General features: G+C 39.2%; 4 protein-coding genes and 5 pseudogenes across 15 annotated transcripts; 2 read left to right on the forward strand and 7 right to left on the reverse strand.

The window, feature by feature from the left end:
• The first annotated feature begins 13,939 nt into the window (after positions 1-13,939).
• Positions 13,940-35,637, forward strand: PNOC (prepronociceptin). 2 transcript variants are annotated; one of them, XM_016144657.2, is made up of 4 exons: positions 13,940-14,164; positions 22,931-23,080; positions 31,803-32,193; positions 35,295-35,637. In XM_016144657.2, exons 1-4 carry the CDS (start codon positions 14,093-14,095, stop codon positions 35,378-35,380), a joined length of 699 nt encoding a protein of 232 aa, XP_016000143.2. In that variant the 5' UTR covers positions 13,940-14,092; the 3' UTR covers positions 35,381-35,637. The 2 variants fall into 2 exon arrangements, with proteins under 2 accessions (XP_016000143.2, XP_016000145.2); XM_016144659.2 differs by having other exon boundaries at positions 13,943-14,164; positions 31,803-32,251.
• Positions 35,638-36,264: 627 nt separating this feature from the next.
• ZNF395 (zinc finger protein 395) lies at positions 36,265-95,268 on the reverse strand. Of its 4 annotated transcripts, XM_016144653.2 has the most exons (11): positions 95,018-95,268; positions 92,250-92,398; positions 50,935-51,181; positions 49,394-49,626; positions 47,423-47,532; positions 43,944-44,179; positions 43,350-43,450; positions 42,335-42,629; positions 40,982-41,074; positions 40,015-40,118; positions 39,673-39,784 (listed from the first exon to the last, which is right to left on the reverse strand). In XM_016144653.2, the coding sequence occupies exons 2-11, from the start codon at positions 92,282-92,284 to the stop codon at positions 39,673-39,675; spliced, it is 1,566 nt and encodes a 521-aa protein (XP_016000139.1). In that variant the 5' UTR covers positions 92,285-92,398; positions 95,018-95,268. The 4 variants fall into 4 exon arrangements, with proteins under 4 accessions (XP_016000138.2, XP_016000139.1, XP_016000141.1 ...); XM_016144652.2 differs by lacking the exons at positions 92,250-92,398; positions 95,018-95,268 and adding an exon at positions 53,133-53,331 and having other exon boundaries at positions 36,265-39,784; XM_016144655.2 differs by lacking the exon at positions 95,018-95,268 and having other exon boundaries at positions 92,250-92,651.
• LOC118612550 lies at positions 70,724-70,842 on the reverse strand (annotated as a pseudogene).
• On the reverse strand, positions 77,846-77,964 carry LOC118612548 (annotated as a pseudogene).
• An 8,885-nt stretch (positions 95,269-104,153) lies between the features above and the next one.
• On the reverse strand, positions 104,154-149,738 carry FBXO16 (F-box protein 16). Of its 5 annotated transcripts, none has more exons than XM_016144665.2 (9): positions 147,751-147,974; positions 145,743-145,934; positions 141,760-141,895; positions 134,743-134,778; positions 129,786-129,992; positions 125,695-125,859; positions 121,249-121,481; positions 115,405-115,507; positions 104,154-105,745 (listed from the first exon to the last, which is right to left on the reverse strand). In XM_016144665.2, the coding sequence occupies exons 3-9, from the start codon at positions 141,856-141,858 to the stop codon at positions 105,563-105,565; spliced, it is 1,026 nt and encodes a 341-aa protein (XP_016000151.2). In that variant the 5' UTR covers positions 141,859-141,895; positions 145,743-145,934; positions 147,751-147,974; the 3' UTR covers positions 104,154-105,562. The 5 variants fall into 5 exon arrangements, with proteins under 5 accessions (XP_016000151.2, XP_036089473.1, XP_036089474.1 ...); XM_016144666.2 differs by adding an exon at positions 106,243-106,265 and having other exon boundaries at positions 105,642-105,745; positions 145,743-147,975; XM_036233580.1 differs by lacking the exons at positions 145,743-145,934; positions 147,751-147,974 and adding an exon at positions 149,718-149,738.
• On the reverse strand, positions 118,790-118,908 carry LOC118612743 (annotated as a pseudogene).
• FZD3 (frizzled class receptor 3) lies at positions 149,173-218,649 on the forward strand. Of its 4 annotated transcripts, none has more exons than XM_016144660.2 (7): positions 149,173-149,299; positions 157,433-157,960; positions 170,470-170,666; positions 174,572-175,589; positions 207,541-207,689; positions 209,395-209,628; positions 215,456-218,649. In XM_016144660.2, the coding sequence occupies exons 2-7, from the start codon at positions 157,772-157,774 to the stop codon at positions 215,667-215,669; spliced, it is 2,001 nt and encodes a 666-aa protein (XP_016000146.1). In that variant the 5' UTR covers positions 149,173-149,299; positions 157,433-157,771; the 3' UTR covers positions 215,670-218,649. The 4 variants fall into 4 exon arrangements, with proteins under 4 accessions (XP_016000146.1, XP_016000148.1, XP_016000147.1 ...); XM_016144662.2 differs by lacking the exons at positions 149,173-149,299; positions 157,433-157,960 and adding exons at positions 166,270-167,504; positions 168,027-168,096; XM_016144661.2 differs by lacking the exons at positions 149,173-149,299; positions 157,433-157,960 and adding an exon at positions 167,895-168,096.
• On the reverse strand, positions 182,872-182,990 carry LOC118612711 (annotated as a pseudogene).
• On the reverse strand, positions 192,772-192,890 carry LOC118612712 (annotated as a pseudogene).
• Positions 218,650-229,692: the final 11,043 nt, after the last annotated feature.

Genomic DNA, 229,692 nt, shown 5'->3' on the forward strand with positions numbered 1-229,692 from the left:
CTTCAGTTGCAGCAGTGCCAGAACTTGATCGAAGGAGAGTGCAGTGAAAAAAGTCACAGCGTCAGCGTGCGACAGACCCGGATTTGAATTCTGGTGCCACCACTTTCTATCTGCAGGAATTTGGAAAACCGTTCTTTGCCTCTCTGAACTTTGTCCTCTTTATCTGAGCAGTGGAGTCTCTACTCCCTTCCTGAACAGCTGTGTATTATTGTGCTGGGGCTGCCATAAGGAAATACCACAGATTGGGTGGCCTAAAAAAAACCCAGAAATTCATTTTCTCACAGTTCTGGAGGCTGGAAGTCCATGATTAAGGTGGCAGCAGGGTAGATTCTTCCTGATGCCTCTCGCTTTGCCTTGCTGATGGCCAGCTTCTCACACAGCCTTTCCCTGGTGCCCGTCCCTGGTGCCTCTTCCTCCTTCCACAGGGACACCAGTCATATTGGATTAGGGCCTCACCCTCATGACCTCATTTAGTCTTAAGTACCTCTTGAAAGGCTCTGTCTCCAAATACAGTCATACTAAAGGTCAGGGCTTCAACATAAGGATTTTTAGGGAGCACAGCTGGGAGCACCTAACTGGGTGTTTTGAGGATTAGAGCACATACCATATATAACATGCCTGGTACACAGTAGGCAGTCAATTCAAAAGTATCTATTATCACTAAAGTCTTTTGACTCCTGGGTCATTTTTTTCACCCAATTCTTCAGACAGGTTGAAATAGCACAGTTGTTACATAATCTATTCATTAGACGTTTTTATAGCACTTTTTTTCACATTCTTCAGGCTAATCTGCAGCTATTTCTTTGTATGAGTCTTTCCATGCGTCTCCCCTCACTCCTGAGAGAGAATGAAGTCCTGAACAAGAGAATCATGTCTTCCATTCACTTGCTACATTAACGAATTTAACACGGCACACAGTCAGTGCTTAACAAATGATATCGCCTTGAACATGCCTGACCCAATGGTGAACACATGTTAGGTACTCAGGATATACTTAGTGATCAACTGTATCGGGGTATCAGGTTGTTTTCACATACAGGGTTATAAGGAACAGGAGAGAACGTGGCAAATTTGGGGTCTGAAGAACTGGCTCAAGTCTGGACTCTGTCACTTACTGGCGTGACTTGAACATGTTACTTAACCTAACACTCCTTGCCTCATTCGTAAAATGAGGATAATAGTATCCATCTTGCATGGTTGTTTTGAAGTCTAAATGAGATAATGTCTGAGAAATCAACCATCCTGGCACATAATAGAAAATCAGTAATTAATAGCTGAATTTATGAGAGTTTGTCTGAATATGGATCTCTGGGGAGGTGAAAGGCCCAAATAAAACCGTTGTGCCCCCACCAGCATTTTCATACAGGCAAAACTGGATTCAAATGGACATCAGAGGTAGATGTGAAGTGGAAAGACGGGATGGAGATGTCCCAAACAGGTAGCAGCAGCAAGGATTGGGGTAGGCACTTGGTGTCCTGGAATGCTAAACCTTCCAGATTTTTCCAGCGCTCAAGAGCATCCCCCTTCCCCGTTCACACATGCATAAACATAGGCAGGAAGGTTTGTTCTATGGGGCCCTTACCCCACGCCCAGTCCCTATCCCCATCCCCCACACCGTAGCCACCAGCATCAAGGGTGAGGAGTAACAAATTCACGTGAAGCCGTTCAGATTCTCTCTTTTGGTTGATTCCAGATCTGGGACAAGAGATATAAGATAATTCTGGAACATATTGTGCCAGAAAACATAAAGCATATGAAGACTAATGAGGCAGCCCAGAACACAGGAGCCAACTTAAAGGACTCCCACTGAGCAAATGGGGCAATTCGAGTATCAAAAAAAAAAAAAAAAATTAGTGTTTATAATACAGTAAGATTTTTTTAAAGAAATACATTCTATAGTGCTTCTAAAGAAAGGGAGTAAAAGAGGAGGAAAATGAGGAAAAGCTCTTATTTACAAGAATGTCACTTAAAAATAAGAAGGAAATGATAGAGAATTATCACTTTGCAACCTCCAACATAACAATTGATTCGCATAAAGATTATTTAAAAATATTGGATCATTTGAGACAACAGGGATGAAATCTGAAGGCATATGTTAAGTGAAATCAGTCATCCAGAGGAAAATAAATAATCTTAATTCTATGTAGGAAATACACACACACACACACACACACACACACACATTTTTTAAACCCAAACTCAAAGAAAAAAGAGATCGGAGTTGTGGTTACCAGAGATGGTGGGTTAGGGGAAGGGAAACTGAAAGAAAGTGGTAAAAAGGTACAAACTTCCAGTTATAAGATAAATAAGTACTAGGGATGTGATGTGTGACATGATGGCTATAACTTACACCCTTGTATGATACATAGAAAAGTTGTTAAGAGAGTAAATCTCATGAGTTCTCATCACGAGGAGAAATTTTTTTTCATTTTTTCCTTTCTTTTCTTTTTATTGTATCTATATGAGAAAATGGATGTTACCTGAACCTACTGACGTAATCGTATCACAATACATATAAACTGAATTATCACCCTGTATGTCTTAAATTTATATGTCAATTATTTCCCAATAAAACTGGAAAAAATACTGGGTAAAAGTTATAGGGACATAGACTACTCAGTCTCAAAATGATCACCCCATAAATTTCTTATCGATTAGAAAGGTAAAATGTATCATTACAATAACAAGACTTGATGGTTACTATATTAACTAATCAAACGTATTACCACCAGAAGTTTCATACTGATGTGATAAAATACATAACATCATCTAAGCAATTTTTTTACAAAAAAAAAAAATGTTTAATCTGATTCTAATCATGAAGAAACACCAGACAAATCCAGAATGAAGGACGTTCTATAAGAAATTGCCCAGAATGCTTCCTAACAGTCAATGTTAAGAAACACAAGAGAAGGCAAGGAAACTATTCTAGATTTTTAAATGACCAAAAATATGCAATATAAAAACCTTGATTAGATCCTTGATTTTTAAAAAATTATAAAGAAAAATCTGAGACATGGGAGATTTTGAATGCATACTGGACATTAGATGATGTTGTTGGATTGTGGTTAACATCCTTAGGTGTGATAAGGATATAGTGGTTCAGAAGAAGAAAGTCTTTACTTTAGGAGATCGTGGCTGAAACATCCAGAGAGAAGCATTATGATGTCTACAACTTATTTTCAAATGGCTCAGTCAAAAACACAGAATGTGTGTATAGAGAGAGAGAAAGCACAGAAACATAGCAAAATGTTAAAAACTGATGAATCTGATGGAAAGTTTATTGCTCTAGTCTTTCAATTTTCCTATGTACATGAAAAATTTTCAAGATTAACTTGGGAGCAATTCATCTCTTTCCTGGAAATTTGCAATTGGGATTTAGAAATGTTAAGCCATTCTAGGCTGGCCACCCAAACCTAAAAATCGAGTTACTGTTATCATTGTTTTTAAGAAAAACAAAGTTATAAAAGGACAAGTAAAACCAGAAGCTGAGAGCAGCCACCTTTTACCACGTGCTTGGAAAAGCAGAGACAACCAGCCCAGATTGAGAGATGGAAGAAACAGATGCCCAGAAGGATACAGAGAAGAGAGACCGTGAAACCCCAGAGACAGACAAGACAGAGAGACTGAGAGAGGGACTCCATGGTTCTGAAGCTTTGGTTCTTGGTCCCAGACCCCTAAAAAGCTAGCAGCGTGCCTGCCATTGGGTTCTACAAGATGGTCCTGAATCTAACGTCCTCCTTTTTTCTGCGGAACCAAATTTGAGTGAACTTTTCTCATACTTTTAACCAAAATAAAGGGTGTGAGTGTGTGTTGTAGAGGTGGAGGTAGAGTTTTATTTTAATTGAATCTTTTTTATTGTGGTAAAATATACACAACATAAATTGAACCATTTTAACCGTTTTTAAGTGCACAGTTCAGTGCCATTAAGTACATTCAACTTGTCGTGCAACCTTCGCCACCTTTCATCTCCTGAACTCTTTCGTCTTCCCCAACTGAGACTTTGTACGCATCACAGGACAACTCCATCTTCTCCCCTCCCTCCTGTCTCTGGCAACCAACATTCTACTTTCTGTTACTATGAATTTGAATCCTTGAATTATCTCATGGAAGTGGAACGCTACACTATTTGCCCCTTTGTGATTGACTTGTTTCACTTAGTATAATGTCAGTAAGATTCATGAATGTTGCAGATGTCAGAATTTCCTTCCTTTCCAAGGCCCGATAACATTCCATTGTATGTATAGACACATTTTGTTTCTCCATTCATTGCTGACAGATACTTAGGTTGTTTCTGCCTTCTGGCTGTCATGACTGATTCTATTATAAACATGGTGGTAGAGTTTTAAACATATGTCCATAAAAAAAGGTTGGTGGCCTATACAACCAAATACTAATAGGATTTATCTCTGAGAGACAGCATTAGAAATAAATTTTTGTAAAGATTGCATTTTTTACAGCAGTTTTATGTTCACAGCAAAATTGAGAGGAAGGTGCAGAGGCTTCCCATACACCCCCTGCCCTCACACATGCACAGCCACCCCCATCGGCAATATTCCCCGCCCACCGGAATGCTACGTTTGTTACAACTGACAAACCCACATTACCATATCACAGTTACCCAAAGTCCATAGTTTACATTAAGGTTCACTTTTAGTGTTGTGTTTTCTATGAGTTTGGACAAATGTATAATGACATGTATCCCTCACTACAGTATCATAGGAGTAGTTTCATTGTCCTAAAAATTCCCTGTGTTCTGCCCATTCATCCCTTCTCCTCCCCGACCCCTGGAAACCACTCATCTTTCTATTGTCTCCATAGTTTTGCCTTTTCCAGAATTACATAGAGTTGGACTCATACAGTAAGCAGCCTTTTCAGACTGGCTTCTTTCATTTAGTTAAATGCAGTCAAGCTGCCTGCATGCCTTTTTGTGGCTTGATAGTTCATTTCCTTTTAGTGCTGAATAATGTTCTATTGTCTGGATGCACCACCTTTTTATTTATCTATCCACCTCCTGAAGGACGTCGTGGTTACTTCAGATTTTGGCAATTATGAATACAGCTGCAGGTTTTTGTGCGGACATAAATTTTCAATGTGAGTAAAATACTAAGAAGCCTGACTGCTGGATCCTATGGTATGAGCATGTTTTGTTTTGTAAAGAACTGTTAAACTGCCTTCCAAAGTGTATCGTTTTGTGGTTCCATCAGCAATGAATGAGAATCCCTGCTACTCTACATGCTCACCAGCATTTGGTGTCAGTGTTCCAGACTTTGATCATTCTAATAGGTGTACAGGGGTCTCTCATTGTTTTAATTTGCTGTGGCTTCTCTTCTCATTCTTTTGACACTGTCTTTGGAAGAAAAAAAAAAAAGGTTTTTAATGTTAATGAAATCCGGCTTATCAATTTTTCTTTCATGGATCATTCCTTTGATGTTATATCTAAAATGTCATCTCTATACTCAAGGTCATCTAAGTTTTTTCCTATGTTATCTTCTTCTAGTTTTATGTTCTACATTTAGGTCTATAATGGATTTTGAGTTAATTTTTGTGAAAGGTGTAAGGTCTGTGTCTAGATTCACTTTTTTGCATGAGGACGTCCAGTTGTTTCAACACCATTTGTTGAAAAGACTATCTTTGCTCCTTTGTCAAAGATTAGTGACTATATGTGGGTCTCCAGATGAATTTTTGCTTTTTCTTTGTTATGCTCTTTTTGTATAGTCTAAATATTTTTTGTTACAATGAATATGCACTGCTTGTAGAGTCAGAAAAAAAAAACTATTTTCATCTTAGGAAAAATATAATTTTCTTTTCTATAAGTGGTTTTTCCAGCCCTAGAAATTATTGAGATAAATGTTTGTGTGATGAAACATTTATTCAATTCAGCAAATATTTTCATGAGAGAGAATATCATATTGTTTACAAAGACTCTGGATATATCTGGAAGATCTCATCTAACCTTAAGTTTTTTCTCCCTATTGTACTGCAGCAACATGAAATAAAATTTTGAAAAGGAAAAATCACCATGTCAATGATTTCTTGTTTCCCACCAATCTGTGCCATATCATTTTACCCAACTGTAATCATCTGGCCTTTTTAAATTTCTTTCTTCTATATCTATTGCTCATTAATTTAAAAACCTCTGCAATCTATTCATGTTGGGGACATTTACTGCTTTGTGTTAATCCCAAATGCATTTTTCAAGCTTCAAGGGCTACAGTGTGCTACAGACCAGATCCTGTCCCATTCTTGTCTGCGGACCCCGCCCCTACCACAGTGTGACACCCCGGGTGCCCTCCGTCCGTGTTTGATGAATGAATGAACAAGACTATGTACAGTTATGTTAGTGGAAAGGGGATGGTCTGTGTGTGTTCACACTACACACTCACAAGAAGCTATGAAATGCAAATAAGAATGTTTCCACCCCAACTCTGAGCCCTGACTCAGAGCCCTCTGGTGCCTTTTGTCTCTAAGCAGCAGGGAATCTAAGCAGAAAATTCACTATTAATGGTTCAATAAAACATTCAGGTCCTGGCTGCAGCCCCATGGAGGCTGGGTGGCAGCCTGGAATACAGATGTGCTGCCTCAGGAGGGAGTCCCATTCTCATTTAGTCTTATCTGTCATTAGGCTGCAAGCCTGAACTCCTGGGGCCAGGCCTGGGAAACTCTTCCACATGGTGGCAAAGCGACAGGAAAAGGCAGAGGCAAGTTTTGGCAACCACCTGTCTCTGAAAAAGTTCCTCTCTAGGAGGTCTGCACTCAGTTTTGTTATATATGACCCAAGAGGTTAATCACCCACCTTTCCCTCAGAGAAACAATTCCATTATTTTAATCAACCATGTGGCTTTGGATTTTTTTTTTTAGGGGCTGTGCTTTCATGATTCAAGACACATTTTGCAAGTAGTTCTAACAGTGCCAGCTCATGTGGGTACTTGGTAAAAGCTCTTAGATGGTAACGATGGTAGACAGAGCTGAAGTACCAGCTGTGTGTGTTGTGTGTGGCTGACAGAGGCCCAGGGTGGAGTAGGGCAAGGCGTGTGGGATGGGCAAGGTCATGACAAGGTCTTAGAAAATGTCTTTTAATTGATGCAGAAAAACTGGACTTAGAGGTCAATTATTTTATTTTGCAAAGAACTAAAACAATTTTCAATTTTCTTTCTCAAAAAAAAAACAAAAAAAAAACCTTTTTTGTGCTTTTCTCTTCCAGAACCACGAAATAGCTTTGGGAAGATAATCATGTCGCATGAACAATACAATTATGTGAAATGGCAATGCTATGAGCTTTAAGCCAGCAATTGTTTGGGGAGAGGGAGGAAAAAGGGTCGTTCTCCACGAAGCAGGTTCACCCTGTGTCTGGATGTCAGGCCTCTGATGGTGGCGGTGAAGGAAATATCCAAGTTGATGTAGAAACAGGAAATGTCAAAAGATTAGAAGATCTTCGTGTGACACTATTTGCTGAAAACCAGAAAGCTGTTACTTGGCTATTTGTATGCCTATTTCCGGCAGGATTTCGAAGGTGCAGTCATCTATTCAGAACTGACCACAGAGACAGATAAACACCTACACACTCTCCTGTTTTCTCCAATCAATAAGTATTTAGTGTCAGCCCTAGCTTAACACTCCCAAAAGATTGCCTTGAGCATATCACCCCTGTGCAAAAACTTTCAATGTCATCCAATTGCTAAAGTAGAACACAGGTAATTAAGGCCGCCATTCAAGGCCTTTTACTGTCTCATCCGGCCCGCATATCCAGCCCCTCCTTTTACTCCTCACTTCTGTAAAGCCTCCTCTGCCCCAGCCTACCTGGCCTGTTCCCTATCTCCTATGTGCCCCCAACTCTGTGTATCCAGACTACTCCCATCCTTCCACTCCCAGCTCAAATCTTCCCTGCTCATCAACCCTTCCCCACCATCCCAGCCCAGTGGGGACCCATCCCCTTTAAATGCCCATGTACCCTCTGCTAACATGGTAACCACCTTATACATCTTAGTTCTTGCAGGTCATCCTCAAGTTAGACTCTGAGCTCTTGAAGGGCAGGAATTATTCTTATATTTCACAGACTCTTGCCTATTACTCTGTGCCTTCTGCATGTCAACATCTATTTGGTGCTCAATCAATGCACACGGGATTGGCTAACCTTTGTGTGCTCGTCACTGCACTCGGAGGGGAATAAAAGAGGATAGAAGTTGCCTCCCTCAGGTGGTTCACCATCCTCCTGGACAGGCAAGATGTAAAAGTGCCCGAGAACAACAAGGGGCACACTATGCGATGCAAACTGCAGATCTGAATACAAGCAATTGTACAGAAAAGTACTGTGTGAGTTCACGAAAGAAAAAGGTCAATGTTTAATTTGTTATAAAAGGTGGTTGCACTTGAGGTGATCTTGAGGAATAATTATTATATTTTGTATCTGTGTGGTACCTTAGAGTTCTCAAAGCCCCTTCATTGACATTAACTGAATAAATTTTTATACCATTTGGTTGTTGGGTATTACTATACTTATTTTTAAAAAATAAGAATACAAGGTCCTAGAAGCAGGAGTTATTTGGACAAAGTCACATGGCAGGTAAGGGGCTGAGCTGGGACTCAAACCCAGGTCTTTAAAGTCCAATGGGTTATGTACTGCACCGCTAGAACTTTCCAACTCTATCATTCTCTGCCTTTAAATTAGAATTTTGGAGCAAAGTATCAAAGGAAAATGAAAATTCCATTAAAAAACATTAGGCAAGCTGCTGTGTATAGGATTGAAGAGTAAGAGAGGAGGGAGAGCTGGGAGCTCTGACAAATTATAATAAAGATGAAATGATTATACTTTGATAGCATCTTGGATACAACGGATAGGCAGAGGGTGAGAAGGAAGACTCAGATTATAAAAGTGAGTGGCCCTGAGAATGCTATTACTGACACTGGAAATTTGGACAGGAGTTAAAGGGGATATGACAACATCCTTAAGGGCATTGAGGTGACATCTGAGTGAGGACCTCCTGAAGGTACTAGAAAGTCCGAGGAGAGATTCGGGCTGGAGAGAGACCTCGGAGTGCCTCCAAGGGGTGGAGTTGTGAAAGGAAAGGAGCTTGCACATGAAACTTGTGCCTAATCTAACAGAGGGACAAGCTGAAGAGGAGTGTGCATCCGCAACGTGGAACATACATTTATTTATGGAAATGTAGGGAACGTAAGGATGCAGGCAACAGCCCCACCCCCACCCCACCACCCCACCCCCGCTAACCATTCGGATACTGACCCCACGGGGAAGCACTGCATCAGCCTACAGAACTTCTCAGGGTGCCATGATCTGAAGTGTGCGTAGCGGCTGGATGCCTTCTAATTCTGAGCATGGCATCTCTCAAGTTTCTCTGCTCTTCATGTTCCAAGTGTCGAGATACACCTCCCAGTGGTGATGGGATACAGCCATGAGACTGGCGTGGGTATTACAGGCACGCTGTGACGTGGCAAAGCAGGACAGACATTGTCAGCCTGGTGTCTGGGGAAACCAACACCTGGGTCTGGGACCCAGAGGGTGGAAGGAACCCACGAGCACGTTAGTGGCTCCACGTCCCATGGTGAACTTCAGCATTCTTTTGGGGGTTCTATTTCCATTATCTGACAGTCACAGTATCATTTTCCTCCCATTAGAGGCTAAATTATGCCTTCTCCCTCCAAAATAGTTTTGTATGTTGAAATCCTAACCCCCAGTACCTCAGAACGTGACTATATTTGGAGACAGGGTCTTTACAGAGGTGATTAAGGTTAAATAAGGTCTCGCGTGAGCCTTAATCCAATATGGTGTTCTTATAAGAAGAGAGGAGGACACAGACATGTACAGAGGGAGGATCGTGTGGAGACAGAGAGAAGATGGTCATCTGCAAGCCAAAGAGAGAGGCCTTAGGAGAACTCTGTCCTGCCGAGATCTCCATCTCAGACTTCCAGCCTCCAGAACTATGAGAAAATAAACATCCGTTGCCGAAGCCATGCAGTCTTGACCACAGCAGTCCCTAGCAGACCGGTATAGCTCCAAATCCTCATAATTGCCCACACTGAAGCCCAGCCGACACTTTTCTGCCCAGTCAGAACCTGCAATGGATCCTCAGTATCCTAACGCTTCGTTCGAAAAAATAAAAAAAAATACATGTCATCTCTTTCTCTCATTCAAATTTCTCTTTCACTTTCAGTCTGATCTTCAGTTAGCACATTATATGCCTTTTAATTCTCTCACGGTCTGAGCCATTATCATAAGTACTGTCCTGGCCACTGTTCAGTAGCATATGTCTGGTCCCCCAGGCTCCTTCTTGAGGACAAGGACACCTGAGTCCAGCTCCCTCTTGTTTTCACATCACCTGGTGAGGCAAGTGTAAAACCTACACCTGCGAGGCTGGGTAATCATTGGCTCGTTGCCTTGAAATTGTATTTGCCTAATTCTTCATTTGAAGCCTAGTTCTTACTGATTACTAAAATTTGGCTTTCCCTCAAAAACCCAAAACCACATCCATTTTAAGAAGCAAAGTTATGGAGAAACTTGGGTGTCTATTTTAAAAATCCACTTGAGTTTAAAATGTGAAGAGGGTTTGCTCTCTTTGAAAAGGAATAGCAGCTTTTCCAGCTGGGACCCTGCTAGTGTGGTTACTAAGGAGACCAATTGGCTGTAGGTGCCATAATTAATCAGTAAATTTTGAGCAGCCAAATACCTGGTGGAGAGAGGCTCTTCCACTTTGAGAAGGGTGGGTAGAGTTTCCAAGAGTCCAGTGTGGGAGCCCAGCTATGGCTGCCTTCTTCCCCTTGTACTCCCTCTACTGAAATTTCTGGTGGCTGTTTTAAGAGCTTCTAAATCTGCCTCAAATCTTACCTGTCAGAACTGAGTGGAGTCTAATTCTCGCAGCCACTCTGGCTTGGGCCTCTCTATTGCAAGAGAACAACGAGCTGGCATGGGCAGAAGTGAGCGTGCGCTGCCTCACAGCCACTAGAAATGAGGCTGTGTGACGTTTCCTCTCCAACGGTTTTAATAAACGCATACTGTCAGTGAGAAGAACGGGGCAGCTTGCTGCTCAGTGACCACTCGCCACGCCTGCGGGGGGGCCTGTGGATCCTAAGCACTGTGATTCAGCAGCAAAGCACCGAGGAAAAAACCTTTAAGTGACTGTGAGCACAGCACAATTTGCACCTTCTCTAGTCCTTTCTTGCTTTTCTGAGAGGCAAGGTTCTTATAACCCCACACAACAGTGGTTGTAAACTCCCTCCCTGGGTTCCTGCCTGTCCTTCCCCTCCACCCATTATAGGAGACAGCCAACCACAATAAGTAGCCTCATTCAACCCAAAGAGAACTTCCAAGTCATTGGGTCCAACTCTCTCATTGGGGAAATAAGAAAAGTTCAGAGAAATAAAGTGATTTTTCACTCTTGCTTTCTTTCCCTCAACTGAAAGGGAAGAAAAGTACTTGGGTATTGAATACCCTGGGATGCTCAAAAGAAGGTATATCATTCCAGAAGATTTTCTACTGCATATAAGAAAATCCAAATAAGTGTCTTAGACAAAACATTGATTAAAGTGAACAGCCTCTGTCTAGCCGCCCTCTCTGTCCTGTGACTCTGTGGTCTCCACCCGCCCTGACCCTGTGATTGTCTTTAGCCAGTAAATGCAGCAAAAGCAATGAGTGCCAGCTCTTAGATCAGGCTTCAGAGATTCTACATGCTGCTTCTTGTTCCCTTGCTTGATTGTACCTGTTTGTGCTTGCACTTCGGCCTTGCTATGAGACCACGCCAGACCAGCCTGCTGAAGAGATATTAGAGACACATGAAGGATAAGACACATGGAGAAGCAAGTGTCCCCAGGTGACAGCCAGCCAACCCCCTGAAGCCACTTCCAACTGACTGCTGATTCACAAGACAGCCAGACTGAGATCAGAAGAACTGCCCTGCTGACCCCAGCGGAAACTGCCAATTTGCAACATCGCAAGCCGCATAAATGGTTTGTTGTTTAAGCCTCTCACTCAGTGTGGCTTGTTATGCAGCAGCAGCTAACTGAATCCTGACTGATATTTGAAATAAATATGAGTTTTTTCTTTTAAAAAGAAGTTGAAGGTTAGAAATCCACAATTGGTATGGTAGCTTCATAGTCATTAAGGACCCAAAATCCTTCTATATTTATGCTCCAATACCTTTAGTCCATAGCTTTCTTCCTCAAAGTTGTCTCATAACCTAAAGCCACTGCTAGAGCTCCAGCCATCACATTTGTGTTCCAGACAGGAACACAAGGAGGGCAAAGAAGAAGCCTCTTTAAAGAGTTTTCCTGGATGCCTCACCCAATGACTAGCAGCTTGATTCTGATTGGCTACCCTTAGTTGCAAGGAAGGCTGGGCAATGTAGCCTTTTAGCAGAGCACACTGCCACCTAGAATAAAATCAAAGTTACCATTTAGTAAGGAAGAACAAAGGAATGGGTATTGGGTAGGCAACCAGCAGTATCTGCCACAGCATGTGTGAAATCAAATTCCAAGCCTGGAACCCCAACATACAGCAGGATGCAAAACTGACCACATGTCATGCTGATTTCTCAGAGTTCATAGTGGCGGCTTTGACCTACAGTAACAAAGTGTAAGTTTTGGGCAAAAGATCTGAGTGGAATATCATGAGTTTGCTGATCTCCTGGACCCTTCTGCGTATACAGATGGAGTGTAAGTTTTAGTCTGAGACGTTGCTGCTCTTAGTCTGGGGCAGGTGCTTGCTTTCTTGCTTGCTTGCTTCCTATATATTTTTTATTGAGATATAATTCACATAAAATTCTCCATTTTAAAGCATACATTCAGTGATTTTTCAGTGTATTCACTATGTTGTGCAACGATCAGCACTATCTAATTCCAGAACATTTCCGTCACCCCAAAAAGAAACCCCGTGCCCATTAGCAGGCGGAGCAGATGCTTCCTTTAATCCTCCTCTCCCCAGTCTGAGGTCGATTCCAGAGCCTGACTTGTCACAGGAGAGGGTGTTTGAGGTCCTTGGACAGCACAGGCTCAAATCCTGGCATGCTGGAATACTTTTTTGAATCTTCTTGGGAGAGCCAAGGAGAAGGTCATGGTGCGATTTGTGAGGGGCAAGGAAAAGAGGGCTCCACAAGGACACTTCAGAACCCAGCCGCTCCCTGCCTGGGCTGCCTGTGAGCCACCTTCCTGCGGGGAAGGAAGGAGGCTCCGCAACAGCTTCCAGTACTACGGGGCACTGGGCAGTGACACCCTGAAGTACGGCAGCAGTTTTAAACACTCTGTTGTGACAACAGATGTTGGCAGGGGCTTTTTAGATCTGCTTGGCATTATTCGATGTGAAAAGGATGGAGGGGATGCAGAACTCACATTTATTAAAGGTCTCATGTGTTCCGAATACAAACACAATCTCGTTTTTCTATTTGCAACTGTCCTGGGAGGTGCTAGACCCATTTTACAGAAGGAGGACCTGAGGTTCACAAAGAGAGGTAATTTGCCCTGAGAGTAAAGCCAGAATTTCAGAAACCAGTCTGAGTCTCAAGTCTCAGCGATTTACATTGTGCTATGCTACGGGCACCTGTGAAATTCCACCTGACCTTGCCCGTAGCAGGTAGAGCCACTCCCTAAGAGGCCTAGTTGTTGCTGCCTGTGGGACAGTGACAGAGTGACAGTAGGAGGGGGCTCAGCATGGCTCTGGGCTTCTCAGAGCTGGTGGGAGCTTGGGGTGAGCTTCCCCCCCTTCCTCCCACTTCCTTTTCTTTACTCAGGCAAAAAGGCTGTTCAAGAAGACTATAGGACCGGGGTCTGCTCCTCACTGTCACCAGGAGTGCTTTTTTCTGACTGACTGGCCAGGCTCCCCATCAGTCCTCACAGTGCCTCAGGAAGCAAGGGGAAGGCAGCTGTGGGATCCTGGCTGAACAGAGTTCAGGTAAAGCAGGCACGAGAATGAGTGGACTGATGGGGAGGCTGGGGTGTCACAGGTCTGAGCACAGAGCTAGAGGGGCAGGGAAGAGCCAGAAGAGGATTGTAGGTTCTGCCGTTCTCTTGCTTAAGGGGGTCAGCGTGTGTATGTGTCATCGAGGTGGGCAGGGAAGGGGAGGGCTGTGCGTGTGGGGAGAGGATATATATGCTGGTGTGGCTGAGATCTTGGATCCGAGGGAGCCTCACATCCGGGAGCCAGGCTACTGACAGCTCTCAGGTAGGCAATGCATGAGAACCCCGGCCCGAGACAAACTGCTGGGAACCTCGGGAAGGAGCAGGGCAGCGGGGTCTCCCTCCTCAGCCTCTCTCCTTTGTCCAGTGTGAATGCAGCTGGCCTCCTGTGAGATGATTTCTTCGTCTTATTTTCAATGCTCAGATGGAGGGAGGGAGGAGGCTTGAGGTTTTTATCCTGAAGATAGATGCAGAAGAAGAAAGAGCCGAACTTGGAGATGAGGAAAAGTTTTGCTTGCCTAGATGTGGCCCCTACTTTGTCATTGCTGTCTGTTAAAAAAAGGTAGCTACAGGAGTGAGTTCAGGGGAGAGACAGGCTTGGGGGTGGGGGCTGCTTTTCAGGGCGGCTCCGGGAAGCCCCCAGGCACCCTTGTGACTAATTTCTCTGTGAGGCTGACTTCCTTTCCTTCCCTCATATTGTGTTCAGGCTGGTTTTCAACGGGTCATTGAATTTGATTTGGATTGGGGTTTTTAATCCTGAGGGAACCCTTCTCCCATATGCACCAAATAGAAATTGCGGGAAAGTCGGACCCGGGGCATTGTGCTGAACCCGGAGTGCTGTGCACGGCTGATCGCGTATCGCATCGCTGTGTGTGAATTCCACAGAGATTTCTACAGGGATGACCTTGGTCTCCCGGAGCCTGAGTCATTCTGAGGGCTCTTCTCTTCCCTTGAGCCTTTCTCTTCCCCACTCATCTCTCCCACCTCAAGGTCCCTGCCGGGGTCCTGTGGAACACGACAGGCAGAAGTCACCCAAACTCTCGCTGGCTCTTTCTCAGCCTCCTTTTCTCCTTCTCCCTTTGTGTCCCTCTCCCTACGTGTCTCGCTCCCCTCCCTCCATCACCCATCCTCTCCTCCCCATCTCACTCTGAACATGGGCAAGTTCTGGGGGAATTTCAAGGAAGGCAGGATGATTTGGGGAATGGACTATTTAAAGCAAGCTGCTTTAGACTTAAATACCCTGATCCTGGGCTTAAACATCTGTGTTTCGCTTCCTCAAGCAGCCCATAATTGCCCCAATTATAACCAATAACATTGTTCACGAGACTAACAAAAGATGAGCTTTGCATGGCATTCGCCAGCAAGCCTAAACCAGAGTTTTCAACAGAGAGGGGAAAAGTAACTGCCTGGATTCTTATCAAAACCTCCCCAAAAATTGCTGCTCTTTTTCACTGCCTGTGGGTGGCTGCTTGCACGCACACTCCTTTCTCACATTTATGAAGTGTAGCAGGGAAATATTCTACGTTTCCACGGATGCGGTGATACCTTTAACAAAAAGGTTTCGTGTTCCCATGTGCTTCTGAGTCTTCCGCAGGGTCCCTGGCACACCTGTCCCCAAACACCACCTTATTAATAGGAGCGCCTTCCGCTGTTCGAGGTGCTGCCCATTGAGAGCACCGTGGTGTGGCCTGGGGTTATTCTGGGAGTGCAATTTTGTTCACGGGGTGGCGGCCCCTGCTTTATCAGCTGAAGGCTGAGGGTACTTGGATCTCCAGAGAATGCTAGAGATTTTGCATTGTCAATGAAGGGAGTAATTTCCAGATTAGGCTCAAACCCATGCTCTCTGGAGCCTGTAACAGGAGCTGTCACAAAGCCATTCCATATTCAATCAATCAAGTATTTATCTGTTCCACTCCACAGGGCAGGGGAGGCATGGGGGGGGATGGGGGGACTCTGGTGGATTCAGCAGAGGTGATAATAGCCCCTTAGTTCGTACGACCATTTCTATCTTAGAAAACGCTTTCACACCCATTATCTCCAGCAACAGCCCTGCGAGGTGGTGTCATTATCTCCACGTTGCAGTTGGAAACTGAAGCCGAAAGGTTAAGTCATTTGTTCAGGATGCGGCAGAGAGAGGACTGAGTCCAGCCGCCCCAGCTCCAGCACATCTTCGGCCTCAAACCACGGGCGCTGACGAACTAATGGGGTTTGGGGTGGAGCAACACAAACACACAGAAACAATCAGAGGACGATGCCAGGCCGGCTGTAATTAAGTCCTAAATTGCATGGTCCAGACAGCAAGTGCTGGAGGGATTCTGGGGAAGGAACACTCTCCCCAGGGATCACAAGATTGGAGCCAGGCGGGGAAAGAGGCAGAATGAAGATGGGTCAAGGGGTTTGGAGAGAAAGGTGGCCGCCAGGGCAAAGGCACAAAAGGAAGGTAAAGGAACTAACATTTAAAACCTACTATGCGGCATGCAGTGATCTACACCTGTCTACAGGCTCATTTCGTGCCGAGACACACATGCACGTACACTGTCGAGATGTGAGGTGTAGGGTGTTCTACACTGTTATCAACACGGCACAGGGAGCCTCACCCCAGCCACCCAGTTCCCAAAGCTGGCGGAGGGACCTTCGAAATCTACCTGCCCTGGGTCTGAGTTCAGCTACTCACCAGGTATCTTAGGCAGGGGTTGGGCCCTTCTCTAAAAACAGGAGTCCTCACGACAACAGTTGCAGTGGCTTGAAAGGCTGGGAACGGGATAGGCAAACCGGATTTTCTAAACACCTTTATTTGAATGCTTGCGGGTGCTCCCATGATCTAACATGAAGATTGCCTTCTAACCGCTAACCGGCTGTGAGGTTTGGGGCATGCTATTTTGGGGGCCAAGCCAATTTTCCAGGCATCTCCCTAGGTAGGCTACATCACACTCAGTCTTAACTTCCCGTGATCCTCTGGTTTTCCAGATACTGGCAGCTGCCTCAGTATCACCAGCTCTGAAGGGCCTGGCTTGGCAGATGAGGGGTAGAGCCTCCCTTCCAAGAGTCTGCGAAAATGTCAGTGAATCACCACACAGCCCTCCCACCAGGGCTCAGAGCCGAATCCCCTCTTTGCACACTCATCCTGTGCCCTTCCCCCACCCCCACTCCCCATTTATCCTCTCATTCATTCAGCCAAGAAACAGTCACGGCATTCCTCACAGCTGCCTCGCAGTGCCCAGTGCCTGGAGAGCAGACCAGCCACACTGCCCTCGGCCTCCTCAGAACTCACGACGTCACTACATGTTGTCCAGTGGTCTCCAAAGGGCTGTGCGTGCCCGAGAAACCACTGGGCTTCAGAACACTGAGGTGTTATTTTTTCTTATTGTTCTTAATTTTCACTTAGGTGGGTTTTATAACGTATACGACCTGTAAATAAATAAAGAACGGATGCTCTAAAATTAATTGCTAGTGGTACAAAGTTTAAAAAGTTTAAAGAGTATTGGTCTAGATCCACTGCTCTTTTGCTTATCCTTATTTTTAAATCTTGTTCAAAAAAAAAAAATGAACGATTTCATGATAAAAGTAGATAAGTGCTTTAAAATTTTAATTATTTTGACAGTATATGTGGAACCGTGAGCCAGAATCAGGGAGATCAAAGTTAAGGGGTATACCTTTCCAACTTGTGGCAGCCCTGGTAGAAAATGTGTCTGTTGACCCGTCCAGGCCCTCGCCCGAGGCCCCGGCTGGACTGCTGTGATGGCCTCGGTCCTGCACTGCCACGAAGCCGCTTCCTCACGAAGCCCTAATCTTCTCTCCCTCATCCCTCCTTCCTTCCTGCTTCCCCTCACTGGGAAAACCCAAATATCTGGCCACTTATAAAATCGAAATATTAACCACCTAATCCAACTGCCTCTTTTTTGGAGAAGGGGAAACTGAGGCCCAGAGAAAGAAAGGCCTTGCTCACGATCCCACAGGTGTCAACAAAGCCGAAGCTTGAACCCAAGACTCTGGTTTCCACGCACAGGGCTCCTGCCCATTCGCTGCTCGGGCACACTTGGTCCATGTAGGGTGAGGGATCTGCTTTGCCCTCCATCTCCTCTATGCCCATCCCTTCCTTCCAAGTGGAAATTTAGAGCAGAAAAGGGACCTTTTTGAATCTAAATGTATTAGAGGAAGAAAAGAAACTAACGACGTCTCCCACAGTAAAAGCTGGTGAACCAGGAGAGTGCAGGTGTCCTGTCTGCAGTGGGTCAGAGAAATGAGGTGCGTGGGAGACGAATCCCTGTGCTAGCGGGCAGTGAAATTTTCTTCTATGAACTGAGCAGAGGCGACAATAAAGGGGGGAGCCCAGAGTTCAGGACAAAAAGAAGTCCTCGGAATAAATGAGGGCCTTAGAACGAATTCACCTACACAAAGGCACACAGATAGCTACAGAGACCATTGAGCAGTCTAGTGAGAGCACGAGCCTGGAAATCAGATGGGTTTGAGTCTCAGCTCTGCCACCTCAAGTTACTTCTCCTCTTCAAGCCTCAGTCTTCTCAACTGTAAAATGCAGACAATAGCACTTACCCCATAGTAGGGATGCTTACAAAGCGAACAGCATAGTGCCTGGCACATAATGCTCCACACATAACAGTAAAATGATTGCTATCAAGTACAAACAGAGATCATCCCGATGAGATTCCACCCACATTTGCAAGCCTTCCCAAAGCAGAACCAGTGCACAGAGTCTGTGGTTCCCCAGAACACACGATTCAAAGTCAAAAGACCTGAGCAAGTCCTACTGGCTCTGTTTACAAGCTGGATGCTCTTAGACAAGTTGCTTCACCTCTATGAACTTATGTCCATCCCAAAAAGGGAGGGTAATATTAACCCGAGGTTATAGGGTTATATATGAAGATAAAAATCTTTTGTAACCTGTAGAAAACAGTATCTACACATCTGGTTGATGAAAAGGACGTACATGCCTCTAGCAGGAAGGCTGCCCTGTTTGCCATCTCCACGAAAAGCACCAAAATTATAGCCTCTCTCATAGGTCATAAGACAAAACTCAGTTAACTTTTAGCTCTCACTAAAGCATCATATGTAATCCTCCAAACAGATAAGCAGCTAGCTAATTACATTGTCCTTGGAAGCAAGATTACATGCAAATAGATTAAGGCTAAAACACAATGGTACTTTATCTTTATAAACAGTGAGGCACAATTAAATGTATGAGGTGTCATCACGGAACTTAAAGGTAATCAAACATTTCTTTATTCAATATGAGACGTCCAGATCTCTAAATATAATAGTATCACCACATCGAAGTGCTGGCTGAGCTTGGCTCACGAAGTGAAATACAAGTCATGGAAAATTCAAACATACTTAGGGAAGTTTTAGTTACTGATGGTCACTGTCATACAATAAAAACCAACCACCAACGCCACCACCACAACAAAAACTTCTTGTTACCCCACTTGAAAAGTGGGCAGTTGAGAAGATTGAAGCTTGCAGAGATGAGATAATTTGCCCAAAGTGGGCAAGTTATAAAGTGTAAAGATTAAACATAAACATAATTCGTGAATCAACTAATTACTTGCTTTCATTTTTAATTGCCATTAACTAATATACAGAACTAAAAAAAAAAAAAAACATAGCTGTTGTCAAGCCTTCTTAAAAATGAAAAACGTCTATCGTGTTTTCAGTGAAGTTTAAAATTTATCTTAACCTCGAACACACTTACGTGGGGTATTGTGAGGAGTACCAAAAAGCACAAAATGTTGCCTTTGACAGGATAATTACATATAGTTTGAGCTTTCACTTATATTAATCTCATTAAATGTCGCAAGCCACCTGTGAGAAAGAAAGACGGCGTGGTCATTTCAATTTTAAGGATTCTTTGAATTTTAGAGAAGAATGAATAGCTTTGAGAATGGGTGCTTTTTGAATAACAGGTGGAGTCACTTGTTAAAAATGAGGGTGCGATTTAGAGGGGAGGGTCGGAAGCCTGGAGACAGCACGGAGGTGCGCCATGGACCAGCGTGGAGGGCCGGGCCAACGCAGGTGTGTTTGATAGGTCACCCAGATACCAAGCCACGGAAGGCCCACATGTCACATGCAGGAAGGCTGCCAGATAGAACGCGCGCTGCATGTCCCAGGAGTTCCTCTTTTTTCGCTTCACCCTGAAAACCCATTTACACAGAATTTGAGAGAAGAGATACCAGTTAATCCACCAAGCATTTCCCAAACGTGCGAGTCGCTGCGGTGAAGGCAGCTCGTGAAAAATCTCAGCCGGAGAACATTTCATTAACGTCTGTCACAACTTATCAGCTCAGCCTATGCAGATATTATGTACTGCAGTTTTGTATTAGGAAGGCGAGAAACCAGTCCCTTTCTCCTTGGTTTCCCTTTCTTCTGCGACATACAGGGACTGCCATCATGTGGCCATAGAGAGCACAGCCATGCCATTCTGAATAAATTCTACAAAAACATCTCCGGACTAGAAAGACTGAAATTTAGTAGAATAAGAAATATAAAGGCAATTCCCAAATTAAACAAAGACATATCCAGGCATTCTTCAATTTAAGACATTTGCTGTTTAGAACTTAAGACGTATTTTCTCTTCAAAGGGCCCTGTAAGTGGTGATGGGCTTCCACAGCCCGTCTACCAACATCTATACGACCCACACAAACGCAGCACGGAAACACTACTTCAAACCACCCCTCACGGCCATTTGTAACCAGTCTTCTACAAGAACGGACATGGACTTCCAGATTAGGGTGGCATCGTGCCTTGCTTTGGAACAAAACTGATTCCCATCTCTCCTCACTCTAACTGAACAATGAGCTGATAGATACTTTGTCAGTGATACAGGTCCTGAAGTGGCTCCTGGGCCATGAGCACACCAGGCCCCCAATGAGACAGATACCCCTAGACATGCCTCAACTCTGCCTTTGCTAAGGTGAAGGAAGAGGGCTTTTGAGATAATCCACTGTCATTTACCAAACTTTATTGAGCACTTTCTAAGTGTCTGACCCTAGGCTGGGTGCTGGAAATACAGAGAACCATAGAATGCGACCTCTGCCTTCCAGGAAGTCACAGTAGGAGAAATACACACATAACGCTTAGCTCACAGTATAGTGTGATAAGTGCCCCGCGAAAGACAATGAGAGTATTAAGGAATGAAGGCGAAGCCCTGGGCTCTTTCTTTCATAAGCTTGTATAAGGTACTTGTTATGTACCAGATGCTATTTAAACTGCTTACAAACATCAACCTATTAATCACCATATGCTAGAGGTACTATTATTGCTCATTTTACAGATGAGAAACTAAGAGGTTGAGTTGCAGGTCTGATGGAAGAGTAATAAAGGCAACTAATTTTGTTTTTCTACATTGAACTCTTAGTACTAACGTGAAACTTACAGTGAAATGCACAGAATTAAATTTAAATTCAATTTGGTACACGTATACATCCCTGTGGCCTACACCTGAATCAAGAATATACACTATTTCCAGGAAGTTTCCTTGTTCCCCTTTCTATTTAATCCTCCAAGTAAATAGAAATGAATGGTTCTATAGGGGCCCAATATGATGTAATCCAAAGAAATAAATTTTTGATTCAGAAGGCTTGATCACAGGACAAATATAAAGAGGAACAGAGAAAATGTCACATCTTTCAGGCAATCCTCCACAGGGAATATAAACTACTGATCAAATAATCATTGGAGCTATTATCTTAGAATAGCTTCTTTGTTCATTTTTCAATACAAAACTCCATGTGCCTGGTCCTGTGCTTTTCATGGAACATGCCAGCCCTGTGCTCAGGAAGTTAGCAGGGGAAACAGATAAGGAACCTGGCCGATGATTCCTGGAAGGTGGCATTCCTGGCCAAGGCAGGGCAGGCTGGGGAAGATGAGATGAAGTACAGGAGTCATTCGGAAATCTCAGATTTTACACCTCTCACTCTCGCACGGCACTTTGCCAAACTTCCCTTACAGGTCTCATCTTCGCAACAGCCCTGTGACAAGACAGGTGCCACCACAGCCATGCGTTGCTTCATCCCAGCGATGTGTTCTGGGAAATGCATCGTTCAGTGATATCATGCTCGTGTGAACACCGCAGGGTGCACTTACACAAACCTAGAAGGTATAGCCTACGACACACCTGGGCTATGTGGTATAACCTATTGCTTCTAGGCTACAAACCTGTACAGCTTGTTACTGTGCAAAACAACGCGATTAAATCAAGCACAAGAGAAAATGATACCACCAAGAGACGAGGCAAATACGAGATGCATGAGGCTGCTGCCGGTGTAAAAGACATACTGTTTAGAAAGCGAACTTTTTAATAAGCAGAAAGAGTATACTCTAAAATAATGATAAAAAGTACAGTAAGTACATAAACCAAGAACATAGTTGTTCATTATCATTATCCAGTACTATGTACTGTACATAATTATATGTGTGATACTTTCATACAACTGGCAGCTCAATAGGTGTATTTACACTGGCATCACCACAAACACGTGAGTAATGCAGATCAAGAGATGTGCACTACCACATGATGATGGTTATGATGTAGTAGGTGATGGAAATTTTTCAGCTCCATTATAATCTTATGGGACTACTGTCCATGTATGCAGTCCGCTGCAGACCAAAATGTTGTTATGTGCCATATGACTATACTCCCCTTTCATAGTTATGAAAACAAGCTTGGAGAGGTTGTCTTAAGATCACACACTGGTAGGTTGCAAAGTGAGGACTTTGCTCCCTAAAAGTGTTCACGCATATCGAGGCCACCAGAGTGGCAGGAGTCACAGGGCTGCAGGGGTGCTTTTCCCAGTGGCCCAGACACTAGCCTCTGCACACACATCAGGCCTGGCTAACAGGAGCGGGCCACCTGTGCCCTTGAGAATCCACTCCCTCCTGAGAGCTGAACCTCAGGCCCAGGAACTGTCCCCTCCAAAGAATGTCTTTCCTGCATCCCTTGCGTGAGGGTCTCCAGACCCTATTGGCCCCCACGGAATAGCTGTTCTAATTGCTGCCCACCCTTCCCTTGTGTTTCAGCATCTTGCACCCCACTCCTGCACCATGAAAATCCTGCTTTCTGACCTCCTGCTGCTCAGCCTCTTCTCCAGTGTGTCCGGCAGCTGTCAGAAGGACTGTCTGACCTGCAGAGAGAAGCTCCGCCCAGCTCTTGACAGCTTCAACCTTGAGGTAGGTCCAGGAGCGACCCTCTCTTATCCTCCTTCTCTCCCTCCCTCCAGAGCAGACCCAGAATGAGAAACTAAGGCCTCATCCAGAGGTCATGTGACTCAGTGTCACATGGTGGGTAGGAAACAGATTCCTATTTGAGCATCTGCTGAATGCAAACCCTGTCATCTTTACACTTTAATGTGTTCAAATAAAGACCTGCCCATGCTGCCATTTTGTTCTCATTATTAAAATAGTGCGTACTAATTTTAGAGAATTTGCCAAATTAAAGAAGTTTTAAAAAAAAAAAGCAAATTAAAATCACATTTAATATCACTAGTCAGAGAAAGAATTCTAGTTTTTTCACTTGCTATATTTTACCAGGATAAATTTCCCATGTTATTAAGCTTTATTTTACTTCTATGAATACAGTATAATTTCTTTAACCATTCCTCCTCCTGTTGAACATGGATGTTGCCTTCTATTTTTAATATTACAGATAATTCTACAATCAATACCTAAATGCTTTTTTATCACTTTAAATTTTGATATTAAGGTGCAAATCTGACATTATATTTCTTTTCATTAAATAAGCTGCTTTCTCAACTACTTTTATTTCAGTTTAAATAGTTATCCCCTCCTATTAAATCCAATGTAACTCTGTTACTTTTTTTTCTTTGGTAGTCAAATCAACTTCTTTCAAAAGATGCTGTGTTTCAAACTCTTCAACCTTTAAAAACAACCAAAAATAACTACTATTACTTAAGGCAAGGGTACAAATATAGAAACCAAGAATTTGCGTTGGTCTAACACACTAATGATGAGCAGACACAGACCCCACAGACCCAAACAGCGAGCTCTTTCAGCCCGCGCCCAGTGGTTTTTAAAGCCCGTTTTCTGAACAGTAATAACTACCGCATCATGACAAGCATCCCGAGATAACCCATTCAAAGTTGATCCCTCCATCTCATTCATCCGTCGTGGTTTTCCTGAGCACCTTCCATGTGCTGAGCATGTGGCTAGGCCAAGGAATCCAAAGGTGAACAGATGGATGCATTTTGCAACTAGTGGAAGAGAAGAATCCATAATCCTTCCACGAGAGAGTAATTTCTGGGCACTGGGGAAGCACAGAGCCGCGGACCCAAACCTAGTCTCGAGGGGCAGAGAGGGCTTTTGGAGGAACTAAAGTCTCTAAGAAGATTTAAAGACAAGTAGGATTGAAGAGGCAGGGAGTGAGTCCGAGGTGCCACCGGTAGCGGAGGGAGGCGCGGGAGTGGAGATGGGGCGCATGTGCAAACGGCTATAGGCGGGAGCCGGGCGGCGCATAAGGAACTGAGAACAGCCGAGTTCGGCTAGAGCACAGAAGGCCCTCACATCCTTTCCGTGCAGCCCAGAGAGGTTTAAAATTCATCCCTGAAACAGGTTTTTCGGTCTTAGTAAAGAGAACAGAGAACATATAAACCAGTGAAGGAGCTGATTAAGCAATAATCTCATAATCGCCACGCTGTTGAGGTTCTTAGGTCGTAGCCTAGACCAGACTGAAGGCTACGCAAAATTCCTGAATCACTAGCTTTAACTGCAACCCTTTAATTCCCATTCAAAAAAGCATCAGGACTCGAAAAGATATTTGTACGCCCATGTCCACGGCAACATTATTCACAGCCCCCAAAAGGTGGAAACAACCCAGGGTCCATCAACAATGAATGCGCAGACAAAATATGATATACACACAATGGAATATTATTCAGCCTTAAAAAGGAAGGAAATTCTGACACATGTAACGAGATGGATGGACGAACCTTGAAGATATTATGCCAAGTGAAATAACTGAATAAAAAGGACAAATACTCTATTATTCTACTTACACAAGGTACCTAGAGTAATCAAATTCACAAAGACAGAAAGCAGAATAGTGGCTGCCAAGGGCTGCGGGTTGGGAAAAATGGGGAGCTAGGATTTGATAGGTATAAAGTTTCAGTTTGGGAAGATAGAGAAGTCCTTGAGATAGACGGTGGTGATGATTGTACAACAATGTGTATAGTCTTAATACCACTGAACTATATGCTTAAAATGGTTACAATGATAAGTTTGATGTAACGTGCATTTTACAATTTTAAAAAAGCATTAGAAACTTAACTGTGAGGATAATCCTGAGCCTCATGTATTTTTTACAAAGTCAATCATTCATGGATTTACTGATCTCTTTGTAACAAACGTCACACCTAATCGTGAAGCTCTAGTGTGCCTTCTTACCCCCTTGGACACAATGACCTTGGGTTGCCCTGTACTAGGAAGTCAGAGGCCAGCAAGTCCGAATTCTCTCCAGGCCCTTTGTTGCCATCTCAGGCTCCCTCTTCATTCTCCCCACCTGCCTCCCATCTGTAGTCCTGTCCCTTCTCTTCCTCCTTCCGTTGTAGCACTGATTTTCCTACTGGGCCTTGCCCTCTTCCCCCTCTCCTGCTTGCTCTTTCCTCCCCCTCACTTTCATGTTTCTAGAAAGATTTCAACTTTGACTCCCCCTTGCGGCTGCTTAGCTGCTCTCTCAGAGGTCACCAGCAGCGCCAGACTACCAAATCGCCAGACTTCGATCTGCAAGCTTTCGCCTCCTTGTCCTCTCTTGGTGAACTTGCCTGGCGTTCTTCCCTGCCCTGACTCTTGCTTTTCTGTCTCTGTCGGGCTCCTGTTCCCCTCCCCACGCCCTAAACAAAGTGACAGCCAAGATTCACTGTTTCTTACCTCCATCTACTCTCTCCAAGACGCCATTCCCACATCCAGGTCTTCATCTCTCCCCATGCTGCAGGTAAGTCCTAAAGATAACGCTCTGCACCTGCTCCTACTGGGCTCCAATCACTTTCTGCGGTTCCCGGAAACTCCGCCTTCCCGCCCCTCCGGAAACTTGCCTTACCATATTGCGCATGTCTCCCACCTTGCTGCTTGTTCTTCAAAACCCTGATTAAGTTTCACCTCTTATCAGAATGGCTGCTTCTCCACCTGCCCCCAGTAGAATGAGGCCCTCCCTCCTTTGTACTTAGGTTACTTGTATCTGCTAGTCTCTCACTATAAGGTATGAGCTTCCTTTGCTGATGGTTCTGGGGATCCCCCAATGTAGCCCCAGTGTGAGGGACCGCACAGTTCAGTACTCAATAAATATGTCCCATGGAAATTGTAAAATTGTGAGCCTTTTAGTCTCCTGACAGGTAGGTCCACTGCAGATAACTGCAGGATTTTTACACTGGTGTCTTTCAAAACTGGTAAAGAATTTGGACCATGTTTCCATGGCTTAATCTCTGAGATCCAGACAAGACTATTACTTCTTTGAAACAAGTTAGAAAATGGCCAATTATAGCCTCGCAATGAGGGATAAACCCTTGGCAGTGCCTGCTGACCCCTAGAGGACCTGGCTGCCTAGCCATTTCATTTCTAGTCTGTATTCACTTTTAACCTATTTTTTTAAAAGTTTTATGTAACACCTAGAATGTAGGCAACCACATCTCATTTCCTAATCTTGTAACTCTTGAGTGTGTCCACTCTCTAAATGATGAGGGGGGCTCAGATATTTTAGCAAGGGCCACCTTCCCAGTCTTCCACCAAATTGTGTAATCCTGAGCAAGTCCCAGGACTCTCTGGACCCCTGGCTCCGTCAAGAATTTCTTAATTTCTCACTCCACATCCAAGTATGGCTGGCTTTTTGTTAGGCTATAATTTTCGTTGGTGAATGACTCACACACCAAACCCATTGCAATGTCCTGGGCTTTCACTTAATTGTGAATGGTACTTACCCCATCAGCTCGAGCAGAAAAAAACTAGATTCACTGAGTTGTTTTAGAAATAAAGAAGGCAACCCCAAAAAAAAGATCTAGGGAATTTTATTTAAAACTTCCTTAAACTCTATGAATAGCAAAGACACTGTCTTTATTAAGGCTTTCTATCCTCATTACTTAAAACCCCTTAGTGGTTGATTTGTAATAGGAGTTTTTTTTATATGTTTTTCTTTTGTACTGTTCATCTGCCGGCCTACTAAAGTCAGTCCTCAGATATTCTACCAGATCCTCCTAAAGCAAATAGCTCCCAAATTTCTCTTAGAAGTGGTTTGATTCTTTAGCGGAAGAAACTTGACAACCTTCTTTTTCCTTCTAGTCGGCTCAAGTGCTTGTTTCCTAACCTTTGACCCCAGACATCCAAATGTCCCTGTGCTCAGTTTCCCCACAAGCCCAGCTTTACAGATCAATTTGGCATCAATCTGAGACTTTCCAGATGCTCATCCACACTCTGGCTTAATATAACCATGTCGTCAGTGTGGGCTGTGAAAGTGTATCCAGCTCACTTAATAGGCTATTAACCCGTCTCTGGAAAGAGGCTGGTGGGTCCCTCAGACTGGAGTGTTAGGCATTAAGCTTAGATGCCCATCTGGTGCGACAAATGCTACTGTGAATTTGGATTCCTCATATTTTCCCAAAACCTTCTCCTAAATCACAAATTGAGATGATTTTGTTAGTAACTAATTCATCTAACAGTATGTCAAGTCTTGGTACAGGCTATGCATCTGGTTGGATCATAAAATTTCATTTTCTCTGATTGACACTCAATCTAATTACCATCTGGGCTTAGAAACCCAGGAGCTCACAGACGATCTAATAGCCTTAGGTTTAACAACTTCCACCTGTTCCTGTAAACTGACGAGCAGAAACAATTCAACAAGCATTTTAAGGCTCCTATTATGTGAGGATTGGACCAGGTGTACTCAAAGGTCCATTTCACCTCTGAAATTCTACGCGCCTACTGTATTTCCCGGTGTTGTCCATGCTTGCCTGTTTTCCGCTTGACTCTGTAGGGTACTATTTTTCAGACTCACCGCTGTGGACATTTTAGGCTGAATCATTATTTGTTGTGGGGGCCATCCTGTGCCTTGTAGGCTGTTTGGCAGCATACCTGGCCTCTACTCACCAGAAAGCAGGGACATTCCCCTACCACTGTGCGAAAAACAAAAATGGCTACAGACATTGCCAAATGTCCCCTAGGGGCGGCGGGGGGGAGCAAAGTCACCCCCAGTTGAGACCCACTACTCTCGAGTAATAACCCAGGAGGATTATGATCTGAAAGAACGTGTTACAAATTGGTTCCACCTGGTTTTCTTCAAAGTGTTTCAGGAGCAGGTTAAGTGCAGACAATGTGACCTTTTCTCGGACAGAATCTCTGCCCACGGTGTGATGATTTCTTCCTCCTCAGAGCAAGCTCAAAAGCAGAATTTCTCATAGTCCAGCCTTTGAATCACCTGGGGTGCTTGCTAAAAATGCAAATTTCTGGGCCCCACCCTTGGCTTACTGAATCAGAATCTCCAGGGGCGAAGCCTAAGAATTTGCATCCTAATAAACTCCAGGATCCATTTTTAAAGAACACTCAAGTTTGCAGCTACCACTGTTCTAAAGTCTGCCCTCTCCCCATGTATGGAAGTTGTCTATTAGCCCTTCATACTCAGTGACACTGCAGATGTGAAAGAGTGGTTTCTCTCCGTATGCCTGCCGCGTTGGCGCTGACCACGGATTACTGCTGCCAGCTTCTCCGAGGAAAGTCTAAATGGAAAAGACATGCTCCGAAAAACCACAGCTTGACTCTCAGAGGTGCAACATCACCACCTCCGGCTAGCAGGTGGGCTTGGCAAAGGGTGCACCTTGCACACTTTACCAGCGAAGGAGAATGACTCTCCCAGTGGATTCTTTCTCTTCTCTCTGGCCCAACAATTTTGAAAATGAGCAACTTTCCTATCAGAACCTTTTGTTTTAGTCTCTTAGGATCCTATCCTCCCATTAAATTCCATTGATTCCTACTGCAAGCACGCAGTTCGTTGAGTAGATGTCCTGTGATGGAACTTGAGAGAGTTAAGTTCTTACTGAGCTTGTACTGTTATCTAACAGTGTCATTTTGGACACATGACCGAATCTCACTGTAACCCTTGAACATGGACAATATCAATGGTTTCCAAATCTGGGCAAATTTCAGAATTAACTGAGCTTTGTAAAAATAAGTTCTAAGCCTTGGCTGTATTCCTCAGAGATCTAATTGGGGTTTGAAATTCTGTTTTTGTTTTTTTTAAAGTGCTGCCGATGATTTGTATTCACACCCAGGCATGGGACCCATTGGACCAGGTGCTGCCTAAGGTCCCCCTGGCACTAGCATTCTATGCAGTGCTTTGCTAATGCACTAGAAGAGTTGGGGCCGCTTCCCTGTGTGGCCAATGAGTGACTTCAACAGCAGATCCTCTCCTCTCACCTGTTGATTCTCTTTATTTCTCATCCTTGCTTAGAGCCCCGTTTTTTTGTTTTTTTTTTTTTATCTCAGGTATTAGATACTTAGAATGCACATGGACTCTCCCTAAACCTGCATCACATGGGGAATAAGGTGCCATTCAGAGAGAATTCAGAGAGAGACAGAGAGACCAAGCAGAAGGACAGACTTGTAGTGGGGAAAATATATCAGATAAGATTAAATAATATTGTATGTCAACTTTAATTGAAAAAAATGTCTAATTAAATTTTTAAAAAAGAATTGAATTCTCCTGCTAGTAACAAAGACTTAATGGTGGCTTAGAAGAAAACAGAGATCTGATTCCCCATAAAGAAGTCAAGAGGTCGACAGTCCGGGGCTGGTATGGCAGCTCCGCCACATCACAAATGTCCCAGACTCTTCTCCGTTTCACCATCCTCATGTGGCTTCAATCATATGACTTCCATCCTCAGAGTCGCCTCATGGTTTCAAGATGGCACTAGCCAAAATGTCTACACACTGAGCAGGGAGCTGAAGGGAGGAGAAAAAGATGTTCCTCCCAGCTAAGTCAGCCCCCTACTTTCCCAGAAGCCCCACCTGGTCACTTCCATTTATACATCATCAGCCTCCTCTGGCTACAAAGGAGATTGGGAAACATGCATGTTCCCTTCGGGAAGAAAGCAAGTATTTGTTAGTAAGGAAGAGGGGAGATGGTACGGAATGGGCAATGGGCAGCCTCTGCCCAGCATGGAAGGCGGGCTTCATTCTTAACAAATTGCATTTAAAGTGCAGGTCAGATATTTTGATGGAGACACCAGACAGGGATCAGAGAATTGTCTGGAGTTCAGGAGTGAGTGATCAGGGGCTGAATATATAGACCCGGGATGCCCTGAAAGAAGTGACAGCCAAAATCACAGATATGAACAAAGTCGCCAAGGGGCAGAGTGATAAGAAAGGCAAAAAGAAGTTTAAAGACAGAATCTTGGGAACACCGTGGGCAAGGAGCACAGTCTGAGAGGGGAGCGTGATACCACCAAGAGTTTTCAGGAGGGTGTGGTCCACATTGCCAAAGGCTGCAAGGTCAAGAATGAGGGCTACGCAAGACCATCGGACCTGGTGATTGGGAAGTCACTCGTGGTCCTCAAGAAGACAAAGTTAATGGAGTGGACGGGATGAGGGGAGTTGAGTAAACGAAAGATGCTGAAGACATGAAGGAAGAAGTGTAGAAGTCCGGCAGTGACAAAAGAGGTGACGTGAGGGTCAGGACAGCAAGGCTTGGAGAAGTAGGATTAAAGGAGGGGTTTTGTGGAACAGCGTGTAAGGTGTATGATCTCAGCTATCTGCACATCTCATCCATGGTTAGGGATCAGGTTGGAAACCTTGCCCGAAGAGGCATCTGTGCCATTCTGAACACCTGGGTGAGCATTTTTGCACCCTAGATGGGGGCTACTGGGCACATAAACCAGTGTTCTGATGTCCCGGACCTCCCCAGACAGAACAGTGCCCTGCAAGCCAGGCAAAAACTTTGAGGTTTGATGAAAACCTCTGTAGCTTCCCACTGACTACGATGGCAAGGTCAGGCTGAAGTGGGGTTTTCAATTGGCTAAGGCAAAAAACTCAGGAGAATCTGGGGTAAAGTCAAGATAGCAAACAGGAAGAAAATTTGGAGTCAGAGACTTCCAAGAGACCCAATTAGAGATTCGAACAGGGGAAGTGGGGCAAAGGCAGGACCAGTCAAGAGGGACCGGGAAAACACTGCCCTTAGGCTCGTGGTCCAGATAAGAAGTGGGAGATGCCTGGAGAGACAGAGCAGTGATGGAAGTTCCCAGGGGCCGGGCAGGATTGTGTCTGATGGTCCCTCTTCCCCACCTGGAACCAGATTGCCCACCTTGCCCACATCCCAAAGGGCCTTATCTCCATTTTCTATAAACAATGCACAGATAGTCATGACTGGTGTGTGTGGGATGAAAATTAACGTGAAGATCAATTGATCTTTACCTAGTGATCTTAAAATAACCATGCAGATTTAACTACATGCTTCGACATCCCCAATTTCTTAAACCAATCTGACCTCCCCCAAGACTGATAACAAAATAAAATTCTTTTTTTTACGGGTGACCATCATGAGCTTTGTCTGGCTCCAAAAACCTAACTAAGGCTCTCACAGCATGCAGTTTTAGTGCACGCATCCTGTGTTAACTTCCTGTGTCACCTGAGGTAAGTTAACCTCACCTCTCTGAGCCCTGGATTCCTTCATTTGCGAAATGATAGAGCTGGGCCACATAGTTATCTGTTTCTTTCCAACTCTGAAATTCTATGAACTTAACTCCATGTTAAACTGCTGCACAGTATTGATAATGAGATGCTTCAGAATCACTGGCATTAATACAGATGTAGATGATAGAGGGATTTTATCTCTTCAGTGCCTTGGTCTAATAGACATCTCCCTGGTTCTTCTCCCTTCCTCCCACCTCTGTCTTTGCAGGTGTGCGTCCTCGAGTGTGAAGGGAAGGTGTCGACCAGCCCTCTCTGGACTCCATGCACCAAGGTCATGGCCAAGGGCTCCTGGCAGCTCAGCCCTGCTGACCCAGAGCACTTGGCAGCTGCTCTTTATCAGCCAACAGCCTCCGAGATGCATCTGAAGCGAATGCCCCGCATCAGGAGCCTATTCCAAGCACAGAAAGAGACAGAGCCTGGCATGGATGAGGCTGGAGAGATGGAGCAGAAGCAGCTGCAGAAGAGGTTTGGGGGCTTCACTGGGGCCCGGAAGTCAGCCCGCAAGTTGGCCAACCAGAAGCGGTTCAGTGAGTTTATGAGGCAGTACCTGGTCCTGAGCATGCAGTCCAGCCAGCGCCGGCGCACCCTGCACCAGAATGGTAATGTGTAGCTGGAAGGGGAGCCTCCCCCAGCTGCACCATCCACTTCAACCCATGAGTGAGTTGGGCAGGAATGAGCTGGGAGCGCAAAGAAAACTCATATACCTGACCGTCTCAGCACAAAAGGCCCGCTCACTTACCCCACTCCCCCCATCCACACAGTACCTTAAGGTGTTCAGCTCCTGGGAGGCCTGGGAGATAAATTCACCCCCCACCCTGCCTCCTGCCTACCCCTTTGTCTAGGGAGAAAAGATTTTTTAGGATTGCTCCTTAAGGCTGACTACTGCCATTTAGAGACTGGTTACTATGGGGATAATAGTAGTAGGTTAAGATAACTAATTCCTCTATAGCTCTCCAGGAGCTTAGTTACTATGGGGACAGTTAAGTGGACCAATCCTCCTATCCAGTTACCATGGCGACCATTCAGCTCACCTTTCCTTGGAGACTATCTCTAAGAATCGATAGCCGGACCTACCCTTAGCCATTTGCAAAGAGTCTGATTTCTGTAGTTTTAATATTACTATATCACTTTCAAAGACAACTTTGCTTACCAGAGGGGAGAGTGAAGGGGGGGAGGTAGGCGGGGTAAAGGGGGTCAAATATGTGGTGACAGAAAGAAATCTAACCATGGGAGGTGAACACACAGTGTAAACATATATACGCCTTACTGTTAAAGTGTATAGCTGAATTTCGTTAAACAATGTCACCATAAAATAGATAAATTAATTTTTACAAAAGACAGCTTTGCTGTCCCTCCCCCCCCCATATCTCAAAGTGACTGGGTTCCGTGGAAACCTTGAATCTCTCACGCTCTCTCCCAGTCAAGGAGTTCTCGTTAGGACCAGGAGCTACATTTCCTGCTTGTCTTTCTTCCACCTGTCATGTGTCCGTCCTATTACCTTGCCAGATGGACTGATTCTTTGCAGTCAATAACATCATCACAAAAATAAAATAGAAATAAATAAATAAATAAATAACATCATTGCTGAGCAAGGCTTTGAGAATTTGGCCCAACTGACCTAACAGCTTTCAGAATATGGACTAAGGGATCGTCACCGTCCCTCACTTTCCGCTTCTTTCCCAGGGCCATTTTTCTTTTCTTTTGTTTGCATACTTGCCTTTCTCTCTCTCTCCCCTCTGTTCCATTCTTACCCCAGGGCCATAGGTGTATGTACCTATAATACATATCAGATAATAAACATCAGGGACCCTAATTTACTGCCCAGTCATTACAAACTTAACTTTCCTCAGCCCATCAACATACTATACATAACCTTGAGTGGCACAGGAAACTAGCACAGTGGAATCTTCTGAAAATCTAAGAAAATCCATCAAGCGTTTGTGCCTTCATTCATGTATGGGAACATGATCCTCTCTCAGACCTCTTCTTAAACAGTCTAGAAACTTGCCCTAACAGAAAGAACGAATCGGTTGGTCAAAAACATTCCCAAAACCTTACCCAAGTGGGGTTTTCCCTGACTCAGAGGCATGAAAGAAAAAAGCCTGCATGTGCTGTTTTATTTTGCATCCAGTCCATCAAAAGTAGCCAGATAGTAAATAATCTCCTTTCGAAGTATATTCTTTGGCACTCACATGGCGGCATGAGGCCGCTCACACAGCTCTTTGCAGGTAGGCCAGTTTGTTTGCAAGAGGTCCATCACCAAACACGGACATATGTGTCAGGTTGTGAGAAGGATGTCGCGTTTATTTTAGCCTAACATCTAATCTCCGAAAGCCCTGAATTAACCTACACTGTTTTTTAAGTCATACTCCTGGGTCCTTAACAAGCATTCTGTTTCTTCCTAAGCCGTATCTGCACAGTACCTAACAATAAATCTTTCAGAAGTAGCACGTATTGAATTCTTTCAAATCTTAAAGACATTCTTCTTCAAAGTGGCTCTTAAGGGACACTGAAGCTCATGTCTAATTCTGAACTACAACCATTTTCTTTACCTAAAGACAGTTTAAATCAGCCACATTAGCAGGAATCGATTTATTTAAAAAAACAAAAACAAAAACAAAAACGATTTGAGCCCCTATTCAGGCAAATAGTTTTTCTCATTTTCTATTAAGCTTCCAGCTGAGAGGCACTGAAACAAAACTGGTAACTAGCTTCTGACTGCTGCTTTGTAAACTTCTTGATGGAAACGCTGAAAACATTAGTCGGCCCATTTGGATTTTATTGATTGCTTTCCTTTGTCCTTCTGTAACCACCTATTTCGTTTGTCACATATTATGGGTTGCTGAGTTCCAACATGAACGTGCATCTGAGTCCATGACAGGCGCCTTGAACCCTGTCTTTATTCACCTGCGCACACCCCAACCATCCCTATACATGCTTGAGAGTTCTCCGTCTCGGGGGACTCCAGTTGGCAGAGCTGATTTGGACTCTTGAGCTACCCAGTGCCAGTCTATACTGATAAGGCTGGAGAAAATGGGGCCACCTAACACTAGAATGGGCTAAAGAACCCTCTTCAGAAAGTGTGATGATGTGCCAGGAAGGAGGGACACTGGGTACAGGACCAGTCCTAGACGGGATGGTGAGAAGGGCACAAGCAGTCCGGGTATCGACCACCCCCTTCCCTGCCCCTACGCTGCCTCCGCTCCTCTGCTGCCCCAGCCCTTGACCCTTCTAGACAGCAGAAAACAAGCAGATTCGTTCAGGGTGAGGATGTAGTGAAATTAGGCTCAAAGAGCACTTGCAATATGAGAGCCATAAACGAGGGCATGATTTAGCCTCAAGAAATGAATTACTACACACGGATTCCAAACACCAGTGATAAGAGAACTGTTTCTGGTCAGGGGGCCTATCCTGTGCCTTTCTAGCCCCAGCCCACAGACCCCCTTCATCCTGTCATTTGTGCCAGCAGACTATATAATAGTCTACATATAATAGTGTACACACACACACGCACACGATCTCCAGGAAAAGCAGGTGTGTAGAGAGAGTTAGGGAAGCCTTCTGAATGCTTTAGGGGATGTTTATTCGATGGGTAGCTTTTCTTTGCCTCCTTCTCATTACTCAGTCACTAGGGCAAATAGAATTGAAGGGTCAAAAAGACTACTCGCTTTGCCATTTTAATCAACTTCTGTCTCCTCAGGTGTCCAGGTGACCCCCAAAACCGCATGTCTCCGGCCCCGGAACTGCCGACTGGGCATCAGGATCCCTTCCTCCCCAGGGCACTGAGGCAGGCTTTGCCTCCAGGTGCCCAGCCCAGGGCGCAGAACCTCTGTCTGGCTGTCTTTCCCTCCCCCTCCCCCCTCCATGGCATGTTTCGTGACAACCCTGTCGCTGCATCAGAGTGTATTTTTGTAATCCCTCCAGCTCCCCTTTAAACAGCCCCATCTTTCCTTCTCACCCGCCTCTTCCCTCTTCCAGGGGTGGGTTAAAGGAACAGGACATCAAGCCTGGGGTTTTGACTTGTCACTGCCAAAACTTGTTTGTAAAAGAGCTGTTCTTTTTGACTGTTTTAAACAGATATTTCTCCATTAAACTTCTACTGAGCAAACGGTTAATAAATTGGTCGGCGGTTTTTAAGTGGAGTCTGTGGAGCAGCACAGACTCCAAACATACCACCAGCACTGCCCCTCTTGGGAGACAGGCACAAAAAGTTCAGGGCTCTGCTTTATGTAAAGTATGACGGGCAAGATACGTGAGCATGAACACCCGACCGAGTTGTGTCCCCAGATGCAAATGGATGGACTCATGGGTGGGACAGAGGGGGTAGGGTTCTCAGCAACTCCTCACAGCACGGTCAACATCACCAGCAGGTCCCGCCCTGTTTCTGACTCAGTAGAAACCTGCAATTTCAACAAGTCCAGGTGGTTCGGGGCTTACTGGTTTGGGATCGCTGGATTGTGACGCGAGGTAAGGGGCAGGGCGCAGGCGGACCTGCTGCCGTCACTTTTATCTCTAATTTAACCTGGTCACGTTACCTACTGTTGTCATAAGCAAATGACTGTGTGCGCTCTGCCCACAGTGGGACGTGCTATCATTGGTTTAGCACCAAGGACAATGACAATCTTATCCTTCGTAGGGGGAAGGGGCAGAGGGACAGGCACACCATTAAATCAGACAATGTACCATTTTATTCCTTATAAAATATATTTCATATTGTTGCTGTAAAAACATTACATTTCACATTAAAAAAAAAAACTTTTTAACAGTAAAAATAATACTTGGAAGACAGCTGGGGGAAAAGGCGCCAATAAGACAAATTCACAGATGGGATTTATCTCCCTCTCTCTCTTTTTTTTTTTTTTTTTTTTTTGTCTTTTCTCTTTTTTTTCTTTTTTTTTTTTTTCTTTTTTCTGCCCCTGGTAAAGTCAGAACCTGGGAGGACCAGAAAGTAACAGGACAGATTTCTTCGAACAACTCAGTTTCCATATCCAAGTTAACAATGTCCTCCAAGGAGCCAAGCTGCAGTTTACTGTCACAATGTGGACATTGCTCCAAATGCTCTCTGAAATTACAAAACCGCTTTCACAGCCAGCTTAAACATCACGAAATTAAACCCAAGCTATCTTGCTCACTAGCCAGTCCTTGCGCTCTGCACCTGTGACCTCGCTTGACCAGACATTCACGGATTTTCTCTGCACCGAACGAGGGTAGATTTAGTATCGTTAAGGATGGTCAGAGCAGGCACCACAGACTCCCCAAGTAATTCTGAGTGAGGGTCATGTCACTGGAATAAAGCTCCCCAAGGTAACTGCTTCTGACAATCAGTCCTGTTAGCTTCAAAAGCGCACCTATGGCATCTCACCAGCCATCAGATTCTGCTGCCCAGGTGGGCTGGGAAGTAGGGAGAGATACAGAGATGAACGAACAGGCATGATCGCTGGACCAGTTCACAACCACCCCCACCTCTGAGAAGAAACAAATGGGGCAACCCCAAGGACAGACCACGTGTCAAGAACCAACACAACAGCCACGAGATGGAGGTGTAGGTGGGGGGGACGCGGGAGGGGGCAGCCACCGCCTGAAAGGAGGAGCGAATGCAGACGGGAAAAGCTGCGCCGAAACAAAACACAAAAAAATAAACGAAGAAATAAAACCACCTCGGTGTTTAAACGGTTTCGTCAATTTCTTCCTCCTCTCTTCCCTTCTAATGATATGAGAAGCCTACCCGCCTTAGACAAAATCTTTATATTCGGTTATAGCTACGTGATCCAAACTGAGGGGGAAAATGAACACAGCTTTTCTAAAGACCGAGACTCAGCGAAAACTCAGATTCAGAAGAAAAGGGAAGACGGGGCTGGGCAGAGTCCCCGCGTCTCAAACACTCCCTTCCCTCCCTGAGAAGACCTGAATATGGACAGTGTGCGCAGTGAGCGGAATCATGACATGCAACGTCCTGCTGTCGGCTTTAATTCTCAGGGAGGCTGAAGGGACAAGAACCCTGGGCCCTCTCTTGCTGGCCTGGTTTCGAGATTTACCAAGGGACAGATTCCACATCTATTTTTTTACTAAGTTATAAAAATATACCCCATCACCACCAAAGACACCTGTGCCTAACTGTCTTTCCCTTCTGTCACCAAACCCAGGTCACCATCACCCTTCGCAACATCAAGCCCCTATTCTTAGGTTGGCCAAGTTTTCTAAGACTCAACGTGTCTTGAGTTGAGAAGCATATGCACATATGCACATCTCCCATGAGGAGCGGCAAGAGGAGTTCCATAGCCAGGTATTTCCCCCTGGGACCAAGAGAGTGACCTCAATGAGAGCCAAGGGGTGGGGTTCCCTGAGACCCTGACATAGGTCCAAGGCAGCTAGCTAGGCACCAGTGGCCCCATTCAAGCAGGCCCTGAGGAATCCCCACTGTCACCCACCCGAAGAAAAGGGAGGCTCCAAACCAACACATGCCTGCCCTCAGGGCCCAGCTCACCGAACTGACCACTGGTCCGCAGGGCACTGAACTCCCCACACATCCCCCTCCTTCTTCATGAGAACAGCTTTGTCTATTTACCTCCCAAGCAATGCTGTCCATTCTACCCTCAAGTCTTGAGGCCTCTCGAAACACCAGGGGCTGAAGCACCAGGAACTGCGAATCCAGCCCCAGGGCCCCCTCCCCGGATGTCCTCAGGATTCTCTCAAACATTCTCCGTCCCACCTTTAGACAAGAAACGGTGCTCAGCAGGTACCTGGGCAGGTCACACTGCATCAAAGTGATCTTCTTCATCACCCAACACTGGTAAAAAAAAAAAAAAAAAAAAAAATCCAGAAGCCTCCTCCTTGCCTGGAGTCCTGTCCTACGTGTCACCTAAGGAAGAAGATCAGATTGCTCCCAAACAGGCAGGCAAGCCCACCGAATAATGGGGGACCTGTCAGCAACTCCACCATGGGGCAAGCTGCCCCTTAACCTTTCTATCTCTGCTCTTCTCTCTCCTTCCCCCACACCGGCCCGGCCAGGCCTGCAGCCTCAGAGGAAAATGGGGAAATCCCTGGTGAAACCAGAGACAAAAAGGAACCTACCGCCTCAATAAAGGGGAACTTTAATCAGATAAAGGCTTCTAAATACACCATAAGAGAAAACAAAGAGCCTTAGAGGTGTCGTTTCCATCAGAGGCCTCATTTCCATCACTGGAGGGAGGAAACTCAAGAGGGAGTTTATTGACTGGGATAACAACAGAGAGCTTGCGCAGATTCTCAAACCCTCTGGCTTGTCCTCAAGGAAAGAGGAAAGAATCTCAAGGTAGTGTTTAACTGCCACATTTCGGAAAGTGAATTCATATTAGCCTTTTGGCTCAGCTATTTGGGGACAGTCTTTAAAAAATCTATTAGTCTGGGCTTTGAGAAGAAGCCATACATTATTTGTTGGGATGCCACCCAACGTCTGAGGGGACCCAGATTCAAAGAGCTGTCACCAAGAAAGGGTTTTCCTTTTACTTTCCATGAAAGCTGCTTGGTGAGCACAGGTCCTCCCATCTCCACAATTCAGGTGGAGAGGGCTGGGCTGCACCTTAAAAATCGCCCAGACGCCCCAGCTCCTCCCACCCTGTCCAGGGTAAGTCCTGCTCTCTGAGTTATCAGCCAGAAACTTATTTTTTAAAGAAAAGTGAATTCATCTTGCTCATAGTCCCTTCTGGAAGAGTAGAGAAAGCAAAGAATTCACCAACTCAGCAGGAAACAGAATGAGCTGTTCCTTCTTTTGATGCGTACAAACTAATCCCCTAGAGAGAGGCAATGTGGGAAAGGGAGGGGAATTAATTCTTTGGTCTCTGGTTTGATGCAGAATACCCTTGGTCAGTTTTGGCTCTCTCCTATTTGAGGGGAAAAAATATGTTCATTTCTTTTTTTAAAAAATAAAATGTTCCCAGAAGGGAAGGGAAAAGGTTTTAAGTATTAAACCTTAGCCAATAGAGCCCAAACTCCCAGTGTCCACTCTATCTCTAGGTATCTGCCGAGGGCTCACACATCTGTCTTTTGTCATCTGGCTGCCATCAGGGCCAGGAGCAAAGAGGAGGAGCCGTTGGACGGGTTCAGTCCAGGAAGCGCTGGCAGGCCTTCTTCCAGCGGCAGGCCGTGCACCACTGGTCCCGGTGCTCAATGCCATACACTTTGCGGCACTTCTTAGCCTCCCCACGGGCCTTCCTGCCAAATGAGAGTAATGAGGGCACAGTCACGCGCTGGTGGCTAGACCTGGAGAGTGGCCAGGTGTAAGGCCGAATGAACCAGCAGAGGCTGGAAGGGGTGGGAGCCAGCAGGGGCAGAGGCGGAGAGTGCCCTCCAGCTGGGCTCCACACACCACCCCTGCCTGGAGACCAGGGTCAGGTGGAGATAATGGGGACAGAAGGGAGGCCACAGGAGCAGACGGCACTCACCTGGCACTACTCTGGGCCCGGGGTGGGGAAGTGACAATCAGGTGAGATTTCATTGCAGGTGGTGGCTGCTGGGGCTCGCTGAAGCTTAGCGACCGGCTCCGGACCTGGGCACAAGTGGAGGGGCCATAAGCACAAGTGAAAGGTGAGAGAACCATTCATTCTACAGGACAGGTGACCACACCTGCAGAGCCCCTCCTAGTGCCAGGCCAGGATGCCCTCTCTGGAAGGTTATTCCAGGCAGAGGTGAGCAGGGGCCCAGCAGGGAGGGGAGGCTGGAGAGAGAGGAGCAGGCTTTTAAGCCACACACATGCTATTGTAGGAACCACAAGCAGGGGAACCACCTGCCCTGGCCACCTCGGGGGCTTCTTCCTGCAGATTTAGATGAAGTCGCTATATGTGACTCAAAAGGAGAAACTGCACTGCCTCAATGGCACCTTAGGGCACTCAGGCTTTACACTGTGAGATCCTTCCTATAGGAGATATTTAAGACTAGAACCCACTATATGTGCTTCAAGTGACTTCCAATTTATTTTAGTTGAGAGGCAAGCAGTCTAAGGCACCGGTCCACAGTGGCCTTGAGACTTCCAATCCTCCCTGCCCACATTCTTCCTCTCCAGCTTTCCCACATTCTCTCCCTTCTTAACAAGCATCTGCAGACACTCAGGGCTAAACAGCGCACTGACCCTGACCTTGCCTCATGATTTTTCTTGGCAATGAACTTGACTGATCCGGGTACCCCTCTGTGGGTACCCTCCTCCTTCTATGTTCTAAAAGAACATATGTTCTATGTGACCAGCTGGCGGGTTTCAAGGGAAGGGGGGCGAATACATGGAAATCTTCAAGAAGTTTGGCTGCTAAAAGCAAGTGTGGGGAGATGGCCTCCAGCATGGGGTACATAGGGGAGAACCCGCAGCTTGTTTCAGGGCCCCGAGGTGCTAGCGGGCTCAGGGACAACGGGCACACTCACCGGAGAGAGGGAGGAGGCCGTGGAGGGGGCAGCCGCCCAGCTAATACTGGTGTAGATGTGTGGCGAGACGGGGATCTGGAAGGATGGCAGGGCCTGCCGGAGACAAGAGAGCATCAGCCTGGATCCCAGCGCAGGGAGCTTGCAGAGTCCTCCTATCTATCCCCCCTGTAACTTCATGGTCTGCAGCAGCAGGTGCACCTCTGACTGGAAAGTACTGGGAGACGCCAGAATGTTCTTCTTAAGAGAAACATATGAGCACCCAACTCTTCGACTCCTTAGTTCTAGGCTCCACTCTTTTTTGGGAACCCCTCACTCAGAGCTGGTGTACACGTTCGCCTCAAGGCTTAATCATCACAGTGGATTAACTTCTTGGCTGGATCACCTACCAGGAACATGCTGCGGGCAGTTCCCCAGAGATGTCCGAAAGCGTCCGTGCGCTGCTGCACAAAGTGCGCGGCATCCCCGGAAACACTCTCTGATGTCCGTGTTTAAGTCTATTAAGCCACACTCTCTGCGGCCCCTCTCACGGGGTAGCCAGCTGCCTGGAGGGCCATCTGAAGTTGGCCAAACATTTAAGAGCTAAGTGACCAGTCATTCTAATGAGGAGAGTTGGTCGGTTTTGTAAAGGCTTTCTAACTGAAAGCATTGCTTTTTAATTACTAACTTGCAAATCAGCCAAGAGTCTGATAAAACTAAGCTACAAGCATATAATAAGACTTTTAAGAAAAAGTGGCACACAGCCAGATGTGTGTTCACTAAGCACCTACTATGTGCAGTGAAGACCATCCTAAATGTCACCCCCTCCACACCAGGCATAGTACCCTGGTCCTTCCTGTACCCCCAATGCCTTGAGTTAGGTACATGGACTATTATAATTAATCACAGTTACATATTCATTTGTCTCTCCGGCTAACCCATGTACTTCACAAGGTGAGGAACTAAGTCTTACTCTTCTATCTGAAAAGCTTAGTATTCAAAAACTGGGTGCCAATTGTTTGTTAACATAGGAACTCAGGATCTACTCTGGGAAGCCCAACTGCGCTACTCCGCCCCCTGTTATAACCAGTGATGTATCAATGACCCAGTGCAATCCATTGACCTGGTTACTCAGAGCATTAGCCAGATTTCTAAAAATCACTCAAGGCAGCCACTGATGAAGGACTCGGGAATTCCCACATTGAGTGTGAAGTCATTTTCCTTTTCTTCGTAGTAGTAGAGACAAGCAATTTCGCTAAAAGCCTTCAATCACGGTGGTCAGTGGCCTGTGATCAGGCTAGCTGGAGAGACAGCTCAGACACTGAACGCGTCCTCACGGCCACAAGGCTGAGCTCCCACCACGTCCCAGCCCCATACCTGGTATGCATGGTCGGCCTGAATGTGCCAGAAGGAGCCAGGAGCTGACTTGCTGAGAGCACCAGAGGGCAAATAAGACTCCAGGCTAGGGTGTTCTGGGCCTGAGGTCTGGGCTTTGGGAGGAGGCGGTGGAAGAATGGCAAGGGGTGGGCTGGTCACACTGGGGATGGGGGCTAGGTCGGCTGTGGGGGTGCCAGCAGCGGCGGCAGCAGCAACAGCAGCTTCCTCCTTCATCTGCACTTCCGTGTAGTAGAAATCCTCCTCCCGCTTGAACTGGTCAGAGTCCACAGTGTCCCTGTGCGGGAGGGAGACACAGTGGTGATCAGGGACAAGCTGCCTCAGTTCGAACACAGGGGAAACTGAGGTGGAAGAGAGTGTGCTTCCTCAGGGCCACCAGGCAAGTCAGGGACGAAGCCCAAAAGAACCCCCAGGAGGCTGCGCCCAGGGCAGCGTCACTGGGGAGCACGTGCCTTCGCACCAATAGGAGCTGCTTCTTCCGGCACCAAAGGCTTGTCTCACGGAACGCGTGCGAACCTCTCCCCCTACAGGAGTCACCTTACTCAGAGCTCTGCCACGGGTCCTGTCTGGGCCCCACCTACCTGCGGTCACGTTCTCTCCTCGAGGGGAAAGGGCTGTCAGCCAGTGCCGCCACCGTGAGCAGCCCGGGCTCCAGTGCTAAGGGGACGCGGGCACAGGCCGCGTGAAGGGGTCTCCCCCAATTGCCCTATTTCTACTAAAACATCTTGCTTCCTACAGTGAGGCAAGAAGGTGCCTCCACAAGAAGGGTGGAGCCCCTTCCCATGGACTGCATCGATCTCTGCCGTAAGAGGGTCCTTCCTTCCTGGCAAAGATCTCTCCCCAGCTGGCTATTGTATTGGGCATGGGAGCCAGGGACAGGCACCAGGTGGCACTCTCAGCAAGTCACTTTCTTGGAAGCATTCTGGGTGTGCGTCATGGGGAATCAGCCCTGAGTGGTACCCCCGGCGAAGAGGCCCTGGGCTCCATCCATACCTACCCCAGGTGGAGGGCTTTCACGTGTCGCTTGATGCCCACGATGGAGCGTAGAACTTTGCCACAGTTTGGCCACAGGCACTTGTACATCACCTTCACAGAGTTCTAGGGAAAAGAAAGATGGGGTCACGGGGATATGCTCCTCTCCCCCAAACCCCTCTCATCCTCGGCCTGTGGAGACTCGGCTGCCTTCCAGCAGAACCCAACAAAATACTCTAGGGAACGGGCTGTCCTGGGCCAAAGACACTGACAAGCAGGGGCAATCGGCCTGGACCCAGGGAACGGCCCTGGTGGCCAGCAGCGCTGTCTGGTGCCGTGGGTCAAATCCACTGAAGGTTTTGCGTGCCCAGGCCTCCGAAGGAGTGTAGCAAAGAAGGCGGGAACTGGGGCCGAGGTGAGAAGGGGAAAGAACTGGCATCACTGAGTCCTCCTGGGAATATCATGAGGAAACAGAGGCAGCAAAGGAAAACTGAAATGGGATGAAGCCTGAGAACACCTAGGACCTAAGAGGCCACGCCGCCCCCCCCCCCCCGAGGGCTGGCCCCGTGTGGACGTTGGCCCCACCAGCCGGAGCTCATGCTCACACCACATCATGTACCTTTCTTTTACGTGGAGCTGGTTCATCCAAAAGGAAGGCGTCCGAATCGGTCTCAAATCCGTTATCAGTCTGGGGAGAACCAAAGGCGTCCCCCAGGTATTTGGGGCTGGCCTGGGGGTGCGGGGGCGAGGGGGTGGAAACGCCACTGCTCGCGCTCCAGTGCCCGCTGGTGGTGCTGCTGCCGCTGTCGGACACGTCCCCGCTCTCCTTCCACGGGTCACAGGCTTGGCGAGAAGCTGGCCAGAGAGAAGACAGAGGATGCTCACAGGCCTGTCCCCAGACATGGCTCCTGGCAAGGTTCTGTGCACACCGGATTCCGCATGGACAGCCCAGGTCAGACCACGGAATTCTACTCTGGAGTCTATGTTGCTGAATCTGATTCCTGGCTCTGCCTGGCTTTGCCACTCCAGGCGGACAAAAAAAAAACACAAACACCAAAACCTCACCTTTCTGAGCTTCAGTAAAAATGAGGAATAGGTCCATTCATCACAGAAATTTCTCTGGGTCGTCCTGTTCTGCTCCAGTGAACATCTCCTGTCACAGCTAAGGTGACAATCACTGACCAACCAATGTATATTACAACCTCGTTTTGCATATTATTAACAGAAAGATAGCCTAATTAGCGTGTGTTTCTCACTTTATGTGTTTAAATAAGAGCACTGGGAAAGAAGGGAGGGGGAGGGGCAAAGCCGCTCCTGCCTCTAGGCCTAAAAGGGTGGGTGGGAACGTGAGCAGATGCGCCTGCCAGGCACCGTGATGGAGGCCGTCCCTACAGCAGAGGATGAAAAGGCCAAGTTAAGAGCTTGCAGACTAGGCTTTCAAACATTTAAACCTGGGCAAGTCCATCAAAACCTGCATGTGAGAAGTAGCCATTCAGCCAGCTCTTATAGCCTCTGGGATGTGTAACTTTACCAGAGGTAGCTGCAGCCCAGGTGGTTCCGACTTTTAACCACAAGCAACAGGAAAGATGAGCTCTGAGAGCAATTCAGACCAGTAACAGATGACAGGAAGCCCTTACACCCGACATGGCCCTGAACCCGGGGCTCTGCTCCCGGCAAGATCACAGCGGGACATGTGAAATTTTCAGTTTTAAAATGCCTGTCTTCAGGCTGCTTTAGGCCCAACCCAGACTCTTCCATTATTAGGCCGTAAATCCAGATTCATCGACAGTATAGAAAAACCTGAAATTCTGATACAAACGGGGGAAAAAAACTGTGACACAGGTATGGTGGCCATGTCCCCAAATGCGCCAATTCCCACAGACGTCCCACAGAGCCTCCTGATGCTGGATTCTGAGATCAAGTACCATATTCCTCACGGCCAAGATAAAAATCCCGCTTTTTGTCTCACCCTGTTGCGTATCCCAAACTGCTTCTAGACTAGACACCTGGAATGCACGTCCAGCATTCCATGTTTCCAGTGCAGGCTCTCCTGAATTAAAGCTCACGCACCAGGAGAAGCACATCCAGACAGAATGCAATGGATGAACTCTTCCCTCCCGAAATATCATCCTCAAGTCCCAATTCTATGACTTCTTGGAAACCAAGAGTTTATGACATCTACACATGGGACTTAAAACAGGGTAGCTCTTCAGAGAAGAACTCAGGAGCCACCAACGGGCCAATGGGTCAGGAGCCACCACATACGTTCCCTCGGGGAGAGAAGGGCGAGGGAACAGAATGTTACATCTAGTGCGATCCAGACTCTGCGAAAAAAGGGCAGGTCAAAGGGCAGGGAAACCCCACAACACAGCAGCCATCCACAGAGAACCATTCAAAAGGTTCAAACGCCGAAAGTGGCAAGTTGGCATACGAAGGAAGAAAAACATGAAACAAAGCAAAAAGTTAATATCATAAATTAATCTATACATTATAAGGTGAACATGAATGAACCTTAGATCATAAGCTTTCCCAGGGCAGAGTAACAGATACATTATACCATGAGAAGAAAGTGCTCCCCTGCAAATACGAAGCAATGAGAGTTTACAGTGAACCTCTAAGAAATATTTGTAATCCCCTCTGCTCTACACACACACACACACACGCACACATACACACACACACACACACAGAGATGTTAAATACTTTGACATCATTAGCTGCCAAGAAAGCCTTTTTTTTCCACTGACTTCAACTATGTTATATTACATATTATCATGAAAAATGTATATTATAATGGAAATATATTATAATGGAAATAATATGTTATAATGGAAATATCTAATGGAAAAAATCTTTAACAAACAATTTAAATTTTTTGTCCAAAATGGACTTAAGATATCAGCATCATGGCATATTATCAGTTAGATGTGTCTAAGTTGCTGTTGGGGTGTGTGTGTATGTGTGAACATACATGTTGGTATTCTACACACACATATACACACACGACCTAATGGGAATTGTAGTCAATGATTTTCTTCCCCTTTATGAAACTTATCTGAATCTTCTTCCTGTTGACCAACGTCCTGGATCTCCTAAACTCACGGAATTTCTTCAGAAGTTAAAATTGACTCCTTTCCTCCCCATTTTGCTTGCGTATCTCCCCAAGTGTTAACAGAGCAGGTGCACAATGCTGTCCCTCACCCCTAGGCGCCATCAGACATAATGACTTCAGAAAGCTCATCACTGATGCCGGACTGAGGCTGAAATAAGCAAATTTGCTTTATCACTCCTTTAAATTTACTTTATATCTAGGAATATTACTCATGAGGGATTCCTGAAAAGGCTTCTTCCCTTATGGTACATGTTCAGAGCTAACTCTATATTTTCCTATAAGCTTTTAAGCAGCTTGCAATATGGTTAGATCTCACCAATGAAAAAGTTATTCCCTGGGAGTAAGTTAGGCCAGCCCTATAATGAATTTCAAAACAAAACCTTCAGGTTCACTACCAGTCTCATCAAATTACTAATATCTAGCAATCCTATTTCCTCCCATGTTACTGATAATGTATTTTGGGGAGGCACGCTAGTTTTTTTTTAATTAATAAATTGGCTGTAAAGTCATACTATTGCTTTGAACAAAGCAATTAGATTTATTTCAGACTTTAGCTCGTTTATTCCAGGTCTTGGGCCTGTAGGCCCACACCAATTTAAAAGGCTGAATTAGGCACTTGGAATGGGGGCATGAACCTCCTGAGGCCACTAGGGGATCATTTAGTAAGTGTCTACCTATGTGAACTAAATATTCCTCTACTGGCCTGTTCAGGCCCCCACCAAAGTGCCTCACTCACTTACTCCCATAGAAGAACTTACTCAAGTGGCCAGTGTGGCTCAGCCCCGTGCTCAATCATCTTCACAACACACCAGGAAACTCCTCCCCAGATGAGGAAACTGAGGAGACAGAACGGAAGCATCTAACTCAATGTCACTCAACCAGTCTGGGATGCAAGTGAGAAGAGACTCTGAAATCCTACTGCCAGGCCCGCTGCTCAAAGCAGAGGAAGTCAGTCACCCAGAACCCGCATGGACCCCCTTCCTCACCAGAGAAGTTGGCCTCGACCCCAGGAGGACTCTGCACAACTGGGCTGCAGGACAGGGACGTCAGCACCATTGCCGCCATCATTTCATCCATTTCCACTGCATCCGACTTCCTGGATTCAAGCAGGTGAGTGCCAAAGGTTAGTTTCTGAGCCTGCTGGTCACGTGGTTATCTCGTATTTCTGGACTGTGTCCCCCCGCCACAACCCCACTCCAATCAGCCAGTGTGTACGTTACATAAAGCATGAAGGTCTCTCCTCATTCTTCACGAAAAGTACTCATTCTGAATTACATTTACAGTATCAGTCAACCCCAGTAGGAGCAGGTCAGTGCCCATCCCACGAAAACCTAGGGGAAGTTCCATTCTCCCCTGAATTTACTTCCTCATTCTAACTCTGCAGCTCAAAATAGGGGATTTTACCTGGGGGGATAAGTAGAAGAGTCAAAGCAATGAAGTAAAACCCGGGCGTAAAAGATGCCCGCTAGAATTCAAAAGCGCACAAATTCCCTTTCTTTTTCAGTCTCATATTCAGATTTAAGAGGGAATGATTACACTAACCAATCCCTTTCCCATCCCTATGAGGAAAATGATGAGGTATTCTGCTGGCTTCTGAATGTCAACAAAACCTAGTACATAAAGCCAACGAGCAAGTAAACCAGAAACACTAAAATAAATCTCCTGATGCAAATCTCAATGCTTTACAAGGCAGAGGTCTATAAAATTTTATGTGTAATTCTTAAAAATCCATACAAAGTTACATTTGTAGAAGTAAATTTAGAGCTGTCTATAAGTCTAAAGTATGGAAAGTTAGCCTAAAATAAATTTCTAGGTGGCTCCTCTATTTCAAAGGATTCTATTAATCCATTCTTTACAATTCAGATCCACCAAAATATGTGACTGCGTTTAACACAGCCAAACCAAGACCAATAATATATTAATCATATTAGCATCTCCCCCTCCCCTCTTTTTTTTACATGATCTTTGTATTTTTGTTTCCACAGAATAGAAAAACAAGTTCTTTGCCAACATTCCACTGAATTCACAATCACAAATATTGTTGCTCTTGTCTAGTCTCAATATACCGGCTGCACTGTCAGTAACAGCAGTATCCACAGCCAAACACAGAAAGGTGGAATGGGATTTAACTACTGCACATCCTGAATGTAAGACAATCGTCATCGGCAGACTTTCTTTTCTAATCTTAAAAGATCAATGTACATAGAGTATATAACATAGAAATTAGGGTATATATATATATGTATATGTTCTCAGGGAAAAAATGATGTCATAAAATCCTAAAGCAAGATATACATTCTTCATTCAACATCAATGGCTTCGCGTATATAAGCCAGGGGTCCACAATCTACAGGCTGCGGGACAAACATGGCCTGCCACCTGTTTTTTCTATGGCTCATGAGCTACAAGCATGGTCTTATAATTTTAAGTGATTTTAAAAATCAAAAGAACAATATTATTTCTTGACATGTAACAAATGGAAACGTGTAAAATCCAAATCTGAGTGTCCATAAGTCAAGTCTTTTTGGAGTTCGACCATGTCCATTTGTTTCTGCACTGTCTCTGGCTGCTTTCACACCACCAGGCAGAGATGAGCGGCTGTGACAGAGACTGCTTGGCCCACAAAGCCTACATTATTGACTATCTGGCCCACACAGAACAAGTTTGCTGGCTCCTGATCTAAGCCACTTTCTCCCTGTCTCTCATCGAAAACGAAGAACTAATTTTAATTTAAGCACAAAGGGAGGAAAACACAGCCCTCAGCCAAACCAAAGATATGTGGGGAAGAAAAGATACCAGTTCTAAAAGGATGCCCTCTCTCTGTGTCTCATTTGTCCAATATCTTGACAACTAGACATGTAGGACTTCCACATTCCTTCCCCATCACAAAACGCCTCACACCACCCCATACCTCGCCACCCACATGACTTTCAGAGCCCAGGTTCTCCCACACAAACCTCTTTGGGACGTCAATATTCCTGGAGACAGGCCTGTAGGCTGGCGCCTGGCTTCCCTGCTCCGGAGGGGGCGCCTGGGGAAAGGCGCCCTGCAGCTCCGCCAGCCACACTTCCTCTGCTTTACAGCAGATTTGCAACTTCTGGTCCAACAGCCAGACAGTCACCTTGTCCTCTGCCCAACTATGCTGCTCCACCAGTCCTGTGCACTCTTGACCCCCATACCACACATAAACCTGGGCGGGGAGGAAAATGGCAACCAGTGGTCAGCACTCGGTGGTTCTCGCACAATATGCCCCAAGCTCTGCGAGCCAGGATCCATCTGTCACGCACTGCATTCTCTGACTCATCTTTAATTCAAGCAGAGGCTCCCAGGTACCTGCTTCCCACCTGAGCACCCACACAAGCCACAGTGGACTGGTTCTTTCGAAAACACATCCTTACAAACTCTCTACATGGCAAGAGTGAACATGTCAGTTTCAGGAATTTTTTTTCTGAACTTGGAATCTATATGGAGTTGAAGCTAAGTTGTTATCTTAAAATAAACTTTTAGAATTATAAGATGTTTTCTCTACATCTTGGGTATACAAAGAAAAGAGAAGGAACCAAAACACAGACTACAACAAAATCAACAAATCACAAAAGAATATAGAAAGAGGAAGAAACAAGGAACTAAAAAAGTCAGAAAACAATGAACAAAACAGCAATAGGAGGTCCTTACCTATTGATAATTACTTTAAATTCAAATGGATTAAATTCCCCAATCAAATGATTTTGGAATCTGTGTCCATCCTCCTGATTGTCTGCCCTGCCTTGCCTTAGAAGTCCTATATATCTGCTGGTTCCCAACTACTGCCTTGAATTGCTCAACCTGCATATTGCCCTTCAGAGACTTCTGAGTCTGAAGACCTGGAGACAAGATGGTAGAGGTGGAGAGGGAGGCTGACCTCTCTAGCAGTTGGTCGCTTCACCTCCTGGGAAGTGAGGCTTGGAAAAAACAGAAGCCTCAGGCAGGAGGCTATCTATTTATGGGCCCTTAAGAAGGCAATAAAATAGAGGCCCATGCACCTGGATCTAGTGATAACATCAGGTACAGGTGAGAGCTGAGCCCTGACACAAGGGGAGAAAACACTAGAAAAGAAAATCCAAATGTATCCTGACTAAACAAACACTCTCTTAAAAATGTCTAAAAGTAACTCAAAAGATATAATCTTATCTGTCTCTTAAAAAGCTGAGATTCTTTATTTTGTAAAATTGCAAATTGAGGCAGATTAAGAGAAACTGAGCTCTGGTCAAGCTTGGAACTGAGATTCTGAGTAGGCTTAAGAATGTCAGGTGTCCGGTCTTGCCAGCTTTTCCTCCAGACAGCCCTGCGTCTGCTGATGACGGTTCATTCTCTCGGAAGCGTGCCACCCAAGAGCCCACAGGGCTGCAAGGGACAGGTCTGTGCACAAACTGATGCCCAGCGTTTCCAGCCTGTTGCTTGGGGCACGACTGGCCTGCCGGCCCCAAGCCTGGGAAGGTGAGACACCTAATCAACCTACCTTCTGCCCGGGCTGAAAGGCCACCTGCTGGAGGCCTGAGGTGCTGGGAGCCTTAAGAACTTCCTTGAGCTGCTCCTGGCAGGAAGTATCCTTAGAGACTAGGAAGGGCTGGGGAGCCACCCCGTCCAGCAGCTCCGCCTGAGGCTCTGAAGGTGGGGCAGCCCCGGGTGGCCCCAGCACCCGGGCTCCCAGGAGGGACCGCTTACCAAGGCGCCGGGACAACACACTAGCCATGCTGCTGTGTTTCCTGGGGAGGCAAAAGGGACACAGAGTCTTTTATTCATTTTTCTGGAGGAATCAGGAAGCTTTCGGTACAGAACCCCTATACGTAGCAGGAGCCATAAGTATCCATTAAAATGATGAAACATTTTAAAGTAACTTTTACACATTTCTTTTTACAAAAGTAACATCCATTCTTCGTAGGACATTTAGAAAATAGTGATAAGCATAAAGAAAAACGGATCATGCAAGAAGCTGCCTCCCAGAGATACCCACTTTTCCTGGATAGCATTCCAAGCTTTCTCCTGTACATATATTTACATACTTTTATTTCTACAAAATAGCATCATGGTTTGGAAAACTGAATTTTCACTTAATATCTTGTATAGGTTTTACTGTATCACTAAATGTTATTCTATAAAATCACTTTTAGAAGTCACACAGTATTTTCTAAGGCAGATGCATCATTCCTCATTTAACAAGTCCTTTACCATCGTACTTGGGGGCTGTATCCGGTATTGTGCTGTTTGAACTGCTCTGCCTGCAGGGAGCATCCTCTGAACTCAGCCTCAGCACACACACTCGCACCACTTCCTTAGGTTGGGTCCTATATATAATAAGGTCAGGGATACCATACCTTCTGAGAAACAGCACTGTTAGGCGATTTCATTGTTATGTGAACATCATAGAGTCTAAATAGTATAGCCTACTACTCATCTACATTGGTATAACCTACTGCTCCTAGGCGACAAGACTGTACAGCATGGTACTATACAAAACAAGATGAGATTAAATCACGCACAAGAGAAAATGATGTGATCAAGAGATACGGTAAACGAGATGCATGAGGCTGCTGGCAGGCGTAACAGGCACACTGTCATACTGCAAACTTTCTCTATAAGTAGAAAGAATAGTCTAAAATAAGGATTAAAAAGCATGATATAGTAAATACACACACCAGTAACATATTTATTATCATCACCACGTATGATGTACTGCCAATAATTGTATGTGCTGTACTTGCATACGACTGGCAGCTCAGTGGGTCTGTTTACACCAGCATCACCACAACCACGGGAATAATGCGTTGTGCCACCACATTTCATTGGAATGGCTGCGACAGGAATTTTTCATCTCTATCATAATCTCACAGAACCACAATCGTATCTGTGGTCTATCGTTATGTGACACATGACTGCATTAATAAATCAAAACATGAGAACATTTATCAGATAGATTCTCAAGCTCAGTGAGCTTTAAAACTACAAAGCGCCACAGAAATGAGCCGCGCTAACTCTCGTCTCCTCGTTTCATGCTTGAGGACACTAATGCTGAGAGCTTAAGTGACTTGCTCACAAAGTTGGTGCCGGGGCCTGAAGGAGAGCTGGTCTCCTGGCTCCAGACCTGGGTGTCTTCGCTGCCTTGGAGCTGCCCGCACACCGCCTCCAAGGGCACATGGTGTCGGCTACTACCACAGCCCTGACGTGAACCCAGCGAGACCAGCCCGGGCCTCAGCGTGTTCATCCCGTGGTGGACGGGACCTGTTCTCAAAACGATACATGTCATTTCACATGCTCTGAGGCGCCACTGTACCCCCTGAGAGAGAAGGAAGTTGGGTACCACCACCCTCCACATTTTACAAAGGGGAAGAGCTAGGGAGGAGATACCTAAACCAGAAACCCTGGTCTGAGGCTTCGTTAGCCAAAGCCCTCTTGCCTGAGAGGAGGGGTTCCAAACCCCTGGCACCCAACGAGCACCAGGGCTGGGTGGGGCCACATCAGGGGTCTTTTGGGCCATTCCTTGACCTTCAGCACCTACATCACTCCAAAACAGAAAATGCTTATCTTCCAGACCCCTCAGTGATCCAAATCAGTCAACAAGCTCATTCTTGAGAAATACTTCCCCTGACCCACACTGCCAGCCTGGGACTGAGTGAAAACACAGACCTGCCCCGCGGCCACCTGGTCAGCCCCCCTCACAGCCTGCTTCCCCGTCGACAAGTCTCAGTGTCAGTACTTCCGTGGCCTGCACCTTGCGGGAGAAAATGAGACTGTTCCTGCAGAAGCTCTTTGCAACCTGTGCAGTGTGACAGAAAAAGGGCTTTTACACATCTTTGACTCAGAGCTTCAAGGGCTGGAATCAGACAGCGTGGTGTCTGCACCACGGACTCCCTAGAAAGCAAAAAAAAAAAAAAAAAAAAAAAAAGCTAAGAAAAAGGCTGGAGTCACAGCGTATCCCACAGAGCTCCTGCGTACGCGTCTCGTGACTCCACATTCCATAACACCCCTGAACTCCTTTCCTATAAAAAGGAAGAAAAACGTGAGGAGTAAATTCAAATTTCTGACCACTACAAAAAAAAAAAAAAAGTATATCCAAGCTGACTTGGTTTTAAAAATTCACTCACCTACCTTTACCCCTGAATCCTCAAGGCAAAAACAAGAACCTCTGACTCTTCAGTTTTAACTCCACTGAGCTATTCAGAGCCAGAGGTGAAGCCGCAGTGCCACTTAGAGACATCAGATGGCAGCATCCACCCAGAGAAAGAAACAACCCTTTCTTTGACCAAAAAAAAAAAAAAAAAAAAAAACCCAAACCCGGTGGCCACCCCCACTTTCCACAGCAGGAAGTTTGAGGTTTCTATCACTGAAAATGAAGAAAGAGTAGTATTTCCAAAATTCCTGAGCTTCCAGTCTCCAAATGGAGCCTGAAATATTCGGCTGACTCTGACAACGGTTTTGTAAGCCTTTTTTCTTTTTGTTACAATTTGAAAAATACTTTTTATTTGGTTTGTGACCCCACACCTTCCAAAGTCTGCTGGATGTGCATAAAGTTGGTGAACCTGCCCACTTCCCGTTTGTTCCCACGTGTGTTTGCTTTCCTTCTCTGGCCTTTCTCCTTTAACTGGCCCAAATTCCACACTGAAATACATTTTGTTCATTTATAGTATGCCCAAATCTTAATTTTTAAAAGCAGAAGAGAAAGGAGGAAGGGAAACTGCCTTTGTTAAGTGCCTAACAGGCACTAGCTTTCACAAATTGTATCTAATTTAATCCTCTGAACAACTTGAAATGAAAGACATGGTCTTTTGCTTCTGATGAGGAAACTGAGCTACAGACAGCTCAGGTTGCCGAGGCTACACAAGGAACCAGCAGCCCTGGAGGCTGAAGTCATGTCTACCTCATATGGAAAGTCACGATCCTGCCATGATTCCAGGAGGTGTGGGATCTCAAAATAAAACACTCAGTTAAGTTGCTTTTTATCTACGTGGTTTTTTTTTTTTCCCCTATGTCAGTGAAACTTGATAGAAAAAAACTCCGATCCAGCAAGTCTCTACTTTTGTTTCCTTGTGTACTTTCTTTCCCTGAAAATCTCTTCTCCACTGGCATGTTAGCCTATTACCTGCAAAACAGAGGTCAGTGCTTTAGTGTGACCTTGTTAAACAATCCTAGTCACAGTTAATCATTTAGTGGTTTGGGAAGACCTTTATACACACACTGCCCTCTGAGAGGGAGCAAAGAGATAATGCAATCAGTCTCAAAAGTTAAGGAAGATTTTAGCCAAGTTTATACTGGCAACTGATAACACAAAAGTGAAAAATACAAATCGAGACTACATGTAGGCCGGGCAGCATCACCAGGTGGGATTCCACGCCTCTCCTGTGTTCATCGGCACGCTCATAATATTATGGACATGGCGTGACAGATAACACAATCAGCAGTGTCCTTCAAGGGCTCAGAAGTAGATTAGAATACATAAAGAGGCCTGCCATGCGAGTGGCTGAAGAAGCCTGTTTAACGCTGGACCTTAGACTCACTTTCTAGGACCGCCTGTCACTTTATACTTCGGATCAAGGGTCTCACCCTTCCGTCTAGCACATTTCTATCCATCTAACTGGAGCCCCCTTCAAACCTCTTTCCTGATCTCTACTTCTATCCACTCCCCTACTGGTTTCTTTCTTGAGAGCTATCAAAGGTCCCTGTAAACTAGCCATCCCCTAATTTGCCATATGGTTCTGGTCAGCAAAGAGAAATCAAGAAACACCCTTTGGGAGGGGGTGGGGGGAGTAACGATAACAATGTTTCGACATATAGCTGAATCCCCCTTTATAGTGTTACATTCTTGACTGAAGGAATTCCTTGATTGGAACATAAACTCCTGCTAAAAAAAAAAAGACCTCCCGCTAAGGAATCCTGAGCCCTCTTGTGCTTCTAGCCCTTACCACTAATAGGAGGGACTGGCTACCCTAGAATATGTATTCTGGTCAATGTCCGAAAAGGGTTAGCCCCTTTCCAGGCTCAGCAAACATATCCTGATATGCTAATAGCCCTTAATGAGGACTTCTGCCATCAGTTAAAAAACTGGAACAGACAGAAGAGGAAAACAAACCCGCTCTGTGGTTCTGAGTTGCAAAGGGCTATTTGACATGTGACTGTTGCCAGACAACCACATGTCTCAGCACACGTACGTGTGTGTACGCACACACTCGGGCACCATGCTTGCTCTCTCCTACCACCCAGGGACACAGCAGCAAGCCACGACATCACCTAGGGGCACTTCTAAAAAAGTCAACATGATTCATTACACAACTAAATAGTTAAGGGGTTTTTATTTTTTAAGTTGAGGAGAGAGAAGTTTGGAGTAAGTTTCCCATTTGTTAAATCTTGGATGCCTGCTACCTCTCTAATAAACAATTTATAGATGGAGGTGAGGGGCCGCAGCCCTCTGCCAACGGTTTCAGGTTCTCTACTAAACCTCATCTGCTTTATTTTATGATCTCCACTGGGTAACCACTGTACAGAATGGCAGTTTGAGTTTTCAGTCCTTTGGCTAATAATTTGCATTCTTAATCTTTTATCAGAAAGTTGCTTGTTTTTTTCTTATAAATCTGTCAAGTTTTAACCTAATTTGTTTTCAATGTGCTAGTCCAAGCTCATCCAAAGGTCAAAATGTAACAAAGCACATCTCTTCTTTTACAACATAAATCAATGGAGAATAGGAGTCCCAATTATTTTGCAGCAATTCGTAGCCAGGAACGATTTCTGTTGAGAGATGCCAAGTGCATCTGCAGCATATTCACAGTCATACGTAGATATGTTTATGGTCCTCTTAGTGTACAGGTCACCACTTGAACTTGGCAAAAACAAGTGGGCATACCCCAGCCTCACCACCCAAATTCTGCCTGGCGGTTGGTTCTCAAGTCTTATTTTTTTTCTGAGGTGCCTTCTCCAGAGAAAGTAAAAAAATGACTCTTCATTGAGCATATATTAACCTTTTCTTCCCATTGGATTCTATCCAGCGTGGGTCTGGATAGAAACTCTTCTGAATGGAGCCAAGGGCCTGAGCTAAAACTTCTAGATGTCTCAAGTTATTTAACAGGCCTTGATATACCATTTCTAAAATGTATGATGTGCGTTTTAGATTTTAAAAACACAAGCTTAAGATACACCGCACTGAGCATATTAGTGATTGATGCAATACTAATATTTCTAAATCAGTTGTTCAGAGAATGACCACATGGATTTTCAGAGCATTCTAATCACTGCCTTTTTCTGAAGGTTTTTAAAAACTGAATTACACTGCGTCAATGTATAAAAGTTGAGAATACCCATGAAATTAAAATTATAGACTATCAGGGACCTTAAAGATTGCCCCTCCCCCTTTTGAGGCTGAAATCCGGGTCACAGCATCCCCTGTAAGTGAGTATCCAGCCTTCCATTACTGTGAGTAATAGATGTAATAGAATAATGGAAGGGGAAAATAAGAGTCCCAAATAGTAGTTTTTTTTTCATATTCCAGCAGATGGGCCATAGAAATAGGTCATCTGATCTGGTTACACTGAATTTTCTCCAGCAAATAATAAACGACCCTAACCATCAAATACTTCTGTTGGTCCGAATGCACAACGGTCATTCGATCAAGTGAAAGAGACCGTTCTGTTGGCACTGTGGGCCGGAGAGGAAACATTTTTACAGTTCCACCCAGGAAAAAGCACACTTCCCCTTCCTTCACACCTAGCTCCCCATTCGCTTTCAAAACCGCCACTGCCAGTGCCCTTTGTTCCTTGCTCTGTCATTTATACACTGCTCCGTATTACACAAGACAACTCTCAGCACAGTGCTTGGCACACAGGCCTCGGTACACTCCAGCTATTTCTACGAGAACCAAAAGGACAGCACATCTCTTAAGACGGCATGAGCCCTTCGAGGGCAGAGGCCGTATCTCGCTTAACCCATCAGATCTATGATGCTAGGCAGATGATATTCCCACGGGTGAGGAGAGCCCCTGATTGAAACATCATGTGCTCTGATGCTTGCCCTAAGATGAAGACAGGTATCGAAAGCAAGGGGAAAGTTTTAGTGTGCAAACTCTGTTCTCAGAGAGAAGTACTATCTTGAAAACAGGTAAAACCGCACTTACGAAGGTGCCACGGGAGGCAGAGAGCTTTTCCAGCACCGTGCTGTGTGTGCACGGGGGGGGGGGGGGGGGGGGGGGGGGGGCACATGTGTACGGGTGGTGCAGGCGCTGTGGTTAAACCTGATTTGCACTGTGCTAAAACTACGTGAGAGCTCCAGAAGGAGGCGGCCAGACGGAGGATTGCTGACTCGGCATTTTTCCCCAGAGCCCGCGGGAAGGAGGGAACCAGGAGCTGAGCACCTCCAGGAGAACAAGCCTCAAAGAATTAACACGTCTCTCAAGCAGTTTTCAGAGTGAGGGTGTAAGGAACCTGCACATTAACTCAAATCACCAATGAATGAATACTTGAATGGCACTTGGGTTTATGCCCACGTTAACGCACACCTTTGGGGGCTTCCTTTTTTCCCTGACCTCCCAGCAACTCAAGGAAATATGGAGACACAGTTTAATCCCCATTTACAACTCAGAAACCTGAAGTTTCTCAAGAGGGTCACTTATTTGCCCGAGCTAGCGGGCAGTGGCACTTGCAATTTTCCTGGCTGCTCCTGGTCTAGTTCTCTCTTTCCCCAGCCGCAGAACGGGGGCTCAGGACCAGGGTGCAGGACAGGGGGTGTGGATAGAGGCCTTTGGAGTTCACAGCGCTGATGCCTTTACTTTTGCCTTGTCTGAACCTCATAATGCTGTGAGCAAGAAAGTGTGAGTTTCACTGGGAAGAAGGATCTAGAGGCACTGATAGGAAAGAAAAGCAAAAGCTGGCAACAAAAAGAACCACCCCAAAAATAGAAAACACAGACCTGAGAATTTAAAAAGCCTAACAATCCAGGACCCATGAGCATAAGGCCCCGAGGGTGAACAGGTGAGAAAGGGGGGCCTTTGTGGCAATGATGCCCAACATGTCAATCCCGAGAGCAAGGAACAGGGTTCATTCATCATGTTTTCACTCCTTTAAGAAGGCAGAGAAACCCAGACTCGACTTCATATACTCTTTTCATTTAAATAGTTAAAACAGAAAAACTATGTGGAACTCAGGAGTCATTTGAATGAATGATGGCATTCCCTGATGGCACTAAACAAACAGGCAGCGGGCCTCGTGGGAAGGGTGAGAGCCACCTGGAGACTTGCCTGGCGGGAATCAATAGGTAATAAAAAGGCAGCAGCCCTCTCCTGTGGTGGATTATCAGAGTACACAGGGCCGTAAGAGCCCAAGACAGATGTGACCTGGTCTGAGAGCCAGGCTAGAAGAGTGAGATCCGAAATTAAAGAAACACCATGCCCATGTAGACAAGCTTGGTCAACTAGACAGCTAGCCAGAAAAGATAAACAGTTGAGGGAAGGGAATGAGGTGCTCAGATAACCCTCAGGAACCCAAGTCTCATCCGGGAGCCACTGTCTGAAATGTAAACTCAGGGGAAATAAGCTGTAATCTTGGAAATTATAAGGCCCGAGATAAGAAACATGTGCTGTTGGGATGGCAGAACATTCTAGTGGCTGATAGCATTTAAAAATCTGAAATAAGAGCTGGATACCAGAATTGTTCCAAGACCAGGATGGCTGACTGGCCAACGGGAACAGATCTGTATGGCCAGAGGGCAGGTAACCAGGCTTCTGCAGACCAACTTTTAACCCAGCTTTCCCCATTATTCTCACTCCCCAATTAGCCCCTCAGCTCTTTCGTGTCAGGATGGGGGGCAGCGAGCTCCTCACCCTGTCACTCTATCACCTTCTCCTGGGAGACTCTGCTCGCTCTCCTAAGAGGGGAGCATTCCCTCCAACATCAATGGGGATGCTTCCCATCTCCCAGGGGTGCTGTGGCTGAGGGGGAAGAAAGGCTCGTTGCCATGAAGTGCTAACACTGGCCCCTTCTAAATGGACACCCAGCCTGTTCAGGAGAAGCTAAGCCAAGGTCCACCGCGGAGGGTGCTTCTCCAGGGAAAGGGCAGGTAGGAGCCAGTTACCTCGACCCGTGTGACTTGTGACAGCCACCATCTCAGAGCCTCGATTTCCCACCTCACCGGTGAAAAATGAGAACAATGCCCAGCACCTGGAAGAAATTCAACAGATGTGTTTCCTTCCCCTGTTCCCCTATTTTAGAAGGGAGCTTGAGTGCTAAATAACACGACAGGTTACTCCGAATGTCCAGTATCCACTGTCGAGCTGCCATCTGGGAATTGAGGGGGTGAAAGGTCATTCGGCCAGAACTAGTAATACAACTACCGACTCTAAAGGAGAGCAAAGAGTTGACCACGAGTGAGCTACTAGGTAACTGAAATCACAAGAAAATTGATTGCAGCAGGATGGGGGAACCCAGAAATCCAACGCATTCCATTCAGAGGCCTGCCGGCCACAGAGAACCAACCCCAGGCTTGTTGCTGAGAGTTCAACACCAAGCCCAGGGCCAGGACCAGGACACTGCAGGCTCCCACGTGAGACGCGTCCCAGTCCTGCCCTCCTCCCCTGAGCCCAAATCGCAGTCTGGATGCCCTGCCCAGGGAGGTGCAAGGGCTGCAGTCAAACCTCCGTGAGGCAGAGCCGGCCAGCCCCTGCGACAGACCTCCAGCACTGCTGCACACGCTCCGGTCCCGGGTTCCAGCTGTCCTGGATCTGGATCCAGCCCGCGCTACTGCAGACCCACCCAGGAAACAGTTCCACACCAACTCACCAGAAACCCAGGGAAAGGGGCACCACAGAACACAAACAACATTTTTAAAGATCTGCTGACATGCAACACATGTGCCAGGCTCTTGCTGATCAACTAAACAGAAAGATTAAGAAGCCTGAGCTTCAGGCCCTGCCTTTAAGAAACTTCTGGCCTGACTGAGCTTCCGCCTGGACCACACATCTAGCACGTGTTAATGAAAGCACTTCATATGCTCCACAGCTACATTGATTTTTGTGCTAGATAATTAGACGACTGAATCAGAATTCGCTTCTTTCAGGAAAATGCAAAAAAACAGCCAGCGATCAAACACTGAAGCCTGGTAAAAAAGATGGCTTTCAGGATTAAGCTTATAAAGTTAGGTCAGTGTGCACGTTAAAATCTCAAGCATTTGACATGAGTTGAAACAAAACGTGTTACGAATCTAAAAAAAAAAATCTGCTGAGTGACTGGAGGGCGAGGGAGACACACATTTCCCCCAGAAAATACAAAGTCAGCCAAAGTAAAGAGACTATAGATACTGTAAAAGAAGATCTTTTAAATACACAGTGAAAAATGAGCCCAGTGGGGGAGGGGACTTGCCCAAGGCACGACCCACTAAGGAAGTACCTTTTTCTGGAGGAGGCCATTTAAGGAATCTTCATGCCCCAATAATCGTGGGACTGGGGATGAGTTCAAAGATGGAAAAGGGGTCGGGAAACAGGCTGAATGAGACGTCACCCCAGTCTGAGCTCAAATTATTGGGGTGTCTACTCTTGGATGTTTCTCTTCAAATGAACAGGGCGGCAACACTGATCGGAGTGCTCACTAGTGAGGATGTTCTAACCAAAGTGACAAAATAAGTGTGGATCAATCACAGAGACCAGATGGCCCACACTCCTGAGTTTTGAGAGCAGTGAAGGATGAAACGGGTGATTCGTTAGGCCGAAACACACGGGCCGTGGTCACACAGAGCTGGTGAGCCCCTGCCCACCATGAGGCTGGCCCCGCAGGGAACTTCACTCGTATTAGGCCGGCAGGTAGACTGAACCTAGTTCAGGGCCAGCAGAAGACAAGAGCCTTCCGAGGGAAAAGGCAGTGGGATGTTCACAAGCAACAAAATCGCATCGAGCGACTTCATTATAACTGTTACAGAATAAACAGGCAAGAGAAAAACAGGAAACCTATGCAATCTGCAGCCTTTCAAAGGCTGATGTTCCTTAGGAACGTTCTAACAACTATCATTTATCAAAGACCAATGCGTCAGTCACTTGTGAAGCATTTCATAGACTGTATCTCATTTCATCTGTCACAATATAATCATCACTTTCTTCTTCTCTATTTTACAGATGAGGAAACTGAGACTCAGGGAGATTAAATAATGTCACCAAGGCCACAGAGCTGGAAAGTGACATGACTAAGATGTGAGTTCAATTATGTCTGATTCCAAAAGATATGCTCTTTCTTCTCTATGATACAGGAAAATTATGCATCGGGTAAGAGAAGAGGCTAGACTGATGACCTTTTAAAGGCTCCTTGTCAGTAAAAACTCAAGTCACCAAGAGGTCGCTGCGGTGTTGGTGGTTTTGGCATGGAAGGGAAATGAAACGGGCATTACAACAGCAAAGCATCAAGCAGGGGGTCCCCCAGGATTTCGGCGACAATTATTCCTATTTAACACTTTTACAAATACCCCAAAGAGAATGCTCAGTAAAACAGTCAGGGCTGCACTTCCCAGTTATGTGACCTTGGGCAAATGACCGCACTTTCCTGTGCCTCAGTTTCCCCACCTCTAAAACGAGAAAACCACTGGCTCCTGCTCCAGGGGATAATTTGAGACTTGGATGGGGCGATGCAATTTTTTTAAACAGTGCCTTAGTTTTTAAGAGTCGCCAAGTGCTACTTCCTAGAGATTCTGACTCCTCTGAGAGTGTAGCCTAAAAAAGAACGAAAAAATGTACCTCAACTACTTAGCACTGTGAGTGGCACAGAGTGCTCAATAAATGTCAGCCTAAAACAAACAAACAAAAAAAGGCACCAAACTCTGGGTGATGCCAAGCCAAACTTATGAAACGATTACAGGGAAGACTTTGTGTAAGTAAAGGAAAAAGCGGCCAGTAAATTTTAACATTGACAAGGACAGGGCAATACATACAAGGGAAAAAAAAAATCAAAATCATGTTAAGAGCTCTGTAGCAACAGTCAGAACCCAGTAAAGGGGCCTCTATGTCACTGCAGATCAGACTGTCATCCTGCTGTGGTCACAAAGGCCAAAACAAACAAACAAAAAATCCTTTTGTCCAGCACCACTGCAAAAGTATTAAAAACAAAAAGAAACGCACTGCCTCCTACTCCCTATAAAATTAGAGAATCGTCCACACTGGGAACACTGGTTGCTGCCCAACAAAAAAAGATAACTTGTAAACAGAGAAGAGAGTCGGTCACCTGAATGCGCTGTGTGAGGGGAAGGGCACGCCAGAGTGCCCAGAAAGATCAAGGCCAGGAGGGCCCTGAGAGAATCGAGCAAATGGGAGCCATAAGGCAGTGGGCCAGCTCTGTCTCCAAATCCTGAAACAACAGATGAAGGAGCACCCGCTAACACTCACAGGAGACCAGAGGAGGAGACGCCTCAGTACCCCAAAAGAAGGCAATATAAATGCATTACCAGCTTTGGGCAATTGCTTGAATGCAACAGTGGGGTTCCCCCAGGGTCAGAAACACTAACATCTGCATAAGAGATATGCAGGCGAATGCATGTGAAATAATTAAGGGTGCAAAAGGGGTCTGTCTCTCACCAGCTAAGTGACCAGTGGCACCAATATTTGCCCTTCAAGAGGGACACGGCCAAGCCTTCCCTTGTCACACTGGCTACTAAAGGCATGAGTTTGGCCTGATATAACAAATCCTCATGTTTTCCAAGAGTTCTCAGAGATCTGGAGATGATGTCCAGAAGTGTAAGCACAGACACATACACTATCCTTCTCCACATAAAATGAAACCGTTAATAAAAGTACATGACAGTGTTCTAGATTCGTTTTCCCAGAACACTGAAATGCTTCCAAACACCTCAGCCTGGGCTTGAGCATTTAGGGGTGTAGCCCTCTGTTTTCTAAAGATGGCACGTAGAAGAATCACAGATGCATTGAAGGTCTCCCCTTAGGGAATGAACTAGGTTTAGAATTTATCACCTGGTCTACAATGTGCGGCTCATCCATCCTATAATTCTTCTCCACACAACCATGACCAACATCTAGGCCAAAGTCCTCACAGGAACCAGATATAAGTAATTATGGGGTTCAGAAGTATGTGCTGCCTTACATTGTCTAAGCTAGGAACTGACCTTGTCATGTGCCTTCATTAGGATTTTAAATGAAAGGACCCTATTACCTAGCAATTCTCCTTAGTATCTACCCTAGAGAAACACTCACCTGTGTTACAAAGAGGCAAATGCAGCCAAGTTTATTGGAATAACATTTGTAACAGTAGTGGATTTGGAAATAACTTAAAGGTCCAACAATTAGGGGAAGGCTAAAGTTTAGCCTTCTGATTCTAAGAAAGGCCATTCAAGAGTTAAACAAAAGCAAAAGACCTATACAGAAGGATTAGGCACAATCACCAAGGTGTGTACCCTTGCAAGCAGGGGGGCAAGGGAAAGACAATACTTGCAATGCAATGAGTGTCACTTTTTAAAGGTCCACGGCTATAAATGCAAATATCTAAAGCATTTGAAAAATACTAACAAACTTGTGACAGCGGGTGACCTCCAGGGAAGGACTGCATGAGAAGTGGTCATCAAGAAAGGTTTCGTTTGCTCTGAAAGGTTTCCATGTTTTTTCCCCCTATGGAGAATGTGTTCGTGTACTACTTGTATGATGAAAATTGCATTTAAACATTTAATTTTTTTTTAAAAAAGAAAGAAACTGACCCTGTTCAACACATTTCAATAATGTGTCTGGGGGAAATTTCTGCCCAAATCTGACACACACTTCCCAGGAGGCTGAGAGCTCAGCAGTGCAAAGCACTGGGCTTTGCAACAGGGATCTTGTTTCAAAAGTACAAGCCCAACTCTGTAACTCTGTGGATTGTTAAATTTATATGCTAGTTCAAGGGAGAGGCAGGAAAAAGGAGAAAGTATGTCAGGGGGCTTCTGGGTAATCCAAAGGGATGTCCTAAGAGCCATTCTAGTTCTTCTGGATAAGGATTCCAGCTCTCCAACACAACTCTCTCTCTCTCTCTCTCTCTCTCTCTCTCTCTCTCTCTCTCTCTCTCTCTCTCTCTCTCTCTCTCACACACACACACACACACACACACACACGCCACTAATGGCAGCCCTTGCCCAACCACACTTATTCCACACCAGGCCTAGCTGTCTGTGCCAGACTCTCCCATCTGGGTGGGATCGGGATCCCGAACATTAATCTGGCTCCCATAGATTACTGAGAAGGAAGAATATGAATGTCCTATCAGACAGGATCCAAATTATTATCGACTCACCAGGACCACATAACCTATAGGATACTGATTTTTAAACAGACATCCCTTCCTTCACCTCTGCAAAGTACTATGTATAAAGTCCTCAGACACACAAAACTCTAATGTTAACAACCTAGGAGGCAAAACTCTAACCTGGGGTGTTAGAAATCAGAGCAATGGTCATTCCCATTTGTGGGGAAGATAATCTGAAAATGGTCATGAGGAACATTTTTGAGATGACGGAAATGTTCTGTCTCAAAATGCATTTGTCAAAACTGATTAACCAGCACACTTAAGATCTGAGCATTCCACTGTATGCAAATTATACTCAATTTAAAAAAAAAAGGGGGGGACTACTCAAACACAGTTTCTCTGCCGGCTGCAGCAGAACTTTGAGCTGTCCTATCAGACATCTGAAATCTCTGTTGTGCTATGTAAAGAGCACAGAGTACCATGGTGACAGTCACCATAAAAATAGATAACAAGATTAAAATGGATAGAGGACACATGAATTTAAGAACGCCACACCAAGAGCAATTCGTTTTCAGCAGCAGAAGAAAAACAGAAAGAGAAGAGAGTTTTTCATTCTCCCTGCACTTTGAAAAACAGCCACCGAATGTGGTTGTTTTTACTAAAAGTGTTTTATGACGTCTCAGTACTCAAAGGACAAAAAAGGCTAAGAAGTGTTATTTCTTATTGTATTTTCCTTAAAAAAAAAAAAAAACGGCTCATGGTAGTCTAAGTTTTTCCCGTACACACTCTATGTGACCCAGTAAACTGATTTATAGCAATTCAACAAGCAGAGTTGATGTACCTACCACACACTGTGTGGGGCCCAAATTTATTGAGATAAAAGAGAACTGGCCCTTTATGATCAACGTACAAATATTGCCAACTTTAGTACTAAATAACCAACTTCTGCCTATATTTTTACATACTTCTAAAACTGTCATTCCCTAGGTCATATATCCCCAAAATGCTTTACTCCAGGTGAAGAGAGAGCACTTTCTTGCCAAATACTGATTTTTCAAATGTCAAAATGGAAGCCTGAATCACACGGAGACAGAAATCGTCTTGTGATATTCTCCAAAGATGAGATAAACCTCTATTCTTCTTACAGAGCTAAGAAACGTTTGCTTGTGATTTCACCCTAGCAGTGGCCCCAACAGCAAAAATAATTCGTCCAAAAATCCCATGAAGAAAATCTAAAATTTTTAAATAATCAGGGTAGATTCTAAATAAGCCATATATTTAACTAATCTCTAGGCAAAATTAAACTCAATCAAATTTTCTACACATAAGCTAAAAATAATAAAATGAAAAAAATTTTAACTCAAACCACAAACTTATTGTCTGGTAGAAACTAAATATATGTGCTCCTGGGAAATTCCACTCAAAAGTTTCTCTAAATTTATCCATCCCTTGCTCTCTTTGTTACTAAACCTACAGAGCAATGCAAGGCTCGGTCTCATCCCTGGTCTCATGGTGTTTACCCTGCTATAAGTGATGCTACATCGTCCTAGTCACCTTCCTGTGGGTTATCTTGCTTGCTCGTTTTCCTTTGGCCCCACAGTGGTCCAAATGTCACATGACCAGCAGAGGTCATTAAAACTAGATCCTGAATGGGTCAATGAATTTCGAATCCACTTTTGAACTGGATTCACTTTGTTAAAAGCCTCATCTTAATGGGGCTCACATTAAACTCACAAACAACAGCACAATCTCGAAACTTTTTTCCCACATGGTCTGCCCCACCTCAGCGTGCCTAGAATACCACCAGGGTACACTGTGCTTGTCTGTTCACCTGTCGGTCTGCCCCTTTCATCTGGTCATCATATTAAGGTCAGGGGCAGAGTCTTATTTTGTGCCTCCAGGGCCCAATCCAGTGCTTGACACCTACCTTTACCCCATCCTGTTTTTGAACAATAAAATGTTTTAAAATACCAGTGTTCAAGAGAATGAAAAGACAAACCACAGACTAGGAAAAAAAATACTTGTACATTTGACAAAGGACTACTATCCATAATATACAAAGAACTCTTTAAAACTCAACAATAAGAAAATAACCTGATTAAAAATGGGCCAAAGACATTAATAGACATCTCATCAAAAAAGACATACAGATGGCAAAAAAGCACATGAAAAGATGTCATCACATGTCGTTAGGGAAATGCAAATTAAAACAATGAGATACCACTACATGCCTATTAGAATGCCCCAGATCCAGAGCACTGACACCACCCAATGCTGGTGAATATGTGGAGCAACAGGAACTCTCGTTCATTGCTGGTGGGAAAGCAAACTGGTTCGGTCACTTTGGGAGACATTTTGGCCATTTCTTATAAAACTAAACATACTCTTACAATGTGATCTAGCAATCGCACTCTCTGGTATTTACCCAAAGGAGCTGAAAATTTACACCCAAAAACTTGCACACAGATGTTTACAGCACCTTTATTTATAATAATTGTCAAAACTTGGAAGTAACCGAGATGTCCTTCAGTAAGTAAACATATAAATTGTGACACATCCAGACAATAGAGTATTATTCAAGCCATGAAAAGCCATGACGGAACCTTAAATGCACATTACTAAGTGAAGGAGCCAATCGGAAAAGGCTGCATAGTGTATGGCTCCAGTTATACAACACTGTGGAAAAGGCGAAACTGCGGAGCCAGTGAAGAGGTCAGGGGTTGGGGGCAGGGAGGAATAAACAGGCAGAGCACAGACTATTTTTAAGGCAGTGAAAGTACTCTATATGATACTATAATGATGGATATACTTCGTTAGACATCTGTTAAACTCATAGAATGTACGATACTGAGAGTGAACCCTAATGCAAACTATGGACTTTGGGTGAAAATGTGTCAATCTTGGTTCATCGTTGTAACAAATGCAGCACTCTGGTGGGGAATACTGATGATGGGGAAGGCTGTGCATGCGTGCGGGCTGGGGGTATGTGGGAAATCTCTGCGCCTTCCTCTCCATTTTGCTGTGAACCTAAAACTGCTCCAAAAAATAAAGCCTATTTTTAAAATGTATAAGGAAGGGTTTTTCCCACTGTGATAAGCATACACATTATAAAACATACAAATAATATATTAAAATGTGAAAAAAAGAAAGTCACTCAATTCAACCCATCTGAAAGCAACCAGTATTTATATTGTGGTATTAGAATTATTAGTATATTTCCTTCTGGTCACTTTCTATGTACTTTTTTTAAAGATTTGAACTCATTTGTAGATGCACCTTAACTTTCAGAGGAAACATGTGCCCATGTTATTTTAAAACTATTTCTAAACATTATTTTTAATGACCATAATATTCCATCATAAAGACTTACCCATCAGAATCACCTACGAATTATTTCCAGCTCACTCACACCATTGGCTATTTAAGTGTTTCCAATTTTTTTGCTAGTTTTTTTTAAACTCTGAATAATTTTTGTGCATAAAACATCATCTATATCTTGGATATGGTCTCAGCTACATCTTTAGAAGAATTACCTGACCAGAATGTATGAATATCTTGATACATTTTGATACAAATTTTAAAAATCAAACTTTACATTTATCCCTTACTGAATTTCTTTTTTTTTAATTTGTCCCTTACGGAATTTCTTTTTTAAAAACGAAATCAAACTTTATGTTTATTCCTTACTGAATTTCTTTTTTTAATTTCTCTTTTTAATTTGGAACCTTGATTTATCTATTAAATAAGCAATCCCTCTCATCTTTGGACCGTCATCAAAGCTGACAAACATACCTTCTGTATCTTCATTCACAACACTGGAAAAAAAAAATGTTGAACAGCTCAAGGCCAAGAATAGAAGAACCCTATGGTGCTCATTTTCAGACTCCCTTCCAGACTGACTCAATGCCACTAATTAACAGTTTTTGCCAATTAATAACACCATGAAATTAAATTAATAGCACCATCTAGTCCACATTCTACCACTTGCTTAACATAGACCATCGTATCTTAAGAAACTGTGAAACACTCTCCCTAAAGCCAAAGTGTACTACAGCTGCTATATCAGTTCTCTGATCTAGTAACCAAATCATCATATAAAATAGAAAGCGAGTTTCATTTCGTCCAATGTGGCATACTTCTGGTTATCCTTGCATCCTCAGGCCACACACTTGTAAGCAAAAAAGCACTTGTTTCAACTGTTCTTAATGTTACTAAAGCAATAGTTTAAAATAATCAGATTGTGCACCTTGTCAAAAAGTGACTTTTGCTGAGTCCCTCTCACCCATAGCTCGCCTGGGGAAGCCTAACAGGTGGTTATGGGACTCCCAGGTAAACCAAACTGTCTCAGGATCATGGAGACTTGAACTTACATTCACTTCAGGAGATCCCCCAAAGGAGCCTAGTGTTCCAGGAGTCATTTGCATTAACATCTGGGCTTGAACCAGCTATTCTGTATTTATTATGAATTTCTGGATCCTGGAGGCCTACCCCCCTGGGGCCATCTCAGGAGTAAGGATATAAGAGAAGAAATGAAATAGCTCCTTTCCTTGCTATTTCTTTATTATTCACTCACAGAACCAAAGCTCCGGAGAATCTAATGTCATACGGCATTTAGCAGTCATGATTCACATCTCACCAAGTTATTACCCTGACATCGTTCTCAGAGGATATATGCCAGGAGCCACGATCTAACCATGGCAGCCAGAAATGGAAAATGGGAAGGCCTGAGAGATCTGGGAGTCACTAGGAATTTACCTCACTATATAGAATACAACTCAAAGCCCTCTATACTGAGTACCATTCCAATCATCAGAAATATGTTGCAAAGTCCCAGTCAGCAGCACCTCAGAAAGTGCTGTTGACTTGCCTAAAACAAGTCATTTGCACATAAATATCTCAGATTCCTTGTCAGAGTCCTACCTGAATCCTCCAGCAGCCACCCAGAGTCCGAGACAATGATCCAAAATTCCCTAGCTTGGCATTCAAGTCTCTTGAAAATTTAGGTCGCAAACCCAAAGACCTGCAGGACCAAGCAGGGAATGCAGAGATTGCGCTGAGCCAACAGGGGCCCGGGGACCACGACGGGGGACCACCAGGCCTGTTTCCCATCCTCGGTGGGCAGCCACTACTTAGCTCTAGAGGCCTCCTGTTCAGATTCTTTAAGAGAGTCCTAAATCCAAAGGTTTCCTGGATTGCTTCCAATTTTTTAAAACCTTTGGGCAGCCAAAATTATAACACATCTGAAGGCTGAATTCATCCTTTGGGCCACCCGTTTACAACCCCTATGCTACGTTTTGATCCTAACCTCCCTTGCCAACCTGATTTCCCCCTACTCTCTTACCAGAAACTTGTGTTCTTCACTCTTACACACACTATGTACTTTCCCAACTCCAAGCCTTTGCCCATGCTACACCTCCCACCTGTATGGCACTCTAAGGTGCCCCAACAGGTTGTCCTCCTTTATTCCAAACAGTTTTTCCAAGCCACTCCATCACAGGTTGCTCATCCCTTCTTCTAAACTCTACAGGCACTTATTTTTCATTTTGGCATTTATTCATCTTGCCTTGGTCCTTAATCATATGTATATCTTCACTTTCCTACTAGCCTGAAAACTCAGTCTCTTCTTTATGCTTCCTTCCACCTACAGCACTAATGAGGGGAGCAGCTTAATAAATACTAAACGTGAAAATTCTCTATAACTGTGTTTTTCAAACTCTGAGTTATGGTCCACTACAGAGTACTTAAATCAATTAAGTGGGCGACAATAAGCATTTCTAAATGAAAAATAATAGAAAATAAAAATATCAGAGGAGATTGCACCCAGCCAAAGGTAGTACTTCAAGAACCTGAAGTAGATTTATCTCTACATGATTGAGTGTACTAGGCTGTGACGTTTATGTAATGTAGATCATGGTTAAAATAGTACAGAAAACTAATTTACTCTATGAAGAGTAAATTAGCTTAACCATTGCTCCATGCAATATTATTTTTTAAATTTTTTTAGGCGAGGCAACCATTAGTTGACTTCATAGATTGCAAGGACCTTGTCAGCTTACAATCCCTCATATTTTTTTACGCCTACAGCACCTGATCTTCCTAGATGGTCTCCCATCCAAGTACTAACCAGACCCAACTCTGCTTAGCTTCCGAGATCAGACGGAACCGGGCTTATTCAGGGTAGCATGGCCGTAGACACATTATTTTTTTTGACCACCATATATTCCCTATAAAGAAAAAATATCTGATGGACACCTTTCCGCATGCAAGTCAGCTTACCCTGCTAGTTTGTGGATCCTGCATCAGAGAGAAATAGGAGGGGTGAAAGAACTGCAATTACATTCTCCACTCATTCTGCAACTTTTTGCAATCACCCTTCAAATTCACCAGTCCTCAGATGTTGTAAGCTGAAGCTTCAGGAATTTGTTCAGCAAATCACCCTAAGTCACCCTTGCAACAAAAAAGCAGAATTCAGAGCTCAGGAAAAACCTTTGCCAGCAGGTCGCTGGATTTCTGGGAACTGGCAATGGTGCAGGTTGGAAGGGCTCTGGCCCTGGGAAAGGCAGTATCCCTAGGCCCCAAATTTCCAACTTGGTCCTTGAGATCGTCTATCTGCTTCCCATCCCCACCCATGAATGGGACACCAGGACTAACCTGAAGGTCTCATAGAGAGCAAAATTCAGCGTGTTTCAAAATCCAACAATTTATGTCTTCAGCAAATTCCATTCTACTCTCCTCCAACCATGGTTGGAAGAATAAAGTGTTCCATTCTCCTTGGAGCCTCAAATCCCTAGAGTTGTTTTGCCAATTTCAGGTTCGGGTCTAGGCAATGTCATTTGAAAGGCAATACAGAACAGAGCTTTCTAACTTGACCTTCGGTCCTACTCACTAGCATCCTCTACTGCCTTTCTATGACCAAGAAGGTGCCCTATTTATCCCAGGAGTGCCTTCCTTCTCTCAGCTTTGGCCGCCTTTCCCACACCACACACCCTGGTTTCCCCGCAATCTCGGAGTCACAGTTCCTTGCAGGACACCTATGTTTGGATGTCTTGGCAAACACAAAACTTCTCTGCAGCCTGAGTGTCAATTACTTCTCTCCAAAACACACATTTCCGATTTCTCAAGTTACTAACTACAGCAGTTCCAAGGCCCTGGCGTGTAATCAATTTCCACAAGGAATTAATTTCCATTCATCGCTTTCCTTCACTCTGCCCCTGTCAACGGATTATTTCAACAGTAATGTTTCTAAAACTCACCCTCTTTTCCATTTCCAGTTATCCCAGTCCAAACCCTGGGCACTCCACAGCTGTAACAGCCTGATTTGTCTCCTAACATTACTTTTAAAAACCTTTCCACATACCCTTTCATTACATTACTCCCTAGCTCGAAAACCTTTAATGTCTCCCCAGTACACACAGGGTAAAGTGCAATTCCCCAGTTGGCTTTCTAGGACTTTCACAATCTCGACCATTGTTCCTCTCCATCTTTATCTCCTACTGTTCAGGAAATTGTCCTTGGTGTGGCCAAGGCCACCTCCTTGTCTCTCAGGAATGCCATGTTCATTGGCACCTCGTGGTCCATCTCAAGGATCTCATACTCCCGGAATATGGGTAGGTGATCCCTACCCATAGCTCCCTTCTTTGATCTCCAATAGCACCTATTCTACATCTTGCATTTTAACTGTGCCCTGTCTTGAGTTTTATTTCACATGTTTAAGTCTGTGTCCTCCATGAGATTATAAGCCCTAGAGGGCATCGTCTCCTGTATCTTTGGTATCTCCCCTTCCTGAGATCATTATTTGAACCCCTTCTCCTCTGGCAGTCCCTCGGGACCTCTCGCACCTGTTACTTCTTCTTCTCCTGCCTTTGGGGCTTCACGAGCGAGTTATTCTTCAATGCGCAACTTATTTCAGAATTTAGTACTCTAAGCCCATTCCCCAACTCTAACCTTTCCCCCTGCCCCTGCCCCCAGCATTTACAGTAATTTAGGCAGTCCTGGCACATTAATTTGAACTTGAGCTCTCAAATCACTTCCACCTGGTCAGTAGGCTTTCTAAGGCCTTAGGTTTCTTGTGAAGCCTCTTATCTCCCAGAGAGCCTGGCATGGTGCTGAGAACATAGCAGCCTCTCAAAAGTAACTGTGGAGTTAAACTTAATTACTATATTTCCTTGTGTTTCAAGTTTCTTGAGACCTGAACCTGTTTACACAACACCTTAGGAAGGTGTCAAAAAGGCCTTCAAATACCTGTTGATCACTTATTTTCAGGCAAACTACACCAGATACACTTTTTTTTGAAAGAGGGATGTAAAGAAGGTGGTGTCGGCCTTTAGGTAACCCCTGCGCCTGGCAGCCTGGTACCATGAACGCCCGCCTTGTGGACATGCTCCGAAGCCACCAGGATTGGCCACGGCTACCTGAAATCACGCAGCACCACCTCACTGCCTGACAGGTGGGCTTCTTTAGATTCCTGAGTTAATCTTAAACTGAAGGCGCTGCACCCTGAACTCCAAGACAGGAAGGGAAGAAAATGCTGCCTTTGAAATTGTTTGCACATGACAAACTCCCCGTCTAGCCCCCACCGGGCACCCCACATGCCCAAGGTGCCATCTCCAAGGAGGGCCAGGGGCCACCGGTGAGGCGAGGCAGGGTTAAACAGCGAGGAAGGAAGTGGGGGTGGACAGAAAAGGACAGAAAGGGTGGGGGCCAGCCCCCGAGTTGAAGGGTGTGTCGCGCTGCGCGTCCCGGAGTCCGACTCGCCCGCCCGCCCGCCCGCTCGCTCAGTGGAGTGGGCAGGAACGCACGGGGCGCCGGGAGGACTGAACTGGCTAACCAGCCGGAAAGGGTCAGGGAGGGGGCAGGTAAACCTCATCAGAGAGGCGACTCGGGACAATTGCTCAAAGTTGGGGAGGGGTGCCTTGGCGAGCGCCAGGGGCGAGCGAGATAAACAAGGCGACGCACGGGAGAGCGGGCGGCCACCCCCACCCACCCAGCGCGGGCACTGTCGCAGCGCCCCCGCGCCCCGACCCCCCGTTCCCCGGCCCGCTAGCCTCCCGGGCCTTCGGGCCGCCGGCCTGGCCCCCGCGGGCGTGCGGAGCGTGGGAAGTTCCTGGGCCGCCCCTGTCCCCCGGCTGCAGCGCAGCGAAATCCCCGCGCAGCTCACCTCGCCCCGCCAGCAGCAGCAGCGGCAGCGCGGGCCGGCAGCTCCCGCTCAGACAGCTCGGCTCGGCTCGGAGCTGGAGCTGCAGCTGCCGCAGCCCCTGCCCGCCCACCCGGCGCGGCCCACCGCCCGGCTCAGCTCCGGCCGCCCGCCCGCCGAGGATCGGTTCGCGCCCACCTGGCCGGCCTGCCCTCCCTCTCTGGGACACTGCGCTCACGTACGCGGCCGCGGCCACAACCCGGCCCGGATTCCCTCCCGGGAAGGGAGCGGAGGAGCACGGCAGCCAGCGAGTGAACGAGCGAGACTCAGGGACACACCCCCACGGCCCCCGCCTCCCACCCCCCTCTCCCCGCCCCCGGCCCCAGGCGCAGCGCGCGCGCGCGGCTTGCGCGCCTCTCAGCGGCGACGCGCGCCCGCGCCCGCCCCACACACCCACCGCGCGCCCGGATACACACCCCCGGCCGCTCGTAGACAGTGGGCGCTCAATAAGTGTCCGAGAGAGTCCTCGCGCACATGCGCACTTGAACCTGACCGAGTTATGACCCACCCCCCACCCCCACCCCAAAATCGGAACCGGCGGCTGCCAGCCCCGAACCAAACTTGAGTACTCGTTTGCCTTTTTTCACTGAAACGCCAACCGGGCCAAAGTTTCTTGCTGTTGTTTTCCCAGGCCTGGCTCTGGGACAGGCTTCTCCGAGAGAGGCCAAGCTCGCCACAGGGCGGGAAAGGAAACCAGAAAGCCTGGGCGCCACCGAGGAGAGCTTTGGCAGGAGCAATGGGGACCCAGGCCGCTCAGCCAGGACTCACCCGCAGCGCGAGCGAAAGCGGGAGAAAGAGGGAGCATTGGAACCGACTTTTCTATTTCCTTTTTGATTTAATGTTTTCTTCTCTATTTTATGACATTTTACTTGATTTTACAAGTTTGTAGTTGTAAAATGAGGCGTTATTTACTTTTTCTGGAATGGGAGAAAGTTAACTATTAGCTTTCAGCCTTTATGTAAACAATAGCAGTTGCTTTTGGCACCGTTAGGCTCTGGCTTTTGTATAATTTGTAACAAGGAGAATTGAAGCTGTTCCATTGTGTTGCTCTTATGTTTTTCATAGATAAGACTAGAGGCACGACGGTAATGAGGGCCCCCAGTGTCTGTATGTGCGGATGTATGTAATCATATTTAAATACATGTAAGAACTAGAAGAAGGATTCCCTTCCTCAAAACAGTTTTTAAATATTTGGGAGCATACTTGTTGAATTTGCAGTTCACCTTCAATGTAAGGTATGCTGCTTTTCTTGCAGAGAGCTCTGTAAAGGGCTAAAGGCTTTGTGGTCAGACAAGCCAAGCCTGGTGTGCAATCCTGATTTAACTACTGAACAAGCTTTATGATCTTCGGCAGGTTCTTTAATCTCTTTGAGCCTCAGCTTCTTTATCTGTAAAATAAAATTTAAAAATATATAGGTGTTGTCCCTAGCTCGGAACAAATAAGCAATAAATATTATTTCCCTTCCCCCATCTCTCACCATTTGTTAAAATAGAAAAATATCTAAATAGAACCAAAATTTCTATAGGACACTGGTTCTCAACTGAGAGCAATGTCTGGAGACATTTTTGATTATCACAACGGGGGAAGGGCATGTGCTACTAGCATCTAATAAATATAGGCTGACAATGCTGCTTAACATCCTGCCATGCACAGGACAGCCCCCCCCCCCCACCAGCAACAACAAAGAATTACCTTGGTCTAAAATGTCAATAGTGCCATTGTTGAGAAATCCAGCTATAGGCTAATTCTGCTGTCAAATAATTCATCAAAGACTGGTTCTGCCTTTTAACTCTCCTCCTCAAGGAAATATACGTTTTGCATTAAAGAGAACAACAGAATGAAGGCATTGTGAGGATTACAGCAATAATGTTCATACCCAAAGCCTTCCCTTAACTTGAAAATGCAGACTCGAATTTTATATTTTATCATTAAATATTTTAGTTAACAACAATATATGCTCCCTTTTTCTTAAGGTATCACATATGATGTATTACAGACAGTTCCTAAATAGCTTTATGTTCTTGTTTCCCTTTTATCCTCAAAAAGTGGGTGTTTACTTACTTCTGTATATTCTCTGCCAAGTTCACCACCCACCCTAAAGTTGATAATATAGGCTCTGCCCCCAAGGAACATACAGTGTGGATTAATAAACATGCAACAATTAAGAAACAATATAAGAGCATATAATTAAGCTTTAATTGCAGCACCTAGACTAGGGTGACTCAGAGGAGAGGTCAATGAGTTCTGCCAGCAACAGCCCATGCTGCCTATGCGGCCAAGGTATTCAGTAAATGTTTATTCAATAAAATGAAATAGTGAGCATTTTTTACATGAGCTAGGACTCGAGCTAGTCTATAAACTCCATTACAGTATTTAAGCTGCTAGATTTCATAAATGGATGTTGGTGCCTGGCTGTGAGTTTATTTTTCTTAAAATGTCTAGTTCAAATTTGTAACCAAAACTACATATTTTCAAAAACGTTTGAATTTTATAAAACTAAAATAATCATTCATTTGACAAATATGTTAGTTCCCACTATAGGCGGAGTGAATCAAAGTAGTCTCTAGATTTGAACGGAGCCCGTAGCTTGTTCGGTTTGAGACTGCATCTTGCGAACACAAGCCGTTAAACGGCACGTGCTCTCTCACAGCCTATGTTGCATGCATACCCCTCTTTACTGCAGGTATGTACTTGCACAGTATGCATTCCAGAGTTTTGCACATTAACACAGACTCAGAGAACTTCCCACCACAAACATCCATTCCCAAACACACGCCCAGCACACAGAATCCAAGCTCTGTCCTAAACACACACTGCACAGCACACATATTACACAAAGCAAAATGTACTTAGAAAGACTATAAATTGTAGGGTTCCGATCTTGGCTCTCCAACACCCCCCCCCCGCCCCCATGATTACAGCTTGCCCTCCTGGACGCTGTCCCATCCTAGAACTGCATTTCACCTTGCTTCCACCCACATACCAGCTCCCTATTAAAATGTAGGCACCGTGTACCTCTTTTGCATCCAATTAGCTTCTTGGAGAGCATTTCTGATTAGCTTGAGGTTAATCAAACAGACCTAGGCCCTATCTCATATTATATGGACATATTTACAGATATAGTATGAGTATGGGATTGCCACTATCTCCAATCCCCTGATATAACTGCTTCCAGCCTTGCCTCCCTCCAATCCACTCTTTACACTACCCCTTTTCCCCTATTACCTATTATAACTCCTCGAAGACTTCCTGTAGCTTTTATAACACAATCCCAGCATTGCTCATTAAGAACCTTTATGGTGCAGGTTCTAATTATCTCTCCATCCACTACTTACCCTTCCCTGTCTCTGCCCACTTCACTATACACTCTAGACATGCTAAACTGAATTTTTGTTCTTTGCCTGCACAGACTTTTTCTTTGCTTGACGCATGCTTTTTCCCTCTGCCTAGAACGCTCTTTATGCCAATCTCTTACTTCTTTACCTGGCCATCACTACTCATCCTTCAGCAGTCAGCTTAGTTGCTACTTTCTCTGACTTTCAGGACTGGATTAGGTGCCTCTTCTTTATGTTGAATATAGCACCCTACACTTATCCCCATCGCATTGTATTGAAATAGCCATTCTCTTATCCTACTCCCCTACAAGACTAAACGTTCTGTGAAGACAGGAGCATGTCTTGTTCTCCATTGAATACCCAGCATTTGGCACAATGCCTGACATGTAGTTGGCACTTGAATCCAATTGTGTCCCTACATTTACTATTAACATTGGTTAATAGTAAATTGTTAGTTGGACCCAGGGGACTGCCTAGAGCTATTCCACTGAGGTCTGGGCAATCTCTGGTTCATAGCATGTCTCAGATGCTCAGTGGATCCCAGGGCTCTTTCTTTTCTCCTGTCCTCTCCTCTCCTCTCCTGTCCTCTCCTCTCCTCTCCTGTCCTCTCCTCTCCTCTCCTCCCCTCCCCTCCCCTCTCCTCTCCTCTCCTCTCTTTCTTTCCTTTCACACCTACAGCACCTGGTCTTCCCAGGTGTTCTCCCATCCAAGTACTAACGAGGCCCAACCCTGCTTAGCTTATGAGATCAGATGAGATCAGGCTTATTCAGGGTGGCATGGCCGTAGACTGGTGAAGACTTTCTAACCATGCATTTAGAACAGGATGAGACCTAAGGAATGAACTGAGTCCTCAGGTTCCACCAGAGCCTAATTTTATACCTAACCTGGCTTCCTGGACTCCAGATTTTTGTCACCAATTTCCTCCTTGACATCTCTACTTGGATGTCTAATCAAATCTCAAATGTACCAGGTCCAAAATCATGTCCAAAATCAGATTTCAGATGTACATGTCCCAAACCAGACTTTTGATTTCCCTCCAATATATGCTTTTCCCCATCTCAATAAATTGCAATTTCATTTTTCTAGTTGCTCAAAAAACAAGCACACAGGAAAACAAAGCTCAGAGTCATCCTTAACTCTTTTTCTTTCATCTTACAGCCAATCTATGAGAAAATCCTGTTGGTTCTATCTATGAAATATACCCAGAATCCATTGTGTCCCTCCATTTCCAGCACTACTTCCCTCACCAGACCACCATGTCTCTGACCTGGACTTCCACAATAGGCTCCTAACTGTTCTCCCTGCTTTTTTATGGGGCTTCCCAATACCATGGCAGCCAGAGTGATCCTTTTAAAGTCTAAGTCATATCATATTACTATTCCGCTCAAAACTTTCTATCACTTCTCACCTCCCTCACTACAAGACCCTACATAGTCTTGCACCCAGTCACTCTCTGGCCTCACCACCCACCACTCTTTCCTGGCTCACCCAATAGCAGCCACAATGGCCCCTTTGCTATCCCTTAGGGTCTACTTCCAACTCAGTCTTTCCAAGGCTCTTCCTCCAGGCTGGAATGATCTTTCTCCATATAGCCCATGACTAGCTCCATTACTTGATTCAGGTCCCTGCTCAAATACATCCTATTAGAAAGACGCTCCCTTGCTAACCTTTCTAAAATAGCGCCACCCAGCCATCCTTGACCCTGCTTTATTTTACCTCTTAGCACTTAATCACCACCTGACAGGCTGTCTCCATCCACTCAACTATAAGTTCAAGGATAGTAGAGTCTATATTTTCATTTATTGCTATATCCACAGCTTCTAGAACTGTGTATAGCACATAGTAGGCATTCAAGAAATGATCATGAATCAAGGGTCTGGTTAGACTACCAAAAAGTTACCCCTGAAACAGGTGTCCATCTACTGCTTTAGCTGCAACTAGTCCCTCCAGAATTTAGCTCTCCTACAATAGGACATCCAGATACCAGCTTCTCATCCGCTTAACCTAGGGACTTGTGTAACCTCTGTGATACACAATTCTAAACACAGCTTCATACCACAACCTCAAAATGGGCTATGAGTTTCAAATGAAAAGGATAATACTGGTAATTTTGCATTTATTTTCTTTTTAATGAGAAAAATCACAAAGTATCCTAGTGGACAAAATCAGGCCCAGCACCAATTTTAAGCATTTTCACTCTAAAAGACATGAGATTCAGGAATTCTAAGAGAAAGTAGTTTGCAGACATGCCTGCGGCAAATGGCATCGGCTCTCTGATCTACTCAATCTGTAAGGCTTTTCTGAAGAAGGTAGGCTTTGCATTTCATAGATGAGAAAGGATGGAGGGTTGCAAGTACTTTGTTCAAAGCTTAAGGGTATCCCTGGAGTCGCTTGCTTAGATGTGCACAGCCACACTTTCAAGCAAACCAGCTCTCACACGTGTGAAGATATCCAGAGATACACCCCAGTGCATAAACACCCAGATCCGTGCCTACTTCCTCCTAGCTCTGGAACGCTGAATATGAGCAAAAGCACATATTCAAAAGAGGAAAAAATGAGCTGGCTTTGGAAACACGGACCATAAAACCCTATGACTCTGGGTATGAAAGAATGTTTAAGCCCAGGCAGGCTCTCTGTGCACATCTGGTTTTTCCTTTTATGCATCTGTGATTTCTATGACACAGGAAATCCACTCTGGAACAACCCTGTCTGCTTTCTAGTGAGCGCATTAAAAAACGGAGATTCAAAGTATGTTTATCTCACTGTTCGAGGTAGGAAGATAAAATCCAGAACAGTACCATTTTGACCAGGGACCAACTCCTGCTTCACCCTACATTGTGCCCCAGGGGAGGTGCCAGTAACTGAGACCAGAGGAGTGTGGAAGGCCAAGGAAAGTTTCTGCACAGGCTTAAGACTGTCTACATATGACTCTTACTCTGAAGCACATCAGGTACAAAAAATACCACGTGATGAAATACCAATTCAGCTCAACTCAACAAATATTATGGGAGCAGCTTCCAGTGTCTCTGGGAGCCCATGTCCATATTCTACCTTATAGCCTCTGTAAAAATATTCTTATAGAAAGTCCTCAAAATGAGTTGAAGCAGCAGCTTTTCCCACCCACAAGGGAGATAACACAGAGCTGTTTAAGAGATAAACAACATTAAATAAAGTGGAATAGGACAGGAAACCTTAGACTAAGAAAGTAGAGAGAGGACTGGGTTATACCCTCGGGGGTGGGGGAAGAGCCTCAAATCATGTCACTTCCTAGATAATGAATGTTACCAGAAAAACAGATGGGGGGAGGTGGAGGGAGAGAGAGAGAGAGAGAAAGAAACAAAGAGAGTGAGAGAAGGGATGAGCAAAGGCAAAATAACCAGTAAGAAGCATTGACAGAAAAGTGCTCACTCATGCCACCCCCTATTTTTAGTTTTTTGGGTTCCAACTAACACATAATTATTATTTTTCTGCCCTGTGTTTTACCATGTGACTTTGCTCCTCAGACCTCTATTCTTATGTTCCCTCCCACAGCAGTGGTATCCCCTAAGCCCCCAGAAAAGGGGCTGGTTGCCTTTTCTCTAGAGAACTTACCTGTGTTTCATTTGGGCCAGCCGTTAAACTTCATCCCCTCAAATATATATTCCACTTTGTTCACTAACCCCACATATGCATTCTGTCATACTTCCTTATTCTTCTGCAGGACCAAACTCCTGCCCCAGGCAGGTGTGCCTGCTACAATCTCGACCATCCAGATCATCAAGAACGGCCCAGACCCTGTTTAATTCCTGGCTGGGCACTCCCTAGCAGAGAGAACCATTATGTGGGAATACAGTAGTTCTTGACAAGTAAAACAAAGGGCACAGGGTGATCTGCTCCTACCATACACACGTGGAATGGCAGCACCATAAAGCCCTGGGAAATACTAACAACTTCCACAGGGCCACACCAGTGATGTGCTAACTAACCATTATCCAGGATTTGAGGTTGATCAACTAAATGACTTATTGACAAACAAAATGAAAAGATTCATAAACCAGTCAGATAAACTCTAAATATAAAAGCCTGTTTCTAAAGTATTTTAAATGCTGCCAATCATTTTATGACAACTTCTGGCTCTTCTGAATTGAATAGAAGGTACCGTTCCATATTTGTGCCAAACATCTTATTGTATATGCTGTCAGCACAGTTTCTCACATCCATTGTTGGTTGGCCTCCATCACTACCTAGTTGGTAATCAACTCCACAATACCAGCTTGTTAGACACTAGATGCAAAAGAGGATTTACATACACTCTTAAAGTCCTCTTGCATTTCAGTATAGATAGCAAGGTCTGAAACTTAGAGTTTCCTTCAACTCTAATTTTTCCAAGTTTAAATCGTTTACTTACAAAAAGTTTCTCCTCTTCATAGACCTGTCTAAATTAATTTAAATTAGAAGAATGGCCTTACTGATCTTTGGTTTTCTGGAGAGTCAAACACTTGCCCATGAAACACATAATCTTACCTTGATAATATATTGTTACTCCACTATTCTCATAACTTATAATTCATTCAGCTTTAATAATTCTTATAATACATTGGAGTAGAATGATAAATTGATTAAATCGTGTTCAATTTCCCTTTTGTATTACCCACCTGGGAGCACTCTGATTTTCCACTGTTTTAGCCATAGCCAATCTCACCATCTTCTCAATTATAAGCTGTTGAATCACCAAACCCAACTTTCTCCATCTGACAGATCACCCTGAGAAGCTTTTAATGATTCCTGAGGACAAGAGAAATAGCTATACATACAACTGAGTTTTCCATCAATTTAGCAATGAAACATGGGAGTGAGATCTGCCATATATAGGAATCAGATTTCTACACACTCCCAGATCATTCTAGGTTGCTATTCCTTTGATATTTCTCTTCATCCTTCATGGCTTACATCCTGATCCAAACTAATCACCCCAAAGAGAATCTTTGAAATTCACTAGCCAGTAACCTGCCAGGCTTCTTTGACATGAATACTAAGAGTCAACAATGGCTGGAAAATCATTACTATCATGTACTCTAGCATACACTTGCTCCACTGTCAACATGCTCACCCACCACTTGATAAATGGAAATTATTGTTGTCACTCTTATTTTTTTCTATGTTTTGGAAAAAGGTACAGAAAGTGAGATACTATAGCACTCAATTAGCTGGAGGGGTTACAAAATGCTAGCGGTAGACCTGTGAAATCCGGGTGACAGCCAGGAGAAGAGCAAATTCGATTCAAAAAAAGCCTTAAAAATAATGTTAAGTCTTCCTTGACATTTTCTTTAGGAAGAAGCCAAGGAGAAATTTCATCTGACCACACAAAATAAAGCTTCTAAAAATCCTCTTTTCAAATTTCTGTCTCCAAAATCCTAACCCTCACCAACAGCTGTTTCTCTCCCCTTTTTCTTCTCTCTTCTACAGTCCTTGACCTTGTTCTCCTTCCTTTCTCACTCTCCCTTCCCCGCTCTACTCCTCCATCAAGTGGAAAATTGTGGCCTGCCCCTGAAATCTGTCTCTTAACTTTGTCAAAGACCTAGCAGCTGACTGAGTCAGCCAAGAATCCTCCACCTGGAAGTCAGGGAGCAGCAAGGGATTGGTACTGTACACATTTGAATTTTATTTTATTTTTTCTTCTCATGACAATAGAATCAGACCAGTTCCAGTCTCTCTGGTGAGTTCCTAAGGAACACACACAGAACCTCCTCAATTTTATCTCTATACTCTTAAAGTAGCTGACAAAGTATGTGAAGGATGATCCCTCCTTACTCTCAGTGAACCACTGACCACCGTTTGCTTGGTGACCTAACTGCATCACCAGAATTGTTCAGAAGAAGAATTATCTGTCAGAGACTCCCTCTATCTATCTCTAAGATTCTGTGACTCCAAATGCTCCTGCTCCTTTTAATTGCTTCTGTAAAAGTAACTGCGTATCTTCCCATCCTTCAGCTTTAACCAAGTGATACAATAGTAACAACTATTGTTCCCTCTTTCTTTATAACTAAAAACCTTCAAATAATCTCATCTCGAAAACCTCCTATCTTCTTGACTGAGATTATCACAGTACCCCAATGTGAAATTTTATCTATCCAATGTCTAATTTGGATTTCTTGAATCATGTACTGTTTATCATATAATAATATTGAAGAATTATATTTTTCTTCTGTCTTCCTATACCCATAAGACTCATACTTGTTATGACCCATGGGAACTAGAACACTTAAGATGTGATAGATGTGGCCAGTGCCCAACTTCCATTATTTTCTGAGAGATAAATAAATAACACTGTGCCAAACTTATTAGTCAGGCCTCTCTTTGGAGACAAGTGACAGGAACTCAATTCACGCTAGCTTAAGCAAAAAAATGAATTTGTTGGCTTACTTAACTGGGAAATCCAGGAGTTTGTACTGGCCACTGACACAGCCAGACCCCAGGTGTAAACACAGTTGTCAGAGTTTATGCTCTAAAGCTCTCATTTCTGTCTGCCCTTTCTTATTAGTCTCATTCTTTCCTACTCCAAAAACAAGAATTTCCCTCATATACTTGGGAAGACTGTTGCTGGCAGGTATCAACTATGACATTCCAACTTAGCAACACCAGCAGAAGTCAAAATTTTCTCTCTCTTGTATTCAAACGTTAATTTTAGGGAAAACCTCTAATTGATTCTGCTTAATTAAAATTCCCACCCATTTGGACCACTGTTGCCAGGATGGGATTCTATGGTTTTGAGCTGAAATAAAACCAAACAGAATAGAGGATTGATATTGCAAAGGAATTAATGCTGGTCAGAGAAAATTACATATGTCACTCTACAGTGGGGTGTGTGGGGGAGAGACACCTTTTGGGAGTCAAAGGATTTGTGTTCCTGTGCTCTTGGATTAGCTGACTTCTTAACAAGCCACTGCGTTTTTTTGAGCCTCAATTCATCGTGTATAAAATGGTTACATGGTAGTTACTGGTACAATATTAAACCACATGTTACAGTATCTCTGTAAGGCACCAGGTGGTTTTTCAGATAATGAAAAACAATATTTGAGGAAGGCATTGCAACACTGCCAGCGGTCCTCTGTGTTTAAGTGAATATATTCACGGAACACTTTGCATTTTAGGAAAAGCTCTCTCATCTACAAGTTAGACAAGGACGCTCAAGAGGCTGGAATACCTAGAATACAGACAAAAATTAATTTATCTGTGTAACCGTAGCCACACGCAGGCACGCAAAATAAACGACGATACTGCAATTGAATCATGTCTTGGATTAAGAAAAGTGGCGGAGCCCTACTGAGGGACAACACGTACACAACAACCTCATGAGGCAAAGATTCCTGTGCGCACATAGGCACAGCCCTCTCCTCTGGGGAGACCACTCTAGGATTAAGGAATTTCAGGGCCGAATCAACGTGTGTGTGTGTGTGTGTGTGTGTGTGTGTGTGTGTGTGTGTGTGTGTGTGTGTGTGTGTAGGAGGAGAGGGAGCACTGAACGGACTAGGATTTTTCAAAAACACAATACCCACCAAAAAAAAAAAAAGAAGAAAGAAAAACTACACAAAACAAACACAAACACAGCTCTCCAGGGCGTCTTCAGCTGGATCCTTCCAGGAACGCGGCGGCCTTGGCACCCCGGCTACAGTCCCTTCCTCCGCTCCACTCCTGCTCCAGTGGCTCGGATATCCAGTCCGAGTTTTCCCTCTCTCCCTCCCGCCCTTCGGGTTAAAGCTCCCCCGCCAGGAGTAAACAAGCAGCCCAAACTGGCAGCCAGTAGGACGGGCCCCTTCTCCCCGTTTCCTGCGCCAGCCCCAGCAACAGGCCCCGCCCCTCACGACAGACCACGCCCAGCGCGGCTCGCTTCTCTTGCCCGCTAGCGGCCTCCGACTGCCCCAGCGGTGCCCGGGCCCGGTGCCCAGTCCCCAGCCCGTGCCCGGAGCCTTCTCCCTCGGGCCCCCGCTCCCGGTCCGCCCGCGTGCCCCCAGCTCGCGCCGAGGGCGGGTGCGTGGCGCCCACGTGACTCGTGTTGTGGGCGGAGCCTGCGCCGGCAGAGCCGGCGGCAGAGGCCGAGAAGGCGGGCCCGGCCGAGCCTCCCGCACTCCCCGGAGCCCGCCCCGCCCCTCCTCTGGCCCGGCTGGGGCCCCGCTCTGGCCCCTCGCCCGGCGAGCGCTGCGCTAGGCCTTCCGAGGACTTTGCCACTGTAGTTGCTGCTCCTCCTCCCGCAGCCCGGCCACGGACCTCACCCCCAGCTCTACCCCTAGTCCATACTCGGCAGAGCCTCGTTCCTAAGTTTCTTGCCCGGTTCCACAGGGCTCCCTACATATTCACAAGCCCCTGCTGCATAAACACACCCCTTCCTGCCTCCACCCACAGAGACGTCCTCCAGCACACACAGACCTATATTGTGCGGTCTTGCCACACCTCTCCATTACTTCTCCGTTACCGGAATGTTAGAGGGACCCCAGGAACTCACCGAGTCCAACTTCCTTAACCTTTCCCTTGCTTTAAAGGTGAAAAACTTGAAGTTCGGAAAGGTGAAATGATTTCCTAGATCAGAACCAAGAGCGGGACTCAGACCTCCTGTTGCCAGGGCCTTCTCTCTACCGACCCCTTCCTGCAATTCAGGGTCAGATTTGCAGTAGCTCCAGCCTTGGTTATCCAGCTAATACCTTCCAGATCTGTTCCCCAAGGGCAAATGTATCTGACCGTTGCCTTCCGTCTGTCTCAAGGTAGCTCCAGGAAATAGAACATAGCCGGCAGAAAACCTTTACAGAATACTGCAGAAAGAGGCAGTTTTATATAGAAGTTGGGAGAGTAGTCTGTGGAACCAGACTGTCTAAATTCCAGTCCTATCTCCTCCATCTACTAGCTATCTTGAGCCAGTCACTTGACTTCTCTCTGCCTGAGGTCCCTCATTTGTAAATTGAGGATACCAATAGTAACTATCTCAGAGATGTTGTGAGAATTAAATGAGTTAATATTGGTAGCTTTCAGGACAGCACTTGGCATATAATAAAGGCATCAAAGAAATCACACGGCTAATCACTATGCTGATTCCTTAATGCTCTATCCCTCTTCCCTGATGCTTCCCACTATATACTGCAGCCAAATTATCGGGCCAGGCTCATCTTTAGAGAACTGACTTCAAGTCCCAACAGACAGTAAATGGAAGGGCAGAGAGCAGGGTAGCCATGTTGACTGGGGCATCCCCAAGTTGAGAGCAGCACAGCTGACTTCTAAGCCAAGGGGAACAGGATGTGTGGCACAGTGAGGACAGAGGCAGGGAGCTTCTAGCTCTGCCTTCGTCAGGTACGTGTGGTGTGGTGTGGTGCTGGAAGAGGGGGGAAGATGGGATTCAGAGAATGAAGTCAGCCATGGGGCCAAACAGTAGAGTGGGGAGACAAAGACAGCTACCAGACAGAATGTCAGACAGATGCTCTGCCAATTCCTGACCTTTTAACACCTGCTCCATTCAATAAATCCCACAAATGATTATGTGCAGTTCGTCCTCCCTTATAAGTTCCTTGAGAGTAGGCCCTGTGTTTTGTTTACCTTTATTCAGTCTTTAGCATCTAGCTCAGGGGTTTGGGAATAAGTGATCGACAAATGTTTGAATGTTTTGTTTTTTAATGAAATTATATATGCATATCGCTGAGCCGAGCCTTGTGAAGAGGGTCCTAATTTTAAGAAAATGAATCTTAGAGTTTCCACATCCAACCCCCTCACTTCCGAGTTAAAAGAAACTATTTGCCGGGGGTTATATAGCAAGTTAGAAACAGAAGCCAAGTCTCTGCTTTCAGTCTGATGTTATTTCCATGACACCACACTGAACTTACAATGCAATTGGAAGGAAAAACAACCCCCCTAAAAGCAATAGAACAAAATAAAGCAGTGTGTGGTTATGCCTTGAATGCATGGTATAAATGGGACAAGTGGTAGGAGTTGAGAGGACCGGAATCCCCAGGGGCTGAGCTCACTCAGAAAATGCTCACTGCCAAGAGCAAGCTTAAACTGGTCCTGAAGGATGGGTAGGATTGTGGACTGTGGAAAGGAGAGAGAATTCCTGGCAAGGGAAGTGGCTTCCCGCTGAGGCTGTGGTGGATATTTAAGGGTCAGTGAGGAAACCAGTCAGGTTAGAAGAGAGATTTGGGTCAGATCATTGCAGGAAAAAATGTTAGAAAGCTAAGCTGAGGCAAAATTTGGGGAAATTTCAAATACCAGGATGAGGAGTTTCAACCTTAGTCTGTGGATAATGGGGAACGCCTGAAAATAGACGCTGAGCTAGGCACTGAACCAAAACAAAACACCAGGCAAATATCTGCCAACCTGATCTGATTTGCATCTTTTGTAGACAGTTGCTTGCCATATATGTACATTTACTTAACTTACCCACACATGAAGGAAACTCTACCAACCAGATTGTCTATATTTATTTCACCTCCAAATACCCATGGTATCTGTGTGGGAGCAGAGGAAGGAGAGGAAGATTACAGAGTCTGTGTGTCCGCTAAAGACTGGGCACTTTCATCTGTGATACCTCATTTAATCATCACTGTCTTGTGAGGAGTGGACATTACTGCTCCAGTAACACCCAGAGACAGTAAGTAACTTTCCCAGATCACAGAGCTAGGAAATGGTAGAACCAGATTTCAAACCCAGTTTTGCCACCAAAGCCATACTCTCCAGTCCCGTTACAACTCTCTAATGAGAAGATACAGGCATTGTGTTCTCACTCTAATTCCTTCTCAGGGAGGTTCAAGTGTGGAGATGACCCAGCTAGGCTCACGTTTCTTTCACATGCCTGGTTTTCTCTTCTTGTCTTTAGGAAAGGAAATTCCCATTTTGTAACATTAGAGGCAGACAAAGCTGGGTTTGAATTCCATTTTCACTACTTACTAGCTAGTGGACAGAGGTGGATTTGCCCTGAAGCTAATGAACCTTAAGCTTCAGGACCCTCCACTTCCGTGGGCCCCTGGCAAGCCCTCTTCCCAGTTTTGAATCCCTAATTGTGCATTACTGCCCTTAAAAAGGGATCTAACAATTGTATAAGCTTCAGGCCTCCCAAAAATCTGGATCTGCCCAGACTGGATAACCTCTATCAAATTGCTTTCTAAGACTTAGTTTCTTCATGTAAATAAAATCATCCTAGACTCTAGTCTACCAGCTGAACATCCAGTTGACACATAGTACTAGAGATGCCGATTTAACCTGATTGGTCTTATCTAGCCTTACACCTAAAACAAAGTTTCACAGAAACCCTAGGCCAAAAGAAATACCTAATGGGTTGGTCCATTTATCAAGTGGTTAGTTCTAAACAATTTAATTAGTGTTTATGTCCTAACAAATATGTTGTTGGCAAAACTAATACACATAAATTTTAAAAATATATTTTTGTTTTCTTTTTAATTACTTTCTAATGAATTTTTTTTCTAATGAAATTTACACACTTGTGGGGCACAGCACAACTTCTCAAACCTTTAAATCAGACTGCACACAACTACTCTCACATCTTTTTCCCCATCAATTTTCTTTTTCTTTTTTAAAAAAATTTTTTAATGTTTGTCCTTTTTAAATCACTTCACAAAAATTTTCTTATACTATTCCCATCAAGGGCTCTTTTGTAGATCTTATTCAGAAATAAGACTGTAAAGTATTCAGACAAATTTATTCTTAATGTCAAATTTGTGTTTATATGCCTGTGATATTTCAGCTTGGTATCATACTGTACCTTTTTAAAACATATGTAAATTTCTATAATCTTGACTTAACAGTAGGAAAAGCCTAAGGTTAGTTTTACGCTAGATAAAATTATTTTACTAGTACAGTAATAAGTGCCATTTATTTTCAGAATAAAGTGGTTGATTACAGATGTTTATAAAATAATGGTTCCTTGGGCTTCTTAGAGACTCGTTGAGTAAATAATCTTTTCTTTTTTATCTATTAAATAAAGCCATACTCTTATTTAAAATCACATAATTTAGAATTTTTTTTTTACTTTTCCCCCAACTTTAGTGAAGTATAATAGACAATTAGTTGCTCATATTTATATTGTACAATTCGATGAGCTTTTTTTTTCAATTATAGTTGGCATACAATAATAAATTAGTTTCCATTATATAGCATAGTGATTAGAGATCTATATAACTCACAAAATGGTCACCCCACTAAATCGATTATCCCTCGTCCCCCTTCCATGCTGTATTTTTTACAACATTGTTGACTGTTTTCCTTATGCTACACTTTATATTTCCCTGACTAATTTGGGGGACTCTCTGAGCTTTCTGGAGTTGTATGTCTAGTTCCTTCACCAGGTTAGGGAAGTTTTCCCTCATTATTTCTTCAAATATATATTCAGCTTCTTATTCTCATTCTTGAGGTACCCCTGTGACACAGAGGTTGTTACCCTTAATTTTGTCCCAAAAGCTCCTTAAATTATTATTATAGTCTTGATTACTTTTTTCTTGACATTCTGGTTAGGTGTCCTTGGCTTGCTCATCCTCTGTTTTGGTGTGTTGATCCTCTTCTTCCTCCACTCTCTTGATTCCCTCTAAAATAGTCTTCTTCTCAGATAATGTATTCTCCATTTCTGACTGGTTCCCTTTTATAATTTCCATTTTTATGATTTTTATCTCTTTGTTATTAAAGTTCTTACTGAGTTCATCTACACTCCCCTTAATTTCATTGAGCATCTTTATAACTAATGTTTTGAACTGCACCTGTGAGATTGTTTGACTTCATTTTTCCTTGATCTATGTTCTTTTCTTTCATATGGTTTCCGCTTCTTTGTTTCCCTGTTTTGGCTGCCTTTATGTATCTGTTTCTATGTACTAATCAAAGCGTCTAAGTCTCCTGGTCTTATTAGCGTGGCTTTGTGTAGTCGGTGTCCAGCAGCACAGTCCTGAGAGGGGTTCAGCTGCAGGCCAAGTTCAGCCCCCGACTGTGACCTTCTGGGGCCACCTGTTAAGATTTAGTAAGCAATCCACAGATGCTGTGCTTATAGTTGCCTCAAGAAGCCACACCAGAAACTGAGATCAGCTGCCACCACTGTGAATCTTGGCGCTGTTCAGCAAGTGGCACAGGACTCGCCGAGGACACAGGGCTTAGTTGTTGGGCTTCTGTTCATTAAGAACCCTAGGCAACTCTGCTTGTCGTTTGCTCCATGTTTACATCTCTCCATCAATTTTCTTTTTAACATAGCATCCACCAAAAGCCCAACTCCATAAGGACAGGATGGCATCAAAAAGAATGTAATGCAATCTAATGTTGAAACTGTGGGTTTCCTTTACCTAATACCTCATTCAGTGTGTGACAGATATCGTGTCACTGTGTTTCCTTCGAAAATTTAAAACATCCTGAAGTGACTCTGTGAATTTCTATAGCACCCTGACCTGCTTCGGCACACAATTTGGGAACGTGGGATTGAGGAACCTATTAGAACAGGGGTCCTTAGACCCTGGGCCACGGACCGGTACCAGTTCATGGCCTATTAGGAACCAGGCCACATAGCAGGAGGTGAGCAGCAGGCTCGCAAATGAAGCTTCGTCTGTATTTGCAGCCACTCCCCAGCGCTAGCATCACTGCCTCAGCTCCACCTTAAATCATCAGGCATTAGATTCTCATAGGAACACTGGTCCCTGGTGCCAAAAACGTTGGGACTGCTGTGTTAGAGACTATTTCAGGAAGCAAGCAGAGGGCAGAAGAGTAATCCCTAGTGGAATGCAAGATAGGGAGCCACTTGTACCCTCACTCGCAGTGTTATTACTTAGCTAGCCACAGGAAATCTTTCTGGTACTTCTCCTATCTCAGCTGTGGCTATTTACATTATATTTAACAAACAAGGAATAATGGTGGGTTATTTGGATGCCTGGGCTTCTGTTCCGGATTTGCCACAGGAGAGGTACAACACCTTTCCCATAACCTCCTCTTTCCAAAGTCTCTTCCAGCTTTAAAGATTTATAAAGACACCCTCAAGCTTTGTCCTAAGGAACAAAAGTTTTCAATGCACTTGATTTTAAGTTGGTTTCATAAGGCAATAAATATTTCTTCTATTATGGATATTCTACAAGCTGGAAAGCTGGGGAATGTGCCATCTTTAAATCAAATAAAAATACGTTTCACATTAGGCAAATTTCTGAAAAGAGGAAAGAAAGAATAACAACAAAAAGCTCTATATGAGGGACTTCTGGGGTGATGGAAATGTTTCTGGATCTGAATGCAAGTAATTGTGCGTGTTCAGTTTGGGAAAATTCAACAAGCTGTACACTTTTGATATCTGCATCTGTGTGTATGCATGTGTGTGTATGTATTATACTTTTTAAAATGGAGGAAACAAATTGCAGAATCTAAACAATATATAAATTACATAAAAATATAACAGACAATATCTTAAGGAAAAAAAACCCCGACAAATTGTAAAGGTACAAATATGCTACATGTTTGTGGTAATGTTTTAAAATAAATTTTAAATCATTTGAAAAACAAAATAAAAGAAAGTTCTTGCCATCTCTAAAGAAGCTTTAAGACTTGGGCCGGGAGGAGGGAGGCATGTTTCTTTTGCCTGATACAGTAAGATTTTTGAAAGGTCCTCCCTTGTACCTGTTCTTCTCCCTGTCACACTACCAAGAGTCAGATGTTTAGCCAATGAAGACCTCTAAAAAAAGACAGTTTATCAATATAGTTCATAGAGTTAATTCAGGCGAAATCCACATTGCTCAAGAATTCAGGATTGGCTACGCAACCATTCTGAGTACCCAAGAGACGGAGGCTGCTGCTCAATCTGAGGTAGATTACCTGCCCTTATCAGTGATGCTAGTTCAGGAGAGCCTGGAAGTCAGGAAACAGCTAGTGGCCAGAGGCTGCAGGGAAGAGCACTGGATGCCTGCCTGCCTCCCAGCCTTAGTGACTCAACTGGCAGAGTGACCAGAGCACCTCCTTGGCAAAATGATGACAAGACAATGGATAAGTTCCCTTTAACTTGAAAATTCAATCATTTTGTGACTTAGTGACACTAAGAGGATAGATAATAATCTTAAGGAAACCCAAAAGAAGAATTAAACACCAAGCTCACCTGGAAAGAAGAGTTAAAGTGGTCTTCAAAAACATCACAAGGCCAGTGGCCCCGATGGGAGACGCAAGGCAAATGCATGAATATACAGTAGTCCTTCTTATCCACGGTTTCCTCTTCTGTGGTTTCAGTTCCCCATGGTCAACCACGATCTGAAAATGTTAAATGAAAAATTCCAGAAATAAACGATTCATAAGTTTTACATAGACCACCATTCTGAGGAGTGTAACGAAATTTCACGCTGTCCTGCTCTATCCCATCCAGGACAATAATCATCCCTTTGTATTATTCACCCTGTATATGCTACCTGCCTGACAGTAACTTAGTAACCGTCCCAGTTATCAGACCCACAGTCCAGGTATTGCTGTGCTTGCATTCAAATAATCCTTATTTTACTTAATAATGGCCCCAAAGCCATTCACATAACTTTTATTACAATATGTTGTTATAATTGTTTTATTTTATTAGTTATTATTGTTACTCTCTTACCTCGTCTAATTTATAAATCCAACTTTATCGTAGATAGGTACGTATGTATAGGAAAAAAACATAGTATATATGATGGTTGGTGCCATCTGTGGCTTCAGGCATCCATTGAGGGTCTTGGAACGTATCCCCTGCAGATAAGGAGGGACTACTCTAACTGCATTCAAAGGTAGGGCAAAATAGGACACTCCAGGTGCAGCAGCAGGAGCAAGCTAAATTTGGGGGTCAACGGAAGCAGGCCAGCTTAGTGGATAGAATATGGTAAAACCACATAATAAAATTGTAGCTAAATAAAAGCAAACAAATGAAAAGCAGTTGCTGCTGCTGCATGTTTTGACCCCCTCAGTGCTGTGCTGTGATTAGACCGACACAGTACACAGGGTTTAAAATCTAAGAAAAAGTGCAGATCTTATTCAGATTCACATTCTCCATGGGTACAAAGGGGGAAAAGAGAAACAAAGCAACACATGCTACTTGTTACAGAGTATCAAGGAATCAGAACACTCTGAGCTTCAGTTTTCTCATCTGTAAAATGAGGGCCAAAATAGTACCTTCCTGGAAGGGTGGTTATGACCTGACACTCAGACCACGCAAGCTAGTGCTCAGTAGAGTGTCTGTTACTATTTATTCTTATAGCCTAGCGCCCAAGCTCCTAGAAAGTCACTGATTCCCTGCAGCGACTCAGATTTAGGGATTACAGATTTAGGGATTAAATTCTTCCAGGACTGTGACTTGCCAGAGTCCTGAGTGGAGAGGCATTCTGTTTTCCAAGTGAGGCTTTCCCCACTCCCTCTTGGCATTTTGCATTTACCTTTATTATAGCACTTGTCCACTTAAATTTAAATTTTTGTGGGATGAGGCTGAGAGTGAGGTAATTCGTATGCAGAATACTGCTGCTTTTCTAATTAATTTTATTCTCTAAGGTCCAGGCTATAAGGGACCATCAAGTGAAATACATTTGATGTACAGTTTATGCCAAATGTAAGTTTACAGTGTACAACATGTTGATTTGCTACATTTATAACATGATTGCCATTGTAACATTATCATGTCACAATACACTATTGTTGTCTATAACCACTATACTGAGTGTTAGATCTCCAGGACTTATTTATCTACTAGTTGCAAATTTGTACCCTTAAACAATATCTCTCCTATTCTCCATCACCACTGCCATTTTACTCATGGTTTTTACAAATTCAGCTTTTTAAAATTCCACATATATGTGATAGCACATAGTATATGTCTAAGTCTGACATCATAATGTCCTCAAGTTCTATCCACGCTGTCGCAAATGGCAGGGTTTCCTTCTTTCTCATGGTTGAATAATATTTTGTCATATATATATATATATACACACATACACATACATATACATATACATATACAAATTCACATCTTCTTTAGCCATTCATCTGTCGATGGGCACTTAGTTGTTTCTCTAAGGGATTATTAATAGAAGTAATTATTTAACACCTAAGCTTTGATGTCTTATGGGCCTGACCCCAAGGAGCCACTGCATCTATTGCAGACTAAGGCTCCTAAGAAAAGGGCACAGGGGAAGGGCAGGGTTCTAGAAGACAGACTTCTGGCTGACACCTCTTCCATCTTTAAAACACTAACTAGTGGTATTGTTAAAAAACTTTACGGGAATAGAAAATGATGGGGAATCTAGGGGGGGAGGGACTTACCAAAGTCCCCAGTAGTCTGAATGTCTGAGTCCAAAAGGCTCTGAATCTTTCTTTGTATTTGTAATGGAAAGACGAAGATAACGAGAGGTTTGGTGCCTAGAAGGAGAGGGGATCACCTATTCAAGGCTGGATCACAGGTATAGTTAGACTGGCCATTCATCCAGTGGGAGTAGAAATATAAATTAGTAAAGTCTTTCCAAAGAACAATTTAATATGAAGAATCAAGAACTTTAAAAATATTTGTATCCTTTAGACCTTTAAAAAATTTAAATGGTTACATTTTGGTCCAGCTACACAATGTTAGTATAGAACCATTAAAAGTATTTATAATGTGTATAAAGAAATGGGAGACGTTTAGACATTAAGTACAAAAAACAAGATACTAAATAATGTACACAGAACTATCACTTGTGTAAAGAAAAAACATACACAGCAACGGAAATAGTCCAGTACGTAAAAGGTTTGCTTGTGAGTAGTGGAATTGTGGGTGCTTTTTTTGTCGAATTATTTACACTTTTCTGTATCTGCCACAGTTTCTACAATAAGGACATGTTAACTTTGATTATATGGTGGCAGGCGGAGGTTGAAACCGACCTCTCATCTCTTCTGTTTCCTTCCCAAAGCTGTGAACCAGGTTAATTTCCTCCAGACCCCTCTTTAAAGTTTTGAAGGCGACGCTGGGCCTTGAGGCATGTAGCCGAGCTCTGAGCTGCTGGGAGGAGGATTCGAGAGGCCGCGGCGATCTGGGGAGGGCGGTGTCTGGCTCGGGCTGGTTTCTGCGCCTTCCTCCCCCCACCGCTAGTGCAGACGAGGCGGTTCCGACTCGCCCGTCCCCCGAGCAGCCGTGCCGGGACTCCCCCTTGCAGCGCAGCGGATTACTGGAAAGGCCGCGTTGGGGCTCGTCGGCCTCCTCCCTGCGCGCGCCCGCCCCGCCCGGCCCTGCCGCGCCCCGGAGCGGGAGGCCACGCGCCACCGCCGCCGGGCGTCCAGGGCCGCGTCCACTCCCCCGGCCCCGCGCCCGCGGCCAGGCTGCGGTGGGCGGGGGCGCCGCGCCCGAGAGGGCGAGCGAGGCCCCTCCCCGCCAGCTCGGCCCGCGGGCGCGGCGCGGACGTGCGCGGGCCCACGGAGGCCTCCCTGCGCCACTGCGGGCGCGGCCGGCGGGCGGGCAGCGCAGGGGGCCGTCTCCCCCGGCCCTGCGGGGGGATGCGGCGGAGGCGCGGCGGCCCGGATCCCGCCCCGCGGACGCGGCGCGCGGCCTTCCCCGCTGCGCCTTCGGCCCCTTTGTCCCAGAGTCGTGCTTGGCCAGCGGCTCGGAACCGCGTCGCCGAGCTGTGCGCGCGCCCTGGCGTCGGTGTAGACGGCGGGAAGCCTGGCCGGCCTCCCCGCGCGCGCCTTTGCGCCCGGTCCCGGGCGCTCTTCGCGAGATCTTTAAGGCTCCTCAGTACTGGGCACGAGACCAGGTTTCAGGTTGGCGCTTGGCTCGTCCTCAGCCTGTCCCCGCACCTTCTTTGCCTCTGCTGGCTTTCTTACTCTACTTTGTAACACTCTGGCTGCCTTTCCAAGGTTCAGTCTGACTCACCAGAGGCCTTGAACCCATCTTTCCCCTCTTCGGTAAATCTCCGCCAGTTCTGGTAATCTCCTCCCACCACCCTCTACCCTCTGCCAACACATATGCCCAAAGCTAAATTACGTTTTACCTCCCCCTTTCACTGGGATACATACCGCCACCTCTCACTGTCACCCATCCCCAAAGGAAAGAATAGTCCATCACCAGGACCAGCTACGTAATGTGCAGGATCCAGTACAAAGTGAAAATGCAGGATCTCCTGCTCAAATGTTAAGAATTTCAAGAGCATGAAAGCAAGTCTGAGACTCCTAAGCGCAGGACCCAGCTGCCTACGCCGGCGGTGCGCCCAGGAAGCCGGCCTTGTGAGCACCCTTTCTCCTCCTGCCTGTTATGCCCTAACCTCCACCCACCAGTGTTTGCCGAATGCATAAAAGAACAAACGAATGATCTCTTGTTAATAATCTTATCTTCATTGAATAATCTTAATCTTCATTGTGGTTAGTTTTTAGAACCGGGGATCTTTTCTTGGTCAGCCAGCTCCTTTAATTTCTTTGCAGCATTGACATGACTGGCGACTCTTTTCCTTATACAACCCGCTTCTCCTTCGGTTTCTGGAACATCACACCATTACATTTTCCTCACGCTCTCTGATGCATTCCTTTAAATCCTTTGGCTGCCCTTTCTACCACATCCGTGTGTGCTCCCAAAGGTTAGGTCCTCGTTTTCTTTTTAATTTCCTTGGAGAGATTGTCCTCCCCATTTCAGTCACCGCCTCTGTGCATGTTACGCCCAGACTTTATCTCCAGCCCAGATTCCCCTCCCAAGGCCTAGCCTTGCTTTTTTCTAACTCTTAGGTGTCCTGGCAACTCAAATGTAACAAGTTAAAAATTGAATGCCTGCCTGCCTTCCTTCCTTCCTTCCTTCTTTCCTTCCTTCCTTCCTTCCTTCCTTCCTTCCGTGATTGTGGGAGCTGAGCAAAAGGTAAACCAAACCTGGGACTCTTCTAAGTGCAGGACCCAGTACAGCTCCACAGGTGGTGCTGCCATGAAGCTAGCCTTGCTGGCACCCTTTCCATGTGTCTCCTTACACATCATCAGATAGGGAGGGGGGAGTAACTTTAATGTGGAGAAAACTGACAGATGCCATTTTTATCAAATTATGAAAATGAACACCAAAGTAATGAGATAAATGGATGTGTGCCATCTGATCGACACCCTGAGAACACAGTCGCTTCTGTGATATTCCAGTTAAAGGTGCATAACCTGCATCTAATCGTGAGGAAACACTGGTCATACCCTGAATGAGGAACAGCCTACGAAATGGCCTGATTGTTTAAAGAGAAGTCAAAGCCGTGAAGGTAAAGGAAATTGAGGAACTTCTCTGGAGTGAAGGAGATTTGAAAGCCATGATGATTGGGCGCAATCGTGTGATCTGTTGGATCCTTTTTCTATAAAGGATGTTATTGAGACAACAGGCCTAAGTCGAACAAGTCTCTAGGCAGAAAGAATACGATAGTTACTTTGTACTATTCTTTCAGTATAACTTTATTCTAAGTTTGAAATTATTTCAAAAGAAAAAAGAAAATTTACCATTACCAACCTCCACCAAATTTCTTTTCCTTTAGGCTCATGTTAAGAGCAGCAACATCCTCCCAATAACCCAAGTTCAAAAACTTTGGGACTATCTTTGATTCCTCTCTCTTCCCTCCCACCCCTTCCTACCACTCACTAAGTCCTGTCAATTATTTTTTTTAAATGTCTCTCAAATAGCAACTTTTAAATTAAACTTTTGCCTTTTTTTCTTTAATGACACTTCTTACTTCACGTAATCATTTTGAGGAGTGTGTATGAAAAGAATTTGTATAACATAAAGTACTGTGTAAACATAAGGTCCTATTACTGTATCTCAAGTCTGGATTACTGCTGTTTCCTAACTGGTCTTCCTGTCTTGGTCGCTCCCTTCAGCAACCCATCCTGTATACGGTTACCAGAGTAATCTGCCTAAAAGCACACATTTATCCTTTCAGGGCCTTCTTCCCACGGTCCACAGCGGGACTTACGCCATATCGCCCAGGAAGTCTGATGTTCAGTGAGCTGAACCAAGGTGGTCTGCCTCATATCAAATAACCAGGGCCTTTCCCCAACTCACAGAGAAAAGAACATCTCATGGATTGAATTTCCTCAGCTTGTGAGGTTTTTTTTCTCCAATGCTTGTTTTTCCATAATAGTAAGAATCCCAGCTTTTATCTGCTAGCATTAGCAGATGACAGACTGAATGAACAAGCAGCAAATAAATAACTAAGATTTGGCAACAGTAGTTCACATTTGCTTCAACAGCTTGATTCTCTCACAGGCACGTGTGCTAGTAGTTGTGATTTTTACAACACACGTTAATTGTATAGTCATAATCTTTCTTAAAAATTGTTTCTCTTTTTGGTGATAGAATGAAATATATCAAAATTTCATCGTGAACAAGTTAGAGAAAACACTGCACTCCTGAATAAATACTTTGGCCTTTTATTCAGGGTTTTTTCAAACCTTATCACTACTACTCCCCTTCATGAATCCTTGACTTCAAAGTTGTCTAATCTCTGTTCACTTTCACATTTTTTTTTTTTTTGCTTCGCATAAACCATTCTATCTCCCTGGAACTCTCTCCTGGCTCACGCCTGTACATACAAACCCCAACCACCCTTAAAAAAGCAATCGACTCTCTACTTGATAAAAACTTCTAAAATCATGACCTCTTCCTCCAATTCACTATGTTGACCATGGAAAGCACCTGGGAAAGAACAGAATGACATACATTAATGTTTGTCAAACATCAAAAGGCATAAGAAATACTTGGGAATCTTTTTTAAATAGAGTATTTTTGTTTGGTAAGAACATTTAAGTTCTACTCTCTTAGAGAATTTCAATTAAACAACACAGTATTATTAACTATAGTCACCATAATCATCTTCAGGTCTTATAGCTAAACGTTTGTACGCTTTTACCAACCTTTCTATTTCCCCCACCCCTCAGCGCCAGACAACTTTTCTACTCCGTTTCTATAAGTCTGACTTTTTTTTTAAGATTCTACGTATATAAATCCCATGCAGTACTTCTTTCTTTCTTTGCCTTATTTCACTTAGTAGAATGCCCTCGAGGTAGATCCATGTAGGCGCAAATGTGAAGATTTCCTTCTTTCTCATGGCTGAATAATATTCCATGTATACCTATAGCACATCTTCTTTATCCATTCATCTGGTGATGAAAACTTTATCTGTTTCTACATCTTGACTATTGTAAATAATACCACAGTTAACATGGGAGTGCAGGTATCTCTTTGAGATCCTGTTTCCATTTTCTTTAGATAAATACCTAGAAGTAAGATTGCTTGATCATGTGGTAGTTTTATTTTTAATTTTTTTTAATGGAACTCCATACTGTTTCTCTTAGTGGCTGCACCAATTTACATTCCTACCAACAGTGTACAAGGGTTCATTTTTCTCCATATTCTCACCAAAACTTGTCTTTTTGATGGTTGCCATTTTAACAGGTTTCAGGTAGTCTCATTGTGGTTTTTATTTGCATTTCCACTGTGTACCATGTATCAGAAATTCCTTCCTTTTTAAGGATTAATAATATTCTATTGTATGTATATACTACATGTTGTTTATCCATTCATCTGTCAATGGAAGCTTAGGTTGCATCTACATTTTGGCTACTGTGAATAATGCTGCTATGAACATAGGTGTACAAATAGCTCTTTGAGTCTCTGCTAGCAATTCTTTTTGGCATATACCCAGAAGTGGAATTGCTGGGTCACATGGTAATTCTATGTTTAATTTTTTGGGAAGCCATCATGTTTTCCATAACAGCTGTTTTTGTTGTTTTTTAACATTCCCGCCAACAATACACAAAGGTTACAATTCTCCACATCCTTGCCACTACTTTTTATTTCGTGTTTTCAATAATAGCCATCCTAATGAGTGTAAAGTGTTTGGTTACTTTTTAAAATATATGTTTCTTCCTTAGGCTGGGTTCTTCATAAACTGACTGGATGAATATTTGCTTTATTGATTTTAATGGAATCAAAGATCTGAGCGGAATAAATATTTCTCTAAAGGTGTCAGTATAAATATTCAAACCTCCCCAAAGCCTCTCTCCAATAGTAGTAAAAAGTACGTTTCATCAACATGGGTCTTGTCCGAGTTTTCAAGGCCTAAAATGGGCAGAAACGGTTCAGCACTCTGGATTCGCATAAGAAGGAAAGGAGCGCCCTCTTGTGTCCTTTCTTTGCCAGTGTTAGTGAATAAAGAAGCTGAGAAATGAACAGTTCAGATCGTCTTGTGATATTCCAATGACAACAGTCAAACTCCAGTCATGGGCCTCCTGCATAAAAGAAAATGTAGAAGTATAGACCTAGTGAAACTGAGATCCTTTGAAGAATTCCCAATTTAGAAGGGGTGGGAGAATTAAAAAATGCAGAAATGACAATAGTAAAAGATTATATGCAAAATGGATAGATTACTACGTGAATACAGAGGATTAAAATTTCAGGGGAGATAAGTCAAAATTCACACTAAAATGTAAACCTGGCTGGTTAAGAAAAAGCTTGAGCTGGCACTGGGCAGCCTCCATGTAGATGCGCTACACAGGTCTAGCTGTCAGGTTTCCAGAGCCCCTTCTAAGGTTTAGACAAGCTCACATGTGCACTCCCTCTCTGTTGGAGGGAGGCCCTGGGAACCCCTACTGTGTGCCTTTCTTCCCTGTAGTCCTTCTCACTGCTCCCTATCTCTTGAGTTTCAGCTCTCAATATTCCCTCCTTCCCGAAACTGGCTGTTGCCTGGACGTTGTCTATAGAGCTTCCCCTGGCCTGGATGCTCACAAAGCTAACTGTAGAGATCCTCTGGCTTTAGGGTTTTTGCGAGTCTAATGAGAGTGGGGACCAGTTACAAAAAGATTAAAAAGCTCTCTTGCGATCTCCGTTCCAGGAGCAGCCTTCAGCTGGCCTCTTAGAGCCCAGAGTAGGTAGAGTCCTGCTCTTGGTCTGCATCTTTCTCAAAGGCTGAATGAAGTTGGGATCAAGGCAGGGCAGTAGATGTGACAAACTTTCCAATCAGGTAGAAACTAGTTATTTTTTAAAATATATGTTTTAAGAAGAGTGTGGAAAGAGCAGTTCTTTAGAGTCAAACACACCCAGCTTGCTGCTGTGTAGTCGTGGCCACCTGTGGCACAAGGCTTTACCCTCCATTCTGCAGCTATGAATCGGGGATCACAATGCCCACCTGCCTACCTCGTAAGATTCTGTGAAGATTAAATAAGCTAGAGTACACAAATGGTTTAGGAAGTATCTAGGGTAATAAATGCCCACTTTCTTCTCCTTCTTGTCCCAAACCGTCTCCTTATCCTGAAGTTCCTGTAAGGCTCATGGCTATGCCTGAGGCTTCGGGGTCAGTTGCACAATAACTCAGATTTTTAGGTCAACAAGAGCTGTATGGGAGCAGAAGAATAACTGCTTTGTTTGAGTGCTCATGTTGGGTGTGGGGGGAGGGATTTCCAAACCACCCTAATTAGTTCCCAAGGCTTTTTCCATTTGTCCAAGCCAGAAACCTGGGAGTCATCCTTGGTTTCTGTTGCTCAAGCCCCACCTCCATGTTTCTGAGTTCTGTGACTTCTCCTTCAGATATTTTAAATCCTCTGGTTCTCTCCATCCCCCTCTATTATTTTACTTTAAGTCACCATCATCTCTTCCCTGGAAAACCACAATGGCTTCCTAACTGGCTTTTAATACTGTCCCTCTTCTTAATTATATGGCAGCTAGAGACCTTTCTAACCGCAAGGCTGAGCAAGTCACTGCCCTGTTTAAGTTCGCTTTTTGATTGCTTGACTGCCTTCAAGATAAAGTCTTGTCTCCCTAGTAGGCCTTAGTTTCTGTTGGGGCTTCTGCCCACTTTTCCAGCTTTCTCTCTCACCAATCCTGCCACGACCGCAACTCCTCTGTGTGCCAGCTATACTGGGCTATTTACAGTTCCACAGTGACTGAGGCCTTCCTTAGATGTAGGACTTATAGTGCTAAACTGGGCAACCCAGGATGGTTGTCGCCATAGTTCCTCCCTGGCTCTCTGCACATCTTATTCTTCTCTCCCTCCAGAATGCTTCCTCTTCTCTGTCCCATTTCCTATTTACCACTCGGTACTACCCGCCCTTGGTTTCTACTTGGACATCACTTCTGATCTCTGTGCAGCGGTTTCTATGCCTCTTCCAGGAGTGGTCGCACACGCTCTCCTCGCAGCTATTACTATATCGTAATGGCTACTCGGTCTCCCTTGCCCTTATAAACGCATTAAAGGCAGGAACAATTTTTTTCTTCTATCTCTAGAGCCTAGCAGAGAGAGTCTGGCACACTGTAGGTGTTCAATAAAGTTTTTCAAATTAATGAATATCAATTTATCTTTATCAATTGTCATCTAATTCATATTACGGTGGGGGACGTTATAGATTGAATGCTTCTGTCCCCTCAAATTCATATACTGAAGTATTAACCCCTAGAGTATTGGAGCCTCTGAGGAAGCAATTAAGGTTAAATGAGGTCATAAGGGTGGGGCTCTGAACCGATAGGATTAGTGTCCTTTTAAGAAGAGACACCAGGGGCCTTTGAGCCAGGCTTCTCTTGCTCAGGCCTGCCTCTACGTCTGGAAGTGTACTATCGCTTCAAATAAAGCTTTACTTTTCTGCCATAAAAAATAAGAATAAAAAAGGAGCGACACCAGGGAGTGCTGGCCCGTGCATGCGCGCTTGCGCACGCTCGCTCTCCCTCTTTCCGCACAGGCACACACACAAAAAGGCCACGTGAGCACATAGTGTAAAGGTAACCCAAGGAGAGAGCGCTCACCTGACAGGAACCAGCCCTGCCGACACCCTGATCTTGGACCTAGAGCCCCTAGAGCTGTGAGAACATCAATTTCTGTTGTTTAAGGCCCCCCCCCCGCCCCCCGCTGCCCCTGGTGTGTGCTATTTGGACGGCAGCCTGGGCAGACTAACAGGGATGTATGCAGTTCATTTAACTATGCTGTGACCAATGAAGGGTAGGTAAGGGTCACACAAGGAACCATCCTGAGTCCATCCCATGATGGTCACAATGCTATTTCCCATCTGACATGTTCTTCCAGAGCCTTGCGACAATCCTGAGTCTATGCCCCCTTTGCTTAAAATTGGATAAGCCACCGGAGGATGATGGAGTGACACTCGGATGCTTCCAAGGCTAGGACAAAACAGGTGATTTAGATTCCAGATGGCTCTCTCTTGGGACGTTCATCCTTAGAACCTAGCCTCTGTGCTGTAAGAATTCTGGTTCACCTGGAGAGGAGCAGAGGCCCTGGCCCTGAGCCCTGACTGAGTGACCAGTGGACAGTCGATATCAACTTTCCAGCCCTGTCCCTATACCATCTTGGAAGTGCATCTTCCGGCCCTCTGCTGGGAGGACCCAGAGGATGCTGTGTGGATTGAAGACAGGCTCTTTCTCAGAGTCCTCCCAAATTGTAGATTTATGACAACAATACATTGTTGTAAGCAACAAAGTCTGGGAGTGGTTTGTTTCCCAGGAAGAGATAAATCAAATGCAGCTTAGGAGGCAGCCATTCATACTGGATGGGTCTTTTTTTCTCCTTGCTCCAGAAGATACCAGTTTATTCCAGAAAGGGCTGAGTATATACTTTAGACGGGCGCTTTCAAACATTTGCCCACAACAGGACTGGCTCCTGCAGTAATCCCAGTGGCTCACTGGACAAAAGTGGACAGAATCCTGGAGCTGTAGGCCACCCCAGCTTTTACAGCTGCCCCTGGCTCCTGGGGGTAGACTGTGAGGGCTCAGGCTCCAGGAAGAAGAAATCCCAAATGGTAGCCATCTGCTTGCCCATGGGAGGAACACCAACGTCTCATCCAGATGTGTTTTCTTTTCTCTCTCAGAGTCCTGGGTGAACTTCATTCACCCTGTGTGGTGCAAACTAATCGACTGTAAGTTGGTCATGTTTTGTCCTCCATTGATTATCTGGACCTCCGAACCACTGTATCCTTGGCCATCCTGTCAGGCCATTATTTTAAACCATTTCTATATATACACATTACAGTATATAGTGTAAGAATACAAGTGTTCATTATTATATGATTGACAAACATATTTGTTTTTCTACCATCCTGCTTTACTTAGGTATCTAAGTATCCTAGAATAGCAACTTCTGGGACCTTGAAATGGTTACCTGAGTAGGTCATTTAATTCAGAGTGCATGACTAATATTTTTGCAGCTAAGTAACATTTTCTGTTTTCCAGTAACTCTTTAAAGCCCAGCCATTGCTTGACTGTCACTCCTCGCTCCTCCTTCGGAAATGTATACATCTCCCCGACCGTGCTGGTTATTCCTCACTGTTTCACACACATCCTACCCCCTCGCACCCATTCGTGGTCACACTTCTCAGCTCCCTTACCTGCCCTGGAGGCCGACATGTAAGAGCTGCAACCCCCAGGTGTCTTCGCTGTCTGACTTCTAGATAGTTTTGACCAAAGGGAAGAGCTGCCGCAGTGTCAAAAGGTGGGGACGGAAAGGTCTGGGTCCTCTCCTCTTCACTCCCTAGCAGGGCTTGGTTTCCAGTGATTGCTTCTGTCCTCCACACGGCAGACATCCTGCCGGGCGGCCCCTCTCCCATGGCTACAGCTCTCCCTGGGTTCTAGGAACAACACACCCTTTGCCTTTTGCCTCTTTAGGATAAAGGATGGTACAGGTGTCCTGTTTCTAGTTCCTAGGTGTGCCGCCATTTCGTCTTGGTTTTTTTAACCCTGCCCATAGTATGTGTCATGGGCTGAACTGTTTCCCCCCTAAATTCCTATGTTGAAGTCCTACCCCCTAGGATTTTGGAATGTGACTATCTGCAAATAGGGTCTCCAAAGAGGTAATTAAGGTTAAATGAGGTCATTAGGGTGGGCCCTAACCCTATCTGACTTGTGTCTTTGTATAAGAGACTGGGACACAGGGAAGACCGTGTGAGGACACAGAGAGAAGGCAGCCACCTGCAAGCCAGGCAGAGAGGCCTCAGAGGAAATCGACCCAGATCCCATGATCTTGGACTTCCAGCCTCCAGAACTGTGTGAAAATAGCTGTTTGCTGTTTATAAGCCACCCATCTATTGTATTTTTGTTATAGCAGCCCCAACGGACTAAGATAGTGGTGATTTGTTACAGAAGGCCTAGCAAAATAAGACAGCATGGTAAGATAGCCCCATCATTAAACTACTCGAGCAGCCTTGAGAGTGGGCTGTGTTCTTCTGGTACCCTATCTCATACACCCAATATTACCAACGGTGCTACCTCGCACCCTTTTATCAACTCCATGGTATCTATCATCATCGTATTTCTATCTAAGTTTGTAAATATGTCACCATTTATGTCATGAATATCTTTTGCTGAAATACTGTAGAATTCAATTCCACATTAAGGTGCCTGAACCGACAGTTTCTAATAGAGGAACCAAGTAACATCCAATTCTCCAACGTGTAGGGCACCTTGTCACTTCTAGAAAGATCTTTTTTACATTTTTAAATCAGCTGCAGCTCTGGAGCCTGGACGGGTAATGACTGGAGCCCAGAGTGTCTCTGAAGATGCTGCATGAGTACTTCCGTTGCTGCCTTGGTGGCTGGGAGCCCCGCTAACCGATGAGGAGGCCAGGCGAGATGAGCTGGAACTTGTGGAGGGGAGCAGGGTTCTGCCCTTAGGGATATCTAGGGAGGAAAAAGATATCATTAGAGTGAGAGTCACTAAAACATCAGAAGAAGCTATGTAATTAAACTTATTTTAATGATGTAAAAACAATTATATAAAATCATAAGACTAGGTGCGATTTATTGAGACTTCCCAATTTCACCACCCCTTATCCCCATGCAATCTTCACGCTGAGCTACCAATAATAACTCCGTTAGTCTCCGGAGTGCTTTCATTACCATAATTTCATTTGCACCTCGAGAAAATTCTGTGAGTTAGGTAGGGAGGTATTAACATCTCCATTTTATAAATAAATGAAACCAAGAACATGTAGTTTAAGTGCCAGCCCAAGTTCACAGAACAAAAAGGTGTTAGAGCTAGGTCCAAAGACTTGTGATTCTTAGACCAGGTGAGTCCTTGCAGAGTTCCCATTCTTTACATCCCTATTAATCTGTGCATGCACACATTCTCTCTAAAAAGGCAAATGTCACAGGTTGACGTTCCAACCAAAACTCACAGTGAGAAATTTCTCTTCGACATCTGGCCGTGAGCAGGAAAGGGAAGAGGAAAGAATGGAGAGAGCAAGAGAGAGAGAAATAATAGAAGCTGAGCTTGCAGGGCACTTGTAAATTCACCCTGACCTTGCCCCTACTGTGTGCGGAAAGACATACGGAGTCGAGCAGATACACAGATGCTGTAATCCTCGCTGAACTATTATTCCATCTTACTCCATGTTCAGCTGGCAAGTCCCAGCAGTCAGATCACTTATTACATCCCCCCTCATGCTCCGATGGATATGCTTGCAACACACAGGGTTCCTGTTAATTTGGGGAAAATCCTACTTTAGACTCTTATTGAATCAGAAATTGCTTCAGCCAAGGACTGCTCTCTCCTCTCCTCCTCTCCAGAGAACCAGGTCCCTCTTACTCCACAAAGATGCATCGCACTGGCTGGTCTTACCTCACATGCTGTCTTTGCTCCTTCTTTAAATCTAATCTGTCTTTTGAGGCCCACCTTCTCCAAGAAGCTTGTCTTGATTCTCACGGGTGTCTGCCTCAGCTGGATTCCTGAATCCATTATTATGGAGGCCTCTGACTTAGCACTGAACATATGTATGTTCTTGGGCATTAGTATTTGTTTCTGAATGTAATTATTTGTCCCCGATGAGACTGCAAGGTCCCTGAGAGCAAAGCTGGAATCTTTTATCTCACTGAATCTACGGCGGCCTGCCTATCCTATGTAGTTCCGTACATGTTTGCTGATGATTTTTCTGGGAAAGAGCAGGCACAATTGGGGTTAAACATAGCAAATTGTTAGAATCCAAAAGGAAAGAGGGAAGAAATGGGAGTGAATAATCTTCCCTGGTTTTTGGTGTTGTGTTAAGGTCAGCTCAGAGTAAGCATTTTCGGTGTTGTTCTAAGATCAGCATAAGGTAAGACAACAAATAGCAGTGTTCCTTTGTGCTATTTTAGTAACAATAAAAGTAAAATAACACCTGCCGAATGAAGAAAAAGCCTAGTTCTCTGTGATACAAGAATGGGCTAGTCACATCTTACCTGTAACAGTTTCAAATTTAATCCTATTACTGTGCAAAGCTTATTTATCACTGAATTTGAGGAACCCTTTCTCCTAAGTCCCCCGAGGAAGTTCGCAGGCCCAGGCAGGCCCCTTGGAAGCTGTCCTTTTTTGCTGTGGCAAGTCCCAGGGACCTCCTCCCCTCAGCCTCACACATACCTCCTCTGGGTAATTGTCACTGCCTATCTAGACTGTTGGGTTTCTCTTCCTTTCAAGATGGACTCTGGGAAGATGGCTTCCTTATGTTCACCTTTCCTTGACGTCCCTGAAAGCAAGTTCACAGACCCTCTTCATGATAAGACTTTAATGTCCACCATTACAAGAGAAAAACAAGATCTAAGGGGAAAACGTGGGGAAGTTATATAAAAGGCTACAAATCTGATAGTCCTGGGTCGTGGTCTAGAGCATCTGATGATCTAGTTGAAATAACTGGAAACTTTTTTTATACCAGTGCTGGGTATGAGCCCCTGGTTCCTGGCACAGAGCCCCTAAAACACTTGTAAATTCTGAAGTGATTCAATCAGTACTTAAGGAACTTCTTCAATCTTCCAATGGTTGTATTATAGTCCATTTATAGATAAGCCATATTGGCAAATATTTGAGCTGTTCCTAATCTTTTGCTCTTACAAACAATGCTGATATAAATAATCTTTACCTACGTGCAGGGCTATCTGCATAGCCTGTTTTCTGATGGGCAAATGGTGCCGACAGCCATGCAATCTACCAGTAATGCTAGAGCAAAGAGTGTGCCTTTCTTCAACCCGTTCCTATGAAGAGGAATGGAATCAGGTACTTTCAATATACTTCTCTTATCAGTAGAACTTACTGTTCTTTTTCTAGAGATATTTCCCCAATAATATCTCTGCATGTTGTTATCTTGTCTTTAAATCGAAGGACACAGGAGAAGAGAAATGTAAGGCCATGCTTTACACATTAGAATTCTCCAGGGTTCTGTTCTTGGCCCACTTTTGGGGCAATCAATGCCTACATCTTCAATTGCTGGACTTCTCTCTCTGGCCCCATTCTCCCTCCTGAGTTCTTGGATCACATATTCAGCTCTCTTCCGAAGCTGTACACTTGCAGTCCCTCAGGTACCTCCGGGATGTATGTTCACACCGAGCATGCCCTGCTGTGTTCGCAGTCTCAGCAGTGGTGGCAGGAATAGTAATACAACCGCCAACCGAGGTACCTAGGCGTTACCCCTTGCTCAACTGGATGCTTTCCCACTCCTGCTTGTAAGCAGCTGAAGGGCAGGGACTGTATCTTGTTACGGTCGTACCCCTAATGCCTAGTCCAGTGCCTGTAAAATACTTGCTGGATAAATGAATAAACATACAAATGATTCCTCCTTTCTTTTGTTTCAGAGCAATGGCTGAAACCAACATGCAGGTGGACTTGTTAACAGAGATAGAAAATTCCTATCTTCAGGCTGGAAATCATTTTATTGGGCACAAAAAAGTAAGTGAGAATGGTGAGAGGCTACTGAGGTTGAGTGACCCAGGAAAGAGTGGGGCCCCACGGGAGGGTCAGGCCCAAGAAAGACTATCAATAAGGTCGTAAGTTGTACTTGCCAGCTTATATATATACCTGTGTCTGTCACTGACCAATTGATTTTTTTTGCTGTTTCTCATTCGTGTTATTTGCAGAAATTAGCAAATGATCATTGATACAAATAACACCATTGGATAAACCCATGAATCACTTAAGAGACTAGATTAGGTAAAAAAAGTATGTGGATATAGAAAACAGATAAATATAGTATCAACAACAATAGCCCTTCTAGAAACACCTCTACGATCATCAACAATAATAATTGTAAATATCTGAATGTCAGGTATGGTGCTAAGAGTCACACATTTATTATTTCACTTAAAGTTCCCAAGCCTATGAGGTGGTAAAGAAAGGTAAAGAAGGTGACAATCTTTATTTTGTGGAAGACCCCACACACCTTCCTCTTTAAAAAAAAAATCTATCCTCAATACTTTAATATGACTTCCAGTTCAGGGGTGATATGATAATAGAGTATATAAATATAGATTATTATACTCAAAAATCATAAAATCAAAAGTTTTTCTGTTTTAATCATATAAACACAATTTCAACTCATCCCTGCAAACTGCCTATAGGCTGGGGCTGAGTAATAAGTAAGGCTCGCTGTTGGGGATATCGGTTTGGAGTACAGAAAAGATGGCAAGGGAGGGCCTGCTTAGAGGGGTTTCCTCCTGGGAGGAGAGTTTAAGGTGGGTGACAACTACTCATCCTGGCTTCAGGTGAGTAAATGCATAACCCCTGGATGGAGCTGGGGTTATGCATTTCTGTCTGGGAATTCTGTGAGGAGGACCTCTGCTGTGCCCCCGTCTGCCTAGGAGCCCACAGGGATGCTCAGACCTGTCTGATCACCCTTCCAGGGGGCCCCTGCGTAGGTCCGCGCCCCTGAGAGGGTGCTCCCTTTTTCTCTGAGCTCATTCTGATTCTGTGAGACACAGAGGTGAGGTGTTAGGGAGAAATAATCAACACGGTTTTAAAGAAGCTACAGGCCCTTATTCTTGAATTATCTTTTAAGTAATCTTAGGGGAAAACTGTCAGCCCCAGAGGAAGGCAAGGCAACTCTAGCCAATTTTGAAATTTAAATCCAAAACTGTGTGATGGCACCATTCAGTCTCCCAAGTGCGTACAATCAGGTAGGGACGTGTTGCAAAATGTTCATAGGCCATCAAGTTCAAACGGTTGTTATATTTTAAACTCCAGGAGTAATAGCGATTAAAACATCTGCCACAATATGTATATAAATAATACTATTACATAACTTGTAAACAAAGTTCTTGTCTTCTGCTAGATCCTGAAGAGAAGCCTATTTGTGTCAAATATTTTGTATTTTACTCTTAAATAAAAACAAGTAGCCATTTGGCCCCAGTCCAAATGGTCAGTGAAAGAAAAGCAGGTAGAATCGCTTCTATTAGAAATGCCAGGGTAATTTATTACGCGAAACATGATGAAACAAGAGGCAGCAAGACAAAACAAGTTAGCCATGCTCTTTTAGAGACAAAGGAGAGATGCGAAGACTCTAAGTGGGGTCCTTCTTGAGAGTTCATTTTGCCCCCAGGATTCTTAGCAATTAGGCCTTTCTTCTCTGAGGTATCAAAAATTAAGAACCAAGATTGCAGTTAGTAACCAGCGGCATGCACACGGCACAGAACCGAGGGTGCCGAGTTCGACACACTGTTCAATCTAGAAGAGTGGACTGAAAAACCCAACATTAATGAGGAATGAAAGCGTGAGCATGTGCACAGACATAAGACGGTAGGGAGGCCATGCAGGAAAGGAACACATGAGGCTTACATTTCACACAGCTATAGATGCAACACAGTGGAAACTCTGAGAGAAAGGAAAGACGAAGGGGGAAGATAGAGAAAACTGGGGGTAGTAAAGGTAACAGCAGGAAAGAGAAGCTTATTTCACAGGCTGGAGCCTCCTGGCTGCCTGGCTGACCCCTTATCAGCCTCTCGGCAGCTGCTTGCCATCAGCACTGCCTCATCTTTCCTTGCGATCCCAGACTGTGATTTGGTGTGATTTTGGCTGTGGCTACTGCTGTCATTACCCCTACTAGCTACTCTTTACTGAACACTTCCGTTGAGCTAGGCACTGTGCTAAATGCTTTACATCCACCTCCTAACCCTGTGAGGTCAATGTTATTACTAACTCCATTCTACAGATGAGAAGCAGAGCCTCTGAGATGTTAATAACTTGGCCAAACAGTGAGCTACGAAAATTGTGGTATCAGGCAATGAACCCAGGCTGTTTAAGTCCCAAATCCATGCTCTTCTGATCGGCAAAGAGAAAGTCAGATGGTATTTAATGGGGGAGAACACGAACATGAATTGTGCCTAATACATACATGGCAGTTAGTCCTGACAGCAATCCTGCAAGGGAGGTATCATCATTCCCATTTTACAGATGAAGAAATGGAGGCTCAGAGACGTTAAGTAACTTATCCAAAGCCTCACCATTTAGTAAAAAAAAAAACAAAAACAAAAACAAAAAAAACTAAACAGGCTTTTCCAACTGTAAAGCCCATATTCTTTCTTATTACTTTCTAAGGGATTCTTAGGAATTTCATTGATTGAACTAAATAATTAAAAATCTCTCCTATAGATATTTTCAATTCCACGCATCCAAACCAAACAAACACGATAAAACAAACACCTGGGGAGTTCATCGGAACTGAAAGAAATCTGTTGAAGATTACCTGCAAGGAGACCACTGCATAAACTTTGTTTTGTGAATTCTTCTCATTACTTATATTTTCTGAAGTTCAAGGAAAAGATGAGAGACAGAAACCAGTTTTTATTGGTTTATAATTAGGATTCATAAATATAATGGATTCTTTTGGTTATTCTGCGTAAAGTCACTTTAGTCATGCCTGTGTCCCTCAGGTATCAGGAGAGAGGGGAGTGGATACAGTAGGAAGCTGTGGGGTCTGTCGAGTCAGACTGCTACCTGGAATGAACCTGAAAGATGTTGGAATCCAAACTCTCATTTTATACATCGGAAAATGAAAACTCAAAGACGTTGAATGGCTGCTAAGTTAATGGCGGTGCTGAGGCTAGACACCTGGGTCTCCTGATTCTGAAATCATCATTCTTTCCATGCCAGGAACCAGGAATTACTTTAGAGTCTCTTCCTTTTCCCTCCCGTTTGACTCGGAGAGAAAAATACAGTAAAAAAGATTAAAGAAGCATTTAAAATAATCAGGACACTAAGAATCAAGTGATCTAGGAAAGAGGTGTGGAAGATAACTGCATAGGCTGGAATCAGCAGGGCCCAGGAAAAGATAAGGTCTTATCTAAAGCTATTAGAGTAAGCAGGTAATTAAAGCCTTTTGTTACTGTACTGTTACAGTGAATGCCCCGAAACAGCAAGCTTTTTGAAATCTGTGCCTAAATCAGAACCTAGAAAGTGAGGACTTCCAGCCTCCAAGCCAAAGTTCAGTGTGAGACCAAAGGTATTTGTTTTTATAAATAACTTGGTACGAAAAAAAAAGAAAAAAAGAACATGAAACAAGATGTCAGTTGAGGTCTTCTGAGTCTAGTTCCAGAGCTTGGAAAGTCCGAAGCTCACGCTCCCTGGGTTTTTGTGAATTGACCTAGGAGACTTTCATTTTCTTGGCCTACAAGATATCAGACATCGTGTTTCCGTGTGTAAATCGGGCAGGATTTGCTGTAGAGGTGGAAGGTGGGGTTCACTTCCCAACGACGGCAAACACATCTGCTGGGACGGCTGCGCTGCCGTCTCCCACATTCCTGGCCTCCCTCGCCCGCCTCATCTCAGCTTCTCTCCACCTGGCCGGCTTCTCTCTCCTCTTTCCTCCCTGTCCCCCCTCCGCTCCTCCTCCCTTTCCCTTGCAGGAGCAGAAACAACAAACTCTCTCTAATCCCCAGCAGAGCAGGTTTCCCCTCCTCTCAGGTGGAGGTGCCCCTTAGCATCCAAGCCCTCAAGGTGTCATCTCTCTCTAAAAGCTCATCAAGGGCTTTCCACAAAGGAGACAGCTCCCTCCTCACCCTTCCCAAAGAGGAGGCCAGCTGTCAAGATTTTTTTAAAAAGGTTTTTTTTTTTTTTTCCCCCCATGTCTTTACATAAGACGGGAAAACCTCTGGAGTTTAATTAAAATGGTACCTGGCTGTACTCTGGTGTTTATATTTTTAACTTGCTTTGTTCTGTAATGGAATTTCATTATAACTAATAGTATGGGCATTTCTTGATATTTATATAATTTTAATGAACAATCTTCAAAACTGTAAAGCATTAGTGATTAGATTGAGGCTTTAGTCCCATCTTCCATCAATGAGTCACACCAAAAGGTGGCTAAATATAGTATCTGTAATGAGGTAGCAGCACTAGAATTGAAAAACTAAGAGGAAATCATGTATTCTTCAGGGGTGGGATCTGAAAACCCAAACCTATTCAATAATAAAAAACATACAAGCTCACAGCAATATATGCGGATTTGACACTGTTTCCCTAAGAATGTTTTTCTTTTCAGAGAGAACTCTCATATTTGAAGGCTCTAAGTCATGACAGGCAAAGAGTGAAGATGGTCTCAGTGGCCTGATAGCTACAGCCTTGGAGAGATGGCCTAAGGAATACTCTTTCTACTTTTCTACCTGCTCTCTTGTTTCTCTAGTTCCTCCTGAAATCTTCCCAAATAAACCTGTCCAAATGATGCAAGAACTTCCTATCAAATGAATATGTAATTTTCCCCATTACAATTGCAACTCGCTGTGTCTAGCAAACGCTACAACTTCAGTTGTCAGAGTTCTATTCATTCGCTACTCTCCTTATGTCCCCTAATTGAGTTTCCTCAATACCCCGTTTCCTCTTCTCTCTAGCGTTTTCTTCATTTTTTTCAATCATCTTGCATCATTTAAGTGGTTGCTTATTTCCTAGGAGGTATGTGGCCTACACTGAGGGCAAACTGCCACTTCATGGAGAGGGGGCCTCAGCCAACATGCACCCTGTGGCCCAAACAGCCAGTTATAGGGATTGTCACCAAGTCAGAGATCATCGCATACTTTTGGAGAGTTTAGTTATGCCTTATGCTCCTTAGCAAAACTACTAAGCATAAATAGTGATTGTAATTAGTATATTTACATAAACAATACAAGTAAATCAATATAATCACATATTTCATTTATTAATAGCTTAACTGTTCTCTATCATTGTTTAAGTTGCCCTGGTTTCCCTTTCAGCTTTAATTAGCACTTTTTAAGTTTTTAATTTATAACAAATATTTTCACTTAAGCAAGCCCTGCTTGTATGTTGACAGATACTTAATGTCAAAAGCCTGTGGTAAAGACTTCTGTTTTGCCTTTGATTTTGTTATTGTTGTTGTTTCCTTTCTTAAGCTGGAGATTTGTTTGACTATGCTGATAATGTGCAAGCATACATCACCATCAACTTTTATTGTTCTTCAATTCCCTGTTCTCCTGCTGCCCCCCCCTCCCATTTCTCTTCTACTCCTGGTCTAGGAGGGGCCAGGAAACCAGGCAGAAGCATGCCTGAATGGCCTGTGTGATAAGTTCCATAAAGTTATTTTTCTCAATTAATGGTTTTCACTGACAATTTTACTGCTCTGCTTTAAGCTTCCCCATTCCCTTGGGCATTTGTACATCTGTCTGTGATAAGCCTCATTTGGTCCAACGAAATTGGCCCCTCAGAATACAAACTGCCCTATTTTAAAAAGCTCATCTCTCTCTCTCTCTTTTTAAAAATATAACACTTGAAAATACATTCGAACAGAAAGAAATAGGCCTTTAAAGCAGAGCAATAAAAGTGATTTATTCATGAGTACATGCTTATTCTTCTCCCAATTGACATCCATTTTATATTAATTTTCCTTGAGTATGTATCCTCAGCTTTTTTCTAAGTCTTTATTACAAATATGAACTTTTTATTCCACTCTTATTCCCTTCTACTTGGCTCCAAAGACTCTCATATGTGCTGAAAGGGATCCACAGGGGGTACAGAACCACGATCTGGAAAACTCTGCTTTGGAATGATGATGTTCCCTAGTTACGATCACTGACTTTATTAGGTATTCAATTCGCTGTTTTTCATTAGGGAAAGAAAAGTTCTTAATTCGCTTTTTCTGAAGTTACTTGAAATGAATGCACTTTTATAATCATGCTCCACTGGCAGCAGGAAAGCTATGGAAAGCACACCTTTTTCTTAGGTCAGTGGAACCTTTGCTCTATAGTAATTTCTGTAGAGAAATGTCTATAGGCCCTCTCTCCCCACCCCAAAGGACTCATAGCAGAAGAACCAAATGACAATAACGTTCCCTTTATATTGCATAATCTTCAAAGCAGATTCATACTCATCAGTTCATCTAGGCTTTTTTTTTTTTTTAAAGAGATGATAAAACAGAGAGATTAAATAAAGGCTATCTTCAAAGTCATACAGCTTGTCAGTCAGTATCAGAGACCAGGATTTAAAACACCACTTAAAGATTCTGATTAAAAATACAAATTCAGTTTTGCACTAGAGTTAGAGACCCAGCGATTTTCATTAATGTTATGATGGGTAATCTTTTGTAAGCAATACTCACCAGTGACTGTGCTTTTCTTAGCTTAGATCTGTCCTGCGATTTATTTTTCTTATCATGTGACTGTCGGCTAGCATCTGGGGTCATTTCATGTCTTTTCCTTCTTCTATAAATTGGAAAACATTGGAAAAATTACAAATAATCATTTTAAAACTTTGTCCATTTGATTTTGTTGTTCCTGTGTTTTAAAAGATAGTCTTCACTCAACTGGAAACAAGCCAAATGTCTATCAATAGAGAACTGGTTGAATAAACTCTGGCACATAAACACATGAAGTATTACAAGCTATAAAAAGGAAGGCAGAACATGTCTATATATGACTGTGGAGTGATCTCCAGGATATACTGTTACAAGAAAAAAAGAAAAGTGAATCAAGTGATATGTGTCGTATGCTACTATTTATTTCGAAAAAAGTGTGTGCGTGTATGTATTTGCTTATTTTTTTTTAAAATGGAAGGACTATGCCATAAAATTTTGAAAAATGGTTACCTATAAGTAAAATTTCCATGTGATCCAATCAGATACAAGGAACAATAGGGAGGGATAGGAATGAACTTCTCCAAATATGCTTTGTTTTATATATTTGACTTTGGGATCATCTCAGTTTTTCTCAAAATTATAAAATGAAACAAAGAAATAAAATCTCTAAAGTCTAAAAAGAAAATGAAACAAATTATCTTGTCTATGGAGTTGGTGGCATTAGCACACACAGAATTACTTCATGGGACTTTAACACGGTAATTTGTCTGAATATTCTTAACAGGATATATCCTAAGAACAAAAACATAGGTGAAGGAATCTTACACTGTTTTTCAGTAATCCTTTTTTAGTATTAGTATTAGTATTTGTTTAGTATTAGTATTTGTTTTCTAAAAAAAAAACCAAAACACCCATATATCAGGATAAAGTAGGGGTCAGCAAACCATAGCCCAGAGGTCAACTGTAGCCTGATGACTGTTTTTGTAAATAAAGTTTCATTGGAACATAGTCAAGCTTATTTTCTGCATATTGTCTATGGCTATTTTCAGGCTGCAGTGGCAGAGCTGAGCAGCTGTGATGGAGCCATGTCCTACAAAGCCTAACGTATTTGCTGTCTGGCCCTTTCCAGAAAAAATTGCCTAAAATAATGGATCTATGCAATGATCATCAATGGCCACTAACAACACAAAAAGAGAGACAACCAGAAATATGTGCCTCATGACGGGAGTACATGATCATAATATGCTCAAGCCTCTAGATCTCACCGCCAGTATGGCCAAGTGCAGGAGGCAGCGAAACGTGTTAAGCTGCATTCTGAGAGTACCATCGGCAAAATTCAGACGGTGAGAAGCTCTACAGGATAAATAGCCTGATTTCTATCGCAAAGAAACTGCAAGAGAAAGAAAGGAAGGAAGAAAGGGAGGAAAGAGAGGAAACCTATGGATAAAAATAAATAAATAAATAAATAAATAAATAAATAAATAAATAAATAAATAAGACATAAGTGACTCATGGACCAAATGCAATATGTAGACCTTATTTGGAACCTGACTAAACAAACCAACTGTTTAAAAATATCAGCCACTTATGAGACATTCAAGGAAACCTGAAGACTCCTTCAATATGTGATTGATTATACTAGGAAATCATTTGTTGATTTAGATGTGATGTAGTACCAAGTTATAATTTTTTAGACAGAATCTATCTTTTAAGGATATGCATTGAAATATATAAGAATGAAATGGTATGACATTTGGATTTGTCTCAGAGGTAACCTGGGGTGAGGGGTAAATGAAACCAGAGTGGTCACGAGTTGAAACCTGTTAATTGATGATGGTCACAAGAAGTTCTAGTCTCTCTATTTTTATATATATTTGAATTTCCATTATAAAAAGTTTTATTTTAAAAAATCAGCTTTGTCACAATATTTCTTGCTGCTTAACTTTCAAAAATTTCCCTCAACTTTTAACTAAGAAGTTTCAAACATACAGAATAGTTGAAAGAATAGTATAGTGATTACCTATACATTCTCTAACTAGAGTCAACAATTGATAACATTTTGCTATTTTTGCTTTATCTCTTATATACATAGATACACACACACACACACACACATATATATATACACAGCATTTATATATGCCACACCATAAGAAAGTAAATTGTAGGCATTTCACCCCTAAATACTTCAGCACTCATCTCCCAGGATAAAGATGTTTACCAACCTAACCACACTAGTATCATTGTACCTTAGGAAATGAATAGCATTTTTTTTTTAATCATTTAATACCCAGTCCATATCAAATTTCTTCAATTATCCTAAGAATGCTTATTATAACTTTCTCTTCTGAACCAAATCCCATCTAGATTCAAACTACATTTGCTTATTATATCTCTTATGTTCTAGAACATTTTCTCCACCTCTTTTTTCTTTTTGTTCCCATGACACTGACTCTTTGAAGAGTCCAGACATCTGGTCTATTTTGGTGAATGTACACATTCACCAAAGTGTACACATACACTTGAAAAACAAATGTGTTTGTGGAATTTTCTATTCTTTAGATCTATCAGTTTTTGCCTTACGTATTTTGAGGCTTGGTAATTGGGTACATATGCATTTGTAACAGTTTTGTCTTTCTGTTTAGTTGATCCCTGACTTACCATAAAATGCCCCTCTTTATCTTTGGTAATATTCTTTTTCTCGATGTCTATTTTATCTGATATTAATGGTCATTCTAGCCTTCTTACGCTTACTCTTTGCATGGTACATCTTTTTTCATCACTTTGTCTTTAAACCTATCTGTGTCATTATATTTGAGGTATGTTGCTTGTAAAAAGCATACAGTAGCCTCTTGACTTTTTACCCATCCTGATAACCTCTGCCTTTTAATTGGGGGAGTTCAGGACGTTGTTTAATGTAGTTATTGTCTTTACTAAATAGTATTTAAGTCTCACAGAAAACTCAGGAGATTGAATTTATTTTATATTAATGTACCATTCATATGCCTAGTATCTAAGTTTACCTCTCTCTCATTTACCAACCAGACTAAGGGCCACATTCAAACTCTTAAATACAATCCCCAGATATACATTGATCAATACATAGTCAATACATTTGTAGTGATTCAAAAGTCAAGAGTTCAAAAGGATATATACAGTGAAAACTTTTCTATCTTTGTCTCCAACTTACAGCTCTCTTCCTCAAAGGCAAATGATAGTATCAGTTTTTTGTATATATTCCATATATGTATAGACAATTTATACATTTTTTTACCTCCACCCATTATTAATGTAAATCATAGTATTTATTTTAAACAGTTTTATACCTCATTTTCCACCCCCAGTACTTTCTAAATTATCAGCAAACTAATTAGACTTTTTCTTTTTCTTTTTCTTTCTTTTTTTTTAACGCCTACAGCACCTGGTATTCCTAGGTGGTCTCCCATCCAAGTACCAACCAGGTTTGGCCCTGCTTATCTTCCAAGATCAGACAAGATTGGAGACATTCAGGGTGGCATGGCCGTTGACTGGAGTTTTTCTAATATAACTCAATGAATTTTAAGTTCATGAATTAATGGGAACACTTTTTCAAAATCAAGCATTTAATGAGTATTGTAATGTTAGCCACTGGCGATGTAAAGATGAGTCAGGCATGGTCTGTGCCCTCATAGAGCTCAACTTCTGCTTCATGAGGGTTACCACTCTCACCTCACCTCACCTCAAATGGGACTGCAATGGTCCTGGAAACACACATAATCTCAATATCCCCAAGTCATCAAGGCTTCTGGGATTCCACTTTCTCTTATGAGCCAAATAATATAATTTTCGGAACCATTCTACAAAAGAAGTGCTTACTTGCTATGTGGCTAGATCTATGATAAGCATGTCACAAATATTAATCCTCACAGTGACTCTATAACTTTGGTATTACCATTACTGCCATTTTATAGATGTGGAAACTGAGGCACAGAGAGGTTAAGAGACTCCGCAGGGTCATACGGCTAGAAGTATGGGAGCCTGGATTTGAACACAAGCAGTACGGCTCCAGAGCGTATACACTGTCACTAGCCTATATTGCCTTGATGTTAATCCGCTGAAATATATTCAAATATTTCAAAATTGATTTTATTAACTTCTTGTTTATTCTTTGTGTGTATGTGTGTGTTAATAAATGAATAGATACATTATGTATACACAGATACAGATGTAGATTTTCTTACATTCCTTTCTTTTTATACAATGGGTGGCATGCTATAGATACTTTTGTGCAATTTGCTTTTGTCACTTAACAATGTACCCTGGAAATCACTCCTTTTCAGTCCTTCCTCATACAGAGATCATCCTCACTCATGTTTACAGTTGCCTAGTATTGCATTATGTGAATGGACCACGTGTAGTTAATTCAACACACACTTTCCTATATATGAGCAGTTATTTCCAATATTTAAAAATCATAAACAATGCTGCAATAAATATCCTCGTGCAGATGTACTTTTGGTATTTTCAACATTGATTCCTAGAAATGGGATGGCTGGGTCAAAATGTAAATACATTTGATCTTTTTCTTGGTATTGTCAAATTTCTCTCCATAAAGTTTGTGCCAATGGATATTCCTACCAGCAATGTAGGAGGGGTACCTATTTGCCCACAGCCTCACCAACAGAATATAGTGTCAAACTTTAAAGTTTTTGCCAATAAGATAGTTAAAACATTATATCTCTTGTAACTTTGTGTAAAAGGCAACAATAAAACAAAAAACAAAACAAAACAGGAAGTAATGAGATGTGTTAGTGGGAATGAGGTGGAAAAAATGACAAGGTGGGGGTAGAGGGGAAGAGAGGGGGTGGTACTTCTCTAAGTAAACCTTTCGTACATGTTTGTATACCTTTATAAGTTTTAACTTTAGAACCATGTAACATACCCACGCTGAAGAAGATATTTGAAAAAAAAAAAAACACGTAAATTTTGAACACAGCATTATAAGTATAGACCCTCAGACTAAAGGCAAAAAAGAACCATAAATGAATATTGAATTCCAGTTAGTAGACTTACTTTAATAATGGTATGGTATATTACTTTCAGAATTTGTAAGTAAATTTATATTCTGTATGCACGTGTGTTTATATATATTATATAATTCACAACACAATTTTTATACAAAATTATATATGTATATACAGTTGACTCTTGAATAACAGGGGTTTGAACAGCACGGGTCTACCTATATACAGATTTTTTTCAATGAACCCATGGGTTCATTATCCATGGATTCAACTAACTGTGGATCAAAAACAGTTATTTTCCAATTCCCAACCATGGATTCCCAACCACAAAAGGAAAACACTTTTCCATCTGCAGTTGGTTGAACCCATGGATGCGAAGAGTGGGCTGCAGTTAAGTTTTGGGGGAGTCAAAAGTTACATGTGCATTTTTGACTATGCAGGGATTGGCGCCCTTACTGCCTGTGTTTTTCAAGGGCCAATTGTATAATGTATAATATCTAATATATAATCTATGTGTAGTAAACAATAAATACATGTGAGAGCTAGGTTTCTCATTGTCAGAGAAGGGAGGTGCAAGAACAGAAAAGACTAGAATGAACCCTATGGTGCCTGACTCTAAGATATTACAATATTAAAAAAAAAAAAATCTGTAATGTTAAATCATTACAACTACAAATGCAAACAAATCCTAACAAACAGGGCAAATTTGCCAACAATGGCTTCTTTGCTTTTCAATTGCTTTTTGCTTCTATGTGTAAAAAAGCATTTGTTTTTCACAGTAAGTTCTATTTTCATCTTTTCATGTGTTGAAGAACCAACAAACTGTTTCTAAAAACAAAGTGTAGAAGGGCATGGAGCTTCTCACCCTTGCCAGATTGGCTCGAAGGGGTCACAGTTGTCCAGGTAATTGAAGCGAATAATATCGGTTGGATGCTTGTCGGAGGACCGCCAGGGTGGGAGTTCTTTCTCTCCGGGGTGATTCTTCTTTCTTAAAGAGGAAGAGGATCGGAAAGCTGATGAAGGAGACTGTTTTCCCTCTGGAGAACTGCCTGGAACTGGTTGAACATCAGCAATCACAAGCCCATTTTTGGGAGGTGTCTGGAAGAAGAAAATTTATGATCTCTCTTCTTAACACACTGTAGTAATAACAACAAAACAAAGAAAATCATCACCATCATCATCACCACGATGGCAATGATAATGGTGACAATAATTACAGCAGCCACCAACCCAGGAGTACCTGCTAGTGCCAGACACTGTCCCAGTTTTCATGCATTATTTTATTTAACCTTTATGATAACTCTAAGAAGTAATCATTACTACTCCCGTTTTATAAGAGAGGAAACTGAAGAAAGGATAAACCAATAATTGGCCCACTACTAAAGAAATAGTAAGTAAGACACAGGGTAGAATTCGAATCCAGGACTGACTTGTTTTTTAAGTCCACACACCGAAACTCTCTACTGCATCATTGTATAGTTTTTCCACAATTGCAATTAATTTATCCATAAAAATGTATACATTCAAAAAGTAAAGAGTACTCCAGCCCTCATTACCCCATGGAGACAATTTCAAGTTACATAGGGGTAGATTACAGATTTATCAATTATTGAAACTTCATCTGAGCCCCCTTCCCCCTCGAATACTTTTCCTTTACTTTCCCATATTCAAAGTCTATTCTTTAGATGTGAAATTCATGAGGTTTTTATGTGGTTGTAGCTTAAGGGAAATGGTATTGGAATGTTGAGACGCCATTAAAGGCTTACTTTTTGTTCTTAAGGAGATTAGGGAAGCTCTGCTTGGTGAATTGGTTTGCTTGAATTGCTTGTGAAAATTAAGACATTCCCCAGTCCCTCCTAGCAGAATCAGTTTCTTTTCCTCGTTTCAATTGCTCTTTGTATAAATCTCTATTGCAGGATAGCACTTAATATTCAGCATTGTAACTATTTGTTTGTGTCCTAGGCCACTAGAGTAGGCTCTAATGGTTAGGATCATTATACTCTTAGCACCCAGCACATAACAGTTTTTAAAATTTTTTTACTTATTTCATGAATGATTATAAGCTGGTAGATTAAGAAGACATTTTATATTTATATAACTAATAGCTTACTATTTATTGGTTTAGTATTCACTATTTTGTGCAGGTCTCATTTAGAATGAACATTTATTTCTCTGAGCTTATACTACATGAAGTCTGCTTTTGCTGGAGGAGGTCTAGTTTAATACCACTGGGAATAAATAATATATGATAATTAAAATTAATTACAGAGGGAAATTCAGGCATAAATGCTAGTAATTATATATAAACATCATTAATTCTGAATGAAAATTATGAAATGGTTGACACTTTAACAGGTAATAAAAACTGTGATGACTTTTCTGTATTATGTAAACAAAATTTTTGTTTACCTAAAGTCATTTTGAGAATTTAAGAAATCATGAATGAATGTTGGTTTTTTGTTAAATGCTTGTTTATATACTGAAATCATCACACATATTTTCTCTTTTATTCTGTGAATTACATTGAGTTTTGAATATTATTCCAACCTTATTCTCCTTGAATACATTCCACTTGTTCATCATGTGTTATTCTTTTTTTTATATATATAGTATTGGATTTAATTTGCTAATATTTTTAAAAGGATTTTTATGTCTGCGTTCATGAAGGACATTGGTCTGTGGTTTTGCTTTTGTTTTCTCATAAAATCTTTTTTTTTTTTTAGGCGATGCAACCCTTGGTTGACCTCAAAGATTGCAAGAACTTTTGTCAGTTTACAACCCCTTAGTTTTTAGGCCTACAGCACCTGGTTTTCCTAGGTGGTCTCCCATCCAAGTACTAGCCAGGCCTGACCGAGACCAGACGGGATCGGGCTTATTTAGGGTAGTATGGCCACAGACTCTGGTAAAATCTTTATCTGGTTTTGGTATAAAGATAATGAGTTGGAAAGTGCTCCTTCTTCCTATATTTTCTGAAAGGGTTTATATAGAATTTGTATTTCTTCCTTAAATGTGTGATAGAATTCAACAATGAATTTATCTGGATCTGGAGTTTTGTGAAAAGCATTAAAATTAAGAATTCAATTTTTAAAATTAATAATTCAATTTTTAAATTGATAAAGATTTATTCCCGTTTTCCATTTATTATTGAGACTTTTGGTAATTTGTGGTTGTCCATTTCATCCAGGTTGTTTAATTCAGGGACAAGGAATTATTCATAGTGAAATTATTCATTTCACTAACCGGTTAGTGAAAACCCAATTTACCTGTTACTAGTAATTGGGTTTTCTCTCTTTTTTTCCTGGATCAGTTTCACTAGAAACATATCAATTTTATTTATGTTCTCAAAGAAGCAGCTTTGGTGTTTCATTGATTTTCTCTATTGTTTAACCATTTTCAATTTCATTGATCTCAGCTCTATTATTTCTTTCTTCTATTACTTTGGTTTTAACTTACTTTTTTTCCCCTAGATGACATCTTTTTGAAATATGTTTTTTGGAGTATACAGTGTAGCCTTACAGTTATAAAAATCATTCTGGTCCAGCTCTCTCATTTAAGGTTGGGGTAACTAGTATTAACCACTACCATCTGTTCATAGAACGCTTTCATGCCAGGTACAGGTTTGTGGAAAGGGGGATGGTGATGGTGTTTGAGGGAAGGTAGATTACGCTCTACTCTATGTGTAGTGGCTGCCTGTGTTCTGCGTCATTGGAGCAACCTCACGGGGAATTACACAAATTATTCAAGTATATGTAGTGATGACAGTCGACTTTAAAACCTTAGTCAGATTATTTTGTTAACCTTAGTTCAGATGGCTTTATAACCTCGGTCTTTCTGGCTATGAAATAGACTTAGATCTACTTTTTTTCTTTAACTAATAAATTTAAGGTTATTATTTGATTTTATTAACCTTTGTCTTTCTAGTTTAGCTCTGTTTATTTAACAGGAAAATTCAAATTTAATATAACAAAAAATTTATACAGAATTTTAATACTAAACAAAGAGGTAGAAATTTTCTTGCTTCAGAACTATTCATTATTTTTAAATGTAGTTATGAATATTTTGTGGAAAAAGTTATTGCTGAAGACAAAGCGTTGAAGTCAGTTTTATACATAATACTCAAAACCTCTCTTCATTCTACAAGTTGGTTAATCACCTTTTACTCCTCTGCCCTAGAACAGCCCAAGCTTCAGCTATTAAACGCCATTCCTGCCCACAACAGAGAATGAGAGTCAAAAAAAGCTTTTGAGAAAAGAAGTTATAGCTATGGTAATTTTTAAAATAACTTTTCTATCACTGGAGTTTAAAAAAATTTTTTAAAGAAATTCTCATGGCGTACACCAATTACTGAAATCAGAACGACTAGCTTTATCATTGCAATTGTAACAATATTAATTATGCATAGTTAAAGTACTGCATTAAATGTAGATGGATTCATAAAACACAATAAAACCAAACCTAAATGAGCAAGTTAGGAGTTGACTATTCATATTTCAAAAGGATTCTTCAATTTTAAAAGGATTCACTGCAGCTTTTGCATAGAATATGGTACCCCTGTGGTTTTAAAAATCATTTAAAATTTTAATTTACACATAATTTTCCAGGAACTCATTTATCGTACAAAACGATGCACAACTCCACACATGTATAGATCACGCCATGGAGAAAAGGCTCATAAAAATTCCTCATAAGTTATCTAATTAACTGTGACTATAAGAATAAATATAACCATTGGTTCTAACATCTAGAAAGCCCCTAGAAAAAATATTCTTGTATTATTTACTTTTTATGACTATATATAAATGCTTTACATTACTAGTTTCTAGCATAAAAAGAACTTTAATATGTCTATTATGCTCTTCCCTAAATACTGTTTTACTGGAAAATTTTTCTTTATAAATGATACAAAATTAAAGTTCAGCCAACCTGGAAGAATCAGAGAAATTTAAATTAGTAAAGTAAAATTTGATGACCCACACCTAACAAATACTGGACATTACCCACAGAGTGCCAGTATCAGAACTGTCTGGTGTGTGAGTCAGAGATACAACATCCAGGACCCGGACAGAGTGAAGTGCTCCACAGTCCTACTCTCCTGGGTGAAACTGTGGTTTGGGACTGTCACATGAGGGCTCTCAAGTAACATGGATATCTTGAAAATGGCAGTCAAGTTCTAAGAAAAGGAGAATTTTGAAGTCATAGTATACTTCCTTTGAACCAACTCTCTTCCCCTAGGTGAAGTGTGATTAGTCTTAGTTTTAGAATTCCCAAATAGCTGGTGTTTGTAAGTTTGTTGCTTTTTGCCCAAATTTACCTTAGGCTTGGTAACATGAAGTTCTTTCACCATTTGAATGTAGTGCTTCTTCCATATACCCTGCTCAAAGGGAGTTGGAGAGAAGCTGATGTACCAGTTAAACCGTAAACATTTGAGCATCCAGAGCTGATCCAGCTCAGTTAAGTTCTTCCAGTGCCAGCTCACCTGGAAAAACATGACAAGCAAGCAAACAAACAAACAAACAAACAAACACCTACTTAGTACACATGTTCACTTTCTATGGATTTTGAGCTATTACCATGGACCTGAGATAATCTTTTCATTTTTTCCCCCTCTAAATCACAGCTTAAATAGTTACCTCCTACCAGAAGTGCTTCCTACTCAGGCAGGAGGATTTTCTTTAAAAGGTAAATTCAGACTTAGGGTCAGAGTCAACTAATATTTATTGAGCATCTATTAACCATCCTCATAGCAACCTAAGGAGGTAAGTAAAATTATTACTCTCCTATTGCAAACAAGGAAACCAAGGCTCAGATAGACTTTGGAATTTCCTAAAGGTTCCTGAATTTCATATGAAAATTACACAAAGGTTACAGAAACTCAGGTCTGCACATTGTTTGCTCATTTCATGGTATGCATTTTCCCTCCATTCTTATGATTTAACTAAACAGAAATCTCATACGTAGAATACAAATACTGGTACTTTATGGTGTGTCTTATGTAGCCTTTAAGATTCCATAACACACAAAGTATTCGTTCTGTACATTTCATTTTCAAAATGGTCAGTCTCACACATCCAGCAAAGAGTGGAGGTGACCCTATGTGTAGCAGTACTTACAATAATTTAGTCCACATTTTGAATAAGTCTTGCTGGAAACTAGGATAAAGTTCATATGTAAAGTTGAGACTTAGGGGTTCTGTGTCTTAGCTATGAGAGGTGCAAAGATGATGTCCAACTTTCAAACCCAAATTTCATCCTTGGAAAACTGGCCTCTTTTTCATTAATTAATCAATAAGTTAATAACGCGAACACCAAAAATAAATAAATAAACCGAACACTCTATAATGGGCCTTGCTATACATAAATTCATTTATCCACCACCTCTTTTCCTCCCTCCTTCCATTCACCATGTATTGAATTCCTAATCTGTTTAGCATTGTTTTATGTGCTGAAGATGAGACGTGCAAGACAGAGGAGGGCACGAGTGGAGGAAATAAAAGGTTCAAGAGCTTGAAGGAGGAAAAAGGTGAGAGTAGCTAACAAATCCCCCAGGCAGGAACAGAAATCACATCTGCTTTATTCAAACCCAGAATGAAACAACACCAACTGTAATCCACTATCATTGACTAACCTGGAGCTCAGTAGAGAGATGAGGTTTTAGAGGAAAGGGATAGGGAGAAAAAATTTTCAATTCTCATTCTTTTCCTCAGATATTGTTTAGACTTGGGTATTTAAGTTGGAATATTTTCCCCCCCCATTGTAGATGATGTTTTTGTTTGTTTTGTTTTTTCTTTTTGGAGTGTTTTTTTGTTTTCTTTTGTTTTGTTTTAGGTAGACAGGAATGAGAATTAAAGGGTAGATCGCTTTCAAAACTATAAGGCACTCCCCATATCTTTTCAGTGGCTCAAGCTCATTTTAGTGCAATAAATTTATTATTCACTTTACATACAGCTAAAAAACAACTACCTGTGTCTTCCTCACAGTCAGTACTGGGAACAAATATAATGCTGAAATCTTGTAAGAGTGACATATGGTGTGCATAGATGATAGGGTTAGCTATTTCAAGTAACATTTCTCTTAGATGACAACATTCTTATTGTAGAAAACTAGGAAAATTCTGATAAGTTTAAAGAAAAACAATACTATAACTCCATCAAATCAGAGATTACCATTATTAACAACCTACTAGAGTTCTTTTCTTTTTCTTTTTTAGATATATATGTGAAACAAAATTGGAAAACTATATACAGTTTAAAATCATGCTTTCTTCATTTTAGATACAACAGGCATCCTAATCTTCCAAACCACATTTTCTAATAGCTGCATAATAATTCATCTTATAATATTCTCTTATTATTGGACATTAAGAATGCTATATTCTTTTAAAAATTTTGTTTCATTTTTGGAATAAGTAATATGTGTATATTAATACTTAATTCAAAGATACAAAGGGGCACACAGTCGAAAGTCTGTCTGTCTGTCTGTCTGATCCCAGTCTTCCTCTAACCAGTCATTTCCTTTCTTGGATATAACCACTGTCACCAGCTTCTTGTGTGTCATTCCAAAAACACTCTAGGCCTATATTAACAAATGTGTATGTGTTCCTTATCTTTCTTTCCAAAATGGTAGGAGAGTTCTGCACCTTTGCTTTTTTCACTGATGATATGTCTTGGAGATTGTTGCAAATTATTTAACCAGTCTCCTAATAGTGGGCACTTCCATTGTTTCTGAACCTTTGCTATTACAAATAATGTTGCAATATTCTTTCACAGACATAATTTTGCATATGTTGAAGTATACGGTCAAATTCCAGAAAGTGAAACTGCTAGGTCAAAGGGCATCTTTATTCAAAAATGTTAATATTCCTAAATTGTTCTCTACGGTGGTTACACCAATTTACCTATCAATAATATATGAAAGTTGTTGTTTCCTCACACCCTCACCAATATAGAATAGTATCATTAAATATATATATAATCATATATATATAAATATATATATATATAATCAGTCAATCTGAATCATGAAAGATGGCATGACATCATGAGGCTGAGCATCTTACACATTTTAAAAACATCTACCTTTCCTTCTATGAACTACTTGGTCATTTCCTTTGCTCATTTTTCTGCTGGGTTGTTGGTTATTTGTTCTTCTTCTTAATATAGATTTACAGGATTTCTTTAAAAAATAAGGGAATTAGCCCTTTGTTGGTAGTATGTATTTTCCCTATTTACTATTTGGATTTATTTATTTGCTTTTTTCTATAGAGAAAATTTTATTTCTTATAGTCAATTTAAAATCTAACTTTCTTTATTCTTGTTTATAAAATATACACTATAAACATATATCTAATATATACAGATATACATATATACAAAATGAATAAAGTAAGATCTTAAATTGTATATTTTCTTTTAAGGCTTCCAAGTATTATAGAATATTCACAAGGCCTCCTTTCCTATGTTTTCTTTGAGTACTTTACTGGTTTCTTTGATGTCATATCAATTTTTTATACTACTAGATATTTTTTTCAGAGAGCTGTTCAATGGTCTCAACACCATTTATTGAATAATTCATCTTTCATTGAATTTATTTTCTTAAATTTAAAAACTAAAGTTAACATGCTACACATATATGAATGCACAGTAACAGGTAATTTCTGGTGTTACTAGACTCTGTGAAAAGATTCAACAAAATGATTACCAGTTTTATATCTTTAAGTTTTATTTTTTACTACCCTTTAACACACCATGGAATCACATGTAAGGAAATAATGGTTGGCTCCTTTTCCAAAGCCTCCGTGAACACATCTGTTCACTCTGAACTCTTTCAGTCTCATATATTTTTGTACATATTTCATAGCACCTAATTTGAGTTTTTCTATTTATAAATGGCCTATACTATATAATTTAGGATTGCATCGTAGTGGTATACTGTGCAAGATAAGACTACCCTGCTGATGAACCACTTCTTCTATGTGTGTTTGTCCCCCTAAACTAGCTAATATATTTTTGTGTATGTTATGATATCTTATACTCCCCCCCCCACCACTGCTTTTGTGCACTAAATATAGTTAGACACAAAGGAGATGGGGTTAATCCAAACTATACAGACTAAACATACTATCTCATCTATTTCTTGGCTTTGTTAACAGTTAAATCCTCACTTAATGTTGATAGGTTCTGCAACTTTAACTGAAACAAAGTATAGAAAGCAGTTTTACCATAGGTTAATTGATACAAACAAAAGTTAAGTTCCTAGGACATCTCATCAACATTATAATGAAACAAAGTTAAAGGAAATGACTTTATTACAGGGCTTGCTATATGTACTTTTTTCACCCCTCTCAAGTTTCAGAGTTTTCTAGGCTGTCCTTAAAAAATGCCCTACACTGCTTCTTTCCTTTTACCTGAGCACAACGACAAAGGCTTCGGGGGTCCAGGAAAGAAAAGATGTATAAGGATAACACCCTTGGAAGCGTGGTAGTAAAATCCAGAGCTTCTGCTGGAATTTTTTCCTGAAGCTTTCGACAGCAGAACTTTTGCTGTGACAGGGAGCAGCGTTCCAAAAGGCCTATCAGGATTCTTTTCCTTTGAGAGTCTGTCCATTTGTCAAACTGGGGGCGGGGGAAGCAGGGAACAAAAGAAAATAAAAAGCTTCAGGTTTAGTATGATACCAGAGATTCCATATGATGAAAAGAATGACATAGATAATTTAGTAATTTAGTCCTAATAAATACCATGTATTTCTTTTCCCTAATTAGTAAATTCTATATTTTGCCACCTACCTGTCCTTTCTCACATTTACATGTTTTGGCCTGTGCAAGACCTGAGTGTGTACACAGACATGCACTTGACCTCAGAACTTGCAATTATATAAGAACAGTTAAGCTGGGAGCTGTCAATATCCATAAACTGAGAAAACATATACTTATAAAATATAATTTCAAGAGAAGGCCCCTGTGCAGCTCTCCAGAGTTTCTATGTTAGCTCACCAGTCCTAAACTCCAAGACCAGAAACAAACCTTTGCATTCATAGTTGGAGACAAGGTGTAACATGCAAATATCCCTGAGAAGGGAAGTATATTGACTGAGTCAAAGCCCCACTATGTAAATGATGTGATCAGAGAGGAAAAGTTGATAGCAGGACCTGGAAAAGAAGAGTGCCAGAGAAAGGAGGTAGATACCGAACTAATCTGGGGCATGCCAAACAAAAGCTTTGCTTACTTCACAATTTTCCTCAGACATAATTCTAAAACAGTCCCAAGATTAGTGATTGATCAAAATTAAGAACTTGGGGGCTGGCCAAAACCCAAGAAAAGGCTCTGTGGGAAAATCTACCAGCTGAATAAGCCACGTTACCAGAGTCCAAACCTCTCTTCTTTAACCCATTAAACAGGGAAGTTTGGGACTACTTGTATTTTGTATACTAATGCACTTATTAGTTATTATAAAGTAATCAGAATTTTATAATGAACTTTAGTTATGATCATAAAATACACTGACTACCTAAAAAGGCATATAAAGCAAAAATGTATTGTGTACAAGCCTTACGACAAATCAACTTCATTATAGTCATACAATGTATTTTCTTAATTAGTAGGAATACTTCTTGATTAAAACTATTCACTATTCAATGACCCAGGAATCTCACTTGGGAGACTATAAGTCAAGAGGGGGAAAAAACTTCGAAATGAATAAAAACACCAAAATCCTTAACTTACATGTAAATGAGAAAAAATGTATTCATGTGTGAGTGTTTTCTGATTTCTCCTATCCATATTTCTACACAATCCATATCTTCAGATCCCAGAAAAGGTGACTTCCTTTCTTTTGTGATGGATTATTAAAACAAATAGAGCAAAGCTAGAACAGAATGGCTAGGACCAGGTGAAGGATCAGGCCCAAGAAGATGCATTGATCTATAAGATAAAGAGCCATGTGGAGGTGTGAGAAAACAGAAAAGCTGTGGGGTTTTGGCTTGTTGGGAGTTTGGGAGTTCAGACAGCCATTGCCTGAGCAGCTCTAGAGCGTGAGAGAACTGAGGAAAGAAGGAAGGAGATTGAGAAGTATTAAAGAGTTTTAAATTGGCTCCTCTGTTATTTTTCTTTGAGACACAAAATGAAAATTGGAATTTATTTTTTCAATTACTGCTAGGTAGCTCTGTAGAAACTGAGCTACACAGGGACCCAGGATGATTATGATTACAGAAAAAAAATCCTGAGATATTACTGTCACTGTAAGAAATCGGAAATAAACCAAAATGTCTAACAGTAGGGGATCAGCTAAGCAAACTAACTATAATAGATCAACATGGTAAAGAGAAAGTGTGGCATTATGTTGACGGTGGACTTGGGAATGAGACTATTGGGAGTCTTACTGACAATATTCTATTATTTCTAATACTCATTAGAAATAAACTACTAAATCCCAGCTTCACCACTAACAAGCTCTCTCAACCTTAATTTCCTCATTTATACATTAAGAATAACTATATGCACATTGTAGGGTTGTTGTGGGAGTAAATAAAAGAATATATGCGTAAAATTCCTAATAGACTGCATGACTCATTGTAGGCATGGCAGCTATTACTATAAATGATCACGGTGAAGTTTAAATAATAAGTATATGTGTTAAATCAATGTGAAAAGAATATATATGCAAACAAATGGAAAAGCATAAAATTACTGTTTGTACATTGACAAGGATGGCAAATACATCGAGACTGATTGGGGTTAGCTCATCTACTTCATTGGGCTCATATTAAAAAAGGAGTGATTTAAAATGAATATAGAAGAACATTAGGATTATAAAACGCTGAAGAAATCTATAAAAGCAAACATTAAAACATTTTTCTTTAGGGATTAAAAAGATAATTACATTGGTTTCTCATTATCCTAATTAAAATGATCAAAGGTAATTTAAATTTGGCTTTGATAGGTGTTCTTTGCCTCGAGAGATTTTCCTTTCTAATTGTGTTTGTGTAGGTTAATAGAAAATGAATTTACATTCCTTGAACTGCTACCAATTGAATGGGATGACTCAGAAGAATGCATAATAGTTGGGGAAAATCCCTTTGACATTTAAAAGATGCTAGGAACAATACAAAAAGTAAATAATCCGCAGAAGAGTCAAATGTGCGGGAGTTTGATAATAGTCTGCATCTCTCCCAGCATCTCTCAGGTAAAAACACCCACGCCATAGTAGCCAGGGATCCAATGTGTGAGACTGGGGAGCAGCTAGAATCATTCTCCTCTCCTGGTTTCATGTATGGTACCTCGCTTCATAGTTTGTTTTTCACATTATATCATATCATATTTATAACATAGTTAAAGTTATTTTAATGCTTTTAAATAGGGGTTTCTTGACTCAGTAGAATTGTGAAAATCGTATTTTCAGAGTAGTTATTGCAAGGATTTTTGCTGCAGGCCCAGGAAGTGAGGACAGTTGCTAGAGCCATCAGGTTCCACTCATCTCACATTGAACGACAAGGAAAAGCTCATGGGGGAGTGAGGTATAAGATAAAGAGGGGGGCTTGATATTTTCTGCTTATTGGTTGTATTATTTTAATCTGGTTGAGTTTGTGAGTCCTAGTGTCAAAAACTTAATTTCACAATTAAACTGTTTTAAGTTTCAAATGGGTACATATAGAATTAAATATGAAAATCCTCCTTATCAAATCTCACTTTATTCCCCAGAAATAACCACTGCTCTCAGTTTGATGTTCATGTATTTCTATGCATTTACATACACATATGTCCATTAATAGGCAAGCAGTCAGATGACTTAGAGTATATCCATCCTGTGAAATACTACACAGCAGTTTAAAAAACAAACAAAATATAGCCATAAATGTCTGATACGTAATGAACTCCAGAGCATAGTGTTTTCTCATTCATTCATGGTAGGATGGATATGCAATGATCTGTTTACTCAATTTATTATTGATACAATTTAGGTGTTTCCAGTACAAACCCCACAGAAACAAAAACAAAAACCAAAAACTGCAATATCCTGAATACGTCTTTTCATGTCTCCTGTGACTATTTCCCTAGCATAGATAAATAGAAGTGGATTCATAGGTTTGAAGGATATTTGCATTTAAAATTTAATAGATTCTGTCAAATTGCCTTTTAAAAGTCTTTATCATTTTACATTGCCTCCGACTGTGTGTAAGTATATCCTCCCACTCCCCAGTGAATCCTTACTTAACATTGGATATTATCTAGCTCTTAAATTTTTGCCACATAGACTAAAGGTGGGGTTGGGAATCTCATCGTTTTAATTTGTATTTCTCTAATTTTAGTGAAATAAAGCATATTTTGTTTATTGGCCATTTATATATTTTTGTATGTTTCTCATTGTTTTATTAGCCCATAATTCTGTAAGGGTATTTATATTTTTCTTATTGATTCGTAGGAGCTCTTTATATACAATTTACAAAACATTTTTCCCAGTTTCTCTTTTGAATTTTAAAGTTAAAAGTAATGTTATCTTCTTTTTTCGAATTCTCTATAATATCAATATTATTTCTGTTAACTACATAGAAGCTGAGAAAAAGTTTGAGATGCTTTCTTTCAACTATAATACTTCTATTGTATTCCGATGATTGGGAGGCAATTGTCTTTTCTAACAGGGATTGAAGGGCAGAGAACATTTGAGAGGTAAGGGATTCAGTAGTAGCATGGAACAGGAGAAGAGTTTTTCAGTTTCTCTTAATTATTTTGTTTGTCACTGTACAAAACATTTTGTTCAAACATTTGCACATAAAGACCATATGCAAATGTATGAGCAAAAATGACATTCTTTGGCCAAACATAAAATAGTTTCAAATTGTCTATCATTGAATAGGTTTCTTTTTCTTTCCTTCTGTTTGTCACACATATGCCCACTTTCTGTTTTGCTAAGAAAGAAGTGTTTAATTGCATAAGTTTTTTCCCACAGAAGATGAATAGGTTTCATATTACACCTTACTTCACAATTCCCAGATTGTTTTTTTAAATGACTTTATTTCTAATAATAGATTGAGCTTTAAAACCAATATTTGATCCCTGCAATGAAAATCCCAAGTAATGTTAAGTAAAAAAAAAATTGGTATCCTATTTCTCCTTTCTTTCTTTTTTTTGGGGAGGGGGTATCTGTGTTCCCTTTTTATCTTTTCTGTTTTCCAGGATTTGTTTAACCAGTTCAATTTATTAAATTTAATTATGTCTGTTAAATAACCAGTATCATTTCTGTTTTCCTGAGTGAACTTCGATACAGAAAGTACCAAATTATGAACAATCACTCATTGCCTTTTATCCAAACCGAATTCTTTGGGCTCTATAATAACATAACCTAATGTAGAAGTATATTTAAAATGGTTACCCATTTTCCAAGCAGAGCTCTTCTTTCTTCAAATACCTACAGTAAATACAAAAGAATGGAATGATTTTATATTTAAGAGCTGAAAATACCCATTACGAGAAATACATCATTAAAGTATGAATGAATAAATATTAAGTCTTCATTGTGTCAGGTATAAAAAGACAGATTTCATTCCTGAGAAGGTACTTTACTTATTTTAAACTTGGGCAAGTTATCTCTTTTCTTAGTTTTCCTATGTGGAATAACTAATCATAAAAAAAGAAGTCATTTTTTTTAAAGACAAGAAAAGAATAGAATTGTAAAGTGAAATCAACTTTAGAATTTGAAGAGATGAAAAGTGACAAAGGTAAAACAGGAAAATGAAGATCCTCCCCCCCCCAAATATTTCAATATCAGTAGTATGATAACTTGTGAAGTTTATGAAAGAGCAGTTCTATTTTTATATTTCAGTATGTACACATGTAGTGGATATACATGTACTTATATGTTTGTAGGATTAGAAATGTGTATATATGTACTTTTGGGCTTACAACTCAGTGTTTATCTGTAAAGGTTTGTTGTTATATACTATTTAGGACAGAAACCATGTCTAATTCATCTTCATATCTCCAGTGTAAAGTGCTGTACATGTTACATCAAGTGGTTGGGATTATGAATACCCTTATAGATATATCAGTGCAATGTGAGTCATTTATATATTGGTGTAGAAGTGTTTTTCTGAGTATCAGTCATATATGTATTTCAGTGAGTGAGGAAGAGAAAACTAATATCAGAATGTTTGGCAGAAGAAGGAGTTATGGAGAGAGGAAGCAAGAGAAAGTAATGAACAGATGTGAGTATCTCTCTTCCTCCTACACATACCCTCTGTCAGCTTTCAAAATTAGAACCAATGTTTTTCCCTTCTTTTTAGCACTACTAAATTCTCTAGCACTGCAAAAATGTTCCTACTTGGAAAGTAGATCAGGCCTATTTCTCCCCTTTTTGCGGAGGAGGATGAGAAGCTGGTTTTATGCTTCTAACAGATAATGTTTTTCTTCCTTTTTTAGACTCTCAAACTCTAGTTTCAAAGGTATTACAAAATGGGGATTGAAATGATTGCTTCGACAACAACCTCAAGGCCAGTGAAATGTCAGTTTTGCTCCTGGCCAGCAAATCTCATACATCATGGGTAGACAGTTTTTGCACATTAAAGAAAAAGAATGCCCTTTTCTCCTTCCTCCCAATTAACTGCCACCTGGGTTACTAAGACCCTCAAGTAACAGTGACATTTAAACTCAGAATTTCTAGATAAAAATAGAAGAGAATCTAAAGAATATAGAAGATTCAAAAATCTGGATTCAAATATTTCCTGAACTCTACCCCTTCGCCTAACCAAATCATACATCCTCTATTGCCCAACCCAAGTCATTAGCACCAGCACTTTTCTGATGCCCAGTGATCATTCTCCTCCTAACTCATACTCCACTTACAGCCCATGCTCTACTTGGTTTCTATAGGGTTTGTTATGGCTCTCTAGTCATTTCTGTTCGTTTTATTTTCCCATGGAGGTTATAACTACTTTCTCCACACACTCCATAGATTCCAATTCAGGCCCTCAATAAACTCCTACTGACTGAAGAACAGCAACAAAAAAACTTCCAAAGTCATAGAATTTTAGAGCTAAAAGAAAGCTAAAGACTTTTTTTTTTTTTTTTGGCTCAATTTCCTCATTTTAAAAAGGACAAGCAGAGGCCAAAAAGGATTATACTTGTAGATTTTTAAGCATCACTGGTTCCAGATTGTGTTCAGCTTAACCTTGTACTCGGTTCCTCACTAGAACCTTGGTCTTCCCTATCCTGACTTCCAGCTGCACATTCGTAATGAACTACTTTCCATGCTTTGGCCTTACAGTGGGAGAAGACAAGGTTAGATCCCAAGACCACAACATCCTTTCGAAAGGAGGATGGGATAATCATCATGGTAGGCAATGACAGTATGAAGCACTGGAAACAAAGCGGACTTGAAGGGGAGAGGGGAATCAATAAGAAGGTAGCAGGAAAAAGTAGGAGGTGGGGACTGTTATTCAGGCCAATGACCAGTCTAAGCAGAGTCTAAGTGACAATAGAGAAAATAAACTTAGCCAGCAATCCTTCATTTGCATGAAAGAATTACATTTTGTGGTTCTGGCCTTTATAAACCCCACCTTTCCTTGCTCTCTCCAAAGTACAATTTAAGTTGCTACTTGAATCTGTGTCTCTCGGATTGCAATCCTTTCGCTCAAAGAAATGCTTTTTGCTCCAGAGTGTTACGAGTCTAAAACAACATTCTTTAAAGGGCCAACAACCAAGTTTAAGTAGAGTCCGAGCAAATCCAGTTCTTTACCGAAAGACATTTGGACCCACGTAGAAACTGATGGGAATGAAGAGGGAAGGGAGCAACACTAGATGGACTCAGATCTGGTTCAGACTCTACCTTTGACAAGAAATATTATTTGAAACAAATAATATTTAATTGTCAGGTCCTCAGTTAGACTTAGAGTCATAGATTCTTTGGTTTGAAGCAAGTCTTCATTTCAAAGATCTGTAGTCTCGTTTTTCATTGTAAAGAGCTAGAAAACAAAGAATCAATTCGAAATGGAAATATTAAAATGGATCTTCTTTCCTCCGGAATGTTTATATCACTGGTTACTCAGAGCCTTCTGTTAAATCAAAATCCTACATTGTTATTTTAGCTGACACTGCAGTTACATATTTCACCATGTGATATCAATCACCACAGTGTATGAGTAATATATTTAGGGGCTCCTAAATTATGATCAATTAATGATAACGAGGTGCTTTTTCTCAGAATGCCCTTTTAACATGTACTGTACTACATCTGCGAACCATACTCAAAACGCAATGTTGATTCCTTTCAATTCAAACACTAGATGGAAAAGAAATCATATACTTTTAAAACATTCTACCTCTCAAAATTCACAAGACTAGATGGAAAAGAAATCCATATACTTTTAAAACATTCCTCCTTTCAAAATTCACAAGGCTAGAGGGAAAAGAAATACATTTACTTTCAAAACATTCCTCCTCTCAAAATTCACCAAGCCTGAATTATTTTGAAATCTGTTACATTTGTCTATGTCGATGATGCTATTTTTTTAAGCATCTGAATTTGAATTCAGTCTCTCTGCTTAAAGCCTTCTGTGAGGTTAAAATCCTGTGACTCTTATTTTTGTCTGAAATAGTTATATATATTGCACATTTTACTACAGAAGAAAGACAAAATTAAAACAAAAACAAAAAAATGGGACCTCAAAATTGTACTGATCATTGGTGACAAATGCCTTGTTTTATTTACAAGTATGGAAATTAGTGTATAGATACCCTCTGGCAAACTGTATCCTTGGCATATATAACCTCTTTCATACAGTTAGAATGTTAGATGTGGAAGAGGCCTTCATGGTCATCTGATTCAACCCACTCATTTTGTAAAAGGAGGGTAGCAAAGCCCAGAGAAAGTAAGTGACTTACTCAAGTCATGTGGGAAATTATTGGTACAGCTGATCTGGATGTTCTAGAATGTTCCATTCCCAAAGTTATTGTTCTTTATTTGTATTTATATTTGTTTTTAAAATTGGTTTAAAATATGATATTTTATTGTACTGTATAAAGTAAAAAATGAAAGCTCTCTTCTAGCAGAGCCATCTCCTCCAGTGCCATCCAACATTAGCAGTTTTATTTGAGGGAAAACCACAATTAGTAGCTTGGTATATGCATGTGTGTGTGTGTGTGTGTGTGTGTGTGTGTGTATTTACATTTATGCACATACACATGTGTATAAATACACACAAATATTTTTAAAAATAATTTTACTCCAAACTAGAACCTAAACAAAAAAAAAAAAAACAACAAAAAAAAAACAAAAAAACTTTTTAGAATAAAATGGGAGGTCTGAATAGAAAAATAAATATCATCTCTAGAAATTATCAGTAGAGTTGACAAAAGCTATTCAAGAACCAAGACAAGCCAATGGAATGGTTGCTGTAACACATGGCCCAGAAACCCCTCCAGGACTAAAGGATTTATTAATTCCCCCACCTGCTGGGAGTGCTGCTGGCTGACAGTCATGAGCTTGAGAGATCTGCCTTGTCTATGATCTTTAGGGGAGCTATGGAGTCAATGGAGGCCTCACTGAGACTGCATCACAGCCCAGCTTCTTTCTCTGCCCCAAACCTCTTCCTTTCCTCTCCCCTCCCCTTCTGGTGCTGATACCCAGAGCCTTCCTCAATCAACGCCCTACACACCCGTTTCAGAGTCAGCTTCTTTAGTAACCCAACATGTAACAGGCCATCAGGCAATTAAAATATATTCCCCCTCCCCCATAGCTCCTAAATTGCTTAAGACTTCTAATTTTTCAAAGGAAAATTCTGAAAATCAAGGCATCCAACACACACATATTTCAATTCAAGTCACTTTTTCACATGTGTGTAAAACCTTCTCCATTCTATGAGAAAACAGATTTCAAAACTAAACACTAAGGTTTTGGGGGGGAAAGCAAAGAAGCTGTTATATAAACTGTTGGAGAACTAAGAGCATTGCAAACAGGTGATCAATAAATAATTGCTGAGCTGAATAATAAAGACTTTCAACAGACCTGTGTTGCTTATGACTAGACGAAAGCTGATTTTTTCTTCTTTCTCTGCCTTTCCTTTCCTGGTCCCTCATTTTTTTCCAGACATACTCTTCACTTCTCATTTCCTTTATCTTTTTCCTTTTTAGTCTCTCTCCTTTTTATTTCTCACTATTCCTATTGCTACATTGGCTCACTCCCAAAATTGCTCATTTCACATCAGAGGAGTAAAACGGGAAAGCACTGAGCAGGACGTGTCAGGATTGGTGCTCCAGCTTTGCCAAAGTGATGAGCATATCTGTTTGGTTCAGAGAGGCAAAGGGTCAAATCCAGGCTAAGGAAGGAGGGAGATAGGGGAAAAAAGGTGAGAGTCAATGGAGAAGGTGCCAGGGAGTACAGCTGAACTCTGACTCCATTTCTTGTGCCTCAGGAACCATATAAGGCACTGGAGACACAGGGAGAAAAGACAGAATCTCAACTCTTAACACATTAGAGTCAAGTGGGAAAACTGGTGAATGGTGATGAGAAAAAAAACAAACAAACAAGCAGAAGGAGGCTCCCCATTTGAGTTGATTCTTATAGGAGGCAATGAGAAGAGCATGTGCAAAGGTGTTGAGGTGTGAGAAAGAACGGCTCTTCTGGGGGCCACTTAGTTGGCTTGGATATAGGATGAGAAGAAGCACTGACAGTGTTTGGAACTGCGAAGCTGGCAGAGGTCAACACGTGAAGGGTCTTCAATGTTACGCATGGGGGGTTTGGAATTTACCCTTTGAAGTAGGGCCATTATCAGTTTTATAGAACAGGATTAGATTGATATTTTAGAAAGATCATTCTGGGACTAGAATAGAGGATGGATTGGTAGGGATAGGGGCACTGGAACCAGTTAGGGGATTACTGCAATGCACCAGGCAAAGGGTGACTAGGGTGTGAACTGGGAATGTGGAACTGGAGGTATATGGAGAAAAGGGACTCAGATGAAGAGTTCCAGGAGAAAGACTTCTAGAACTTGAAAATGAATTAAATGTGGAGGAGAGAAGGTGCTGGGAGATACTCCTCCCTGGGTTTGTAACATTCCCAAATGTCTTGGAATACCAGGAATGCAAGGCCCCGACTGCTCTATTCTTGGGCAATTTCTCCAAATTGTTTACAGCAAGGTGACCTTGACCAATGAGGTCCTTCCTATCTTCCTTTGGGACCAAGAGCAGATTTGCCTACTGCTTACTATACAAGCAATGGATTCCCTGGGCTCATAGTTCCTCAGCTGTGATTCAAACCCATGATGTGTGCAGTATTTATTGGGACCTTTGCATCACTTCTGTGGGACAAAGTGGGCAAGGAGAACCAATACAAACATGATGTTCAGACTGCTTGCTGCTCTGTAATTCAGTTCTCTGTCTCTGACCCAAGAATCTTGTGTCTTTTACTGTGAAACTGTAGTGTCTTCAATGCCATAAGTAACAGGCTAAGTTATTAACTAGTAAATTGCGGAAAAGCAAATCCTAGACCTGACAAGGAGAAGAAAGATTTCTGGCCTGAGTGACTTTGTGTAAAGCAGTGTCTTTCCCTAGGGGAGGAGCTGATGTTTATGAGCAAGATAATGAGGTCAGTTTTATTGATGTTGACTGTATGTTACTGCCACTAGGTGTGGTCCTTGTAATAGGTACAGTTGACCCTTAGAAAAAGAAGGAGTTTGACTGTCGACTCCCCGCACAGTCAAAAATCCATGTATAAGTGCAGTTTAAACCTGTGTTGTTCAAGGGTCAAGTGTATTGACAACAGTAACTCACAGACCTGTTGGTAAATTCTGCCCCTAACTGAAGCAGGAACAGAAATCCCCAGAGGCTAGCCAATCTCACACCCCAGCATGATACTCAGCTTCCTACCCTTGCAATCCTTCTTAGGTATATTCTACCAGTGCCACCCAGAATGCAGGTGGGAAATAAACTTTTTAGGAGAACACGAGGCATGTAATCAGATGAGATCTTTTCATTTTGTTTATTTGACTAAATGTGCAGCATTATCCAGTATGCAACTCTAGTGAGGAAGTCTGTTTTTTTTTTTTTTTTTTTTTTTTGGGAAATCTGACTATCCTCTTCTCTCTTATTCCTGGTAGTTCCAGCAGAGAACCAGTGATTGAAGAAAAAAAAAAGTATTTGGGGTGAGAGAGAGGAGGAATGACAGTGGAGGAAAAAACAAATCTAAGACATTTTCATCACAGGTTGGGACTCTTTGTCTATTGCCAGCCTTGCCCATATAGTGAGGGCTCAGTACAAGTTTTTGCAAAAATCCTTTTTTTACTTTCATCTGTTATACAATCCTAAACAATTTCTGTTCATATTCTGATAACCAAAATTTTACGCTTATTTTCTTTAAGGCATGGAAGCAACTGATAAAATAGCTTTGATCACTTACTTGGTCATTCAAAAGCTGATGGTTTAAGGGTGTCCAGGTACTCATCTTTGTCTGCATTTTGGGACCATCTGTGCTTTTGGGAGGTGCAAATGCCATCATGAAATAACTGAATATTCTTCCATAAGAAAAACTATACCTATCGGAAGAAATGAATAATATAACCTTTAGAATGCTAAAAATACTAATACTGCAGAATCTTTTAGTATGTTGAGAGAGGAAATTGGAGGTAAGAACACTTATTGGGAGTACTTTATATATCAGGTACTTTATATGCCCAATTGAAGCTCATAACAATCTGGTGAGGTGGTAGATTTTAGCTCATTTTGTAGGTAAAGAAAATGAAGCTCATTGAAGTTACATGCCCAAGCTTATATAGACAGTGGTAGAACTTGAAATCAGACCCAGGTCTATTTAACTCTATTTTCACTGGACCACAGAGGGAAATCCAGAATCACTCGTTGGCCGGAAATAAGTATTTTAATTTATAAAATCACAGTGCAATATAAAACACTCCATCCTTGTCCTTTGTGTCTTTCTTCCTCTCCTTGTAACATTCTGACATCTAAGTAACAAGGGTTCTAGCTTGATACTATATTATAAAAGTAGAATGATATAATGTAAAACGCTAAGTCTTTAGAGATGAACAGATTTGGGCTTATTGGGGGAAATGTGCAGTTTTTAGATGCCCAGTATATGTCTGCCTTCATTCGATTAAAGCATTATAATTTCCATGATGAATTACTTTCTCCCCATTGTTCAGAGTTTGTTGAGTTGGTTAATCAAGGTGGCCTCCCCTTCCCTGGCCAAGAGGTGGTCACAAGACTGAGTTAGGCCAGTTGGATTGACACTGACTTATCCTTTCTTTACAGTTAAGGTGGTCATTAAAAGTAGCACTGATCCTGTTAGGTTGTTCCTGCTGCCTCACCCCTCAGAAGCCTCTAGTTATTTATTGTCCAGTTTGTGAGCCCCCTGATATCCTTGCAATAAATTTCTTCTTTTGCTTGCATTAGCTAGAATCTATTTCTGTTGTTTACAACCAATTTTTTTTTTTTTTACTTCATACACGTTTGATCCTGGCTCTAAAACTTAGCAGCTGTTTAACTTTTTGCAAGTTATTTAATCCATCTAAGCTTCAGTTTCCTCATTTGAAAAATATGAATGTACGTAGCTACCCTCAACCACTGTTGTGAAGATTAGAGAATAAGGGTCCTGCAGACTGCCTGTCAGATAAGTAGTAACTTCCTTGCAGCCTTTCTTAGAACTTCCTGCCATTCACAGAGTTCCTCAATATCTGTCCTTTAGAGGGCCATAACAAAATATTTTTAAGGTGGAAAATATTTAAAGCAGACTGATGGTAGCTTCAATATACGTCCTCAGTGTTTCCACTTTCCTTCCTCTCTTGAAGGTGGATTTCATATGGGAAGGCAGTGGTGATGCCTGAGGGGACCAGGGCTTGCCTCAATTACTGGCTCCAAATATTACAGCAAATATTAAATATTAAATATTTTTTTAAAAAAAGCATTAGTTTTTGACTGATATGGGATTCCCGCAAACGTTAGATCTATAATTTTTGAGGCTCTCACTTGACATGTAATAGTCTCTCTCAGGTTTGAGATATAGCTGAAGATAAAGCCAATGTTTAAAACCTCAGTGGCATCTTTCTTGCGGTGGCCTCCTGCCATCACACCACTGGAATAAAGGGGGCTCAGATCAGCCCTCACAGTCTTCTCAGCCCCTAACAGCTAAATATTTGAGACACACATGTTTAGCTAAATTGCAAAAGGGATAAGAAATGATTTTGTCACAGTATTATTAATTGGCAGCTACAGAAGTACATGTGAGGAGGTAGATTATAGATACGAAGCATGGTCACTGAGTCTAGATCTGCCCAGTTAAAAATTACGTATTTCTTTTGTTTGTTGTTATTTATTTACATTTGACCTTTCTTCTCATTAAATCAGTTGTTTTTAATCTTTTTTTTTTTTTTTGAGGGCCAAAGAACTCTTTGAGAATGTGATGAAAGCAATGAATCTTCTCCCTGGAAAAATGCATGTAAACATAAAATTTTGCCAACCCCAGGTTAAAAACTTCTGCTATAAGCTGAGAAACTCTCTTCCCAGTTTGGATAGGAAACAAGCTAGGCAAAATTTTTGAAAAATTTAGGACAAAGAAGCTATATGGGGGCCTCCCCAAGGGCCTGAACTGGTTGTTTTATTTTTCCTGGTTCCTCAGAACTAGAAATTATTTGAATTAGACTTTCTTCAAATCATCTTGAGGAAAGTTTGGTTTTCAGGAGATGGGCATAGCCAGAAAAAAACAGCCCTCTTACAGACCTGCTGAAGCATGCAAATAGGGTGTCCTGCCCTGTCCTTTGTCCTCTTACGATTTTTTCCTCCTCTCTCTGTTCCAGAAAATGGGCAGTGAGTATATCTGTACGCACACACCTTCATGGTATAGACCACTGAACACCATTCAAAGACAGATGGTTTTATGTAACATACTCAAAAATAACTGTCCCCAATCCATCAACAAGATAAAGGCAAGTTGTCTTCTCCTTCCACATATAAAGCTTGTTGTTGCTTTTTTGTGACCTCTTTTCTCTTTAATGGCTTTCCCTGAATGTTCATCTTTAATTTTTCTCTGGATAAAAAGGAAAAAGGAGGGCATATGGTCCTAGCCCCCAAGTATGGTTCCAGTTCCACATTTAACAGCAAAGACGGGTCCTCTGGTAGTTCCAGTGGCCACACATCTCCACTTTCATCTTCTAATCCATTCTTCACACTGTCATCATCATTCAACTTTACTAAGGACCTGTTACGGCTGTGGTAGGGGTACAAATACTAGGGACTTTGCTTTAATGGAGCTTACAGTCGACTATTAGTTTTGTTTGTTTGTTTGTTTTACAAATAACATTATATAAAGTGTACAATGTGATGTACAATTTAATGTCCATCACCTCCTATAGTTACCATTTGTGTGTGTATTTAGAAAGCTTGAGATGTATTCTCAGCAAATTTCAAGCATATATTAACTATAGTCACCATGCTGTACGTCAGCTTTCTGGGACTTATTCATCTAATATTGACCAATATCTTGCCACCCCCTGCCTCTGGTAACCAACATTCTATTTAGGGAGGTATTTTTTAAAGGACCAGTTGATCATGTTACTTTTCAGCTCAAAAACCTTCAGAACCTCACTAATGGCTACAAAATATCCAGACTCTTCAGCATGCACATCTAGGTCCACTATGAAATTACCTCAATCTATCTTTTCAGCTTCATCTGCCCATCTCTCCCTTCATGCATTATCTGCTTGAACACACTGAACTTCCCAATACTCAGAGAAAATAATACAAACTCTGTTTCTTTGCTCATGTGGTTTTCTGACATTGTTCACCTAAATCCTAACCTCATAAAACATAAATGTGCTCAATAGATATTTTGTTAAGTCAACTGAATGAATGAATGCAACAACGGTGGAGTGGGGGCTGTTTAAGGATTAAAACTAGTGAAAATGTACAGTGAAACTTGGAACATTATGAAATGAGTACTGGGATTACACTCAGGATTATCGGGTTTTCATTTGGAATTTACAGAGCAGAATAGGGTTGAGTTTCTCTGCTAATGCACAACGCACCTATTGAATACTGCAGCATCATTAGAGAAGAGAACCTCAGATATTATCAATTATCAGGCAATAGGGTATGGTTAGATTTAAATACAATTTTATCTTATCAACTAGTTAGAAAGAAAGCAAAACCTATAATACAATACAAAGAGCTAGTGCTTGATAGATGTAGAAATAATTATTTGTTGGTCATTAATTTCACAAATATTTAGCATCTGGCACTTCAACTGCAGCTGAAACAGAGCAAAATGTAATCTCCAGGAACACTAAAAGGCATCTGAGAGGCCCAAGAGGATCTGAGAGTGGAGCTCTCAAAAGAGTCTCTATCTTTTTCATGCACTATCCACTACCTCACCTTTTAGTTCGTCTCCCTTTTCAAGCCTCAAGCGCTGGTGTTGCCATAGTTGCTTTTTCTTTGACTCTGCCCAGTCCCCACCCCTCCTAGCTTCTGGTAGTCCAATCACCATCCATATATCCTTTCTCTGGCATCCGGGGTCTCTCAGGCAACAATGTGTGGTTTCTTGATTGGCCAGGAGATCTAGGCGAGCTGGCTCCAAAATTGGGAACACGGATAACACGAAAAAGTGTGAGTGCCAGTAGGGCGGGAGGGGCTGCAATCTCCCAATATAATGCTAAAACGAAGATACATCCAATTCTGAAATAAGCAGCATTGAAAACCCTCATTCAAGACATATTTGTGTTCTAAATCAGGCCAACCTACTGAGCATGCCCCATTATATTGCTCTGGTCACTGTGAGGCTCCGAAATGGAAACTCCACTTTTCCAGGTTTTAAGAGTGACCAACAGGTAAAAGACAGTTGGAGGCAAAAGAATTCACAACTGGTACCATGGAAGAATAGCACCTGCAACAGGAAGTGAAAGGACGTGGGAAAATTGCCCAACATGCAAACTCATAGATGCTCCAACATTGATTTTAATTTATCAGATTAAGGAATTCAGGCTGACTGACAGATACACCTTGGAACCAGCAGATGGCACGCCTTAATAAGAAAAACTCCAAATGTGGAAAATTTTACAATCTGGTCTAATTTAATTAAGTTTATTGAGTACCCACCATGTAATAAGGGATGGAGTGGAAATACAGGCATAAAAAAGAAATCGAATGAGGAAGACTGGAAAATACAAAGTGTAAATAACTAATGTAAGGCACACAATGATAACTGTTGTGATAGAACTACATAAACAAGTGTTGGCAAATAATCAAAAATTCAAAATTCAAGACGGAGCTTCCTTGGTAAGTGTGAAGCAGTTCTTATAGGCAGCAGGTTACACAACAAAACAAAACAAAACACATACCTCCTCACAAAAAAACAAAAAACAAAAAAAAAACCAAAAGCCTTTCCTCACTAAAATAGATAAGAATATACTCTCTTCCAACTTAAAACAAATGTAAAGCCTAAGTAGGTTTGTATTGTGTTTCATAGTTTTGAAATAGACAGTATTAGTATATCTTCAATTTAAAAAGAAAGAGAAACGTCAAGCTCATAGACATTGATGAGTTCCTCGAGTTAACAAAGGATCTGTAAGTAGCCAAACTGAAATTAGAACCTGGGTTGTTCAATTTCAGCCTGGTGGGTTTTTTCACATGACCAGGTTGTATGTAAATGAATCGACAAAGCCTTTGGAGGTGGTGGTGGGGGGTGTGTGGCCTGGAAGAGGTATGTAGATGAAATACTAAATTACTATGTATTACCAGCTAACATTTATGGTTTCAAAACGGGTTCATCCAGAAAAAGACCAGTTTTAACAACATGCTGTTAAGAGTGCTGTCTTCTGTGAAGTTCCCGCTCATTAAAGCTTTTCCATTGGTGATTGCAACATGGAATGAAAGAGAGATGGGATAAAAAAGAGCATTGCACTTTATCCCTGTTGGATTTGAATATGTTTATCCCTGAAAATAAGGTCCCTTTCGTCTGTCTTTCAACCAGCACCCTCTGGGCCTCCAGTCTGACTTCTGATTTCCTCTCCCAACTATCCCCCAGTCTGAATGACATCATTCAGCTTGTTCATAGTGAGCACATCAGCTCAATGTCTGTGATACTTCGACATCACTTTTAAATGAAACATTTAAAACCAAGAGGAGTTTGGAGACTTAAGAAAAAACCTTGTATCCCCACTGAGATTTTTAAAAATACTAACATTTTTGTTTCATATGTGCGATTAATAGTTGAATCCCCTTTTGTACACTTCCCAGATTTCATTCCCCTCCCTGCCTGTCTAGAAGCAACCACTGTCATGAAATTGGTACATAACCTACTTGTCCAATTTTTATTCTTATTATATGTACATATTTGCCCTTATAAGCAATGACTAGGTGTTCTTAAAGAGGTATAATAACTTACATATTCTGTTGTTTTTTCAATGTTATATTTGAGATTTAATCATGTTGATGCATTCAGTGATAATTTCTATGTCATTTCCACCTCCCCATGTGAGCTATATATCCTTCACCTGACAGTTTTCACAGGACATTGTGTAACTTGCATAAATATGCATCTGGCTGCACATCTCTAGAGGCTCTGTTGATGCAAGGAATCTGAAAATATATAAAGCAGACAGTTTTTCACATACGTTATTTGCCTCCTCGCTCACCCTCAGAAAAGGCAGCTTTGGCTCCGCAGGATGTACTGGCTTGCTTAGAACCAGCTTAAAGATTAACACCACTTTTTTAAAAAAAATTGGTATTGCACAAGTATTTATTAGGACAATTGAAAACATCACTTTAGATCTCATTTATTATGCTTTTTCCCATAGCTCATCTTCTGATGTTAACTATATTTATGGCTGTCTAAGCTTAATACTCAATATTTACTTAACATTTATTGAGCACCTTTTAAAATTTGTGGTAAAATACATGTAACGTGCAATTTACCATCTTAACCAATTATAAATGTACAGTTGAGTAGTGTTAAGTACATTCACATTGTTATACAACAGGATCAATATTACCTAAAGTCCTGTGTGTTACCAACAGAGCAAAATGATGCCTCTAAAGTCTAGGTTGAAAAGGAATGAAAAGGGGAAAAAAAGGTAAAACGGTGTAGTGAAAAAGAACAGCTTTGGCCTTGAATTAATCTCGACTCCCATGGAAACACTGTGTGACTTTGGTAATTTGTTTAATCTTTCCGGGAATTTTCTCTTCTGAAAAATTTTCTAAGAACATTTTCATTCCTAAAATTATGTAGAAAAAGAGAAAGGAAACACGTCCTAAGGAGCAAAAAGAAGGGGTATGCTACCAATAACCACAAGCTCCGTCTGTTCATTAAGGGTTCGGCAGAGGATATAACCTGTTCTTGGGCAGGTATCCTGCCCGCTGTTTCAGCGTGGAACCCTGAAACAGGCCATTGTCTACCTGTACTTGCACCCAGTGCCACACACAGCACTCGGTGACTCGCCCCTTGACCACCTCCAATGCCCAGTCTCGCGGTCCGCACACTACTTAACAGGTTTTGGCAGTTTTGCAATAATAGCATCATAGGCTGGGGTGATGAGACTCGTCGCATCGTCTCAACAAGGGAAGGAAAGAAAGCTTTGCAAAGAGTGATGAGCACGCTTGAGAAAAACGCTTCCAGAGCTGGGAACGACTCCGCTGGGGCAGGACAGCTCAAGGCGTCGCCCAGGGCGCGAGGCGGAGAACAACGAAGCGCTCTGAACCGTGCCGGCGCAGCCTGGCTCAAAATGGGAGCGCTCGGCCGAGCGTGCGCAGCGCGCCTGCGCCGAGCGTGCGGGCGCGCGCGCGCTCCCTGGGTCGCGCGCCCCAGCGCTCGCGAAAGCTCGCGGTCGCTTCGAGGCGCGCACCGGCGGTTCTCGCTCGCTCGGTTTACCTGAGGGATCCGCGGCGGTCTCCGGCCCGCGCTGCAGCCCCGCTGGAGCCCAGGCCCACGTCGTGAGGTGAGCTCCGAGGCGTGCGGTCTCCCGGCCGGGGTAGCGGGCAGCGGGTGTGGGGCGTGTGGGCGACGCGGAGGTGCCGCCGCCGCTGCCCGTTCCCCTGCCTCACCCTGTGCGGAGGAGCCACCAGCAGCCCCCGCACCTCCTCCTCAGGGATCGTTATGCTCGTCGCGGCCCAAACAAAAGCTTTCGTCGCCGGGTTGTGGCAGGGAGGGGGTCGCAAGGGCTTCTCGGGATCGAAGGCGGGCCGAGGGGGTGCGGAGGAGCCGATTTGGGGGCTGAGGTGGCAGATGTCTAGGGAGCTTATTAACCCTCTCTGTACTCAGCCCGCGCTGGGCAACCTGTGCGAGTGTGGACCGCGAGTCCCTCTCCGTCACCCTCGGCCCACACCTTTCTCCAGGGAACGTGCCCGAGTACCCACCCAGAGCCGCTGCCGCGGTCCGCGCCGCGGGGGCGTCTGGCGCTCGGCTCCCGCCGGGAGCGTGGGTGGAGGACGCGGCTGCCAGCCGGGGGCGGACAATGCACCGAGGGCTCCAGCGTCCCGGGCCCTTGGGGCGGCGGGAGCCCCACGTTAGGATTTCCTCCTGCTTGGACGTCGTTTCTTCATTTGGCCAACCTCTGATTTCCAAAGCCCAAAAGTTGCCCCTTCCATCCCATCAGTTTGCAAAGTCGGCTCCCCCTCCCAAACGCTTGCCCCTTTTTATGCTCTCTGTTTGCCATGGGTGCTGCTGGGTAATTAGTAGATGGCCTCTGAAGTAAAGGTACTGTTACAATATTTCAAGACATTTTAACGTTTTTCTGGAGATTTTTCAGATCTCAGGAGTCTTGGAGTTAGGTGCTTCCTCTGTTAAGAGAGGGCTTTTTTTTTTTTTTTTTTTTTTTTTTTAAGAACAAAAGCGCATGCCATTAATTTAGGCACAGGAGTAGACTTGAAGTTGAAAAATAACTACCCTGTAAAAGAGGTCCAGTTTTTTTGCCCAGTATAAATGAAAATTAGAATTTTGATTCCCTTCTTAATTTAAGGCAGATGCAACAGCAGAGCAGACCCAACAGCTTCGTAAATAACTGTCACATAAAAATATCCAAGCAAAATCTTATTTTATAAAAGTTGTTTTGGTAGACTTGTAATGTCCATTTATGGGAAATGGGTCACTTTGCAAAGCCAGTAGCACAAGAGCAAGGAAACAAAGACCTAGCTGACATTGGGGATGTTACCTCCCTCCTCAGCCTTCTTTTAGCCTTTAGTGATGAGCTGATAGTCTAAGGAATAGGTAAATCCTTAGTTCTGTTATTAAGAAGCACTTACTCCTTAAGATAATGCTTTCCGTCATAGTTTTAAGCAAATCAATACTATCCCTTTCCTCCAGGAAATTTTTTTTTTACCAAACCACAGCATCAAGGTGGAAAGATTCAGAGTTGGATTAGGAAAGAGGTGTAAAAGCTTAACAGGGTGGGCTTGGAAGAATAGAGCTGAAGATAAAATATAATTAAGAGGCAGCCCTTATCTTACCATGTTGCCTTTTACTTGGTGAAATAATGTGTGCCTTCTCTACCCTAATGCTTTGAAACTGTCAGGAAAATAATGAAGCCTAGCATCCTACCTTATTTTTCATCCTTTCCCCCCCGCCCATCTACTACTAATATTCTTTACCTCCACTTCTAAATGTGTAACAGTGTCCCATTACAAGAAGAAAAGACTATAGAATCTTTCATTTTCCTATATTCCTTGGAGCTTTATTTTGTGCTCTGAACATTTAGGCGGATTTTTCTTGAGAGTTCCGTGATCGAGAGGGTTGAGGAAAATTTAATAGTAAAGTGCACGTTCGTTCTTTGTATAGTACAGTGTGAAAGCTATCATCGGGTAAGGATATAGGAGTTTTTGACTCACAATAAGTCCTCTGTTTCCCACTTGACAGGAAAAAATATCTCTACCCAACTTAAATTTCTTATTAGTTTGTTAGTAAAACTATAAGATTTTATGCTCAAAACTGAATTCCCAGTGTATTAGTTTGTTCATGTCAGACTGCTATTGATTTTATATTTTTTAGGAGACAGGGTAGGGGACAGCTTCTACCGCATCTTTACTTTTCACAGGAAAGAGTGGTGTTGGCCTCAAGTTTTTTTAAATCCCTAAAACTCTGAAATTATAGTTGCTTAAACCTGCAGCTGCCCACAAAAAGAGCAATAACACAAATAAAAAGAATGGTTTGGAAAATACGTACTGGAGAAATTATGTAATATAGATTTGGGAAAAGATGTGCTGCAGGGTTTGAAGAAAGAAATGAAGGCTTTTAATAGTGTCATTTCCATAAGGCTAGGAATAAATGCTTGAAGAGTAACAACTCTTCACTGGCTAGGAAGGAGTTTTAACCGTGTGTCAAAAATGACTTCTTTTTGCTTTCCAATTCATTATGCTGAGAAGAATTGACAGTTTTGGTGGATCGAAGAAGTACATTGCAAATGAAGTTTGAGATGAATATAACTAGGCTAATTGGCTTTTAAAAAAACAAATATTGGTGCCCAAGTTTTGTCTTACTGAAATAATTTTATAGTCAAAGCATACAAACCATACAACCTTGCTAATGGAAAAAAAATCAGGGGCTTGATATTAGAGAATTTTCTGATGAACAAATTTTAATTGGAAAGGGAAGCTGGATTAGAATTTCAGCCTGCTTTTATTTTTTTAAGTCTAGAATCTGGTCATCTGTTAGCTTTCTAGCTTTGTTTTCAGGTTAGTTTTAAAAGATCTCTTTAATCTTAAAAGTAACTTATAATTTATAAAATCGACAGGATTTTGATGTTCACTATTCATTTTAATTTTGAACCTAAATATATTTGTTTTTCCTTTTTTTTTTTTTTAAAGATCTATCACTCATGACATTGGAAGATTAGGCTATTGTAATCAGTAATGACAGACTTAACTTTTAAAATTAGAGATAAGTAATAAAGGTCAGTAAAGAGATATTCTGAGATTAGTAGGAATCTAGACCCTATGAATTAAATATATAGCTATATAAACTTTCTTTTATCAACAATGAGGCAATATTTTGGGAATAAATTTACTTTTTAAATAATAAGATATGGAAAACAAAAGGCCAAAGACCACATGGATTTAGGAAAAGGAACAGAACACTTAGAGCCTTGAGTGTGCTCTGAGTATGTTTTGTCTTTCTAACAAGACAATTTCCTTGGCAGAAGAAACTCTGTTAGAGGTAGTTATTGTAATTGTATTATAATGTATTCTTAGAAAACTCCTCTTAAAGAAGACAAAGAATATCCCTTCTATTTCAGCTGTAGAATCACTGTGTGTGAAGCAACCTTTAGATGGTATTTCTGAATTGGAAATGCAAAGCGTTGTCTACATTTGTAGGGTGTCAAGAAAATTAAATCTAAACGGAGAATGATGAAAGAGATCACTTTCTGTATAAAGTGTAAATTGGAATAGAATTGCTAAACATAATCTTTTGTTTCAGGACCCTCTTGACAAGCCCTCAGGGCCCACTTTTGTCATTGTTTCTTCTGGGATTCAGCCTGCTTTCCTCTTCACAGTTGCCACCTCCGGCTTTTTCCGCATGAGTTCATTGGGTCTGGCTTTGCCACCAGCCTGGGAAGACAGCCTTCCAAAATTGCATACCCCTTTCCTTTATTGCTGCCCTTAAAGACAAATACTCAACTTATTGTATTTTAAGGGCTTTTACTTTTTATCATCAAAAGAAAGTGTAATTGGAAAATAACAGATTTTTTGTTCCATATTTATAAAAATTGCAGATTTAAATGTTTCTAGTCCTTTTTGTTTTCAGATGGAATGATAATCACGTACTTAATCTGAAAACAGTTTCCCAGTATCTTATATTGCTCAATGGGGAAGCGAATGTGCCTGCTTTCCCAGAGGTATGGCATGCATAACTGGTCCCTGGCCCCGAAGTTTTTATATTATCCCAGCAGGTCCTTTTATTCAGTTGAAATTTTGTAGATTCCTATAGTTAAAAATTTAATATCAGTAAGAATGCCAAAACAACTGTTAACCTTTATTTAACAAGTTGCTATATTTGAGTAGGACCTTTTTGGGTTAATAATCTCTGTCCTGCATGTCTAGAACTTCAACTTACAGCTTTTCGGTGGATGATCCTACCTCTGGAAAGATAATAACTTGCTACCCACACACACGTGATCCTGATTAGTAGCAGATATTTCATTATGTTATTGAAAAGTGATTTGGAATCTATATCAAAGGTTTAAAACATGTGTATACTATTTGATTCAACTGATAAGTGCTCTGATTTTTCCAGTATTAAAATCAGTTGACTCATACTAAATTGATCATCACTTTTTTGCTTTCTTACTAACTACAATAGGGCAGTAATGTGTCCCTTGGCTTGTTGCTTGTTGTGTAGTTATCAGCCAATAAATCAGTGATTCAACTAGTATTTATTTATTCTTGTCAGCTAGTTAGCACATATTTATAGATTTAGCAGAGTTAATTATTCCATAAACAAAGTGATGAACCATAAGTTCTTTAATAAAATCTCACACCATTTATAATATTAAATAATTGAAATGTGCCTGTATTTTTGACAAAAATAACATTCTATGTTATTTTTTTATTTTATTTTTACTTGTTACTGTCTTACCATGTTAATAAATATAGACCTTGCTTATCATTTTAATGATTATGTACTATTCCACTATGTGATTGTACCATAGTTTAACCAATCCCTATTGGTAGACTTTTATGTCGATTTTATTTTTTATTTTTTAACTAATGTTACACTAACATTTTGGTTATGCATCACATGTACTTGTGTGTGTTTACTTTCATAGAATAAATTTATAGAATAGATTTGCTGGATCAAATTTTAAGGGCTTTTCATGTAAGTAGCCTTTTTTAAAATACCAACTAGTACTTACTATATTCTCACCAATAAATAGTATTTGAAAATGTTGGAATATTGACAATGTTCTTTTCCCTGCACCCGCTTCTGTACTTTATTCTATCATTGTTATTTTGCCCATTTGATTGCCCATTCGATTAACAAATATGATATTATCTCGCATTTGCATTTTTTTGTTAGTAAAGTTGAATATCTTTTCATGTGTTTACTATTAGTATTTCTTTTCCAAATTTTTTCTTTTTCCTTTCTATTAAAGTGTTATTCTTTATCCGTTTTTTCAAATTCATTTTATGTATTTTGCTAAGCATGTAATTACATTCAAATATACCTGTGCTCTTTTAAATTATTCTGTTTCAGGATAGTATTTTTCAAAACATGACTTCTGGACCACGTATAACTATACCTGAGATAACTGTCAGAATGATTGTTATTCTATAGAGATTAAGATTTCTTAGACCTGTGGGGGGAATTCATGAATCTGCCACACATTAAAATTAGAGAACCTCTGATTTGGGGGACAGAAAATGCATTAAGATTTTTGCTGTTCTTATATTTGTCTTACCGCAGTTGACTTTTAAAATATTTTTTAATATTCATAAACTACAGTCTTGGTACATTAAGATTATTATCTTAGCCCAGCCTAACATAATAGGTTTAACAAAGATTTTTAAAAAAAGTTTTACTGTATGGGAATATGGATGTCATAGGGCATAAAGAAAGCTTATAAGACAGTGGGAAGCTTCACTGGCAAATGAGGCAAATGGAATAATTGAGAGGAAATCACGTAAAATAGGTGAAGTAGGCAGAATGTGTAAGAGGGCATATCATCCAATTTAAAGACCCATTGAGGTATTTCTCAGTTTCTTCCTCATTTTATTTTTCTTGGTTCAGATATTACATTTATTACTCATTTATTTTTTCACTCATCAAAAGTTTTATCATGCTTCTACCTAATGTGCTAAAGACTATTGTAGGTGTCAAGTAGTAGTAGGGCTTATATCCAGATGGAGAGAGGACAGACAACAAAATAAAGAAACAAAATTATAATATGTTGGGAAATGATAAGGACTAAGAAAAGTAAAGCAGGAGATAAGGAGTACTAAAGATAGGAGTTAAGATTGCAATTTAAAACAAAGTAGTTGGGACAGAAAGAAATCTAACTATGGGAGGGGAACATACAATGTAGATATGCTTTACTGTTAAATTTTAGACCTGAAACTTACTGGATTTCATTAATGTCACCAAAATAAATAAATAGAAATAAAAATAGAATATCATCCTCAAGTTTTAGATGATAGTTTTTTTTGAACCATAAATTTGAAACTCATCACTGTTTGAGAAAATAGATTTGTCCAGTGACAAATATTTGAAATTCTCATGTTCATATTTAATAGGAGCAGTGTTCCCTTAAATGTCTTTTAGTTGCAAGCAGATAAGTGCTGTATAAGCAACAAACTACAAAGACAACTTATATGGTTGTTTTAATGCTACAACTAAATAAAGCTTTCAGCAGATATTTGACACATTTTTAATAACATGCATAGTTGTTACTGTGCTGCATGGTAATTATGCTTAAATATAAATGACTTTGTTCAATATCAGTTTTCTATCTCCAGACTTCACATTTCAGGGGCCAGCTTGAGGAAGGAAAGAAATATGGCAGGTCAAGCAGCTTTTGTAGATCTCCAATTTACAGATATTGGTATAGACAGATTAGGCATCTGAGCAGGAATTGCTCATAACTTCAGTGTCCCTAATTCTAGAGGTCACACACACTTTCCTTTTCCTTTCCACGAAAGACCATCTACTAGAGGGAGAAATCGGGAGTATTCAGCCATTGCTTTCTTTCTCCAAATAGTTTTTTCTGCTTAGTAACTAAAGCTTGGGATGCAGAGGTCCCAATTATTGATAGTGCACATGGGACAATTTCTTGCCCTCCTTAAGCTAAACTCGTTCCAGGTCTCAAGGTCTAAGTCGTCATGGGCCCCCTAGTATTTAAGTTGTCTTATTAACCTGTCTCTGAGAATTTCTAAACCTGAATTTCTCATGTTTTCCCAAAGTAGGCTCTTTACAGCAAACAGAAATAACTAATGCATATGAAAGAAAATGAAATAAAAGCAAATTTAACATCACTAAACCAAATGAAAGTATGATAAAATATGCTTTTTTTCCTACTCGACCTGCCTTCCACTCTACCCATACCCTCCCAGACCCAAATGAGATACATATTTTTGACCCTTTGGGTCAAGTCAGAGATTCTAAGGCTTAGAAACTAACTGGGAATCATTTCTATTCCTGCAGAGACTTTCTAGGGATGATTTCTAGTCTCTGCAGCCTGGCCATGTTTAAGAAAACATTTGTTGGTCAGGTATTTCTGCATCTATGGTACTAAATTATTAAGCAGTTTTACTAATTTTGGGAAAATTTTTTGATACTAGTTTTAGAGGCTTCTATTTGCCAGTGTAGTATTTTTTGATAAAGGTAGCCTTTGTGCCAACTATAATTCAGTAATAAAACTACCTGATGTCTGATGCTGCTTTACCATTTATAGAGTACTTTTAAATACATTATTTCATAATTCACTTACATATCATACTTATTGCAGAGGTAGTATTTTTTCAGGAAGAAAAATCTGAAGGTCAGAGAAGTTAGGTGATCTGTTTCCATTCACACAGCTATTAAAAACCTTGAATTCATATCTTTTTGATTTATTCTCCCTCCTTCACAGATTCTTTCTGCCAAGTCAGTTAATGTAAAAATGCACTATTAATCAAAACACATATACGTTTTAAATTCAATAGCTTAGATTATAAGTATGGCAGCTATTTAAAATTTAGGACAACAGCATAAAAATGTTTCAAAATGGACCGATTGTATCTTGTGATAAATGAAAAATTGCAATCAGACATGTTAAATAAACAACTGAGGGAAGAAAATTTGCCTTTTAGTGCTGGTTAAGAATTGTCTTAGTCAAAAAAAATGTCAGTATATCTATAGCATGAATGATAAGGCAGAAGAACTATATGAAATACCTATATATTTTTTATCTGTTAGGTCAGTATGATATCTCTCATCAAAGATTTTCTTTATTTCTCTTTCTGATAGTTATTGCTAAGTGTATAAAAATGCAACTGTTTTTTGTATACTACAACATTACCTAGCTCATCAAAGATTTTATATCAAGTCCACAAATTTTGAGAAGAAATGACTAATTTCTCCCATTTTTAAAAAACATACTTTTCAGATATTTCAATCAAAGGAAGAAATAGCTCTCCTAAGATGGAATCTGTTGTTTGGGAATGTGGTTGATCAACTTGATATGTTGGCCAAATGTGCCCTATGTAATAAAATGAAAAGAAGAGACAAGATGATGTCATTTTCCTGTATTGTGAAACCAAAAACAAATGCCTTTTGTGAGACCAAGCTAACAAACCTCTGACGGTGCAAAGAGTATTTACCTGTTTGAAGAACTTAACAGTAAGATATAGAAGAAATACTTCTTCAAGCTGAGACCTACAGGTATCTAAAGATCTTAAATATTGAATAGGCCTGATCATCCGAATCTCATTCAGATCCAAGAAGGATGGCTATGAGTTGGATTGTCTTCTATCTTTGGCCCTTGACTATGTTTGCGGAGCATATAGGTGGGCACAGTTTGTTTTCTTGTGAACCTATTACCTTGAGGATGTGCCAAGATTTGCCTTATAATACTACCTTCATGCCTAATCTTCTGAATCATTATGACCAACAGACAGCAGCTTTAGCAATGGAGGTAAGACTGGATCTATTCTTTGACATATCTTAAAAAATAATTCTCATATTGCCTTGTTAACTAATCTAATGAATGTGTCTGACAAACAGGGAAAGGATGTTATTTTTAACTACATCTTGTACATTAAAACATTATATATTTAAATCAAACTCTATATTGAAGAATCCACGTTTGGGGGATGTTACTTGACATTTTTTAGACATTATACTTTTATAAAGAAATTTAAAACACTGGAACATAGGAGATAAAAGGCATTCAGAAGTTAAAATTATCTAAGTTATATGATTGCGTCTTTTTTGTTATTTGGCTGATAATAAAACTTTAGATAAAGAGCAGAATATAATATTCATAATTCAGTCATTAGGTATTGAAGGTAACATGATTTTGAAAAGTGAGCTGTTTTTTTTCAGCCTTTAGGCTGATAGTGTACAGTATTTGAATTTTCTTAAATGTTTAAAATGATTTCCTGGTTTTACCATGTTTTACATCAGTTTGTTTGTTTGTTTGTTTGTTTGTTTTTAAAGAACAAAGCTCCTAAGCAAAGGAAAAGTTTTTGTTGTGTGAATTATATGTTCTTGACCTCTCAGGCTTTTATGAAAATTTGTTGCTTTACTTGAATTTTTATAATTGTGATTTTTAAGGCACTTTTTAATGATTTTACTTTAGAAATTATGACAAATTAATGGGTATATAGTTAATAGGTTTAAGTAAGTATATATGTGTTTCTATAGTGGTTAAGTAAGTATATGTGTGTTTCTATGTTGGGCATAGTTGCTTCTAGCATGGTTGTCATATCAGGATGCTATAGTGGTTTTAGAATTGTGGTCGAGGATATGTTTACTGGATAAGAAGTAGGAGGCAGTAAATGCTGGTGATAAGAAGCATAGCCTTTGGATATGGACAGACCTGGCTTTGAATTCTAGCTCTATCACTTCCTGGCTATATTTCTTTGGGCAATTTATGAAGACTTTTCTTACCATAGTTTTTTTGCTTATAAAATGGAGTTAATAGTTATATGAGCTTTTGTAACATAGAAAATGAAAACATGTATATATAGTACCTGGTTCATAGCAAGTACTCTTAAAAGTGATAGCATTTGCCATTCATCCATATTCTCATATTAATACATATAATTAATATATAATACATATAATTTACAGAGAATGTTTTGTATTTTAGTGTTTAATCTATCGTTACAGTGCTTTCAGCAAATTGAAGCCTACATGTTTTGGAATTCTTCATTTTATAGTAAAACTCAAAGGTTCATTACTTCTAAGTAAACTAACATCTGTCTGGGAAAATTTGTAGAAAGATTATTATTCATAGATTTTGAAATATGGAGAGCATCTTATATATCCAAATATTTGAAAACATTATAGTTTGAACAAAACATTTTCTGCTCATCCTCTGACTACACAAGGTCTAACTGGTAAAGAGAGATTTGATCTAGAGTGTCACATTAGAATATACAAAAATGGATGATGGTTTAATACAGTAATTTGGTTCCAGTTATAGTCCCTACTGTGTATTAAAGCCATCAGTTTTCTCTCCCCGCAAACTAAAGTAGGAATACCCTTGTTTTCAGTATCATTACAAGTTAGTACAAATTATTTGGAAAGCAAAATAAGGCTGTAAGAAGTAAGTCATAAAGATATTTGTACTGGCTTGGCTGTGCCATGTAGTAACTTTAAGACTTTGGACTTGGGACTTAAGTCACTTAATATCCCTGAGTCTTGGTTTCTACATTTGTGAAAAGGCATTAATAACAAAAAGTATATTGAAGGGCTATTGAGATTAAATGAGAGATTTGTAAAGTAGGTAGCACAATTCATAGCACACAATAGATGATCCACATATGTTAATTGTCTTGCAAATTCCATTTCTAAATGGAATTTAGAGAGAAAGTAGTAGAAAGGTGATGAATGTGTTCCGCGTGAACTTGTATCCCTACTGTAGGCTCATGGAAGTTTGATAGTAATGGCATGGTAAGCTATTTCTTCTTCACCACCCTCCTAAACAAGCCCATGCAGTCTATATATTTTACTGGGAATGAGGTTGCCTCAGTTTGAATTTCACACATTCTAGGGAAAGGACCTAAGTGAGTAATACTTTCTAGGAGAAGGCTCTGGGGATTCTAAGTAATTAATGTTGGGCATAGTTAGTTGCTTCTAGCATGGTTGTCATATCAGGATGCTATATTGGTAGAATCATCTGACAGTTTGAGAGTGTGAACTTTCTGTAATAGCAAAAGACATGGATACTCAACAGTCAACACAACATTATTCCAGATGAAAGTAAGGATTTTTAGGTCTATCAAGGAACTGTGGATACGTGCCTGCCAGCTTTTGCCAGGAGCAAGTAATTGGAACAGGTAATCCCAGCACATTCTTGAGTGTTCACTGTGGGACTTGATGAGTTGAAAGGCAGTTTCCTTGGTGTAGCATATTTCAGCAGGCCCAGTCTTCAAGCCTGCTTAGGATTCATTCCTGTAGTGGTGTTTGATTAGTCAAAATGAGGGCTTGTGGCAAAATAGTATATGGCAGTGAGCTGGGGTGCACAGATGAGAGAAAGTGCAGAATCCGGTTATCTCAATTTGATTATTCATGATCAACAAGTTTGATATCCTTTCATTGTATGTGGAGAATTCCTAGTTTATATACTGTCATTGAAATTGGGATGTTTTTAAATAATAGGGTATCAGTTTATTAACTTGGAAAAGAAGATCCTTGCTAGTATGTTACTCTACCCTACTTTCCAAAACATGAATATCTACACAAATGCACAACTTTTATGAGTTCTTAACTTGATGTCTTTCTTCCTGATATCAGTGGCTTTTTATAGAAAAAAAAAATATCATTCCTGAGTTTCTTAAACTATTTTGAGCTGTCCAAATTGCTAAGTAAATTTTTGGATACATTCAGAGAAGTTTAGTTTCTGGCCCTCTCACCTCTATGTTGTTCTTTTCTTCCACCTAAAGGTAGTCTTCTAAAAATGGTTTTGTTTATACTTCTATTAGAGAATTGAAAATATAATATTTATATGAAATGTTTATTTGATATCTATCTATATGTATTCTTTCACCTTTCTTTGATATAGTGTTGTACTGTTTGTTTTTGTTACCTTATGTTTTTCACTCAATATAACCTGAATATCCCAAATTAGTATTTCTAGATCTTCCTCAAAAATTATTTTATAATTGTGGCAAAATATATATAACAAAATTTACCATTCCAACTATTGTTAAGTGACAGGCGAGTGGTATTAGTACATTCACCTTGTTATGTAATCATCACCTCTGTCCTTCTCCAGCATTTTTTCATCTGTCAAAACTGAAACTCTGCCCATTAAATAATAACTCTACATTCTCCTTTCCCCCATATTTCTTCTGCCTTACAACTGTCTTCTCCATCTCCACCTGTACTTGATACCTCAATAAGTAGAAAAAAAAGTAGGGGTAGGTAACACAATGTTTTGTATGGTATCCTGCTTTGGCTGGAGAAAAATATACATGCTCATATAAGAGCAAGTTATCTGGAAGGCTTTTCCCTAAGGCCAACAGTGGTGGTTCCTGAGTTAGTGTAATTTATTTGTGTTTTCTATTTTTATGCTTCATTGAATGTTTGTATTTTCTGATTTTTCTATGGGAAACTCATTGTACTTTTAAAATAATAAAGTTAGTACAGAAACTTTGTTTTTAAAAAATCCCAACTACCCTTATTTGTCTAGCTCCCAGTTGCAGTGCCTAAGACTTAGTGTTTTTGTTTATTTTTTATTTATTTTTTATTATTATTTATGCCTATAGCACCTGGTCTTCCTAGGTGGTCTCTCGTCCAAGTACTAATCAGGCCTGACCCCTGCTTAGCTTCTGAGATGAGACATTAGGCTTGTTCAGGGTGGCATGGCCATAGACCACGAACTGTGGCTCCACTGGGGTACGAACCCAGGACCTTCTGTGTGTAAAGCAGACTTGCTAACTGCTACACTATGGAACCACATCCAGTGTTTATTAAATATATTTTGACTGAATGACAAACTGAAGAAAGAACTTGGTAAATGCCATAAGGACATACAAGTCAAAGGGGATTAAAAAAAAAGGGATCATATGTGGAAGGCTTTAGTTGCAGATGATATTTGAGTGGGCATTGAAAGACAGGTTTTTTTTTAAAGAGAATAATATAATATACTCTTGTATTCCAATAATTATTTGGATAATCAAACGTTTTATGGATAATAGTCTTTTTTTTAGGAAATGAAATTTCTTTGATCATATTTATTCTTGGAATTCATGGTTTCTGTCTTTAGAATACATCCTTTATGGAGCAGATTTACTTTTCTTATTATCTTTTGTTTAAGCTAGTATTAGTAAGACGGTTTTCCCTAAGCAAACAGCAATCTAGTGAAGTGGCTTAAGAAGCCTATTGTGTGACGGAGAAACTAGCCAGAAATTAAGAAGCTTCTAAATTAAAAAATGTACACACAGGTTGTAGAGAATTAATTGCATTTAGTAATTTTTGACTTAGAAGGAAAAAATAGCAGCTTTTAAAATTTTTAATTGATTTTCTTGTGATCACTTTAAAGAAATACTTTTTGAAAATTTGTTTTAAATTGATTTATTAAAGTGTGGTGAAATTTTGTAAAGTTTTATCTTTTGAGATAAACAGTAATTCACAAATTGTTCATGATACTTGAAATATTGAAAGTTTATTTCCTAATGGAAAGTCAGATTTTTTTTATGGGCTCCTCTGAGGACTCCCCTTTGACTTAAGAAGATAACTATACTCCTGTGATAATGGCATATTTCTGCAAACCAACTCACTGTAAGATTATTGGAAAGTATTCAATATGCTGTCATTAAACACTTAAAAATATTAAGATTTGTAAAAGAAAAGGAAAACTGGGATTAAAGGTGTTCACAAACCTAGAATTTCTTTTTTTTTTTTTAATGCAGAGTAATTTAAAGTTTTGAGCTTTTTCTCATTAGGAATTTTATTGTTACATAAAAGAGTCTTTAAAAAGTATTATTTTTAATCTCAAAATTATTCTAAAAAGTTTTTTTTTTTAATTGTTATTCTGTTTTGGATCTGAAAGAGAATGAATACCATTTTTGAATTTTCAAGGCCATTCCATGTGTAGTTATACATTTAGTGAATTTAGTCATAATACTCCCAAACCCAGTGGGATACAGTTTCTGTGGTTACCAGACCCTTTTGTAGAGTGACAAAGACTGGAATTCTGATTCTCCTGAGTCAAATTTTGGCCTTTGACTCTGTCCCCTTTTCACACTCCTTGCTAAGCTTGGGCTGTTGCTATGCTTGAAGGCTAGTCAGCTAGCAGGTTCGTTCCTATGGTAACAGAAATGGAAATTTGAAAGAAGAAAGAGAATGGGAGCACAAAGGCTTGGTTGATTTGAATTTGAACAAAGAATAGAAGGTTCCATGTTGTGCACCTTTGTTGTAGAAACCAGAAATTTAATTTTAGAAAGTTACTTAGTTTGTAAACTTTCTATACCTGGTCTTAATTTAGTGAACAAAAGTGCTGTTTAAGGAAGTAGTAAGAATCTTTTAAAATTTAATCAGCCAAAGTTCCTTTTTCTTCATAGTGCTTTAACACTAGTCCTTATTTTATATATTTTTCTCAACTTTACAGTATTCAGGCTACCTCATTTAATTTTGATTTTGCTGAGGTTAAACATTGTTAGGGTTAAAGTCAAAGCAGTTTGCTTATTTGGAAAATAGTATTTTTGTTTGTTTTGAACTAGAACAGCTTTATGGAGGTATGATTTCTGTACAATAAACTTCACCCATTTAAAGCATTTAGTGAATTTTGAAAGATAAATATACCTGTGAAACCATTACTGCAATCAAGATATATACAGAGCATTTCTATCATCCCAGAAGCCTCCTTGTGTCCCTTTGTAGTCCACACCCTGTTAACTCCCCGCTCTAAGCAACTACTGGTCTGCTTTCTGTTACTGTGGATTAGTTTTCTTTTCTAGAGTTTTACATTAGTATAATCATGCAGTATCTACTTTGTTATGTCTAATTTTCTCACCCAGAATAATGATTTTGACATTCATCCATGTTTTGTTTTGCTTTTTAAAAACTATTCCCATTCACTTTCTCACTTGGCATTTGAGAACAGGGAATTCAGCAGAGTTCCTCATGCTCATCAAATAGGTCTTCTCCAGCTCTATTAATTTGCAACTCTTCCCTCATCTCTTTTTAATCTATCATTTACTGTGTTCTGTATGCTCTTTTACATATTATTTATCTCTTATTAGGACCATTTTGCAGGGGAAAAAAACAAGTTTAGAAAGGTTACATAGAACAAATTGGTTAAGCTCTTTGGATAAGAATGTCAAGCTTTGACTATGGGTCCTTTGTAGCTATGCGATCTTGGACAAATTACTTAATTTACTGTGCTTCATTTTCTTCTCATGTATTATGAAATAGGATTAATGATAGTAGTATTTACTTTATGGGATTGTTGAGAGGGTTAATGAGAATGTGTGTAAGGCACTTAGAACACTGGCCAAGTGTCACTAAATGCTGTTGAGATATAGCACAAGATACTTAGATCTAGCAAGTAGCAGAAGCATAAACTTGTAGTTTCAGGTTCAGTGTAAGCAGTGCAAAACAGTCAAATCAGTTTTATAATTATGGGGCTCACAGATGGAGGTTTTACTAATATAGTAACATAACTGTTGGATTAGTTGGTATTTTATGTATTGCTGAATACCAAGCAAATTTGAGACTTGCTTAAGACATATATATGCATATATATACACATTCATATATATATGATTTTGTATATATATCAGCATGTGAATATGATACATTTTTTAACTTAAATAATTATAGACTCTTGGAAAGTTGCAAAAATAGTACAGGAGATAATATGCCATTATCACAGGAGTATAGTTATCTTCTTAAATCAAAGGAGAGTCCCCAGAGCAGCCCATGAAACCTGACTTTCCTTAAGGAAGTAAACTTTTAATATTGCAAATATCATGAATAATTTGTGAATTATGGTTTATCTCAAAAGTTAAAACTTTATAAACCAAATTCTACCAGGCTGTTGTACTCTACTTAGTTTCCTCCTGACCTTATTATATAATTATTTTACAGTATCAAAACCTGGAAATTAACATTGGTACAATCTACAGACCTTATCATAGTTCACCAGGTTTTACATGTACTCATTTTTGTGCATGTGTATATGTATGTGTGTGTAGTCTTTGTAACTTTATTTCATGTATAAACTGATGTAGCCACTGCTACAGTTAAGATACAGAAATGTTTTATCATCACCAAAGAACTCCCCTACGTGTGTTTCTTTTCTCCTTCTTCCTCTTTTCCTAATTCCACCCAACCACTAATTCGTTCTGTCTGTACAATTTTGTCTTTTCGAGAATGTTATACAAATGGAATCGTACAGTATGTAATCTTTTGAGATTGGCTTTTTTCATTTAGCATAATACCCTTGTGATCCATCCATGTTGTTACAGGTATCAATAGTCATTGTTTTTAATTGCTTAGTAGCAGTCTATTATAGAGATGCACCACAATTTGTTTAACCAATCACTCATTGAAGGACATTGGATTGATTCTAGCTCTTTGCTATTGCAAATAAAGCTGCTATGAACATTCGTGTACAGGTTTTGTGCAAATTTAAGTTTCGGGGTGGGGGGGATAAGTGCCCAGGAGTGTGATTGCTGAATCATATGATAAGCTTATGTTTGGATTTTTAAGGAACTGATCAACTGTTTGCCATAATGGTTGTGCCATTTTACATTCCCTCTAGCAGTGTATGAGAGATCTACTTTCTCTGCATTCTCACCACCATTTGGTATTTTCACTATTTTTTAATTTTAGCTTTTCTAATGTGATGTAGTAATATCTTACGTGGTTTTAATTTGTGTTTCTCTCATGGCTAATGATATTGAACGTCTTTTCATGTGCTTATTTGCTATTTACATGTCCTTTCTGGTGAAATGTATGTTCCCATCTTTTATTCATTTTCCAGTTGAATTATCTGTTTTTGACTTTTGAATTTTGAGAGTTTTTTAGTATATTCTAGATACAAATCCTTTGTTGGTTTACAGATAGTTTATCTTAGACTGCAGCTTGTCTTTTCATTTTCTCAGCAAGGTCTTTTTAGGAGAACAGAAGTTTTAAATTTTAATGAAGTTCGATTTACCATTTTTTAAATTTTATGTATAATGCTTTTGGTATAATTTTTAAGGACTCTGTAGCCTAGGTCTGGAAGATTATGTTTCTTTTTTCTTTTTTAAAAAAGTTTTATAGCTTTATGTCTTATGTTTAAATCCATGTTCAATTCTGAGTTAGTTTGTATGAGGTATTGTTTATTTTTTTGCTTATGGATATCCACTAGCTTCAGCAGCATTTGTTGAATTGCCTTTGTTCTCATCAAAAATCATTTGGCTTTTGTGTATTTATCTGGGTTCTCCATTCTGTTCTGTTGATCTTTGGGTCTATTTCTCCATGAGTGCCATAGTGTTTTAATTACTGTTAGCTATGTAGTAAATTTTTAAATTGTATAGCATGATTCTTTCCACTTTTTAAAAGTACTTTCAGTTATTCTACTTCCTTTTTTTAAATCTAAATTTTAGAATAAACTTGTTTGTGTGTACTAAACGTAATCCTGGGTTTTGATAGAAATTAAATCTAGAGATCATTTGGGGGACATTGAGATTTTTAAAAAATTAAATTGATTGGGGTAACATTGGTTAATATGTAAATTTCAGGTGTACAACTTAATATTACATGTATGTACTCTGTTGCGTTCAGTTAACGTCTTTACATGTTGAATCTTCAATCCATGAACAGTGTTGTGGGTTGAATTGAGTCTCCTTAAAATTTATATGTTGAAATCCTAAACCCCAGTACTTCAGAATGTGACCTTATTTGGATTTAGGGTCATTCTAAATGGAATTGGTTAAGAGGAGGTCATACTGGAGTAGGGAGGGGCCCTTAATCTAACGTCACTGATGTCCTTATAAATGGGAAATTTGGACACAGACACACATAGAGGGTAGGTGATATGAGGAGGCTCAGGGAGAATGCTATGTGAAGGCTGAATTTGTGCTGCCACAAGCCAAGGAACTACTAGGAGCTAGGAAAGAGGCCACGGACAGATTCTTTCCTAGCACCTTCAGAGAGAACATGGCTCTGCTGGCACCTTGATCTTAGACTTCTAGCTTCCAGAAATGTGAGAAAATGAATTCTGTTGTTTAAGCCACTCAGTATGTGTGGTACTTTGGTATAGCAACCCTAGCAACCTTGCTGAACTCACTCGTTAGTTCTAGGAGGTGGTTTTTTGTTTTGTTTTGTTTTGTTTTTTTAAGATTTCTTGGGATGTTCTATGTAGACAGTAGTATCATCTGCAGATAAGGACAGTTTTCTTTTTCCCATCTACACACCTTTTATTTTCCTTTTCTTACTTTATTATGCTAGCAGGACTTCAGTACTATATTGAATGGAAATGATAAACAGGCGTCTGTCTCTTGTTTCCAATCTTAGAGGTAAGAATCCAGTGTTTCACTATTACATATAATGTTAACTTTAGGGTTTTTGTAGGTGTTCTTTATCAAGTTGAGAAAGTTACCCTCTATTTCTAGTTTGCTGAAAACTTTAAAAATCATGAATGCTATTTTTGTATCATTTGGTATCATCATATGAATTTTCTTTGTTAGCTTGTTAATTTGGTGAATTACAGTGATTGATTTTTGAATATTGAGTCTGCCTTGACTTTCTGGAACAAATCTTACTAGGTTATAGTATATAATGCTTTTAATACATTTTTGAATTTGATTTGCTACTATTTTGTTAAGGATTTTGGCCCTTATATTCAGGAGGGATATTGGTTTATGGTTTTCTCTTTTTGTACTATTTTTGTTTGGCTTTGATAGTAATCCTTGCTTTGTAGAATTAGTTGGGATTAGTTCTCTGCTGTTTTCTGGAAGAGATTGTATAGAATTTGTGTTCTTTAAATGTTGATTAGATTTTACCAATGAAACTATCTGACCTAGATATTTCTTTTTCAGGAGGTTTTAAATTACACAGTCAATTTCTTTAATGGTAATAGGACTATTCAGATTATCAGCTTCATCTTGGGTGAGTTTTGGTAGTTTGTGGCTTTTGAGGGATTGGTCCACTTCATCTGAATTATCTAGTTTATGTATATATCTTATGTACTTATCTTTTTAATGTCTGGAGACTATTGACATCTTTCATTCTCGATATTGGTAATTTATGTTTACCCTTTTTATTTGTCAGTCTTGCTAGAAGCTTACCCATTTTATTGATATTTTCAAAGAACCAGCTCTTTGTTTGAGTGATTTTTTTTCTCTGTTGCTTTTCTGTTTTCAATTTTACCGAGTTTTCTTCTTTATTATTTTCTTCCCATTTGCTTGCTTTTTGTTTATTTTGTTCCTTTGGCTATTATGAATAATGGATGCTGCTCTGCTGTGAATATTCATATACACATTTTTGCTTGAACACCATTTTTAATTCTTTTGAGTATGTTCCTAAGAGCGGAATTGCTGGGCCATATGGTAATTCTGTTTAACTTCTTGAGGAATTGCCAAACTTTTCCATAGTGGTTGCCTCATTTTACATTCCCATCAACAATGTGTAAGGGTTCTGATTTCTCCACATTTTATCAACATTTGTTATTTTTTGTTCTTTAGATTATCATGGTGTCTGTGATGTGGTATCTCATTATGGTTTTAATTTGCATTTCCCTAACGACTAATGACATTGAGCATATTTTAATGTGCTTATTGGTCATTGCATAACTTCTTTGGAGGATGTCCAAGTATTTTGCCCACTTAAAAATTGGATCATTTGTCTTTTTGTTGAATTATAGGAATTCTTTTTGTATTGTGGATACTAGACCTTTATCAGATACCTGATTTACAAATATTTTCTTTCATTCTAAGGGTTGTCACTGTCCTGAGAGTGTCTTCTAATACACAAAAGCTTTTGATTTTGATGAAGTCCAAATTATCCATTTTTCTTTTGTGCTTGTGCTTTGGTATCACATCTAAGAAACCATTGTAAAACCTAAGGTCATGAAGATTTATTTTATCCCTATGTTTTCTTTTGCAAGTTTCATAGATTTTGCTCTTATGTTTAGGCCTTTGATGCTTTTTGAGTTAATTTTTGTATGTAGTATAAAGCAATGATCCAACTTTATTCTTTTGCATGTGAATTTTGTCTGTAGCCTCATAAGACCAAAACTCTGATGGTTTCTTGGTTTTCTAGCATCAGCCAAAGCAAAACTTGATTCTCAGCCTCTTGCTTTGTGCCCAGTCTCACCATGCTTCCTGGTCTCTGGATTCTTGGTCTCTCTAGTTCTTTTCTTTCAGCAGTTCTCAGATAGCTTTAAAATGATATATTTAAACTTTTCCCTTATATTTTAAAGTTTTTCTTGATGGAAACATTGGTTTAACAGAAACTACTCCTTTTTACTTGGACATGATAGTTACATATAGTTTATTGTCACAAATAGTTCATTTTTATATATCAGTTCTCACATCTATTATACAGTTAACTTCTTTGACATCAGTTTCTGTGATTCTGGATTTTCTGGCTACATTATGTATAGGAGATCTCTGGAAAATATATATTGGTGTAGAAAGGCCTGGTGGTGAGAATCTTTGTAGTCAATACAAAATCAACAGTGATTCGGAAACTATTATATAAACAAGTGGAAAATTATTTGATAGTGAAAAGCCTAGATGCATATTTCTTGGGATATTTGATCTATTCCTGTGGTTATAATGATGATTGTGGTATGGTTTTATGTTTGGAGCTACTACTTTTTGTTTTCTTAATATCAGCTTACAGTGCTAGCTAGCTCTGTTTACATCATGTGATTTCAGTGTTTAAAGAACTCTGTTTAAAAAAATGAACATAAAAAGAACGAGGAAATATGAGACAAAGATGGGAGATTTCTTCCTTAAATCCCACACTGAAAACTAACACTACTATAACTACTTATCTCCCCCCTCCTTCCCTTTGCTTTCACTTTTTGTCCTTTCTCTACTGTTGATACATGTAAATTGAAGAAAAATTGAAATACATAAAAGAAACAAAATTAAAATCTCTTGTACTCCCATCACCAATCAGTAATCACTCTTTTAAGTGTTTGGCATATATCATGTTTCTTTTCTTTGTAAAATGGATCATATTGTTATTAGTGTTTCTCTGTTCTGTCTCTTCATTAATATCACCTGTGACAATTAAAATATACATATAGATTCTAGGATACACCTCAGACTTAACTAAATCAGAATCTCCAGGGATAGGGCTAAGAGGGTTTTTTTTTTTTTTTTTTTTTAATAAAACTCCTTCAGAAATCTTTAGTAATCTTCAGAATTTTTTTTAAATGAAAAAAAAAATGAATATTGCAATGTTGTCTATAGAAAACTTTAATTTGTATACAACACTTTCACTAATGATTCAATTTTAACTTTTCCCTAGCCATTCCACCCTATGGTGAATCTGGATTGTTCTCAGGATTTCCGGCCATTTCTTTGTGCACTCTATGCTCCTATTTGTATGGAGTATGGACGTGTCACACTTCCCTGTCGTAGGCTGTGTCAGCGGGCTTACAGCGAGTGTTCAAAGCTCATGGAGATGTTTGGTGTTCCTTGGCCTGAAGATATGGAATGCAGTAGGTGCGAAAGTCATATTTTCATGGATCACTACTTATGTTGAAATATATTTAAAATTACTTGTCTTCTAGGTCATCGGTTTTTAAAAACTTTTTTTTAAAGTATATATATTAGTCTTAATTTTGAACAGCAGTTTCATGGCCTCAGAATTATTCATTTCCTTAGGAATTTGGAAGCTTTAACTTAAAAAGGTAGAAAAAGAAAAATATTTCTCTGAAATTTTTAAAAGAATTAAATTAAGAAAAACATCAGACATTCAGTTGATTTTCTCCCTCCAATTTTTTTTTTTCTGGTTATAAAAGTAATGCCGTTTATGAGAATTAGAAAATGTGGAGAAAATAATCATTTGTTGCCTCATCATTAAATATCTTTAATGATAATTTAATGGAACTTATATCTTTATGATCTAAATGTTTTAACGTCTAAAGTACTTCTTTCAGTTATGTTTTTCTATCATGTATTAATATACCAGACCCAGAAAATGTCAGATGCTTTTCTGATCATTTTCAATATATAATTATAAGCATTTCCTAAAGGTTTGAGGATGTTTACTAGACAGTCTTAGAGATTTGTACCAGAGAACATTATTATTAGTAGCAGTAATGTTTACAGTAGTAATGTTTGTTGTTTTTTATATAATAACATTGTGCATTTTTGTATCCTGAAGTATTTCAAGGATAAAGAATAATAAGATGAATATGTGTGTGCCTGTTATTATCTAGCTTTTCCCAGTCTTTAACATTTTGCAATATTTGGTTCAGATTTTTTTCCTTTTAAGAAAGAAAACTGTAGTCTATGGTCATGCAACCCTGAACATGCCCAGTCTCGTCTGATCTCAGAAGCTAAGCAGGGTCGAACCTGGTTAGTACTTGGATGGGAGACTGCCTAGGAATACCAGATGCTGTAGGCTTTAAAAAGAAGAACGAACGAAAGAGATAAAGGGAGGAAGGGAGGAAGGAAGGGACAATGAAGGAAGGGACAAGAAGGGAAGAGACAAGGAAAGAAGAAAGGGAGGGAGGGAGGAAAGAAGGGAGGGAGGGAGGAAGGGACAAGGAAACAACTATACAGATAGAATTGAAGGTTTCTTCCCTGGCACCTGTCTTGATTTTATTCCTTTCTTTTGTCCCCAGAGATGAGTTAATCATTATGTTGAATTCATTGTTAATCATTCCTATGCTTGTTTTTATACTCTTACTGCGTATATACGTATCTATAAACAACATTACATTTTTTTTATATGTACCTATGTTTATATCTGTATCATTCTGGGTCATTCCTTTAATTGCTATATAATGGCCACTTCCATTAATACCCTATAGTTATTTAGCTATCTTCTAGTGATGGTCATTTGGGTTAGGGTTATTTCCAGGTTTTTGCTATTATAAACAATGCTGTACTGAACATTCTTTTTTCCTTCATATTTACTATTAATTTTATTTTAACAATAGTCCTCTGAGGTAGGTAAAAAGTAGGTGTTGTCATGCTCATTTGAAATATGCAAAAATTTAAGAAATAAAACAGTTTTTATGGTCAATTTACTGACATTTTGCTTTCTCATATTTGTCTACTCTGTTTCCTATCTATTTAACCCCAGCTAACCCACTCCGTGCTTAAACATCTGATAGTACTTATAGTCCCTCTTTTGAAAGTCTAAATTTCTTGGTGTTTATAACAGGTATGAATTGCCTGGTCCAGAACCCTATTTTATGTTTCTTGTATCTAACTCCCATTGTTTAGTGGTCTTTTTATTTAGTGAATGATGGAGAATGGGAAGAAATAAGATCAGAAAAGTACTAGGGGGTGGTAGCTCTGGTATGGAATTCAGATTTGATTCTGACTGAGAAGGGAAGTCATTAGAGGATTTTGAACAGAAGAGAAATGGTCATGAACATAGGAGTGGCTACTCTGTGGAGGGAGATCAATTGTAAGCCACTCCCAGAGTCCAGAGAGAATGTACTCATGGCTCAAACTGGGGGGCAGCAAAGTGAAGGAAGTGAGAAGTGGTCAGATTCTGGATATATTCCCAAATAGAATGACAGGGTTTGCTAGTAGGTTGTGAGGTATATGTAAGCGAAGAAACTTCAAAGATGACCCCAGGGTTTCTGGCCTGAGCAACTAGAAGAATAGAATTACTGCTTGTCGAAATGGAGAAATACAAGTAGTGAAAATCAAGAGTTTGGTTTTAGAAGGCTTAAAGCTTGAGGGGTGTGTATATGTTGAATTGGCAGTTAAATATACAAATATATTCGTAAGAATATATAGTATTACTTTGCATAGTTTGAAACATATTGTTTATATATTTGTACATACATGCACACACACACAGACACACAGACACATATATTTCTGCAAAGACTTACCTCTCCAGACTTTTCTCTTGTCAAGTCATGCACACCTCATGCTCCAGTACTAAACATACCCTGTTTAAACCACTATGCCTTTGCTTAAATTTCTTCCTAGAATACTGATTGGCATATTTCCAATCCTGGCAAATACTGCTTTAAAATCTTGTATTGAGGGACTTACTCTGTGAAGTCTTTCATAACCTCTTCCCCTGAAATAATCCTTCTCTGTATCATTTTTTTAACTTTATACAGATTTTGATAGCTTCATGTATCACACTACTGTATTTTGTGTTGCATTTATAAGTTTGTGGCTCCTTTTAGAGTTAAGGATAGAGATCCTGTGTTCTTGGTCTGTTTATGTTAAACCCTGGCATACTCCAGGATTCCAATAAATGACTAAACACAATAAGTTTATGTCTTTTGGCTTTATAGTTCTAAGTTCTGTGAAGAAAATGGTTTGTATTAGGAAATAAAACAATGTGCTACATCATGAGATTATATATGTATTTGGCAAACAATATCAGTGATAGTTTCTTGGAAACTATTTGATGCACATAAACTAGTAAACATCTAGTTAGTGAGAGTCCGAAGGCTTAGAAAATGCTACTGGCAATAAAATTGAAGATGCAGGAAGTTCATGAGAATGATATCCTTAGTTGGGTAAGTATATCTGCAACACAACCCTGATTTCTTTGTTCTGAGGTTATGACAGTTTCTTAAGTCTGTAGATCATGGCCCTTTGTGGAATTGTTAGAATGTAGATTTCTTAGACCCTAACACAGGCACACTGAAAAATGATTTGGGTGATGGGAACCAAGAATTTGCATTTTAAAAGAACTTTAAATTTTTTTCGTATACACTAAATTCTGAGAATAACTTAATTAGAATATAATGGATTGGAGAGAAATTATAGATGGTAGGAAAGAACTAGTTGACAGTAGAGACCTTAGAAGGCCTTTTATTAATCAATATATTAAGCAAAAAAAAGCTGTAAAATGGGAAGGAAAAATAAAAAAAACAAGCCATTTTTAAGGATATTTAATGCTAAGCCAACTTAAAACACCTTGGGCCATGCATTTAGCGAAGATTTTTAACTCATGTTTAAGTAATTTCTATTTGAGTCTAGAGTATATTGAGGAATATACTGTAGTTAAAGGTTAGAAAAAAGTAACTGTGACGTCTATTCTTTTGGAGTTATACACTTACAAAAATTTATATATATATTTTATTTGTATATGTTTATATTTTTAAATCTTACTTTAAACTGTGTGTCCCAAATAAATCGTTTATATATATATACACTTCTATTGATAGCTGTTTTAGGAAAGAGTACTGTTTCTGAAACCAAAACAGAATTAAGTATAAAACCATCCCATTTTTTGGTCAGCTACAGAAAATCTAGTTGTATGGCCCACACAGAAGATAGCACTTTATTCCTACTTATTGTAATGTGCTCTTAGGACATAAGAATAAATAATAAGGCCATAAGTGCTAAATTTGGAAATTATTAGGTGGCAATAGATTTCCCAATTAGTAAAATGGTTCTCATCTTGTATTTTCTAGGTTCCCAGATTGTGATGAGCCATACCCTCGACTTGTGGATCTGAATTTAGCTGGAGATCCTACTGAAGGAGCCCCAGTGGCAGTGCAGAGGGACTATGGTTTTTGGTGTCCCCGAGAGTTGAAAATTGATCCTGATCTTGGTTATTCTTTTTTGCACGTGCGTGATTGTTCACCTCCTTGTCCAAACATGTACTTTAGGAGAGAAGAACTTTCATTTGCTCGCTATTTCATAGGATTGATTTCAATCATTTGCCTCTCTGCCACGTTGTTTACTTTTTTAACTTTTTTGATTGATGTCACAAGATTCCGTTATCCTGAAAGACCTATCATATTTTATGCAGTCTGCTACATGATGGTATCATTAATTTTCTTCATTGGGTTTTTGCTTGAGGACCGAGTAGCCTGCAATGCATCTAACCCAGCACAGTATAAGGCTTCCACAGTGACACAAGGATCTCATAATAAAGCGTGTACCATGCTTTTTATGGTACTCTATTTTTTTACTATGGCTGGCAGCGTTTGGTGGGTAATCCTTACCATCACATGGTTCTTGGCAGCTGTGCCAAAGTGGGGTAGTGAAGCTATTGAGAAGAAAGCATTGCTGTTTCACGCCAGTGCATGGGGCATCCCTGGAACTCTAACTATCATCCTTTTAGCGATGAATAAAATTGAAGGTGACAATATTAGTGGCGTGTGTTTTGTTGGCCTCTACGATGTTGATGCATTAAGATATTTTGTTCTTGCACCCCTCTGCCTGTATGTGGTAGTAGGGGTTTCGCTCCTCTTAGCCGGCATTATATCCCTAAACAGAGTTCGAATTGAGATTCCATTAGAAAAGGAGAACCAAGATAAATTGGTGAAGTTTATGATCCGGATTGGTGTTTTCAGCATTCTTTATCTCGTACCACTCTTGGTTGTAATTGGATGCTACTTTTATGAACAAGCTTACCGTGGCATCTGGGAAACAACATGGATACAAGAACGCTGCAGAGAATATCACATTCCATGTCCATATCAGGTAAGGCAACCTTGTTCTAAATTTCAGAATGTGTAATAGCGAAAAGAAGGCATATTACTATAACGAGCTTATCTTAGCTAGGTTTTTAAAAAAACTCTTCATGAACCTTCTACTTGTACATTAAAAGTTTAAAGTGAAGATAATGAACAAATATATTGTAAAAATGTTATACACGTTTTTATAAGTATCTTCCTTTTAAACATGGCTTTTACAAGTCTAAGCTATGGGGTTTTAAGCAGCTGCTGTTACCACAAAACATTTGCTCGTTCATTCTTAGAAATCTGCAGATTTGCGGGGAAGAAGCACTTTTAACAACTCTGATAAAAAGGCACTATTTGTGGAAATTTTACTGATGTTCAAATAGAAATTAATTGTAACAGTTTTGCAAAAATAGTAGAATGCAGTAGTACAAATTTATTTCATCTCTTAATTGGTCTTTGTTTTTCTTTTGCATACTGAATGTTTTGTGATTTACCTTTGAGTTTAAAGAGATCAGATAGTCATAGTTGCAGAATCAGAGAGTTTATGTGTAGAAAGAACTTTAGAGATCACTTATTTAGGTTCCCTCTATAATTTAGTGTTAAATATCTGTCTTGTTCAAGGCTTAGAAATGTACAGTAACTTGCTCTCACTCTCAGTGGGGATTTAGTCCTGTAAGAGGAGTGGAACAAGGAAAGTAGTTCAGTGGAGTTGATGCTAAGTATTTAACTCTCACCTTAAAACCTTCTCTGGAACTTATGCCACTAGCTATTACCCTCTCTTCCTTTTAAAGACAAGTTTTCTTGAAAGAGTCGTCTCCTGTTCATCATGTTCCAGGTTTCCCGTTCTCGAAGTACAGCAGCCATCCTTTCATCTACCCCAACCCTTATGTTTCTCTAATACCTTAAAAATATCTTTGTTAAACTATTTGTGTATTGTAGATAACTTTTACTTGTCTATTTCCCTTACTAGATGATGAACTCTTTGAAAGCAAGAACTTCTTTTTGATATTTTCATATTTTGAATGCATATCCTATAGGTTAATAGATAATAGCATTGAGAATGTGAGTGAGCAGATTGAGAAGAAGAGACATTTAAAAAATGGTAACAGTGGTACTAGGGACAAAGAGCGTATAATTAGCACATAGTCAAATAACCCTTTTATTTTATGGTATAAATAGTCCTATACAGAATTATATTTTTATGTTTTATCATATAAGTATTAGCTGCTGGCTTTAAAAAAAATACCAATTCATAATTAAAAGACCAGAAAAAGTGAATAATTGAAACTATTAAATTTCTTAACAGAATTGTTTATTAAAAACTCTTAATGTGAATTTTCAGACCTGAATCTAAGGATTGAATTTTGCCTCTAATGAGAAAGAAGGAGATGGTCGAATTACATCATACGCTTCCCCATTTAAGTTATCTAGTATTACAAATATATATTAAGGCTATGGAAGAAATTATGTTTGACTATGAAGTAATGTTCTAAAAAATACCAAACCTCAAATATATAAATTAGTAAATTAGAGTAATTTGGATGCTGCTATTTTCAGGACATTCCTATAATTTTTTTTAGCATCTTTAGAACCAGTTTAAACTACACAGAAAATATGTCTGTACACGTGCTTTCCTTTATATTCATAGGTTAAAAGTGTTTTTTATTTCTAATATACTGAAAAGAATAGAGAATGATATAATAACAATAACATATTATTAAGCCGTAAACTCTGGAGCAAGAATCCTGGCTTCTTATCTTTCATAACTTACTAGTTTTATAACCTTAGACCAACGTCAACCCTCTCTGCTTTAGTTCCTCATCTGTAAAAACAAAGAATAGAATCTAATAGTAATAAAATAGTAATAGTATTAAATATATATAGTAACAGAGTCTACCTCCTAGGGTTGTTTTTAGGAGCATATGTGCAAACACTTAGAAGAGTGCCTATTATGTAAGTACTCAAATGTTAGCTGTGTTATTCATTTTCTTCATTTATTATTGCTGCTGTTATTATTTCCACACATTCACACACATATGTACATATAAATACAGATTTTTTAAAACCATTCAATATCAAGCTGTAGCAAACACTGTATTTACTTCAGACTTTTCAAAGAAATGGTATTACAGATTTGACTGACTTCTCATGTACCCTTCCCCACTCCTGTTCCTCTTACTCCCTACCCATAGGTAACCATCATTCTAAATTTGGAGTATCATTCCCACAAAAGTCTATACAATTACCAATGTATATAAAAAATTTGGTTCACATAGTATGTAAACGTTATACTATACATCTATTTCTATAACTTGATTTTTTAACTTAACATTTAGTTTTTGAGATTCATTTATGTTAATACTGTAGCTCTCATTCATTCTTTAAATGTTTCCATTTAAGGAAGTTTATATTAATATTTTAAATATTTGGAAGTATAGAAAATAACAGACTCCTATGTGCTCACAGCCTAACTATCTTGAAATCTTAACATTACGTTGTATCTATCTTATATATAATTAAAGACACAGTAGATGAACCCCTCAGTTCCCTTCCATAGTCCCATTCCCTTTCTCCCTCCCCAGAGGTAGCCCTGCTCATAAATGTGATATTTATCATTCTTCCCAATATTTTTATACTGTGGCTAAATATTTATATATCTATAAAACTTTAATTGTGGGATATGATATCTTCAGCTTGTGATTATTTTAATTTATACTCAGGAGAGTATGAGTTTGATAAGGTCAAACATGTTTTCATATATTTATTGGCCATTTGGGGTTTCTCACCTGTAATTTGCCTATTTATTACCTTTTTCCATGCTCTGTTAGATTATTTGCCTTTTGTTGTTGTTGTAGTTTAAATGTTCTTTGTATTCTTTGTCAGTTATTTGTATTTCAAATGTCTTACCCTGCTCTGTAGCTTGTCTTTTAACTTTGTGTTTTCTTTGCCTTTTGTGTTTCAAGAAAAACTTCCCTGCCTCTAAAGTCATAACAGTGGTCTGCCATATTTTTTCTATCAGTTTTTAAATTTTTATTTTTTTGATTCATATCTCTATCCTTGAAATTTATTTTTGTCTATATTATGAGTAACATAATTATATTTTTTCCATATTAATAAGTAGTATGCTTCCTGCGCCATTTACCAAATAAGCCCTTCTGAATTGTGGCACAATCTGTCATGTAAAAGTTCCATTTTTAGGCTCTCTCTTTTGTTCTGTTTGGTCTATTTGTATAACTTTGTGTTATTTCTAAATTTCCCATACTTATTCTTCAAAATTATTTTAACCATTGTTGGTACTTTTCTATATGAATTTTAGAATCAATTTATCCATGAAAACACTATTGGAATTTTGATTGAACTTGTTTTTGATTTTAAATGAATCTCAGGAAAATTGTCATTTTTATAATACAGAGTTTTAATATCTTTTTGTTTATATATTCACTAATTTATTCCTATGTACCTTAAGTTTTTGTTGTAGTTGAAAATGCGGTCTTTGCTCTATTACATTTTTAAATTGGTTGTTGCTGTTGTACAAGAATACCATTGATTGATTTTTATATATTGGTCCTATATTGAGCATCCTTGCTAAGCTCTTATTAATTCTAATTGTGTATGGATTCCCTTCGATATTCTTTGTAGAAAGCCTGTTGTCTGCAGATAAGAACAGCTTTGTCTCTTGCTTTCCAGTTCTTATGTTTTATTTAAGATTTTTGCATCTACAGTAATCCCCCCTTATCTGCAGGGATATGTTCTGTATATTATGTTTTTTCCTTTACATACATACCTGTGATAAAGTTCAGTTTATAAATTAGGAACAGTAAGAGATTAATGACAATAACTACTAATAAAATAGAACAATTGTAACAGTTACTCAGCTTTCACTTAAAGGAAGCATGGCATTTCCTGTATATACATAACTTTTCACTTAGGTGAAACCCTTAACGACTTTTCTTTGGCATATCCTAATTGCCAGCAACACTACTCTTGTGCTTTGGGGCCATTAAATAAAAAAGGGTTACTTGAACACAAGCACTGAGATATGGAGACAGTCAATCTGAATTGTTTATTTCTGGAATTTTCTCTTTACTATTTTCAGACTGTGGTTGACTGCAGGTAACTGGTACCACAGAAATTGAAACTATGAATAAGGACAGAGTAGGGGGAGCTACTATATACTCATGAATGAGGAAGACTGTGATAATTTTTTTTTTCTGTACTATCCTTGTTCAATTTGGGCATCCAGACTATGATAACTTCATAAAGTGAGTTGCCCCCTTCTCTGAAACAGTTTTTGCAATAAATAGGGGCCATCTGCTCTTTGAAAGGGTGTTTGTAGCCTCCTGTAAAAACTCTATCACAGTATCTTTGAAGTAGGGAGAGAGAAGTTGTGGAAGGAACTGCGTTTATTAAACTACCATTTCAATTTCTTTACTAGTAATTGTTTTATTCAGGTCTTTCTTAAGGCATTTTTGGTAATTTATATTTTTCTAGAAAATTATTTCACCTTTTCAAATAAATTGGTATAAAGTTTTTATATTTTTTTATCGAAAAATTATTACTGTTTCCTTTTTTGGTTGCTAATGTATGTTTTCTTTTTTTCTCTCAATCTTACTAGATGATTATCTTTTTAATTCTTTTATTTTTGTTCTTACCTTATTTTCTTCCTCCTACTTTTCTTTAAAATTACACCGACCCTTGAACAATGTGGAGGTTCGAGGTGCCAATCCCCACACAGTTATAAATTCCATGTGTAATTTTTGACTCCCCCCAAACTTAATACAGTTGTCCCCTGATAGCTGCAAGTGATTGTTCCAAAATTTGTGTGTGCTCAAATACCTTATATAAAAATAGCATAGCAAGGCATACAGTCATTGGTTGATTGAATCCATGGTTGTGAAACCCAAGGATACAGAAAGCCGACTGTAGTTATTGAAAAAAATCTGTATACTAGTGGAACCAGGCAGTTCTGTGTTGTTCAATGGTCAACTATACTTTGTTTTTCTAGATTCTTAAAGTTCATTTCATGCAATGTCAATATTTCTAATTTTTGAAGTGCATTTAATAGTCAAGTGAAGTACATAGGGAAGTGCATTTAACCAGAAACCTTTATTAACTGGTTACTCATTCAATTTCCCATATTTAGCTCCAAACAACGTTATGTTTTTGTTTTTTGTTTTAGTTTTTGAGAAAATTTTATTCAAGTTACGGACTCTATGGCCTTTCTTCCTTTGTAGAAAAGTTTTCCCAATCCTGATGGAAGGGGACGTTTTTCACACTAACACCTCATAGATTAATACTCAGATACATGCATTTTTTTTATCCCCTGCAGTATTCCCGCCCCCCCACCCCCGGCCACAAAATTAGTATAAACCTTTCTCTTCAGAATACTAGTTCAGATGCTACTCTGGAAGATAGTCCAGCTATAATTAAAACTTTACTCTTTGTATGAATCCTATGAATTCCCTTGTGACTCTTGCTTTTTATTCTTAAGCAACAGATGTTGAGTTAAAGCTGTCTTGTTCAAAAGAGATAAAGTATTGTAGATATGTGCTCTTATTATTTGTATAGACTTCATTGTGTGTAAAATCTGTAATCTTATTTGATACCAACAACCTCATGAAATAGTATAGCTTCATTCCTGCCACTCCAATGGGAGGAAGTTGAAGCAGAAAGAAATAATATGGCTTTCACAGAGTCACATTAGCTCAGGGTTCAGCAAAGTATAGTCCACTGACAGACTGTAGGGCAAGCCACTGGGTGTTTTTGTTTTTGTTTTAATTGTGGTAAAATATCCTCCATAAATGGTAACATGAAATTTACCAAGTTAACCATTTTTAAGTGTACAATTCCGTGGCATCGAGTACATTCACATTGTTGTGCAACCACCAACACCATCCACTTCCAGAAACTTTGTCATCTTCTCAAACTGAAACTGCACTCATTAATCAATAACTCCCTTTTCCTTCCTGCCTCCCAGCCTTTGGGAACCATCATTCTAGTTTGTGTCTCTATGAATTTGACTCTAGGCATTCCTCAGAGATACTGTGATTTCAGTTCCAGGCTACTGCAATAAAGCAAGTCATACTAATTTGGTTTCTCTGTGTATATCTAAGTTATATTTGTATTATATTATTGATCTATTAATTGTGCAATAGCATTATGTCTAAAAAAACCAATGTACATACCTTAATTAAGTACTTTATTGCTAAAAAATGTTAACCATCATCTGAGCTTTCAGCTAGTCGTAATATTTTTGCTGGTGGAGGGTCTTACCTTCCACTTGTAAAAAATGACTGCGAAGCACAATAAAGCTAAGTTAAGTAAAATGAGGTATGCCTGTAATCTAGGTACCTCATATAAGTGAAATTGTACAATATTTGTCTTTTGATGTCTTAATATTCTGATAATAGAATTTTAATATTAATCTTCATTCAGAATTTTACTTAGTGGAATCTTATAGACTTGTGAATTGAGCACCAGAGATACTAAGTTCCTATTGAAGTAATATCCACACATAATTGAACAAGATTTGCTATCACTGAGCTTGCCTAAAAGAATACTTAGCAGGTTCTGATGATAATCTCTAATGAGAGTTTTTTAAATGTGTTAAGCAATGATATTATCTTTAGAGTAGCCTCCTAGGTGAATATATTTGCTTAAAAACAGTACGATTGATTTATAGTTATTTCTCATATTACTGAAGCTTTCAGATATTTGTAGTCAGTTTGTGAAGTAGTTGATTACATTGTTTTAAAGTACCAGTTGAGTTTAATGCAAATGGCATGTATTTAAGTCCCTAATATGAAGAAAAATGGGCTTGTGTAAATGATTTTAAAATATTTTAAATAGCATCTTTTTAAATATTTAAAACATGCACTGCATAGATTTTAAAACACTATACCAACTGATTTTAGCGAGAACACTTTTTAAAAATGTATATTAAATAATACTTGAGAAAGTAACATTTAATGCCTAAATCCCGAATTATGAAATATAGTCCAAGTTGTATATTTTACAGTTCAAAATCAGTGAAGTCTATTCCTAGCATACGGTTCCATCTGATATATTATTTAGCATATTAGTAATTTTCAAGGTACTTGGGTTTTTTTCCCCTTAAAAAGTAATTTCCTCTTTAATGCTTTCTAAGAGGTTCAAAGCATTTTATGAGTTACAAGTCTCAAAGATTATTGATATTTTTATTTTTATTTTATTTTATTTTTTTAGATGAGGCAACCCTTGGTTGACCTCAAAGATTGCAAGGACCTTGTCAGCTTACAATACCTTATTTTTTATTTTTTTTACACCTACAGCACCTGGTCTTCCTACGTGGTCTCCCATCCAAGTACTAACCAGGCCTGACCTTGCTTAGGGTCTGAGATCAGATGGGATCTGGCTCGTTCAGAGTGGCATGGTCACAGAGGGTGTTGATATTTTTAGAAAAGCATTTAAATATAACATCTTGGTTAAAAAACATGGGCTTTATGTCTTGTCTCTAACATTCTAAGCTTCAGTTTTCCCATGTAAAATACAGGAAATAATATATTACATACGGTAACATCTACCTTACAGGTGGCTATGAAGATTAAATGAGATAATAAATTTAAACCTTTTACTAGAGAGCCTTTCACAAAGGAAAATTTCACTATTTAATGTTGTTGCTACAAGTGCATATTTGAAATTTGAAAAAGGATTATCCCTATGTTCTGTACTAGAATCATTTTTTTTAAACATTGATTTTCAAAAGAACACATTTCCTAAAGTACTCCTTTATTTCTTTCATCTCTTTCATCCATCTAATTCACTGCTGTATGTCCTAAGGAATTTTCATATTAGAACCTGTGTTTCAATAAAAGAAACCTCTGTTACCACTGTACAAACATCTTAGCTTAGACTATCAAATTCACCTTAGAGTCATTTGTAGAATTTTAAAAACTTTTTATAAAAACAAACAAAAAAAATTATTTGTATTCTTTCAGCCACACAAAGCAACCCATCTGTTTACCTAGTCTTGATTCAGAAAAACACAAGAACAGTAAGTGTCAAATCTAACTTATGATTTTAACTTCATTTTCTGATGAGTGCTTCTCTTTACCAGGCAATTCCAAAAGGAATCAGCATTGTTTATGAAAGGACCATGAGGGAAATGGGTATGTTTTATGTTTCCAACATTAGTGATAGTCAATATTCTGCATACATATATAGTACTACTAATCTTTTTTTCCTGCTACTAATATTTAAAGGGGTAAAAATCCTGCTTGTGACTTCTTAGCTCCAAATTAATTTTTTCTCAGAATAGTTTAGTGTCTATAATAGAGGAAAAGAGTAAGAATTCCCTGAAAAAATATTCTCTCTTGTAGGAAAACATTATATTATAGAAATACAGAATATTAAAGAAATTTATAGGAAACAATACTATTATGTACAGGTTATAAAATGCTATCAAATAGCACTTTTGGATAAATATATTAAAACATAACAAGTTATTGTTATTTTGGCCTCTGTTAAACAGAATAGCCTGAGCCATGAGTTCAATTTAAGTCTTAATTATAGATATATCTGATGTGCAAATGGTGTACACATTTTAGGAAAAAAATTCAATGTATTTGCCATGATCCGTGGCAGGGCACAGTAAACTAAAAGGTTGGAAAGTAAATATTTCGGGCTTTCAGCTGCCACATGGTTTTTATTGCAACTACTCAACTCTGCTGATATAACATAAAAGCACACATAGACAATATGTAAGCAGATGCAATTGTCCCAATAATGCTTTATTTATAAGAACAGTTGTGGCAAATTTGGTCTGCAGGCTGTAGTTTGCCAACCCCTGATTTACAGCAAACATTATTCTAGATAACTTTTGGAAATTCATAACAGCAGTTGGTAGCCCATGGCATTTGTCTGTCCTGTGTAAATTAGCACTGTTTCATTCTCATTACTACTCTTAAGGATCATCATTTTGCTCTATTGCATAATGATATTGAAATAATCAATACAATCTAGTACTATTATATCACTACAATAAATACATAAAAATAAATTTTAACTGGGTGGTGAACACACAAGCAGTATACAGATGATGTATTATTGAATTATATACTTGAAACCTAAATGATTTTATACCAATGTCATCCCAATAAATTTTAATTAAAAGAAAACACCAAAAATGAGAAAAGAACTGAAAAATAAAATAAATTTTAGTATATTGTTATAGTAAAGACATGCCAATAAATGTTACTTCCAATAGTCTTTGAAATAATCACACCAGCTTAAGGAAATAATTCCAGTAGTTTATGGGAAGAGTAAAATAGAAGCAACTTAATATAATAATCACAGAAGCTTCTGGTTATTAAGTATTTACTGTGTGCCAGGTCCTTTACTCAGAAAATTTATATACATTATGTCATTTAATTTTCATAATAGCCCAGTAAGTTAGATTGTACTCAATTTTACAAATAAGGATACTGAGTCTAATAATTATATAATCTATCTAAAATTATACAATAAGTGATAGAGAGCTGGGATATGAATTGTCTTCTGATTCCAGAGCCTACAGTCTTACTATCACTTTACACCTCTTATGCAAAAAACACTGGTATGAGTATTTGGGGGAGACACCTTAGTCTTAGCTGTATCTAAGTCACTCAATTTATAATTTATCTCTAAAATTAGGGGATTGATTTGAATAATCTCTAAGGTTCTTATATCTAATATCAAATGAATTTATAAACTTTTCTCCCATAAACCACAGTTTATTTTTTCTCTTCCTTTACAAAACTCATTTACGAAAACAACAGCCATTTATTAAATATCTACCATTCTGACATATTGACGGTTATAGAAGGATAGAAGAGTGAATAAGATACAGCTCCTATTCTGAAGAAGTTAATAGTCTAATTAGAGAAGGTAAATATGGAAATCAGATAATTCTCTGACTAAAGTACAAATATAACTTTTTACTCTTGTTCTTTTAAAAAATATGAAGAAACCTAGTGAAAATACCTTAAAGAATATGATTTTGATTATACTATGGCTAAATATATAAAGTTGCTTAGTATACAAAGGTTAACACAGAAGAGTAAGAGTACATTTTTCTAGCACTTCCAATGAAAATTCTTCAAAACCAAGATAAAGTATGTCTTTTTATAATTTGAGTAGGAAAACTTTCTTGATATTCTAAAGTTTAAAAGTGACCAGATAATCATTTTAACAATTTCCTAGATAGATGTTTTGTTATCTTTACCCTCTAAAATATAGCACTTTAATCTCAAAGGGTAACTACAGGAAAATAAGTGGTGTCTTAAGTTTAACACCAAATACAACATTTCATGCAAATATATGTTCCTAAATGAACATTATAGTATAATTTGCATATCTGATGGAAAGAGAATGGCGACGATTATTTCAGAAGGGTGTGTGTGTGTCTAGAGGAGTTCCTCATGCCTCTTAACAAGAGGCCAAATTGCCTGCTTTATATATTTTTTGTCCTAGGCCTACTTCTGGTCTTGGCCCTATCTGAGGCTTACCTCTTGCACTGTAGTTGGAAAAAGTGAGTGATGATCTGAAAATGATAACTTCATGAGCCACTCTTCCATGCCTCCTTTCTCCCAGGCCCCTCCATAATTCTAGTAGCCCTTCCAATGGAATGACACATTAGCAAGGGAAAAAAGAGAAAAAGGATTAAGAGTTTTCACCCAGTCCTTTTTAGTTCTTCTCCTCCTCCTACAAAATGTCCATCTGTTGATTCAGTGGCTTACTTTTCCTTTCTCAGGACTCCATTTTGTTCTTGGTACAATCCACACACTTTTCTGTCAGAGATGGATCCAATAGGTGAGACTTGAGCTCCTTCAGATAATAGAGAGTGCCATAAACAGATACCACTTTTACTCAAAATAACTAACTTTTCAGATTAGCTGGCTTGCTAGGTTAGAGGATACTTCCCAGGACCTCTATAAAATAAGCTGATGACCAATGCATGTAGGATGCTTGGGCTAGAAGGCTGTTTTCTGGAGTACTTGCAAACTTTTCTCTCTTACCAGTATTTATGTGTTAACGGTGTTCATTATGTCTATTCTAAATTTATTGTGTTTATTTTAAAACCTGTTTATGTCAGTGGTATGTGTTACTTAAATATAGATTTGAATTAAATTTTTGGTAAACCAATGAAGGTTGGAAAGAAAAACACTTATCATGAAAACTTAAATTGATTGCTTTGGAAAGATTCAAGTCTTGATTTTTGTTTTGCTTTGTTTTTTAAATTATTATTGAAGTTAGTATGAGCAAGACGAATTGTCAAAGATTTGGTTGAGGAGATTATAAAAATCTAGGATTTTGCACTTAGATTGCTATACAAGTATGTGAGTTCTCTGTTCACTTTAAATAAATAGAAACTAGAAATCATGGGTGATGAATAAACTTGTAGCATGTAAGAAAAAACTGAAATACTAATTAGCAGACCAGCAATGAACTTTTAATTGAAAATAAATGTGTTCTTTTTTGGGGAGGTGATTTTTCTGCTTTCCCTGACTTTTTTTTTTTTTTTTTAATTTTTTACTAATCTGCCTAATCATGTCAAATATGAAATCTTCCATGTACTTCCTTTGGTGAATACAAATATTCTGTCAGTGACTTTATAAACTGCGTAAGGTCATTGAGTTCATTAATATTTTATTAGTTTGCTGAAGAAAGAGCTAAGAAGTTTGTCTCAAAGTAGAACATTAGGAAGATAACACATTCAAGTTCCATTCTGGTGATATAACTTCTGACAGTAAGTCTGAATAGGAACATCAACAATTAAAGTGTGAACCAACACAATCTGGAAAGAACATACTGTATGAGATGTCACAGATCTTATATGATTTAGGGGAGATCTCCAGTGTCTCCACTTCAGAAATAATTATGAACTGGAGCCAACACACTAAGGACCGAGGACAGGTCACATCAGGGCTGTCAGGCAGATGGGAGGAGAAGGGTCACCTAAGTGTGATTGCTTTTGGTGGAGACTGAGACTTGAGCCAGTTGGAAGTTGAGAAAGGGAGCCAGGAACTCCATTGCAAGCCCAAATCACCAGGGTCAGAGGCTGAAGTGTTTACAGGTTAGTCGTTGTACCTTCTTGCAATCAGCAGAAGCAAATTTTTTCTGCAGGATTCCCACTGATCGATTAACCGAATAGCTCACAATATAATGCCACAAAACACATGAGAAAAAAAGCCACTATGACAGTCATTGGTTATAACAATATCAAACTTAGAACTGCAGATACTGAAATTGTCAGATACTGAATAATAGAATAGAAAGTATGTAATATTTATAGAAATAACAAATACAGTCACAAAGACTACCAATCTACAAGAAATTACTTGGAATAAAATAACATTTAAAAATTAAATGTCTAGAAACACGCAATTTTAGATGTAGAATAGAAACTCGAATTTTGAAATATGAAAGTTTATACCGCTGTTTGAAGAGAAATCTAATGAACTCTATGTAGATAAAGGTAAAATTTTCTAGGATGCAGCAAGAGAGAGACAAGGAAAATATGAAGGCGATGTTAGGAGAAATAGAGAACAGGATGAGAAGGCCTAATAGTATAATTAGCGTACCAGGAGGGAGTTCCAGGATTAAGGAATTGAGAGAATGTAGGAGAGAGAATATTTAAAGAGATAGTGGCTGAAAATTTTCCAAAACTGTTGGATACCAGAATCTGTAGATCAGGGAGGTGCTATATCCTCCTAACAGGATAAATAAAAATAAATCCACTTTTGGTGAAACTGGAGAACACTCAAGACAAAAATCTTGAAAAAAAGGACCGATCACCTAAAAAAGACCAACAACAACAGAGTCCTCAACAACAGCAATTAAAGCCAGAAGATACTATAATATTATCTTAAAAATAGTGAGAGAAAAAAAACTTTCCAAACAAGAGGTTGTACCTTGTGAAACTATTGTGGTAGACCTGGAGATGCACTGCCAAATAGTCAAAGAAAGACTTGCTGCTCAGCTGTGGGGGGTATGGTCAGCAGACATCCTTCCTACTAGAGCTGCCTTATCTGAGGTTGTGCCCTTCATGAGACGGACAGCCTGCAACCAGTGATTCTTAGGTGGGCTAAGAAGGCCTGGCGATTGGCTTAACATGAGACCCTCTGAAGGTCTTTATTTGCTTCAGAGTTCCCTACCAGTTTGGCAGAGGCTTTTGAGTGGATCGCAGGTCACCTTCCTCCTCTACCCAAGCCTGCTTCCACTCTCTTTCCTTCACATACTGTTTCCTAATAAACATCTTGTACCCAAAACTTCATTTCTGCATCTTCTGGAGAACTCAGCCTGTTCTCAAGAACATGAATGAAATAAGTCTTTTATGTAAAAACATTATCACCAAGGGATTTATACTAAAGGAACTTCTACAGGTGCTATTTCAAGAGGAATTAAAATGATCTCTGAAGGAAAGGAGATACAAGAAGAAATAATGAGGAAATAGTTGTAAACATTTATGTAAAGCTAAACAAATATTTTATAAAATACTACTAATAATGTAATATGTGAGTTTAAAAAATACAGCTACAATCCAGTAAAAAAGAAAGGGGGGGATGCAAAATGTATAAATAGACCAGGATCGGTTTAATGCTAGAATCAATGAGTTTCATCAGAAACGCATTACTGGCGATCTAGAAACCTGACAAAATACTCTTGCCCGCCCTCCTTTTTTTGCTTTTTTCTCCTCATAGGCATCTTGTTTAGGGTTTTTAAAATTATGATCGTTTTTTAATTTAGTTTTTTGAATAGGTGATATGGCCTAATTTATAATGTTAAAAATATAAAACATGTAGTGAAAAGCATTATTCCTACTCTTATCCTCATATTCTCAATTTTCACTCCTCCAGCACCACCACTAACAACCATATATAATTTCTTATCTATATTTATTGTTTCTTTTTTCATAAGTTGTTTTGAGAAATAAAAGTTCACAACATACTTAAAATAGCCCAACACACAGTAGGAGGTCACTAAATTTAATTCCCTTCTTTTCATAACAATCTTATGGTCTTAAGACCCAGAAAGGATAATCATGTATTTTGCTGCTGAATGCCATAACCTTTGTTTTATACCTGTAAACATAAATTAGAACCATAAAACCATGTTTCATGCATGTCATATTCTTAATGAAAAGTTTAGAGAGCTTTCCTACCCTTGGCCTAAAACTAATTGAAAAGGCAAAACAACACAATGATTTGATATTTGTATATATTGTGAATTGACCACTGTAATAAGTCGAGTTAACATCCATCACCATACATAGTTGCAAATTTTTTTCTTTTGATAACGTCTAAGATTTACTCTCTTAGCAACTTTCAGATATATGGTACAATGTTAACTACAGTCACCATGCTGTACATTATACACCCCTGTGACTTATTTAATAACTAGAAGTTTGCATCTTTGACCACCTTTCTCTGATTTTGCCCACTTCCTACCTCCTGCCTCTGGCAACCAGCAATCTGTTCTCTATACTATGAGCTGGGTTTTTTTGTTTTGTTTTGTTTTAGATTCCATATTAAGTGAGATCATACAGTATTTGTCTTATCTGTCTGGCTTATTTTATTTAGCATAATGACCTCAAGTTCTATTCATGTTGTTGCAAATGGCAAGATTTCCCTTTTTTATGGCTGAATATTTCATTGTGTGTGTGTGTATACATATATGTATAAATATATACCACATTTTTAAAATTCATCTATTGATGGACATTTAGGTTGTTTTCATGTCTTGGCTATTGTAAATAATGCTGCAGTGAACACAGGGTACGTATATCTTTTTGAGTTAGTATTTTCATTTTTTTCGAACAAATACCCAGAAGTGGAATTGCTGGATCATATGGTGGTTCTATTTTTAATTTTTTGAGGAACTTCCATACTGTTTTCCTTAGTGGCTGTACCAATATACATTCCCACCAACAGCGCACAAGGGTTCTCTTTTCTCTACAACCTTGCCAACACTTGTCTATATTGGTAATAGTCATTCTAACAGTTGGGAGGTGATACATCATTGTGATTTGATTTTCATTTCCCTGATGATTAGTGCTATTGACTACCTTTTCTTGTACCTGTTGGCTGTATGTGTCTCTTCTTTGGCAAAATGGCTGCCTATTTAGATCTGCCCATTTTTTAATTGAATCATTTGTTTTTTTACTGTTGAGTTATGTGAGTTCTTTATATATTTTGAATAATAACCCCTATGAGATATAGGATTTGCAAATATTATCTCCCATTCAGTGGGTTACCTTTTCATTTTGTTGATGGTTTCCTTTGCTGTGCAAAAGCTTTTTAGTTTGATCTCATACTTATTTATTTTTGCTTTTGTTGCCTTTGCTTTTGGTGTTAGATTTAAAAAAATCATTGCCAAGACCGATGTCAAGGAGCTTACTACCTATATTTTCTTCTAGGAGTTTTGTGGATTCTGGTCTTACATTCAGGTCTTACATCCAGTTTGAGTTAATTTTGGGAATGTTGTAAGAGAATGGTCCAGTTTCACTTTTTTTGTATGTAGCTGAACATTTTTTCCAGCACTATTTATTGAAGAGACTGTCCTTTCTTATTGTATATTCTTGGCTTCTGTGTTGTAAATTAATTGATCGTGTATGTGTGAGTTTGTTCCTTGGATCTCTGTTTTGTTCCATTGACCTGTGCATCTATTTTTTGCCATACTATACTGTTTTTATTACTATAGCTTTGTAATATAGCTTGAAATTAAGGAGTGTGATGTAAACAGTTTTGTTCTTTTTTCTCAAAGTTACTTTGGGTATGTGGGGTCTTTCATAGTTCCATATAAATTTTTAGGGTTTTTTTTTTTATTTCTGTGAAAAATACCGTTGGAATTTTGATAGGGATTGCATTGAATTTGTACGATTGCTTTGTGTAGTGTGGACATTAACAATATTCTTCTAATCCATGAGGTATCTTTCTATTTATTTGTATCTCCTTCAATTTCTTCATCAATGTCTTATTTTCTTGTTATAAATCATGAAATTGCAAAACAATTTTGAGGTGTTTCAAATAACTCATTTCCGATCATGATCTATCCTCTAAATAATTTTTATAAGGCTGAGGAAATTGATCTGCTGTGGTAATGCTTGGCAAAGTGTAAACCACGTTTTCTGTTTCATTCATTATTCTATACTTAGTAAAAACTAATTTTAATTTTTTTTCTGATTATTCTGCAGTTCATATATGTAAGAGAGAATGGAACTTTTCAAAATGATCTACCTTTCATTTGATTCGTTTTGGAAAAAACCCAATAGTTAATTTTTTCAACCCCAAAACTAAAGATTATGCTTTTTTTTTCATATGTTGCATGGGTATTATTATACTATGAATGAAGATTAGAGTTCTTTATATGCCCCAAGATTAAGCATAAATTCTACAGTTTTTAATTTGTTTCCCAGTTATTATTGCATCCATTATTATAAAATATGTACGTAGTATACTGTTTCATTTTCTAGTTATTTCTAGTTCATAAGACTAAAGTGACATCAGAATGATGATTATTTTTCCCCTCAGGTATAATTTGGATTAAAGTTCAAGCAAGGTGTTATCCTTTGCTTAATCTGAAGAAGTGAAAATTTCTATTTCATAATGTTATTAAAGCAAAGAAATTATAGAATAGAATTGAGATAACTGTATTATTTCTGTTCTCATTTTAAGTTCTTGAGTGAATTTTGGCTTTAAGCCTTTTCCTTTTTCAACTGTGGGTTTTCTATAAGGTTAATTAAATAATAGGCACAGAATATCCAGGTGTCACGTTAAATCTATGTGATGATATTCTGTGTTTATTTCAGTGAGCATTATGCTCTGTATCAACCAATTACTTACTAACCAAACAAGCTCTGTTTTATTTCCTGTCGGTTTGTTCATAAAGCCATTTTCTCATCTCTGCCTATCTAGTCTTTTACTTGGGAAATTGTGTGTTCCGTAAATAATGGGGTAAAAAATTGTTCTTCAATTTTTTAAAAAAATTAACCTAAGAGTTGACATTACCGAGGTTTTATAGCAGTCTTTGGTAAAGTTATTTAGGATCTAAATTATTTAACTTTTCTCATTGCCATTAGCCGGTCTTGAATGAATGAATGAATGAATGAATTTGGCGAGGCAACCCTTGGTTGACCTTACACATTACAAGGATCTTGTCAGCTTACAATCTCTTATTTTTTTTTACACCTATAGCACCTGGTCTTCCTAGGTGGTCTCCCATCCAAGTACTAACCAGGCTGGACCTTGCTTAGCTTCTGAGATCAGACGGGATGAGGCTTGTTCAGAGTGGCATGACCATAGATCAGTCTTGAATTTAGAAGAGAGACTTTTTCTAAGAAGTTAGTCTCTGTGTTTGGAAAAGAAAATGAGATTATTTGCAAAATATTTGAAATGTGGAGTTTGTAGTTTTATGATTTCCTCTAACAATTGAAGGAAAGCTTGGGAATTGAAATCCCAGCTTACCATATTTATTTTTCACACGGTTGCAAATAAATTGGTGGGCCAGTGATGGAAGAAGATAAAGTTTAGAGAGTAAAAGAAAGATATGGAGATATAGATATAGTTAAAGGAGTCAACTATATCTAAAGAAGTGAGTTACTTGCTATTTACCCTATCTAGTATTGCTTTAATTTCAAAACTATTGCATCCCTAGGAGGAACAAAGTATATTATATTGTAGGAGCCTTGATTTTCTTTTTGTCCTTTCTTTAAAAGGTATTATAAATGTTTCTGACGTAGAGATATGTGTAAAGAATAATACTAGACATTGAACACCAGTAGATCTACCACTCCTTGAATAAAGAAAACACTAATAAAACACCAGGTCCCCTGTGTGATCCAATCACCCTTCTAAACTATCATCCAGTGTTTTTGTGTATTTAATTACATATTTACTCATATCTATTTTTCCTAAGTAATATATAATATGAATTTAAGTATTTTAAACTCTATAGTGTCAAAGCTGTATGTATTTTTACAGCTTGCTTTTGTCATTTGTGATATTTGTTTATGATAATGTGTACATGTTTATTTGCTTTCTCTGCTGTTCAATGTGCTATTGTATGACTATATCATGCTTGTTTATATGTGTTACTCTTAATGGATATTTAGGTTGTACCTTGTTTTTTTTTCTATTATAAATAATGCTACTATGATTATTTTTATTCATCCATGTGAGTTTCTCTATAATATGTACCTAAAAATGGAATTGTTGGGTCATAAGATATGTAAATCTCAACTTTACTAGATGTTGCCAAAGTGCTTTCCAAAGTTGTTGAAGCAATTTAGAACTCTGTTGGAGAGTACAGAGGGTTTTCATTGTTCTACATCCTCACCATCCTTGGTGTCATCAGGCTTTTTAATTTTTACTAGTCTTATTGGCAATCCTCATTACTGTTTTGATTTGTATTTCCTTGATCACTTGTGAGATTGAACTTCTTTTTCTTATGTTTATTAGCTATTTAGATTTCCTCTTCAGCGAATTGCTTATTTATAAATATACATACATTTATTCTTTGTCAGTTTTATGCATTACAGATATCTAGCTTGGCTTTTCACTTTTGTAATTGTGTCCTTTGATGAGCAGAATTTTAAAGCTTTATGTATTGTTTATCCATCTTTTTATTTTTAAAAATTGTATCTTATTTAAGAAATCTACCCCAACGGTTGTAAAAAATATTCTCTTTTTGCAGTTTAAAAGTTCTGCTTTGGATTTTTAATCTATGGAATTCGTTTTCATATCTAGTTAGCACCATTTAGTGACTAGTCCATTCTTTCTCCACTAATCAATAATGCTGCCTCTGTCATATATCAAGTTTTCTTACGTGAAACTTATTTTGTTATTCTTTTTCATGGTCTGTTTTCTATCCTTGGTTAATCTATCGTTGTCTTATTTACTACATTACAATAGGTCATTATATCTGCTAGGGCAAGTAGGTGGCTTTTCGAAGTAGAATATAAGTAAAGGCAAATAAGCAGTGTAGTGTAATAAGTGCAAAAACAATTGGAATTGGAAGACTTCCACCCTAGAACTGTTGTCCCTTATCAACATGATAGAGTCTGCATGAGCCTGATCAATAGTTTATTTTTATGTGGGCTTTAGACGACCCCGGGTTCAATATAAGCTAACATTTTGCAATCAATTTTTTTTTTTTAAATGAAAGCACACCTAGTACAATATGTGTCTTCATTAGTACAGTATAGATTCTGCATGATAGGGAAAGAAGCCAAGGGCTCTGCCAACTTGATTCAAAGCCAAAGTCTCAGAAAGAAGAATTAAATTCAGGACATCATGATAGCCATAAATATATCCTTTGTGGGTTTTTTTGTTTTTTTGTTTTTTTGCAATGCTTCCTTCCCCTTTAGAATGCATATATATTTTTTTCTGTTTAATTAAAAAGAATTTTAGCCCCAGGGTCTTTGGCAGATTATGGATCTAAACTGGATAAAGAAAGCATGGGAAAATATTTTCCATATTGTGATTGAATAAAGTCATATTGCAAAATTCTGTTGAGTAAGATTAGAGTAGTGTTAGTGGAGATCAGGTATTCAGAAGATAGTGAATGTATACTGTTCATAGCTAGCCAGGCTGTTATATAAAAAGGACAGTAATCAAGATAAAGGGCTTACAGTAAATGCTGATTGTCTCTCTTCTCTGGGATTCCCTTCAGTTCCCAGTAAATAGATCAAAGAAATATATCAGGTGAGTTCTTTCAATTGGTAAGGTGATATATTTTAACATTGACAAGAATATAGTGTTTCTAAAGGACAATTATAGAATAGAATATTTTAAAGTTTCTCATTTATCCATTTTAATTACATGAGAAACATATTTAGTGGGGTTTTTTTCCCTCAAAAAATCTATAGGCATTTAGTTCATTATAGAGCTATTTTAAAATAAAAACTAAACAGTGTATTCTTGTCCTTTATTTAAATATTTTCTCTAGTGGGCTTTGCCTTTCTAGCTAGTATATGTCCTGTTTTACATACTAACTGCCTGAATTTTTTTTGTGTTCCCTGTGTGATTTACAACTAGATGATAATGCATTCTCCTTCCTCTTTCTTTTTCCTCATTTATAGGGGAAAACTTCTTTCCTCATAGCAATAGCTTGACTATTCTTCCTCAGTGTCTTGACCCTCTTTGCCTATGGCATGTTCATGAAACAGATGTTGCTTGAGTTGCTTTTTCACTGTATCTCTACCATAAGCAGGTATTGAGTTGTCTTTTTTGGAATTTTGGCTTTAACCAGAACCTTATTATACAAAATGTTCCATGTTCCATCCCTCTGTCCTCCAATTCTCCTTTGTACTGCCTGGCCTAATTGAAGGTTTTGGTTGTCACTATTCTTAACTGATTTTGTTTTGAGCACTCCTCCCCTTTAATTCAAGTATTTCTGTTATGTAGATAGTATTTTTTAATTTATGAAAGGCAGTACCATGAAGTTTAAAACACTGTAGAAGTAACAAGATATGGTTTCTCGCCTAGGCTCTCTTTCCCTTTCCCTCTTTTCGAGGTAATCTTATATAGTTCCATGTTTTAGACTGTATAGCCCAACTTTCTGAGTTCCAGACATACAGACACATGACATTTGCATTGGAAGGCTACAAGGTATTGCCAACTTAACATGTCTAAACAGAACTCTTAATTTTTCTCCTTAAACACTCTTCCTACATCCTGTCCCCAGTTCTTCCCCATTCGGTAAATGGTATCGTCCTTCACAACTTGCTCAGACCAAATTTGGAGCCATCTTTGAGCCATCTTTCTCACATACCTCATCACACACAATCCATCAACTTCTCACCATCTTCATTTCTACCTTAGTTCAAGCTGATACTTCCACAGTGGCCTACCAATTCATCTGCTTGCTTCTATTCTTGTTCCTTTACAGTTTATTTCCAACATAGTAGCCAGGGTGATCTCTTTAAAAATAACATCATGTTACTCCTTAAAACAAAATCCTTTAATGGCTCCCCATTACTCTTAGAAAAAAATTTGTAATCCTTACAGTTACCTGCAGGGCCATATATAATTTGGCCCCTGCCTACTTTTTTGACTTACCATTCTCTTCCTTGTGTGCTCAGCTCTAGCTACAATGGTCTCCTTGTTATTGTTTTTCAGAGCTAACAGTTACTATTCCTGTTCCTTCTTGTTGAAATACTTTTGCTGCAGAATATACTTTAAATCCCTCCTTAAATGTCATGTCCTAAGGCCTTTTCTGACTACTTTCTGCCTGCTAGATGGATAGGGGATCTAAAATACATGCCCTATCCACCACACTACAGCCCAAATGCTATTCTGTTCCTTAACTTGCTTTAGTTCTGAGTTTATGATTACCAGAAATTATAAGATTTCTTTATTTCCTTGTTTATCGACAATAGTTGACCCTTCCCTTTCTCCTCCCCCTCTCTAGAAGGTAAGCTCAAAAAGTCATTTACTGGTATAGCTCTTGAATCAGGTCATAGTAGGCACTAAGTATTTTAGTGACTGAATTAATCAGCTTTGTGATCTTGAGCAAAGTATTTCCCCAGACTTTGATTCCACATATGTAAATAAAGGGATTAAGCTGTATAAGACCTCTGAAGAAGGGTATTTTAGACTATAGATGGTCAGTCATTTGAAGGTATCCCCAAAGTCATTAAGTTCAAGCCTCTTATAAGTGATTTGATGCTCACATTGCTTCTTTTCACATCACACAATACCTCTAATTCTATGCTCAACTCTGTTTAAATCTCTGTCTATACTTTGATTATAATTTTATTAGTTTTAATTTTGGGTTCTTGTCCTCTTCCTCTTCATTAGGCCACATTACATCAGTTTATATAAGCTGTATCTTTACAAGTGATTGTTTTTCTTCTTTAATCAGTCATTGTTTCATTACCATTTATTGCATATAAGCAGATGTGATTTAAAGCATGCTTCTCACAATCACATTCTTTCCCTTGCCTGCCTCTACTTTTTCAGGAACTCACGTATATTTTAACTGGCATGATAGATTTTTAAATCATAGAAATGGAAAATAACTCTTAGAGCAAAGGTAGACAATAAAAACAAGTCTCTATTTCCCTTAGAAAAATTTTAAAGATTAATAGGCTATTAGGATAAACCTTAGAATTTAACTACATATTCCAGCCCCTTAATTTTCATATGGGGAAATTTACGTGTATAGCAAGCATAGGAGACACTGAGATGAACAAAGATAAACAGTTCCTTACTTCATGACTTCTTAAAGCCTTTAATATGCAAATGCGTATGTGAGTTTCCAAAGAAGATTATCTGATATCCAAATTTTATGTTACCACAGACTATTTGATGAATTATCTTTTAGTCTGGGACAGTAGTGCTCCACATGTTTGAGCATTTATTAGTTGTTTTAACTTTACATGTTTCAAATACATTTTATATGCTACATGTATTTGTTCTCAGTATTACGTGAAAATCTGTCATTAAGAAGTAATGTGTCGTAACAGAGAATATAAGGAAGTCACAAGAGGGTGTGTGTGTTATGTAAATGAGCATTGATTCATTTATAGTTCATCATCATGTTTTCTAATTCATCATTATAGTTAGTGTTAGATACTTATGATATTCACTATATACTATATATTAAATATCAATATAATTTTTGATAATTTCTCAGAGCATTTTATCTTTAGAACATTTATTGGTAGATATTATTGCTATCTACCATAATCCATTTACACTGTATCATGTGAGCTTTTGGTATTCCTTTAATTTTCCTAGTTAAATATGTTTTGTAAATGTTGATTACATAGTTTTCTCCACTTTAAAATATTTCAAAATATCAGGATAAAATTAATATAAAACATGCTCAGAGGAAAAATATGCCTCTCCATCAATAAAATCACATTTACATTTTTCTGTATGTTTTTCTGATATTTTAGTAGCTGCTCTTTGGAGACATGCTCCCCTGGCTTTCCTGCTCCAGCCAATGAACCACACTTGTTGCCCTTGTGTAGTCTCTTTCCTTGAATTGGGCTAGCCCTGTGGCTTCTTTTTATTTATTTATTTATTTATTTTTAATTTACTTTTTATTGTGATGACATTGGTTAAAGAAATTCAGTAAGGTTCAAATGTACAATTCAACAGTAAGGACTTCTTTTGATTAGTAGAACTAGCAGAAGCGATTAGGCATGACCTGAGGCTAAGTCTTAAGAAGTCTTGTGGCTTTTGTAGCTTTTGCCAAGTTATCTTAGAATGCTTGGTCTGTGAGAAGCCAGCCTCTGATAGCAAGTCTGATGCTCTGAAACCACAAGATGTATGGAATCCCAAGCTATTCATCAGTTGTATGGAAAGGCTGCATGAAGGGAAGGAGGGAAGAACAAAGGGAGAGAGATCCCCAGCCAGCTTCCACCTTTTCCAGCAGTCCTAGCTGAGATACAAGATATTTGAGTGAAGAAGCCATTTTATATGTATGTCCAGCTCGGTCTGACTTTCAGATGTCTCTAGCCCTAGCTGTCATCTGACTAGTTACATGTGAAAACTCAAGGCAGAGTCACTCAGCTGAGCCCAGTCAACTTAAGAACTGTCAGATAATAATAAATTCTTGTTTTAAGCCATTAAGTTTTGCTGTGGTTTTTTATACAGAAGTAGGTAACCAGAATAATACATAATGGTGTGCAACAAAACACACTAAAAATTATATATAAAGAATGTTATAAATATATATAATTTTAAAATATAAATGTGATCATATTTGACACATTAGTCTACACCTAGGAGTGTACTAGATGTACTGGTTCATATAGGCTCACTAGAGACAATTGTGCATATCTCTTTGTGACTTCACATTTAGTGATATCACATCAGTAGCTTGAAAGTAGCCATGGTTAGTGTATTTACACCACAAAAATTGGCAGATGCTATAAACCATTGTACATTTGAACCTTTTTTCAGTTTATATTATCATTTTTGAATGCCTGCTTATTTGGTTGTTTAGATGTACTGTAATTTATTTAGACTTCCCTATGATTGACCTATTATTTCTTTAGGCTATATTTCTTAAAATAGAATTTCTGGATCAAATGGTATACACTGTAAAATTTTTCATAAGTATTACAAGATTGTATACCAGAAAGATTATACCAGTTTATATTTCACTCTCTCAACAGTGAGGGTGTTTTCTCAGACTCTGCCCAGCTCTTATTTTTATATAGATAATAATTCATGGGGTTCAAAACTCAAAAGCTATAAAAGTATGTGAGAAAATGTCTCCTCTTATATTACCTGTTTTTCCCAACTTTCCAGTACCTTTCCCAAAGGTAACTTAAATGTTACAAAGAATTTATATATCCTTTCAGAGATGCTTATGCTTATGCATATACAAGCAAGTAAATTCCTTTTCTCATTTTTTTTTACTTAAATGGTTGTTACTGTATACACTTCTCTATCTTTTTTGTCACTTAACAATTAATTTTGGAGATCAGTACCTCAAGAGAAAAGGCTTCCTCATTTTTTTATGACCTCATAATATGCTATTGACTGAATAAATATATCATTTTTAATATTGCAAACAATTTTTGTACATACATCATTTTACATATGTGTGAATATATCTATAGTGTAAATTTTTAAAAAAATTTTTTGATCAAAGGGTATAATTTTTTGTTGAGATATAATTGGCATATAACATAGTAGTTTCAAAAAGGGCATAAGTTTCATAAATATTGACAAATTGTCTTTTATAGAGGTTATATGAATTTACATTCTCATCTGCAATGTACAAGTATGTTTCTCTACACACTACCTAATACAGTGTGCTGTCAGATTTTTGGATTTTATCTGATAGGCTGAAAAATAGAACCATCATGTAATCTTTTAAGTTATGAGTGAGATTGAGCTCATATTTGTATTTCATTTTCTATAAACTATCCATATCTTTTGCCTATTTTTGTTTAGATGCTAGGCTTTTATTTATACGTAGGTGTTCTTTATTAATAAAATTAGCCCCTTTATCCGCCATTAATGCTTGCAACAATTTCATGCCTTTGAATTGTCTTTTTGCTATTGTTATGGAAGTTATGGCCATGCAGAAATGTTGGAGTTTTATTTATGTATTCAGATTTGTCTATGTTTACTTTTATGGCTTCTGGATTATGTGTCGCACTGAGAAGGTCATTCTCTACCCTGAGAGTGTGAAAACTTCATTTGAACTTTATGGTTTCTATTTTTGTTTTGTTTTGTTTTTACATTTGAATTTTTGATCTACTAGGAATTCATCTTCATGAGATATAGTATGCAACCACTAGACTTATATTTTTTTCCTAGTTTTTATTTTATTCTTGGTAGTATGAATTGAAAGAAGAAATACTAATATCACATGGGGGAGAAACCTGACTAAAGAAATCTAAAATATACAGTAAATGCATTTTTCCCTTTTCTGTTCACTTCGGATGCTAAACTTAAAGTGTCATGATTTGAAAAGAAAGTTTATGCTCTTATTTATTTTTAGGATGAGGGGAGGATAACGTTTTTGTTTTCTTATGTGACTCTCTTTGAAAATGAGCAATATGAAGTTCCTGAAAAGTAAAATTCTTCCTTTTGAAAAGGGGAACATTTTCTAGATACTTATACAGAATCCAGTTATTAAATAATTCATCTTTTCCTGAATGGTTAGAAATATCACATATATTAAATACTAAAACTTTGTCCATGCCCCGATATTACACATTTTTATTATAGCTGAATGATATATTTCTCTTACAGTGTTTTCTTGTTTAGTCTTGTTTGATTTTTATTCAAACTTTAAAATCTTAATTCCCAGATAGCTGTATTTTTATTGGAATTATGTTAAATTTAACGACTAAATCAAGGAAAGTTTGCATTTTATGATAGTGATTCATCCTAGCCAAGAACATTTTTTATAAGGAGAGTGCATTTTAAAGCTTCCTCTGATACATCACTCATTTTTCTTATTAAATTTATTCCTAGGTGTTTTATCCCTTTCGTTATTATGGATGTATTAGTTTGCTAGGGCTGCCAAAACAAGATACCACGAACTGGGTGGCTTAAATAACAGCAATTTATTTGTTCACAGTAATGGAGGTTGGAAGTCCAAGATCAAGGTGCCAGCAGGGTTGATTTCTTCTGAGGCCTCTGTTCTTGGCATCTGGACAGCCACTCTCTCACTGTTTTCTCACAGTCTTTTTTCTATGTGTGTATCCCTGCCGTCTTTGTCCCCTTATAAGACACCAATCAGGTTGGTTTAGGATTCCCCCTTCCCGTCCTGCCTGTATGACTTTGTTTTACCATAATTACTCTTTTAAGGCTCTATGTACAAACAAGTCACATATCGAAGTACTAGGAATTAGGGCTTCAACATGAATTTTAGGGGGACACAGTTCAGCCCATAACAATGGCAAATGAAGAATTTTCTTTCTTTTACTTACAAATTGTTATTTATATATCTGAAAGTGATTTCCATATTTTATTTTGTACCTAACAGTCTTGCTATGATTTATGATAGTTTTTACTTTATTCTCTTATAAAGTTATATTATTTATAAATAATGATTTTTCTTTATAGTTAAAACTTTTTTTTTGGTCTAATTACAGTCAGAACTGTTGAAACCATTAAAAGTGGTGGTAGATTGTCTTCTTGTATTCCCAACTTTAATGAGAATATTTAGTAACCTTTGGTGTTCCCATTAAGCATGATTGGCTTTGGGACTGAAATGGATTTATTTTGTCACTTTAAGAGCTTATCACCTGTTAGTATTTTATTACAATTTTAAAAAATCAAGACTGGATATTTAATTTTATCAAATGACTTTTTGGCATACATGGAAATTATTGTATATATTTCCTTAGTGATCTAATACTGTCTTGAATTTGCTGTTGAATTCTCTTTGCATAAAACTTCACAAATGAGACATAGTTTTATTGTCTTATGGAGTATGTTGAAGTAGGTACAATTTTATGCTAGTTTCTGGTGTCAGTTTTATTTTTTTTATTTTCTTATAATTTGTTCCTATTAGTTTTCAAGTTGATTACATGAAATTGAGCAAAGTAATATCTTACTAGTTTTGTTTTCTTTGTATCTGTTTACTTATCATTTCTGCATTCTCTCTGTTGTTTTGATCAGGATTTTTTTTTTTCAAATAACTAACTTTTGGGTTTATTAGTTCTTTTTTCTTATAATTAATTCATTTTATCTTTATTAATTTTTTCAATTTCTTTTCCTTGGGTTTGCTTTATTGATAGATAATACAGTTAACATTCCTACTCAGTTATTAGTCTATTAATTTGATTTATGATTTCTTGTTCTGCAGAAGTTTTAAGTTTTTAGTAAGCAAAACTGTCAGTTTTTTCCTTTTATGGTTTGCTTCATATTACTCTTTTTAAAAAGCCTGTTACACCCCCCTTTATAAAAATGTTCTTTATTCTTTTTATATTTTTATGATTTATTTTTATTTGTCTAGAATTTTTTTTTTTATTGTGTGAGGTGGTACCTAAATTATTTTGTTTCCAAGTGGATTGCCAACTATCCAAACATCATTTATTAATCTATCTTTTTCCCATTTATGTAAAATGCTTTTTTTATATACTTAACTTTTCATGTTTTATGAAAAGTCCTATTGATATTTGCAGATTATATCAAGTGTATAGGATTAATCTGGGGGGTAATTAAATTGACATCATTAAAACATTGAGTCTTTGTATGTAGAGACATGGAATATTTCTTTACTTCAGTTTTTTTGTGTGTCTTTCAATAGAGTTTTGTCATTTTCTTTTTCTTACTAGGTTTATTCCTAGGTGTTTTATAGTTTTTATTGATACTATACATTAAATTGTTTTTGTTATATTTCTTATCTGGTTATTGATTATGTATAAGAAAAATTTGATTCTTATATATTTATTTTGTCCAACTTAGTTGCTAAACCCTTTGATTGTTTCTACTTGTTTTTTCAGTTGATTCTCTTGAATTTTCTGAATAGTCTTATTGTTTCTTTGTTCCCAGTACTTACACTGTTTTTTAAAGTTTTACTTCTGACAGGGTATCTCATTGAATTGACTGGAACTTCCGGAATGGTAGCTGTTTTCTTTATAGCTCCAGAGGACGGAAGGACAAATGGGCAGAATAGCTAGAGCTATTTGAACATGGAAGAGACAACCTTGCATTTTATTAGTACTGCCATACTAATTGTATTCTTATAGAACAACTAACTTGAAAGTCCATTCATTAGGTAAATAGTAAGACTTGATGGCGAGTAAGTCTAAATGATTAGCTGAGAGTATAAAGAGAGAGAGAATAGAAGAGTGACTTGAAGAACTTCAGTCTAGAGAATAGTGGTGGAGAAAAGAGCAAAAGAGCAGAAGTAGGAAGTCAACAACAAAGTGTAATGCCTGATCAGTAGAATAATCATGACTCTGCAGTATTACAGAAGCCAGGGAGATAAAAGGTTTGTAAAGTACAAGATGGTCATCAATACTTGATGCTACCTAAAAGTGTAAAAAAAAAAAAAGCCACGTATTTGTTAATGAGGTTAATTATGATCTGCTTTAGTGTCTCTTCATCTGCTTCTTAATTGTAGTTTTAACTTTTCTGTGGTTCTTTAATTTGAATTTTTATCTAGATTATTAGCTTGGCGGGAATACTAACTAAGCCTTATTTACTTCTGTCGTATATTTCTCATGGGATTTTGAAAAGTCTTATTCTTAGAGGAGTAGGTGATCCATAATATTTATCGGTTAATTTTTATGTAAATTTTAGAGGAATTCTCCCTTAATTTCAGGTTACGATTGTAATTTAAGTTCCATGTTTTGCATTTGCCAGACCAACTATAATCATGTGCCAATTATAGATAACACAGAATAAGAAAAAATTTTAGTTAATCAAAAAAGACAAGATAAACTAATTTGAGAATAGAAATGCAAAATAATAACTAGAGAAAATCATAGGCCTACCAGACATGAGGTCTGAAGTGGCTGGAGGTGACTGGGCATTCAGTTTCAATGGGGTATTGGGAAGTAAAAATGTCACATGGAAATCAGGAGACCAGAATTAGGTTCACTGATTAAAAGTTGAATTTGGGAATGTGGCTTCCCTGCTCCTAAAGGAAGTTTATATAAGAGGTACTACCAAGTGTTCCCTGAAGCTACACTTAAAATATAAAAATACTTACATAGAGAGGTGGGAGGGCATACATACAGCATTAAGAGCAATACATAAGCCCAACTTCAGTGATTCAGTGCCTGAATCTATAGAAGCGAATAATGTCTGGAGTCCTCAGTCACTATTGTTTGACTAGGTTCTGATGGGCACTGGTGAAGACAAAAAATCATGAGACAAGGTGAGATGGAGGGAGAGAGAGAAAAGGAGAATAGGAGAAGAGAGGGAGAATTCTCATTCAAGATCTGCAAACAAAAATTCCAAAGCACAACTAAGAAAAGAAGAAAACTAAACCAAGAAACATATCCAACAAAATCAACAATCACAAGATGGATCCACTCCCATATGAAATGAAAGTAGTAAAATAACTTTTAAATACATATTTAAAGTAAGTATGTTTAGGATTCTCCAAAAGATAAATAATAAACCCTTTTAAAAAATATGAAATTATGATAAATCAGCAGAAATGAAATAAGAATGGACAAGTATATGAATGAATTAGGCATCTTAGAAATGAAATTATGGAAATTGGTAGATAGAATGAATTCTAAAATAGATATGGTTGAAGAAGGAATTAGTGACCTAGAATGCAGAATATAGAACATATAATACTGAAAATTATATAATTATGCAGTTAAGAGACATAAAAAAATAGATCGAGGGACTTCAATATATATCTGACAGGAGTTATAAATAAGAGGCCCTAAGAATGACTAAGAAGCAACAACAAAAGAGCTAATGTATGAGAATTTTCTAGGATTGAAAATTTAAGTCCTCAGATTAAAAGTATACTAAGCAGGAAAATAAAAATAAATCACAACAAGAAACATTTATTGCAACTATGAAACAAAAGGATCAAGAGAAACTTAAAAGTACCAGAGAGAAGAAATAAATCTCTACAAGTTTATCAACTAGACAGACTTCTCAAAAGTAACAATATAATGTAGAATGACAATGAACTAATATCTCTAAAATGCTGAGAGATGATAACTATACCCATCTAAACTACCATTTAAGGCAAAAACTAAAATAATTTATCTTTGGTATACCTCTAAGAATTTTTGAAGGGCATTTGTTAGCAAGAAGAAAAGGAAACCTAAAGGTAGGAGTAGGATGCATTTTTGGAAACATTAATTAACAATGATAATAAAAATAATTATTTTTATAAAGATTATTCTCAATCTCTGAAAAATAATAACACGTAATATAGGGAGCTAAAGTGTCCTAGGAGCATTGTCTTGTTCAAGTGCTGAATAAGTTTAACTAATTTTTTTCTAATAAAATCAAGTATAGTTGACCCTTGAACAATACAGGGTCAGACCCTTGAACAAAACAAGTTGGAACTGTGTGGGTCCACTTATACTTGATTTTTTTCATTAAATACTGTAAATGTATTAGTGACATTTTCTTTTTTTCTAGCTGACTTATTTTAAGAGTACTGTATATAATACATATAACATATGTAAAAAATGTGTTAATTGATAGTTTATATTCTTGGTAAGGTATCCAGCAGTAGGCTATTAGTAGTTAAGTTTTTAGGGAGTCAAAATTATGTGAGTTTTTGACTGGGCAGGTGTCTGGCATGCCTAATCCTGATGTTGTTCAAGGGTGAACTGTATAAGTATATATTTTAAGTGTATGTATGTAGTTATTGAGCACCGAATATGTGCCAGAAACTGGTCTGTCTCTGGAGATAAAATAGTACAAGGAAAAAGCCTTTTCACGGACTTTACATTTTCATGGGAGTAAACTATATACTGCTTGAAAGAAGCAGTATAACCCAGATGACTTGAAAGAAATACCTTGTTAAATAGGAAAAGATACACCTGGAAAAATGTGCTGGTGTGAAGTGAAAAGCTAATGTTTATTAATGTCAGGTAAAATACAGTTTAAGGTGAAGAGCATTAATAAAGTAAAATGAACAGCTAGAGCATTACTGAATTTACATAACACCTCATAGAGACTTGAAAATGAAAACTGATAGGATTAGAAGAAAAACTGATGAGTTCACAGTTATGTGAGACCATACCCCTATTAAAATGTGTAGGTAAACAAAAAATTTGTCAAGAATATAGGAGATATTTGAACAGCACAACTAATGAAGGTGATCTAATACATGTAGAAAATTTTGTACTCAACAAATAGTGAATATATGTTGTTTTTGAGTACACAAGGAATACTTATAAAAATCGTATCCTAAATCACAAAAGAAGTCTCCAAAATTTAAGGCTACTAGACTCTATAGGCCATGTTCCCTGACCTCAATAATTAAACTTGAAACCAGCAATAAAAAGAAGTTTTTGAAAAACTCATCTGACTAAAAACTAGAAAATGCACTTATAAATAACTCAGAGGTTAAAGAGGAAGCTTGGAAAGAGCCAGCAGAGTAAAGATGAAGTAGGTAGAGGGAAGGCATATTAAAGATAACAACAGGAATTAATAAAATATGAGGAAAAGATTAATTTTCCTAATTTTATATTGTGATGACCAACGATAGGACTAGCAAAATTGGCCAAGAAGAATATATAGGTATTACTTGAGCCTCTCTATTCCTATTCATGATTTATTTCTACAATAATCTTTATCTTTAAAAGATATCCAATGTGAGCTAATAAAAATATGTAACCCAAATACAGATTATAAATTTATTGTCAAATTTTCAAGAGTTTGTCTTTTCCATATACCTTGAAAATTATAGAACTGTATAAGTGAAAACATCAAATTTGTAGAATTATTTTACTATTATTTTATTAAGTGATATTATAATAGCCTTTAATAGAAAGTTCTTTTTATATCCTCAGCATATTTTTCTTTCCCACCTTGTAGGTCACTCACATGAGTCGTCCGGATCTGATTCTCTTTCTGATGAAATACCTGATGGCTCTCATAGTTGGTATTCCCTCCATTTTTTGGGTTGGAAGCAAAAAGACATGCTTTGAATGGGCCAGTTTTTTTCATGGTCGTAGGAAAAAAGAGTAAGTTGAAGTAAATTAGCACAATGTTTACAAACTTCGCATTCACATAAATTTTTTTGCGTTGCTTCCATTAAAATAATTTGGATTTGGAAGAGCTATTACAACAAAATTGTAACCTCAGCTGCCATCAGTTAAGATTGTCATAGTAACATATTATTTAAAAGCTAAAAAGTTATTCTGAGTGATAGCTAACTAGAATTGGGCTTAAGATCTGTGCCTTATAAATTCAGAATATTTGACAAAAGGCCAGTATTTATTTTTTAAAATCCAAATTATAATTCCTTAAAATTAAAAACAAATTAATGCTTTTGTATATATTCTTTTATCCTGTGAGGATTGGTATGTGTTAACATCTCTGTGTTACAAATTAAGAAAACTGAGAAACAGAGAAATTAAGTGCTTTGGCCAAAGTTATACAGGTATTAGATTAGACTTCCAATTCCATTTATTCATTGTTCTTCCAAGTATACCATAAATGATTTTAAAAGATAGCATGTTATTCCATTCTGATGCAGTACACGTTAATGCCGAAACAGAAAAATGGTATCAGAAGATAAAATGGAATACGTTTAAGAAAGTATTTTAATTTATAGTTTGCCATGCTGCATGTTAGAGTATCATGGTAAAAAGATACCTAATATCCTCTTAGAAATGTCTTCTTAGGATATTAGTCTCCATAATAAAAACATTATTAAGAAGGATCAAAGGGGAATACATTTAAAATACCTGGCACAATGCATTTCCTCAACAAATATTAGTCTTCCTTCAGCCCTTTCATTCTAGCACTAAAAACAACAGTGCTTTTGTAATTTGAAAACAGAATATATGTACTTACTGTATGATCCAATCTTTACATGTTGGAGTATTTTTTAATGGAATTAATTGTTTATCTTATTTTAACTTTAACTCTGATTCTCATAGTCACATAAACTGAGACACTGATTTTTGCATCCATTTAATTTAATTACTGCTTTGTCCATCATAAACAACGATATGTTTTAACACTTTCATAGCCGTTGAAAACCTTTGCTCTTGGCAATAATTTATCATCCTAATTTTTTTCTCTTATCCTTTAATATGCCTGGGAATTAATCGTACGTTTTCATAATTTTTTATATGCTTTGTTCTTATTATGACCACTCATGTTTATTCTAGCACTAGACAACTTCTGCCATAGAATCATGTTACAGCCTTAAAACAACTGCTCTTACAAGTTAAAAAACGTTGTATCTATGCCACAATGAGGCCTTCGCTGCTTCCATAAATCATGCAATAAAACAATTTTTCTACTTTATAGTAATAACTTCGTAATATTTCAGTGTCCTTGCGAATCAAAATTCTTTAGCCGAAAGGGACTTTTTAGAAATCATTAAATTGTATCCTTCATTTTATAAATGAAGAAAATAAAGGAAAATAAATAACGACTTGCTTAAAATCACATATTTACTGATAGAATTGGAGCTAAAATCCTGATTTTTCTTATTCTAACCTAGTCTTCTTTCCATCATATCACTTTAGGGGATAGATTGATACAGATTTTTGTTATGTTCTTTCCTCTGTCAACAATGTTACCTTATATCTATCCTAAAGACTCATGTGGAGAGCAAGTAAATTCAAGGATAACATCAGTGTATCACAAAAGTATTGTTTGTTGGTTTATAGGAATGTTAATCTGTATCTTAAACTTAAGTGTTTTGTTGTCTAGGATAGTGAATGAGAGCCGACAGGTACTCCAAGAACCTGATTTTGCTCAGTCCCTCCTGAGGGATCCAAATACTCCTATTATAAGAAAATCAAGGGGAACTTCTACTCAAGGAACATCCACACATGCTTCTTCTACTCAGCTGGCTATGGTGGATGATCAGAGGAGCAAAGCAGGGAGTGTCCACAGCAAAGTGAGCAGCTACCATGGCAGCCTCCACAGGTCCCGTGATGGCAGGTGAGTTTTATTGGTAGTTTAGTTTATTTCGTATACTGTATTAGAGTTACACAATTTAAGAATCTTTCATAATCTTTGTTTTAACTTGTAATCTATTAAGAAAGCTAGTGTAGTCACCATTAGTGTTGTGTTTAAAAACATGGGATCTGGAATGAAAACCCTTAGTTTCCTCACCTATAAAATGGAAATAATAATAATATCTGCCCTTTTAGGAACATTGTAAAAAAATAAACGAGATGTGTTTAATTGTTTAAACAGTGCCCATCTCAGTAAGTGCCTAATATTAGCTTCTATTATTATTGTAAGTGAACAATTAAAGTAAAATGTGAATATGATGGTATAGTTGGCCCTCTATATTCATGAATTTTGCATCTGTAGATTTAACCAACTACAGATAAAAAATATTTGGGAAAAAATTTTACTTTGTTGCTGATACATACTATGTAGTTAGGCCTATGATGGATGTGTCTGTACTGGAGATGTACAGACTTTTTTTTTTCTCATCATTATTTCCTAAACAGTATAATATAACAATTATTTACATAGCATTTACATTGTATTAGATATTTATAATAATCTAGAGATGATTTGAAGGGTACAGGAAGATGTGTATAGGTTATCTGCAAATACCACATCATTTTATGTAAGTGACTTAAGCATCCTCACATTTTAGTATCCACCCCCAGGGGTCCTAGAACTAATCCCTCGTGGATACTGAGGGAAGACAGTATAGTCCAGAGGTTGGCAAACTTTTTCTATAAAGAGCCACATAGTAAATAATTTACTCTTTGTGAATCATATGGCCTCTGCTGCAACCGTTCATTTATGCTGTTATAACATGAAAGCAGCCATAGACAATATGTAACCAAAATGGGAATGGCTTTGTTCCAATAAATCTTTATTTACAAAATAGGAAGGGTATGGGGTCAGAGAAATTTTTATACAAATACTGTTTGAGAGAAGGCTGGATGTGTTTCCTTGTTAAATTTGATCATGAAGACACAATGTTCAAAATTTCTTATTGCTTTGCAATAATTCAGTTGAGAGATAGTGAAAATTAATAGGAAACCAGTGGCAGTGGGAAGAGAGGAAGAACTGATCTGAAAAATATTTAGAAAGAAGAAATGAAAAGATGGGAATTAGCGATGGATTAATAGCAGCAAGAGAGAAGACTGTATCAAAGTTTTATTTTTTTATGATTTCTAGTTTGGGAAACCTTTCTTATGCCTAAAATGGAAAGCATTATCTGTTTACTTTAAAACATATGTTTCTACAACTGTCTGGTATTTTTTTACCATCATCTCAGCCTTCCTTTCAGTCTTCTCTGTCCTAGTGTAGGATATGATTCCTATACTTACTCTCTTTTTAGATCTTCTGTTTTTTTCTCTCAACCTGATGTCTTTTGCCAGAGTCAGCTACTCTGTTTTAAAAAGCAGCTGTCTGTCATTGACTATGATATATTTTTATCTTTTCTCCATTTCTTTTTCCTTTCCTTGCCAGATTTTTAAAGTGAATATTTTGAATATTTTCTTTCTACCTATTTCAGTCTTCATTTCTTATCTGTCTATTCTTTTACTACTACTTACCCACCTAAACTGTGTATCCCCAATGACCTGTTTTTTAAACCACTATCTTTTCTCTTTCCTGCCTTTTTCTTTCTATTCAGCACTCCCATATAAAAAGTATTCTAAGTGCTAGGGATGCAGATGCGAAAGGCAGAAGAGTAAACAATCAGTTATAATACACTTTAGTGGGTATAATAAAATCATATACAAGGTGCTTTAGGATCCCAGAGAAGTAAACTGTCTAATGCATCATGGAAAATCAGAGGAAACTTCACGAATAACATAGCACTGATACTTTTAATAGAACTCAGAGGAGGCAGTTTGAAACTAAAGGCAAGGAAACAGTATGTGCAGAGGAAAGGAAGACAGAAAGCTTACAGTTAAGTACTGGAATATGGCTAACGTATTGTGTGTACGTTTGGGCAATTGTGGTGATACAATCAGGTTTGTAGTTTAGAAAGATCACTTTGACAACAGCATAGGAGAGAAGGAGGTTTTTAAGCCCATTTGGGACATTTCTACAGTAATTTAAGGGTCCTAATTAAAACATTCATAAGGAGGGAGGGAATCAGAGAATCTTTCAGAATATGTTTTGTCAGTACCAGCCTCCATGTACAATAAGCATTATTTGACATTCGATATTATTAACCTCATCCTTTTCAGTAAGGATTGAACAGTTATTTATAGCACAATGCCTATATGCATATGGCATTCTGTATATAAAAATATATATAGGAGAAAGGTAAAGTGTAATTTCTGCATTCTAGGAGCATATAACCTTATAGCGAAGATAAGACATACATAAGAATCAATTAAATGATAGTGCAAGCCAGCATATAATTAAAACAGTGAGTGATAGAGATGATTGATGTAATAGAACTTAAGAAAAGAGAAAGATCACATTGGCCTGTGAAAATATATTAGAGGGTGAATGAATGATAACAAAAGATAAGTTCATATTGAGTAGAAAATTTCCGAAGGTAATTAAATATAGGGGATTTCAGCTTCTGTAATCTGAATGGAACTAGAGCTAAGATAAGAAAGTTTATAATCATTAGTATAAGGTGTTGGAAATTAAAATTGTGAGACAGAATACCTTAAATCATCATCATCATCATCATCATCATCATCATCATAAAAAGAACAGACCAAAAACAAGACCTTGGTAAATACAGTAATAACAATACAGGAAGAATAGCCAGTATGTCATTCAGAGAAATTGTTTATAGATGTATGAGGGAATCAATAGAAGTATAGTGTCACATAATCCAGAGGTTAGATTATGACTTCCTATAATGACCTTTCCTCCCTCTCTCCTTGATCAAAATCATACCCATCCTTTAAGGCCTGCTTAATTCCCATATCCATGGCAGTTAATCGCTTTTTAATCATTATTTTGGTATGACCTATTTTCAATTTAGTTGTCTTTCCTTAGCTTAATTTGAAGCTTCCAAAGAATGATAATCAGGTGACAGACATCTCTGTGTTTCCCCCACAGCATCTAGCACAGTACTAGGTATATATACATATGTATATTAAAATACAAATCTATTGAATAATGTGAGCATTTCCTTGAAATTCAGGACCCAGAACTATAATGGCAACCTACTAAGGGTGTTCTATAATGTGGTACATAAACACTCATATACTGTAAGACCCTTTGCATACCCAGAACTTCAGAGCAGAGTTGTCAGATTCCAGGACCATGTTGAACCTAAAAGTCTAAAGAAGGATTTTCACACTTCCAAAAGCCATCTCATGGAGTTTTCTTTCTGCATCAGTGAGTTTTTAAGTTTACTGGTTAATACTATTTTTGGCTGTCTTTTTCTCATCATCTCATGGCTTTTTGGTTATGAGAGCACAGGCATGCGCGCGCGTGTGCGCGCGCGCACACACACACACGCACACACACTTCTCAATACTCATTGTAGTCCAGATTCCTTGATGGATGACTATTGATCTCAGTGCTGTGTGAAATAAAATAGACACGTATGTCAACCTCAAAGAATCAGTAATTGGTAGTTAAATGAGAAGATAGGTAGAAGAGGAGGTGAATGAAAAGGTAGGTGGAGGTTTGGGAATGAGCGAATGGGTTGTAGGTGACACAGGGAGAGCGAGGGCGTGCATCCTGAGGTGCTAGTGAAACTACAGTGAATTCAGGAGTTACTGATGCCAGGGGTAGCAAATAGTATGGAGAATCAAAAAGAGTAAGTCATCTTCAAATTTCTTTTGTTTGACTATGGAATATACCATACATTTTTTTTTTTTTTTTTTTTAGCAAATTAACCATCCTAATTGTTTTTGCCTTCTCTTGTATGAAGATTAATGTACATTTTCATATTTTGTATTAGAGTAAATGGTCACAGTGGTTTAAATGATTGTCAAAAGATAAATAAACTTGTTAATGCCCATATATACAATTTAGATTAAATACTGTAGTTTTAAATTTATTTTTCTATGTCATTGCTTCCTAATACATATGGGCAGGTTTTTCATATTCTAGAATTTTGTGGCTAGCCATATATTTCACTTAAATAATTAGACATAGAACTCAATATAGTAATTTTTTCCTATGAAAAATATATTATTGGAGTCTTGTAACTCAAAGATTTAGGTTTCATTTGAGAAAATACCTAATTCATATTTTTAATAGTGTTTTTATTTTTTAATTACTTTAATATCACTCCTAGAACTGCATCATGTTTTGCTTTTTTTCATTTGCCATTTTTTTGGAAATAGATACATATGAGTCATTGAGAGGTAAAAGATCTTTAAATTAGCTGGCAAATCATATTTGGAAAAATTTTTCACTCAGTTTAGGGCAGTAATCACTTTGCAGAATAGTAATAGAATAACAAATTCATTCTGAAATATTTTCATTTGCAAACATTATAATTATTTTACTAAAACATGAAAATCAATTTAAAACTGGAAACAAAAGAAATGCTTTCTTTTACATTTTTAAAAGGACTTCTCGATTTTTTAATTCTGTGATCTAATGAAAACATTATTTAACAAGCAGTTCTGTAAAACTAAATCACTTCAGTAGTGTATGAATCAATCTTTAATTTTATAAATTATTTATAAATTTTATAAAAATTCATATTAATTTCAAGTCATGAAATTTGCTATAATTGTGAAGGAATAATAAAATGAATGTTTTGACAGCCAGTAGGCCTTCAGCTGTTTACAATTAGTTTTTTTGATGACTATTTAAGAAATGGCCTGCTCTATTCTTTCTATTTTTAGAAACATTGCTTAAAATTTAATATAATAATTAAAGTTACAATTTATATTCAGTTAAGTTTTCTTTGAGTTTTGTTATACTAAATTAAATATTTTTTATAAAAAGGTGTATGTATGAGTGTGAATTTTCTTACCTTTGGTGGGGGGTTCAGTGTCAGGAATGCAACAAAAGAAAATTTAACAGCTCCCCACTGCTGCCTTTCAAGATAAGTACAATGATGGAGAAGACTGCATGCAACAAGCAGTGTAGCCAAATTGACTCAAAAGCTGAGTCTTGCTTGGGCTAGGGGTACTGAGAGAATTTGCTTTAGCAGAAATATAAGTTACAGTGTGTTAGGAAGTTGTTACATATATTTAACTAGATATACCTTCTATGAAATAGCTTCTTCACAGCCTCAGGTCTAATGAAAAGTAATTAAGACCATTTGGAATAGTTAATTCAGCTGTTAACTAGGCCATCTGGAAAGAAATTGTCAGCACACACCATCATCATTGCTTGTCAACTCATTCACTTTTTTTTTGGTTACACTAAATTTCTCTTCTAATTTCATATGCTTCTTCCTAGTCTTTTGTACAATTTGAGTTTGCTGTACTTCTGACTATAACCAATTTTCTAGACTCTCTGGGACAGTGCCTTATTTCTTCTGGTCCTCCTCTCCCTGAACCAACCCCATTACCCAAAACTCATTTGAATGAGAAAAGTATCCATACTTGGCATAGCTCTATCAGTCAGCTTTGCTTAATAGCTTCTGTTCTTTTGCAAACACTAGGACCTTAACTCTGAATCTAATGAGTAGATTTCCCCTTCCCATTTTTTTTTTTTTTTTTTTTTTGGTTAACCATATGAATAATTCTACAGTGTTAATGAAATTACTGTAACTATTCAAAGGTGGTTGTTACTTTTTCGCTTTTGGTTTCTTAATCATTTCACTTAATGTGGCATTTTCATGAAAAATCTTAATGTTACTTTCTAATATGTTCTGTTACCTGTTTCAAAATAAACTCTCCTATATTAGGTACACTCCCTGCAGTTACAGAGGAATGGAAGAGAGACTACCTCATGGCAGCATGTCACGACTAACAGATCACTCCAGGCACAGTAGTTCTCATCGGCTCAATGAACAGTCACGACATAGCAGCATCCGAGATCTCAGTAATAATCCTATGACTCACATCACACATGGCACCAGCATGAATCGAGTAATTGAAGAAGATGGAACCAGTGCTTAAATTGTCCTAAGGTGGAAAATATGTGCCGTTTAAAAGATTTTATTCTTTGCCTTTGCATGACTGATAGCTGTAACTCACTGTTATGCGTTCAGTCAGGTACAGATTGTATCCATTGGAAAAGTAAATTTTTGCTTTTTTTATCATGTCAAACTTGGAACATCAAGGCATCCAAAATGCTAAGAATTATATCGTCACATAAATAATTCTTATTCCTAGCTTATGAAGAGATAATTATTTGTCTGGTAAGCATTTTTATAAACCAAATTATTTTATATTTAGAAAAATCCTAAATGTGTAGTCACTGCTTTGTAGTAAATTTTCATATAATATCAACTAGTCATGAGATAACATTCTGTCGTTCTGTTAATAAAACAATATTTCAGAATTAAAGAAATTTTCTATGCAAGGTTTATTTCTCAGATGAATAGTAGGACTTTGTAGTTTTATTTCCACTAAGTGAAAAAGAACTGTGTTTTTAAAATTTAGGAGAATTTGATAAATTAGCAAGGATATTTTAGCTAATAGAATATAATATTAACAGAATAATCTGATTAGTCTACTGAAGGTTCTTTCAAAATTCTATCAAAATAAACTTCATCCGGAGAGATACAGGATCTGGAGAGCAATGGGCATTTTTTTCCTATAATTGAGCTGTTTTTATTACTTTTGTAAATATTACTTATAGTGACAGTGTTTTTATAACTTATCCATATGCATGATGGAAGGATAATTTATAGCCATCTTTTCCCATGTAGAGGTATTGATTCAGAGAGAACTTTTTGTTCAGATCTATTCCATGGAGGTATGTAATAAGATAGGCATCACATCTTATAAGGATTTTTGTTCGTTTGTTTGTTTGTTTTTTTGTGGTAGCCACAATTACAAAATGGCAAAATGTTTTCTCTGTATTGATTGTTGTATTTTTCTACAGTGAGATGTAATCTTGCGAAAGCCACCAGATCTTGGTATCCAGGCTGCTTCTATCTCAGTGAGTTTACTGTCTGCACTTGCATTGCCCAGTAGCAAACAGGCTACAGCTTTTGCCCCCCACTCTTATTTTCAGATTCCTCATTGTTCTTGTTTACAGCTGAAGTATATATAAACCTAAGTCCAAAGTGGTGGTTTATTTGGGGTATCTGAAAATCATTGTAGCTAAATGAAGCATGATTAGTCTTGCTGTGAAGTATCTTTTAATCTTAAAAATATCAACTCAAAAATGTTCGACATTTTGTCTTGTGATGTTTAAATATAAATTTGCAATAAAAACTTTGAACTTTATCAGGCATGAAATTGATCAGAATGGAAAGGAAAATTCTGGAAAATACTGGATGTGTTATGTAGAAAAGCATATTTAAACAAGCAGTCCACAACCCTGACTACAGATAAGAATCACTTGGGGAACCTCTGATGCCCAACATTTTCCTCTCATTCAGATAAGAATTGGTACTCTTAAAAAAAGGTTTTCAGTTGATTCTGATCTGCAGCCAGGCTGCAGGCTGTTTTAAACTAAACTACCCCAATGTTGATCTCATGGCATCATATTATATCATGTGAAAATCTAGTTGGATTCAATCTTATGCTTTTATATGCCTTTTTACCCAATATATAATTGTTCTCTGTTTTCCATTATATAATGTGGAATTCTGGGCTCCACTCCTAAAGATTCTTATTAGTAACTCAGAGGTGGTAGGACTTTAAAATCTGTAGTTATAAAAATACCACAGGTGATTCTTATGCAAGTAATCCAAGAGTCATACCTTAAAAAATATTCTGTACTCCAGAGAGGCCTGGTTTTGTCATATGCTAGCTTTTGACCTTTAACAAATCAACTTCTCTGAGCTTCTGTTCCCTTGTTTGTAAATGAAGACAGAAGATAAATACCTACCTCACAAAGTTGTCAAATAGGGGTCAAATGAAAAATCATATGAAAGTGCTTTGAAAACTAAAGCATGAAATATAAGGGAGTAAGTAAGATTATTGAGGATTTAAGAGATTAGCTTGAGAGCTATTATACATTCCTTGACATGTGTTTAATTCATATGTACTTTTACTCTTTTTTTAAAAACAAAAAGTACCAAAAAATTAGGTGTTAAAAAGGAAGCTTTTATCAGGACAGAGGTCAGGTTTTTTATAAAAATAATTTGTATGTCATGTTGTTTCTTTCCAAGTACATATATCTTAATATTTATTATTATTAATTCTTCGTAAGATATATTTGAACATTTGGCCCCAAGAGTTTTTTCCCCCTCTGTCTTCATTCTTTCCCATTGGAACTGGAGTGTTGAAAACAGACAGAATTGGAATTCCCTGTAACTGACATTTAGTAAACCTTTTCTCTGAAGGCCAAACTTATAACAGCTCATTTATAAGTAAATTAGTAATTTATGAGGCTTTTGTTTGAGAATCTCTCCTGAAAACAGCCTGAGAGAGGACCAACACAAACATTTTAACAAAAATAAGAAGTTAAAATAGAAGGTACCAGTTTGAGCTCAAAGATGTTGTTAGTCATTGCCATCTGCATTATATTATCAATTGCCAAGATGCTAATTGGTTTTCTTGTACAAGTGGCCAAGTATAGACAGTTAAGTGAACAGCACTATGAAAATCTTAACTTTGTGCTTCCTTATTTTTACAGATTCATTTGTAGCTTCTATGTTAAACTGTTGATACATTATAAGTGCTATGTTGACATTTCAGTTACATTCAGTATCTTAATTTTGCTACACAAAATTTAATTAATATTGTTAATCTATTGTTTTGAATAACAGTATTTAGTTTGGGCCATGTTATTTATCAAACTAGTGCTCCAAATTAAGAATTTTTTAAAAGAGACAGTTGAACTATAGCAAAACAAATTTTAGACAGCTTTCTTACCATATGTTTAATTTGTGTTGTAATTGGCGTATGATAATGTTTAGTGTTTTATTTGTTCAGTTGACAACTGAGAAAATAAAGTGCTCTCTGAAATGTTACTATATAATCAAAAGTTTTTGAAAAATACTTTGATTTCACCAATATTGTATTTAATTTAATTTATTCAGTAATTAAACAATCCAAGACAATATTAAGTTCCAAACAATAACTAGCTTCAAAGAACAATTGATTAATAACTCAACTAGCACAGGGCTTAGTAGATAGTAAATTTTTCAGTAAATAAATAAATGAATAATAACTTATGTCATGCAATTCACTTTTACCCTAGTGAGAGTCTCACTTCAAAGAAATTTGAAGGATCTGAATTTAAACTAAGTAAAACAAAGTTTGCTTTACCAAAATAACATGCGTCAATAAGAAACAAGTAAATTGTACCAAATGAAGCTTATTTCTTCTATAGTAATAGTTCATATTACTATTTAAAGAAATATAGATACAAAAATTGTACCAACACTTTATATTAATTTTTAAAGTTGAAAGCTATTTTAGAATAGCTTGGTTTTATGTGAAGTTAGATCTTTGTTTATTAGTTGAATGAATAATCAAGCAAACCTTTATTAGTAATGATTTTCTTTTTTTGCTGCTTCCTAGAGCAGATTTAAAAAATTCTAAAAATCTCTTCAAATTAGAAAATTTTACTACATTTTAACCTACCTCATTAGTGGGTTTTTTTTTTTTTTAATGATAGCTGAAAATAACTGAAATTGTAACTATCTTGGTTTAGGCTATATCCCCATGAAATAAAAGGAACTACTTAAATTTTTTTGATAAAATAGTAGATTATTGGACTGAAGCTTAGGAAACAGTATATCAAAATTTCATATGATATTTATACTGCTTCTGACATGCCCAAGGTACATTCATATATTATACTTGGATGACTTCCATAGTCCAGTGTAATGAAAATTCCACTGGGCTTGGAATTCAAAGACCCATTATGATATAAACTGGACAGGTTTTTTAACTTGTCTTAGTCTCAATTTCTTCCGTATCTCTTAGTCTCAATTTCTTCTGTATAAAATGAAGATAAATTAATATATGGCCCCAACTTACATCACAGGATGTTGTGAGGATCAAATGACATATCATCTATTATAGTGCTCTGTAATCTGTAAATTACTTATGTTTCTGTTAGAATTTGGGTGTTATAGAAAACAAGGATTGGTCTTCAGTGGTATATAGCAATCACAACAAAATCGGCAATTAGAACAGTATTCATTTGGTACAATTTTTAAATCAACAATCCAATTATTTTTTTTAAAAATGAGTGGCTATGCCCTTAAATTGTGTTGGCTCTTTAATATATTTTATACCAGTGCGCTCTCAAATTTTATAGTTGAATTTGTAGGTCACTTTTAACAGAAGTTGGGGATCTCCATTAAATGTTACGTTTGATATGAAATTATATAAAATAGCTTGACCACTGAAATTTTTTAAGAAAAATATAGAGTAGTGTAGGCCTTATAACTTTTTTTCCTTTGAGGACTTTCATGCGCCTAATTCTTTATCAGAACAAGTTATAAAAATGCAATTACTGTAACCTGTTGATTTTCATCAGTACAAAACTTTAAATCTAAGTCATAACATTATCTCAATTATTTGTATATTTGTATATATAATTTTTAAATCCACATAACAGTAAGCATTTCTCCATTCCCCCCCCCACACACACACACACATAAAAATACAGAAAAGAGCATCTTTACAGAACCAGGACTTACAAAGGAACTCATCATTCTTTTAAACTTCTTTTATCTCTTCTTAAAACTGATTAAAATAAGAAAAATGTTTACATTTAATTCAGCTATGTTTCCTAGTATAATTTATACATTATTCTTATATCATTTTATATGAAGAAAAATATGTTGACATCTCTTCATAATTTAATTCTCTTCCCTTTTTGTTCCAGTTACATGAGTTTTGGGAAAGGAATAGGAAGACTATGCATCCTTTACCTTCCAGCTGACTGTAGTCAGTTGCCTAGGGAATTTTTTAACTTAATTTTAATCTTATTTTATTTAATCTTATCTTAATTTGTTCTTATTTTATTAGCCACTTTCACCAGTTTAACTTGATAGAGAAACAAGATTTTTTTTTACCTTGTAATTTGGAATTTGAAGATTCAGTGTTCCATCCACTAGTAACATTAGTATCTATAAGATAGTGATATTTTTCAATCTTATTATTTTATCATATCTCCAGAAATAGGGTGAACTACATTATATTATTATTATCATCATCATCATCATCATCATCCTGGGTTTTTTGTTATATGTCACCTCGTTTATATTGCTAATTTATAAATATTTCTTTGTGTTGTGCTTATTGGCTTAAAAAAAAACATTAGAGCTAGATAATTTTTGTTTTCCATATTGGCAGATTTTTTTACTACTTAGTAAAAATGCATTATGTTATTTTTAGTCTTTCCCCTTTTTTCAATGAGCTCTGTAACTTTGGGATTTTACCTGTTGGAACCTCGGTTTTCTCATCTGTAAAAGAAAGAAACAAGGGCATTAGATTAGGTAGTGTTTCAAATTCCACCTGTCTCTACTTTGGTTGTCCCTTGACTATTTTATAATTATTCTGGGCTTACTTTTATTCTTGTTATTCTTCCCATGAACTGTATTTTCTAGATCAACTTGTATTGTTAATGTAATTTATCCTTAAGTTGATAGGATTCAGATATGTTATGAACTTTGTTTTCCATTCATGATTTTTAAGTAATTTGAAAGAAGGAAAATTTTATTACAGATAATAAAAGTGAAAGTAATGTTACATATAGTTGACATGACTTTTTTTTTTTTTTTAATCATGGAAAAAGTCTCCTAAAACACCAACATAAGCACCTTTCTTTCACTTTTATTTCTGTAATTTAATTTATATACAGAAAAAAGTGACATGAAATTTTATGGTCTTTGTTCTCTTAAATATGAATATAGCTAGTTAGTCTAAACTTTAAATAAACTGTATTCAAGATAAAATTAGTAAATAAAGCAGTGATAGCACTAGGCCATGTAGCTAATTAAAAAAATATCAGGTTTTACTGACATTAAAATAATTATAAAATGTAAAAACAGTTTTAGAGGAGTGGATTGAAATTTTTCTGTTCAATAATCATTCTTAAACTGTAGTCTTAGATTCATTAAATAAATATAGTTGCCAGATTGCCATGGACAAGTGTATGTCCTGTTTTAAAATATTATTAGAGATAATGTGGTTTGTTATTTTTAAATTTTTTCTTGCTATGCAGAAGATGTTTCCATAAAGTCTTTTTAACTGTCTATTAAAATGTAGTAAGTAATTCCATTAGTTTCATCTTTCAGCTGAGTTCTCGTAGATTTTGTATTTTCTGAGAATGAGGCCAAGGAAATTCCTGTTACTTTTAAAGATCATTGTCTTTGCTCTACATGCCTACATTAGCTCATATCAATCTCTTGAACACTTTACTCTGTAGATTTGTAATCTAGGTATTGAGTCTGTGGTCTGATGGGTAGAGAAGAATAATGGAAAGTTGATATAGGAAGGTGAATTTGTTTCTGGTGTGATTGCTTTGACTATACTGGAATCCTTGTCTTTGGCCAGTTCACTAAATCAGACAACTCTCCTGCATTCCAGAAATTAAATTAGATGCCCAGATTCTCTCGTTTAGACACACCTATATTACAGTGTTATTCTGATTGCCTGTTAAAGAATAGTCTTTATTTTCAGCTCTTTGTCTCTGCATGTTTTATTACATTTATTAAATTTGACTTTTATGTCCGAACATTTCTTTGAATATTTTCTGAGTGTTGATAATTGGATATTCTATAAGATAAAGCAGATAATCCCAGAGTGATTTATTTTGTATTCTCCATCCACAAATTTTTCTATTTCTCTAACTACTCTCCTCCCCAGTTTGAAAAGGAAGTTTATAAATGTCTTCCTTTATTCCCTTGGGCCTCAGATCATTTCCCCCTGAACTACTCTTGTCAGCAAAAACATTTAACATGGAATGATTCTATATTTCTGAGACAAGATCAACACAGTTGGTTTTTACATTGAGTTGAAAATAATGTATTTTCTTTATTATGTACTTGAAAATAATGTCTTTTCTTTATTATGAGAACTTAAAATTATTTTTAAAAATTATAAAAAGAACTCTGGTGTGAAAATATTAGTCTGTAAGTTCTCTTGTTATCAGGTGCTATTTCTACCATAGCTGTGAGTTACCAGAGTAAATTTGAATTCTGTTATCATTTATCTTTTTTTAAATTTAACCTCTCCAGAATTGTCCAATTTCATATATCTTAACACTAACTTCAAACCACTTTTCTACTTTTATTTTCAAATGTCAAATTTTATTTTTGAGAGTTTTATTTTTTTCATTAAAGTTTAAAAGTATTACATATTGAAGGTGACCATAGTTTAGATATTTACTTTGGCATGATTAAGATATCACCACCATCATTCCTCTTCCCCAGCCCTAAAAAGAAAATTCATTTGACACTCAAAAGCTATTAAATTGTCAAAATCTGTTAATTGAAAGAGCTATAGAAGCTGTTTCTTCTAATTTAGAATTTTTAATTAAGAAAATAATAATTTTGTTGTGTTTTGGTAGTAAAATTGGGAGATATTTACATATACTTATATGTCTAAATGAGTTCATCAGTTATTTCATTTTCTGTAATATGTAGTTTTTTTGAGCCTTTTTTTGTTTTGTTTTGTTTTGTTTTCTTAACATTGTACAGTGTCGTATATGTTAGGTTATCATTATTTCAGCAGAAAATTCCTTTAAATGAACTGTTCTTTCTGAGAATCAGGCCAAGGAGATTCTTACTATGTGTCATAGTTGGATAATGTTTTGAACTATGTGAAATTGCTGGTTTTGTTGGTCAAAAGTGATCAAACACTTTTGGCAATTTCATAATGTATATTTAAGGGAAAAAAAAACAACAAAAGATCTTTCTTAAGAGATATGTTGGGAAAAAAAAAGATCAACTACTTATCCCAGCTCTTATAAGCCAATCAGAGCCTGTATGAAGGAGACTCTCAAACAGCAGGTAACCACAGGTCTATCAAGAAAACTGCTTTGTTTTGTTTTTAAATTGTCCTGTTTTCAAACGTATTTTATCAAAAAGACTTCAGCTATTGAAGCAATTACCTTTTGGGAAAATGTAAGTCATAGGCTTTTATTAAGTCTGTGTGTAGTTTTTAAGCTTTCATAACCCGAGATATTGTCATATATCAAAGGATTAGTCTGTAAATATCATTTAAAGGCTAAATAACTCCCTCCTAATATCTAATATGGACTCAAATTATGCTAATTATAAAATTTTCTTAGCGGCATTCTAAAATAATGAATAGCGCTGTTACATACTCAGGTTTTCCTTAAAATGTCATTTAAAGATTTTTTATACCTATATTTTAGGTTATAAGAACAAAAATATATGACTATAGAAATATAAAAGTATGAAGCTTCTACACAGAAAATCCCCAATATTAGATATAGCTATGATCTAAAAGGTGGTAAATTGTGTTGGTCCTAACTCAGATTACATCTCTTCATATAAATTATAGTAATAGGCATAACAGGTTAGCTAACAAGAGCTGATCCAGTGCAATCCAATATTAATTTAGGTGTCTTGGTCTTATATAAACTTTTATAATGGAGAAAGCTTACTTTGATCTCTCAATAACTACTTGGTACACTTCTTCCTAGGTGGTACCATGAGCCCTGTCCAGGTACATACTCTCTTATATTCCCCAAGGTTTTCCTACCTGCCTTCTATCTCCAGCTTCCTTAACAATACTTCCAAAGTGTGACTTATCTCAAGTGTTAGGAAGGACATTTGCTTTAACTAATTCATGTTGAAGTGTTAGTGACTATAGCCCTTTCACCTCTCTTAAAGAGCAATCTGCATTAAAAACAAACACATTATTGTTAGCACAAATTACTATCAATTGGTAGAATATTAAACTTTAAAACAAAAGTGGAAATAATTTTATTAGTGTTGGTGGGACTATTGTGAGGCAAGAGATATCGTTAAATGACTTGACTTGGAAATATGCCCCTCTTTCACTCAACCCATGTGATGTCTGAAAGTGCTGTATATTTTCAGTGACCTTGAGAAAGGGAAGCTAGTCATTTGTATTTATGGGTTATATGAAGTCAGGGCCTTCCAGATCCTTTTTTTCAGTTGAAAGCCTGTGTCTGGAGCATTCTAGGTATCCATCAGACTCTGTGTTTCAGTCTAGGTCTAACCTACCTTCCAGCTCTGTCGTCTGGCCTCCAGGCCTATCTTCTAGCTCTGCTATTGATATTAAATTTTACAGATGAGAACTATCCATTCTTGTGAAAAGGTCTTTCCTCATTTTACTATTACCGACAATGACTACCAACTTATCTTTTTTTCAAGAGATATAAAGGTAGAAAAGATATTTGGTTTTTATTATTTTAAAAGTCTTTAATTTTAAATAGCTGGCACTGAACAATTTAGTTTTCAAACCCTATTTTGAACTAACTCGGTGAGGTGATTCTAAAATTGATTCTAAAATTTTAATCTTGCTTTCTCATATAAACATCTAGTTAAAAAGTGTTTATGCTAAGGACTCGTATTTTGTGGCATTAGTTCTTCACGTTTCTTTTTTATGTATTTAAAATTGTTCATTTATTTCCAAATGAGTGGAAAAGTTACTGTTGTTGAGATATATATATAGGGCAAGCGCACTTGATTAGAGCATGAACTGTACTTTCACATTAGCTGGATGTGCTTTGCACTCTGCTCTTGTAGATTTATTTTGTTTACAGTAGACTACTGTCAGTTTTTGTAAATGTTTTTACTTAGCACTTTAACTGTGAGTGTACAAACTGATTTTAAATGTAGTGGTTGTATATTTTGGTTATAAATTGGAAATTTTTAATAAAATTAAATAACTTGTTCTCTATTCTGTCATTAGTATCTGATTGAATATAATTTTTAAAATCATTTTTTGGACTCTAATATATTACACGACTACTTTTATATTTTTATATTCTTATAATGTTACCTATTTTTTCATTCATAACAACAGGATTCACATTAATCTGGAATGCAGAAATATATAAACACACACCATCCTGCATGATATCTCTTTGTATCATACTTATTGTGTCTATATAGGTAAGACCCATCTCTAGTCATTGTTATATACTCAGTGTATAACATTACTGGGCACATAATAGGTGCTCAACAAATATCCGTTGAAAACAATGACTACATTAAAGTATCTATAGTCAATTTCCCAGTAGGAAATCCTACCCACATAAGCAAATCAGTTGTGTGTTGTTTCGTTTTGTTTTGTTTTACACAGGAAGACAGAACTGGATTTAAACTACTATTTGAATTTCTTGTCTGGATCATACAGTTTTTATTTTTGCACTGGGTTGAAGATTGGACCTTATGATTTCTAAGGTCCAGTTTAAACCCAGTGTAAAAATCTTTCAAAACCATTTTTTTATAGGCCTCTACTTGAATGATTTCAGTAACAGAAAGCTCACGACTCTGTAAGGCCTTCCATTCCATTTTGAGGCAGCATAGTTGTTACAAAGGCTTTCCATAATTGAGTGGAAAATATATTTCTTGGTTACCTTTGCACATTGGTTCTATTTTACATATATACAGCAATTCTTTCACAGGACTATTTTCTAGACTTTTGAAAAAAAGCATGTTGTTTCCTCCAAATCTTTTCTATAGACAAAACCTGTCACGTTCGCCAATTCTCTCATGGCTTCCTATTAAACCCTAGTTGTTCCCCTGCAAAAGTTATTAATATTCCTTTTAAATTTTTCCCAGAAATAAACATATATCTCTAGATTCTATAAAATCAGTTACGAATTCAGTATATCCTATGTTCTGTGCATTATACTTCTTTTAGGAACGGTACACCTTTTTTTACAACCATCTCTCTTTAGTAATTGAAAGTAGATGAAAATATGTGTATGTATATGTTTATCAATTGCTCAAACTCTAATATTTGCCAATTAAAGTCAAATATTTCCTTTAGGCACTAATTGATTACTATGTGGCAGGCAATGAACCAAATAAAGTCTTTAATCTCCTGACAATTTATTTCAAAGGTGAATCAAATATTTAGTTAAGATGGAAAAATACCTTAACTTATTATTATATGGTTGCTAAATTTAAAATGTTCACAGTCGAAAGGAAGGGAGTAATTTTTGAGTTTTTTTTTTATGTTGATCATTAACTAACTTTGTAAATAAATATTGATCATTAGCAGATTGAGTACTAATCATAGTGCTTGTGCTGATGTACATAGATGTACATGGATATACACTTTCCTTATCTGTAAAATGTAAGTGTTGAACTAAGCCAGTGGTTTTTAGATATGGGATCCTTTCATCAGAATAGTGTATGTAGTCTCAGTACATAAAACATATAAAAGCAGGCCGTTTCGTTTAAAGAGAAAGTCCCTAAAATTCTACCCTTGGCTTAGTCCTCTATTTCTCTTCAGTACAGAATCCCTTGAAGCACCTAGAACTCAAAGAGCCCTCTTTAAAAATTACTAAATCACTCTATTTTGACTGTAGGGGTAGTCGCACAAGTCGACATGTGATAAAATTGTGTATAACGACACACACAAATGAGTGAGTGTAGATCAAGTGAAATCTAAATAAAATGGATGGATTGTATTTATGCCAATTTCTTGATTTTGATATTGTACTAGAGTTACAAAAAATAGTACCATGGGGGAAACTGGGTGTGGGTATGATTTCTTAAAACTGCATGTAAATCTATAATTACCTCAAAATATGTTGCTGACCTCTGATCCAACCCAAGAGATGATAAAACTGGAGCCCAGTTAGCTGGAAGGAAAGGCAGAACTAGGAAGCCACATCTATTGTTTCAGAGAAGGATTCGTTCTACTGGAACAGAGATTCTCAAATTTTCCTTCACATGAAAAAATCACCTGGAGGAGGAGAGGAGGAAAGTATGAAAAAACACATTCTCGAGCCCACATCACAGACATTTAGATGCCTTAGGTCTGAGAAAGTACCCAGGAATCAGTTTAAAAGCACAGATGAGTCTGATGCATGTGGCCCAAGGACCACACTTTGAAAAACATTCTGTAGGTCATGGATTCTTATTCCCCTAGGCAACAAGTAAATCCTTTGTGTCACAGATGGACAAATAAGCAGAGGATGATGATGAATTGTTTCGAATACTCTAGATTTTTTTTTCCCTCTGCCTTTGCCCCCAGGGTCCCTTGCTTAGCAGCAGCTTGTCTGTGCCATGGGGTGGGCATGTGAGAAGTATACAGAAACCTGCCAGCCAGCCTAGTGGGCTCAGTACTACTCTGGGGAGGTAACAGGCCAGTTTTGAGTAAGCTCTCCTAATGAGCATCACTTGTTGACTGACTCCAGGGGAGGAGCTCATTTTTTACTTTTGGCCCAGAGCCTTCACTTGTAGGATTGCAAATGAATAGATGCCATTCCGCTTCCATGTTCACCTCAGTGGAAAAAAAATGGAAAAATCATCAAAGCAACAATTTAGTTCATGCTTCTCATTGAAAAGGGTCAGATTTGCTGGAAGGAAGCTTGTGGAGGCTGTTTGGCATAGAATTTTCACACTTGATCTATTCCTTTCTTCCTCAATCCATTTCCCCTGCCCGCCCCACCTTGATCCCTTGAATGGGGGCATTGTCTGCTCCAAGTCATCCAAACCAAAGCCTCTGTTCTTTTGAGCAATTCCTGCCCCTCAGCCCCCAGATGCTTAGGAAATATAAGCCCTAAGAAAACAACGTGAGGTTAATATTATGTCAGAAGTCCCTATTCCTATAAAGGGGTTGGCCTAATCCAGAAACTTCATTTTCTTATCCCCACTTCAAAGCCCCTACAGTACCTTTTTCTCTTGTAGCTCTTCATTTCTTGGTAAGGACTTGATAGAATGAAAACCCTAGAGCCAAGCTTATATATTTGGAACTATAAGTTAAGTTGGGAAAAAGTTGGAATTGATGGATCTCAACTCCAAAATGGTTTCCTGGACCATCCCCAGTGGACACTCCAAGAAAGGGGAAGAGTCCTAGAGCAAAGTTCAGATTTAGGTTCTTTAGATTGATGGTTTTAATAAATATCCACCTTCTTTAATCATAAGACCACACTATACAGAAGTGCAAAAAGGGAGGTTTCTCTCTTTCTCCCCCAGAGAAGGGAGGTTCCCTTCATTCCCACCCCCGTTCCTGTAGCCCACGGGTACCGGAAGGGAGAGAAGCCTCAGCTTGCCTTTCTGGCAGGCTTTGCTCCTGTTGTCTATCCATAACCCCTAGGACTTCTTACCCCTGGACGACTTTTGAGCTGATACTGTATTGATGGAAAAATGGTCGTTTTTATATATATGAATCCTTTTATTGTACAATGAGAAACAGGCCTTGAAAGGTAGGGGCCTTGCTAAAATAACACTGCTCAGGAGTGTAGGTTTCTTTTTGATGTTATTCTAGATTGGCTCATATCTCTAAATTTTAAGACCATAGTGGTCCCTTTCAATGAGGAGAGTATGTTTGGATGAGAGACAAGGTGGGATGGGGAGAGTAAATAGCACCGAGGAATACTCACCTTCAAAGGTTAGCCTAGGGTGAGCCTGGGGAGTGAGAGGGAGTAGATACTGATGTCCACACTTCTTTCTGCTGCTCGCTTTCTTTCCTTGTGACTCTTTCTGTCTCTCTATCTGCCTCTCTACATCTTTCTCATTGTTTCTACTTCTCAGTAGAAGTAGAAAGGCTCATATTCTCCAAATGGACTGTGGTGAAAAAAAAGAGAAGAACGATTATTGTAGACTTTTTTAATCTATTTGTGGTCATCGATTTTTCCCCCTCTGAACCCACAGTTGTGAGAGAGAATGTAGCTTCCTTGTCATCTGGAACATAATTGCTCCCCCTAGTGTCATATTTTGCGTACTGTGCGAATGAGGAAGGTAAGCTGAAAGGCAGGAAACCTAATGGAATTTGAGTCCATGAACAGGATTCATATTCGGCAGCTTTTGCTGGGCTGTCAAAACAGGTGGCTGTGAGAGGCAGAGGAAACAAGGAAGGTCTGAGATTCTTCTTGATTGATTTC

This window comes from Rousettus aegyptiacus, unplaced genomic scaffold, assembly GCF_014176215.1.
Source record: "Rousettus aegyptiacus isolate mRouAeg1 unplaced genomic scaffold, mRouAeg1.p scaffold_m13_p_16, whole genome shotgun sequence".
Taxonomy (NCBI): Eukaryota; Metazoa; Chordata; class Mammalia; order Chiroptera; family Pteropodidae; genus Rousettus; species Rousettus aegyptiacus.

Excerpts from the sequence above, each read along its gene's own strand:
- FBXO16 (XM_036233580.1), bottom strand. The coding sequence starts at position 141,858 with ATGATGGCATTTGCACCTCCCAAAAGCACAGATGGTCCCAAAATGCAG. Across the intron at positions 129,993-134,742 it reads GAGCTCTGCTTGGAAAATGG|TTTGACAAATGGACAGACTC; the intron begins GTAACCATTTTA and ends CCCCGCCCCCAG. Across the intron at positions 121,482-125,694 it reads TTCATGTTACCAAGCCTAAG|ACACCTCCCAAAAATGGGCT; the intron begins GTAAATTTGGGC and ends TTCTTCTTCCAG.
- FZD3 (XM_016144660.2), top strand. The coding sequence starts at position 157,772 with ATGGCTATGAGTTGGATTGTCTTCTATCTTTGGCCCTTGACTATGTTT. Across the intron at positions 157,961-170,469 it reads CAGCAGCTTTAGCAATGGAG|CCATTCCACCCTATGGTGAA; the intron begins GTAAGACTGGAT and ends ACTTTTCCCTAG. Across the intron at positions 207,690-209,394 it reads CATGGTCGTAGGAAAAAAGA|GATAGTGAATGAGAGCCGAC; the intron begins GTAAGTTGAAGT and ends TTTGTTGTCTAG.
- PNOC (XM_016144657.2), top strand. The coding sequence starts at position 14,093 with ATGCTGGTGTGGCTGAGATCTTGGATCCGAGGGAGCCTCACATCCGGG. Across the intron at positions 23,081-31,802 it reads TTGACAGCTTCAACCTTGAG|GTGTGCGTCCTCGAGTGTGA; the intron begins GTAGGTCCAGGA and ends CTGTCTTTGCAG. Across the intron at positions 32,194-35,294 it reads GCGCACCCTGCACCAGAATG|GTGTCCAGGTGACCCCCAAA; the intron begins GTAATGTGTAGC and ends CTGTCTCCTCAG.
- ZNF395 (XM_016144653.2), bottom strand. The coding sequence starts at position 92,284 with ATGTTTTTGAAGACCACTTTAACTCTTCTTTCCAG. Across the intron at positions 42,630-43,349 it reads GTGAAAGCCCTCCACCTGGG|GGACACTGTGGACTCTGACC; the intron begins GTAGGTATGGAT and ends CCTCCCGCACAG. Across the intron at positions 40,119-40,981 it reads CGGCCTCCTCCCTCTCTCCG|GTCCGGAGCCGGTCGCTAAG; the intron begins GTGAGTGTGCCC and ends ACTTGTGCCCAG.